The sequence below is a fragment of the Acomys minous genome, assembly GCF_964271855.1.
Source record: "Acomys minous genome assembly, chromosome: 7".
Taxonomy (NCBI): Eukaryota; Metazoa; Chordata; class Mammalia; order Rodentia; family Muridae; genus Acomys; species Acomys minous.
Genome location: NC_140488.1, coordinates 97764809 through 98053166, shown reverse-complemented (window position 1 = coordinate 98053166; position 288358 = coordinate 97764809). Strand labels below are relative to the sequence as shown.

General features: G+C 41.8%; 6 protein-coding genes across 19 annotated transcripts in view; 4 read left to right on the top strand and 2 right to left on the bottom strand.

Annotated features, from left to right (window-relative positions):
• The window catches only part of TCEANC (transcription elongation factor A N-terminal and central domain containing), a 17461-nt gene extending 3812 nt beyond the window's left edge, over positions 1-13649 (top strand). The window contains exons 1-5 of one of the 3 annotated variants that reach the window (XM_084789906.1): positions 2122-4731; positions 6327-6428; positions 6867-6903; positions 7972-8100; positions 10176-13649. In XM_084789906.1, the coding sequence (XP_084646032.1) occupies positions 10184-11257 (1074 nt within the window). In that variant the 5' untranslated portion in view covers positions 2122-4731; positions 6327-6428; positions 6867-6903; positions 7972-8100; positions 10176-10183 and the 3' untranslated portion in view covers positions 11258-13649. Of the gene's footprint in view, positions 1-2121; positions 4782-6326; positions 6429-6866; positions 6904-7971; positions 8101-10175 lie in introns of those variants that run through there. The other 2 variants (XM_084789905.1, XM_084789907.1) reach the window with 2 other exon arrangements.
• Positions 13650-26628: 12979 nt separating this feature from the next.
• LOC311601536 (stabilizer of axonemal microtubules 1-like) lies at positions 26629-28471 on the top strand. Its single transcript, XM_084789033.1, has one exon. The coding sequence runs from the start codon at positions 26767-26769 to the stop codon at positions 28195-28197; it is 1431 nt and encodes a 476-aa protein (XP_084645159.1). The 5' UTR covers positions 26629-26766; the 3' UTR covers positions 28198-28471.
• A 4216-nt stretch (positions 28472-32687) lies between these two features.
• RAB9A (RAB9A, member RAS oncogene family) lies at positions 32688-52475 on the top strand. 2 transcript variants are annotated; one of them, XM_084788855.1, is made up of 3 exons: positions 32688-32843; positions 46684-46707; positions 51315-52475. In XM_084788855.1, the coding sequence occupies exon 3, from the start codon at positions 51346-51348 to the stop codon at positions 51949-51951; it is 606 nt and encodes a 201-aa protein (XP_084644981.1). In that variant the 5' UTR covers positions 32688-32843; positions 46684-46707; positions 51315-51345; the 3' UTR covers positions 51952-52475. The 2 variants fall into 2 exon arrangements, with proteins under 2 accessions (XP_084644981.1, XP_084644982.1); XM_084788856.1 differs by lacking the exon at positions 46684-46707 and having other exon boundaries at positions 32689-32843.
• Positions 52476-59190: 6715 nt separating this feature from the next.
• On the bottom strand, positions 59191-73131 carry TRAPPC2 (trafficking protein particle complex subunit 2). Its single transcript, XM_084788491.1, has 6 exons — positions 73020-73131; positions 67274-67348; positions 65569-65680; positions 62655-62798; positions 61792-61878; positions 59191-59967 (listed from the first exon to the last, which is right to left on the bottom strand). Exons 3-6 carry the CDS (start codon positions 65659-65661, stop codon positions 59869-59871), a joined length of 423 nt encoding a protein of 140 aa, XP_084644617.1. The 5' UTR covers positions 65662-65680; positions 67274-67348; positions 73020-73131; the 3' UTR covers positions 59191-59868.
• On the top strand, positions 73085-122753 carry OFD1 (OFD1 centriole and centriolar satellite protein). 5 transcript variants are annotated; one of them, XM_084788487.1, is made up of 23 exons: positions 73085-73192; positions 73713-73811; positions 85708-85908; positions 88003-88071; positions 88153-88183; positions 91116-91223; positions 94734-94870; positions 95184-95357; positions 97135-97241; positions 99806-99925; positions 101323-101396; positions 103124-103215; positions 104510-104699; positions 105854-105984; positions 107015-107126; positions 110480-111091; positions 111544-111763; positions 113746-113846; positions 116704-116817; positions 120361-120515; positions 121090-121242; positions 121745-121812; positions 122629-122753. In XM_084788487.1, exons 2-23 carry the CDS (start codon positions 73719-73721, stop codon positions 122669-122671), a joined length of 3105 nt encoding a protein of 1034 aa, XP_084644613.1. In that variant the 5' UTR covers positions 73085-73192; positions 73713-73718; the 3' UTR covers positions 122672-122753. The 5 variants fall into 5 exon arrangements, with proteins under 5 accessions (XP_084644613.1, XP_084644616.1, XP_084644615.1 ...); XM_084788489.1 differs by lacking the exon at positions 73085-73192 and adding an exon at positions 73224-73547 and having other exon boundaries at positions 113746-113816; XM_084788486.1 differs by lacking the exon at positions 73085-73192 and adding an exon at positions 73224-73547.
• Positions 122754-124641: 1888 nt separating this feature from the next.
• On the bottom strand, positions 124642-276167 carry GPM6B (glycoprotein M6B). 7 transcript variants are annotated; one of them, XR_014780719.1, is made up of 9 exons: positions 169441-169815; positions 160992-161111; positions 140943-141129; positions 138089-138245; positions 133145-133316; positions 130931-131004; positions 129662-129727; positions 127910-128229; positions 126541-126672 (listed from the first exon to the last, which is right to left on the bottom strand). XR_014780719.1 is itself a non-coding variant. In XM_084790196.1 (8 exons), the coding sequence occupies exons 1-8, from the start codon at positions 275936-275938 to the stop codon at positions 126523-126525; spliced, it is 930 nt and encodes a 309-aa protein (XP_084646322.1). In that variant the 5' UTR covers positions 275939-276167; the 3' UTR covers positions 124642-126522. The 7 variants fall into 7 exon arrangements, 6 of the variants coding, with proteins under 6 accessions (XP_084646322.1, XP_084646317.1, XP_084646320.1 ...); XM_084790196.1 differs by lacking the exons at positions 127910-128229; positions 169441-169815 and adding an exon at positions 275935-276167 and having other exon boundaries at positions 124642-126672; XM_084790191.1 differs by lacking the exon at positions 127910-128229 and having other exon boundaries at positions 124642-126672; positions 169441-169819.
• Positions 276168-288358: the final 12191 nt, after the last annotated feature.

The following is a 288358-nucleotide window of genomic DNA, read 5'->3' as shown; positions in this document are numbered from 1 at the left end:
AGAAAGAAAGGAAGGAAGGAAGAAAGGAAGGAAGGAAGAAAGAAAGGGATGAGAAAGAAAGAAGATATTCATAGTAGTTTATTTCACAATGATCCAAAACAAAAAACAAGATGAGGCACAGTAGCCCATGCCTTTAATCACAGCACTTGAGAAGCACACTGATTTCTGTGTGTTCAAGGCCAGTCAGTGATGCACAGTGAAGTCTAGGACAGTGGGGCTATGTAGAGAGACCTTGACTCAAAAATAAAACAAAAACACCTCAAATAACCAACAACATCAAAATACATATATCGTGTTAGCTATACCCAAACCAATGCCACACAGAATGAAAACTTACCAGAGGCAAATTCCACAGACATGAAGTCAGTGAACCAAATTTATAGAAACTACTATATGAGTCTCTCTGTCTCTGTCTCTGTCTCTCTGTCTCTGTCTCTGTCTCTCTGTCTCTCTCTGTCTATCTGTCTGTCTATCTGTCTGTCTCTCCCTCTCTCTCTCTCTCTCTCTCTCTCTCTCTCTCTCTCTCTCTCTCGTGTGTGTGTGTGTGTGTGTGTGTGTGTGTGTGTGTGTGTGTATGTGTGCGGGAAGAGGTCAGAAAAACATGTCCAATCCCTTGTGACTGAAGTTATAGATAGCTGTGAGCCACAATGCAGGTGCTGGGAAGTAAACCAAGTTCTCTGAAAGAACATGTGCTCTTAATCACTGAGCCATCTCTCCAGCCTTCCCGTCTTACTTTTTGAGACAGGCTCTCCCCCTGAACCTAGAGCTCCCTGATTCAGTGCTTCCAGCCCTGGGGGTACCGAGGTACAGCACTTATGCCTAGCTTTTCCATAGGTGCTGGGGACTGGAACTAAGGTCTTCGCACTTGCACAAGAAGCACTGTACCCACTTACTCGTCATCCCAGCCCAGTAGGGTCTGGCTTTTGATAGGGTGCAGACAGATAACACCAATCTCTGGAGATGGAGGCCAGACAGAACTTACCCTGCTGTGCTAGGAGGGACAAACAGGAAGTACTTGAGACCAAATCTTCATCTGGAAGACACAGTTCTCCTATGACATAACTGGAAGATGTCTCCATTTTACTGAGTTTATTTCCCAATGAAAGAAAAAGCCAAAATCACAACTCTGTGATGATGAAATGGAAAAAGCTATGTCCCTTTACCTATGTTGTCTTAGGTATCTGTTGCAGAAGTTAAAGAGTTTGTGTGTGTCTGCAGTCTTTGTCTTTTTAGAAGGTTTCCTGTCATTCTGTAACCCTTGAGATTAGAAGGGAACAGCTTTTTAAACATTCCCCATCCATTCTGTTCTCTAACGTTTATAACCATCCCCAGCTAAGCCCAAAGTCTGGTCCTGCTGTTTAACAGGAAATGAACATCAGTCAGCACCTTGGAATCCCCAAAGAGATGTGCAGTTATTCTGACTTCATTCCATGGACAACATCTGCAGGGTTTTTCCCCCCTAAGTAAGACTCTGGAGAGGACCTAGGAAGGATTTTTGCCTCTGTTCCTTGGGAATTTACAGGAAAGGGCTGTCTATATGAGCTCAGGAAATCAGTGTTGCCACTCAGAGACCTAATTAGGAGTGAAAAGGAGCTTCCACTGCCCTAAATGAATCTCAGAATATCAAAACAGCTGAAAGATGATTTTTTTAAAAATACAAACACCAGGGCTTACTGCTTAAGAGCACTTGCTGCTCTTGCAGAGGACCCAGGTTCAGTTCCCATGCATGTATAGTTTCAGTTCCAGGGAATCTGATAGCTTCTGTGGGCACCAGGTTCTCTCGTGATATACACATGCACAGTCAGACAGAACACGGATACTCGTAAAATAAAAAACAAACAAATATTCAAATAAGAACACTAAAGTCCTGGGGCTGGAGAGATAGTTCAGTGGTTTAGAGTACTGGCTGCTCTTCTAGAGAACCCAGGTTCAAATCCCAGCACCCATATGGCTGTTCACAATTGTCTTTAACTCTAGTTCCAAGGGATCCGATACCCTCTCATAGACATACATACAGGCAAAATACCTATGCACATTAAATAAATAAATCTTTAAAAAAAAAAAAACAACACCAAAGACCCAAAGCCTATGGATAACTGATCATAGAACCAAACACTTTTATTATCAGTCTGCTTAAAATTTCCCCAAACAACAAACTTCTCAGCAGCCTTCTTATTGTCTGTTTCCAAGTTGGTTATAGTGTCATTCCAGGTGAGCCAAGCCAGGACTGCCAAGCAGAACTTTCTGCTGTAATGAACATGTTGCCTGCCTGTGCCATGTAATACAGTACCCATTAGCCCCAGTCACTGAGAACTTGGCATGGAGGCAGTGTAACCAAGGAACTAACTTTTAAATGTAGCTAAACAGAAATAGCCACAGGTGGCAATCATAGTGGCCAAGGCAGGTCTACACTGTAATTATTGTTTGCCTCTTAAGTGATATACTATATTTTAGGGGAGTTGGTGGATTTTTTTCCCTTCACACCAGAGGAGAGTCTGGGTCATATCTGGATTTGTTTTTTAAAAATTTGGCTAATGCCTTTTTTTCTCATCAGTACAGCAGGGTTCTAACAAACTGGTTATAATGTCCCTGAAGGCTCTACTGGCAGCGTTTGAAATAACTTTTCATATTTGGACTAATTCTTCAGGGAGGTTTTTAATAGTTTTGGTAGAACCGTTTGGTTTGGGGTTTTAGTGCTCCACGCTAGAGCTCAGCCATACCTTTATTCGGAAACGTTTCCTAGTCCTTCTGTGTGCACATCTTTATAAGCCAGCAGTAGCAGAGTCCCAATACTCCCCACTCTCACAGCCAATCTCCCTCAGCACCCACTCCAGGTCTCCATTCTGTGGCGCCCACCTCTGCCTCCAACCCCACACTGGCAGACCTTCAGCCAAAATCCTATGGGGTTATATGCTGGGATTAAACAGAAGAACCAAATACAACTTGAGGAGCAAAGGATTTGTTTCACCTTCCGGGGTTACAGTCCACAGTTGAAGGAAGACAGGGCAGGAGCTTGAAGCAGAAACCATGGAGGAATGCTGCTTACTGCCTTGCTCCCAAGTTCGCACCAGCTACCTTTCTTGTACAGTCCAGGCCTAAGGATAGTATTGCCTTCCAGCAGAGGGCGGAGCCCTCCTCCATCAATTAGAAATGGAGAACATGCCCCATAGATGTGCCCACAGGCCAATCTGACAGAGGCAATTCTTCACTTGAGATGCCTTCTTCCGAAGTGTGTCAAATTGACAATCAAGACCTTGGTCTTTTGTGGAACATAAATAATTTCAAAGAACCTCAACAGCAAATGGGGTTACCTTCTGAGAGTGATGGGATCATGGCCAAAACAAGCCTCCTAGATACACACCCATAATCTTAGCACTCAGAAAGCAAGAGGATTATCCTGAGTTTGAGGCCACCCTGGGCTATACATAGTTAGTTCTAGGCCAGGCTAGACTACAGAGTGAGATTCCATATAAAACCAAAAGCAAACCAAAACCCAAACCAAGATTGCTTTATAATCATATCCTAATACTAACAAAGTTCAAAATATAAAAATATCTTGACCAGCATGAGTCCCTTGTCCTCCTCTCCTGAGGTAAACTCTATTACATTTATCATGAACCACCCTGCTTTCTGATCATATCCAGTATATAACACTGGGCAGTTTGCTTCCTTAAATCTTTTCCCCAATTTGTTTTGGAATTGGACGTCAAAAAATAAAATAAAATAAAAAAAAAAAAAAAGGAGACTGCCACTTTCTCTGGTTCATTCAGCACTGTAGTTTTAATCATTGCAGGCAAACAATGCACACATGTGAGTTCAGTTGCTCGACTAATAAATGTTTACTACTTTCATTCATTCATGTGATGCATGCGACAGAGCAATGCTTGCTGGACTAATTACTGTTAAATATGTCAGTAATTACAGCTTGCCTTTTTGCTGCCTAGAGAGTTAGCTGAGATAGGGGTCTTACTATGTAGCTCTGGCTGGCAGGAACTTGTGGAGATTCTCCCATCTCCGCCTCTGGAGGGCCACCACTTTCAGCCTTTTTATATTTTATTTTATTGTTCTGATGGAGGTTTTTACATTTATTTGTATTTATTTAGGGAGGCGAGTATCACGCCCAGCCTTTTTAAAAGTTTGGCCCAGGCTGGCCTCGAACTCGGGATCCTTCTGCCTCATTCTTTATTCTTCAGCACTTGCCTACTGGCGTCCATCACCACAGCGGGCTTGTTTTGATTCTTGTTCGTCTGTTCTACTGTTTTGACAGAAAATAAAGGGTAACTTGGAGAGCACATCAACTAACTTTACCACTGAAAAACAGCAGCCAGATTAGTTTCACTTCAGGCCTTGACTCCTCCCTTAGGCAACCTCTCGGAGACAAAAGGCTTGATATCCTTGCGCGCGCCGTATTTCCGAGGCACAGCAGCGTCAGAACCCACGCCCGCGCTCCCCGCTGGACCGCTTAGAACTGTGAGCTACATCATAGGACGCTGAGAACCCGACGTCCTCTCATGGAGGCGGTTCTGGCGGAACATACTAGGGCGGTGCTTGCGCTTCCTGGCGGGCGGTGCTGAGGACGCTAGGGCGGTGACCGCGTATCTAGGAGGGCGGTGTTATTCCGCCATTTCTGTTAACTCGGCCCTAGCAGAAGGCCTAACTCCCGTTTCCAGTGGAAGTCCATCCCTGCTCGCAGAGGCGCTCTGGCGCGCCCTGTGTCCGGGCGGCTCTAAGGTTGAATTCCCTCCTCCCCTTCAGCTGAGGCCTCTTGGACAGGCAGAAAGGTGCGCCGCTACTGCTAGAGCCTAGGCTTTAAGGCCATCCCCCGGGTGGATTTTGTAAGGCTTTGTTTGAATTCAGCCCCGCCCACCGGAAGCTCTGGGCTGGCCGGTTCCTTTCGCCATCCCTTGCCCAGGGATCCTGACGTGGCGGCGTAGAAACAGCAACGCCCCTGCTGGCGTTTTGCAGCCCGCCCCCTCCGCTCTCCGCGCCTGGGTCTTAAAGCTAGGCTGTTAAGTATAACCTAGAGCTAGAAAGTTCGATGTTGAGAGAGATTTAAAGACCTAAACGGATGAGTTACTGCTGGTTTGTTCCCTAAGCGTCCGCAAAATTTCACTGAATGTTCCTGTCGTTTTTCTCCACGTTTTAGTGCAGATGTGTGTCTGTCCTTCCCATAATTCCGTATTTCAAGCGTGTGAGTGCATTCAGGCAACACATTGTAGGGTCTACTCTTGCTGTCACTGTGAAAGCTTTTATATGTCCACACATCTTTTATCTAATAGATATATATATATTCATGTGTAAATAGTAAAATGTATAAGCATTATATTAGCATGTGTGAACTACAACTGCAAAAGATGTGTCTGGTCTGAATTGGAGTGCGTTATAAATGTAAGCACAGCACTTTTTTTGAGAATTAACACAAAAATGATTAAAATAACCGGTTTATATCAGATTTTGAAAAGACAGTACTGGAGTGCAGCACGGGTATAGCTCAGTAGTAGAGCACATACTTTAGTGTGAATGAGGCTCTGGTTTTGATCCCTAGCACCAAGTTTTAAAGGAAAAAATATCTTGGGTATATCAGCTGAGTAAAATTATAGTTCCATCAATGGGGCCGGGGTTGGGGGGGGCGGATTGGAAACAGCATTTCTCTGTGTACTAGCCTTGGTTATCCTGGAACTCACTATGTAGACCAGGCTAGCCTCCAACTCACGGAGATCTACCTTCCTCTGCCTCCCATGTACTGGGATTAAAGGTGTGTTCTGTGCCACCATGCCCAGCAATTCCATCCCCCATCCCCAGACAGGGTTTCTCTGTGTAGCCCTGGCTGTCTTGGACTTGCTATGTAGACCAGGCTGGCCTTGAACTCACAGAGATCCACCTGCTTCTGCCTCCCAAGTGCTGAGATTAAAGGCGTGTACCACCACCACCTGGCTAATTCCATCAGTTTTTAACATGACTATAACATATTTTTTAAAATATTTTTGTGGCTTGAGATCTTTATGTGGGACAGTATTGCTCTACAAAAGGCATTAACAAACAAACTCCTGTGCCCAAACATAGACTGCCTATTTTCTGTTTTGAAATAGGGTCTCTTGTAGCCCTTACTGGCCACTATGTGACCACACTGGCTTTATGCAGGTGTTGGGGGCCAAACTCAGTGCCCTGTGCGTGCTAGGTAAGGACTCTGTGAACTGAGCCTCATCTTCAGTGCCTACCTTTCCCCCCCCCCCCACTTAAAAATGATTTGTACACATGCATGCCTGGAAGCCAGAGATCAACTTAGATGTCTTCCTTAATTACCATTCCTCTCCTTTGTTTTTCAGACAGGGTCAGTGTGTCACTGAACCTGAAGCTCACCCGTTCAGCTAGACTGCCTGGCCAGCGAATTCCAAAGAGTCTCTCCCTTCCCATTGCTGGAATTACAGGTGTGTACCATGCGCCTGGCTTTTTATGTGATGCTGGGGATCCAGACTTGGGTCCTCATTGTACAGCAAGCAGTTTACAAACTGAGCCAATCTCCCCAGCCCCAGCCTGCCCATTGTATTGTGTTTTACTGTATGCAGACCGTGTGGGTATGTGCATGTGAGGGCCAGTGCCATTGGAGGCCAAAAGCATCAGATCTTCTGAAAGCTGGGGTTGTAAATACTTGGGAGGCCCCCAATGTAGGTGCTGGAGACTGAACTTGACGGTAGTAGTACACACTCAACTGTTTAGCTGGTACTCCAGCCCCATTGTGTATTTGCTGTCTGTTGATCCTGCTGCAAAGTAGAGTTGAGTAGTTCCTACAGCAGAAGTCTAAAGTCCTCTGTAAAGCTGGTTTTTTGGGCTGTCACTGAAGTGTTTTCTGTCTGTCTTTTTTACAGAAAGTATTTTTGCTGACCTGTCCTGGAACAACACTTGGTATGTAGAGACTCAATCTTTTTTTTAATGGTTTTTAAGACAAAGTCTCACTATAAACCATGCTGTCTGGAGATGACAACCATCCTGCCTTAGCCTCCTGAGTGCTAGGATTATACGTGTGTCAGTATACCTGACAAAAAGTACTTATGTGGAAATTACACTTACATATTTATTATGTGTACATGCACATGTACCATGAAGTCCAGGTCAAAGTCAGAGGACAACTTTGTCAGTTCTCTTTCTCTGATTGAGCACGAGGGATCGAACTCGTGTTGTCAGGCTTGATGGCAAGAGCCTGTACCCACTGAGCTATCTTGCCAGCCCTGGAAATTGTTTTTCAACTTTATATTGTACATTCACATAAGTGTCAGTCACTTTATAAAGACTAAGCACTTCATAAAACTGTCACATTTAATTCCCATATTAATCCTGGATGGCAGAGTTACCGCGTTTTGAAGACAAGGAAGTAGAGACACAGGATGAGCAGTAAACTTAGCCAACTTTTTTAGCATCCCCTCACTGCCAGGAACCATCCAAAAGACTGCTGAGACCCACTCGATTAGTCCACAGTGAATACCATGGGGGTTTCTGATCTAGGATTTTTTAAATTTTTATTGGCATACAGAATACTAAAGTTCTTTAGTTTTTTTGGTTTTGGGTTTCAAAGACAGGGTTTCTCTTTGTAGCCCTTGCTGTCCTGGAACTTGCTCTGTAGACCACGTTGGCCTCAAATTCACAGAGATTTGCCTGCCTCTGCCTCCTGAGTGCTAGGATTACAGGTGTGTGCTGCTGGCTCACCATTGACTCACCACCACCTGACTCAGGATAGCAGGTTTTGTTATGGCATTTTATTTGTAGAAGTCATTATACTTAACCGGGCATGGTGGTGCACACCTTTAATCCCAGCACTCCGGGAAGCGGAGGCAGGTAGATCTCTGTGAGTTCGAGGCCAGCCTGGTCTACAAAGTGAGTCCAGGACAGCCAAGGCTACACAGAGAAACTCTGTCTCAAAACAAAACAAAACAAAACAAAACAAACCCTAGAATTGAGGTGGACTTTGTTTTCCAGGACTTACAGTGTGTACAAGCAAGTTGCTGTATAGTGACAAGAAATGAAGCTCACAAACTAAAAGGAGACAAAGCGTCCTGGACACTGTCATTTGTTTAACAAGAAAATATTTTGTAAGGTATTCGGCAGGTATGTTCAAGGGAATAAAAGAAGTATTACTCTTGTGGGAAACATAGACAGAAAGGGTTTTACATTTGGTAAACATGGAAACACTGTAGTTACTTGATATCTTTCATTGATTTCCTCAGTTAGATGAGACTCATATTCCAGGCATATTGTGCAAATTGAGATAACCAGAGCACAAATAGCACCATAGCCTTTCTCAGTAAATGTTCATTGCCTCCCACTGTTAAGGGGTAAATATTCCAGCATATCGGGAATTGTATATATGTCACAACATTTACTACATCACAGTCACAGTTGTAATTTGGGGGTTCTCATTTGAATTATATACAACAGTGTTTTTAATAGTTTCTTATGTCATAGGACAGACCTAACAAAGTCTGGTCAGGAGAAGGACTGCGGCTCTTTTTGGTCCTAATGGCAATCTATTGGTGGGGTGGTGGAGGGGTCAATTTCTGCATGTGGGTTAAATCAGTATTGGCTGGAAAACTGAAAAAAATGTCCCAAGTCCTACCCTCAAAGATTCCAGTTCATTCTCTCTGTGGTGAGGCCCTGGCATTGTTTACTTTAGTTTTTGTTGCTTGGTGTGGTGGCACATGCCTTTAATCCCAGCACTCAGGCAGTAGAGGCAGGCGGATAGATGTGAGTTCGAGGCCAGCCTGGCATATAAAGAGATTCCAGGACAGATAAGGCTACACAGAGAAACCCATGTGATAGCATGAAACACCTGTGGTGATAGCATGAAGCCAGCTTTAGGGAGTTGTTGAGCAAAGGCACAGCTGTGAAATGGGGCCATGCCTGTCTGTGGTTGAGAGTAGTCAAGGCAGATGGCAAATGTGAGGTACTGTTGTTCACATGAACAGAGCCTAGGCCCCATCCTGTGAGTGGAGGGATATGTCTAAAGGACTTTACATAGTAGGAACCCCCCTCCAACACACACACACACACACACACACACACACACACACACACACACACAATGAATTAATGAAGCCAAACTCTGCAAGGTCTGTAACTCCAGTTCAAAAGGGATCTAATACTTTTTCTGGCCTCTACAGGTACTGGGCATGTATGTGATGCACAGACATATATGGAATACATTCAGGCAGGCAAAACATTCATACATGTAAAATTACAAAAAAAGAAAAGAAGTTTCTTCAAACTTAAGAAAAAGACTCTGCAATAGGAGAATTTAAAAAAAATATGGCACATGAACTTGCATAATGAGAATACTGATATTCTTATTTTTCACAACTTTTTTTTAAATCTAAAAGTATCTCCAAATAAAGAACAAGTAGGTAATCTGGATGTGACTCTGTTTTTCCAATACCTCAAATGTTAGCATATTGTACCCTCTTGAATTCCAAAGTTCACCAAACCTGCTTCCCAACCTGTAATACCTGTTTCTTTACATTGGTTCAGACATTAGCATCCCCCTTTTGTTTCCTTTATTATATTCAAAAAAGTACCACTACGAAGATTATAAAGGCATTAAGTATCTGAGTTTCATAGCTGCATATAAGGAGAAAATAGCCCAGTATTTTTGTCTTTTGGACAAAACAGAGCATTGTCTTATGGATGCTCATGTGAGCATGATTTTATGCCCAATATGATCATCAAATTCTATCCAAAATAAGACAGGGTCTCATGCATCCCAGGCTAACCTTAGCTTTTCTGTATATCTAAAGATGCCATTAGAGTCCTGTTTCCTCTGTCTCCACCCCCAAGTGCTGGGATTGCAGGCATTTACCACCATGCTGGGTTCCTGAATAATCTTAATCTGGCAAGATACTGATTTGTACATCTGGAGGTGGGAAAATAGCAAGTCTTTGAATGTTCGGCAGAAACTTTGCAGAGCTATTGTTTCCTTCTGCTATTGAGAATAAAAGGCTTGAAAGTTGACTAGTTCGATGGTGCTGTAGTATCTAAGCTGCCATACCCATTTATACTCCATTACTCTTTTAGAAAACATCACATGGATAACTGGCAGAAGTGCTAGGTCACTGTCCAGGAGCTGCAATTAGTAAAGGCAAGCTTAAAGAGATTGAGCACTCTTTTCCTTTTCTTTTGTTCTTTTGCAGCTGTGAAGATGTCTGACAGGAACCAGATCATTGCCAAGGCTTCCCTGATTGAGCATCTGGTGTCTAAAAGGTATTTTGAGGATATTGGCAAAGAACTTACTGAACTAGAAATGATGTATGTCTCTAAGGAAGTTCTCCAGGAGACAGATGTAGTCAGAGCTGTCTACCGAGTCCTCAAAAACTGCCCCTCAGTGACTTTGAAAAGGAAGGCCAAGTGTCTGCTGGCAAAGTGGAGAACTTTCTATAAGAATTCACACTTCAAAACAAGGGAAAGTCTTAAAGGACACCATACAAATGGTAATAAAGAAGAAAGTGGAGCAATTTCCCAGGATATGAGCCAGGATAAGACTTTAGGCTCCGGTCACAATGAGATATTAGGTCTCTGCAGCTCTCTCTCTAGGCTGTCAGCCGAAGATGCTGCAAAGTTTGCTACAGCAAGTGGGTCTGAAAGTAGCATGCAAATGGAAATTACTGAAGAGTATTTGGGGGGTGATGACTCTAAATCCTCTAGCAAGAGTTCAGGTGTGCTACAGAATCCCTTAGTGTCTCTGAGATCTAAATGCACAGAGCTTCTTTACAGAGCACTAGCTAGTTCTTCCACAGATCATACAAAAGCTCTTTTGTGGCAGAACTTTGCAAGAGAAATCGAAGAGCACATTTTTACCCTTCATTCAAGCAACATGAAGAAATACAAAACTTGTATTCGGAGCAAAGTTGCCAATTTGAACAACCCCAGAAATTCTCATTTACAACAAAACTTGCTGTCTGGAACCATGTCTGCAAGACAATTTGCTGAAATGTCTACCCTGGCCATGGCAAACGAGGAACTGAAGCAGTTGAGAGCATCCTACACAGAATCTAGTATTCAGGAACATTGCCTTCCTCAAATAATTGATGGGACACAGACAAACAAAATCAAGTGCAGGCGCTGTGAGAAATACAACTGCAAGGTCACTGTAATTGCCAGAGGAACCCTTTTTCTTCCAGGTTGGGTGCAGAATTCAAACCCAGAGGAAATGACCTATATAATTTGTAATGAATGTGGGGAGCAGTGGTACGATAACAACTGGGTTTGCTTGTAATTTGTAAATAATTCTTTCAACGGCCTATGCTTTTTATGTATAACATTGCCCTTTTGTGCTTTTTTTTTTTTTTTTTAACAAAGTCTTACTGTTATTTTTGTTTGGAGGATTTTTGCCTGTGAAAGATCTCATTATGTAGCCAAAGCTGACCTCAGTCTCGTGAATGCAGAGGTTAGAGGTATGCATCACCACACCTGGCTTTATATACTGTTCCTATTACAGTCCTAAGAATAAGTAAAGAGAGTTGTTTGCCAAAGTGCAGGCCACCATTACTAGAAGTTGTTTGGGAAGAATAGAAGGCTTCCACATTGTACTTTGTGGCCGTTTAGTATTTTACTCAGAGTGGCACTGTAGCACCACAGAGCATAGAAATGCAGACTTTTTGGCAGGATGTTCCTTGAGCCCTGATCAGCACCTTGGGAGGACCCCGAGGTGATCCTCTGGGATATTTTGAGAATCACTGACGTAACAGCAGGCCCACGGTGGTTCCCAGGAGTGACTGTGCATTAGAATTTTCTGTGGAGTATTGAAATGTACTGGTACTGAGGGCCAAGCCTAGTATTATTTAGTCTGAACCTATGGCATGGGAGCCAGAAATCAACATCACTGTGTTCATGTCTCAGCTTACTTTAAGTTGTAGTTAGAGTTAAGAACTACCTGTAGTCTCTCATTTGAGCCTTTCTGTAGTTCTAAAGAAATTACTGTTATTTTGGAGACTTTACAGATGAGAAGAGGCCCATAGAGCCGCTTTGGCTTGGCCAGGTTACTACAGACTAGAGACTACAACTATAAGCAGTCTGCCTCACGCTGCTTCCACATTTTCCAGCTTTCTTCTGAAGCAAGCGTGATGGCGTATGCCTATAATCCAGATGCTAGGGAGAGTGAGGCAGGATTTATGTGAGTTCAGGGCCAGTTTGCATTGTAAAGTCCCTGTCTCAACAACAACAACAAAATAGTTCCAAGTACATTGTGTTTCAAGCCTGCAATCCTAGCACTGTGGATGCTGAGACAGAATGCCATGGTTGAAGCCAGCCTAGGTTATATAGAGAAACACTGCCAAAACAAAAAAAGATTCTGTGTCTGAGAGTCACTTAATATTGACTTTGCAAAAAGTGTACTCTTGGAAATGGGTGCTAAGCAAATAGTTTTTGGGGTCTCTAAGCTTATGTGAGAAGAGTTTTATCCTTTTGTCCTTAATTTTCTCATTTTTCAAGTCTCTCTTGACCTGGGAAAAGTTGTACTATAAGTTAGACTTTGGGCCACAGCCTGCTTCCTTAGTTGAATGAGTTGTGTATTTTGAGTGCTTCATGATACACAGTTTCTTGATGTTGGGCGTCGACTTGCATTCAAAGTCATGCGTGTTAGGTTTGACATTCAAATTCTGCTTGTGTGAAAATGGCACTAGTTGTCAGAGCAAGTTCACTGCTTCAACCTCGACACTTACTTGCCTGCTAACTAAAGAGGAAATCACTTCTCTAAGGCCTTTGCAAACAGTGTTTACTGACTTGTATCCTCAAACACAACAAGCCTTTTATGTGATGATGACTAATTTTTTCCCTTAAAAATGATAGAATGTTTGGGGTTTTGATTCTTTTAATATGTAGAACAATACTATATATAACCCATACAAAAGCTTGTATATGTACTCCTTTTGTAGTTTACCAGCTGGTTATATATATATATTTTTCTTTTGTTGTTTGACAGAGATGTGTGAGTAGTTTCTATTTTTATAAGACTGGCTCCACTCTATACCCTAAGCTGGGCTCAACCTCCAGAGTGTAAGGCACCATTTGTTGATTTTTATCACATTAAAGAGTTTATTTCTTAGTTCCATATAAATTCATATGTTTTAACCAGTTATTATCTGCTAACTCCCCAGTATTCCTTCAATGGGATCTGTATGCTTTTCTTTATATATAGATATATTTTTTTACCTCCTAAGGACAGCTCCCCTATGGGATTTGTAGGCATTTCATTATATATTTTTTACCTCCTAATGACAGCTCCCCAATAGGTGCATAAAACTAATAAACATTTCTGTGTCAGATCTTTTGAAGAAATCAGCCTGAAGCTGTCAAGTCTAAATTATATTTTGTTGTATTTTCTCCATTTGGCATTCCAGGGCTATTTGTCATGATGAAGTGTGTTAGTCCTTTAAACAGTAACTTACAAAGTCATCAAAAACTCGAAAGTTTCACAAAGTGCGGTTTCATGTGACTTGGAATGATCTTAAAACCTAGACAGTGGTTGCAAAAGAGCACACACTGCACATGAAAACTGTGTTTGATTTGTTCAAGTCAGTGTTGGTGTTTGGGTTTCCTATGTATCTGTGTGTGGTCATTTATACTGAGTTTTGTAAGCTACATTTACCAAAAATAAAAGCTCTTGAAATGAAAAAAAAATCTCTTCTTCTCCAAGATTTTTTTTAAATGTATGAGATCTTCCTCATTTCCCATAAGCTTTGTCAGTTAGTTTTGCAACGAGATAGGGAAATGGTCATGTGGGTTTTATTCTTTTGGTCAGTGAGGAAATTACATTTTCTTTTTCTTTCTTTCTTTCTTTCTTTCTTTCTTTCTTTTTTTCTTGGTTTTTCAAGACAGGGTTTCTCTGTGTAGCCTTGGCTGTCCTGGACTCGTTCTGTAGACCAGGCTGGCCTCGAATTCACAGCGATCTGCCTGCCTGTGCCTCTCCCTCCTGAGTGCTGGGATTAAAGGAGTGCGCCATCACACCCGGCACAATACAGTTTCTAAGTATTATTTTTACACTGTCTTATCTCCTGAGAGGGAGGGAGGGGGAAAGAGGGAGGGAAGGACTGGGAGAGAGAGAGAGAGGTGATTGTAACTCCTTTGTTGAGTGATGAGAGAAACAAGGATGGATGCAGGAACACCAATTAAGTGGCCATTAGCAATGGTTAAATGAAAGTATAGAAAGAATGGTTTTGCTGCATCCTGATAGTTGATGGAACCCTTAGCAATTTTGTAAATGGCTATTTCATAAAATATGCCCAACCTAAAATGTCTTCCCTGTGGCCAATAATCAAATAAATACAGTGCAGAATGTGTGCCCCAGTCTCCATGGTAACGACATAGGGTGGAAACATCCATTTTAATACCTGAATGTGGGAAGGTTTCCCAAATCAGTCTCCTTTGTCCGTACTACTTTTTAAAGTGAAGAATTGAGTACAATTGTGGCTCTGTCCCTTCCCTGGGTACTTCCTGTGATGAGAGGCTTCTTTCATTCCCTGATACCATTTCTAAGTGCCAGGCAGGAAGCTAGTGGCTGGCAGTACTCCATTGCCTTTGCTGGGGCTGGGCCTTCCTCTTTTAGGTCAAAATTGCTTTGTTTTTTTTTTTATAACACTCAATAAATGCAAAGTATTTTTATCTCTCTCAGAGGTAGTTATTGTAAGCACCCAGATTGTAAAAAGTATAACTTCTTAGTTTCAAGTGCCACAATCAGATGGTAAAAACAATGACCACCTCATGCAATCCTATTCATATTTAAAGTTAGGTCACCACAGATGTTATTACATGCTGTCAGCAATTTTTTGTTGGAAAGGTTGGACATTTTGCCTTGCCAGGTGCTAACTCTGACACACAGGAGCCTTCTTGAATCCTTTTGGTGACATCAATGTGGTCATCTGGTATTTTAAAAAGTGGGTGGTAAAATAAAAATACTGAAAAATAAAATATGAACACATAAATACAAAGTAGCTGAGGCTGGCCTCAACATTCCAATATGAATTTTTGTTTTGTTTTGTTTTTTGAGACAAGGTCTCTCTGTGTTAGCCTTGGCTGACCTGGAGTCACTTTGTAGACCAGGCTGGCCTCGAACTCACAGCGATCCACCTGACTCTGCCTCCCGAGTGCTGAGATTATAGGCGTGCGCCACCATGCCCGGCTCCAATATGATTTTTTTGTGGATGTATATTCTTGCTTTCTTTAAAAATGAAAATGAAGGCCCAGCATGGTGGTACATACCTTTAATCCCAGCACTTGGGAGGCAGAGGCAGGCGGATCTCTGTGACTTCAAGGCCAGCCTGGTCTACAAAGTGAGTCTAGGACAGCCAGGGCTACACACAGAGAAACCCTGTCTCAAAAAAAACCAAAAACCAGGCCGGATGTGGTAGTGTACACCTTTAATCCCAGAACTTGAGAGGCAGAGGCAGGCGGATCACTGTGAGTTCAAGGCCAGCCTAGTCTACAAAGCAAGTTCAGAACAGCCAAGGCTACACAGAGAAACCTTGTCTCAAAAAACAAAACAAAACAAAACAAAAAACAAAAAAATGAAAATGAACTGGACGGTAATGGGACATGTCTTTATTCTCAGCACTCAAGGGACAGTGTCAGGTGGATCTCTGTGAGCTTGAGACCAGCTTGGTCTACAGAGCAAGTTCTAAGACAGCCAGGGCTACACAGAGAAATCCTGCCTTGGGAAAAAATAAAAATGAAACATAATATGAAAGTCAGTGCCAGGTAGTTATCATTGTCATCATCATCATCAAGATAGCATGTCATGTAGACCAGGCTGTGTGTGACTTGACCTCCTGATCTTCCTGTTCCCACTACCTCACTACTAACATTATAGGCATGTACCATCATGCTTGATTTTATGGGGTACTGAAGATTGAACCCAGGATTCTGTGCATTCTGGGCAAATGCTTTCCTGATCGAACCACATCTTAGCCCTTTTAATCCTTTTCAAATGATGACACATTTCTAAAAACCGAAAACAGTTAGGGAAAAGTAAGAGAACAAGAAGCAAATTAAAGTACTATTCACTTAGAAACCACTTTTTTTTAATCTTCAGAATATAATCACTTTTGAAATGATGTAAACACAAATACAGCTTCTTATAAAAGATGCCAAATGGCATCATAATTCACCAAACTTACCTTTGTGGATTGAAACAGATATTTAAGAAATTTCTAAGAGTACCTACCTATGAAGCCCTGATTCATCTGATCAGACTCCACCTGCTGTTCCTCTCCTTAACCAGTGTTTTCCAATCTTCCTAGTGTAGGAACACTTTAATACAGTTCCTCATGTTCTGGTGACTCCCAACCAAAACACATATTTTTGTTCCTACTTCATAACTATAATTTTTCTAGTTTATTTTTTGTGTTTTTTTTGGGGGGGGTTGGGGTTTTTGTTTGTTTGTTTGGGTTTTGTTTCGTATTGTTTTATTGTTGGGGTGGGGCTTGGTTTTTCAAGACAGGGTTTCTCTATGTTATCTTGGCTGTCCTGGACTCACTCTGTAGACCAAGCTGGCCTCAAACTCACAGCAATCCACCTGCATCTGCCTCCCAAATTCTGGGATTGAAGACATGCGCTACCACACCTGGCTAATTTTGTATTGTAATGAATCATAAATATCTGTGCTGTCTGATGGTTTTAGGCCACCACTGTTAAATGGTCCTTTGACCTCCAGTGGGTTCATGACCAACAGGTTGAGAACCACTGCCTTAAATAATGGATGACCTACCCAAATCTACAAAAATGGTTTCAATTGTCCTTCTTTGGCCACAATATGGCACTTATACAATTTGCATTGCACATAACTCTTATCTGACAGCTGAACTCATACATAGCTTAGTGGAAGAAAGCTAGAGTCATGCCAGGCTCTAGCACTTGGGAGGCAGAAGCAGGCAGATCACTGTGAGTTCGAGGCCAGCCTGGTCTACAAAGCGAGTCCAGGACAGCCAAGGCTAACATAGAGAGACTCTGTCTCAAAAAACCAATAAAAAAAAAGAAAGAAAAAAGAAAGAAAGAAAGAAAGCTAGAGTCTATATCCACCCATGTCTTAACAGCAAAGGGCCCCACAATTTAAGTGGACTGTGTCTTGTATTCATGAGACTACTGGGCTGGCTTGTCATTTCTTAGCTTTAGTGTCTTTTCAGGCAAAAGGTTTCAATTTCTGCAATTTTGTTTCCATTGAATAAATGGGCTTTTTGCTCACAGCTTTGTGAAATCTCATGAATGGTTGAGCAGAAAGTTTCTATATAGTGAGCATGTTTTAAAATGAGGTAGTTAAAGGACACAGGACTCTTCAGAAATAATAAAACTACACTGTAGCCTGGTATGCACATGTCTTTAATCCCAGCACTCAGGCAAAGGCAGGTGGACATTCCAGGCCAGCCTGGTATATATAGCGAGTTGCAGGATCACCAGGGCTACATAGAGCCACTCTGTCACTAAATAAATACATAAATAAATGCCTTGGTCATTGGGTACTGAATTGTAGACAGGAGAAAGAAGTCTGGTTTCATATTGTCTGGTGGGTGACTATGGATAGTAACTGTGCACTGTATATCTTAAAAAGTCATACCAGCTATGACTTTTAATCCCAGAATTTGAGAGGCAAAGGCAAGCGGATCTCTGTGAGTTCGAGGCCAGCCTAGTCTACAAAACAAGTCCCAGGACAACCAAGGCTACACAGAAAAACTCTGTCTCAAAAAAACAAACAAAATAAGTCACAAGAAGGCTGGGGATGTAGCTCTGTTGATAGTGTGCTTACCTAGCATATATGAGGCCTTGGGTTCAATCCTCAGCACCACATCAACCTGGCACAGTGTCACCCACCTGTAATCCCAGCATTTAGAAGACAGAAGGAAAAAGATCAGAAGATCAAGGTCATCCTCAGCCACATAGCAACTTCAAGCCACAAGTTCTTTCTCAAAAAAAAAAAAAAAGAAAGAAAGAAAAGAAAAGAAAAAAGAAAGAAAGAAAAGAAAAAGAAAAAGAAAAAGTTATGGCTGAGGAAGTTGTTAAGCGGTAGAGCTACTACTAGTATGTATGACATCCTAGGTTCAATCCCCAATATCAGTAAAAATTAAAGTCAACAACTATTGAGTTGGCAGTATGTTAAGTGCCAGTGAAATTGTTCATCAGGTAAAAGCGCTTGCTGTCAGCCTGGTGGTGGCGCACACCTTTAATCCCAGCATTTGGGGAGCAGAGGCAGGCAGATCTTTGTGAGTTTGAGGCCAGCCTGGTCTGCAAAGGTGAGTTCCAGGACAGTCAAGGCTACACAGAGTAACCCTGTCGTAGAAAAACCAAAATCGACACCAAAAAAAGGGGGGACTTGCTGTCAACCCCGTTGACATGGGTTTGATTTCTTGAGCCCATAGAGATAAAGAACAGATACAGCAAGCTGTCCTCTGACCTCTACACACTGCTGTGGAGCACATGCGTGCACACAACAAATAAGCTTTTAAAAAAATATTAAGTTACAAGAAAGGATTTTGAGTGCTTTTGTTCCCCAAAAGGAATGTTTAAAAAAATACATAATTTAGCTGGTTGGTGGTGGCACACACCTTTAAACCCAGCACTCGGGAGGCAGAGGCAAGCGGATCTCTGTGAGTTCGAGGCCAGCCCGGTCTACAAAGTGAGTCCAGGACAGCCCAGAATACACAGAGAAACCTTGTCTCCAAAAAAACAAAAACAAAAACAAAAACAAAAAAACTAAAGAAAGAAAGAAAAGCAAATACTGTTTAGCCTGAGTACACACAATGTAATACACATATGGAAACATCATGTGGAATGCCATTAATCTATACAATTTTGTGTTTTTAGGTATTAGCGATTTGCATGCTCATGGGTTCAATCCCTAGCATCAAGATTAATAAATTTAATTAGTTCAAAATCTGAAAAAGAAAAATAGATTGTGGTGATGGACACACGCTTGTATGAATAGGGCTAGTCATCATTGACTTGTATACTTTAAGTGAGTAAACTGTATTTCAGTAAAGCTGCTGGCAAAATCTGAATAACAGAGAGGGAAATGGAGCATCTCTTGGGTATTTCTGAGCCTTTAGTGCCCCAATTATCCTTATGTACAGTCAAGAAATGACAGCAGTCTTCTTCAAAGGCTGCATTGAAGGGCCGTCCCAGAAGAGCCCTGTTAGGTGAACAGCAAGTTTCCCAGTACCTCTGAAGCTGCCAGAGCAGTTCCCTGGGCCCTGACATTTAGTTTCTTCAGAGAAAACCCATCTTGCTTTCATAAAACTTCACAGGCTTAGCAGGGGATCCAACCCCCAACCCTGCTTCTTGAGACAAGGTATCCCTATTATATAGCCCTGGAACTCACTCTGTAGACCAAGTTGGCCTCAAGCTCACAGAGATCCACTTGCCTCTGCCTCTCAACTGCTGGGATTAAAGGCACACACCACCACCACTACAGTCATTTGCCTGCTTTTCAAGCTACAGATTAAGCTCATTGATGATAACCCCCTGGAAAAGTAGAAAATCTTTTAGCATCAACTCAATCCATTGGCATGCTATGTTCCTGGCTAGATCTATGTTCCGCAAAGTACTTTGACATCTAACATTGCAGATACAGCCAGCCACAATGAGGCTGTCAGACTGGGGACTCTGGAGTCATCTGAAAAGAAGTACAGAGAGACCCAAGCTCCATCCCAGACCTACTGAGTGCTCGGCCATGCCTGTGTGTATTTCCTGGGTGAGAGGCTTCCTGTGCACAGCAACAGATAAGGAAGTCGTCCACCCTTCTGGATGGGGGTTCTTAGCTGACAACATTCTTTCCACATGGCTAAGTCACCAACAGCCTTCGCCTTCCACAACGCTATCTTCCAGGGATAACTCTCAGCCTTGAAACTGATTAGCAGCATTTGAGTGTGTGTGTGTGTGTGTGTGTGTGTGTGTGTGTGTGTGTGTGTGTGTGTGTGTGTTGGCACAGAGTCTCTCATTCAATTCAGCAGCCCAGGCTCACTTGGAACTTACTATGTATCCTCAAATTCATGTAATTCCCCCTGCCTTAGCTTTCTGAGTGCTGAGATGCAAGTACAGGCCTGTACCAATACCTCACTTTTCACTTGTTTTTGTTGGACAGTTTTTTCATGGCTGCAGCAAGTTGCCCTTGGCCCTTCCATGAGTCACTCTATCTCAGCCAGTTCTTTGCTTTCCTGACCTTTGAACAGTGGAATGCCCCACATTTTATGCCTCTTGTCTCTTCTGTGTTTACTCATCCTTTGGTGATCTTATCTATCTAATTCCTCGGCTTCTAAAACTTATGACTTAACCTCCCTTTCCCAGGGCTGCATCTCCCCCTCTAAAACCCAGGCCCATAAATCTAAAGGCCAACCTGACAAATCTACACTGATATCTGCTAAGCATCTTAACATGTAAAATCAAGCTTCTAGTCGTCTCTCCAACACCAGATTCTCCCCTTTCTGGCTTGTATTACTTAAACTAAAAACCCCAATAAAGAATCCACACTGCCTCCTTGCTTTCTTTCACATCAGCTTGCTAATCAGTAAGCAAATTCTATTTATTGGTTAAACTTCAATATATATATATGAGTATAACCAATATATATACATATGTACACACACATCTATATATAATCTAAAATAATACAAATAAATTGTGTGTGTGTGTGTGTGTGTGCGCGCGCGCGCGCATGCACGCGCCCAAGTTTAAAATGGAGCTGGGTTATGGAGTTGGAGAGAGAGAGCTCAGCCATCTCTTGCTGTGGCCCACACCTTTAATCCCAGTACTTTGGAGGCAGAAACAGGTGGATCTCTGTGAGTTTAAGGCCAGCCTGGTCTACAGAGTAAATTCCAGGACAGCCAGGACTACACAGAGAAATCTTGTCTTTAAAAAAAAGTATTTGCTGCTCTTTTAGAAGGCTCAAGTTTGGTTCCTAGAACCCACAGGAGGTGACTCACCATCATATATAACTCCAACTCTAGGGTATCAGATGCCTCTGGCCTCCAAAGTCATGTTCACTCCAGTGCACATACTCACATGTAGTCACACACACACACACACACACACACACACACACACACACACACACACACACCTACCTGTACATAATCTAAAATAATACAAATAAATTTTTGTTTTAAGATTTATTTATTTGTTATTATGTATACAGTATTCTGCCTGCATATACACCTGTACACCAGAAGAGGGCATCAGATCACATTATGAATGGTTGTGAACCACCATGTGGTTGCTGGGACTTGAACTCAGGACCTTTGGAAGACTAGGTGGCGCTCTTAACCACTGAGCCATCTCTCCAGCCCTTTGTTTTGTTTTAAAGGAGCTAGACATGATAGCACATTGCCATAGTCTCAGCACTTCAGAGATGGAGAGGCAGGAGGTCTTCCTTGGTTACATAGTCATAATGACTTCACTTAACTCTCACAAGGCCTGGTTCTGATGTCACCTTTCACTTCTTGCGATTACACTAGGCTGCATGAGATGCTGTCTAAAAGAAATGCACATACATATATGTTTGTTTTATATATGCATATACATTTGTGAAAATGGTACAGCCCAGTGACACAGTACATGTTTTATATCCACGAAACCCTTGATTTCCAGCACCAAAAAAAATCTGGAATCTGACTGTATATTGTCTTCTCTAGCACCATCTTGGTCCCAAGACAGCACCATCCTCATATAGGTGATTAATAACTGTCACATGCATGGCAAGTCAACATATACAAGTGACCTGCTAAGAGACTGCCAGACACATAAATTTGTTGTTTGTTAAGTCTGCTTCAAATACAACTGTTGTGGGGTATCCAGCAGAGAAGACTGCTTGGACATATAGAATGTCTTTATTAGCTTGCTGGGCATTCAGGATCCCAGTGTAGCCCTAAGCCTTTCTCAGGTGAGCTTTTAAGCACAAGAACCATGTCCTGAGGCCGGGTGGTAGTGGTGCACACCTTTAATGCCAGCACTTGGGAGGCAGAGGCAGGCGGATCTCTGTGAGTTCATGGCCATCCTGGTCTATGGAGCGAGTTCCAGGACAGCTAGAGCTGTTACACAGAGAAACCCTGTCTTGAAAAAATAAAATCAAACAAACAAACAAAAAATGTGTCCTGGGTTGACATACTCCAGCTAGCAAAAACAGTTAGCCAGAAGTGAAACTATAGAAGCCAAAAAGCAAAGTTAGTACATTTAGAAACTTTTCCAGAACAATGGGGCTTTGATGGATTGGGTCTTTGTTTTCATTTTTGACAGGTGGCACTCTCTATGTGCTGTTTTACATCCTGAATGGTACTTCCATCATGGAATCAGTTGGGCTAAGACCTGAGAGCCTATACTAAGTTCTAGGGCTCTGTTATAACAACAGCCAAAGTGATGATGCGATGTATGCAAATGAGATCATGTTACTCTTCTGCTCAAATTCTATGTTGGTTCCTGTCTCCAGGAGAAAGTCCAAATACTTAACAGTGGCCTTCAAAGCCTTCCTAATATGCCCCTGCCTTATTACCGCTCTAAGCTCCTTGCTAACTGTATCACTGCTATCACCCTCATACACTTTTGCTGTGGACTGGAACCAATTCAACTGGCCTCCTTGCTGTTCTTTGACCAGGCCAGGCACACTCCTACACACTAGCTGTTGCTTTGGCTCTGATTGCTCTTACCCCCAAATCATAATGACTTGCCTTACCTCTCACAGGCCCTGGCTCTGATGTCACCTTTCACTTTCTCTGGCCATTTTCTATATCATCTACTACCCTTTCTGATTTGTTTCAAAGAGCTTATTCACCATTTAAATGTAGTGCCTTTATCATTTACACTGATGACTCCCTGTCTCCTTCTACTTTGTAATTTGTCTGTTTGGCTCCAATTTATTCCCAGCTCCTCGAGGAGTTCCTAATATACACAAAACCCTCAAGAAATGGGTGTTAAATCTACTTGAGAGAACATGGAGTGACAGGAACATACCAGTGCAAATATGCATCATATTATGCAGTTATGTAAGGGGTTAAGCACACATTTAGGTCCAGGAGCAGTGACTCACACCTGTAATCCCAGCACTCGGGAGACAGAGGCAGGAGAATCTCTGTGAATTGGAAGTCAGCCTGGTCTACAAAGTGAGTCCAGGCCAGCCAATACTACATAGAGAAACCTTGTCTCAAAAAACAAAACAAAACCAAAAAACACATTTAGAGGGGGTAATTGTACTTTAGGCAAGTAAAACAATTTGAAAGAATGGAGAATTGGAAAACAGAGGACACTTCGCTTTTCCTCTCCATGTAGAAAACTTTGAGTAGGCACACATATTAGAGTCTTGGGTCACCTATTTCCAAACCAATATAAGACTAATTTGCAATTATTTTATAGCCTTACCCTTTCTAATACAGTTATCTTCTAAGTATTCAATAGTGTTGTCATAGAAACAAATGAACAGCAAAAACTAAAATTCTAGAGCCAGGTATGGTTATGCAGGCCTGTGATAGCATCTTTTAGCAGGTGGAGATTCAGAAGTTCATGGCCAGCCTCATTTACATAGCAAAATCAAGGCCTGACTGGGATACTGAGACCCTGCCTCTTGGCATATACCTTTAAACCCAGCACTCAGGAGGCAGAGGCAGGCAGATCTATCTAGTGAAGATAAAGACAAAGTCTTATATAGCCTAGTCTGGCCTTAAACTCACTATGTAACTATTGATCTTGAATTTATCTTCCTGTTGCTGTTTGGATTATAGTCATGCACTACCATAAATGGTTTTACATTTAACTTTAGATAATCATGTATCCCTGATGGTTAGCGGCTTGTACAACAGGGGCCGGGGAGATAGCTCAGAGGTTAAGAGCACTGGCTGTTCTTCCAGTGGTCCTGAGTTCAGTTCCCAGCAACCACATGGTGGCTCACAACCATCTATAATGAGATCTTGTACCCTTTTCTGGCGTTCAGTACATAATAAATAAATAATCTTTAAAAAAATTACTTTGGGCAACAAAGGCCCAGTCCACTGAGGCACTGAACCTAATTCCACATGAAAGTCTTCACCTATATATTTTTTTCTTTATTCCTCTCTCATGTATTACATCCTGACAGCAGTTTCCTCTCTCTCCTCTCCTCCTAGCCCTTCCTCCCCCACTCCACCCTCTTCCCCAGATCTATTCCTCCTCCTTTCCCATCAGAAAGGGGCAGGCCTCCCAGGGATACCAACTAAACATGGCATATCAAATTATAATAAGACTAGGCGCCAGGTATGATGGCACCCACCTTTAATCCCAGCACTCAGAGAGGCAGAGGCAGGCAGATCTCTGTAAGTTCAAGGCCAGCCTGGTCTACAAATCGAGTCCAGGATAGCCAAAGCTACACAGAGAAAGCCTGTCTGAAAAAAAAAAAGACTAGGCACATCTCCTCATATGAAGGCTTAACAAGGCAACCCAGTAGGAGGAAAAGAGTCCCCAAAGCAGGCAACAGAGTCAGACAGCCCCCACTCTGTTAGCGGTTCCACAAGAACATAAAGCTGCGCAACCATAACAATGTATACAGAGGACCTAGGTCAGACTTATACAAGCTCCTGGTTGTCAGTTCAGTCCCTGTGAGCCTCTGTGAGCTGTGCTTAGCTCATTCTGTGGGCCGTGCTCTTATGGGTGTCCTTGGCCCCTCTGGTTCCTACAATCCACCCCACTCTTCTTCCGCAGGATTCTGCAAGCTCTGCCTAATGTTTGGCTGTGGGTCTCTGCACCTGCTCCTGTCAGTTGCTGGATGAAGCCTCTCTGATGTTGATTTTGCTGGGCTACAGGTATGGCAGAACATCATTAGGAATCATTTTATTGACTTTAAACATTTTAAAAATTTTGCCAGGCATGTTCGGTTCTAGGTCTTAGACCCTTGTGCTATCCAGCCACTGGTTCCTGGCCCTCCAGACAGTAGTTCTTATGATTTTATAATCTTTTTTTTTTTTTTTTTTTTTTTTTTTTTGGTTTTTCGAGACAGGGTTTCTCTGTGTAGCCTTGACTGTCCTGGACTCACTTTGTAGACCAGGTTGGCCTCGAACTCACAGCAATCCGCCTGCCTCTGCCTCCCGAGTGCTGGGATTAAAGGCGTGCGCCACCACTGATTTTATAATCTTATCATTGAAACTGGTGTCTTTTACAAATTTTTACATTTTTTTTTGAGTTTGTTAGTTGTACATGTGGAATGGAGTTTTGCTAACCACTTTACACCACACCTAACCATCTTGTTAAACTCTTTTTCTGTTTTCAGATGTATTTATTTCATGTGTACAGGTGGGTGTTTTGCCTCCCTCTATGTCCGTGTACCACATGTGTGCCCAGTGCCCTTTATTTCATCCTGACAGCCCGCTTTCCCTTCCACTGTGTGCTGCCAGGCCTCCACACCAAGGGGAATTGATCAAGTGTGTGTGTGTGTGTGTGTGTGTGTGTGTGTGTGTGTGTGCGTGCTGCACCGGGGTTTATGTCAGAGGCAGGCCCTGCTCTCCCCACAACCATGGAGAACGAACTGTCCATTGGCTAGATCTGAACAGGGGAGGTCTAGGTGGACTGCATGCATTGTCCTTGGTTGGTGCAACAGTTTGTGCAGGCCCCCCCACCCCAGCGTCCAGATCCGCCAGCCCCAGATCTGCCGGCCTTGCACCCCCAACTTCTTATATGTCCCTTTATTGTGATATTGTCAGCTAAGCACCTAGCATAATGTGTGTTGAATAAATAAGTATTAATGTGATTGACTCTTCCTGTGAATTTTAAAACTGCCCAAAGGGAAGAGAGTAAAGGTATATCTATACTGCAGGGTTTGGACTGGTGTGGGGCTTACTCAAATATGTGGGAGGTTCAAGTTGTGTTGGCCCCTAGCTCCAGGTTCCTGGCTTTTTTGGCAGTGGGTAAGCTGACAGAGAATCCATGTGAGTGACTTTTTAACTCCCTAGTTGCCAACCAACATCAACCATTGTACAGAATTTGCGGGAATCCATGAAAGAATGGTTGCGGGTCAGAATTTTCATTTAATCATATCGGCTCCAGACTGGAAACTAAAATTTGCTCATTGATGAAGTGTAGGTTAAGAATAATCGTCTTAAGGGATTGCAACAGACACCTGAAGCCAAAGGAATTGCAAAGTGTATTCAAAGCCAGGTTTATGGACGTCAAGGAGTGAGTTTCCATGAGATAGTAGACCACGCATCCTAGAGATAGAAAGTGCCACGTATGTGTTTGCAGTGTAAGTTTTACGCGTGGCCACGCATTTCCTTACTTGAGAACCGGGTAGCACTCCAAATTCAGCCATCTTTCTTCCAAGGCCCAACAGGGAAATCCCTGTCATGGGCCTGCCAGTGAGACACCAGAAATTTCCTGACCTCACAAGAAGTCCTTGTGACAGCATTGCCACGTTTTTAGGAGCTAGGGACGTCACAGAGCATCCCCAGTCTAGGCCCCGTGGCTTCCGGAGGCTTTAGAGGTCCGGGCCAGCCACTCTAGGTGCTTGGTCCTGGCTGCCGCTAGGCTGCGCTGCCCCGCACTGGCTGCTTAGCGGAGGTTGGCTGGGCCTGCCGGGTGGGCTGGGTGATTCTTGTTCCTGCAAGACAAATTTCGGGAAGGAAACAGGGCAAACGGACTGTGCAAGCAGGGCACTTAAGTTTTCTTTCAAGAAGAGACCTGCATTTGCCAAGCCTCTTGAGGTTTGGTGGTCCTCCCACCATACCAGTTGGGGGCGGGGGGGGGGGCATCAGTATGGCCAGAAGTATGAAGTGAAGTGATATCAGAAGGTCGGCACTCATGAACAGGAAGTGCATCTGCGACCTTTGCTCCTGCGGCAGGCATCACTGCCCACATCTCCCGACCAAGATTTATGAGAAGACAGAGAAACCATGTTTTTTCTCCGAATACACCGAGAAGTATCCTACCTATCCTTTATATGTGCCCCGAGAGTCCTTCAAACCCAAGGTGGAGTACCAGAAAGTAAATATCCCAATGGAAAATCTGTCCACAACTAAAAGAGACTTTGGGGTTCACAACATAGTACCGGCGAAACAACATCACGTCGACCAGGTCACTCCAAGCCAAGATGAAATGGATTTCCTCACAACGTACAATCAACATTACAAGTACTACCCTGCCAGTCGAGTGAGTACCATCAAACCTCGAGACAACAAATATCCATGTAGTGACAAAACGGAATTTTTGCCAACGTACAAAACTGATTACTTACCTTGGAACCAACAAAGAAGAGCACCGATTCGTCCGCCGCAAACATACCGTCCAGTGTCCTGTAGGTTTGATCATAGAACCACACACCAGGACGATTATCCTGTGAAAAATCTTGTGGATAATGTGAGTTACAAACCTACACCTGTGCTAAAGATTTGCAACATCCCCATGGAGAATACGACAAACTACCGATCGACCTATGTGGCCCATCCCATGGAGAAGCGGTGTGTGTACGAGGGCGAGAAGTATAAACCATGTGAAGTCCCTTTTGATGGCCTTACTACCCACAAAGATTCCTACAAGGGTTTTAGGGGAGAGCCTGCTAAGAGCTGGAAACCAGTATCCCGGCACTTCGGGTTTGATACATCCCTTGCATTCAACACTGAATTTCGAGACAGATTTCAAGCTTGGCCAACACCTCAGATAGTTCCCAGAGATCCCATCCCCTATATCCCACCTGAAGGGAAGATGGATCTTCTGACTACTGTGCAAGCTGACTACAAGTGCCCTAATGGTGTTCCTGCTCAGTCCTGCCGGCCAGTCATCATTCAAGTAAAGAAGACTGACCGCTTTGAAGGCTCCACCACCAACAGAGAGGATTACAAACACTGGCCCAACACCCGCAGAGAGCCAGTCAAACCTGCTCCGCAGTTTAAATTCCCGGATGAGCCTATGGATTACATGACCACTAACCGTGCTGACTATGTACCCCATGCACCTGTCAATACACAAAGCTGCAAGCCTTCCTTGTCTGGCCCTCCTGTAAACATCCCTTTAGAAGGTCAGACCACCTACTCTACTAGTTTTACTCCTAAGGAAATTCGAAAGTGCCCAGCTTCATACTCTGAGCCCCCTGGCTACGTTTTTGACGAGGTGGATGTTGTAGGGCACAGGATGTACAGGCCAGTTTCCCAGACTCCTCAACAGAGCAACCATCTTGGCTTTGGAGATACAGAAAGTCTTCACCAGAGAGGATTGGCAGTCCCAGCCTATCAATGAGAAATGGTTATTTACAAATTGAAATCGCACAACACGTTGAAAGCAAACAACAGAGGATTATTAATTGAACAAGCAATATTTCCCCAAAGTGAAAACAACATAAACAAAACAACAAACTTCATTATCAAATTTAGGACATTTGAATGAAATAAGAATCACCTAAGGAAAATGACATGGAGTCACCAGTGGATTTCCTCCTCTGAACCCTTCCTCTACTGTACCGCCCCAATCTCATCAATATCCCTTGCTTTGTGCTCATGAAATCAAAGCTCGTCTGAAGAAAATATTTCTCTGATCTAGTAATATTTTTATTTGATCATTTGTCAAGCTAGAGATGTCACTAATAAAGTTTATGTTGGGGAAAAAGTAAAAGGCTGTGCTCATTCATTTTTGTTTTTGACTTTTCCTTTAAAATTTTTGGTAGTTAGCTGGATGGTGGTGGTGGTGCATGCCTTTAATCCCAGTACTTGGGAGGCAAAGAGAGAGGCAGGAGGATCTCTGAATTCAGGGTCAGCCTGGTCTACAGAGTGAGTTCCAGGACAGTCAAGACTGCACAGAGAAACCCTATCTTGAAAAACTGAAAACAAGGGCTGGAGAGATGGCTCAGCGGTTAAGAGCACTGGCTGCTCTTCCAGAGGTCCTGAGTTCAATTCCCAACAACCACGTGGTGGCTCACAACCATCTATAACATAATCCTCTGGTATTCAGGTGTACATACAGATACAGCGCTCATATAAATAAAAATAAATAAATCAATCTTTCAAAAAGAAAAAAAGAAAAACTGAAAACAGGGGCTGGAGAGACGGCTCAGTGGTTAAGAGCACTGGCTGCTGTTCCAGAGGTCCTGAGTTCAATTCCCAGCAACCACGTGGTGGTTCACAACCATCTATAACATAATCCTCTGGTATTCAGGTGTACATATGCCCCGGCCCGCCGGGGTTCGACTAAGGCTCGGGAGGGGAATTTTCCTGTATAGAGACAGAACACTAGACATGAAGAAGCGGGCAAGTCTGCATTCTGATCAAACCCCGTTTATTGAAAATTTTCACAGAGTTTATATAGGCACAGAGGCATGGGTATTTGCGTAAGCAAGGGTTGCTATGGATACCTAACTCTGGAATGCTCCAGCAAGTAGGTATCTACCTTTACAGCTGCTATAATTGCAGGAGAGAAATTCCAGGAAAGTCGTGAAGGATTTGGTTAGTCAGGAAAAAGCTCCCGGAACTGCTGCTCGCAGGCAGCTGGCCTTTAATCTGATCTTATCAGTAGTCCCACCGGAAAAGGAGTAGCTCGGGGGTCTGGAATGACCAGCCCCCACAATAAACCACAACAGGTGTCTAACTGCCGACCTACGACAAGGTCAGTTGGTTTCTGGTGAATGGCAGACTTCTGGAGAAATAGGAACCTAGGTTCTGACAAGATGGCTGAACATTGGCCATGTAGCCCGTCTCCAACATACATACAGATACAGCGCTCATATAAATAAAAATAAATAAATCTTTCAAAAAAAAGAAAAGAAAAAAGAAAAACTGAAAACAGGGGCTGGAGAGATGGCTCAGTGGTTAAGAGCAATGGCTGTTCTTCTAGAGGCCCTGAGTTTAATTCCCAGCATTCACATGGCAGCTCACAACTGTTTGTAACTCCAAGATCTGACACCCTCACACAGAGGGTGCAAAATATCAAAACACATAAAACAAAAACAAACTTTTTTTGTAGTATTGTGAATTAAAACCAGACCCTATACATGCTAAGCAAATACTTGACCACTGAGCTATGCCCCCTAACCCCTTTAATTCCTTTTTAGGTTAAGCAGATTTCTGGTACTTATATATTGAAATTATTCAACTTAAGTTTTATCTTAGTATCAAAAACTATTTTACTGTAAGAAATATGCTCACCTTAGTTTCTAGGCAAACTGCACATTGGTTTGAAAAATGTATACTTGCACTGAAAACAGGAAAAAAACCTCATAAAATATGCACAAAATAACTCCAAGCCCTTTAGGTTTGATTTAAGTAAATTAGCAAAAATAGATAATATATAGATATAATATGAAGTTAGAAAGATTACTAAGTTGGATATGGCGAACTTTTGAAGTTTTATTTATATATCTCTTCTTTATTTTTACCCTACAGGTTCTCAGGTTCTTTTTTGTTTTTGTTTTTTGTTTGTTTGTTTGTTTGTTTTTGGTTTTTTGAGACAGGGTTTCTTTGTGTAGTCCTGGCTGACCTAGACTCACTTTATAGACCGGGCTGGCCTTGAACTCACAGAGATCCACCTACCTCTGCCTCCCAAGTGCTGGGATTAAAGGCATGGGCTACCGTGCCCCAGCATCCCCTAAAGGTTCTTTGTGTCTATATTCTGGCTTTGAGTTTTGTGTTTTTATGAGATTCTTGAGTGTGCAAACTAGTGGGTGTCTGCTACTCTATTTGCTTTTAGTGCCTTTTCTTGGGCCTTTCCTTTTGTTTGTTTTGTCCTGTCCCAATGTGTTACTTTTTGTTTTATCTTAGTACATTTTATTTTATTATTATCCTTTAGAAGCCTGTTTCCTAATGAGATACAGAAAGGAGGGAGAGCTCAATGAAGGGAGGTGGGGAGGAACTTGGAGAAGATAAGGGGGAACCATATTAGGATACATTATGTGAGAAAAAAATATTTTTTTCAATCAAAGGAAAAAAAGTCTGATTCCAGTGAGGAAACAGCCCTGGCTGTCCTGGAACTCACTTTGTAGACCAGGCTGGCCTCGAATTTATCGAGATCCACTTGGCTCTGCTTCCCACGTCCTGGGATTAAAGGCATGGGCCACTGCGCCTGGCTTGAAGAATCATTTTTAATACACAACTTTTCAACATATGAAATATTTCATAACATATTTATTAATATATTACATACTTATAAAATATACACAATATTGAGATTTCATATTTATAGTAAGTTGGCAAAAATAGCAACATTTTGATTATTTAAATGTCAGTTAAAGGTTTAAAAGTTCAATTGCCTGCTATTGGTTTCTGTTTTTCCTTGTATCTGAAAAGCGTAGTCTTTTTTGTCTTAGAGAGGGTCTCATGTATGCTAGGCTGGCCTTGACCTCACTATGTAGCATGATCTTGAGCTCCTGCCTCTACCTCTGAGCTGCTGGATTTATGCGGCACTGGGGTTGGAACCCATAGTTTGTGTTTGCTAGAAAAGCACTCTGCTAACTTCAGCTGCATTCCCAGCCCCCTTCTTATTTTCTTTCTTTCTTTCTTTCTTTCTTTCTTTCTTTCTTTCTTTCTTTCTTTCTTTCTTTTTTTGTCAAGATAGGGTTTCTCTGAGTGGCCTTGGCTGTTCTAGACTTCGATTTGTGGACCAGGCTGGCCTTGAACTCACAGTGATCCACCTGCCTCTGCCTCCTGAGTGCTGGGATTAAAGGAGTGTGCCACCACACCCGGCTCCTTCTTTGTATTTTCAACAGCTTTGTATATTATAAACCTTTACTCAGAGTTCCTTGGAGGAAATATCCTGCACATATAAAAACAGGGTTTTTTTAATAAGGAAATCATTGAAATTCAAACTGGAACCCAATCTTTATTATGTGTCTCATTTTCATAATTATTCTATAATTATATTTGTGAGAAAATTTGTTAACTGTATATTTTCTGGTGCCTGATGAAAAATGACTTCACAAAGGCAGACATTGTGTAAATTATTGTGGGCCCTCAAATCATAAAAATAGATTTCTTCTCTTAGAAAATAAATAAACATAGTCTACCTGACAAAGTATATGGGGAACTAAGACTCCTTCCTCCAGGGACTTGTATTTTTACCATCTATGCACCCAATTTCCTTTATAAAGCAAAGTAATACAAACATCTCTGATAGTACGTTTTGCCTTCATTGTTTACATTTAGAACTGAGGAGGCAGTTCTTTAACAAGGAAAAACCTAAAAAACTTAATTTAAAAAACTTTTATTATTCTACAGTCTCACAAACATATTCCTTTTTCATTTACCTGTTATTTTGCTCGTTTGCACATTCGTTTTTTTTTTTAATGGCACAATACTGTTATATCATTGTACTTAAGTGATCTCTTTCTACTTTAAACTTTAAGAATAACTATTATTTCCTGAGCACGGTAGAAGAACCGAATGCAGGCGGGAAGACTAGAACAGCAACTGGCACAAAGGAAAACAGCAACTTTGCAGAGCAGTCTGTGGGAGAGCAGACGCTAGACTTCCTGGCTCCATCTTCTTTGTGTCTGCATTCCTGGGACCCAAATAAGATAGCCTTTGCCTCAGGGTCCAGGCTCCTTGCTTTCAGCTCAGACCCCGCCCCACCACTCCAGGCTGGGGGTCGAACTCTAGGTCCGGGTCTGCAGCTCCTGGTCCCGCCCCATAGACTCAGGCCGCGCCCCCGCTCAGGCACTGCTTTGTCACTCAAGGACCTGCCCCACCGACTCAGGCCCCGCCCTCTCGCCCCACTGCCCAGGCCCCGCCCCTCCGCCTCGGCCCCGCCCCGGCCGGCAGCCATATTGGTCCTTTGGCCCAAGTCTCTAGCTGTTTGAGCTTGAGCTGATTGTCGCTTTAGACGCTGCCGAGTCTCTGGCTCTCTTTCTGCCCAGGCGGGCTGGCAAACAGCTCCCGGGACATCCTGTGTGTGGCTTCAAGGTGAGTGGGGGTCAGTATTCCCTTTGAGGCCGGGGGGAGCTGGATAAGGGTATGCGCGCGCACGGCAGGAGCTGAGGGCCGCTGGGGCAAGGGGCTCGCCAAATTGCCAGGGGTCTATAGACTACTGGGCAACAGGGGTGGCTTGCCCCCCAATCTCCTGATGAATGACGTAGGAAGAAAGACGGGTTTGCACAGTCAAACACACGGGAAGAGGGCACACACCCAACCACTCGGGACATATACGCGCGCTCAGCGAATACGCACACACCAGAGAGGAAGAGAAATCCTTTAAAAACCCCGGGAAGGAGGTATACCCAACACCCTAAACACTTGGGAATAGGATGGTGGAGAGATGCGCACACGGATAAATATGCAAACACCTGGGTACACACGTATACTCCAGTCTTTCCCCTAACACAGGGACACCCACGCACCCGAGACCAAACCTTGCACAGGAGTGACTGACCGGAGATAGCAGGGGTGCTCCTGTTTGCGTTTGGCGACCTCTGACACCCTACCCAGTTGAGCATTTACTTAATGTCTGGCCCATGCAGGTGAGGGAGCTTGGGAGATAAAGCCAGGGCAAAGACCATGTAGGAGGTTGGGAACTTTGTCGGATCAGACCTTGGCTGAAGTTTCAGAATCGCGTTCGTTCTTTTCTTCCATCTTAGTCAGTGAAAAGACCAGATGAGACTCTTAAGTACTGACCAGTTGGTTGGTGAGTGTGTTTTTGTTTTGTTTTTAAAGTGATGACACATCCCGTGATCATACGTCTTTTCAGGAATAACTTTTGTGCAAGTTTCCAAATGGGCACGTGACAAGTCTTTTTCACAGCGTCCTTATAAAATCAACAGACTAAATTTGGTTTTTGTTTGTTTTGTTTTGTTTGTATAAGTTTTGCCTTTCGTAGCTAGCTCCACCGCAATGGAAAATCCCTACACTGCCTAAAATCTCAACTAGAGTGGAAGGAAACCCAGGGCTTTCAACTAAGGACTGTTTCTCTTTTTCTTTTTTTTTTTTTCTTTCCTTCTTCCATTGCTAGAGACCAAACCCAGGGCCTTGTTCTTGCTAAGCAAGAGCTCTCCCTCTGTTGGGAAATTCCCAGGTCCTCCCTCAGCTAGGGGCTTGAGTACCCTGCTTTTACTTTGTCTTTTATAAGCTTAGGTCGAAGGTACCACTATTTGTGTAGAACTCCAAGCAACTTACATAAGAGTGCCATATCTAACAGCGGCGTGGCAGTGTTTGGCTTTTGGGTTTTTCATGTATGTTGCAGTCTCTCTTGCTGTACTGAGGCGTTTATGGTCTGGAGGCTTATGTATTTAGAACATTTGGGGATCTAAGGATATGTTTGTTTTATTTTCTGGAAGGTTAGAGTAGAACATCCATTGTTGGTGGTATTCTCTCTTTTCCAGCCTGATCCTTTTACATTTTCCCAGGCCCACTACTTCCATTTTATACTATAGTACTCTGGAAACCTGAAGTTCTCTTAGTTCTAACAATTTCTTTGTTTTTAACCCTCCCTCAATTTTTTTTTTACCGTTTATTGGGAAGTCCTCCGTCATAACTTGAAGTGGTTCTGTTCCCGTCAGAACTCTATGTGCATCCTTCCATTTTCCTGGTAGTTCCAAAGCAGTGGCTCTATTTCACAGATGAGGAATTTGCCAGGACCCTGGAGGGTTAGATCTCTTTTCCAAGGTCACCTGGGGAGTGAGGGAGCAGTGCTGATTTTCAAAGCGCGTTTGTGGGTCTTTTAGAGTAGTAGTTTTGCACTGAAAGGCAATTTTATCCTCTCAGGGGATATTTGGAAGAAACTGTTTAAGCATTTTTGGTTCATCCTCCAGGTCACACCGGGCTTTCACAGTTCTTTAAGCACAGTGCCGTTTTACAATTTAGGATAGCATTTTTATTATTTTTAAAGCTTGCTGGGGGAAAATTCTCTTTATTAAGAGATATGAATACCTGGTAACAAAATCCATTTTTTGTTTATTTTGTATTTTCAGGACAGGGTTTCTATTGGTGGGGCTTGGTGGTGCAAGCCTGTAATCCCAACACACGAGGCAGAGGCAGGTGGATCACTGTGAGTTCGAGGCCAGCCTGGTCTACAAAGAGTCCAGGACAGCCAAGGCTAACACAGAGAAACCCTGTCTTGGGGGAAAAAAAAGAAGAAGAAGAAGAAGACAAGGTTTCTTTGTTCAGCGTGGTTGTCCTGGAGCTCACTCTGTAGACCATGCTGGCCTAGAACTCGGAGGTCTGACTGCCTCTGCCTCCTGAATGCTGGATTTAAAGGTGTGCACTACCACCTCCCAGCTAAATTTTTTTTTCCTACCTCAATCTTGCTATTTTAGCAGAGGCTGGCTTCGAACTCCTGATCCTACTGCCTCAGCCTTCTAAATGCTGGAATTACAGTGATGCACTACCACACATAGTTTCAGATGTATGTATGTATGTATGTATGTATCTTTTTAAAGACAAAAGTGACAAAAACTTATGAGCTACTAGGAATCATTGCAGTTCACTTTTTTTTTTCATGATTTCATTCATCCACAGATATTTTCTGAGCACCCTGTCAGGCACTGTACGAAGGTACTGGCCAGAAGGAAGAGTAGTGGCAGAACTTCCACCTTCCTGAAGCTTGCAATCCAGTTGAAATCATAAGACCAGGTTCTCACATGGTCTTAGAACAGAATTTATTGTTTGGACTACTCAGGGACAGAGGTCAGGTGTCCATTAAGGAAACAACACAGCCAACACCCAGCACACAGAAGTACCTGTGTCATGGCATTTTTTTTCTGTGCACACTTAGATGAAGTGGGGAACAGCTTCTGGTTTCTTTAGAGCTTTGTAGTCCAGTTGAATTAAGCGCATGTATCTTTTTATTTATTCATCTATCTGTCTACTTTGGTTTTTCGAGGCAGGGTTTCTGTCAGCCCTGGCTGTCCTGAACTCACTCGGTAGACCAGGCTGACATCAAAGTCACACAGATCTGTCTGCCTCTGTCTCCCTAAGTGCTGGGATTAAAGACATGGTCTGCCAGCCACTGGCTTTTTTTTTTAAATAGGGTCTCACTGTGGTTTCAGGTGGCTGCAGAATCAGTTTGAAGTCCAAGAGACACCGGCCTGCAACTTACAATCCGACTCAGCCCTCTTGCCTGGAGAAACTATTCTTAATGAACATAAGAGTCTTCCTTGAGTTTAGCCCCAGTAGACAATAGTTAGGCAGTTGTTTAATTGTTCAAATCAAGAAATAAAATGATGAAAAATTTTAAATAGCATTTGCATAATTTTCTTTTTTAAAAGCTTATTTATTTTGTGTTTATATGTATAGGCATTTTGCCTACCTGTGCGTCTGTGTACCACTTTAATGTGTAGTGCCCATAGAGGCCAGACGAGGGTAATGGATCCCCCTGGAACCATGTGGGTGCTGGAATCGAACCTAGGTCTTATGAAAGAGCAGCCAATGCTTAGCCATTTCTTTAGCCTGCATACTTTTCTTTTTGGTGTGTTTCAGCCTGTTTTTTTTTCTCTGCTTGTCTATGACCAGGCCTTTCAAAAGACATGCTGCTTTCTTCTAGTGTCAGTTATTACTGTTAGGTCAGCCTTTTGCATGGGTGATAGGTGTGTGTGTGTGTGTGTGTGTGTGTGTGTGTGTGTGTGTGTGTGAGTGAAAGAAGGTTGGGTCTCTTTAGGATTTCCTTGGAAAACATTCACATAGTAGGTTGGTTGGTGGGTGTGAGAGTATGTGTGTATGGTATATATGCACATGTGTATGTGCAGGCCAGAGGAGAAGGATGTGGAGTGGCCAGTTCCAGATCCCACTTATATTCCCTTGAGACAGTTTCTCCCTGAACCTGGGGCTAGGCTGGTGCTCCATAGGCTGCAGGAATCCTCCTACATTGCTGGAGGGACTGGTGTTCATGGGTCCCATGTCCACCTCTTTCTGTGAGTTTCTAGGGACTGGAATTCAGGGCCTCTTGCCTGCACAGCAAGCGTTCTTACCCATGGAGCCATCTCCCTGCTTTGTAGCTTTGGATTTTGATTCTGCCACTGCACAGTGTTTTTCTCTTCGCTAATAAATATAGATTTTTTTCCCTACCTCTTACCAAGTGCTCTCTACTATGGGTATGTGTGTGTAGGGTGAGGGTACAGGAATGCTGGATTTCCTATCATACCTGAAGACAATTGCTGACATGCAGGGCTAACAAAGGTGCGTAGGGTGTTTGTTTGTTTGTTTGTTTCTGGGAAAGGTCAAGAGAACTTGGTGCCAGGGAGTCTTGCTCAGGCATTACTTGTCTTGCTGCTCTAGCATAGTTAGGTCACCACATTTCTTTCTTTGTAAAAAGATACATTACTTGCTAATGTCTGCAATAGTGTATGTATCAGGTAGAAATAGCAAATCATTAACTGCCAAGTAATTCTGCTCTGGGCAGTTTGTTGGTTAAGCAGCAGGAGGAAATAAGCCAATTAGAAGTGGTTCTCAGTGAGGCTAAATTGAAAGCTATGTAGATAATAAAATAGGTTTTGACTACTAGGTCATCCACAGAGGCCATTTATTAAGGGGTTGTTGGGGAGGGGAGGAACTAAAATCAGAAAATGCCTCAGGGAGTTTGCTGGGAAATCTGGAAGCAAATGAAAGGTCAGGGTACTGAGACAGGACACCTGGAGCCACCAAGGTATGTAGAGGCGTGTGTGTGTGTGTGTGTGTGTGTGTGTGTGTGTGTGTGTGTGTGTGTGTGTGTAGGGGTTATCAGGCAAGGTTTTGTTGTAGAGCCACCTAGGTATGTAGGTGTGTTTGTGTGTGTGTGCAGGGGGTGTCAGGCAAGCCTTTGTTATAGAGCCACTTAGGTATGTAGGTATGTAGGGGTGTGTGTGTGTGTGTGTGTGTGTGTGTGTGTGTGTGTATGTATGTAGGGGGTGTCAGGCAAGCCTTTGTTGTAGAGCCACCTAGGTATGTAGGTGTGTGTGTGTGTCTGTGTGTGTAGGGGGTGTCAGGCAAGCCTTTGTTGTAGTCCCAAGCCTGCTTTGCCTCAGGGTACCTGGGCTGGTTAGATAATTTGGAGGAGAAATCTCTGTTTCCCAATGTGACTCTTGGTACTATACATACTGTGATTTGCTCTGGGTATTTCCACATTCTGGATTTTTCCATTACATTTTGTTAATTTTTGACCCTGATGATTTCAAGCTGTAGAATGCCCTTGCATTGGGAACACAGACAGGTTATGGTGATACATTCAGTGGGTGTTAAGTAAGGTGATAGCTCTATATGAGTTAGAGGGAGTGTGTTGCAGACAAAATATAGAAGAGTGAGGCAAGCAAGCCTGGCTTCATGCTCTTTGGACACAGACTCCATTTTTGTCCGAGGCTGAAAGCATTATGTTTGCCATTGTGTTGACAGAGGCTAGGGAAACAGTATGGAAGGACTCTGCATTTGTTCCGTGGCCACATTTTTTTTTTAATCTTAAGAGTGAAAGGTAGCAAAACAGTATATAAGGTTGAACTATCCCTCCCCCAAACAGGGTTTCTCTTGGCTGTCCTGGGTTTCAGGCCTTGGCTGTCCTGGACTCACTTTGTAGACCAGGCTGGCCTCGAACTCACAGCGACCCACCTGCCTCTGCCTTCCTGAGTGCTGGGATTAAAGATAGGCACCAGCACACCCAGCTAGGGCTGAACCGTTTTAATCCCAGGTTTTTGTGATTTGGATTAAGTGTTCCAGGTATAGAAGTTAAGACAGCTTCCAGGAGGTTGCCTCTCAGAAGCAGCTGTGTTAGCAGGGTTAGCGAAACGTGAAAAGGCCTCACACTTATTTCAGCATCTTGCTCAGGAGAACTCTAAAAGGTAGGAGTGCTGGATGTGTTGAACGATTCCAAAAAGACTAGGCATGGTAGTGCATGCCTGTAATCCCAGCACTTGGGAGGCAGAGAGGGTCTGGGCATCAGGACTTTAAGGCCATCCTTGGTAGTACAAGAAGTTCCAGGTCAGCCCAGGCAATAGGAGACTCTCTCCAAAGCAAAATAAGAACAAATAGAAATCTCTTCAGCATGCGGGGTTGTTGGAGTCTTTGTGGTTTCAAGCTTGTATGTTTGATCTGGTAAACAAACCTGGAAGACATACACAGTGTAGCAGGAAGTCAAAACAAGGAAACTACTAGGCTACACGTGGGTGGAAGCAGGTTAGTCTGGGATGAACTGTAATATTCCTAAATACAATTTGAAAAAAAAAATAGTTGTTTTGGAAAAGTAGACAACTGCCATCCTTATAATGAGCTCTTAATTTTTCCTCTGTGATTCTGGGCAAAATCAACTTTACAAAGTTAAGTCACCAGAAGGAATGTGTGCAGCGTAGTGTTGAAATTGTGAACTCTCTTGAGCACGGTGCCATAAGGATGCCAGAATCTCTGTTTCCTTTAAACATTTCATGTAGCCTGCCCTACTCCTGTGAAGCTGCATAGCTTAGGAACCATAGGGTTAGAAGTTTGTGTTTTCCATTCGAGTTTATAAATGTAAAGGAGTTAGTGGTACGCGAGGAAGGTGATAAAGTTGCTTTTCAGTTCCCTACCACACCACTTTCAGTAAGTCTGTAAGCTTTCCCCCTGGGTGTGCACTTTGGGAATGCTGCTATTTTGGTGGCTGAGCTGGGGAGCAGGGCCTGCAGAATGAAAGCACAGGCCAGGTTTTCTATTCAGTCTGCTCCACCATCCTGACTTCTGTATTCCTTTTTTGTTTTGTTTTGTTTTTTGTTTTTTGTTTTTTTGAGACAGGGTTTCTCTGTGTAGCCTTAGCTGTCCTGGACACACTTTGTAGACCAGGCTGGCCTCGAACTCACGGCGATCCACCTTCCTCTGTCTCCCAAGTGCTGAGATTAAAGACATGTGTCACCACACCCGACTATTCCTCCTTTTCTAGTGTGTGCACTTGTTCAGGAAGCTGTGGTTGTAAGAGAGTGGTTGTTGTTTCCCAGAATGCTCCAGCCTTTTCCTGTTTTTTGGTGCTTGGAAAAGTGCTAGAGAGCTAGGCAGTGCTTGTTCAGTCCAATGGCGGAGTCCTTCTCCCCGCAACCCTCAGAGTTTGTCTGTTACACAGAGTCCTGGCTGCCCTGGACTCTTTGTAGACCAAGCTGGCCTCAAACTCAGATCCACCTGCCTCTGCCTCTCAAATGCTGGGATTAGAGGCGTGCGCCACCGTGCCTGGCCTCAAATGGCTGAGTTTTCCCAGTTATTTCTTGAGTTTCACACTGCCACAACTGTATTAATTAATTGATTTATTTTGGTTTTTTTCAAAACATAGTTTCTCTGTGTAACAGAGTTCTAGCTGTCCTGGACTCGCTTTGTAGACGAGGCTGGCCTTGAACTCAGATCAGAGAGATCTGCCTGCCTCTGTCTCCTGAGCGATGGGATTAAAGGCCACCATGCTGAGCCTCCATTTACTAAATTTTGTTGCTGATTTGCATCTAAAATAGTTTTTTCTTGGTGTCTTTTCTGTCTCTGTGCTTTTTTTTGGAGACAGGATTTCTCTGTTTAGCCCTGGCTGTCCTGGAACCCACACTGTAGACCAGGCTGGCCTCCTGAGTGCTACCACTGCCCAGCTGTAGTTGTTTTTGTTATTGTTTTCCTGTGACTTGGGAGTGAGGATACCACTTTTTGACCTACTGTGTTTAGTTAGGCCTGGGTGTGAACAGTATTTCATCTTTGTACCTTTCATCTGTCTATCTGTGAAGCGTGGAGGATAATGTCTGATCTGTGGGTGGTTTTAAGGAGCTGTGTCTTAGATACTGTGGTGGTTACTGTTGTCAACCTGACACAATGTAGACTCACTTAAAAAATGGGCCCATGGACATTCCTGTGTAACTGAGGTGGGAGGAAGTAGCCCCACTGTGGGTAGCATCACTCATTTTTCTGGTTGGGATCCTGACCTGTGTGTAAACCCATTCATTTTCTCTCTGCTCCTGATTGTGATGCGATATGACTAGCCACTTGAGGTTCTTGTTGCCTTGACCCTCCCCACTGCAGTGGACTGTCCATCCTCCCTCTCCCTCAACAGTAAGACTAAAACCTTCCTTATGTTCTTTTGTCAGAGTATTTTGCCACAGGAACAGGAAAAGAAACTAAGACAGGACTTAGTAGGCCCTAGAGTAAGGAGCGGCTGGGAAAATAATAGCTGTAGTACTGGCAATGTGACAGGGGCGATGGGCTGGGAAGGAGGTAGGTGCATTTCTTTATAGGGTTGAATCAGGCAGGTTAGACAGGAGAGAGAGGCAGTGGAAGGGTAAATACCGGAAGTTTGCCATCCTGAATTTGAATGCTGTCTTTATAAAGGGGTTGGAAATTCTTGTGAGGCCCTTTGGTGGAGAGGGTGAAGGTGGACTTGAAGGAAGCACTGGTATTTCTAGCCAGTGAGGAGCAGTAGGGACGTCAACGTCAGGAGAGTGTTAGGAAAGGGAGCCACCTGGCTAAAGAAAGCTGGAAGTGTGAGAGCAAAGGCATCTGTGGACTATTTTAGGGGATATTTTCCAGAGGAGGGGCCTTATTGTCATGTAATGTAGGCTTCCCGAGGCAAGTGGCCAGGCCTGACTAAGACTTGAAGGATCCCACCTTGCCTCTGGGCAGATGTGTGCTACTAACAAGATACTTTGGTGGGTGGGTCTCTAGTTCCTTAGTTGCTTTAGAAAGCACGTGATTGTCCTCTGAGTCTGTGGCATGTGACTCTTCAAGGAATTCACTGTCTCATCACAGCCACAGGTGGAGGGACTGGTCAGATGAAAAACTCAAAATACAAAAAACCCTTCACTCTTCTTTCTGTTCACTTTAGGGCCCCATGTGCCTGAAGGCTCTCATGGGAGAGGTGATCAAGGCATTGGATTGGCTAGTGGTCATGATTTGCTGAGGGTCCAGGGAGCGGAGGTGTGTAGCTCTATAGAGTTAGTGTGGTGTGGAGGCCGATGAGGAAATGAGTGGTTAAGGCGAGGCTTGGAAAGCTTTCTTCTGAGAAGAATCCAATCCAGCATCTCAGGACGGCTAAACTGGGGTGTCACTTATGGAGAGGTGGCAGTTACCTCCAGTAAACAGAACTTTATGAGGAGTTACTTGAAGTCTTGGACATTGGACTGGTGACAACTTCTTTATGTAGGATGGGATTTCCAAGTCTCTAATCTAGTTGAGTCTTAAAACTGCTGCTCTTTCTCTAGATGTCATTAGTGACCAAGAGCAGGTTTCTCTGTGTAGCCCTGGCTGTCCTGGACTCACTTTGTAGACCAGGCTGGCCTCGAACTCACAGAGCTCCGCCTGCCTCTGCCTCCCGAGTGCTGGGATTATAGGCATGCGCCACAGCACCCAGCTGCTTAGTTTTCTAATATATAGGTTTAAATCCATTCCTTTCATACTTTAATGTTCTTCTTTAAATATTTAGCTATAATTCCCAGTATTATTTTTTTCCCTTACATAAGATCTTGCTTTGTAGCTCAGGCTAGCCTCAAAATTGCAGTCCCCTTGCCTCAGCCTCCAAACTATTAGAACTACAGCTCTGGGGTACCACACCAGCTTCCCGCCATTCCTGTGACTTTTCTGTTTTTATTGTACTGTTTAAAATTCAACTTTTAACTGGGTATACTGGCACACACTTTGAATCCCGGCTTTCAGGGATGCAAGGACAGGGCAATCTGTTTTGTCTCAGGTTTTTCCATAGTAAAGTCCAGGATAGCCAGGGGGACAGAAAGAGACCCTGTCTGAGGAAAAAAAAACCACTTAAACTATTCCTACTCTTTATTTTGCTCACGCGGGCAACATTAGTTAAATGAATTGGGCCTCTGAAAGAAAGAAACGAGGAAAGGAAGGAAGAGAAAGAAAGACAGACAGAAAGGAAAGAAAGAAAGAAAGAAAGAGGAGGGGGCCAAGGAGGGCACGAGGCCCAGGGAGTATGATCAAAGTGATACGTATAGAAGATGTGCATGTTTGTATGTATGAAATTGTGAAGGATTAAAAGGAACCATTGGAACCCAGGCTGGGGAGATGGCCCAGTTGGTAAAGTGCTTGCCTTACAAGCATGAGGACTTGAGTTTGATTCTCAAATGTAAGCAGTCAAAAATGCCAGGCACAGCTAGGTGTGGTGGTGCACACCTTTAATCCCAGCACTCCGGAGGCAGAGGCAGGCAGATCTCTGAGTTCCAGGATAGCCTGGTCTACAAAGCAAGTCCAGGACAGCCAAGGCTACACAGAGAAACCCTGTCTTGAGTAACAAAACCAAAAGCCAGGTGTCTGTAATCCCAGCACTAGGGAGGTAGAGAGGATGATCCCTGGGGCTCTCTGGCCAGTTTTACCTAATTGGTGGGCTTCAGGGCAATGAGAAGACTGTCTCAATGAAGTGGGTGTTGTGCTGTGCCTTCCACAAGCAGTGGTGGCACCTGCATGCTTGTGTGCCTGCCCATGAGCACGTACAGACACACCACACCATACACACAGCACACCACACACACAGCACACATACACTACACCATACCACACTACATACTACCACACCCACACAGCACCCACACCACAGCATGCACCCCAGACACAGCATACACACCAAAGCATACGCACACCATACCCACACAGCACACACATACTACACCACAGTACACACCACACCACATCACACATAACCTATAGCACACCACACATAATATCACAGCGCACACAGCACACCACATTACAGACAAACATCACACCCCATACATACCACATACACAACGTACACACATACCAAACCACATACATGCCACACCCACATCACACACACACACACACCACACTACACCAAAGCACAGACATACACACACACCACAGGCACAGACAGCACACACACACTGCACCATACCATACACACCACAGCATACAACACCACAGGCACACACACATACTGCCCACACCACATGCACACAACATACATGCACACACCACACCACACCACAAACACACTACATACACACCACACATCGACACCACACCACAAATCTGGTAAAGCGCTTCTAATCTTTCCAGTATAAAGCTCAAGCATATAGGTTCCTGTTAACAGGTACACTGCTCTATGCATCCTGAGCCCTCATGGGAATCCAGGGCCTTGCATATAATATTCATTCACCATGCTATAGACCTGCATTGTCTAATACAGTAGCTATCAGTGTTGTGAAATGCCTTAATTACAAAAAAGTTAGGAACCCCGGTAATTAAGCAGACCAAGCACATTTCATGTGTTCATTGGCCACATGTGGGTCACTGGACATCTCCAGCAATACAAGAAGCTCTGAACTATCTGCCATTTAGTTGCTTAATTGAATCTTTTGTCCTCCTATCATTCTTAACTATGAAATGCTTTTTCATGAAAAACTAAAGTGTGTGTATGTGTATGTGTGTTTATTAAATTAGATGCTTCCTTTTTCAGAAAGAGTTACTTTAAATAGAGGATGCGCTTTGACAGTGGTAGTTTGGTTTTCATAGTTTTTTGTTTTATTTTGCCTTTCCTATCTGTCACCAGTATTTAGTGCTAAACCATCTATTTTTGCCTGGCCAAATCTTGAGCCTTCAAATTGGCCTGTTCTTGTGATATTTTCCTTAGTTCTGGTTTCTTTGTTTTTGCTTGTTTTGTTACCTTTTTGCTATGGAGCTAGTACCCATTAGACTTCCTGGCCTCCTTGGCTAGCATCTTGTTTATTCGCCCCTCCCCTTTCTCCCCTTCCATAGGTTTCTTTCTCTTTCTTCTCCCCTCCCCCTTTTTTCCCTTGGAACTTACTATGTAGCCCAGGCTGACCCTGAACGTGTGATCTGCCTGTCTTCAGTTCCTGAGTATGGAGATTTGCAGGCATGTAGCACCCTGCCCTGTCTGAAGCTCAGCTTCATAAGTTATGAAATGAAGTGAAATGGGAGCTGTGCCTCTAATTAGCACATTCAGGGCGAATGAATGCAAAAGGAACTTGTGAAATTGGAGAGAGGCAAGAACCTTCCTAAATTTAAATCAGGAGTGATAAAATTCTATTAGAATTCTTGGGAGTGAGAAGTTGCAAAGGGACAATCTCAGGTGTGTGTTTCTGAAGTTTTGAGGAGGTGGTTTACTAAGAGGAGCCATTCTCCCTTTAGTCCCTGGAGAGGAGTGCACTGGTTTTTAAGCATGTACATGCCCACTCATTGTTGATGTCAGTCAGTAGTACTTTAAGTGGTTTTCTCATTAGAATTGCAAGAATCCATTTTTCCCACATATTTTATGGATATCAAATTTTTTTTATTTATATGAGTGCTCTATTTGCATGTATGACAGAAGAGGGCATCAGATCCCATTATAGACGGTCATGAGCCACCATGTGGTTGCTGGGAATTGAACTCAGGACCTCTGGAAGAACAGACAGTGCTCTTAACCGCTGAGCCATCTCTCTAGGCCCAAAAAAGGGAAGAATTTACATATAAGTATAGATAGAAATAGAATGATACAATAACAAAAATAACAGAGGAAATGATTTATTTTTAGCATTATTTGCATTTACTTAGTGTGGCAGACAAAAATAGGACAAATGAGTTGTCTTCATTTGATTTCTATTGCTATGATAAAATACCCTGACCATAAATAACCTGGGGAGAAAACTGACTCTACCCATCACTGCCCATTTCCCTACCTGCCTCCATACCAGATTAGCTCTCCACTGAGTTATTTTAATTTATAATTCTCAGGTCACACTCCATTGCTGTGGGAAATAAGCGGCAGGAACCCGGAGGCAGGAACTGATGCAAAAGCCATAGATAGAGGAACACTGGCTTGCTTAACCTACTTTCTTATAGCACCCAGGGCCACCAGCCCAAGGGTGGCAGTGCCAACAGTGAGCTGTGCTTTCCCACATTAATCATCAACCAGGACAATGCACCACAGGCTTGCCCACAAAGCCAGTCTAGAGGAAGCATTTTCCTCAGTTGAGGTTCCCCTCTTCGAAAATGAGTCTAGCCTATGTCAAGTTGACATGAAACTAGCCACGATGAGTGGATGGCATAGGTGTTGTGTACATTCCTGGGAGTTGACATTGGAACCGGGAAACAAGCGTACCGAGCTTGGAGCATGTAAACAAATGAGAAATCAGAGAGAAGGTGAGGATGACAGTACAAAGAAAAGAGAAAAGGTGCCATGGGCTTCTTGTATAAGGTGATCTGACCTAGGCCTCTGATGTCTGACTTTTGTAGCCATTGTGCTAAGAAGGTGCTTCCGGGACCAAGGTCACAGCCCAGGCAAAGGTGGGTGAGTCACTGAAAGCAGAGATGGCTTAGGGTGGGAGTGCTGAGCTGGGCAGATATTGGGACAAATTTGGGAGGTTGGATAGCAATGTGCCTTAACTGCTGAGCTATCTCTCCAACCTTCCTGGTTAAGGAAAATTTCCATTTGTTCAGCAAAAATTTCTTTTTAGAAAAACAAAACAAAACAAAATTTTGCTAGGCAGTGGTGGCCCACACCTTTAATCCCAGCACTAGGGAGGCAGAGACAGGTAGATCTCTGTGAGTTGGAGGCTAGCGTGGTCTGCAAAGAGAGTTCCAGGACAGCCAAGGCAACACAGAGAAGCCCTGTCTCGAAAAAACAAAAAAGACCAGACAAACAAACAAACAAAAAAAATTGCATGGGCTGGCCTGGACTACAGAGCTGGTTCAAGGCCAGCCTTGGCAACTTAGTGAGACCCTAACTCAAAAGAAAAAGTAATAAAAGGGCTGGCATTGTTTAATTCACTGTTTGAGCTTGCCTAGCATATATAAGGCCTTAGGCCCAACTGTAATACCTTAGAAGAAGAAAAAATCATTAAAACAAATATACATCACTAATGTGAGTTTTTAAAAATTTTCTTTGCAGATAATGATGAACTGAACTTCTAAGGTAAGGTTTATGAACTGTGTATTATGCTTATTTTAATTCAGATGTCTTAGCCCGGTGTAGTGGCGCATACCTTTAATCCCAGCATTTGGGAGGCAGAGGCTGGTGGATCACTGAATTTCAGGCCAGCCTGGTCTATAAAGGGAGTCCAGGACAAGCAGGGCTACACAGAGAAACCCTGTCTCAAAACAAAAGTAATTCAGATGTCTTTATATATAAAATTTAGCTGTATTAAGTAATGTTAAACTTGATGAAGATTATTGCTTTTAGACAACCTGTCCAACTCTGAAATGTCAGAGTTCATATTTTTATTTTTAGCTGAATTTTGAAAGTAACATGGAACAGGGAACATTTTTATGTTCATTAGCTTGCTGTGATTATGTTAATGAGTGGATTGAATGAAGCTGGCTTCTCTTAAATGTCATTGGGAATAAGATGGGTCATATTCTCATTAATAACAATGTATTTGTGTACAACTTAAGGTTAGAATCAAAGAGGTGGTCATGTATGGTAATAACATTAGCAAAAGCTTGTATGTTTCCAAGTTGGAATCTGGGAGGCCCTAAACAGTAAATGTGCATGGCAAAAACATTACCTGGTATGTGGAATTCACAAGTGTCAAATTTCCTTTAAAATGTCATGAAGTAGAAAATCCCATATAATTAGGACAAAAAAGGGTCAGAATACCCTGATAAAATTATATATCTCAGAATTCCTAAAACAATTTGGTAGATAATGTCTAATGGTATGTGGGGCCTAATTGCATGATGCCTTATAAGCTGACTTAAAGTCTTTAATATTCTGTACTTGTAAAATGAAGCTTTATGTCTTTTGAGTTAGTTAGATTAATTGACTTAAGATGCTAAGATAAATTTGATGGGCTACAATTATGTAAATCTGTTGTCTTCTCACAACAGATCATGACACTTTAGTGTTTCTGTCAGTTAAAAACTGTGAGAAGAGTTCGTGTGAAATTTGACCACGTCCCCTGGATGGGGAGACCTGGTGGCACTCAGAGGAAGGACAGCAGGCTACCAAGAAGAGACTTGATACCCTATGAGCATATACAGGGGGAGGAGGTCCCCCTCAGTCACAGTCATAGGGGAGGGGAGTAAGGGGAAAATGAGAGGGAGGGAGGAATGGGAGGGTACGAGGGATGGGATAACAATTGAGATGTAATATGAATAAATTAATAAAAAGAACTGTGACAAGAACAACATTGATGGGAGGTGGTGAGGGTCAATAGGAAGGAGTTCCCAGTAGAGGCAGTGACCAAGGTGAGGAGGTCTTGAGGGCACAGCAGTGAGTTGGGGTGGGAGTAGAAGCTGTACCAGCTGAGGGACCAGCATGTGCTTACTTAGTCAAAGGCATGGACAGTGACTTGTTAAATGACATTATTCCTGTGAGTAAACATCCACTGACCCAGGTAGGGAACTGACAACAGAACTTAAAGACTAGCGTGGTGAGTCAGTGTGTTTTACTGGAGTTACTTAAAGGAATATGGGTGAGGGATTACCTATAGGTGCAGAAATGACCCAAAGACAGCTGCATCTACAAAGCACACCCCAGCATGGGTGTCAGCTTATGAAAGCTGGAAAACCTAGGGTTCACTGCACAGCCTACAGGTAGCTCTGCAGGTTGGAGTGTCTCTTCCTGGTGGCTCAATTTGTCTAAGCCTTTTCTAGGCAGCTCAGCTGCTCTTTGTTTCTTCTAAGCCAGTGGTTCTCAACCCCTCTAATGCTGTGACCTCTTATTACAGTTCCTCATGTTCTGGTGACCCCCAACCATAAAATTATTTTCACTCCTACCTCATAACTGTAATTTTGTTACTGTCATGAATTGTAGTGTAAATATCTGATATGCAGATGGTTGTAGGCAACCCCTGTGAAAGGGTAGTTCCACCCCCAAAGGGGTCATGACCCTCAAATAAGCACTTCCCATGGTCTCTTCTTCCAGGCAGCTGGAGTACTCTGAAAGTCTTATTTGTCGCCTGGCCCTTGGGGATGGAGGGGCCTGGTGATTCTGGTCAGTTTCAGGGATTTCCTAAGCAATTTTGAGTGGTTTTCTTCTTGTCTTAATGAATTTCCCTGGGATACTTTACCTCCCTGTAAGCATTCTTAAGATAGTCTACAAATTGGTAGGTTTTAATCTGGGATGGCAAAGTCAAAGTTGAGTTTAGTTCTTCAAGCCTGGAGAGTAAACCAGTGAAGGATTTTAATAATTTTGGGTGAGTTTAGATGCTTTTCCTATGTTGAAATACAGCACAATGGGGACATATTCTGAGAAATGCATCATTACATGATTTCAGTGTAGTGTGAACACCCTCAAGGGTGCTTACATAAACCTAGGTGGAGTTGGTCAGTCACTTGCCAGGACCTCTTGATATAATTGTGAAACTGGGTAAGCAGAAGATAAGTGAGGCTTGCTTATTTGATTTCAACCTTGAGCTTTTCTTGCCACTGTTTCCTGAGTGCTGGGACTTCAGGCATGTACCACCTACACCCAGCTTTTTGATCTTTTTTTTTTATTTCCCACTAACTTAATTTCCCTCATTACCTAAGCTGCTGTTGCTTTTACCAGAATAGTAGAATGTATAGAAAGAAAAAAGAATTCTTGTAGATTATGGACATAGTATCAACTGCACTGGCTGTAGACATTCATCCTAGGAGATAAAGCAATTATTCACCATTTCTTCAGTATTTTCCCACTGTGGGAGTCAACAGTATCCACTTTCATGATAAAACTAATGAATATTTTAATTGTAGAACTCTGTTGTCCAGTATAGCTAAAGGCTTTTTATTTTATTTATTTTTTTATTTTTTGAGGCAGGGTCTCTCTATGTACCCTTGACTGTCCTGGACTCACTTTGTAGACCAGGCTGGCCTCAAACTCATAGCAATCCGCCTGCCTCTGCCTCCCGAGTGCTGGGATTAAACACATGCGCCACCAGTGCCTGGCTGCTAAAGGCTTTTTAAATGTGGCTATTTAAGTTAGCTGAAATTAAGTAAATGGGGTCAAAAGTGTAGTTCAGTGCTGGATGTTTTAATGCTTAGCATGCACAAGGCCCAGTCTCCAGCACCTAATTAATTAATTATATAAGGAATCAAGTTCTCAATAGCCACATACAGCTAGTGAATATCATGTTGGACATTTCCATCATTATGTACAGTCTTTTGGATAATGCTGATATAAAAAGAAAAACCATTCATATGACCTTCATAAATTTTAATATATTTAAAATAGACAGTTAAGTATTTGTATATCAGATGATTTAGCTTGATTCAACTTAAGTAGACAGAAAGGTGGATGGGAGTTATAGAGCAAACAGCACTTGCCTTTGATAGTAAAAGATGAGTTAGCCTTTCCACCCAGAAGTTTTATGCATGTTTGAGGGTTTTTTTAACCCAATGAAAAATTAAAGCATTAAGTAGGTACAGTGCTCCCTCCCATCAGCACTCAGAAGTAGCCATCAGTCATAGGCATTAGCCATGTCATCCTACACACTGGCTCCTACAGTGTAGAAAAGTTTAAAAATCCTGCCCCCACTTTTATTCTACTTCAAACGTACATACGGGGGCTAGGGAGATGGCTCACTAGCTCAAGTGCTTGCATGAGGACCGGAGTTGGGATTCCCAGTACCTGTGTAAAAAGCTGGGTATGGACATGTACCCATAATCCCAGCACCGGTGAGGGTGAGGCAGACACACTGGTGAGGAGGATGTTTGGTTTGCTGGCCACGCGGCCTAGCCAAGTCAGTGGAGCTTTAGGTGAGACCTTGTCTCAGACTCCCACCTCCCTGCCCAACAGTAAAAATCTCTCTCTCTCTCTCTCTCTCTCTCTCTCTCTCTCTCTCTCTCTCTCTCTCTCTCTCACACACACACACACACACAGAGAGAGAGAGAGAGAGAGAGAGAGAGAGCGCACACGCGAGCACACATGGTCACATACTTTGTAAAGTTGGAGCTGCCCAAATTAGTCTGAGTAGAATATGCCCTTTTATATGAAAAAGTCTACTGTTCCTGACACTGATCTGAGCTACTTAAAGTAGTATTCCTAGTGAAGACAGTAAACTCTTTGTTTACTCTTTGGTTGGTTGATTTATTTTATTTTATTTTTTTATTTCTTAGCTGACTCAGGGATCGTCTAGAAACCTCTTCCATTCTTGCTCAGTCGTGCCTGTATCTGAAGTGAGAAGGGGAAGGACAGTAGGGATTATCTCTTGGGGGACTGAGGGGCTGTTTGAAGCTGGTAAAGAAACCCACAGACTTTGGAACCTTGCCACCTCTATTTAGGGTAGCTGGGGCTGGGAGGAGCTTACGATAGTGATGACTCAGAGAAAGGTTCTGAGGTTAGAGTTGCCTTCAAGTCCAGCTTCACACAGGGTTGTGATCGGAGGAAGGGCAAGGGGGAACCTTTCCTTTCATCTCTAGGAAACGATGGTTGGATAGTGGTTGGCAGGTACAGGTTTAAATGCAGCCCTTCTTATTTAGGTAGTCCTTTTGCAAAGAGGAATCGGGGTTTGTGTTATTTTAAATACTGATTTTGTTAGAATTGTGTGGATTGCACCAATATAAAGGCATGTAATAGTACCTTCTTATTTTTATTTACAGGATTCTGAAACAAAAACTTCCACTATTAACAATGGCAGGAAAATCGTCTCTTTTTAAAGTAATTCTTCTTGGAGATGGTGGAGTTGGCAAGAGTTCTCTTATGAACAGATATGTCACCAATAAATTTGATACCCAGCTCTTCCACACAATAGGTGTGGAATTTTTAAATAAAGATTTGGAGGTGGATGGACATTTTGTCACCATGCAGATTTGGGACACAGCTGGTCAAGAGCGGTTCCGAAGCCTGAGGACACCATTTTACAGAGGTTCTGACTGTTGCCTGCTTACTTTTAGTGTCGACGATTCACAAAGCTTCCAGAATTTGAACAACTGGAAGAAGGAATTCATATATTATGCAGATGTGAAAGAGCCCGAAACCTTTCCTTTTGTGATTTTGGGCAACAAGATCGATGTAAACGAACGGCAGGTGTCTACAGAAGAAGCCCAAGCCTGGTGCAAGGACAACGGCGACTATCCTTACTTTGAAACAAGTGCAAAAGATTCCACCAATGTTGCAGCTGCCTTTGAGGAGGCAGTTCGAAGAGTTATGGCTACGGAAGATAAGTCAGATCATCTGATTCAGACAGACACCGTCAATCTTCACCGAAAGCCCAAGCCAAACTCATCCTGCTGTTGATGGCATTAAAGAGATGGTTGGTGCATTTTTACACACATGCACGCACATCTCTCTCTCTCACACACATACACACGCGTGCACACACACACACACACACACACACATGCACGCACACCACACACACAAGGAGTGTGAAGAAAATTAGTATTTGCAGCAGGGTTCATCTACTAATAAAATTCAACTAATGAATATTGCTGTCTCTTTAGTTGGTGGGAGAAGGGACACATTCACTCTGGAGGTATCTATTTACTCAATAATGGCACCTTACATTTATAAATTGTAATGGTTGTCTAATGTTTCTTTAATTTAAAATGTTAGCGCTAATAAGATGACCAAGAATGAATTAAATTGTAATTCAAACAAAAATCTTGACTATTCTAGAGTTACACTTAGATTGTTTTTCCCCTACAAGAAAATGGAAAATTACTTTTATATGTGTATATTTTTATGTAATTAGTATTCTATTCTTGGTCTAGGGAAGTAAATTCCTACAGCAATACTATTAAAGATTAAAATCTAATGCATTTCTTTATGTTGCAGTGCTTTTTGATTTGATTACCTCATCTCTTTAAGATGATTTAACTTATTCATTCTACATATTAGAATCTACCTCACATTTATTTATTCAGTTGTGTGGCACATATATCCCCTTCCCAACAAAGGAGCTAACTTTATGTATTTTGCTTTCCTTAAAAAATGACTGAGGCTTGTGTCTTACAGGCAGACTTTGAAGTCTTCTTGCCTCTACCTCTTGAGTGAGGGATTACAGGCCTGTGCTGCCATGTCCAATACCTGGTGAGCTATATCTTCAGCCTAGGATTGTACTTTCTGAGAGGGTATTGACACAGGTATTTCCTAAGTGTCTTCTCTGTCACTACTCAGTGATTTTTTCCCTCAAAACTTTTTTTATAAAGATTTATTTATTATTATGTATACAGTGCTCTGGCTCCATGTTCACCTGCAGGCCAAAAGAGGGCATCAGATCTCATTATAGATGGTTGTGAGCCACCATGTGGTTGCTGGGAATTGAACTCAGGTCCTCTGGAAGAGCCGACAGTGCTACCTCTGAGCCATCTCTCCAGCCCCCCCCTCAAAACTTTTTATTCTAAAAAGACAACATTCAGCAATGATCTCTGTCTTACTTAGGGTTACTATTGGCATGATGAAACATCACGACCAAAAAGCACCTTGGAGAGGAAAGGATTTATTTGGTTTACACTTTGATATCACTATTTATCATCAAAGGAAGTAAAGACAGGAACTCAAACAAGGAAGGAATCTTAACGCAGGAACTGAAGCAGAGACCATGGATGAGTACTGCTTACTGGCTTGCTCAGTCTGCTTTGGTATAGAACCTAGACCTGGACCTGGACCAGCCTAGGGCTGACCTCACCCACAGTGGGCTGAGCCCTCCCTTACCCTATAGGTCTGGTCTTAATGAGGCATTTTCTCAATTGAGGCTCCCTTTCAAATTCTTTCATGAGTTGATTTTTATTGCGGTCCTGTGGAAGCAAATCAAAGCCTATACTGACTGCTGTTATAATATGGGTGGAACCCTTCCTTCCCTCTGATTATTAAGGACATAATCTGATATTAAGGACATACTGGAGTAGGAGAGTGAATTGCTAGGCTTAGAATAGGGGCAAATAGAATGTGGAAAATTAGTGTCTCTCTTGATCCACTGGAAACTTGGAAGAAACATCATTGTAGTAAGATTAAGTTTTTGAAAGTAATTTCCTAACACATGAGAGTTTTTGTCCTATGGGGACATTTTAAATGTGAGGAATTCAAATTCATGTTACAGTGAGCTTTCATTCATATATGAGGTGACATTAGTTTGTAGAAGGAAAGGAAGCACGCACATTTGAAAGTGATGTTTGAGTGGCAGAAAAAGTGGCAATAAGAAAGATTTGACAGAATAGGATATGCCCAACTCTCACAAGAAGAAGGGAAAGGGAAGCTACTTCAAGGGGCAATAGGGATCGAGAGAAAGATGATGGGGGCGGGCATTTTTACTGGAACAGTTTTACAGAGAGGTTGAATCAGGTGAAGACCAAACGAGAGATTAGAGCAGATTGCTGCAGTTAGTTTGAGGCCAAGCAGAGCAATTCAGAGGCCAAGAGAGAAGCCAGTCAGCTGGGAGAGGAGTTTGAGCCAGAATAGCTGAGTTGAAACAGCCAGCTATGAGCTAAGAACAAGACAGGGTGAGTTTATTAAGTAGTAAGTCGCAGAGGCTGAAAACATTCTAGGACAAGGTTAGCAGATGGAAGCAATAATCTCCAAGACAACAACTGAAACAGGCTTATCAAGGTTCATTTTACACCAGGCTGGCCTTGAACTCCTGTTAACAGGATTGTATCCCCATCCAGATGACCTCAGTTTTATCAGTTCTTCAAAGGCCCTGCCCTAAATAATTGTCATTTTTTTCCAGTTGCTATGATAAAATATTCTAAAAGCAACTTAAAGGAGAAATGGCTTATTCTGGCTTACAGTCCTAGGCATTAGTCCACCATGGCAGGAAAGTCAGTGGCAGGAGCTTCAGAGAACAGAAAAGAGCAATGGATGCATGCTAGTTGAAGCTGAAGAGGTGGACTCTAGAATGTAGAGTCAAGTATGGTGGGTGGCAGGCCAGCAGAAACGAATGATCCATCTAGCCACACCTTAGGAGAGTGGTCAGCAGCCGAGTCCCTTGGAAGGGAGCTCACATATGGCCTTTCCTGGGTTTCAGGTGTCAGATGACCACTCCAAGGTGTGGTTGAAAAGGATTTTATTGTACATGAGGGAGAGTACAGCCAGAGGCATCTGCAAGACTCTAGAGCAGAGAGAGAAAAGAGACTGAACACCGCCATGTGGGGGCAGAGGTTGGTGAGAGGGTGAGAAGAGAACCCTGACAGCAAAGAGAACCAACGGTGGAGGACCAAGAGAATGTGTGGCCAATTATTAGGAAAGCACGACAAGCTAGGGGAAGGGAAGGGAGTTCCCTGGGCTGGAGAGGTTTTAGAGTAGGGGTTTAGGCACAAAGGCGTGAGCCTAGAGGCTAATACCTGCTTTGATATGCTAATAGGCACCAGTTAATCCATTTTGCTCTTGAGTTTCTTTGAGACCTGACACTATTGTACACCTTGCTTTTTCTACCCAGTACAGAATCCCTTGCCTAGGGAATGGTGCCACCTGCAGTGTGGGTGGGGTGGGCTTCTTAACTCAGCTAATACAAGGTGATCATCTATTGAGACTCCCTATGTGATTTTAGATTGTGTCAAGTTGGTAATGCCACAGGTTTTGGAGGTTAAGGTTTCAACATGCATTTTAGGGGGGCGATTCAACCTATACTTACGTTTAGGCCTTTAACTACACACAGGGAGACACGGATACATTTTGTATGCTAATGTTAGTTTTTGGAGGATAGCTATTCACAGGAGCTCAGGCAACTTTACCAGTGGCTACACAACTGAGGAATATGACTTCCTCCTCCCAACCTCCCAAGGAGGGCTTACAGATCCTCAGGGAGAGGTGGGGCTTCATGAGCCCCTCCTTCCAAGCAGCCTTTAACTGCCAGGTAAGTCCTCAGGAGGGGTGGGGCCCGTAAGCCCCTCCAGAATGGAAAGTCAGCAGATCCAATCTTGTGCAGGTAATCACAGCTGCTGAGTACATCAGCTCCATAACCATGTTGAACTTTTTGTAGCTTGAATCTCTTCTCCTCTTAGCTTGTTTGTTTAATAAGAACGGTTTCTTGTAGCTGAGGCTGGCATTAAACGCCTGACCTTCCTGCATCTATCTGCCAGGAGCAGGGATTCCAGGTGTGCACAACCCCACCCACCTTTAACATTTTAACTTTTAAGAATATTTCATAACTTTTAGCTTAGTATCGAAGGATCAGACTAGTTGGTTTTCAAAGTTGGCTTTCAGAAGTTAGAGCAGGGTAGCAAGAAGTGATCAACAGTTTTTGTCTGGAGGAAGTAAGAGTATCTAGCTTCACAATGTGTTAAAGGAGTACAGTGGATACTGGGTAGCCAGCCAATCACACACTACCAACTGTATAAACCATGAGGAAGAGGAGGAACAAAACCTGAGGGGATAGCCTTGGCCATTAAACTGTATCTAACATTGAAAGAAAAGCAAAAGGTAGCTGCAGATAGGATCTTCTTTTGTTTGGGGGAAGCCAGGGGTGGGAAGGACAATACAGAAGAACAAGAGATTGGGAACTAAGCAGGTGGTGTGGCCGTGAAGTAGTGGCAAGCAGCTGGCGCGGGAGAAAGCAGATGGATGGGAGGAACTGTGTGTTACGCTTCACTGCTCCCAAAAAGGGGGGCTCTGTTGGTAGTCACCACATGGTGTCTGACTTTCATTACACATCTAGCTAAGGTTAAAGTAAGCTGTGCACCAATACAAAGCCTTTGGAGTAAGTTCCACTTTAGGAGGCACGCTACTGAATTTGGAAACAGATAAAAGTGCATTTGGCCATTCATGTAGAAGTATTTCTGCTCTTCTACTCTTCTGAGAAACTTCCTGGTTGAAATGAAAACATCCCAGATGTTCCTTGTCTTTAAACTGTTTTACATCTCTACACTAACTTCATATTAATCTAATTATACCCTGATGCAAGTTCTCTCCAATGGCAGTAAAATGTTAGGTAGGAAAAAAATGGACCAATTTAAGTTCCTAGAGGTTCAGTGGTTTCTGGGATGCTAGTATGGGAGTCTTAAAATATTAAAACTGGCTCGGTGGTGCACACCTTTAATCCCAGCACTCAGTGGGGGCGGGGCAGAGGCAGGCTGTTTTCTAAGTTTGAGGCCAGCCTGCTCTACAGACTGAGTTTCAGGACAGCAGGACTACACAGAGAAACCCTGTCTGGGGGGTTAGTGGGTGGGTGGTGTTAGGTGGGAGGGAAGGGAGGAGTCAGCAAGATTGCTCAGTGGGTAAAGGCTTTAAACACCTGACTACCTGAGTTCAGTCTCTGGAACTAATACCAAGGTGGAAGGAAGAACTAACTATATTGTCCTTTGATCACATGCATGCCATGGGCCATGTACGAGCTCTCTCTCTCTCTCTCTCTCTCTCTCTCTCTCTCTCTCTCTCTCTCTCTCTCTCTCTCTGTCTCCCCCCTTTCTTGCTCACTCTTGCTCTCTCTCCCCTCTTTCTCGCTCACTCTTGCTCTCTCTCTCTCCCCTCTTTCTCGCTCACTCTTGCTCTCTCTCTCTCTCCCCTCTTTCTCGCTCACTCTTGCTCTCTCTCTCACACACACACAAACATAAATGCATTTTTTAAAGCCACAGGGATTAGCCACATAATACAGGATAACCACACTATAATCCACAGACCTAAAGAAGCTAAATAACAAGGACTGTAGGAGGATGCTTAATTCTCATTCAGAAGGGCAAATAGAATAGCACCGGAAGCGGTGGAAGAGAAGGAACAGGAAGGGAGCCTACCATAGACGTCCTCTGAAAGACTCCACCCAGTAGGGGTTAGAGTCACAGCCAAACTCTAGGTGGAATGCAGGGAGTCTTATGGATGAGTTGGGAGATAGAAGGACATGGAGGCGGATGGTGGTGGTGGTGCAGGAGCTCCACAAGGAAACCAATGGAGCCAACAAATCTGGGGCGGAGGGTGGGTGGGATGCTGTGGAGACTGATGCACCAACTAAAGGACCATGCATGGTGAGGACTAAGACCCTCTGCTCAGATGTAGTTGATAGGCAGCATAGTGTCCTTGTGGGTCCCATAATATGGGGAGTAGGGACTACTTTTGACATGGACTCTGGTGCCCACTTCTTGATCACTTCTCCAAGGCAGCGCAGCCTTGCCAGGCCACAGGAAGAGGATACAGGGAGACCAGATAAGACTTGATAGGTTGGGGCCAGAGAGATGGCTCAGTGGTTAAGCGCACCACATGGTGGCTCATGACCATCTGTAATCAGATTTGATGCCTTCTTCTGTTATACATGCAAATAGAACACTCATATAAATAAATAAAAATAAAAAAATACTTGATAGGTTGGGGTCAGATGATAAGGGAGGAGGACTAGGAGAGGGGGATGAGGGAGGGAGGGGGCTACAATTGGATGTAATGTGAATAAATTAAAAATAAAATAAAATAATGAAAAAAGAGCCACAGGGGTAATGTGTGGACTGAGCAAAGTGAGATCCAAATTTTGTCAGATGAGCTTACTTAATGCCTTACCCCTCACACAGGTTCTGGCTCCATGCCTCTACTTTGGTAATGCTGCTTTCCTATTTGAACACTCTGAGGTCCTAGTCATTGCTGGACTTCCCCCTGAGCTTCCTGAAGATCACTCTGTGACCTTAACTGTGGCAGTATACTCACACAGGGTGAATGGTCCTAGTTCCTTCCCATCTTGCCCTCATAAGCCTGAAGAAAAAGAAGGCTATTTCAAGGCACCCCTTGTTTTCCAGGGCTAGAACCCAAGTCTTGCCTGACTTCATGCTGTAATATGCTGCTGCTACTAGTTGTCTGGAATTATAGTGCCTCCCTGGGTGTGGGTTGTTGTGCATGATAAATATTAGCATTGTTTAAAGTGCTAGATTCTTTTTCGAAGATTTGTTGTTTGTAATAGTATATATATGTAGTGGTATGTGCATATAAGTGCAGTGCTCAAGGAGGCTAGAGGCATTGGATCCCTCTAAAGTCACACCACCTAGTTGCTGTGAAGCCAATGTGGGTCGTCTGCAAGAACAAAACATATTCTTAACTGCTGAGTAACATCTCTCCAGCCTCAAGTCCTAGATTTTTACCTGAGTGCCTTTGTCAGCTAATAAGAGGTGATCTGTGATCTGAGCTGTTAAGTGGGTAGAGATGTACCATATTAGTTTTCAGATTTCAGTAGGGAAATGGGATTTAAAAAGTATTGGTGTTGATCTGCAATTTAAGAGTAGGCATCAGGAGCTGGGTGTGGTGGCACACGCCTTTAATTCCAGCACTTGGGAGGCAGAGGCAGGTGGATCGCTGTGAGTTCAAGGCCAGCCTGGTCTACAAAGCGAGTCCAGGATAGGCGGGGCTACACAGAAACCCTGTCTCGAAAAACCAAAACAAAAAATAAAAGTAGGCATCCAATTACCACATTCTTGGATATAAATCTTTATTTAAGAAAAAAAAGTACATGAAAATCTGGTTTACTTGCTTTTCCATGGATACTGTAAAATCAAACCAACATTTCTTATAGGAGAGGCCATTTCTGCCACTTCTCACCCTGTATGCAGCCTAAAAGGCTAAGTGCAAATGTCAGTATAACCCAGGCTTTTATTAGTAATACCAAATCTATATTATAACATTTTTCAAGTACAGATATTAACAAGTTCATTAACCCTTTAGTTTATTAAAGAAAGGAAACCTAAGACTATAAGGTGACAGAGGCAACACATTTTGCCATGGCCTGAAACTGATCCAGTGTACACAGGTCTAAGGGTTTCGAGTTCCAGCAGGATCATTATTCTTAGCCTCTGACAGAGGCAGGCAAGCATGTAACATTTGGCATGGCATATGCTTTCTGCTTCAGCTTCTTGGTACTGCAGTGTATTATGCATTTTAAAAGGACATCTCTAAATGTATAAATAACTCAGTTTCATTCATGTCTATAGAACATTTTAGCTTTATATCCATCTAACACATATTAACTATGACATTTGCTTTTGAATTAATAAATTAAGATCAAATTACCTCAATTAGGAAAAACAAAAGTTCATTTTCAAGCTTTTAAATAAAAACATTTAAAATTACTGGTAAAGAGCTCTTAAATAAATAACACTGTTCACAAGCAAATATTAATGTTGATAATCAACATGAAAACAATGTACAGTTTTAAGTGAAAGTTTACCAGGCTATTCCAAATTACTCACAGCACACACATTCCTGAATATATCTCATAATGGTGATACTGTTTATTTTAAGGTTTTTCCCAATTTAGCTTAAAAGGTGCTTCTTGCCAAGAAATTGAACTTTTCTTTCAAATGCACTTGATCGAATAGGCGAATTGGGTTCATAAAATGGATTCATTGCAAACTAGGAAAGAAAAAGGTATTAGTGAACCTGTTAAAGAAAACAGGCTGATAAATCACAGGTTACTAAAGGGAATTTATATTTTTAGCTTAAAATTTAATAAAGACAAAAGCCTGAGTCCCACTTTTTTTTCCGATACAGGGTCTCTCTGTCCACTTGCCTCTGCCTCCCAAGTGCTGGGATTACAGGCATGTGCCACCACTGCCCGACCATTGTTAATTTTTAAAAATGAAGCAGCAGTGGAATTTTAAAAAGGTATTTAAATATAGTCTGTGACCATGAGGGTTAAAGAGAAAGAGGCATGCAGGAAATAAGGCATACCCCAGGGCATTTGTGTGGGCTTCTCAAAGAAGGATGCCCATTGCTAAATTGTAACATCTTAGCCAGGTGTGGTTGCATACCCTTGCAATTTCTGCACTTGGGAGGTGCAAGAAGATCAGGAATTCAAGACCAGATTGGGCTACATGAGACTATCTAAAAAACAAACAAACAAACAAACAAACAAACAACCCAAATCAGGCCCAATGCTTAAAGCCAAGTTTGACAAGCAGGCTTTCATGTCCAGGACCCACATGGTAGAAGGAGAGCTGATCCCTGCAAGCTGTCCTAACCTCCGTCCATTATGGATGGCATCGGTCATCTCTTGCCAGGCCCCAACCACCACAAATAGACAAATTAAAAATGCAACAATAATTTTTAAAAAATAAAACAGCCAGGCCAGGCACGGCACACATTTAATCCCAGCATTCAGGGATGCAGAGGCAGTTATGGATCACTGTGAGTTCAAGGCCAGCCAGTCTACAAAGTGAGTCCAGGTCAGCCAAAACTACATAGGGAAACCCTGTCTCAGGAGAAAAAAACCAAAACAGAACAGCCAAGCATGGCAGAGCATGCCTTTAATCCCAGCACTTGGGAGGTGGAAGCAGAGGATCTCTGTGAGTTCTTAGTCAGCCTGGTCTACATAACAAGTTCCAAGACAGCCAAGGATACATAGTGAGACCCTGTCTCGAAAAACCAAAAACAACAAAAACATCTTAAAAATTATCTGGGAGACAGGTTTCCATTCTGTCATCCAGCCTAGCCTTAACCTCACTGTCATCCTTCTAGTCTCTCAAGCCTTGGAATTCAGGTGTGATAACCTGCTTGTCTGAGATAGGGTCGTGTGCAGTTCAAAGCAGCCTCAAACTCCCCATATATCTGAGACTGGCTCTGAACTGCTGATTTTCCTATTCTACCTCCCAAGAGCTGGGCTCACAGGTATGCATCCCTTTTCCTGGCTCCTCTTCAGGAATTCTGTGTGCCAATATTTTCATTGGGAGAAGTCCCTGGAGCTAACCTAATGGTAGGATGACTGATATGGCCTATACACGTTAACATGGATCTTGAATCTACCTCGTATTCATTGTAAATGTGGATTGATTTACATGGCCCTTTAGATTCTATAAACAAATGGTAAGTGTCTCATAGGTTTAGAGTTTTAAAAAGGTACACCATATTGCTGCTAAGTGAGTCATTTCTAACCTCTCTCCTAAATTCTTGTGTCATTCAGCTGGCCTCAAACTCATGACCCTCCCAAGTGCTGGGATTAAAGACATCTGCAACAGTGCCTTGTACTTCTTTCAACTTAGGGTTTTAATACTCTGCTTTGACATAAAGCTAAAACACACCAGTCCCTTAGCTAATATAAGTGCTTCATAAGACATGTGAGAAAACACTAAAATAGAATTACTAATGATAAGAGAAAATGATTTTTACATCTTATTCTGGGCTATGTCTTCAGTCCTATCATTTAAAAAAATCAGATATCTTAAATTATTGAGTACATACCTTTATATATAAATCATAGACATCAGTAAAGAAGTTCTTTATTCCATCTTCTTGCCTCACATCATGAAGCATAATAAATCGCATATGTGAAAAAAATTAAGGTATAAACTTTCCTAGAAATGAAACATTTAAAGCAATCATCTGGTACAATATTCTACAAATTAATCACATAAACTGCATTTTGTGATGGCAAAGTTGAATATATAAACTGGCTTAAAGTCAACCTAGCTTTATGTTAAGGAGAATGTAATATTCTTTTTTAAAAAAAGATTTATTTATTTACTATGTATATAGTGTTCCGTCTGTATGTAAAGACTGCATGCCAGAAGAGGGCACCAGATCTCATTACAGATGGTTGTGAGCCACCATGTGGCTGCTGGGAATTGAACTCAGGACCTTTGGAAGAGCAGCTAGTGCTCTTAACCTCTGCGCCATCTCTCCAGCCCAAGAATGTAATCTTTTAAAGTTAGTAAACAGACATAAAGTAAAGTAGCCTTTGGTATGGTTCAGATAAACCTGAGTTTTACATGTGAGACACTCTAAAATTATGTTAAAAAAAAAACCTGTGTTTTCAAAAAGTTATAAATGGCAAATTTTCATGTTAGCCTGACTCTTTAAAGTTGTAGCAAGGCCAAGTCCATCATGGGCAGTACCATCCATAGGCGGGTGGGCCCCGCATACAGTATTCTTCTATGGTCTCGTCTTCAGTTTTTGCTTGAGCTCCTGCCCAGACTTCCCTCAGCAATGGACTGCAACTTGGGAAGTGAAAGCTAAACAAACCCTTTTCTTCCTGAAGCTGGTTTCGGTCATGGTGTTTATATATAACAGCAACAGAAAGGAAACTGCCATAAGGTAAGGATATGCCCTGCAGTGACAAATGCCGATACAAACCACTCATTGAATTTGTCCACAGTTTTTAAGTACATGTTGTTAGAAAGCCACATGTTTTCATCCACAAGGTCGAGAGCAGCATGAGCAATAAACTGGTTCAGATGACGGTGATCATCCTAAAGATAGAGAATGGAGAGAGACGACCATTTCCATATGGTACTGGGACCACTGACAATTCATTCTGACATCCTGTCAATTGTGTGTATCCTGTGTGTTCTCTCTAATTGTAGATGCAGCCTTACTATGTGGCCTACGATGGTCTTGAGCTCCTGACCCCGCCTCAGCCTCCCAGATGCTAGGATTACAGGTGTGCACCAGCAGGCCTGGTTTCATTCTGTGAATTCCATACATGCTTTTGTTAGGGGAAGACTCTTTGCATTTACTTCATGTATTATCATGAGACCTAAAGATTGTTTTTATAGTCTTGATATACATCACTCATAAACAACCAGAACATCAATTAATAAATGTCTTCAAGAAACTACTAAACAACATATTTTAATGCTAGTATAAGGCAATTTCCAACTTTTACAACTATTTAATCATGAGGAGAGACTACTACTTTTACAGGGGGAAATAAAGCAGAGCCTACTTTCCAGAAGCCTGTATCTTACTAGAAAAGAAACACTCAAAGTGTGTGTAAGCAGATGTGGATCACAGACAGCACTTTCCCTAGGCAGAGACCAAAGTGGAAATAAAGGACAGATGCAAAGGGATGCCATACACATGGGGCCTCAAGGGCTGGAGGCAACAGGGAGAGCCAGGCTTTCTGAGCAGAAGCAGCGGAGACAGTTTAGGTGGCATTTCTAAACACCTAAGATCTCTTGTAGAACACAGCTTACACAGCTTTGGGGTCTGGGATGGGGAGGGAGTAATCATCAGCCCCAGCTGTGAGTTGTCATCTGTCAACAGCAGAAACAATCCTGTCAGAACCAGGAGTGTCCTCTTCATGGGCAAAATGGCCTAACTGGAAAGACGGTAGGAACGACTCACTATAATGTAGAGAGGAAATTCACAACCTGGATCAAGTTTTACTCCTGTGGAATTCTCTTCCACAATGTGTTTTTCAAAAACAACCTGCTATGGAATAGAGACTCTATATGGCATATAGCAGTGGTTCTCAAACTGTGGGTAGCAACCCCATTGGGGTTGAATGACCCTTTCACCGGGGTCACCTAAGACCATCTGCTACGTATCAGATAATGACATTATAATTCATAACAGTAGAAAAATTACAGTTATGAAGCAGCAACAAAATAACTTAATGGCTGATGGCCATCATAACATGAAGAACTGTATTAAGGGGTTACAGCACTAGGAAGGTTGAGAACCACTGGTGTACAGAGTCCTTCTCAAAAGTCTGAGTCCTAGTTAGTCAAGATGAGGCCATTTTGGAGTAGAGTGGGCCTCCAATCCAGTGTACTTGCTGTCCTTAGAAAAAGGTTTGCTGACTGTGGTGGCTCATCCCTGTAATGCCAGTACTAAGGGGGTTGAGGACAGAGAATTATTCATAAATTGGAGGCCATCCTGGGCCACCTAGTGAATTCCAGGCCAGTCAGGAATACAGAGTGAAACTTTGCCACATCCTCTCCCACAAAAAATAAAAATATAAATGAATGGGAGACTTGGCCACATGTACACAAGGAGAATGCTACCAGAAGATTGGCACTAAGCTGCCACAGCCAAAGGAACTACCTTCCATAGGAGTGAGGTCTTGCCAGGGCCTCAAGTCTAGACATTTGCTACAACACACTTCTGTTCTAAGGCACTCAGGATTCCACACTGTGCTCTGACAGCTATAAGAAACAAGTATAACCTTCTTACTGAGGAGGTTGCTCCCAAGATAAGGTTGGTGGAAGGTCACCAGGTGCCCAGGGACTCTTGCCAGCTAAAGTATGTTTATATCTCTAATGCTGCCATGCAAAAGAAACCTGAATCCTTGAAGTTTCTAAGGATATATGTTGTGTCCATTCCTTGGCAACGTTCTCCATGCCTGTGCACTGATGATCACTCTTGAGGGATTGGGCACACACCATGGAAATGCTTTAAGAAGGTGTCAAGTTAGAAAATGTTTTCATGTGCTGCTACCCACTAGGACTTTGGAGTGCACAGAAACTGGATGTAAGTGGCAACTCCCATAGAGCATCTATTGCTGTTGTTACCTCAAAACAAGCTTAAGTGCTCTCCTAAAACGAAGCTTGGAAATACCATAAGACCAATAATTGGCAAAGTAGCATAAACAAATTTCTGTGGCATTTTGGTGGCACAATATGAATAATTAAAAAGTATCTTATACTTTCAGTTGTACATTACAATTAATTTTCAAGTATCAACTCCTTGACTGTTTACTCTGAATGATGGGCATTATGTTCTTAAATTGAGTTTGTTCCTCTGGAACCACTCTGTTAACAAGAAAGCATCACTTCTACTGTTGCTTTTAGAAATTCTGGATGCATCCTGGGTCAGTAGGACGGGGACACCATAAACAGTGCTGCAAACGCCATTGAAATGAAGTGCTATAGTCCCAATAACAGCAGGATGATATGAGAGTAAGGTTCTTTTTAATCCTCAGGTGTAAACTGACCTATGTCTATTCTAGTGAAAAATGTGATTTATTGAAACAGAATGGACTACTGTGGCATTTTGAGACAACAAAAATTGTTCCAGGCCCATGGCATTTCCATATTCTTAAAAAGCATTCCATAGTAGGTTGACATTCCTTCCCTAACTATTTTCTATCAGTCTATGGGACTCCAAAGCCTTAAATTGTTGCTATATCTCAGTTGTTTCATCTATCCAGATCTATTTCAGTTCTAAAACACTATTATGCCATACCATTACAAACAGCCTCAACAATTCTTATTAAATTTAAGGTTGCATACGTACTTTGGATTCTGTTTTCCCAGGTGGCAAAAATTCCATTTCAAAAACTGGATTATCATGGTGGCCAACAATTACAAAGTAGAAGCTTCCAGACATTGTCCTCAGTATATAGCTCCTAATCAAAGTAAGTGAAAAATAACACACACTTTTAGTCCTCAATACTGAGACTCAAAATGATTAACATGAAGTATAGAATTCTAGTTTTCTTACTCAAATTTGGCAACATAGTCTGCTTTCTGGTATACTATCATAGGCATACAACTTTTGGACTCTATACATTAAATGCTCTTTAGAACCCAATGCACTGTGTCTTCTGAAGGAAACTGGAAAACCTGGAGTATATCATAAAGACAGTATTCTCATGACTGAAAACATTGAGACACTCAGCTCAAGGGTCCCCATATCTGATAGAGTATGTAGGGTTTAAGCTAGATAAGACTACACTGTTCACATTAATCCTGGAAAGACTAATAGAGCTTGCTGGTTAGCTTAGTACAATAAAAAGTAGAAAAGGCAGAGGAAATAATCAGATTGCCTCGAAAATGTTCAGGGGGTACCCTTCAAAGGAAGCTAAAGGCCAGTTGTAACAGAATTGTTTTTGTTTTGTTTTGTTTTTCGAGACAGAGTTTCTCTGTATAGCCTTGGTCTCCAGGACTTGTTTTCCTAGACCAGGCTGGCCTCAAAATCACAGAGATCTGTCTGTCTCTGCCTCCCTGAACACTGGGATTAAAGGTATGCACCGCCATACCTGGCTCCACAGACCATTTTTATACAAAAGAGATTATTTAACATTTATCCACAAAATATACAGTGTATTTGTCTATCAGAAGGATATATGCTACAAACTTAAGTTTCTGAAAATACAAGGGCCTATGATATGTGTCTTCATACACCAATTTATTAAGAAACTGTTTGCCAGGCATAACCCGCCTTTAATCTCAGTACCTAGTAGGCAGAGATAGGTGGATCTCTGTGACTTCCAGGCCAGCTTGGTCTACAGAGTGAGTTCAAGGGCAGCCAGAGCTACATAATAGACTCTGGCTTAAAACAAAAACAAAAAAACAAACAAAAATAAACTAAGAGAAATTAGGGTAAGATGGGCAGAAATCAAGTATTCCATGGTTTTACATTAAAAAATAAAATTACACTTATTTATTATGTGTGTGTGTGTGTGTGTGTGTGTGTGTGCCCACAGCATGGCATGCATATGGGAGTCAGTTATCTCGTTCCTTCACATGAGTCCCAGGGATCAAACTCAGGCTGTCAGGCTTGATGGCAAGTACTTTGACTACACCAGCCCTATTCTATGGGTTTCAACAGAAATGACCAGAAAGCTGGGTTGGTAGATGGGTGGATTTTAGTATGCTTGTACAAAGTCTTTGGATTTAGACAAAGCCATGTTCTGACTTGGACTGTGACCACAGGTACCAGCTTAATCTCCCTGTCTGTTTCCTCATCTATGTAATAGTGGAGCTACTTTACTGCTATGCGTAGGCAGCTTACTACATAACCCAACATATGTAAAGCACGCAAATCTAACGAAGGATGTCTGGCTAACAGTGAGAGCTTGGTATGTGTTATTTATAATAACATGGAAAAATATATGACACTGGGATTTGGCAACTAGGAACTCTTCAACATGGGGTGGAAATCTTGTCAGCTGGGAATATGCCCTGGACATCTAAGGCTGTGAGTGTCCACAACTCACCAAGCCTCTCTGGGTCTTCTGCTGATTCACACAGAAAAATCAACGAAATCCAAAGAAATCTGGAATGTGTTCTTTCTGTAATGAAGAAGAGCAAGGCAAAGTTAGCACTTTTAGTTCAAAATGGAAGGCTAGAATTTGGAAGACAATCCTGAGATTCTTTTGGCACCATGAAATATTTAGAACATTATCTGGGACAGGGGGCCACACTTGAAGATTGAAGGACAATATTTAGCCTCATGTATGCTCTCTGCTTTTGTCCTTCAGTGGAAGAGCTGAGCATCAGCAACAGAGACCACCTAGCACATAGAGCCGAAAGTCTTTTCCAGAGATAGCTCCTTATTTTAGGAGAAAGATAAGAAAAGGGTCCAATATTAAAAGTGGATAACAAAGATAAGCAGGAATGATAGAAAAGCTTTACAAGGCCAGGGAGAGTTGGCAGTAGTCACAAAGAAAGGAAAGGAAAGAAACTTGAAGCAAGTAAACAATGATATGAATTCTGGCTGGAACAGGGTGCAGGGCTGTAGTATGTCAAGGGAAAGATTTACTTTGTTCAGCACAAATAGTTTTAAGGAACAGTGGCATAAGAGCGGGCCCTCAGGCAGCAGAAGGAAATGAATATACAAGAAAGAGCCCACATCATACTTCACACTTGCTCCTTTATGGGATGTGCGAATGGCAAAGAAGCATAGTGTCTAAGGATGGCATGAAATAGAATAGGGATTGAAAAAGGCATGAAAGTCCTCTTACAATTTTCCCAGCTGGGCAGCAAGTCACAGCTTCTTTCCCATAGCACTTATTAAGTGCACAAACTAGCTTTCGCAGGACATTTTCATCCACTCAAAATCCACTTCAATCACTCCCACTTCCTTACTGCCATCTCTTGCTGATTCCTCCTTACAGATGCTCTCTCTCAAAAGGTCTCCACTTCTACTTTTATGTGCAAATGGTTCAACCTAAATCTCATATGTAAGAGAAAGTATGCAGCATTTAGACTCAGGACAGGGAAACACCTACAACCATTTAGCTACTATTCTAAGGCTTACCTCATGGTGGGTTCTAGGCCAATGTGACATACATGTTTGTTGTCCATTAATGAACTTCCTGCAAAGATGGAAATGCTCTACAACCATACTGTCTAATATAGAAGCCACTACAGCATTTGAAATGTAGCTGGTATAATTGCAGAATTGAAAATTTAATTTATTAGTTTGAACATAAGTATATGCATAGGGTTACCACTCTTAATTCAGAACAGCTCAGCTCTAGATCAACTATTCTAAACTCTTTACAAATCCTCTGAATGTTTTCCACCTATAAAACAAGTACTAACTATACTATATTGAAGACCTATAGCCTGGGTGATAGAAAGGAACCTCAAAGAGAGCAGACACACTGCTCCTGTTCTCTATGGTATTCCCAGGGTTACAACCGTGCCAGGGATCCAGCAAACGCTCATTATTTGCTGAATAAGGGTCTACCTATAGCTGACTTAACATTAATACCCACAAAAACCTGAGTGTTCTATGCCAATTTATGGTCCAATGTCTCCAGCGAGGTTTCTATCAATATTTGGACCAGTAAGATTTTTTTGTTTTTGAGACAGGGTCTTGCTATGTAGCCTAGGCTGGCTTTGAACACATGATTCTCTTGTTTCAGCCTCCTGAGTGCTTGGATTGTGGTCTGTACTATCATAGCTGGCACCAAATTAGTAACTTGAAGACAACTTATCATATTCAAATACAAGGTAGCTATTAAGAGTTTATTAAGAGACCTTGTCTCGGAAAAAAAAATGTATTAGCAGCCAGGTGTGGTGGCACATGCCTTTAACCCAGCACTTAAAGAGGTAGAGGTAGGTGGATCACTGTGATTTTGAGGCCAGCCTGGTCTACAAAGTGAGTCCAGAACAGCCAAGGCTACAAAGAGAAACCCTGTCTAAAACAAAACCAACCAACCAACAAACATAGTTTATTAACAGGCAGAAGTTAGAATAAAAAAAAGATCTCCATTGCTAGGTGTGGTGGCATGCACTTGGGAGGTGGTGTATGAACTCTTTGTGAGTTTAAGCCACCATGGCCTACATATGAGACCCAGGACAGTCAGGACTCCATGGAGAGACCCTATCTCAAAGGGGGGTAGGGTGGGGAAGAGGGAAGACCTGTAGGGCTTCAAGAGTTACATGAAAATGTTAAGATATGAGAGGCTGAGACATAGTCTTGTATTCGAGTTTTATAGTCAACAGAAGCCAGGTATAGTGGCTCACATCTGTAAGCCCTCGGGAGGCTAAAACAGGAGAACAGCTATGAGTTGGGCCAGCCTAGGCCACAATGTGAGACTCTGCCTCAAAAAACCAAAATAACAAACCAACTGCACAACAAAAAGAAAGGAACTTAGAATAAAAGACATATGAACCCAAAAGTTGGAATTTATTGCTCAGTAAGGTAGCAGCAGCCTGGAATGTCAAGAAAAGGAAGCTATAGCATTTTGAATTAAGAATAAGACATCTGGGGCAAGTTGGGCATGGTGGTGCACGCCTCAGCCAGCACTCAGGGAGGCAAAGGCAGGTGGATCTCTGAGTTTGAGGCCAGCCTAGTCTATAAAGTCCAGGACAGCCAAGGCTACACAAAGAAACCCTGTCTCGAAAAAACAAAAAAGATAGCTAGGGCAAAAAGGTTGCTCAGCAGTCAAGAGAACATACTGCTCTTGAAGAGAACCCAAGTTCGTTCCTAGCTCCCACATCCAGCAGCTCACAATTGCCTGTAACTGCAGCCCTAAGGGATCTGATGTCTTCTTCTGGCCTCTGTGGGCACCTGTACTCACTGCACAGACACATATATAAAATAAATCTGAAAATACAAAACAAACAACAAACAAAAACTCAGTAAGTGTCTAAGCAATGTGGAGAAAGTGTTGCTGTCATCCTCATTAAATTCTCTGTGGGAGGTACTCAGTTCTGGGAATCCTAATTTAATGTGATGGATACCTATAAATAATGTGTTGGGGGAAGGATAGGATTTAGACAAAGTGCACTCTGGGAACAAAACAAGAGCAACTGAAGGAACTGCGGTGTTTAAAGCTAAGTGGGGAGGGAGTGGTTTTTGGTCGATATTATTGAACTATAATACAATGTCTAGTAGAAAATAGATTTCACTAGGGATAGCACAGGGTTTCTTATGTGCAAGATCTACTTAGCTGGTATGAGTGCCAGGAACTGGTGCGGAGAAACAATGTGGCTAGCAGTGAATGGTGTGATCACATTCTTCTCGTCTGTTATGGGTTTGGGGGGTGCAGCATATACACAAGGGCAGCCCTTTGCTAACTCTGGACTTGACAGACTTATTCTAAACTGCTTTAGAGAGCAGGCCCAGGGCTGTCATGTGAGGTTACCAGGAAGCTAAAACCCATCTGATGTGATGGTGGAAGACTAACAGCACGAGAGCGGGAGGATGAACTTAGAAATTCTTTTCATATTAAGCTTTTTTTTTTTAGGTCTTTTGAGACAGGGTTTCTCTGTGTAACAGTCCTGGCTATCCTGGACTTGGCTTTTGTAGACCAGGCTGACCTCGAACTCACAGCGATCCGCCTGCCTCTGCTGCCTGAGTACTGGGATTAAAGGCGTGCGCCACCAGGTCCGGCTCATATTAAGCATTTTAAGTTACAAGCAAATACAAGATGAAACTCCTGCACTCCAGTTCAAAGCCATCCATTTTGGTAGCTAATCTCTCTATAGTCTCTATGGAAAAACCTCCAGAAACTGCCCTGTGCAATGCCAACAGCCATGTCCTCACCCCCAAGGGAGTTGATATTGGCTTTTGGAGACCATTAAATCTACTTTTGCTCAATTTTTGAGACCAAAGACAGAGATGAAGAGTTCAAATGTCTCTGGATACTGATGTTATTTTAAAACTGTTTACAACACATCACCATAATTTTAAAGCAATCTTTATTATTCTGCTCAAAAGCTTTAATGTCTCTCAGCTACATGATTATGTACCAGTATTCAAAATAGGCCCTCCCACATTGTTCCATATGTCTCTTCTCAATCCTACTGTTCACCTCTGCTGGCCTGAACAGTCTACTTGCTTTTTCCCAGATCAATTTTGATTATATCCACTCCAGAGTTACTGTTCTTCTTCATGCTTAAATGTTCTCCCTAATTCTGTATGCATTCTTACCTCATCCTTTACACCTCAACTAAGTCCTTTTACAATTATACAAAAAAAGCCAACAAAACAACAAAACAAAAAATGCTTGTTCAATTCCTATAAAGTCTGTTACTCTTCTTGCTGTTTCTCAACATATTTATTTATGGTTTTTCGAGACAGGGTTTCTCTGTGTAGCCTTGGCTGTCCTGGACTTGCTTTGTAGACTAGGCTGGCCTCGAACTCAGGTCTCCCTACCTCTGCCTCCCCAAGTGCTAGGATACCAGGTGTGTGACACCTCTCCCAGCTTTTTATTAATTTTTATAGCTATGCATCAAAATTTATTGTACTCTGTGCTGTTAACTAACAATGCCCCACTTTTGTCTTCATAGAACTTAGATACCTACCACCACCACCAGCACACAATTCAGGAGTCAGGCTAGAATACCCACTGCCCCCAAGCGAGCCTTGGCATATTTCTTTGCCTATTCCACTTTCTGGGATGGTCATCTTTCTGTTCACTATCCAAATCCTACCAGTCAAGGCAGCGAAACACCATCCTTCTCCCATAGAGATGTCCTCAATCACCTCCATCCGCACAAGACTTCTTAGTCATCCTTTAATTCGCCGACTGCAGTGCTTTCTCATTTATGTTTATGGGGATTTTGGTTTCTTTCCAATTAGATTTAATTTTTTTTTCTCTTTCTTCCTTCCTTCCTTTCCTTTTTTTTTTCCCTTTTCTTTTTGTTGTTGTTGATATAGGGTCTCATTTATTCCAGGCTGGGGTCCAATTTGCCATGTAGTGAAGAATGATCTTAAACTTCTGATCCTCCTGACTCCACCAACACTCTGTGGGCTTTTGTTTTTGAATGCAGTGCTGGGGGATCTAATCTAGGGCTTTGAGTATGCTAATTAAGTACTTTCCCAACTGAGCTACATTCCCTAGCCCCGGATTTACTCCCCGCCCCCCACATCATACATAGCCCAACCTGAGCTCGAACTTTGGGCAATACTTCTGCCTCAATCTTCCTAGTATTCGGATCACAGGCGAGCCACCACGCTGGGATTTCTACCATCTGAGCTAGGCATCCTGGACACTTAGTTCATCTTTATCTTTCTCACAGCAAACACACAATGGGGGTTTTCTATAAAATTGAGCTGTGTGCTTCTCAACGAGATACGATTTTTTTTTTTTTTTTTTTGCCTCTTTGCGAGCATCTGTCAAAGTCTGGAGACGCGTGTGCAGAGATAGGGTACTACTGGCATTTAATGGAAACGGACCAAAGATGCGGTTAACCTGCGATGCCCAGTACTGCTTTCAACAACAAAGGACTCTCCGGCTGCAAATGGCAATGGCATTGCAGTGAAGATACACTGGGTTAACAGTGACCTGGAAAACGACAAGCCTCCGAGAGTGCGGAGGTCGTTTTCACATGGAAATGATGGATTATCTGCAGCGAGAGCTGTGATTAAGCAGCCTGGGGCAGGCTCTGCGGTTATGAGTCAGGTTTGGATAAAGGTACAAGACCAACATCCGCATCACGCGGGGCCTGGGACATCCCTCACGGACCTGGAGTGCCCGCCCCCGACTTCCCTCCAAATCCTACCTGTAGGGAGGCGACTGCAGTAGAATCACCCGCCTCACAAATCCACTTTCCGTAGCTTTAGACAGGAGACCCGGCATAACTCCCGCGAGATCTGAGACCGCGCTCTCGCGAGATGTGGCAGGGACTTCCGGCCTACGTTCGCGCAAGCGTCACGCTGCTCCAACCGGTAGCGGGTATGTTTGGCTGATACATTGGTCCAGCTGAGCGGGAGGAGAGCGGCGTGGAACAGTGAAAAACTTCCTGCTGAGCGGCCGCTTCTGGGTTCCCTCTTCTGGTCTCGGTCTTTTTTCCTTCCAGAGTCCCTCCTGGGTCACGGCCCAGCCCCCCTTTTCGAACTGAGGGAGGAAGTGTTTGTGCTTGCCGGAGCAATGGGCTGAATGTTCAGCTCCCTTGTTCCTCCGGGTCTTCTGAGACAGAGGCTGCGCTCGGAGGTCAGGGGCTCCCCCTCCACCTGCCGCCTGGCCTGGGCCACGGAGTTTGGCCGTGGGGAGGGGCGAGCTCGGGAAGAAGCAGAGAACGATGGCTCAGGTAGTTCCACCTGCCACTTCCCAGGGTCTTTTAGAAAGGAATTCCCTTGTTTATGTTCGTTAAAGTACCGTTAAGCATCTTAGGGCTTCTGGGGAAGCCACTGGTCGGGTTTGTGAAATTTAGGTCCCCTTTGCCGCTAGGTAACTCATTTTTTTTTTCTTCCAGTCCACCATGTCCCTCAAGTGTGATGTGTTGAGTCAAGATGAACTGCGCAAAAAGTTATACCAGACGTTTAAGGATCGGGGTATACTGGACAAACTTAAGGTATCAGATTTAGACATGACTGTGTCGTTACTTTCACAAGTGTAACTTTTTTCCCCCGAGGACAGGGTTTCTCTGTGTAGCCTTGACTGCCCTGGAACTCACTATAGACCAGGCTGGCCTTGAACTCACAGAGATCCGTCTGCCTCAGCTTCCCAGCTGCTGGGATCACAGGCACGCGCCGCTCCACAAGTGTAACCGTTTAACAGCAAGTAGTTCCACCTTTAAATTCATTCAGAGCTTGGCTTTCTAAAATAGGAAAATATAGATCGTAGTGGTGAGTTCCATTCTGAAATGGCGAGTTTCAGTCTGGCCGTGGAGGGCTCAGAAGGAAGCAGGTAACAATGGCTCAGGTATAAAAAGAACATATAATCAGGTTTAAAACATATACTCAGGTATAAAAGTACATATAATCTATTGAACTGATATTAAGATAGCACATAATATGTATATAGTGAACACGTCATAACACTAAGCTGGTGTTACAAATTTTCTTTACAATCTAGATTTGACTATATTACATATATGTAGTGAAAGCAGAAGGAGGACTGGAGAGGGTAATGGGAAGGTGAATATGAGCAGAGCACAATAGCAATACATATATGAAAACATTAAAATGAAGCCTATTAATTTCTTTGCTAACTAAAAAACAATACACCCCTTAACTTAGGTTCATACTTTTCAGAATTAATAAGCAACTAGTTTTAGAGTCTGTTTGGATGGCACTACATTGAAAATATGATATTATGTTGTCACATGCCTTTAATCCCAGCATTTGGGAAGCAGAGGCAGGCACATCTCTGAATTGAAAGGCAGCCTGGGCAAAGTCCCCTCCCCCCAAAAAACAAAACCCCCAAAACTCAAAAACAGTACCAGGTCAGCCAGGACTGCATAGTGTCTTGCATTGTGTTTGTTTGTTTGGTTTTTAGAGACAGGGTTTCTCTGTGTAGCCATGGCTGTCTTGGATTCACTTTGTAGACCAAGCTGGCCTCAAACTCACAGAGATCTGCCTGTCTCCTCCTCCTGAGTGCTGGAGTCAGAGGTTTGCACCACCATCACCATCACAGCCCAGCTGCATAGTGTCTTAATGATAATAAATACAAATAAAATATATTGGCGTGTGAATCATTAAAATGAGCAAATATATATTAGTGCCACTTAATTTTGGGTAACAGCAAGAGATGGAGTAGTTCAATATGTTTCATTACAATATGCCTTTCAGAAAATTTGCATATAGAATTAGGAATTAAGAAAAGGTGAGCCTGATTTACTCTGTGTGTGTGTGTGTGTGTGTGTGTTCATGTTCCTGTAATAGGGCAGAGATCTACCTTAGGTATCTTTGTGAGCAATCCACCTTGTGTTCTGAGACAAAGTTTCTCTCTGACTGTGGCTGTTGAGCTTCAGGTATCCTCCTGTCTCCACCGCCCAGTGCTGGGATTACAAGCACTACCATGCCTAAGCTTTTTATATGTATGGTAAGGATTGAACTCAGGTTGTTATGGTTGTACAGAAAGTATTTTAGCAGTTGAGCCATCTCTTCAGCTCTCACATTTGAAATGTTAGAAAGGCTTGATCTTTTATGTCCAACTCATTAACCCATTAATGACACTAGATGTAACCTGGATTGATTGTGCTTTATTAATCTATAATGTTGGACAGTCTTTACATTCTGGCCATGTCATACTCTAGGTTAGACTTGATGGTCCTTCACATCTTAGTTTTATTTGGTATTGCCTAATAGCTATCTTTATCTGAGCCCTTTTGTGAAAGCCTTGCTTTTTTTGTTTTTTTTTCGTTTTGTTTGTTTGTTTTTTAGCCCAACTGCATTAAAGGCAGGGCAGATTTTTATTTTCTCAAATTTAGCTAATTTTTTTGTGGTTTTTTGAGACAGGGTTTCTCTGTGTAGCCCTGGCTGTCCTGGACTCTCTTTGTAGACCAGGCTGGCCTTGAACTTACAGTGATCCACCTGCCTCTGCCTCCCATGTGCTGGGATTAAAGGCGTGCTAATTTTTATTTGCTCAGTTCAGTGTCTAATATAGGTGAGTTATAACTTTTTAATAGAATTAAATGACTTTATTTATATTTTATTATTTGAAAGAATTTGTATTTATGGTCAACTATGAATTCATTTACGTATAGGATGCTTTTGCATTGTGGGTTTTGTTATAATTTTTGTGTTTTTAGAGACAGTGTCTTACTATACTGCCTCAAACTCCTGCCTCAGCTTTCCTAGTATTAGGATTACAGGCATCTTCTGCTATATCCAGTTTAGGTACATATTAAATTAAACTTGTCAAGTCTTGTTTCTTTACTTTTGGTTTAGCTGAGACCATTTCTGAGGTGTGTGTTAAAGCCTGACATTTTTTTCTTCATACTTTTTAATCGTCCACCTCCTTTGTGACAACTGTCCTTTCATTCTATATTTTTAAGGTTTATTTATGTCAAGAAAGATTTATTTGTGTCTGCCTGAGTGTGTGCACATGAGTAGTTTGTGTGCTTACTTGTGCATACAGGCCTGAGCAGGCTGTGTGATCCCTCATGTTGCACCCAGCTGCCTTGCTGCACAGGCACTAGGATCTAAACTCTAATCCTCAAGATTATGTAACAGGTACTCTTAACTACTTTCCTCCTCTTGATACGAGTTTTCGTAGTCCAGAATGGCCTTGAACTATCTATAGAACCAAGGATGACCTTAAACGTCCCAGGTTATTTGAATCACCTGTTTATGTGGTGTTGGGATCAAACCTGAGGTCTTATGAACGAAAGGAAATTCCTCCCTTTGTGTGGTGAAAAACCTACTAGCTCAGAGAGGCAGAGAAAGCACCCAGCTGACCTTCCTACTCAGCTCACATACTGATGGAAAAGGCCCAAAAGGCTCACTAGCTCAGCCGACTGCACAGGAAGAAAAAAGCCAAAAAACCCAAGATCAAAAAGGCTTGCTAGCTCAAAGCTCAAAAAAACAAAGGCCAAGTTGCTGAGGAGCTCAAGGACTAGAGAGCTACTAGAGAGAATTAAGTCACTTAATTCTATTAAAAAGTTATAACTCACCTATATTAGACATTGAACTAAGCAAATAAAAATTAGCATGCCTTTAATCCCAGCGCACGGGAGGCAGAGGCAGGTGGATCTCTGTAAGTTGGAGCCCAGCCTGGTCTACAAAGAGAGTCCAGGACAGCCAGGGCTACACAGAGAAACCGTCTCAAAAAACCTCAAGAACTAGAGAAGCCTTTTAGCCAAAGAGTTAAAAGCTAATGCTCTAAAGACCCTTTCTATTTCTAAACACTGTGTAAAATACCCTTCAACTCAGTCCCTCCTACTCTTTAATCTCTGTCGGCTGGTTTCTTGTTCTGCCTGTTGACCTAGGGTTAACTTTATTGAATCCTGAGTACAGATAGCTCTTGGATTAAAGGCATGTGTTAGGGCTCAACAACGACAAATAAAAGACAGGTTTTTACAGCTCACAATCTCAGGGATCACATTAGGATCAAATATCCTGCAACATTTTCTCTCTTTTTGACTAATGTTTTCTCTAGCATCAATAAAAGATCTTTTAAAATTGCATTCATAATTTCTAGTCCATTAGTATTTGATAACTTTGGAGAAAGTTTTCTACAATATATCCCATCTTGGTGAGTCCAAAGTTCTATACCTAAATCATTTTCTATACAAACTTGCATTACCAATCAAAAACTATCTTCTGACCTTAAACATCTTCTTAAATCCTAAACAACTAAGTTTAATTGTAAAACTATAGCTATTTAGTCTTCAACCCCATCAAAGACCTTAGAAAGATAAATATTATCTGAATAAACAGGAAATGCAGAGCAAGCAGCTTCCAAAACTAAGAAATGACAAACACTGCTGGCCTCTTGAACAGTCACCCAAGATATCTCTATAACACTGGAGCATCATCTTCAGCTTTCTAGCTCAGAATATCTGACAGACTTTACTGTGAACCAGGTAATATGAAGGGTTTTCCCACCTTGTCCTTGGAAAGCTCAGCAGTTGGCTTTGCTCATTGTTCAGTGTTCTGTCTGTATTAGAGGCAAGGACAATTCTTTTTTTGTTTGTTTGTTTGTTTTGTTGTTGTTTTGTTTTTTCAAGACAGGGTTTCTTGGGCTGGAGAGATGGCTCAGAGGTTAAGGGCACTGACTGCTCCTCCAGAGGTCCTGAGTTCAATTCCTAGCAACCACATGGTGGCTCACAACCATCTTTAATGTGATCTGATGCCCTCTTCTGGCCTGCAGGTGTACATGCAGACAGAACACTGTATACATAATAATAAATAATAAATCTTAAAAAAAACAGGGTTTCTTTCTCTATGTAGCCTTAGCTGTCCTGGACTCCCTTTGTAGACCAGGCTGGCCTTGAACTCAGAGCGATCCACCTGCCTCTGCCTCCTGCGTGCTGAAATTAAAGGCATGGGTCACCACGCCCAGCTAGTTAAGGACAATTCTTATCCATTGGCTAACTTGCCACAATGAGGCCATCTCCTGAGGGAGAATTTTTTTAAAGTCTTACTACTTATTGCCCTTATAAAAGAATTTTTTTCCTTTAATATATTGTGTAGCTAAAACAAGATGTGCTTAGGTATTAATACAAAAACAGACAAGAGGGATAATAAAGTATTCCTGACTCTTGATTAAAAACTAAGTACCTTATAGAAGTATCATTTAGAACATCCAAAGGGTAGACATAGCCAAATTTCAATCACTATCTCATGAATAAAGAAATTAAAGTGGTGTGTGCATACATGGAAATATTATTTAAGCAAAAAGGAAGTGTTAATATATGCTGTCCCTTTACAGTACTGTTAGCCAAAAGAAGCCAGCCCCCAAAGTGATCACATTCCATTGCACTTACGGAAAGTATCTAGAATAGGCAAATCCACATGCAGAAAGATTTAGAAATAATGAGAAGCAACAGATAAGGGAAGTGATATTTCTCTTTGAGGTGCTTAAATGATACAAAGCTGATCAATATTATTAAAGTTTCTTTGTTTTGCCATCCATTACTCATGGTTTTACAGGTATTTAAAAACCAGAAATAATGTGACAATTAAAGTGAAAGTCAGATAAATATTTAAAATGGTCTAACTTGACAAAAATGCAACTATTAACAAAATATTCTTTTGTGAAACAAGGTCTCACTATGTAGCCATGGCTGGCTTGAAATTTTCTTGTAGACTAGACTTTAACCTCCAAGGGATCAAAAGCATGTGCCACCATGCCTAACCAACAAAATATTTTTGAAACGGATTTCTATAAATGAGTTAAGTTTTTTTCCCTATAAACTTTTTGTTTAACATTCTCTCACTTCAAAATAGGATTTTAAAAAAATATTTTTTACATATTCATTTATATTATTACACACATATACAATAAACTACCTATAGCAAGGAGAACCATGAAACAGTCAGGAATTATAAATGTTACATTCATAGTGTTTTGGCTATTTGTATTTGGTAACCTTGAAGAAAACATCTGTCTCAGTGAGTCTAAAATTCTGAATGTAAATCAATATCATATCTCCTCATTATCAACCTAAAACATCTATCTAGACCTAAAAACATCTTAACCCCTAAACAACTAAGCTTAATTGTAAAATTAAACTATCTGGTCTTCAACCCCATCAGAGAAGGAATAAAATTAATTACCTGAGAATACAAGGAGTGCAGGTTAGCAGCTTCCCAGATGAGAAGATGACAGAGACAGTTTGCTACCTGAACAGTCACCCAAAACTCTAAAACACCTTCACCCTTCTGGCCCAATATAGCTGACAGACATACTTGTGAGGCAGGAATTATTGAGGACTTGTTTACCCTGTCTTGGCAGAGTTTTGCCATTTACTCTGCCTGCATCCAAGCTTGCCCATTTTTAGGCAGACTTTTTCCCAGTGGCTTGTTTGCCACATTTGAAGCCATCTCCATAAGGAGGTTCTTTGATGCTCATCTTCTTTGAGGTAGGCTGGGTGTTGCCAGGAGTTAACCTGTCTCATTGTAAATGTATTTTAAAATAATAAGAACATGTTAAAATGCCATATTCTGTAGGTCTCTGAGGTTTTTGAAGACCTTATCTAAGTATTTTACCTTTCTATAGAATCATATCTATTTGTTAGACCTAGGATATATATTCTTGTGATAAAAATAGATATGACCATGAGGTGATCAACTAACAATTAACTTGTATAATTTACGGATCCATAGCAGCCTGCAATAGCACTTTCAAGCTATTGGAAATAAACCGTGTATTATAGTTGAGTTGTATGGGTACAGTACCACATATTAGAGTAGAAGTATATATAATGTGTGTGAAAAATAATCTTATATTTGAATTCTGTACCACTGTATCTAAAATTAAACTTATTTTGCCTCTATATACAAAATTCTACACCAGTGAATTAAAAATAGCGTTGTGAGTAACAATTAAGGCGTTAAGTTGAAAAGTAGATTCACTAATCTACTTTTTGTTTCATCTTCCATATATATTTCTATACTCCTCTTTCTTTCTTTTTAACCCCTATTTCCAAACCTAAGAATGTAAGATAAAGGAGAAGAGACACATCCCTGAGTCCAACCTTGTGTTCTCTCTAAATAAGACCAATAATAACTTATAACCAACTCCCATTGAAAATAAGCATCTACTCTAGAGTCCCAATAGGATGTCCTCCCCTCTGCCCCAGTTTCCTGGTAAGTGAAGACTTTCATGGGACATGCCCCTTGGGCTAGTATGCAGATATGTGAGTATATACCATTTGAGTCTGAGAAGCATGGGAGAATAGCAAAGTAGAAGGATCCAGAGGGTCCTAAAAACCTACAAGGAGAACATTATGATAGGCAGATTTGGGCCCAGGGGTCCCGCTCAAACTAAGGCACCAGCCAAGGACAATATAGGCGGTAAACTTTAAACCCCTACTCAGATCTAGCCAATGGACAGAACATTCTCCACAGTTGAGTGGAGAGTGGGGTATGACTTTCACACGAACTCTGGTGCCTCATATTTGACCATGTCCCCTGGAGGGGGAGACCTGGTGGCACTCAGAGGAAGGATAGCAGGTTACCAAGAAGAGACTTGATACCCTATGAGCATATACAGGGGGAGGAAGTCCCCCTCACGAACAGTCATAGGGGAGGGGAATAAGAGGAAAATGGGAGGGAGGGAAGAATGGGAGGATACAAGGGATGGGATAACCATTGAGATGTAACAAGAATAAATTAATAAAAAATTTTAAAAAATAAAAAAACACAAACAAACAAAAAAGAAAATAAGCATCTACCACCCAAGAAAGCAACCAAAAACCTACTCAACCCCCCTTAAGGGAAATAGGGAGTCGTTCTCTTAAAGTTTCTTTCAGCTGATTTGGGATGGATTATACCTTTGTAAGGGCCCAAATAAAATTGGGCAAAATGGTTAAACAAGCTAGGAATAGCATTTGTGGTCCAGTTTCTACATGTTGAGAAATTCCAGGCTTAATAGAAGTCCTGTGTGTGACAGTCTGAAATGCTGGACCAATTGGGATCGGAAGGTCTTGGAAGCTGTCTTACGAGCTGTCCTGTTCTGATAAGGCACAGCAACTGAAGCACTTGGTGTTGGAACATGACATATGCAGGATGTCAGCGTCCAGCATGCTGAGAAGAATGAATCCTGTTAGGTCTGATCCAGTGTCAGTGTCCGTTTCTTTTGTTCTGAAAACATAATTTCTCACAAGCATTATATAGTCCTAAAATTATAAATGTATAAGGTGTGCATGATGCACAGAACAATTAAGGCTGGTTTTCTGTTCTTTATATGTGCAAAAATAAGGCATCTGTAAATCTTCATTTGTGCCACACAAAGAATGGCATCTAATAATTCACAGGGATTCTTTTGTCAATAAGAAGCATTGTCTAGGGGGCTGGAGAGATGACTCAGTGGTTAAGAGCACCGCCTGCTCTTCCAGAGGTCCTGAGTTCAATTCCCAGCAACCACATGGTGGCTCACAACCATCTATAATGTAATTTGATACCCTCTTCTGCAGATAAAGCACTCATACACAATAAATAAAATAAATAAATCTTTAAAAAAAGAAGCATTGTCTATGCATAGACATTCATGTCTCAGCCAGTCTTAGAGCTATTCCCATGTAGTGAGATTAGCAATGTAAGTTACCTGCTTGTTCTGTAATTCTTTACATCCCAGTTGTATCCCCCTCCCTCAGCCCCTCTCTATCCCCTTCCTTCCCTCAGCCCCTCTCCCTCCCTCCCCTGGTCCTCAGAAAGGGGAGCCCTCCTTCCCTAATATCTGACCTCTACCTATCAAGTCTCATCTGTACTGCCTGTATCATCTTCCTCTGTGGCCTGGCAAGGCTGCCTTGCCACAGGGAAGTGATCAAAGTTGGGGGTCCATGTCAGATGTAGTCCCTACTCCCTATATATGGGATCCACATCTGAGCAGAGGGTCTAGGTTTACATTATCCATGGTCCTTGGTTGGTGCATCAGTCTCTGTATTGTAGTGTAGTTATCATGTATTATGTGCCTAATATCTGCTTATGTGTTGAGTATATACCATGCATGTCTTTCTGGATCTGGGTTACCTCACTCAGGATGATCTTTTATAGTTCCATCCATTTGCCTGCAAATTTCAAGATGTCCTTGTTTTTAATAGTTGAGTAGTATTCCATTGTGTAAATGTACCACAGTTTCTTTATCCATTCTTCAGTTGATGGACATCTAATCTAGGTTGTTTCCAGATTCTGGCTTTATGTATAAGGTTGCTATGAACATAGTTGAGCAGATGTCCTTGTACGGTGGAGCGTCTTTCGGGTATATTCCCAGGAGTGGTATGACTGGGTCTTGAGGTAGAGTTATTCCCAATTTCCTGAGAAAGCACTAGATTGATTTCCAAAGTGGTTGTACTCTCTTCGTTTTTTGAGACAGGGTCCCTCATTGAATCTGGTGCTCTCCTCTAATTCAGGTGGACTGTGTGGCCAGTGAGCCCCAGGGATCTTCCTGTCGTCACTTCCTCAGCACTGATCTATAATTGTTTATCATTTCACTATGCTTTTTATGTGGGTTCGGGGGATCAAACTCAGGTCTTCATGTTTGTAAGGTGAAGTACTTTATTGCCTGAACTATCTCTCGAACCTGTGAAATCTTACTTTGAACAGATTTCCCTGGCTTCTGGGAAGCCCCAAGCCAGCTTTGTTACTCCTAGCAAGTGCCTTTTGTTTTTTGTGGTTGTCAAGATGGCAATTCATTTATAATTGCCACGTCAGTTTTTCTGCTCTTATTTTCTTTCTAGTGTGCTACCAACACAATTTTTCTTTTAGGCAAGAAATCCTAAATTCTATTAATTAAGCTGGCACTGAATATATCACTTCCCAGAATATTACTAATTTAATTAAGCTACTTCTAGTTTGATTGGTGAATGGTGCTGCACTCTCCCTTTTTCTTTCTTCTTTCTTCTTTTTCTTGCTCTGTTATTTCAGGTTGTGAATTGTAGATGATGCCAAGCATGTATATTTTGTTCAGTGTAAATGTCTTTTTAAGTATAGGATTTTGGATACATAATATGCTTTGTTCTGTTATGGCACTTATGTATACCATTATTGTGCAAATTCCCACCGTCTTCAGGAGTTGAGCTGGGCCTGCTTACAAAAGATCATTGCAGCTGGGCGTTTTGACTATTGATATTCCTTCCTAAAAGTAGGGTGGGAAGGATCATGGGGACCCTCCCTTGACTATCGAGCCACTCCTCCCTAACCTAATTACAGTTCTACCCTAATTGCACATGGCCCTCCCTGTTCTGGGGGGAAGGGCCACAGTGCATAGACTGGGGAAACACTAGAAGATGAGTCTTCATCTGTGCAGTGATGGGGGAGTTATGCTGGGTGCAGACCTTCCTTGTTGCTCCTTTCAGGGATTCTGCACTCCTGCCCATGATACCTCACCCACTGCTCTGTGAACCCACTGCTCTGTGAACTTTGGAGCATCATTTGTCATTGGGAGGGGTGGATGCTGTTTTTGACTCTTAGGAAAGGGATTTTAGCAGCACTCATTTTACCATAGTCAAGAATAGCAGAAAGGGCTAAAGTAAAGACTCCTTTTGGTGCTTCCTTGTATGAAATGAATGATTAGATTTTGTTTCCTGCTGAACCTCTAGAGTCTAGGCAACCTGCTGCTAAGTTCAGCACAATTGTACATCTCTAAATTATATGCAAAAAACCTACTTAAACATCTAATAGTCTCATTAATTTAGGAGATTTTCTTAAAATTCAAATGAATAATGTAAGTGTTATAACATGAAAATTATCTACTTCGACCCTCCATTTCCTCATTGATCAGTGGTGAGAAATTTATCTTCCAGTGGTTTGATATGTGAATGAATACCCGATGCGATAGTGCACTCTTTTTTCTTTCCAGTTTTTTCAATATTTTATTATGTTTCTTTTTTAACATATACATTTATATTATTAAACATAAATAAAATAAACTACATACACCACGAAGAACCACGAGACAATCAGGAATTATATAAAAGTTACATTCATTGTGATTTGGCTGTTTGTATTTGGCAAACTTGAAGTAAACATGTTTCCTGTCTTGTTGACTCTAAAATTCTGAATGGAAATCAATATCTGTCATATCTCATCTCTTAATTTAGAACATCTATCTAGATCTAAAAACAAGAATGTGTGTATGTGCATGACTGTGCACATCTATATGTGGAACTCAAAGGCAATTTTTTGAGAGTGTTCTTTCCCTCCACCTGAGGCACTAAGTATCAGATGACTTAGGTCATCTGAGTCATGACAAGTTCCTTTATTCTTTGAGCTGTGTTGTCAGTCCAAAAGTACATTTTTTTCCCAGAGACAGGGTTTCTCTTGTAGCCTTGGCTGTCCTGGACTCACTCTGTAGACTAGGATGGCCTCGAACTCACAGAGATCTACCTGCCTCTGCTTCCTGAGTGATGGGATTAAAGGCACGTACCACCACTGCCTGGTTTAAAAGTACATTCTTGATATGCTTTCTTAAGGCTACTAGTTTCCCTCCTGTATGTTATTTTTCTATTAACAGCTAAATTCTAGCCAGGTGTGGTGGCGCCTGCCTTTAATCTCAGCACTCAGAGAGGCAGAGGCAGGTGGTTCTCTGTGAGTTGGAGCCCAGCCTGGTCTACGAAGCGAGTCCAGGACAGTCAAGGATACACAGAGAAACCCTGTCTTGAACTGACCCCCCCCCCAAAAAAAAAAACCTTACTAAATTCTGAGCTGACGACTTTTATCCCAGCACTTGGGAAGCAGAGGCAGGTAGATCTCTGAGTTTGAGGCCAGACTGATCTGTCTACAGAATGAGTTCCAGGACAGCCAGGGCTATGCAGAGTAGCCCTGTCCCAGGGCGTGGAGAATTAAGTTTTATTTTGATCAATATGGCCAATGAACTGGATTGAGCCAGTACTTCTTTCATAGACTACCACAATCCACAATTGGCATGAAGTGGCAGAATTTTCCCTTTGACTTGATTTCTTGATCACAAGCAGCTGAAATTGCTTTTAAAAAAGTCAAGTTATGATCTATGGACAGTGGGTATGGGTGGGATCTGGGGAAAGAAAGTTTTTGCCCAAGTCCGCTGAAGGGTAAGACACATTGTGAAGGAAGTGATTGCTATCTTCTGCCTATGGATCCAGAGTCATTTTGAAAATTAAAGAGCTCGAGCCAGGCGGTGGTAGTGCATGCTTTTAATGCCAGCACTCAGGAGGCAGAGGCAAGTGGATCTATGTGAGTTCGGGCCAACCTGGACTACAAAGTTAGTCCAGGACAGCCAAAAATTAAAGAGTTCAATTAATGTGACAGATATGTGTATATTTCTATTCTAGTGAAATGTATCTCCTTTTGTCTTTTTCCCCCCTCCTATTTTCACACTAGACACAACTCCGGAACCAATTAATTCATGAATTGATACATCCTGTACTGAGTGGAGAAGTGAAGCCTCCATCCATTTCAGTGGAAGGGAGTTCCCTTCTAATAGGTGCTTCTAATTCACTGGTGGCAGATCACTTACAAAGATGTGGCTATGAATATTCACTTTCTGTTTTCTTTCCGGAAAGTGGTTTGGCAAAAGAAAAGGTAAAGCCTAGTGGTTTTGAATTTTCTCTTAATAGTTTCTTCCTCTAATAACTGGGAAGTGCTGCATAATTGCTCTGTTTGTCCTGTCATTTTTTTGTATTCATTGTTGATGACATCTCTGCACAAACATTTGTTAGATAATAAACGAGTACCAAATGTGACTGTTTAATGCTTTGGTATTTCTGTTTTTGTTTTGTTTTGTTTGTTTGTTTTGTTGTTGTTGTTATTGTAAAATAGTGATACTGTTTTGGAGCGAAAAGTGATGTTACATTCAATGTGGTTTCTGCCTTTCTATAATGTTGACTGTGAAACTGGTACTGGCACCAGTGTTTCAAATCTGACTTGACTGTAGACAGGTGAAGAAGCAATTTTGATTTGCACACAGTCAGTAGCTTCTAAATAGCATTGCAGGGCAGAACATTTTGATTTCTCACATGTGTTCCTCTTAGATTGCTGCAGATATTTTTTTCTTTTGTAGTTACATAAGATAAGTGCAAAATGCATAATTTAAGAAAATCTATAAAGTTCTCAAATATAAAAGCACATGTCTCCTGGTTTAGTTACTCTTCTAGTGATTTTTAACTAGTTCGTGTCACTGTTGAATTTAATAGTCCCATTTTGTTAATTACTTTAAAGTCATATTTAACAAACCTTCTCAGTATTTGTATAGTATCTAAGATACCATTTTGTTCTTGAACGGTTTTAGGTTTGCAATAGAATTGAGCATTTTCAAATATTCTCCCTCACTCCCCGGGCACAGAGTCCCATACTCAATATCTCATATCTAGGGATACATTAGCTGCAATCAATGATGCTAATTGTCATTTAAGGCCATCTTTTATACTAGGATTCATTCCTGGTGTTGTCTCGTTGGGTTTTTTGTTATTGTTTGTAATTGTCCAAAAGTTTTAATGAATACAATGTTAGTATTCTTATAAAAGGTTGAATCTTAAATATGTTGTATTTTATTAACAATTATATTCAACTTGTCAGCATAAGCACCTTATTTTTTAAGCTAGGCCTGATGGTACACATCTGTAATCTGAGTACTAGATAGACAGAGGAGAATCCCAAGTTTTTTGTCAGCTTGCTGAGTCCCAGGCCAATCAGATATACGTAATAAGACCCTGACTTAAAACAAGAATTCATTTTTAGCTCATCTTCTTTCTAATGATACATTTTATAATTTTGGTTACTGTGTAATAAGCATATAATTATAGTAATAATTAAACCAGTTTATATCATTAATAGTTTCTAACAATATAAATGCAAACCAGAATCTTTTCTTTAAAGGGAACTACATGAAAATACATTGTATCGGTGGTCTAAGGATAGATGCATAGTACATAATACATACTGTAGGCAAATACATATATCAAGAATAGGTGTGTGATTAGAAATACTTCAGGCACACAGTAGTCATTCATAGTTGTAAGAATAATGAAACCTGCTGTTTATTTACATTCTTAAATAACTGTAAGGGCCCTGGAATTCATTCATATAGCCACTGGTTCACCAGATAGTTGAATGTTATCTCTAAGGCTTTAATCATTTCTTTCATTTTCATTACTATTTGAAGGTTAATAACTTGATTAAAGGTATTTTTTTCAGGGCAGGCAAGATGGCTTAGCAGATACAGGTACTTGCTGCGAAGGTTTAATGGCCTGAGTTGGAGTCCCAGAACTCACATGGAGGAAGGATTGAACTTACTTCCTACAAATTGTTCTCTGATCTCCGCATGTACACCATATCATGTTTATGCCTTCCTAACACACACACACACACACACACTCACACACACACACACACACACACACACTCACACACACACACACACACACACACACACACACACACACTAAATAAATGTAAGTTAAAAAGTAAAACTCTTTGATCTTTTTGACCTCAATATATTTATTGTCATTTGTTAACAACATAAAAGCTTTATTTTTGCATCATTAGGTTAATTGTAATATTAAATCTCAAATGAGATTTAATTTTATATTCAGTAACATCTTAATCATTTAAGTTTACTAGTACACAAATCTGGCTACTTAATCTTTTTAATTTTTAAAAATTTTTTTTCTCTTTAAGGTATTTACTATGCAGGATCTATTGCAGCTTATTCGAATCAACCCCTCATCCAGTCTCTACAAATCACTGGTAAGATTGCTTTTATAATCTACTTTGATTTGCTACTTATAAATGAGCAATTAATAAGGGTAAAATATTTTCTTTTAACAGATTTCAGGATTTGATAAAGAAAACCAAAAAGGTAGGAGCCTTCATCTTTATGGGGACTAGCAAGATCTTTAGATGTGCCTTTTCTTATAAAAATGTGAAGCTTGGTGTTATTAGGGAGAAGAGGGCATTTAATTAGAATTGAAATGGTTTTCCTTGTTGACTATGGCTTACTTTTAAATAAACAACCATTCATATGTTATTTTGATAAAAATAGGTTATTTCTCCCACATTTCTCTTATTAATAAATCTTAGATAATCAAGTAAGGACACTGCAGACAGTAGTCAAGAACTTAGCAAATGAAAATGCTATTTATAGGCTACCCAGTGTTTAGAACATTTGTACAGTAACTTCCCTCCCCTGAAAAAAGCTAGTAACACAAGCTGACTATCTTTGTATATTAGATATCCTCCTTGAATATAATTTATGAAGTATTAAATGTATTAACAGTTTCTTTAAAATATCAATGCCTTTTTGTAAATTAAGTTTTTAATACATTCTTGATAAATTACCTCAATGATAATGACCTTTCATATAGTATATTGTTACGTTTACCAGACTATATTTTAGAATGGGTAATGGGCTTTCTGTCTTGAACATAAACTGACTACTTAGCCTCCATTGATAGTTAATCTTTTGGTCTTTTTAAGTAGTCTGTGACATGTTGCAGTGGTCCTTTTGTGTTTGGATTTTTGTCTTGCCATCCCATGCCATCCCTGTTCATAAGCTTAGAACTTAATGAGCAACAATTGCATGTCTACTTTCAACCAGCCACTAGTCTTTGACTTAATTGCTAGGTCTCTTGGAAGTGATGTTCATTGTGGTTAAGTAAATTGGCTTACAAGATGTTCTAGGCTTCCTGCAGCATAGATCATCCCTATTGAATTTCCTTGACCCCACATTCCACTGTAAAACAGCTTCCAAAGGCTAAGGATGGATCTGTTTATACAACATAATAATGTGTTGGGTAGTCTTAATACAAGTGAATTAGTATACAAAATAAAAGAATGACTGTCTTTTATTCCACACTGTTAAGTATATGGATAGATCCTACATTCTGAACTCCAAGGCAGTACACTATTTAGTGTAACTCTTGTTTTGATGGAGATGCCTACCTATCTCTGCTTTCTCATGTGGTGGCCACCAAGTTCATGTGGTACTTGAAATGGGGCTACTGTGACTGAACAGTGAACCTGATTTTTTTAAATTTAAATTTAATTACCCACATGGCTGCCATATTAGAAAGCACTGACCTAAACAATGCCACTAATAGCTGTTGCTAAGATACTGAGAAGGAAATTTGAAGATTGAAGCAATATTTTTGAATAATGCAGTTTACTATAGATATTTATGTTATCATTTATTATTGCCCATGCTTCCATAGTCTACTTAAATGTTTCTGGTTAAAAAAATATCTAACACCTGTTACCAGCTTAATCCAATAAATGTTGGGAACCCAGAGAAATTGAGCATCCGAGTGCCAAAATTTGGAGAGCTCTTTGCTAACCATTAGCCATTTGTTAATTTTGGCAAAAATCAGTACAAGGAGAACTACAATTCAAATTTAGGATATTAGGTGGTCTCTGGATGGAATGTAGACTGTGACCAGTGTACTATAATGTTCTCACTTGGGCTTGGAGAGTACTGCACCTCCTAACTTTGGAAATTAGTGGAACCTAACAGCTGAAGGAATTGGACTGTAGGTGATCGTTACTTACATTGTGAGGACTTAGTGATAGTTATGAAATTGCAGTTCCAGTAAGTCTATAGGTAGCAAGTAGGTAGCAAGAGCCAACTTTCTCACTGTTAGAGTGGGAATTTGGGCTAGTAAGATGGCTCAACACGTTGCCTGTTGCCAAGCCTGACTTCGGGAGTTCCATCTCCAGGATCTACATGCTGGAAGGAGACAACTGACTCCTATTAGGATTGAGAATTTAAGTAGTTTGTGTTTGATTTTAGATAGAGAAGGCATGTGTTTGTAAGGGAAAGTTGTGAGGTTTCCATATGTCTCTACATATGTAAAGGAAGCAGCAATTGTGGGAATAGAATTTGAAGATCTTTAGTAGAGAGGGACAAAAGATTGAGTGTAACATGGCTGATGAAGGAGAAATCTTATTTCTTAAAAGATTTATTTATTTACTATTTATTCAGTATTTTGCCTGCATACCAGAGGAGGGGACCAGATCTTCATTACAGATGGTTGTGATTCACCATGTGGTTGCTGGGAATTGAACTCAGAACCTTTGGAAGAACAGCCAGTGCTCTTAACCTCTAAGCCCTCTCTCCAGCCCTGTTTGGACCATTTTTAACAAACATATTTAACTCCCTATTGATAGAGACTCAGGTGTTTGCTTTTTGCTATGAGAAGTAATAAGTGTGCATCATGCATACTTTGCCCTTACTGAAAGGTAGTACAGCAGTGTAACTCAAAATAATTAGGTTAAAATAATGTGCATTTGGAATGTATGGAGACACTGATAAATTACTTACTCCCTTAGATTCCCATGTCAGCAGCACTTGACATTATCAGCAATTTAATCTTAGTGTTATGCAGAAAATGTTTTTGTTATTAGTTTGCATTTATTTATGTGTCTCTGCGCATTTGTTTAATATTTAAAAAATGTTCATGTTTATTTTCCATTTAAATTTTCTTCCTGTTAACTTTGTCCATGCCTTTTCCTATTTTTTTTATTGACTTATACGAGTTCTTTGACATTACAGTGAGACTTCTCTGTACTGCAGAATCTTTCCCAATATATCTTTTGTCTTTCACTTTATTTTATACCATATGTAAATTTATATTTTTGTGCTTATAACAATCTCTGTATTCTTTTTAAGCTTTATATCATGCTTAGAAAGATCTTTCCTCGGTAATAAATTATAATGCTCTAAAACAAGACTCGTAAACAATAAAGAAATGGTTGAATGATGTTCTGAAACAAAACTATGTATGCTATGCTTTTAGGTTTTCTTATGAGTTTCTTAAAGGAGTTGGCAGAATATCATCAAGCTAAAGAGAGCTGTGATGTGGAAACTCAGACCAGCGCCACATTTCCTAGCAAAGTGTCCCTGGGTAATTATAATTATAGCCTTCTTGCTTCAATTCTGCTAGGTATCTTGTTATAATTTTTGGATTTTGTTTTTACTTGATTATTTTTCTATTTCTTTGACTTTTTTTTGGTTCTTCAAACAGGCTTTCTCTGTATAGCTCTGGCTGTCCTGGAACTCACTCTGTAGACCAAGCTGGCCTCGAACTCATAGAGATCCACTTGCCTGTGCCTCCCAGAATGCTGGGATTAAAGGCATGCGCCACCACACCTGGCCACCTGACCATTTTTCAAACAAGGTCTCACTATATAGCACTGGCTGGATTTGAATTCACTATGTAGATGGAGCTGGCCTCAAACTTTTGATTGTCCAGCCTCTGCCTCCTTTGAATGCTGGTATTTACAGATGTATACTACCTCACTTGGCCTTGTTTGGTTTTTGGGAGAAGAAAATTACCTTATTTAGCTCAGGTGTGGTGGCACATGCTTTTAATCCCAGCAGAAGAAGGTAGATCTTTGTAAGTTTAAGGCCAGCCTGGTCTACAAAGTGAGTTTAGGACAGCCAGGCTGTTACACAGAGAAACCCTGTCTCGAAAAACCTAAAAACAAAACAACCCCCCCCCCAACCCTTTATTTATCATATTATGTGATTTTTTTTATCCCCGATAGCAAAAATGCTACCTGTATATAGATGACAAAGAAATTCATTTTTTATATTATTACACATATACACAGTAGATTACCTATGGCAAGAAGAACCGTGACACAATCAGGAATTATATAAATGTTACCTATTGTATATATATGTAATAATATAAATGCATATGTACAAAAATAAAATAACTTAAAAAAGATATAAAAAGAATTAAGGGTGTCTATATAAACTACTAGATGGCATATAGGGATGGAAATGAAATTAGTCTGAAATGTGTAGGTACATTGCTCATCTTCAAATGCAGATGTGCAGCAGGAGAATTCTTTCTACAGGTTATCAAATTTCAATTCCTGGATAAACATTCTGTGGCTGTAACTTTGTTGTATTACTTACCATCTCAATAACTGTTCTAATACAAACTAAATATCTTATTTCCATATATGACAAGGAATTATACCTATTAAGCCTGAAAAGTAGTTTGTAATTCTGATTGCCATTAAAATTCTGAGCAGGGAAAAAAAAAAAGGAAATTCATTTTTTTCCCGGAGTTGTTTTGCCGGAGCAACCAGGAATTGCTTTCCACTGTCATAATTTATCAAATCAGGGCTACACTGGTCAGTCTTGCAGAGTTCTCAAGACTCAGGTTTTTCCTTACTTATGTAGTTTAACCTCTATTAACTAGGAAATCTCATGCCTTCTGACTTTATTTTATAGCCATTAAATTAGTATATGTTTTGGTCAGTGTTCTAGTGCTGTGAAGAAATGGATTTGATTGGGGCTTGCTTACAGTGTCAGAGGTTTAGCCCACAGTCATCATGATGGGGAGCTTGGCGGCACACAGACAGACATGGTGCTGGATAAGTAGCTGAGAGTTCTACATCCAGATGTGCAGGAAATAGAAGAGAGCCCCTGGAGTGAGCTTGGGTTTTTAAAATTTCAAAGCCCATCCTTAGTGAACACACTTCCTTCAACAAGGCCATACCTCCCAGTCCTTTCAAATAATGCCATTCTCTCATGGCCAAGCATTCAACTATATGAGCCCATGGCAGGGGCATTCTTATTCAAACTAGCTCAGTATGTTACAAACTTTGCAAAGAGTTAGAGAAGTCTTTTCCCCATCATTTCACTTTATAGTTGAAACTGAGGTCCTCAGAGGGGAGAGCAACTTGAAAATCCCCATTTGAGTAGAGTCCAAGGTCCAAGGCCTATAGATTTTGCACCTTCTATAGTATTCTCCCACCTGTGTTGACCAGTTTGTATTGTCAACCTGACACAACCTAGAGTTGCCTTAGAAGATCCTTAATTGAGCAATTGCCTCCATCAGATTGGAATGTGGGCTTGTCTGTGGGGAATTATTTTGATCCCCACAGGAGGGTGGGAGGGTGCAGCCCACTATGGCAGCACTATCTAGGTTGGTGTCCTGAGCTGTATATAAACGCTAGCATGAGCCAAGGAACAAAGCAGGAAACATTCCTCTGTATTTCTGCTGGAGTTCCTGCCTGACTTCCCTCAGTAACAGACTGTGACTTGGAGTATAACCTGAAAATAAACCCTTTTCTTCCCTAGTTGCTTTTGGTTACAGTGCTGATCACAGCAACAGAAAGCAAAGGAGAACACTATCTTTTGGTTTTGTGTCAAAAGAGATGGAAAGCAGTTATTTATATCGATGTGCTTAATTAACTTTTTGGCTCATCCTCAACTTATAGGAAGATGAGGAATTCATCATTTGCAAAGCTATATTCTACAACTAGGCTCAAGTATAGTTTTAATACCATTAGCAAAATATTATGTATTCATTGCAAAGGAGAGATTTCCAGTAATAAAAAGCACATAGATAATTTTGAAATTTTCTCGTGGCTACATTTAAAAAGATGAGAAGAAACAGGTAAAATTCATTTTAATTATTTAACCCAAAACTTTTCAATATTTCAGCTAGTACTCAGTTAAAAATATTAATGAGTTATTTTACATATATTGTAGCAATTCTTGGAGACCCAGTGTGTCATTTTCACCTAGAGCACATCTCAACTCTGATTGGTCTCATTTCAAATATTCAGTGACCACATGTGGCCAGGAAGTCCTGTGTCAGACTGTGTGGTTATGGCTCATTTGGAAAATAAGTGAAGTGGCTGGAAAAGCATGTCCACAATTATGCCTGCCACAAACACTCAATATTTTAATCTATCCCTTTCTTCTCATGTCTGCACTTGTGGTGGTGGTGGTGGTGTGTGGGTGTGTGGGTGTGTGTGGTTGTGCATGAGATTGTACTCTGTGTTCAGGTTTACCCTCTGCTTCATGGTTGGTTTGAGGGCCAAGGGCCTCCTGGAAAGAAATCTGGCATGAGAAAGGCAACAGGCCTTGAGTTGAGCCTGGTTGTGCTATAGTTGCTTAACCCTCTCTGGAAGTCACTCAAACTCTATGGCCATTTGTTTCCTATCTGTAAAATTCAAGAGTCGAAGTACATAACTTTTACACTTTGAAAGTCCGGGTGAGCATATGTAAACTTTTAAGGCCAGTTCAAGCATTCTGCACTTAGAAACTGAGAAGAGATTGATTTGTACTTGTTGCCACCCTCCCAATTTATTATGAATATTTCTAAACATGCAGAACAGTTGAAACAATGTTGCAGTGAATATTCGCCTACATAGATGCTACTATGACATTTTGTATTATACTTGTTTATCACATACCTGGATCTTTGAACACAGGGATCCACCTGCCTCTGCTTCCAGGAGTGCTGGGATTGCAGGCATTGTACAGTGTGCCCAGCGGTAGCAGACATTTTTATACTTCCCTTTTAGTATAGTCTACTTTGGGCCTCTTGCATACCTTACTGAGTTGATTTATATTTCCTAATTGAATGTGTTATTTTTTTTAATAGCCGAGAAGTTTCAGCTCATTGATGATCAATTTGCAGAAGCTTTTCCTCATCGTCCCAAGCTAGAATCTTTAGAGACAAAGTTAAATGAATATAAGAAAGAAATACAACACCAGCTTCAGGTAGAAATGTGTCAAAAGGTAAGCTGTAGTTCTTCCTGCTGTTAATGAGAGCCACTCCCACTTATCTTCTCCTGTCTTTACCTTATGTATGTGGGGAGACATCTAGAACTTTTCATTAAAAAATGGAGTGACACACTGTTACACACATTGGCTTTTTTTTGTAATCTCCATTGATATCATTTGTTTACATTTTTTTTTTACTGGATCCTATAGGACAGTGAATGAACTAAAAATGAAGGTATATTTTGGGCAGAATATTATTAAATCGAATGCAGAGTAAATTTGTACTGTGTTTTAGGTAATTTTTCAATTAATTGTGCTCAATTCATAGCTGAAGCATTTTAGAGAAGCTGAAATAACAAAAGTTAAGATGGAAGAGAAAAGAAAGTATGAAAAGGAATTGGCTGCATTCCGGAATGAATTTGAAAGAACTTGTCAAGCAAAAAATGAAGCCCTGATTTCTCAGGAAAAGAATGCTCTGGAAAGAATTAAAAAGCACCGAGAGGTAATACCTGGACACAATTTATGGGTGGCTGTGTCCTGCTGCTATTAATAGCTTCCTTTAAGATCCAGAAAGGACAACTAATAGAACAAGGCTCTAGAGGAGCAGATGGAACTGCTGTTAAGAGTGCAGAGAGAAGACAAGCTCTTGTAGACTTTGCAGTGGTGGAAAAGAAAGAACTGTGGTGAATGTCCACACTGGGCCTGGAGACACTCAGCAAACAGGCTCTATCTTGTCAGGAGAGAGGGGGCTTTAAGGAGAGGCTTAGAAGTAAATAGTTGCTATGGAGGAGGGGGAGCAGCTCATTATAGCAGAGAGGATGTTAACATTGTAACACTAAGCTGAAAGATTAGCCAGGAAGTGGCAGGGCAAACCATGTGCTTGGACAACAGGTTTCTGTCCTGGCTCTGGGGAGGACTGGTAATTTATGAGCACCTATTCACTCCTTTCTGTGAGGGTGGAAAGGGAAAAGTGGTTGAGGAATGATGTTTTGCCAAGTTTGACTTGAGAAAGGTAGCCTGAGGAATTAATGACCTTGGTGCTCTGCTAGGGGATGAAGAGAGCAAAGAGAACCAGGTAAGAAGGTGAGTGGCCCCCGTCCTAGGAGGAAATGAAGGGATGCATGGCAGTCTCAGAAATGACCCAGGAGCCTAAGAGGCTGCGTTCAGACTTGCCCAGTTACATTTCAGGCAGAAATGTCCTTCAGGAAAACCTCTTTGTTTGCTAAGATTCTGTCTTCAGTCAAACAGGACTTAGCACTTTTTTCAGTGTTCATCCAGAGCAGTTGTAAGAAAATGTTCAAAATAGGAATGCTTCCCCCTAGAGTTTATCCTTGCTCAGGATTTTCTATAAGATGTGGTATCCAGCATTATATAGAACCCCTCTGCTTTGTGCCTAGCCTATCTGGGAATTAGACTAATCTATGAAAATAAGCATAGATGTTTAAAATACTGGGTTATGTTTAGACTAACAACTTTATTTTCAACATAAGTATCTGACAAGATCCCCATTTTAGTTAATATTACCTGAAAGAGTTGAAGCTTATGGCACCATCTTGCCTTTGGATGCTTGTCCACATCTCTCCCTGAGAAGATTGTGCTGGTCTTCAAAGACCTAGCTTGATGTCACATCAGTGACTTCTTCCCCAACTCACTGAGTGACTTGTTCAGGTGTTTTTCTGGATGTGTTCTTGATATACTTCAGTTATGAAATCATTACATCCCGTGTGATTGTTTCTCTCTCCCTCAACCAAATTGTGAGATCTTTAAAGATGAGGAACTTTTCTGCTCCTGGTGTTTTGTTCAGTGATGGGATGACCCATTCACTTGGGAGTTTAACCTGAGCCTGCTAACTGGCTGTGAGTCAGAATGATCCATAAAGTGAAACATTTAGGTACCATCAATCGCCATGGATATTCTCTTCTTTTGGAATTTCATTACTGAATATGCATGTTTAAAGTTTTTCTTGCTGAAGTTATCAAATTTTTGAGTAAGGAAATATGAGGGAAGCTTAAGAGCTAGTCTTGGGATGTCTATATTCCTAACCATGACAGCATTCATTGAAGGGCTGATTTTTTGTGTGTCCAAGGAAGTACATTTTTGTGCAACTACACTATAACTTAAAAAAAAAACAAGTCTTCATTGAAATCTTTTCAAGGAGGAATTGTTACCCTAAATATCTGTAACTTTCCTTGTCTTCTAGAATTTAGGAAGCAATGTCTGAGTTCCAGTGTTTTATTTAACTTTGCTTGCTTGCTAAAAAGAAATGCTTTTCTATGCAGATTGAAACAAAAGAAATTTATGCTCAAAGACAGATTCTACTAAATGATATAGACTTGCTCAGACGTAGAGAAGCAGAGCTGAAGGAACGAATGGAAACTTTTGAGTTGTAAGTAATACATGTTCTTTTTGGATGTGAAAAGTATGTCTAAAATTTCCAGCCTTTTCTAAAATGTGTGTGTGTGTGTGTGTGTGTGTGTGTGTGTGTGTGTGTGTGTGTGTGTGTTTGCAAGGGTATATGCAGGTGCACTCACCTATGTGTGGCTTTGATGGTCAGAGGTCAATATGGTCTCCTTTATCACTCACTATCATATTGTTTTTCACATATTACAGTGGTTGGATTGAAGCTCAGTGATTTACTAGACTGGTTGGACAGCAGGCTTTGGGTATTCGTGTGCTTCTGTCCTCTCCCATGCCATGCCTGGTTTTTATATGGGTGCTGGGGATTTAAACTCAAGTCATGGCAAGCACTTTATTTGCTGCTGAACAAGCATTTTATTTATTTGCTTCCCAGCCAAATAAAAGCCTGGGCTTGGTAGTATATGTCTGTAATCCCAGCACTTTGGAAGGTTGAGGCAGGATGATTTCCCTGAGTTTGAGACTATCTCAAGCTACATGGTAAGTTATAGGTCAAGCTGTATATGTGAATCAGTTGTTCAGATCTGCTACAGTTATCTGCTCCGTACTAAAAAAAGGAAATAGAATAGTCCAACTTGACTTGTCATGGATGGAACTATTAATACTCAACCTAAAAACAATATAAAACAAAATTTCCAAGGAGAATTATCGGCTATTAAAGTGATATCAGCTGATTTAGAAGGTACAGCTTGTGGGGAGGGGAGCTTGGGTTTTCCTTTACATTATCAGAAACCATGCTGAAATAATTCTGTCAGACTGCCTTGAGCCTAGACAACTTGGAAGTACTCCTAATGCTTTAATAGATCATGTGCTTTGCAGCTATGGTAGTTATCAGACCTGATAGTTTCATATATTTAGCTGAACTCCAGGCATCCTAGCCTGTTCCATTTAGCTACTTTGTACTCCAGTAAGGAAATCCATTCTAATTTGTCTTGTCTTGTATGGAACCATTTCTTGTGATGGGGGATGAGGGTGCTACTTAATGTTTTCTAAGTGCTCAGAATGCTCCATCCTTCAGTTCTTATCTGGAATTGCTAGCAAGCTCACCACATGTATATAGTGTGTGTGTATAACCCTTTTTTCCCAATTAGAAGCTGCTGTTAGCACTCATAGGCACTCTTGAAGTCTTAGTGTTTTAAATAAATTGTCACCATCTTCATTGCTGTTGTTTTCTCACTTCTGTGGGCTCAGTTCATTTGATTTCTTCTCTCCTTAACTTTTTTACCTCTACTTCTGTTCTCCCCTCCTAAGCATTCAGGTAAATTAAGTATATTTGCTGCTCCATGCCTTTCCAGGTTAGCCAGCAGAGGGTGCTGCTGCCCACACCTGGAACTTTTACTTGGACTAGTGAGCTAGACAGCAGAATGGCTTGCTGTCTGCAGCACCTGGGAAGTACAGAGTGCTAATACTTACTAGGAAGACCTTGTTGGATAAATATATAGCAAGTACATGACCCCTCCCTCCCTTCTAAATTCCCTTCCTTCCTCCCCACTTCTCAGTATTTAATCAATGATTATTAAATGTTGAAAGCAGATCTTCAACCTTTAGTATCGATGGGCTAGTGAATTAGATCCAACAGTTGTAAACAGTATTATAGAAAAAAACCCCAGTTTTTTGTGTAAGGTAACTTTTGACTGTGCTTTTGTAACATCATGCTTCACCATGAATTGATTATGGCCATTTACCATCTATAGCCAGGTGGGTTTGTTGTTGTGGGTTTTTTGTTTGTTTGTTTAAGACAGGGTTTCTCTGCGTAGCCTTAGCTGTCCTAGACTCACTTTGTAGACCAGCCTGGCCTTGAACTCACATGATCCACCTGTTTCTGCCTCTGGAGTGCTGGATTAAAGGTGTGTGCTACCATGGCCAGCTTGTTGTTTTTGTTTTGTTTTTTGTGACAAGGTTTTATTTTGTTTTTAACCCTGGCTGACCTGAAACTCACTGTGTAGATCAGGCCGGCCTTGAACTTCCCGCCTGTCTAGTACTGGAGTTATAGGCATTGGCCAGTGATCACCATATAACCAGTTTTGTTTTGTTTGTGTGTGTGTGTGTTTCATTTTAAAGTTAATATATTTGCTGGGTGCATGCCTGCCACAGCAGTGCACACGTGGAGTTAGAGGACAACTTGTGAAAGTCAGTTTTCTCCTTCGATGTGGATCCTGGGGATCAAACTCAAGCTTGGTGGCAAGTGCCAAAAACTGCCCTCCTAGCAAGTTTTTAAATGTTAATCATCTCCTGTAAGAACCTACTCTGGTGTTGACTCCTTTCCAATTCTTTAAGCCAGATGCCCCTATCCCACTCCCTCCCTCATTTGATACTGTAACTAGGTCTGTTGTAAGATATAGGGAGACTTTCTCTTTTGTTTCCTCTTAGTACAGTCTGTTTTCCTACAAACATTTTTCTTCAGATCCGTTAATCAGATACTGTACTTTGTGTGTGTGTGTGTGTGTGTGTGTGTGTGTGTGTGTGTGTGTGTGTGTATGTGTATGTGTGTATATATATATAAATTTTTTTATTTTATATTTTGGTTAATTTCAGGACCCAGAAGCTCCAAGAAGAAAAAAATAAAAGTGAGGCCGAGGCACTTCGGAGACAGGAACAGAATCTAAAGAATATTGAAGAGACCTATGATCAGAAACTGAAAACTGAACTTCTAAAGTAATTGGTGGTTTTTAAGGACTAATATGTTTGAATTAAGTTAGTTAAAATATAACCAGAATTGATGAAGTACATAAGACTAATATTTATATGACAAAATTGTGTTTGAACAAAACTATTTTCTATGACAAATCAAACCTTTTTGATGAATATTTGAGTTAAGATAGTTTTTAAAGCATACAGTGTAAGAATTACATCAACTGCGTTTATTTATAGCTCCTCTGGCTGTGAGGGCTTGTGAGTTCCTTTAACTTTACATACGTAAGTACAGATTAGATTGTATTAATTATTTCCTTTAACTTTAGGGCACTACGTAACTTGCTTAGCTTGTGTAACTGATCAACTGTAAAATTGGAATTCTATTCACTTTAGTCATCTTTCTCATGCTGCCACTGAGATGAATGTCAATAACTATTTATAAATTGTTTAAGGTAGAATCTGATCATGAGTATGTGGTTTGGCCTCTAAAGACTCTGTAAAGCAAGAATCAAAAGAAAGGAACTAAAGTCAACTATATGAAGCAAAAGATGATATAAGGAAATGAAAATATGAGAACTATGGTTACTTTGGCCCACCCGCCTTCCCTCCTACTTCTTGCTATGTAGCTCAGATTGACCCAAAATTCTTGATTCTCCTGCTCCAGGCTCTGAAATTCAGTGATAGCACAGGTGTGCCATCATTCCCAAGTACTTTATTTAGCTTTTCTAGTCTGAATTTTATGTGCCAGTGAATAGAATCCCAGAGCAAGGATAATTGTATGGTAACTTTTCTCAGTGGCAATTGTATGTGCTCTACCTAATAACCTTTAGTATTTGTCTTTGGCAAATACTAAATACTTTAGTATAGTATTTGGCAAAGGTAGGGGTGGAGGATATTCATTACAGGAGTGTTTGTCTTAGAAAATAAATAAAACTCCATGGAACCATCCCTTTTGCTATTTCTGATATGAATATAATACCAGTAGGCTCTCAATTGTACATAAACCCTAAAAAAGTTTTTATCCTGGTTGGGGCTGGGGAGATAGTGCAGACAGATGACAAGTGACTTTGCCATCTCTGAGGACACAGACTGTTGTGTGCTAGGTAAGCTTTTCTTTTCTTTATGTTCTCTGTACCAATTGAGACCAATGGAAAAGTAGTTGTTTTTAGTAACTCCATGATAACACCCTTCATTTTGTGTGATTTGCATCTTGGGGCTACATTTACAGGATGGAGGTAGAGTTTTAGCAGACTTTTGATGTTTAGAATTCAGTTGCTTGGCCTTAGAACTGAAACTTTAGTATTTCTCCTCAGCCATGTTGGCGCCCTCACGTATGCAGGGCCACAGATAAGCTCTTCAGGGTTAGTGGTCTTCCTAGGGAGATGGCCAGGACCTCATTTAATCATTCTGATTCTCAGGTACCAACTGGAACTAAAGGATGACTACATTGCTAGAACAAATAAACTTCTGGAAGAGGAAAGGAAGAATAAAGGTGATGTGGGTGACTGGCTTATTTCAGTTCTGCTGCTATAGGTTATTAGTAACCTCCTAAGTTGTATCTGTTGCATATTCTTTTGGTTTTTTGTTTGTTTGTGTGTTTGTTTGTTTGTTTTTGGTTTTCAAGACAAGGTTTCTCTGTGTAGCCCTGGCTGTCCTGGAACTCAACTTGGTAGACCAGGCTGTCCTCGGACTTAGACATCCGCCTGTCTTTGCCTCTGAAGTGCTGGGATTAAAGACGTGAACGACCACTGCCTGGCTTCTGTTGTATAGTCTTGAATACAGCATTCACTTTTTACAAAAGATATTTTATATATGTTTGTCAGAGAGAGGGTGTGTATGCGTTATATAGTGTGCATGTGGAGGTCAGAGGACTTATGGGACTTCTTTTTTTCCTTCCACCATTGAGTCCCTAGCATTGAAATTGGCTTGTCAGACTTAGCAGCAGATGTGTTTACCCATTAGTTCATTTGACTAGTTCATTTTTTTATTTAAGTAATTTACTCAGATTACATCCTGATTGTTATCCCCTCACTTGTGTATCTTCCCGTTCCCCCTTCCCTGCCTCTTTGGCCCTATTCCACTCCCCTAGGTCTGTGACAGAAGGGGACCTTGTCTCCCACTATAAGATCACAGCCTATCAGGTCTCCTCTTCATTTCTTTTTTTAAAGACACTTATTTTTATCTTATGTGTATGGGCTTCCAGTGACTCTGGAAGCCAGTAAAGCTTGTTGGAGGATCCTCAGAGCTAGAGTTACAGATTGTGAGCTGCCGTGTGGGTGCTGGCAATTGAGCCCAGGTCCTCTGAAAGAACAACCAGTGCTCTTAACTACTGAGCTGTCTTTCCAGCCTCATTATAGAAATTTTACTTTCTCTCTTTTTTTTCCTTTTCTTTCCTTTCAGTTTTTTGAGACAGGGTCTCTTTGTGTAGCCTTGGCTGTCCTAGGCTCACTTTGTAGACCAGGCTGGCCTCCAACTCACAGTGATCCACCTGCCTCTGCCTCCCGAGTGCTGGGATTAAAGGCGTGCGCCACTACGGCTGGCTTAATTTTTACTTTCTCTGTGATCAGGTTTCATAGTTCTTTTTTTCTTACATGTGTTTATACTTCCTAAACTTTTAAATTTACATTGACCTGAGACTATGAATGTTGGTTAAGTTTTCAATTTTCAGATATTTTACATTTCAATATATTAGTAGGAAATTGTGAGAAGAACATTAACTTTGGAAATTTCAAACATTTTTTGAAGTAAATTGGAGCCACTTATTATTGACTAGATACCAACTGTGTAGCTCCTTTTGCTCCTGTCTTATAGAAGCAGGTGCATCTCATAGTTTAGTGCTGTCATGTATGTAGATTTAGCAACAGAATTTTCTTCTATGTTATATATCTGCATAGACTTGTGTTATAGGAAGGAAAAACTGCAGAAGGAAAACAGATCTTTGCTTTTAAGGGAAGTAGGTACTCTTAGCATTAAGGTCTCATGCCCTGCCTAGATGGAGTAACTGGTTAGCTTATAGGAGGAATTTCACCACATACATGACACTTGTAACTTGGCATCACTTGTTGTGTAATGGAACTTATTTCTTGTTTGCCTGATATACTTGTTGCTTTAAACTATGAGATAATGGTGAGTAGGTCTCACAGAGCAGCCATAAACTATTAAATGTCTATTGTGTTCAGTAGGAAATCACTATTAAATTGGTTCTTCTTTTTTCCCCAGAAAAAAATATTTATTTGCAGGAAGAGCTCACAGATCTTAATTCAAAAAAGGAAGAACTCAGTAAATCTCTAAAGCATACGAAAGAAGTTGAGGTAATCATTAAACCTATTTCTTAAGTTTCCTTAATGACATGTTATGGTTAATGCTGTATGTTTATTTATAGAGAACATAGGGTGTTTTGAGATTTATTTGTTTTTACTTTATGTGTATGGGAGTTTTGCCTATATGTACATCTGTGTATAACGTGCACAGTGCCTGTGGAGGGCAGGAGAGGGTTTAAGATCCCCTGGAACTGGAGTTACAGAGGGTTTTTAGCTGCTATGTAGGTGCTGGGAATCAAACCCTAAAGAATAGTCAGTGTTCTTAACACTGAACTCTCCAGCCCCTTCTGCCATCTTTTTGGTGTGCTTGGACTGATTATTCATAACTAAGAAGATGATAGCTGAAGTTAATCCAGTAGATTCTAATTTCAAGTAAAGGCACATAGAAAAAGAGATTATATTTAAGGGTTCCTGCTCAAATTGTGTCTCCCTCCCTTACTGCTTATGTGCCTTTAGGCAAGTTTTGTGGCTGCATCTTGGAGAGATTTCTAACAAAGCATGGTTGTTGAGGAAGTTGGGTGAAGTACCCACAAACACGTGGCCAGCATATAATAGCTTCTATCTTAGCCTCTTCTAGTCCATTGGTAGCAAGTAAAATTTTCTATCCTTATACTATTCTCTTAGATCTTTTAGACAAAGCAAAATAACGTTTGTATATGCCACTAGGTCTGTACTTTCTTCAGTGGTATGCTTGTCATGTAGTGGACAGAACTAGAAATTTGGGTAGTTAAAGGAGATTGTAGCTGGGTGTAGTACTGTGTACCTTTAATCCTAGCATTTGGGAGGCAGACAGATCTCTGAGTTCTGGGCCAGCCAGGGCTAAGTGAGACCCATTTAAAATAAACTGAAGTAGATTCTATAGGTGAAATTTGCTTTTGCAGCTATCATGTCTATGTAGGCTTTCAGATCCAGATATGGGACATAGTAGACTAAGAAAGGAAAGCACCTTACAGCAGTAGAGCTTGTTTTTATCTTTTATCTGTTTGTGTTTTTAAAATGTCTTGTTACCTTGTGCAGTTGTATTGGTGACATTTGGGAATTGACTCCAAATTACATTCACCATACATCCTTCCCCCACTTACTAGAACAGATGTCTGTTGATACAGACTCCGAGCTTCCCCTGGCCTATCACCAGTGGGGGAGGGATCTTGTTGCAGAGGACCTGACCTCTGTCTGGTAGTCACTGTCATTCATTTATAATGCTCAGTTCAGACAGTCTTCCAGCCTTTACTTCTGCAATGCTGTAAAAGTTATTCAGTTATAAGTTTTCCTTTTTCAATTTTAGCTGGAGCTAGAGTCTGTCAAAGCCCAGTTTTTGACAGTGTCAAAACAAAACCATTTTCTGAATGAAAAGGTGAAAGAGATGAATGATTACTCACTACTCAAAGAAGAGAAAGTGGAGCTTCAGGCACAAAATAAATTACTTAAACAGCAACTGGAAGAGAATAGGAATGAAAACTTACGTCTCCTAGACCGTATGTCTTTTTTTCTGATCTGCATGTTTCTGTAATTTACATTAGGTTGGGATTATAGAACTACTTCCTATCTGTAAGGGAGGCTTACACTGGGAGAGTCTTTTAAGATCCTTACATTGAAGAGGCTTCTTTTTTGTTTGCTATTGCATAATTAGGAGTTTCATTGTAGAAAGAATAAGCAGGCTACCAAGATGAGGCCTATGACCATATAGTGGGGGAGGAGGTCCCCCTCTGTCATAGACCTAGGGGAGGGGAAAGGGTGAAAGCAGGAGGGAGGGAGGAACAGGAGGATATAAGTGATGGGATAGCAATTTAGTTGTAATCTGAATAAATTAGTATAAAAAAGGAGTTTCATTGTAAGTAATATTTGTTAAATAACTGCCTCTGTGGGTGGCTTCAGGGTTCATGCTCTCTGACTGTTGCCTCAGTTGAGCCAGAGCACTCAGGAAGGTAGGGAGAGGAGGTTGAAATTATAATTATAGCCTTGGCTTCCAGGTATAACAGTCTGGGCTGTCTGACTACTGTGTCCTTCAGCCCAAGAGAGCTCATGGTCCCTGCTGGGGACCTCCCACCAGTGCTCTGTGCCTCTGCCTACTCAGTGCACCTTTAGAAATTTCTCCATCTCAAGCCCCTAGTGCTAAGGGAGCACTAACATTGCAGTCCTCTTTCTACTGCACTATCCTTTATGGTTAGCCTACATTAGGGATACTTTACTAACGGGGCTTTTGGGTGACCCAAATAGAGAGCACTATCAGCTTTATTTCTGAAGCCTGACTGCCATGGGCTGCTGTTCAGATGAGATGAAACGAGGAATGGACACTGACAGGTGACAACTGGGGAGCTCTTAAAATACCTTCTGCATGTGGTAGATGAAAGAGATAGGCTATTGGGTTAATTTAGGAATGTGAAAGAAATCTTTAACTTAGAGAGCTCTCAGAAGAATGAAATAATATTCACTACATTAAATTATTTTGTTTGGAAGTTTGGGAATCAGGATTGTTCTTAGGTTATTGAATAGAATTAGTAGAATATTAATCACATGAGTTCAAAGAAAGGAAACTATTTTAAACCTCTCTAGGTACTTTTTGAAAAAGGAGGCAAAATTAAGGTTGATAATGACTAGGAATTTTTTCTTTTCCTTTAAACCTTCCTAGGCATAACTCAGCCACCTCCTGAGCTTTTGGTTTTTCAGAAAGAATTACAAAAAGCAGAAACTGCTATAACACTGAAGCAGAAGGAGTTTGAAACTCATAGGCAAGCTCTACAGAGACAGCTGCAGAGTGAGGTGAGTATTGTTCCTGAGTCGGGTGGCGGTTATGCCAGGCTACTTTGTAGTAGTTATAGAAACTTATCCATGACATGCCAGGGAAAATCAGATTTAGCTGAATACAAATAATCCCTCCCTCTCAGCATTGCAAAGGGACTTTCTCATGGGGAAAATGCTCTGGCGAGTCTGACTTTATATTCCTTATTTATTTATTTATTTTTAATTTATTAATTTATTCTTATTACATCTCAATGGTTATCCCATCTCTTGTATCCTCCCATTCTTCCCTCCCTCCCATTTTCCCCTTACTCCCCTTCCCTATGACTGTTTCTGAGGGGGATTTCCTCACCCTGTATATGCTCATAGGGTTTCAAGTCTCTTCTTGGTGACTTTATATTCCTAATAGTAATAGGACTGAATGGAAAGCAAATTCATGTAGACCTAAACTCAGAGGGCCTGGAAATTCCTATCATGAGTGTCTTGATATCTGCTTTGTGGCTAACACACATCCATTGTGTCTGTAATTTCTGCCTGTAAGCAGTAGAAGAGCTGTTTTTTAGACTAAAAAGGAAAAGGGAGGAGTGGGAGGTGGTACACACATTTAATCCCAGCTCTCAGGAGACAGAAGTGAGCTATGAGCTCTGTAAGCCTAGGATAGCCAGGGCTTCATAGGCTAATCCTGTTTCAAAAGACGAAAACTTGCTTGGTGAAAAACTTGTTTGAGTGTTGTTTTAATAGAAGTCATCCTATTGATTGTTTGGTGCAAAACATCTCAGAATTGGCAAAACAAAGAATATAAGCACAGTGTGTGTGTGTGGGGGGGGGGTGGCACGCATGCCTTTAAACCTAACACTTGGGAGGCAGAGGCAGGTGGATCTCTATGAGTTCGAGGCCAGCTGGTCTACAGAGTGAGTTCTAGGCCAGGGAGGGCTATAAAGTGAGACACTGTCTCAAAAAACAAAGAAAGAATATAAGCACAATAAAAGAAAATTTCCTTTTGAAGCAAGCTGTAATTGTGTTTATTTCTTTTTCTTTGAATCTTTTTCAGATTGAACATTCTACACAGCTAAAGGCACAGATACTAGAATATGATGCTTCTGTTAAAAGGCTAACTATCCAGGTTGCTGATTTAAAGTCACAGCTAAAACAAACTCAGACAGGTTGGAGACTTTCAAAAAGAAACTGTTTTATTCATGTGTGTGTGTGTGTGTGTGTGTGTGTGTGTGAGAGAGAGAGAGAGAGGGGGGGGGTCGGGGGGGGAGCACGCACGCGAGAGCAGGGGGCGGGAGGCAGACAGAGGGACAGACAGACAGACAGACATAGAACACCAGAACACTGTGGAGGTCACAGGACTTTTCAGGAATTGGTTCTCTGCTTTTACCTTGCTTAGGCAGTAAGTTAGTTTTAGTGTCTGTACTGCCTACCCCAGGTAGCTAACCTGTGAACTGCTGCCCATCATCCTGCTATTCCTACCTCCATCTTGCCATAGGAGTGCAGGTGTTTGCCACTACATCCAGCTTTCTTCTTAGTTTTATGAGTATTTCATAGATGTATACAGTACATCTTGGTCATATTTATCCTACACCCTCTTTCCAGCGTCTTTCTCCCATCATTCTATCTTTTTTCAGCTTCAATCCTCTTTATTTCTCATATAACCCACTGAGTCCATTTAGTGTTGCCCATATGTACATGGTTATGAGGTCATTGCTTGGGGTATAGGCAATCTGTCAATGCCACCACCCAAAAACAAGTGACAGTCTTCTCCCAGCATGTGTTAACTGCTCATTGCTCCTCAGCTATGAGTGCTCTACCCCCAACTCCTAGTGCTGGAATTTTTAACTGGCTTGTTCTTGTGCAGATAGCCTGAGTTTATGTATACAACAGCTATGTCATGTCTAGAAGGTAGCATTTTACAGCACTTGTCCCCATCTGTTAGGTCTTACATTCTTTTCACACCCTCTTCCTTGATGCTTCCCTGAGCTTCTGGGAGAGGGGTTGGTAGAGATGTCCCACCTATCAGCATTCACTCTTGGCACTTGGAACATTTATGAGTCTCTGCATTAAGCATTCTGCACTGTAGTAAGAAACTTCTCTTAACCATGGTTGGGAGCAGAACAACCTTATGTTTATATTTAAGCGGCAGTTTGACAACATAACCATTTAGCCAAACAACATCAAAAGATTTCCCCTTGGACCTAAGATTTCTCTACCCATGTTTTTTTGGTTTTCTTGTTTGTTTGTTTGTTTTGTTTGAGACAGGGTCCCTCTATATAGCCCTGGCTGTACTGGAACTCACTATGCCTCTTGTGTGCTGGCGTTAAAGGTGTGTGCCACCATACCAGCTACTCATGGATTTTCTTGATGTTTGGTTTTTTGTTGTTTTTAATTTTTCGAGACAAGGTTTCTCTGTGTGTACCCCTGCCTGTTCTGGAATCACTCTGTGGACCAGGTTGGCCTCGAACTCACAGAGATCCGCCTGTCTCTGCCTTCTGAGTGCTGGGATTAAAGATGTGCACCACCACTGCCTGGCTTGATGTTTGCTTTTTGAAGATTTATTATTTTTATTTTTTATGTGTAGGACCATTTCATGTGTGTGTGTGTGTGTGTGTGTGTGTGTGTGTGTGTGTGTGTGTGTGTACCGTGTACATACCTGGTGCTTGTTGGAGGATACAAGAGAACATTGAATAGCCTAGGATTAGAGTTATAAAAAGTTGTGAGTGTTCAGAACTGAACTTGGGTCCTCTGAAAGAGCAGCCAGTGTTCTTAACTGATGAGCCATTTCGTCAGCCCCCTACCCATGGGTTTTGTCCATGTTTACGGTAGCAGACTTGAACTCCATCCAGTGGAGAAGGCCTTAAATACAATTAAGAGGACAGTTGTTCACACCCATGGATAGTCTTGCCACTATTGCACCAGAAGGTATCCAGGTCTTTTTTGTGTGGGTTCCAAGGATCAAACTCAGGCTATCAGGCTTGTACAGCAATCACTTTACCCACTGAGCCATCTTCCTGGCTCTAAGAGACGAATTTAACTTGTGTGTATGTGTGTGTAACGTTTTAGGCAGTTGTGGAAGTATAATAATTGTAATCTATTAACCACTCAGAGGTAGTTGTATTAGGGAGATGCTGTAGAAACACAAATCATACTAGAAACGAAACTTCCTATTGTAAGAATATTAACTACTCACCTCCATAGATACCCTAAACAGAACAAGTGTGGAGGTAACATAGATGTTCTCCAATTTGTCTTTTTTTTCTATTTGTTTTGGGGTGTGTGTGTGTGTGTGTGTGTGTGTGTGTGTGTGTGTGTGTGTGTGTGTGTGTGTCCATGATAAGGCTAACAGGATTTCCCATAAAGCTACATAGTCCTTAGGAGACCTATGTATAAGAGAAGCAGGCTAGCTGGTTGAAAAGAACATTGCTTTCAGAATTCGAGACCTGTGTTTGTTTTGGCTTTTAGTTGAAGTTGTTTGATCTTGGGCATGACACTTTAGAACTTCTTCAGGTTCCTCATTTATGATGAAGATAATGAAGCCTACTGGGCCACAGTGAGCAAATATTGAATGGCATGACCTGGTATATGGAAGCCACTCAGGCACTAGTTACTGCTAGTCATTCCTTACTGTCTTCACTGTGGATGTCTCTCTCCCTTTTGCTTCAGGGAAAGAGTAGAAAAGCTAAAATACTTTGTTCTTCAGTTCCTTCTGGGCCCAGTGTGTATTTGTTACCAGTTCAGCTTGTTTCTCATCCTTCCTTGATTTGAGTCTTCCTCAGTTCCTGCTTGGACGCCTTCATACCATTCTAATGCTTTACTCATTTCTGAACTCTTTGAGTTAGTTCCTTGTTTTCTGCTAGCAGTTGTTTGTTAGACAGTCGCCACTGAAATTATAGTAGTCTTGTAGTGTGAAAGTAGTTCAGTGAAGCTTGCAGTCCTCCAGATGTATGAGCATAGCCCATCATACACTGGTCTTTGTAGCATCATAAGGAGCTGTTGCAGGGTAAGAGGCCGAATAGGCACTAGATTTATGTTAGGAAATTTCATCAGCTCTAGGAATTGATCATGTGGCCCCCACCCTAGGAAGACCCCATTTCCTCTCCCTTACCCTCTCTCTCTCCTGGCCAGATTATCTTATACTATGGCTTGGCAGGGACACTATATTACAGTCAAATGTGTGAATGTTCATGTTGGTAGGGATAAAAAAAAAAGATTTATTAAATGCATTTGCTACAGTTCAGATGTGGCTGGGCTTTGTACCCAGTAAATTATATATTTTCACTTTCAGGCATAGGTATTTCAGGCTCATATGTAACAGATTGTGAAATTTATCATTTTTATAAAGGCTTGATACATGAAGTTAGCTTTCAGTAAATATTAATGATTATTATTATGGCTTCAGAAACTGTTTAATGTGTCAGTTTGTTCTTACTACTTTAAAAATTATTCTTAAGTGTAATTTAAGTTTATTCACATCCTTTTCTCCTCACTTCTCAAATTTTCTCTTTGTGACCTGCAGCCCTAGAAAATGAAGTGTTCCGAAATCCAAAGCAGTCTCTGACTCTTCATTCCCTGAGTGACCTAGTGAGTGGCAAGATGGCACCCCATAATAGAGATACAAGTGGGAATTTCCTGAATGTGCCCCTTGAGCAGAACAAGATTATAGCAGGTGCTTTTCCATCAGGGGTCCCACCTTATGCAAATGCAGCAACAGAGGGTAGTTCCCCAGACTCTGACCTTGAGTTTGTAGCCAGTAGTACTAAAGCCAAAGTAAGAGCACTAGAGCAAGAGGCTGAACGCTTAGAAAAGGCGTTCAGAAATTACCGTCGAAGAGTTACTCGGAATCCTTTTCTGAGTCTTCAACCAGCGAAGAGCCCTTCATCTGTGTACTCGCCAGGAGTTCACAGAAGCATAGCTTCTACTTCCATGGACAGACATGCTTCTGCAGAGGACAGAGCTGTCTCTGAGCAGCCTCCTATGGACATGCCGAAGGGAGAAAGGAGTGATGTGTCCAAAGTGATCAGAGGCAGTGTGGTTTCACGGCCACGCAGGACCTCCTCCTCTACACGCCTCTCCTCTACACCCCATCCAAAATCGAGAAGAAGTCTTGATAATGAAATGTATCTGGAAGGTAAGCCACTGTCCAGAGGTTATGACATAGATGCGTTAGACTTGGGCAGAATACTCAGTAGTTAACCTGTGGGATCCTGTTCTAGCAGTGATGGCTGTTCTTACCCTACCATCCCCTGGCCAACAGTGGTAGCCTTCCCATGTCCCAGGGCCATTGTGGAAGTCAGCAGCACACAGGGTGTTAAGGTCCAGAGTTTCCTTAGCACACAGAAGTGTTGAGGGAGCAACATGGCCTTTGTTGTGCTGCTGATTCGTTTTCTATGTTCTGTGTTACTTCTACAGTTTGGTTTTGGTGCTTGAATCATTGCGTGTGTGGATCTCATACATCATGCTTGGCTATTTGCAAGGATGGCATAGGATTTATTTTCAAATTAATAGTGCTTTTAAAAACCACTTTGACATCTTCTCCATGTAGTTTGTAATATCCTTACCCTGATTCCTTCTACCTCATAGGTCTGGGTAGATTACACATTGCTTCCTCCAGTCCTTGTCTTGACAGAACAGCTGGGTCACATGCTGCTTCCTCCAGCCCTTGTCTTGACAGAGCAGTTAAGTCACATGCTGCTTCCTCTAGTCCTTGTCCTGAGAGAACAACAGCCCAGCCATCACCTGTTCCATCTAGGCACAGCTTCTCTGGTCATTCTTTCACCAGCCCTCCAGAGCAAAATGCCTGGTAAGTTATTTTCTCATCAGCTTCTGTTGAATCATGCTACTGACCTGCTGTTTTGTTTGACCTTTACTCCTTTGACCTTTTAAAGGCAATGTTAAAGATCATGTAGCAGTCTAGAATTTATAGTTGGGTTGTAAAATTGCTTGTGAGCTTTGAAAATCATTTGAATTATGAAGGAGAGTGTGGTAATTGTTTACATAAACATCTTTGTGGGTCTGTGAATGGATTTGGTTCATAAAGATAGGCAAATGTATATAAACTTTGTCAGGCCAAATTTGGCTCATTTTGAAAGCTAGAGAAATACCATGCATCAAAATGTCATTTAAAAATATGCTTTGAGGGCCAGGAGTGGTGGCAGACACCTTTAATCTCAATGCTCAGGAGGCAGAGGCAGATGGATCTTGGAATTCAAAGCCAGCCTGGTCTATAAAGCAAGTTCCAGGACAGCCAGGGCTACACAGAGAAAACCTGTCTTGAAAACAAGCATACAAAGAGCCAAAACAACAACAACAATACCACTAAAAACTCTTTGGCATTTAAATATAAACAGTTTCAGTTTGTGATCATTGAAACAAATTCTGAGGTAATGGTGCACTCTAGGGTTTGACTGTCAAAAGTAGGAAGAAGTGGACTAGGCCAGTGGGTAGCCTGAGCTGTGATTTACAGGAAGGACCACAACAGGAGATTCTGAATCCCTACTTGTGGGCTCCAGTTGGGCACCTAGTGTTTATGAATACTACCTGTTCATACTTGAAAACTGCTATTTGTGTTTATTTTTGAGACAGGATTTCTCTGTGTAACCTTGGCTGTCCTGGACTCACTTTGTAGACCAGGCTGGCCTCAAATTCAGAGTTCCCGTGCCTCAGCCTCCCAGATGTTGGGATTACAGGCGTACAGGTGTGCACCACCATGCTGTGCCTGGCTCTTTAATATTATTTATTTATTTATTTTTATATTGCACTTGTTTTGTTTTCAGACATACTCATTTACTCTGTTGCCCAGGCTGCCTTCAAACTTCTTCCTGCCTTTCTGCCTCCTGAACTCTGAGGCATCAGGCATGCGTCTCCATGTTCAGCTTGTGTTGAATGTTCTTATGAGAAAGCCAAAAAGAGCATCAAAATCCATAGTATATAGAGTCAACACACTTTGAGACATAGTTTGGCTTGTGGAGTTTCATCTTTAGCTGGTCTATGCTGATGGCATATGGAATTTGTCTTTTAGAAACTGTTTTGTGGTTACTGGAAAACTACCCTAAGAATAGTATTGAGAGTACAGTATTTGTTAACTGGAGCAATGTCTACTAAAGGGAGGGCGTGTAACAAGGGAGGTGCCTGAGTAACTATAGACTAGTTGCCAAGAACACTTCCTGATGGCAGGCTCAGTTACCTGGGTCCATTCTCTCTCCCACCACCACACATAATTTTTCCTTTTTCTTCTCTTTTGAAATGTATTGATATAGAAACTAGGATCCCATGCATGTTGGGCAAGTGCTTTTTTTGTAATGTGTAGGGATGTTTTGCCTCCATGTATATCTCTGTACCACACATGTGCCTGGTGCCTGCAGAGGCTGGAAGGAGGTGTCAGATCTCCTGGAACTGGAGTTACAGGCTGTTTTGAGAAGCTGTGTGGGTACTGGGAATTGCACCCAGGTCCTCTGCAAGAGTGGCCAGTGCTCTTAACCACTGAGCCTGCTTTGTAGTACCTAGAACCATTCTTTATAAGCCAATGAAGAATGAGTGTCAGAGCCAAGTATGACTGCGTAGGCCTATAATCCCTAAATTCAGGAGGCTGTGCCACGAGAATTGCCAGGAGTTTGCAGTCAGTCTGGGCTACATAGTTTTAGGCCAGCCACAAAGAACCTGTCTCAAAAAAAGAGAAAAAACTTGTAAATTATTTTCAGCAACCAGAAACTTGTATCACCCTCTTCTCTTGGCTTTTTGTGTTACTAACCCTTCATATTCATGTATTTTATTCTTCCAATCCAGTTTGTATCAGAGACAAACTGAAACGCAAGACAAAAGTGAATGTTCAAATGTGGACAAGCAATCTTTGAAAGGTAATGAGGAGTATGAACCATCTTTCAGATGTAAGTTTTGAATACTCAGTTTTGTGTGTATATATGTGCATGTTTACATATATGCCATGGTACCTGTGTGGAGGTCAGAAGCTTCAGATATGTCATGTCTCATCTTCCACCCTGTGTAAGGAAGGGTCTCTTGATTCACCATTGCATACTGGCAGGCCAAGCTACACGGACTGTTAGCTGACTAACTGAGATTCTCCTTTCTTGGACTTGCATCAGCTTTAGTTATGCTGGGATTATAGACACTCAATGTCCCAACCCTTTCTACGTGGGTTCTGGGAATTCTAACTTGTGTGCTTCCACTTTCAAAGCAAGCACTTCCTTATAGAGCTAATCTCCCTAGTCACATAGCAATTTTTTAAAAATGTATTTATTTTTATGTGTAGAGGTATTTTGCCTGCCTGTATATCTGTGTGCCTTGTGCCCATAACTATAGTCAGAAGAGGGTGTCAGATTTTCTGGGACTGGAATTACAGATGATTGTTAGCTGCCACATGGGTGCTGGGAATTGAACTTGCATCTTACCTTAAGAACAGTCAAATGTTCTTTACTGATGAGCCATCTCCTCATCCCCTACCCCCAACTGTAACACACACACATTGATTTTTGTAAGTAGAAAATGTAGGAAAGTTGTATATTGGACATTTCTATTTTGTGATATGGTACAATTACATTTCTTTATTTTTCTTTTTTCTTTCTTTTTTTTTTTTGGTGGTAGCAAGATTTTTTTAAATTAATTTATTCATATTACATCTCGATTGTTAGCCCTTCCCCTGTTTCCTCCCATTCTTCCCTCCCTCCCACTTCCCCCCTTCTCCCCTCCCCTATGTCTGTGATTGAGGGAGACCTCCTCCCCCTATATATGCTCTTAGAATATCGAGTCTCTTCTTGGTAACTTGCTATCCTTCCTCTGAGTGCTGCCAGGCCTCCCCATCCAGGGGATGTGGTCAGAAAAGGGGCACCAGAGTTCGTGTGAGAGTCAGATCTCACTCTCCACTCAACGGTGGAGAATATCATGTTCGTCGGCTAGGTCTTGGTAGGGGTTGGAAGTTTACTGCCTATTTCTCCTTGGCTGGTGCCTTAGTTTGAGGAGGACCCCAGGACCCAGATCTGCCTGTCATAAAGTTCTTCTTGTAGGTTTTAGTATTTTTCTTTTTTGAAAAATTTATTATACTTTGATATATGTGTGTATGCACATGTATATATGTGTATGTGTAGCTATGTACCATAGCACACATGTGGAGATCAGAGAACAACTTGCATGAGTCAGCTCTTTTGTTTTACCCTGTGAGTCCTGGGCATTGAACTCAAGGTAGTCAAGCTTAGTGGGAGGCACCTTTACTTGCTGAGCTGACAAGATGGCTCAGGAAGGTAGCTATCATAAAGGATTTTAGGTTGCATTTGAGTTTCCTTGGGGAAAAAATTGATATAACTCATAGCTTCCAAGTTAAAGCTTAGGCCATAAAGTGAATCTTTAACATTTCAAGGTTGGTGTTACTTCAGTTTTAAAAAAGGACATTTTTCAATGTTAATTTGTTTTCCCCTCTGTGGAATATGAAGATATTTTCTTTAAGTTATATTAATCCTGTAGAATTTTCAGACTCAGCAAACTTCATCTTCACTGGTAAAATGGAGATGAAAAGAATATTCAAATGAGGGCTGGGGCAGTGGCTCAATTTGTAAAGTGCACCCCTTCAAAATAAGCTGGGTGAGTGGTGCCCTTGGGAGGTAGAGGCAGGAGGATGCCTGGGGCCTCATTGGCCAGGCAGCCTAACCTACTCAGTGCACTTTCAGGTTGAGTTGATAGACCCTATCACAAAAAAATAAGGTAGAGAGTGACTGAGATAGACACTGAGCATTGACCTGGCCTCCACATGCGTCCACAAAAATTTAGATGAGAGTCAAGAAAGTGATGGCATGGCTGTAGCCTTGCCTTGGATTGTATGATTCTACTTTACAAGTATAAAGATATAGGGTCCCTTACCTCTGAGACTTTCTAGCTTGAGAATTCTTTACATTTGTATATAACCTATCATTTAGGCTTGTGAATTTCATTGTCAAATCTGAAAGAATCATATTTTGTTTGTGTAGTTAAATGAAAAGGCTTAGTAAATTTTGTGAAATATTTTTAATGACTTTGTTATATCCTCAGTTTTTTTCATTGAGAATTTCATACATGTATACAATGTATTTTGAACATAACCACTGCCTACTCCCCTTCAAACTCCTTCTTGACTCCCACTGCCATGTCCCCCTCCCAACTTCATAACCCACAGAGCACAGTCAGAGCTGTTCATATGTGCATGGTGTAGGGTTAGGGTTAGGGTAGGGTTCATATGTGCATGGTGTAGGGCATCACTCGAGCAGGGGGAACCCATCAGAAGCCTCTTTACTTAACAAACAAAAAACAAACCATGAGACTCCCTATTCCAGTGGCCTTCAGCTACCAAAGCTCCTCAGTTAGGCCCCTCCCCCATCTGTGCCAGGATGTAACTGGCTTTCAGTCATTGATATTTAAATTGAATTTGAAGGATTTTTATCAGCAGACCAAATAAAATCACTGTTAACTGTATTCATTGAGTAATGAATACAGTTTTGTAAACAAATGTAATTCTTTAAAATATAAAGAAACTTGAAAGGTGAGCACTTTGTAAGTGGTTGGATTTAGAACACTGTAGGGAAGGGCCACCAGTTGCTTTTAGTTCAGTTTTGGTGTTCCATGATTATCCTCACCACTCCCCAACTTCCATCCACCCGCATCCCCTGACCCCACCCCACCCTGCACTGCATAGAACTCTCTTCACTTGCTACTGTTACTAAAGACTCATGGCACAATAAGTTGCACTTTATGTGGATACAGGGAACAAGCCAGAACAGTTTGAAGCAGAAGGACTCCACCCTGCTGGTGACATGCCTGCCATAGATGTTGCTGCACCTACTGTGCCTTCCAGACCCATTTCATATGACCACCCAGGTAAGTGGTTCGTTTCTTAAACCAGCAGTAAATAGCCACATGTTGCGTGCTATTCTGTCTGTGCTGTAATGTATTTCCCAAATCACTTATTATTACATTTATTTATTTGAGTTGTTTTATTAATTATATATATTGTCAGTATGTGTCTATATGTATGGAAGTATGTGGGTAGAAGAGGGCATTGAATTCTTTGGAGCTAGAGCTGCAGGCAGTTGTGAGCTGCCTGCTGATGGGTTCTGGGGACCAAATGCTGGTCCTCTGGAAGGGTAGCAAACACTTAACTCCTGAGCCATCTCTCCAGGCCCAACATTAGTTGTTTCTTTGGCTGTGTGGGTTTTGTTTGTTTGTTTGTTTCTGTCCGTTTGTGGAGGCCAAAGGACAACTTGTGAAAGTCAGTTGTCATGGATCTGCTGAGCTATCTCTCTGGCCCGGTAGGGCTTCCATAAGCATAGATTATTCACAGGCTTGGGCTCGTGGTGTTGTCGTTCTTAAAGTCATACTAAAGAAACTCTCCCTCTGTGACCATGTGCAAACTGCTAACGAAAACCTCTAAGAGCAAGACTCTCATTTAGTCTTTTTAAAATGTTGACTTGGTCACAGTCAAACAGAGCAATTACATTTTTCCCTTTTCTTCTGCAAAAACTGTTCCATAAAGAATCTTATCATCTTTAGGAATTGTGGTTAGAAACTTGAAATAATGGCCAAGTCCATTGTCTATATTTAATATCACAACATTTTAGTATTTGTTCATTTCTGTCATAAATTAAGATAGAAAGGCTTTATATTTCCATCTTGAAAAAAGTTGATATTGTTATATTGTCGCTAGAGGAAAGTGGTCATCAGACTTCTTCCTGGCCCATGCTTCAGCTTATCTACTTCTGGTAGAGGGAGCAGAGAGCAGAACTGAGAGGAACTTTATGCTTTGTTCCAGCCCAGTCAACAGCCAGCTCATTTTCTTCTCAGCCTCAAACTTGAAAGGAAATGTCTCTCTTAAAGCTGACTCTTAGTGCTGCCCAAACAGAAACGCCATCATCACCCTACACACAACATGCTTAAAGCCTCTCCGTAGTAGTTTCTTGGGTTAAGCCACTGTACTCAGGAAAATGAGGAACTACTGAAAGGAGCAAGAGATTTTGATTATAGTCACTCCTGGGTAAGTGTGCTTTGGAAGACCATTCATTTAACCAGACCCAAGCAAGTGCCTTCTCTCTGTTGGGTACTTGTCTAGGGGCTGGGTATAATCAGTGAGCTAAACCAAGCTCCTATCTTCATGGAGAGTCTGGGATAAGGGATGGTGGGGGGCGGGGGTTGCGTAATGAAGAAGTACAGCAGCGATGTTCACAAACCTGAGGGAAGTAGCCAAAATAACAGCTAAGGGAAATCAGTGAGTAGGCAGATGTTCTACCTTGAGATGTATAGGAGACTACATTCATGGCTTTTGAAATAATTAGTAAGTAGCATGGCTATTTTTTGGTCACTTGAAAAATTCCCATATGTTCATTTCTGCCTCTTCATCTAGGCACAAAAAAGGTAAAATTGTGATATTCCTGAGATACCTAATGCTTCTGGCCTTTGCTTTTGTGTCCAAAGAAGTTTCTATATAATGCTGCCACTTCCTCTCTTGTCCCCCCCCCCTTTTTCATCCTGCTCTATTTCCTCCTCCCTCCTCTTCCCTTTTTCCTTTCTTTTTTTTCCTTTATCTCAACAACAGTCTTATTACTGCTATTCCCTGTGGGAAAGTAGAACCATTGGAAGTAACCTCTCCTCTACTGAGAAGGAGAGGGTAAGGGTGGTTGTGCTTATGGAAATAAGTGTGGGCCTCTGATATTTTAATTTTATGATGAACATGGATAGATAGATTGATGATAGACAGACAGACAGACAGACAGACAGACGTGTGTGGCCATTCTCTTTCAGTAAAGCTAACTCCATTCCCACAAAGCATCTGGGACAAGGCACAACACAAGAGTCTGAAGTCTTCTAGTGAACCTGTGACACTGTTGATGATTGGCATTGTTTGGGTGAAAAAATGTAGGTCATGGGCCAGACCTGAAAGAATGGCCAGCATCATCTGTGAAATCGAGACTTAATTAAACTTTTGAAGGGTAGGGACTTGTGCCAAGAGTGAAAGGGAACAGACAAGTAATTAAAACATGGGCCTTGCTGAGAAGAAATAGAAGTGGGGAAAAGAATCACATATGATGTTTTTAAAAGAGGGTATAACATACTGGCAAGTAATGTGCTGGTGTGTTTATGTATCACTTGGAGGGTAAGAAGAAGCTCACAGAGGTCTCCCTCTCCCCCTTTTTTAAAGATTTATTTATTATTTGTTCAGTATTCTGCTCGCATATGTGCCCGCCTGCCAGAAGAGGGCACCACATTTCATTATAGATGGTTATGAGCCACCATGTGGGAATTGAACTCAGGACCTTTGGAAGAACAGTCAGTGCTCTTAACCTCTGAGCCATCTCTCCAGCCCACACAGAGGTCTCGAGCAGCAAGATGAATTGTATAAGCACACAAGCATTGATGGCTCAGTGGATATGGGATAAACTGTATTGCTTGGGCTGTCCTTGAACTTGTGGGCTTAGCAACTTCTTGAGTTGCTAGCACTATAGTTGTGTATGTCCATGACCTACCTAGACAAAGATGATGAAAGAACCTGTATAACTTTGGGAGAAGGCTAGCATTGTGGGATTTTCCCATGCCTGTGACAGAAAGCCCATTAAAAACATGGTTTGTGAGGCTTGGGAGAATGGTTGGAAATGAAGAAAGACATGGAAATTATTAGAATTCAAGATGATCTCTAAGGGCTGGAGAGCTGGCTCATTGGTTAAGAACACTGACTATTCTTCCAGAAGACCCAGGTTCATTTTCCCTTACCCTTGTGGCACCTCACAACTGTCTGTATCTCCAGTCCTAGGGATATGACACCCTCTTCTGGCCTTCACTGGCATTGCATACACATGGTGCACAGATACACAGACAAGCAAAACACATATTAAATAAAAATGGGGGGAAAATATGGTCCCTAGAAAGGACCAGGATTAGTACACAGGTATTTGAATAGTGATATTGCTAGAGTAGTGACAGAGGATGAAGGGGAGAGGGAGGAGTTCTGTTTTGGTTGCGGGTAGGAATGATTTGAGCATCTTTTTAGGAGAAGGGAGAAAGGGTTTTGGGAAGCCCTATTTAAGGGCTAATGGTTCTGAAGATAGAGGAGGGATCGTACTCAAATGTGAAGGCAGAAATGCGGGATTTGCTATGGAGAGGCTGAAGCAGGAAGAGAAGAGATGAGTGAAGACAGTATGGCATGGAGGGAGGACAGTTGGGGTCATTTGTGGTGTGGCGGCTTATATTCATCTCAGGAAAATAAAAGTAGAAATATGTTGCTAGGGGTCAGTCTGTGGGCTAGAAGACAATAAAAATAGAGCAACAGCCTAGAGCAGGTTATCAGAATCAGTAGAAAATCAAGCAGATCTGCAGAAGACTAGATTTGAAAAATCTGATGCTGGCAGCTACTCACTATTTTCGTCTTACTAGGTGCTGATCAGAACTACACTAGAGAACAGCAAGAACAGCAGCTATGGGAACTCCACTTGAAAGAACGGAGGGAGAAAGAAGAACAAAGGCAGAATGAACAGCAAAAGGCTATAGAGAGGGAAAGAAGAGAGCTGGAAAAACTGGAGCAGGAGCGGGTAATGTGTCACTTAAGTCTCTATATAAAAGTTTCTCCAGTGGATACCTTCAGCAGGTACCTTGAGCTCGTGTGCACACCAGTAGTGCTGTGAAGCCACAGAAGCAGCGAGTAATCCCAAAGGCATTCTCTCTCCTCTCCTGTTATGCTTGCCTTCTGAGTGTCTTGGTTTTGAAAAGACGTTCACATGTATTCTCATCTGTTGTGTAACTTCCCTCTGTACATGCACTCCTTTAAGAGCCAGGGCAAGGCTGCACATCTAGTCAGTCCATAGTGGCTTCTAGTCTGCCTCCCTCCTTGCCTGTGTTGTTCTGATTTTAGTGCTAGGAAGAGGGTTTTCTCTGGCCACTTAACATGCCTTAGAAATGTTTCTTGGCCTCCTGGTTTAATCCCTTCTTTCCTTGAAATGTATGTCTGTCTGATAGTAGCAATGACTTCCATTTAAAAACACATATTTATCTGGTATGCAAGTTGTGCCACCAGGATAAATATCAAGTTAGTATGATTTTTAAAGACTTGAGAAGCTTTTAAAACATGTTCATGTATTTCCTATTTTGGCACTGGTCTGTTTCTAGAGGGTGATTGAAGAATCACTGAAGATTGAGATGGAAGAAGAATTAGAAAAGACTGTTCAAGAACAGAAAGACAAATCAGCTTATGGTGAAAATCCTTTAGAGAAATACATGAAAATCATTCAACAGAGACAGGAGGAATCAAGTACAGATAAGGTACCTGTGCTATGGATAGCAGTCTGGGGTGGCAGAGGAGAAAGGGAGTCCTGGGGGCTGGGGAGTGGGGCTTATTCCAACACCTTGGAAAGTGTGTTCTCTATTGAAGACAAAAAGGTTAAAGGCTAGAAGCTGAATACTTGAACCAGGATTCTTTAAAATAGATTGACAAAATTTCAGTCTTTGTTTAGATTTGTCATTTTGTACCACATGGGATGTTTTAATTTGAAAAGAAGCAGTAGCGATGTATCATTGCGTTAAGGGTTGTGAAACATTTTTCTATCTGAATTATAAGTATTGAAAATGCATGCTATGGATTATTTTGATGTGCTTGCTAAATTTCATTTTAAAGAGGCTTTTTATTAGGCCCTTATATGTTTCCAAAATAATTATTAGAGAAATCAAAAGTATATGGATTCTTGGCCTTCCCACTAAGTTCAAGTGTAAAAGCCTCTTTAATGAAGTTAACTTGCTTCAAAATTCTTTTTCCATCCTCTGTCAGAGCTCAAAAAAATCAGGCAAAGAATGTTCGCTAGTGGACACGATGACACCTAGTGACAAGGATGAAAGGTATGTTTTTCTTCAAACATTATGTCTTTTAGGCCTATCATTGTTGCTCATTTTGTCAGCTAAAAATGATCAGATAGTTGGGTGTACCTTAAAGAAATTACTGAATCAATAAAAATTACTGACTTTTGAAAGCACTCAGGAACTCGAGGCAGGGAGATCAAGAGTTTGAAGCTAGCTTGGGTTACATAGTAAAAGACTCAAATAAATGAATTTAAGAGAGATGGGGGATTACTTCAGTAAAGTGTTTAACTAGAAGGTAGAAATCCCTGAGTTCAATCCCCAATACCTCATAAATGGCATGGTGCTTCATGCCTATAATTCAAACATTCAGGTGGAAGCAGGAGGATTAGAAATTTAATGTCAGTTTTGGTTACATAGTTTGGGGCCAGTCTGAGACACGGGAGACCCTGAATTAAAGATCAAAACAAAGCAAAACACCACTTGCTTCAAAAAAGTCCATTGTGATTTGACTTGTGAAATTGACCTGATACTAGTTATAAGTGAGGGCAAAAACCCTACAGAAATGGGATAGAAACATTGTGCAAATCTAGAATAGTGGTTCTGAACCTTCCTTTTAATATAGTTCTTTATGTTGTGCTGATCCCCCCCCAACTATAGTTATTTTTGTTGCTACTTCATAATTGTAATTTTGCTACTGTTATGAATCATACATATGTTTTCCAGTGGTCTTGGGTGACCCCTGTGAAAGGGTCATTTGAATTTTCTACCCCCTCAAAGAGTTGCAACCCACAGGATGAGAACCACTGCTCTAGAAATTGGCATGCATTTTTAAAATATCTAATTTTTTCTCTTTAGCTTTCCAGGCTTTTCTCATGAAGAACCAGATGACATCTGGTAATCACATTAGCTGTCTTGCTTCTCACATAGAAGTTGTGTAATATGTATTCTTATTTTTCTGGAATTAAAGTTGTCAATAAAAACTTTGTGTATAGTGTTTTTTAAAAAACAGTTTTAATTTGGTACCATAATGTATGAAACAACAGTAATAGAGTCAGTTGAACTTTCCTCCACCCCTGTTATTTCTTGAGACAGGATCTTTCTGTTGCCCTGGCTGGCCTTGAAATCACAAAGATTTGTCAAGGGGCATCATGCATCGCCACATGAGGCCTATGTAATCCTCTCCTTAGTAATGGAATTTATTCATTACATACACACTAAAATGATACTTCTCTGGTTTTGTCTTAAGTTACGCCTAATTTGAAAACTTATATTTTCAGGCTCTAGACCTACATTTGCTAAGTTTAAGTTGTGTGCTTCCTGCTCCTTACTTAGCCTATGATATATAAAACAGGAAGCCATCCTCCTTGTACTGTTTTCTCCCTGGACATAACACAAAGTTTTTCGTTGTAATGTCTATAAATATTTTGTCATCTGCTGTAGTTAAATGTGTAGGTCCTCCAATACTCACATGTTGGAACCCTAGTGTGATGGTAGTAGGAGGTTGGCCTCAAAGCAGTGATTAAGGCATGAAAGCAGACCCTCTTCAATAGAATGAATGACGTTACAACAGGCCCATTTGCAAACTCACCTTCTGGAGAGGCAGCAGTCATTCTTTTCAGAAGTACCAAGAACTTACCAATGTACAAATCAAGGCCTGACCCTCAGCAGTCACTGAATTTGCTAGCCCTTTGTTATTGAACTCTCAGTCTTTAGAACTATAAAAACAAAACAAAACCCCCAAATTTCTGTTCTTTATAAGTTACCTTGTCTAAGATTTTTTGTAGCAGGAGTAAGTCAACATCTTTACTGTAGAATCCTTGATCCTTATTTATAATGGATGGACTTGTTGATTTTTAAGTATGTAAGTTTCCCTATAATTTCGACAATGACTTCTTTTTTTTCTCTCAAGACAGGCTTTCCCTAACATCCCTGGCTGTCCTAGAACTCACTTTGTAGGCCAGGCTGGCCTCAGACTCAGATCTGCCTGCCGCTGCTTCCGAAGGGTTCATATTAAAACGTTTTACAAGAGGTAATTGGGAAGACCTGTGCCCTCTGGAGGTTCCTGTGTTTGATGGCTGGATTCCTGGTGGTCAGTTAAGATCACTTGTGATTTTGTTAAATCACTGGAGTTTATCCAGAGATTCCTATGGCTTACCCGGTGGCACAAAATGTAACCTAAGTAGAAGGTATTAAGTGAGACAAATTTCATTGTATTGAGCTCCTGCTTGTTCACCTGCAGTATGTAAATGAAGGGTAGAGATCCAGAGTCAACACCTCATTTAGACATGTTATTATGTCCATAATGCCAAAAGGCTGGGCCTCACTAAGAAAGGTCAGGTGTAGACAATCCAAATGTGTAATCATACTGACAGTAATGTTTCAAGTTAAAGAGTGAAATCCCAAGTAATATCTAGTGCTGCTGCTCCAGAGAATAATGATTAGAATTAGATTTCATTATAGCCCCAAATGAACCTTTTCCCCCAGATTTTGCATTTGAAAATGAATCAACAGTATATAGACCCTTACTAAAGTTTCCTGTTATTTCTACTTTGCCCAAGACTTAGTTAGCTATGTGTTAATCCTGTAGGTAGATGGCTTTTTATTGGAGAAGCTAGTTATGAAAATCCTGTGCTTTTCAGACTCTTAAGTACTAGTAGCACTCTATATAAAATACAGCCCAATGGGTTACAATAGTTTCTCAAATTGTTCTTGCTAAAAATATGTGTGTGCGTGCACACACGCGTGCAAAATCAGTAGCATTCTCCCACAGACTACATTTCTCTATCAATGTGAAATCTTGATTCAAAAATGACACCATACTGCGAACAGAGAAAGATAGGATTTATGTATGGTAAAAAGGCAAGCGAATGAAGCTATAATTTTATTTCATTACTCTTTAGTACATCCACAACTATTTCCATCTAAATAGATCTTTAAAATAAGCATACACAAGTATTGACTATTATCTACAAATATTTATTGTAACACTTGAATAGAACTACAGGAAGCCCTTGGCACTGATAGAAAATATTGATTCACTGTTAGGTTACAAAAATTTATACATAGCAAAATTTAATGCTCTTTACATAAAAAATATTAGACTACTTGAACAAAACTTTCAAAAATTCCTGGCAATAGCTACCAGAATTAGAAAAGTAAAATTAGGCTTTAGACACTGCCTCTTCTAGAACACTGGACTCTAACAGCACCTCCACTGCTGGAAAAAAAATATTGAATTCTGTCATGCAACAGGAAAACAAAACACTAAGCTATCTTGGAACAACTTTTCTACACAGAAGAGAGCGTCTCCCAATTAAAAAGAATCCAAATAGGCGCTTTTCGGCATTAACCAAAAGAAAAAAATCCAAATGAAATATAATAGTTGATGTTCGATTTTAATAGCATCTTGATAAAGGTATGCTTCCTTTCATTTGAATACATTTCTGCACATGTATATGTTTTAAAATCCAGGAAACAGCCAAACCACAAGTTAACTCTTAACATGAATATACATAGTTAACCCTATATTATGCAGCCCCTTTGAAAAGCACTGATGCACCCCACAGTTATATGGATCATTCCAGAAAGTACAACACAAAGCTTACCATCACTAATACCCAGTACCTATTAGTTACTTAATGTTCTGGAACACAATGAGTTAGAAGGCAAGTTTCTTTTGAAAATGGCTTAAACTCAAGCAATTTACTTGCTGAATATCAAACATTATTATTCCAGGAAATTAAGATTTAGATAAGAAAACAATGAAATAAATACCAACCCTAATTTAAATTACTTATGTATTAAAGTCTATAAAAGTAGGAGGTCAGAGGTCTGTGGTCAATTTGCAGTTAGGTTTTAGATAGTTGATATGAAACTGTAAACTCACTATCCAGACCACTTAAAAATGGTTTAGAACGGTGGCCATTTTAACAAGGTAACACTTCTTAATTAAAAATATTCATGGAACAAAAGTCTATGAAGGAATTTTGGGTCTCTGGTTACAATACAAATTCTTAGAAATTGAAAGCAAATATTAAGGCAGAGCTGACACTTGTTTCCAAACAAGAATGGTGATCACCAAACCATCACTCTGATTTTGTTACGGTGTGATCTACTATAAAGTTGATTTTGAAAAGCTCGAGCCAGAATCTGGCTTCTGCACTGATAATTGCATAATTGCAGCTCATTTTAGCATTAGATAGATTTCTGAGTGGCTTGGGACATGAATGCTCGAGACCTTGGGGCATGTAAATTGTTAAAAGTTTGAGAGAATCACAATATCTTTGACGGGCCAGAAGTTAATATAGGTCAGCTATCAAAAATGAACTTCACACCGATTTCTATTTTAATAACCCTTGAGGACAGGTGACATATGAAAATCTAGGGTTACATCCTTTGATACTGGCATGCTCCTGTGAAGGAGCATGCTGTAATTCCATTGCCTGTGTTAGAACTGCTCTAGCAGCTAAATGTACATGGCACGACTTTACAAAGGATGAACGGTTATTCTGTCAAAGTGTTGCCTTTTAAAATGCCTAACATGAAACCTCCAATATTTGTTCTAAAGAAAATGATTTACCCACTGGAAGGTTTTCCTAGAGATCCATCCCAGCAGCTTGAGACAGACAGTGAAATGTTGGTACGTCTACATTAGTTTGTTTGGTGGGATACACATCTGTACTGCAGAGCAGCTGTCTGATGATGTGTCAGAGCTGTAAATTCGTCGGCTGACACACTCTGGCAAACACTTTAAGTGTAAGAATTGAGTTGTTCTTTTGACCGAGACTGGATATCTTGCAGTTCCTGTTCTTCCTTTGCTTTGATATCCTGGTATGCCTGCATTTTGCTTGCATCCTTTAAGTAAGCCCAGTTAGAAGACAGTATCATGAGGAAGTGGATCTGGAAAAGAAGGGTGAGCATGATGGCTAGTGAGCATGTGAGAAGGCAAAGCGAGCTGCTAGTCAGATTAGACGGATCAGCTGGAAAGGGGCGAGGGTTATTTGCTATTAATACTCTTCTGCTAGCAGAGCTGTCAGACACGGAGCATGCTCTACTAGTTTGCTTCATATTAAGAGGCTAAAGAAAAGTTAGTATGCAAATATAGTGAACTTGGGAATAAAATGGCCAAAGTTATTGTTAAGAAGAAGTAAAATGAAATCTGTGACAGTGCTTTTTTTTTTTTTAAAAAAAACATTTTGAGAGTAATTTTAAAGACAAATGCAGAAGTTCAGAAACACATTTTTTTTTAATGTTTAAAAATGTAGAGCAAAGACTCATCTGTGGGTAAAAAAAAAATTCCCCCAAAGACCTACAAGTGTAAAAAAATGTTTATTTTGAGTAAATGATTATAGAACTATATATTTAACATGAAGAAAGTAAATGAATATCAAAACCAAAATTAAAAACTAAGTATGCAGTCCATATTGTTAACATTTTTAGCAATGAAAACTATATTCTTCCTTTTATAACTGCCATTATTTCATTTCTTCTAAGTTCATTTCACATAAAAATCCTTATCATTCTTTACAGTTTACGTGGCACACACATCCTTCCCATGTATTTTCCTATTGCCTGAAACAAATCTACACAGCTCAATGCCATTCTTCCTTCTCGTACCATTCTTCCTTCTCAACATATATGAGACCTTCAAATCTGGGCCCAACTTGTCTTCCACTACAATCTTACATATAATTTAAGAACCTGGTTTTGAGGGAACATTTAACTATGCAGCAAGACAATTTAAAGTTACGGTTTTGTGAGTTTTAAAGAAGTGACTGTGTTATGTCAAAAATATGTAATCATTTTTTAGAAAAATCAAATGGGTGACATCCTTCAAATTTTTACCTGGCCTACTTGAAAAGGCATTTATTTGGTAATGAACCAACCATGTGATATAAAAACCCTTTAAATTGAATTTAAAATATACTTGCCAAATGTTTTCTAGAAAAGTGTGACAAAATGAAATCTAGGTTATAATTTTCCATCTTCAGCACTTGTTTTCTTTTCCATCATTAAGGCTGATTATCAAGCAAGCAAAATAACGGAAAATGCAGGTATGTCAAGGTGTTAATACTTCATTTCGAGATACTGTTCAAAGTTTAAGTTCAAGAAAATTATTTTTTCAAAGGATGCTCACCAGTGTCGGTAAATAACAATCCTTTTCAAACTGTGGGAAAAGGCAGACCCAATTCTTTTGTAATTCACATACAGTAAGTCCTATTATTTAGTCTACCATGCAAAGTGAGTTAACTGAAGCTATTTACAAATTATTGTAGCAAAACTGCAGAAATCTAGGCTCCGCTTTAGTCTGGAGTGTCAGTGATGTTCACGCTACAGAGCTGAGCTCTCTAAAGCTCCTTATCGGCCTTATGCAATTTAGAACTTAGTGCAGCAGTCTTCCCGACTCTTAAACTTCAAAACCGCATAGTTATATGTAGTAGCCATCATGTAGATCAGCTGGTGGAAAAGAACAAAACAGGGCGGTAAGATACAGGCAGTGGGGGCTAATGGCGTGACACCTCTAAACCAGGGCAGGGGTGAGTGCCAGCTCATAGTCTGAGGGGTTTCTCCCTACCTAATCAAAGCAGATGATTTCTCTCATCTAGCACATGCCTCTTCTGATCACACATACATAATGGAAGTCCTTGGCTCTGCCCTCAGTAAGCTTATTAAAAAGCCTTGGATTTGTTTCAAGAATAACAAGATAGAGAGCTGGGTCAGCAGTATGAGAGATGAAGCTCAGTGCCCTATTTCTTCTCATCTTTCCCAAACTGCCTGCTCAGCAGCAATTAGTCTTCTTCCTGCCTGTTGCTCAGCCAAGAGAACAGGTCACCATGGTGATTTCATGGGAAGGAATGACTTAATGGTTAGGAAAACTGGGAATGGGTCATCCTCAAGCAGCTGAAATCCTTTACTCTCCCAATCTTAAATTAGTTTTCTACAAATCATAAACCAAGCCTCTCACTCCCATCCGTTGTACACATACATGCATGCAAGCCTGTTTGCTTATAGGTTGATTGTCATTATGTGCAGATTCCAAGTTTGCCTACTTGGTAAAATATATAACCACCAAAACAATATTCTCTCACCCATGACTGGACACTTGTAAAGCACTTAAAAATTTGAGTCCCCTCATTTGAACAGTCCCAGTAGAAGTCTACGGTAGTGATGCTTTGCTGCATTTGTTCTGCAGTCACACTGTAAACAAGCATTCTATTTTGTACTACCTTTGCTAAATTAGCTCCCAAGAAAGGTGTGGCAGTGCCTTCCAGAGGTAACGTGTGTTAGAGAACCTTTATCTAGGCATGCGTGATAGTGATGTTGGCCATGAACTCAATAGTAATAAATTGATAGCATATATTAACTAGGGTATCTTATACCGAAATCTACATGGGATGAGGGGACCCAGAGGCTACTCTGTACTGCCCCAACAGGCTATGTTCAATATATACACTTTAGCATTTGAGTCAACTTTATAGAAGGTTATTTCTGCACATAAGGAGATCAACTACATATGTATATTATTATCTTTCTATTTGGAAGTCAAGATTTCTTTGCAAAAATGGGCAGTGCCTCACGTGAGTCTCTGTCCATGAATGAAATCATAGAACTACTTGCTAAATGCAATAAGGCAACATGCTATGCCTAGACAGAAGGTGTTGGTACCCTCTCTTCTTTCCAGTGTCCAAATTGGATCAGTCAGTGCCAAGGCAGCCACTAGTACTTCCTGCAAACTAGACATTTGGTAAGTTTACAGAGGGAATAGTTCACCACAGCTGAACACACAGATCCTTTGCTTCATCTGCTGGTAAGAGCTGAAAGGGAAGTCTGTGGTTTGGAGGCAGGAGGAGGAGTGCTATACTAGGGTGTTTCTGGGACAGTTACTCACCAGGGCAATGACGGTGGCACCAGCTCCAGCACAAGCCACAATGAACAGATGATAGGACATGTAGAACTAGGAAAGAATAGGGCACCATGAATAATTTGTGTGGCGCGAAGGGCCTTACATGTGTCCTGGAGTGCTGCTTCACTCTCCTTCACAGATTGGCTGCCAGCCTGGGTGGCCAATGCCCACCGCCCTTGGAGCTCTGGATGCGTGTTACAATTACTGTGGAAACTTCAGGCCTTTCTGGTGCTCACTCTGTACCCCAGACCAATCACACCAGAATACTGAAGGTTTTGCCCTCAAGCATGGATATAGTGCAGTCCCTTCATGACTGCAATGTGCAGCCAAGGTTAGAAGGCTCTGCTCCGAGCCAACAATTCATGTTATGGCTATTCAAACTGACAAGCCAGGTAGGGTAGAGGGCTATTGTTTCTATAACTTGGTGTTGTCAAAAACATAAATGTTGTCTTAAATATACACACTCTCACCAGTGCATTGAAGACATTTGTTTCATAAACAGGTATAAGCCCACAGCTGAAGAATACTCTAGTGTTAAGAAAGTTTGATTTCAAAGTGGTAGGGTATATTGCCAAATAAGGACTAAAAAGAAAACAAAAGCCCCCATAAGAAGTTGTTCTGGAACTAGAAATTATTAGCTCTGGGCTCTTATTAAAAATATGACATGAACACATGTAAGATAACTTTTTAACTTGTTTGAATTGAATTTGTGGCTATGGATGTTTTGCATGTATGTAAAATATATGTGCACCACATGTATGCCTGGTGTCCTTGGAGGGCCGAAGAGCATGATGGGTGCCCTGGGAATGGAGTTAACAGATGGTTGTAAGTTGCTGTATGGGTGCTAGGAACAGCACTGAGTGTTCTCAACTGCTAAGCCATCTCTCTAGCTCCAGACTTTAAAACAACAAGCAAACAAACAAGCATGGAATTAGCTTCCATTTGCTTGTGACAGTGTTCTTCGTGAAAATGTTGCCAAAATTCATCTCTCAGAATTTTAGGTTTGGGATCACAAACTATAGCAGTAAGGAATAGCCCATTATCTTAAGGATCCTTCATAAATGAGCTGGACCATACAAAATGGACATTGTTTTTGTAGGTGGAAAATGAAGAGTGATGGGTACACAGTATTCAACAGTTTACATGAAAGCCCTTCTTGTCAGAGAACTTCGGCCGCCATCTAGTACTCTATTTCTCAGCTTAGATTCTCAGTCACCAAGTATGTGAAGGAGGCCTCAGGACTGACTTGTTTACCTCATTCGTGTTGCAGATGTTCTCCAGGGCAGAGCCACAGATTTTTCCTGGGAAAGCATTCCAGGGAATGATACCTGCAAAGTGAACCCCAACAAATATAAGACAGGCTGTAGTGCCCAGTGGCTTGACTTCAATTCAAGTTGCTTGGGTTTCATGGTGCTAGTGGTCCCTCTTACCCATAATGCTGGGAATTGAACTTAGGATCTTTGCACATGTTAAGCACACACTCAATCACTTTGCTACAATCCCAGCCTGTCTCACATTTTTAGTAGACCTTTCCATTTTTGGATTCCAGTTACAATTGTTAGCGATGTTCCTGTTCAGTTGAGGTACCTGGTGTATGCAGTTCAGGCAATGAGGAACAACAACAAAAAGAGCTCTATTTGGAGAACAGAACAAGAGCCAAGTCACTCTAGCTCATGCAAGGTTTCAACAACTGTGCGTTTCCCCCCTGTAGAACGTACTTTGTTGGTATTTGTAAATGTCAGGTTTTATTTTAGGTTTTTTAGATAAGGTTTCACTATGTAGTCCTGGCTGGCCAGGGATTAGCTATGTAGACCAGTCTGGCCTTGAAGTAATCTGCCTGCTTGCCTTTGGCTCCTGAATGATGGGATTAAATGTGTGCATTGTAGTTCCTGGCCCACATTTTCAAAGCTAGATGTTTTTCCTGCAGTGAATTTATTAATTTGCAGGGGGAAAGCCGGGAGTGGTTGTGCACTCCTTTAATCCTACACTTGAGAGGCAGAGGTAGGCAGTTTCTGTGACTTTGAGTTGACATAGTGAGTCCAGGACAGCCAGGCTGTTACACAGAGAAACCATGTCTCAAAAACAAAACAAAACTTGCAGGAGAAGGCCCTCATGAAGCAAGATAGTGGTGCTTCGGCCACATGAGTCTGAGCTGTGTGTGTGTCCTGGCCAGAAGAGCCCAGGCTGTATTCTTTTTCTACCTGCAACTCTTAAGTTTTTTCTGGAATGGACAACTGCCCACCAGAGTACAATTCTTTTCCTTTTTTAACGAATGGGAATATGCTTAAATATTTGTACTTCTCCCAGGAAGGAAGGAAAGAATGGATTTTTGTTTGTTTTCTTAATATCTCTGTTTCTTTTTTAAAACAGTTATTATATTTCTTTTTATATATACATTTATGTTATTACACATAAATAAAATAAACTACCTACAGCAAGAAGAACCACAAAACAATCAGGAATTATATAAATGTTATATTCATAGTGATTTGAGTCTTTGTATTTGGCAAACTTGAAGAAAACATCTTTCCTTTCTTGGAGAATCTAAATTTCTGAATATAAATCAATATCTATCATATCTCATCTCTATCAACTTAAAATATCCATGTAGCCCTAAAAACATCTTAACCCACCCCAACTAAGCTACATTGTAGAACTAACCTATCTGGTCTCAACCTCCCTGTTTTCTGGTAAGAACATGATTCCTACTATCTTAGCTAAAAATAGCGATTACACTCTTTAGGATGTGGAAGTCAATTCCCACCCAAATTAATTGGCTGGAGGCCCCAGTGGCTAGTCACAGGAACTGTAATTTGAGGATTCCATTTGTGAGAACAAATGTCTGAACTCGTTTCTGATTACTGGGACCATTTTCCCAGAGTCTATCAGGATGGCTTTGAAATCGGTCTACATTTTATACTGAGATTTTTCAGTACAGATGAGTTGAAGCAATTGGTCATTTAAAAAGACTCCTTCCAAAGAGGCAGCCATGCAAATGTACTAGGTGAAAAGTCAGTATGAAACTGAAAAGAGCTGGACATAGAAACACATGCCAGATTCTCAGCACTCAAGAAGCTGAAGTGGGGTTATGACATCAAGGCCAGTTGGCCAGCATAACTACATAGGAAGATAAAAATAAAAATGAAGAAGAGGAAGAGGGCAAAAATGAAAAACTGAAAAAAAAATATATAAATTCTTATAGTAGGCATCTAGAAGTATTTTTAAATTGAACTGCATTATTATAAAGTACTTGTGCATTATAAAAGGCTTTTAAAAAACTATATGCCTAAATTGAAAAACATTTTTACAAATCTCAAATAATATCCTCTAGTAAGTATAAAGGCCCAGAGATGCTTGCCTCCAGGAACTGTATTGTGGTGACTGAAGAGAGGTCAATGTGCTAATCATAACCCAGACCCAGGAAGAAGACAATGAAGAGGTAATGGGGCCAGGATTGAAAAGAGGTACCGTATTGTCGGACATCCACACAGATCTGCTCCACACCCAAGGTCCCGTTGCTTTGTGGAGACTTGATGACTTCACAGGTTGACCATATGTTGTAGAACATAAACACGGGCACTGCAGAGAAGCCGAACACACCCAGCCAGGCCACTCCCAGCACATAGGTAAGGAAAACGAACTAGGCAGACAGACAATGAGAGGAGGGAAAAGGAATCTCACTGAAATAGGCATGTTCATCTTAGACGAAGGACTGTACTTTTCTGCCCAGAGTGGGACCTCAGGATGCATTCCAGGAAGAAACATCTGCTCAGCACAGAGGAGATGGGAAAGGCTTTCTGAGGCTGTTACTGATTGATTTATTGATTGTGTGTTTGTTTGTATGTGCAGGCACACGTGTGTGTGTGTGTGTGTGTGTGTGTGTGTGTGTGTGTGTGTGAGAGAGAGAGAGAGAGAGAGAGAGAGAGAGAGAGAGAGAGAGAGAGAGAGAGAGAGAGAGAGAGAGAGAGAGAGAACTGTGGAGGCCAGAGAACAACCTGACTCTTAGGTGATTTCCACTTTGTTGTTGTTAACACAGTATATCTCTCAGTGTTCTGGAACAGACCAAGCAGGCTAGACTAGCTGGCCATTGAGCCCAGGAAGCAAGAAGAACCATGACATAATCAGAAATTATATAAATGTTACATTCATAGTGTTTTGGCTATTAGTTTTTGGTAGCCTTGAAGAGAACATGTTTCCTATCTTGGTGAGTCTAATATTCTGAATGTAACTTAATATCTATCATATCTCATCTTTGTGAGGATCAGTTGAGCCCTCTTTCCTGCCTCCCATGTTCCTCTTTTAACCATCAATTTCATGAGAACCCAAGAAAGAGGTGACCTTACTCACCCAACTAATTAGTTACAGGGCCTGAATGAGGTTTGGTTTTTGTTGTTGTTATTGTTTGTTCTGTGTTGTGTTGTGTACTGGGAATGGAATCTGGGGCCTTGTACATGCTAGGCAAATGCTCTACCACTTAAGCTAAACACCCAATTCCCTTTTTATGTTTTTATTTGGAAAAATGGTCTCACTAAGTTGCTTAAACTTTTGATCTTCCTACCTCAACCTTGCATAAAGCTGGGATCACAGGCCCTCACACTTGAGCCAGCCTATGAGATGTTCTTTCTAAACTCTCAGCATTATACTTAATGTGGGATAGGTCCAGAGTGTCTTTATAGGTCACTGAATCATAACATCATGTTGATTTCTCAGTACTTCCCTTTATTTTACCTTGCATGTGGGTATGGAAAAATAGCAACCACCAACGGAAGCCTTCTCTCAAAAGGAACTCTGCTAGTTTCCTTATCCTGGGGACTTACTGGAAGCATTACATGCCTGGACCTTGACCAAAAGTTTGAAACAGTCACAAGCACAGGGAATCTGTCAAGATTTTCATTTTCTTGTTATATTTCATCTCCACCTAAGTTTATGCATAGATGTCTGACCTAGACATGAGGTTTGCATTGATGCCCCTTACTGATCACCCTGGAGAATGGCAGAAAGGGTTCTTTTCCTTTCTTTTTAAAAAAGATTTATTTATTATGTATACAGTGCTCTGCCTGCATGTACACCTGTACACCATAAGAGGGCATCAGATCACACCATTAGATGGTTGTAAGCTACCATGTGGTTGCTGGGAATTGAACTCAGAACCTCTGGACGAGCAGTCAGTGCCCTTAACCTCTGAGCCATCTCGCCAGCTGTGTCCTGTTCTTTCAAGGACCTTCACAATTCCTGAAGCACCAGCTTTACTAAAATTATTCAAAGGAACGTGTTTCACGAGTTCCATCTTTTCTCCCACCCCCCAGGATGGCTGTTCCAGAATAGGTTTTCTCTTTATTTCCCTATCCATGGAAAACTTATGCCCTTGATGGGCTATCTGATAACACTGTGGGGACTTAAGGAGGTTCTAATGATTCTTGGCCTTGGTGAGCCTTAACTTCTCTGGAGGGTCCAGGTCCCTGAGGTCAGGCCAGTGCTGAATGCACCATCTGGAGGCTGCTCCCCTTAACAAGGTGAACCTGGAGTTCAGAGTCTTCCTCAGCAGGATCTCCCCTAACCCCTAGGCAAGTAGATGTTTGTTTCCTACAAAGGTCTGAGGAAAGCAAAGCCCTCCTGAACAAAAAAGCAACTCTCGTCTCCTCACCTCTCACTAACATGCTGCTGTAATGCCATGGAACCTACACTTTTCCCCTGTCAATCTAACCTTTAAAATCCAAAGTGTGGGCCAGTGAGATGGCACTTGCTGCCAAGACTGATGGTGATCTATTCAATCCCTGGAATACACAAGGTGGAAGGACAGAGCTGGTTCCTGCAAGTTGTTCTCTGACAGCAATACACACAGCATGCCATGTATGCCATGTAATGTGCAACTATGGTCCTCACCCCACTAGGTAAATATAAACATTTTAAAAGTCAAAGTGGGGGGCTAGAGACATGCTTCAGTTGGCAAAGTGCTGCAAGTATGAGGGTCCACATTTGATCCCCAGTTGCCACATTAAAAACAGTGTGTGATGGTACACAGTCATAGTCCCAGTGCTGAGGAGGCAGAGACAGGCACATCCCTATTCAGTGTGGTCTAAGCAACAGGTCTCAGACCTGCCAGAAGATACTGCTGATGTGAGGTGACAGGCATATGATCCCTATCAGGAATGGTGGTTTATCTTTCAGTAAGACTGTTTCTGGCTTTGTCTTTTGTATGCTGAGGGAAGTGAGGCCTGGCCATTCCCTGTGGGAGGAGAGTGGTACAAGGGAGAGCAGGAGCCTGAGGCACAATCATTTAACTGTGGTACCTGGTGGACAGAACTAGCAGAGAGGAGGTCAGGGTAAGGCATCTTTAGGTACCGTGTGTTACAGCCTTCAGGATGTGGGTTCCTGTAATGGTGAGGAGGCCATTAATGGGAGGAATGACATATAGACTGGACCTGATCCATCAAATGATCTGGATCCTTTGTAGGAATCTCCTTGGCCACTTCTTTCCTGAACTCTCAGAGACAGTATTTGACTCCAGGTGGCTTCTGAACCTACCTAACAGATAATGACAGACCTCAGGACCCCTCCACCAACTTTGGTGGAACCTTCCCACAGTTACTATTCTTAGCAGGCTCTCAGTCATCTCAGCCCAGAGTATTCTCAGAAGCTCCAGCCCCAAGACTGGATGTGGCACATGACCCTCTAAGGCTGTATTAAGCTCCTGTGGATTCATACTGAATCCACCTGAATTCTCTGCAGCCTAATGGTGCACAGTACTGGGCCAGACTTGTCACTCATTTCTTCCTCTCACTGTCCCACCCATGATCATTCCCAGAGCCCCTCCTGTACTCCACTGCCCAGGCCCAGTTCACAACTCCATAGGCTGCCTCACTTGAGTCTCAAAATGGCCTCTTACAACCCCATTTCCCCCAATTCATTCTCCATACCATTAGGTGACTGGCCAAATCTTATGATTACTGAGTTGATCCTGTCACTAACCCATTGGTCGTTGCCTACCAAAGCCATTCCTAGTCTGTGATTCAAGGCTCATCTTGGTTGCATTCCCTACCCCTCCTTCAAGCAGTGTTCTTTCTTGCTACCTCTACTCTTCCTCTTCAGCCTATTCACATGACTGGACTTGTCTGGGTCTCCTAGGCTCATATGAGTTCCTCTTTCTGGGTCTCATGTGAAGCAGTTTCCTCTGTTGTGGTCTGGCATTAAATCTCTTCCTGATTCTGCACTTCAGCGCCCCTGTCACTTGGCCTGCTGTCACATGCTGCCGTCAGTGTCACAACTCCCCCCCCCCCTTTCCCTCTTTGTGCAGCCAATGTCACAGAAACCTAGGGCCAGGCAGAACAGTAGCTGGGATAGCCCATGTCCCCATGACTCTCAGGCCTTTACCAGGGTAGTAATATTTCTGCCAAAGGCAGGATCATATTTACTTTGATCATTTAAAAAATTTTCAATTGTTGTGTGAGTATTGTGTATATACCAGTGCATGGATGCCATAACACACTTGCAGAGGTCAAAGGCCAGCTTTCAGGTAGTTGGTTTTCTCGTTCCACTGTGGGTTCTCAGGTTTGAACTCAGGTTGTCTGGTATGTATGGTGAGCATTTTCACCCACTGAGCCATCTCACCGGCCATACGTTTCCCTTAAGAAATTTGATATAATAGCGCCCATAATATCTATTCTTCATGCCCAGGTTCAGACCAACAAGTCACTATGGACATAAAGAATTCTACCCTAATCAACATGCCTCCTTCATGAAAACTGTTGTAAACAGTGCTGGAAGCCATACCCACATCCTTTCCTTTTCTGTACTTTCTTCCCCTCTTTTGCAGTGGGGTGCACTTTCTGCTATATATACATTAGGAAGCCTATAGCCCTAGCCTGAGTGCTGATGCTTTCCTCCTGGCTGGGGGCAGGGCACACCATGCCTCACATTTCTTCCTCAGCATCAGTACTGTTCTCAGACTTCCAAATATTTTCCCTACATCAAACTATTCTTTCAATGTCCAGCTATCTGTGCAACATTTTGATAGGGATCTATCATGTACAAAGCATGTACAAGGGTTGAGATGTAGCCTAACATGCAGAAGACCCTGGATTTGATTCCCAGTGCTAAATACACATGTATAACATGTCATGGTGTGTGTGTGTGTGTGTGTGTGTGTGTGTGTGTGTGTGTGTGTGTGTGTGATAGAATAGCTTTTAACCCTGTCTTTTAAGAATTATCTTCCTCTAGAACAGAGCTCAACAAAAAGGTTTAATACTATCAGTTACAATTTTTATCAACAACACAATGGTTTTCAAATTCTTGAGGCCATGTTGGTAAGAGCATTATCTGTATCATGGACTCTTCTTGAATAGCTACTAGTTTCGCCAAGTAGAAGGAAACAGCCATGCACGGCTTGGCAGAGCACCTGAATTTAGTACTCACCATTCCACTGATGCATCGGCCACAGGCAGTTGTTTTAAACTCACCGTGCAGCTCTTTCACTGCACTTGTGGTGTAAAAGCCTTCTGCCAGCAGAATGATGCCGTACAAGAAGAAGAAGGAGGCAATGCCATAGATGACATACTGCATCAGTTGGATCCTGTGAAAAGAAGACAGCTGCAAATGTGAGGGGCACTGTGGGGTGGGGACATAAGGCACCTTTACTGTGGCATCTCTCATGGCCTCAACAGGCTCATAGGGCAGTCCCAGGGAACATCTCTGTCCACTCTAGCAGCCCAGGGCTCAGGGCTTCTTCTCTTAGTAGTCCTGTAGATGACCTTTTCAAGCAAAACGGCGGGAGTTTCCTTTAATCACGAGTCCATTTGGGGTGCATTGCTACTTACCCAAGTCTCATACAGTGAAGGTTTGTATCTCCATCTTGCATGTAGCACAGATATTGAGAAGTTAAATTACCCACTCAAAGCTACACAGTGCCAGGACAGACATTTGGACCCTGGTTCAGTAGAGAGCTTGCTTTTTTCAACATATCAAAATGCTTCCCAAGCAGGCATGGTGGTTGATGCTATTCTGAGAAAACACCTAAGTCAGCATTCAGGGTATCTTTAAGGAGAAATTTGTGCAGATCCTTGTTACACAAGTGGTAGGATGTCAATTTACATGTAAGTTACAGAAAGTTCATTCACCACTAAGTTTGTCCTTTGAAAGCAAGTCCGCAGGCCTTGGCTGCCCAGTGAAATCATCTGAGTTGATTTAGAAAATATGGATAACACCTCCAAGAGATTTAGTTAATGGCTCTGCCCTGAGGCTCAGGCATAGTTTAAAGTTTCTTGGAATTTTGGGAGCCGTGGCTTAAGAACACTGGCTAATCAATTTAATATACCTTTTCTGGTACTACGCTACATATTTCTGTCTTCCTTGTTTTTTAAATAAAGAAAAGACAGTGTCATGTAGCCCAGATTGGCTTTGAACTTGCTATATAACTGATGTGAACAAAAGTTCCCAGAAAGAAACTGCACTTTCAAATGGAAACAACTGTTTAGAACTTACTGACTTGGCAAGCTGCAGAGCCCAATTACAATTTAGACTGGGCTGTCTTTAACTGCCCACATAGCCATTCCTTGTCTACCTTTCTGTCAGACCTAGCATCCTGTGACTAGCACACAAGTCTTTATAAGGTATTAACTTAGTAGAGCACTAGTTTCCACCAACAAAAAGCTGTGAGTGTCATCAGACAGTATCTCAGGCCATCAACAGAAGTTTTCTGCTTTGCTGTAACCTGCCTCTGATCTTTCCATCAATGTATTTGAAGAATATCTGGGTTTGTGGTTTTATTGTTATTATAAAAACAGTAAACTGCTTCCATGTTGGAACATGGAATTTGGGGTTACCTAAATCTGTTCCTGGGCCACAGTTACTCTTATCTGGCTCTAACACATATTTTTGCATCAACACTGAGGATGACTTTAAACTTCTGGTCCTCCTGCCTCTACCTGATTGAGTGCTGGGGCTACAGGTAGATGCCAACACACCCAGCTTATGCAGTGCTGCAAATCCAACCCACAGCTTCATACATGTTAGGCAAACATGCTACTGATCAGGCTATGTCCAAGCTTTGTGTACATTTCTTCTGTATATCTACTACTTGATTCCCCCCATTACAACCTTCTTATCCTTACTTACTTATTTAGATGTCATTTTAAAACAAAATTTTAAAATATGAAACTTTTTGGGAGGAGTCAGGCATGGTAATCGACATTTGTAATTCTAAGCACTTGGGAGGCAGAAGCAGGAGATTCACTTAAAGTTCCAGGGCAGCCAGAGCCATAACAAGACCCTCAACAACCAAACAAAAAGCCATTTCATTATGATTCCACAAACATCCATTTGTGCCTTTTTCACTCTGATGGTGATGTTTCTTCACAATTACACCGAAACTTCAGCACTATAGCCAAATTGAGCAAGGGGAAGCTACTTTAAAGGAGGTACAGATGGCAGTGGGGTTTGCAGTTATGAGATCAAGCTTGAGAACTGCTGAGCTTCCACTGAGAATCATTCCAGAGTAGGAAGACAGAGGGCTAGGACTATGTTTCCAGAGCTTCCTCTTTGCTGCATTAGGATGCACTGGGCTTAGTTCTCCTGCCAGAAGAATTAATGTGGGGATATGGTTCCTGTCAACTTAGACTAGGGAATCCTCCATAGAGGGGGTAAACTAGAGGGTCCTTATTACTCAGGAACAATGAAAACCATCTAGAGAGATGCTTGACAGCATCAATGTGTCACCATGTTACAGTCCACCACATCTACCACTACTGTGTGGAACCATGTACACCTTCTCATGTCCAAATGAGATTCCATTCTAGGCCTCAAGCACCCACCACATTGTTGGCCTTTTCTTTTTTGTTATCATGCCCCCCCAAACTTTTTATTTCATGATACAAGATCTTATATCCCTGATTGGCCTCAAACTTGCTATGGCTTTGAACTTTTAATATTTATTTAAAAAATTATTCTTTAGGATTTCCTGAGTGAATACAATTAAATATGACCATGCCCATGAACTTTTACTCCTTCAGCTTCTCTCTCCCGAGCGCTAGGAATACAAGCAAGCCTAGTTCATGCAGTGCTGGGATGGATCTCAAGATTTTGTGCACGGGAGACAAGCACTGTAACCATCTGAGCTACACCCCCATCCCTCATGGACTTTTCCTATCTGAATATAGCAAGCTTTAATCAAATGTATAGATTTTCTGCCAGAAAAGGACAAGATATTCTGTCAAAAACATTGTGAGATAATAGCATCTTAAAAATACATTTGTAAAGGGAAGCAGATACTCACACTTCACTCAGCAAGGCGTGGTCACTGGTGTTGGTGGAGAAGTGCTGCTCAAGAATTGCCACGGTGCCCGCAAGAGCCACATGCCCACAGCCACAGAACAAGGCGACTCCAGAGAAGCAGAGGATGGTGGCCACCAGGGAGGCATAGGGAACTCCTCCCAGACACTTGATGCAGCATTCGAAGCAACCTAGACCAAAGGAGGAAGAGGCAGCCATGATGGGCAGGAATCCCTCATCTTCGTGAATACTACCATTAATATATATTTTTACTCTATCACCCTTCTCTAGTCTATGACTCATATGTCAACATTCCAAAGACCACAGGGGTAGTTCCCATGGTGTCTCATCCTGTAAGGACCCTGGCACTTCAAAGGGTACTGTAGCTGACTTTGCTTAGAGTCGCCAAAGGTAGTGAGTGACAGCCATCAGCTGTCAGTTATGAGATGTAGCCTCACTTGAGAGCTTCCTAACTGACTGTGAGGCAGAGAGGCGCAATGAGGAACACTCATTCCACCGATAAAGACAAAGAAGAGAACTACAGAGCCACTGAGGCTCCATTGAAGAAAAGCCACAGTCAGGTTTTCTCCAAACTCAGCCCTTAAGGTTTCAAATTCATCTACTGCTGTAGTACCTGATGGCTTTCCCAAAGCCCTTGATGTCCTGGAAAATTGGAAGAATACAATAGAATACAATGTGGTACTTAGAGTGTTGCCAGGTTTGGAAAAATATCAAGGAGATCATTTTGGAAAGGGCCTATAGGTACTGAAGCACCAAGTCACCAAGATCTACCCAAGTGGTCCCACCCAAGTTTGCTTCAAAATGATACCAGAAATTACCTCAGGTGTTTAATAAAAAATCCCCCTCCCCACCATGGCAGCACAAGCAATCCAGTCATAGTCTTCCTCCTCTTCTTCCTCCTCCTCCCCAGCTTCCATTTTAACATACATGCTACATGCTCAGAGTCAGAACCCAAACCCAGTGGTTGAAGGAGGAAAAAAGAAACAGAAGGGGGGATAAAAAAGGACAAAATGAGACTCCATGAAGTGAAATGAAGGGGACAGAGCCAGACTTCACACTTGGTCTGAGAAGATGAGAGTTGTATCTACCATTTTAAAGGTTTGTTTTTATTATTGTATGTGTAAGAGTGTTTTGCCTGTGAGTACACATATTGGTGTACCACAGGCATGCCTCATGCCTGAGGAGGTAGTGAGCCTCCTTGTGGATGCTGGGGATTGAGCTTTTGCAACAATAAGGAGTACTCTGAACCACTGACACAACTATCCAGCCCCTGTACTTTTAAAGGAAACTTTTCCTTGAAAATAGCCATAAGGGCCTGCCTGATATCTTCCAGTTATTGCAGTGCTGGCCCTGGGGATATTGTTTTTAATTCTCTTGACCTACCATCCATATTTATATTATCCAGACCCTTCAGTAAATGGCCTGTTAGGAAAAAATCCAACTTTAAATGCATTAACAAGTTTAAATGTGATCAAGGGCAATTCATTAGCTCAGGGTAAGCACACTAAGCCAGTTAAAAGCCTTCCTTCTCTAATGGTCTTCATAGGACTCAGTGATTGCAAACCTAGTAGAACAGACCAGTGATGGATTTTGCTCAGATGAGCATTCCATTTGAAGGCAACATTCACTTCAGTCTACCTCAGGAAGTGACAGGATCCTCTGATTCTTGCAATTGCTCTTTAGCTCATTGGGAAATGTAAAGTATTAGGGTTTCCAAGGAGCCTGTGTGCCCTATTTTAAAAAAGACCAGATGTATTTGCTAAGGTCTAACTCATTGAAACAGATGCGTGAAACCTCATAAAATAATAGAACCAGTGTACAATATGGTTCCACGTTCATTAGCAAGTTAGTCCCTTCAAGAACTCTGGACATTGTGAACATGGATGTTAGGGCTTGGTTTTATTTTGCCACAAGACTTTCTGGGAACTGAGTGAAAGGAATGAAACTAAAGTTCAAATTCTCTCCAGGCTCCCAAACAAAGAGAAACCAACATCCTTGGTCTTGATCTGTCCCATTAGATAAAAGTGTGTGTGTGTGTGTGTGTGTGTGTGTGTGTGTGTGTGTGTGTGTGTGTGTATCTTTTGTGACCTCCTGTTCTCAGTTTCTGTGATAATATGAAGAACAAGATGGATGCTTGTTATGGTATCTGATCTTTATTAAACAGCTATGTGGCTCTGGGACTGTGCTATCTGATCAAGTAGTCACTACCACATGTGGCTACTGAAATTTAAGTTATTTAAGATGAAGTAAAAAGAGCAATTTATTTCCTCAGTAGCACTGGCCATGTTCCTGGGGTACCCACTGGCCTAGTGGCTGCCATGATGGATGCTGCAGACAAACAGTGTTTCATTATCACAAAGTTCGGACTTACCATTCATTTGCTTGTCTGTAATATGAGCTGGGTTCTAACTGAACCCAATGAAATCACTTTGGATTTCATTCATTAGGTACATTTGAAGACCTACTGTGTCAATCATTATGCTTTGCACCAAAGACACACATCTGAAACTAGATCCTTCCACCTTCAAAATCAGCCTGATGCTGCATCAAAGACTAGACTTCATGCAGGCACATCCACCCTCTTAACACTGCAATACAACACTGTCATTTATACAGCTCACATTCAATAACTGCACAGTTGAATCACAAAATAAAATTTAAAAAGAATCCATGTTTAGCCGGGTATGGTGGCGCATGCCTGTAATCCCAGAACTCAGGGAGGCAGAGGCAGGCAGATCACTGTTAGTTCAAGGCCAGCCTGGCTTACAGAGTGAGTCCAGACAGCCAAGGTTACACAGAGAGACCCTGTCTCAAAACCAAACCAAACCAAACCAAACCAAACCCCCCAAACCCTGCTATGTTTAAGCAACTTGTGTTGAAGCACATTCATAGTCATCCAGTGGTGCATGTGGCCTATAGGCCCTCGGTTAGGCATACCTGGTAGCATGATGAAGAACAGGATATAAACCATCAGAGAAGAGGAAGAGAGAGTGTGTGTGTCAGAAGGGGATGTAATTTATCCTGGAGATGGGACAGGAAGGCTTTGTGCCTCACTGATGTGATGACCCTGACATAGAACCTAATAAAGTGCTCATTCATTTCAGGACATTTTGGCTACATATGTATTTTTAACAACGCATATCTTTGCTTGTCATTTGAAGTTAGGGTTAAGTGTTACAGTATAGCACATTCATTCATTCCCTAACAATGGAACACATCCTTCCAAATCCTCAGTGGCTGCTTTGAAAGGCTCTTTTATCCAGAGGGCTAGAGTATTCTTCTTCTTTTCAAAGGAACTATCACAGCTGCTCCCAGGCTCAAAAACACAAGTGGGGTTAAAAGAACAATGCCGTACAGTCCCAAATTCAACACTCCATCAAGGCTAATGTTTCTCTCTGGTTTCTTGCTCACAGACACCATATACCATGGGCTGTGGAGCTAGTCTGGGAACAGCAGAGGAAAGCAGGGATTAAGGAACTTGGGGGGAAATCACAGCCACATTAGCGAATGTCAGAATGTCAGTCTTGACCAGCATACATTTTCGGCAGCTGGCTTCATTTGTGGCTGGGAACTGTGACTCCTCTAGAACTGAAACCACATACTAGTCATCTGTCACACACACACACACACACACACACACACACACACACACACACACACACACACACACAGAGCTCTTACAGACCCTACAATAATATGATGAGAAACTTGTGATATGTAGCATGGAAAAACCTGATTAGGTAGGAAGTACTACTACTGGGTAGACCTAGAGCTTATTCTAGCTTTGTTAGCCAGTTATCTAAAGAGCTAAAAGCTCTGTGTGGTGAATATTCAGCTACCTACAAAAAGATTGCTTGTCACCATATCTATGTCATCGTAGAAGCCTCCAACACTCCTATAAGCTCATCTTTGAGATAAACTGCCCCGATATAAGTCCCTTACTAGTCCAGTTCTGACTGCTTTCTTCTGTGCTAAGCCAAATTCTGCTATAATGAAATGTAACTCTGCAAAAGTATTCTTGCTGTTGGCCAAGATAGAGAAGGATCAAGGACAAAATTTAATTTCCTGCCCAAAACAAAAACTGGACAGAGTATATGAAACAATATACATATAAGGATAGACAACAGGCTATGAAGAGCTATCCTTGACTAATGATATAATCAGTAAATCATAGTGAAAAAGCAGTTATGATAACACAAGTCTATGTTGTGTTGGCCCTTGCTCAAACTAAAGAAGTCCTTTCCATTAACCATTATTACAAGTGTTGGGGTCTTTTGGAAGATAGTCTTCTTTATTGGAGCTGCCTCATGGCAGGCTTATAGGCCAAAGCAAGAATGGCTAGCTATTCTATGCCTTTCAAAAGGGAGACAGTATACATCGAGTGCCTTTGCTGTCCTATGCTAGGTACTGGGGACCTAATGCTGAGCTAAGATATGTGATCTATACTCTATTGAAGTTTGCAGTTTATGGAGGGTGAGGGGAGACAAACTATTTTAAATTCAAAAGTATGAGGAGAACAAACAGTGCAGTCAACTCAGGTTTCAGAAGGTAATTAGGGACAACATCCCGAGCTTAAGCCCAAGAGTGAATTGGTTAGTTAGGCAAAGGGAGTAAAGGATGGAAGAGTGATCCAGGAAATGAGAAAAACATGCGTGAAAAACCTGTGGTGGGAGAGAACAGGGTACATTCAAAGGCCACCTGAAGGGTGAAAGAAGACAGAAACAGTTCAGTGAGAGGGTGGGGTGGTAAAGCAGGAAGGTGTGTAGGTGTTTGGTCATGTAGAGTTTATCAGATCACTTTACTAATTCTGGAAGATGTTAGATTTCTGCTGGGTGTGGTGGTGCACACCTTTAATTGCAGTGCTTGTTAGGCAGAGGCAGGTAGACCTCTGTGAGTTTGAGGCCAGCCTGGTCTACAGAGTAAGTTCCAGGACAGCCAGGGCTACACACTGAGATTTTGTTTCAATACACCCCTCAGAAAAAAGATTCTACTGACTAATTGATTAGAATTTCTGTGATTGTGGAGAGCTGGGATGTTGCAGGTCCTGAGACAAATAATCTTGGTCTATCTTTAGCCCTCTTAACAGACAATCATTGTCTACCTCTGTGTTTGCCATAACACATTATCTTTATGACTTACTAGGTAGATCCTTTTGGAAGAGACAAATAGACTATAGCCTTTACCAGCCCAAAGGGCTAAGAATGACATCAGATAGCATCTCAGGTCTGCAGCATATATTTCCTTGCTTTCTGCAATCTGTGCATCTGATGTTCTCGCCTATGTATTTTAAAAATATTTTGGTTTTATGACTCTCCTTATTCTGATATATATATATATATATAACAAAACCTATTGCCGTGTTGGAACATGGTACTTAGGTGTCTAAATTTCTGTTCTTGGGACATGGTCACTCATATTTGGCTCTAGAATGGACTATCACTTTGAGGTGACAGCTGTTTTTCTGTGTCAATAAATGCATTCTCAGTATTATGCAAAGCCACTATTAGACATTTTAAAACAGGCGTACAAATAGGGTTTGTACAAGATGATGCTGGCTCATGAGAGGAAACACGTGGTCTTGTAGCTCAGCATAGCAAAACCTGAAGCCAACAGGTTCTACTGGACAGCAACAGAAACTTCCAAGGGTCAAGAAGAGATATGCGCTGGGCCTGGAGGTGGACATCTCTAATTCCAGCACTCAGGAGGCTGAGCTAGGGGGAGTGTGAGTTCAAAGACATTCCAGGCCACACTGTTTCCATTTGATCTTAGCCAAAGAGCCAAGAAAGGATCCAAGATCAGAGAGGGAGAGGGAGAGAACAGGTCGTGTTTGGAAGTGCCTTACACAAGGTGGTTCTGGGAGGAACCAGCTGCAGCTTCGAGAAGTGTGAGCTATACAGCCATGTAGAATCTTGTGCATAGTCTCTACCAAGCAGTGGAGCGTGTACCTGTACTATAGCAAACACTGTCTTCCTAGAGTGACATGCACAGCCTCAGGGAGCCATTCTCATTAGTGGTCCCATCTTGCTAAGCTCAGATGTGTGGCATCCTGAGTCCATATGCAATGCCTGCTTTCACAAGGTGCTTGGCATTTTACGCCCTTTTAAAAAAAAATGGAGGTCCTCTAGGATTCAGCTACTATATTCTAGTCACGTGCAAATCAAATGGCTAGTTTGGGGCCCACGAGGAGGAAAAACCAAATGTTCTGAAATGTTCTGCTGTCTTGAAAGACTGCAACTGCAGTACTTTTTTCCCCCTTTTTAAAAAAATTAATTAATTTATTCAGATTACATCTCAACTGTTATCCCATCACTTGTATCCTCCCATTCCTCCCTCCCTCCCTCTTTCACCCTATTCCCCTCCCCTAGGTCTGTGACAGAAGGAGACCTCCTCCCCCACCATATGGTCACAGCCTATCAGGTCTCATCCTGGTAGCCTGCTTATCCTTTCTCCGAGTGCCACCAGGCCTCCCCACGAAGAGGAAGTGGTCAAATATGGGGCACCAGAGTTCATGTCAGAGTCAGTCCCCGCTCTCCACACAGTGCTTTCTTGGAGACAAGGAAGCTGCGATAACCTCAGTGCTTTTCACATTAAAGATGCTTTTTGCCCTGACCTGGGCAGAGGCTGAGAAAAAAAATATGGGGCCACTGGAGAAAGTTGATTTATATGCACCACCACCCCCCCAAGCGCCAGGAGTGAAAAGGAAATGGGTCTTAGATTCAGGATAGCCCCAGGGTAGGAAGTCCCACACAAGTGATAGTTTAAGTATGGAGGTGGTGCTGTGTGTCAGCAGAGTCCCGGGCTTCTAAAAGCCAATGCTCATTAAGGGAAGAGCAATGCTTTGCTTCAATGCACTTGCAAAATCCTCAGACTTGAGTTTTCCCAAGCTTCAAACCAGCAATCATAATATTGGTTACCACAAACCAGAGGAACAAGAAAAGCACTTTCTCCCCTGTTCTTATGACTGGGATGTTAAATTAAAACGGAAAAAAAAATCAATGCCAGGGTTTCAAACATATATTTACTAGTAAATTTCAATCTCACTCACCAAACTCCCAAACCTCTTTTGAGCTAATATCTTAAGCCTTCATTTAGCTGGTCTCTGTGTAAAGATAGTTTTAGGTCTGATTCACACAAAAGCTCCAATGTGTGTTAGCCTAAGACAGTTTAAATATAAACCATATAGTAGGGAGAAAAAAAGTACACATCAATGCCTCTAACTGTCAATGGCCATTTTGTCCCCAGCATCCCTAGAACCTTTTGTGCTGAACAACAGAATAAAACACCTTTTGTCCTCAGGCTTGCGGATGGCCGTTGCCATGGCTGTGAGTTCATAATGGCCAAGTGATTTGCCCAAGTCATTCGTGATCTTGGCTTCAGATTTAATGCTGGCTCAGAAGGAGGGCCAGCGGGAACAAGGGCTCAGATTCTTCCTCAGGGAATGAATGTCACACACATGCACACACTATACTTCTCTCTTCCCAGGGCATGCTTTATCCCTTTACCAACCTACAAAATTAAAAAAGGAAAGGAGCTTTTACAATGTTCAGACCGCCAGCTACAGGGAAATGGAAGTAGCTAGAATCCTACTTAAGAGAAGTCAAAGTAAACGACAGTGCTCAGAAGCTAAGTAGCATTCTTAAGAGAGACGATTGTGCCCCCTGGGGGCATCGTACAAAGTTTATTGATATTTTTTGGTTGTCACAGCTGGAATAAGGGATGCTACTGGCATCTAGTGGTTACAGGTCAGGAATGTTGTAAATATTCTACAGTGTGCAAGACAGCTTCTCACAACCAAGACTTACTAGGTCCCAAATGTCAATATAGTCTAAGAGGAGAATTCCTGAGATACCATAAATAAAAACTAACATATTATTTAGACCAGTTGTTCTCAAGCAGGGACCAGCTGGCTCCACAGGAGACACTGGCATGTCTGGCGATAGCTTGGGGTTAATAATGTCTGGAGGGTGATGCTTATATTTGATGCTAAAGATGAAGAACCCTGCTCTGAGGTTACAGTGTTCGACCTTGGTCTTAGAATTTGGTTTTGTCACCAGCTAAGTTTGTTTTTCTTTAGTATGTGTTCGTGTGCATCTCTGTGTGGGTTTGCTCATGTGGGTGCAGTTGTCCCTGGAGACTAGAGGCGCCTGAGCTCTGCAGCTGGAGTTACAGGTGGTTGTAGGCTGCCTGATGTGTGTGCTTAGGAACTGGGCTAGCGTTCTCTGAAAGATCAGCAAATGCTCTTAATTTCAGAGCCATCTCTTCAGTCCCCCCAACTCTAATTTTTTTAAAAAAGAAATGTTTAAGATAAAATTTACTTAAAAACATGTTAGAACAGAAGGTCTCACTCTTTCTATCACATTAGAAATATCTGTAAGTCCTGATATCTAAGCTCCACCAACCTCGGCCAATTAGACTGGCATTTTCAGTTGATAAGTAGGTAATATTCAGAAACTAGAGAGGTTTTGTTCAAGCTTTTAAGATTTCCTGGTGATTTTGATGGGGTCTCAGATTGGAAAACTAAGGATACAGAACACAGGTCAACAAACTAGTCCATGGGTCTAATCTGGTTTGCTCTCTTTTTGGCTATGAAGAATGTTGTTGTTATTATTGTTTTCTCACAAGTTCAAGGCCAGCTTGGGCGATTTCTTTATTCTGTGTTCATACCACCCTTAAGTGAGCTCAGTCTAAATGGGGCAGGTGGAGGAAGGCTTGAAAAAAATATTTTGTGGCATATGGAAAGAATATGAAATTCAAACTTGTGCATATGTAAATAAAACTTTATTAGCATATGGCCGCCCACATTCATTTCCATATCATCTAGGGCTATAGTCAAGCTTCTGAGGCAGAGCTGAGTGGTAGGCCACAGAAAATTACATCAGACCTATATAGGAAAAGCCTTCAGGGCTCCACTGGAGAAGAATAGTAGCTTACATACTTTACCATGCAGAACTATGTAGGGTCTAGAGAGCTCAGTTAGTAAAATGCTTGCTGCTCAACCATGAGAACTAGAGTTTAATGCTCAGAACTTATATAAAAATGCGAGGTGGAGTTTTGTAATTTCAGTGTTGTGAAGGTAGAGCTAAGCAGATGCCTAGGGCCTCCTGGACAGCTAGTATAGCCTACTAGGAGAGCTCCAGGCTGAATGACAAACCATTTCCACCCCCCAAAACAAGGTAGATGGTGCATGAGGAACAACAGCTGAGATTCTCCTTTGGCCTACACACACACACACACACCACACCACACCACACCAGTCTCTTTAAGTCAATGGAGAAGACCAAGGTGCTGCTTTTCTTACCAGCCCCCCAGAAGATGCTATGGTGCAAGTCGGCCAGGCCCACTCTAAACCAGGAAGGAAGAACGTAGAGCTTTTGAAAAAAGATTGGTTTAGCCCTGGGAGACTTCAAGGCCTTTTCAGGAGGCCTGTGAGGTCCAAGCTTTTGTCATAATAGCACTGAGGCATTATTTACTTTTGCCACTGTACTGACATTTGCACAGGAAAAATGCTGATGCTATAGCACAAAGCAGACAGTGGCTTGAACGTGCAGTAAGCACATTCTCCAGCACTAAACATCCCAGCAAGAGAAAGAAAATGCAGAGCTGGTTTCATGTCAAAACATCCTCAGTACAAAGGAGACGACCCTCCACCTACAATACCACATATACTACCGTACAGTACTTTCATTAAATCATAACCCAGAGACAGAATCTTTGATTATTCTATTCAACGAATGTAGAGGAAGTGTAGAGCACATGAACTGCCCATCAACGGTGGCCATAACCTTCAGAAATTCCTGGTTCAGTTGTGTTACAAGCTCACCTAGTACCTTTTTTTATGGAACACTGCTTTTTCCTAGAAAGAAGCTCTGACAGGCTATAGTTACTCAAACATAGCTATTTAGAAGGGATTTTCACAGAAATGAACTAAGTGGAGAGCTTGTCATTCCAAAGAAAACAACTCATGGTATCTGTTGCCAATGAACTTTGGGAAACTTATATCTGCCACAGTGAGACTGACAGCTACCCCAGCTCTGAAGACTTCTTGATGAAGTCTTAGCAGTGATAGGAAGGCATAGGACTTTATGTGGTTTAATAAAATGTGTCAATATTGGGAATCCAGACATAGGCACAATACTCTGCTAGTGTTTTCTAACTACTCAGTGTGTAACTTTACAAAATCATTTCTGAATATAAAAGCCAACCAAAATCCAGATTGTAGCAATGGATTTTAATAGATCAGAGTACCAAGGGATCATTAATATGGCTGCAAATTCTACACAGCAAACAGTCTTTAAGAAGCCACTACTTGGGCTAGCAAGATGGCTCAGTGAATGAAGTTGTGCTTCTTGCCACGCTTGATGACCTGCGTTACATCCCTGTGATTCACATAGTAGATGGAGAGAAAGGACTTCTGCAAGTTTGTCCTCTGACTGCCCCCGCCTCCACAAAGTGTAGCAAAATATAAAAAAAATAAAAAAAAATAAAACCACTAATTACTGAATCTTGCCGTTAGCAGAAAAGAAGTTCTAACTCTCTAATCATTTTAAAAGGCCATTGAAACTCTGCTCTAACCTCCTACCCACGAGAGATGGAATTTTCTTCATATGTCTCACCTAAAGTAAGATAAGCCAAGATACCACTGAATGAATGTGGAGGCCTATCCAGCTGTCTCACATTAAGTCCCATATTACGAAGCTTTTAAGAATAGAAAACAGTATTTACTCTTCTCAGTAAAGTATTATTTTAATTTGGAAAATATGTATCTTTTGAAGATGCTATTTAGGATGACATAGGATGGGTTTAATATTATTTTCATATATAAGTTGAACTGAGGATGTAGCTCAGTGGTAGAACATGGGCCTAGCATGTACAAGGCAGCCTATTGGGTTTCATTCTGCCCAAACCAAAAGTTTAATATAAATTAGAATTTCTTATATAAAATATTTATACATATAACTAATATCATTAACAGCATTTGTTTTAGAGGCAGCCTCTAACTTTCAGAGTATAAAAGGGACTAACATCTCAAAGTCTGAGAATCACCAATTCAAAGCGCCTAAAGAGCTCAATACAGTCACATGGTAACTCACCTCCCAGGCCTTTTGACTCTCTTATAGACCTAGACATGCCCATTCAACCATGTAATGATATGAATGCTCAGATTATTTCTAATGCCAGAAAAGGAATAATTTCTTAGTACTCCCTTCTAAAAGCTTGCCCTAAAATCTATTTAACAAGAGACTTTTATTTCTGTGGTATACCATGAAAATCTTAAAGAGATTAATTTGTAATAATAAGTGAGTTATGGAAACTAGGTGACAAAAAGTGAGACATTTATATGGCTGGGAATGAACACAGTCAAGAAATAGATACTTGTTAGGCCCTTCTGTTGCTTTCTATAAGAGTGGCTTTGGCTTTCTTAAAGATCATGCTTAACTCTTCTCCTGGTAAAGCCGGGGAGCAGGGGATTGCAGAAGCTAACACTGTAGGGAAAGGTAGCTCTAAGTCCAAATAACAATGATTTACAGAGCAGAGGGATCTGTGGGAAGTGAGTGTGAGGCCTACTGACATTCAGCATCTTTGACCATTTGGGGGGGTTAGCATCTTTGCTTTCCTGGACCCTGGACCCATTCATTGAGTCTCTTAATTTGCTGCTATGTGCAAGACATTGTGCTAGGTTCCCTTCCTAACACTGATCCTTATAGGGGCTGGTGAGGGAACAACATACAAGTACACAACTTTAAATTAGAATAAAAAAGAGGCAACATAGGGACACGGAGAGTAAGGTAGGACAGATGTCCTTGGTTAGTGTGAGATACTGACAAAAAAAGGTCTATGGATGGACAGAGTGTAGATAAGCCTTGGAGAGCGCACATGTTCCCATGATAGGTGTTAGGGAAAGTGGGCTGAATCAATGTAGTGTGGAGGCCAAGGTTTAGCTGAGTTTCTCAAGGACACCAGGATAGTGCTAGGAGGAGTTGGATAAGAAAGGCAGGTGGGCCCTCCTCCAACCGTAGGAGGCAGTCAAGCCATCTTGAGCCTCTCTGCTTCATTTGCAAGCAGGAGAGGGGGCAGGTTTGTGTGCAGGCGAGTGACATGATTGGAGATGTGCTTGTGAGATTCATCTGGTGCTGGTGTGTAGGCTGGACCCGAGTGGGTGCAAGCTACAGTCTTCAGCTGTGGGCGGCAGCAGAAGCAGTCTTTCTGAGTTTTATTCAAAGGGGACAGGGCGTCTTCAAGGGAAGCAGGAAGGATGAAAATCAAACAAAGCCACAAAGCTATTATTAAGCAATCAATGTCACATGCAAGTTTGTAGAAATGGATAAACAAGAAAGGGCAAGAACGTACGTGAATCCATCTTTGTAAGGCCATTCTAGAAAAAGCACAGAAATCCAGAGAGAGGGCAAAACCGAGGTTGTTTGGGGGAGGGAGGAACAAGGGAGTAAAGAGGGCTTGGTGATCTCTGGGGCATGATAAACACATCATCATCCTTGGTGCACAAGGAAGCCAAGATGTCAACCCTTGAAATAGATGCAGGGCGATGGTTAATCTTGAATGTCAACTTGACACAATCTAAAATCACCCAGGAGGCAAACCTCTGGGCATGTCTGTGAGGGAGCATCTAGACTGGGCTAACTGAGGTGAGAAGGCCTACCCTATACTTGGGTGGCACCATTCCATGGGCTAAGGTCCAAAAGAGGAGGCATTGCAATACTTGCTTTACAATCTCTCTCTCTCTCTCTCTCTCTCTCTCTCTCTCTCTCTCTCTCTCTCTCTCTCTCTGATCCTTGACTGTGGATTCAACGTGACCAGCTGCTTCATGCTCATGCTACCATGACTTCTTCACCATGATAGTCTACACCAGGGCTTCTGAGACTTCCTAATGCCATGAGCCTTGAATACGTACAGTTCCTCATGTTGTGGTGATCTCCAACCATAACATTATTTTTATTGCTACGTCATAACTGTAATTTTGCTACTGTTATGAATCATAATGTAAATATGTGTGTTTCTGAAGGTCTTAGGTGACCCCTGTGAAAGGATTGCTTGACCCCCAAAGGGGTATAGAAGAACACTGGTTGACACCTTCAAACCATAAGCCCAAACAAACCCTTCCTCATGCTGCTTTTATCTAGTATTTTGTTCCATCAGTGTATGCATGTTACTTACACCTCAAAACAAGATAATTTTTTTTTTGCAGGAATGCAACCATAGGTCACCTATAAGTGAATGGGCATGGCTGGTTTGCATAACATTTTATAAAAACATAATGGGTGGCATCACAAATGCCCACAGAAATTTCCACTAATTACCCCCAGGGAAAAAAATCACAAAGAGAAAGGCCAAAGAGTTTCAGCCCTTGTTTCTCCTACTACGCAGACATTTTATCATTGGCATTAGTCTTGTTAGGGCAAAAGCACTGTCTGTGTAAGTTGATAGATAAAATCCAAGAACTTCAGAGAAAGGCTCAACTGATGTAAATGGATTTTGGAGACCAGAAGCATTCCATTTAGTATCAGCTTGTCACAGACCCAGAAACTGGCTATGTGTGTGGTGTATTTAGAAGTGAACCAGGATGACGGAAAGGATACAACCTGAAGAGGTGGGGCCACTCAAACAGCCAATGTCTTCTTCCCAGCCTTGTCAGGGTATGTCTGTCCACTTACCTCTAAGAGGGCCAAAAGATATCAAGGCAAAATTAAGTAGTCATCACTGAAAAAAATGCCAAGAAGTGATCAGACATTACCAGTTGCAAAAGGCTGGGAATTACTCATTCTGGAATGATCCAGCCTTTGTTCCTAAAAACTGTTGTGCCTGACAAATGGCTCCAGGTCAGCATCCAGTGCTGCCAGAGTTTCTCCTCCTCTTCACTTTCTTTGCTTGCCTCCTGTGAGCGAAGGAGCATAGACAAGAGCAAGAGGCCTGGAGAATTGACATGAATTTGAATAGGACTGGGATTCTCACTTGATTATCAAGTCAATTGTTGTGGTGATTCCACAAAACCAGTGATTTCTGTTTGAGCTCTGAATCCTTGGAGTCTAATCCATCACTGATGCAGTGGGGACTCACTGGGCCACTGTTACACAAAGCTCTGCTACTCACGTGCTGTGAGAATAGCAGCTCCAAATAGGAATGTTTGTAAACAAACACAAAGGGTTTGCTGGATATATAAGATGCCTGGTTATAGTTTTTTGCTCAGTAAGCCATGAAATAGTTACTGTACAATAGACCACATTTTATAAAAAGGAAAAGCAAAAGAACCCAGGAAAACCGAGATTTAACAGTACAAATCTGACCTATGGTATAGTTGCATGGAGTTCACCTCCACTGAACCAGAAAATCCCAAGTGGCTAGAGGTATATCATAGACTGAGAGCTTCCCCAACTTGACCTGTACATACTCAGAAAGCTGCTGTACCTAGACTCTACAGAACAGAGAGGCAAGTGCTATCAGAACCTATACGACATCACCACCTCTCCAATGATGAAGGAAACCCCAGCACAGACAGACACCATGTTCCTGGAACATGTCAAAATAGTAAGGAGGGAAATTTCTCTCTTGAGATACATTGCCACTGTTTGAAGATATGACCCTCAAACATAGTGGCCATACATCCTTAAGTTCTGAAAGAGCAGCCCTAAGGGGGGTATTACCATTCCCCCTCCGTGTCAGGCTAAAGGCAGATCCTGAAGGAGAAGGTCCAAGGTCATCAGTGCAGGGGGACAGATGCACTGCCTTCAGGAGAATGAAGCAGTGACCTCAAGGTGCTTTCAGGCCCTCCCTAGCAACACCCCTGCACAGGCACTTAGGGATCCATTCTTGGTAATGTAAGTTACCATGCTTGGGCCCCAACCCTTCCTCCAGCTTGCCTTTCCCTACTCTTGCCATGCTGTTACACAAATGAGAGAGTATGGTCCTCATTGGGACTTCTGGACTTACCTATGGCCATCTCAACCCAAACATCAGAGTAATTTGCATTTGGAATAAAAAAATGGAGGTTGGTGAAGTGAGTGGATGATCTAGTCTTTGTTTCTCGGGTTGAACTCTAAACATCATATTTACTGATTAAACAGCCATTCTTATTCTGTTAGCTTGTAATGTATGCTAAATAACCATCGCTGACACATGATTGAATCATATTGTGCCTTTTTCCCAAGCCCCCATCCATAACTTTTACCTCCATCATTCCTCCTTGTATGTCTTCATAAATAGAGAAGGAAAAAAGATGTAAAACTGTCGCGGTGCCAGGTGTGGTGACATATGCCTATAGTCCTAGCACTAGGGAAGCAGAAGAAAGTGGAGTTCTCAGAGTTTGAGGCCAGACTAGTCAGCATAGTGAGTTCCAGCACAGCTAAGGCTACACAGTAAATAAAATAAAATAAAATTGTAATAATACTTGGAGGGTGGGAGAAGGAGGATCAGGAGTTCAAGGTCATCCTTGTCTACAGAGAATTCAGGTCTAGCATGAGCTACATGAGACCCTATCGAGAGATGGAGAGGGTGGGCTAAGTCCAGAGTAACTATCAAGTCTTAACAATGTAATTTCCTTAGAAGTCCAGTGAAAAGAAAGCTCTGTCTCTCTGTCTCTCCTCCCTCCCTCCCTCCCTCCCTCCCTCCCTCCCTCCCTCCCTCCCTCCTCTCTCTCTCTCTCTCTCTCTCTCTCTCTCTCTCTCTCTCTCTCTCTCTCTCTCTCTCTCTCTCTCTCTCTGTATCTGTGAGGGGAAATGAGCAAAGACACTGGACCAAACTTGATCTTTCTTTCTGGTGGGGAACAGTGAATTTGGGGCAAGGTGGTCTCTGCTAGTGACTGCATGGTGAGAGAGGCATTTTCCTTTGGAGAAGACTTTCTGGTCAGCCAGTATCAACACCTCCTGGGCCCCCATGGAAAGAAACAGAACTATGTAGGGAGAGAGAGGAAAAAAAGACACATGAGCCATATGGAATTCTCTATTTTTTCCCCTCATACCATCTGGTTTAGAATCTAAGTACAGGATAGCAACTGTGTTGATTTTGAAGCCAAAAAATCCTGGGGAGACATCTCCTGGGAAGATGGTGACATACATGGCTGGGTCAGGTCTCCCCGCTCTGTGACTGAATCCATCATCTTTTACACTGTCTGATGTAACATTATTTCAGATACAAATGGGACTTCAGACATACATTTGGTACTCAAGACTGAGGTGAATGCATACAAGAGTTAAAACAATATGTGCAAGCAAACCATCTCAGGATCTCCAAAGATCATTCTTTAAAATAAATTCAAATCAAGTGCAAGGATTTTCTCCGCCAACCCCGAGGCAAGAACCTGATAGCTTCTAGATGCCTTCCTTGTAACATCAACCAGCACCCCAATACCATGGGCAGCCCGAGCCTCTCATTATACCTAGAATTTCAAAACTCTTGAAAATGTAAGTTTTGAATTGGGGTGGAAGGAGACAGAATGGAAAACTCCCATTGGACTAAACTTCTTTTGATGCTGAGCCTTGATCTGAATGGCCAATGGGGCTTCATGGAGCAGAGCTGGGATGTCAGGGAAGGCGAGTGAATGAAGTGGCAGCCCGACCTTGCTAGTGGGAAACCATGCTCTGCACAAGTTGTATCACCTTGAAAACCCATGTTCCTCAGGGTTCTCAGACAATCCAATTGAAGCAAAGTCTTCGAAGCCTTACTGTTTATTTTTTCTCAGCTGAAACTGCAGCTTCAAATGCCCTACCTTTTGGGGTTCAGCTGTCAGACGAAAAGCACACACATCTTACTCCAGTGCTCTTCTGTGAAACTGCTTAATGCCTGGAGAACCCCCCTAGATCCACAGACAGAGGTAATGTTTTCCTCTAGGAAGATGACAGTGTTTATTCCTTACCACACTGTTTAGTGTCTACCATCCAGAAATGACTTAAATCTCTTTGTAGATTTCCAACTGTCCTGGTATCATTAATTTGTTTGCATTTATTTATTTATCTATCTATTTGTGTGTTTTTACACACACACACACACACACACACACACACACACACACACACACACACATATACACACACATACTACATGAGTCAGTTTTCTCCTTCTACCATGTGGGTCCCAGGTATTGAACTCAGGTCATCAGGGTTGGTAGCAAGTGCATTTATCCACTGAGCCATCTTGCTAAACTCAACACTTATTCTTAAAACGAAGAGTATCCTGTCTCAAAAGCAGAAGTTCTGATTCCTAGTGGATAATATCAACATTCCATTCTTCTTCCTGCCCTTGAATTACACATATCTAATGGTATGTGTGTGTGTGTGTGTTAAAACAAAGAAGCAAAAGTGGATCTCAGAAATAACTTATAAACCAGAATGCTCACTCTTTTAAAAGGTATATTCTTACTATGTTTTACTAGCCTAAGTTATCCTTCAATTTGTGCTAATCATCCTGATCCTGCCTTCCGAGTTCTGGGATTATGGGTGTGAGTCCCACTGGGCCATGCTCTCATCTATTTCAAATGTTACAATTCGATGGTTTTAAGTTAATCCAGAGTTGTGTAATTATCCCCACAGTCTAACTTTAGAACATTTTCATGACCTCAAGAGATCCCTGGTGCTCATCTGTAGTCAGTCTCCGCTCCATGCTTCCCCGAGCCTTGGGCAGCCACTCTCTAAGGAGTGTCTCTAAGGAGGCACCAGTTCTGGAAACGCAACACAAATGGAGCCTTACAGCACTTGGGGTCTTATGGCTGGCTTCTTTCCCATAGTTTCATGCCTTTAAAGTGTATCTATGTTATGCTATGTAATGGCACTTCATTCCCTTTCATTGCTGAACAGGCATCCCTTGTCTGGTTGTATCACAGTGAACAGCAACAACGACTCTTAAACCAAGATCCCGCCCCTACCCACTGCATTTTTTGATCCCTGCTAAAGGATGCTTGCTATATTCCTGCTTACCTTATAGGCAGGTGCGCGCGCACGCGCGCGCACACACACACACATACACACACACACACACACACACACACACACACACACACACACACACACACACCTTTGAGCCAGGGCAGTAGCTCTGCTGGTAGAAGGCTTGCCTAGCACACATGAGGCCTGGGGTTTGACCCCCAGCACCACATAAACTGAGCATGATGATAGACACCTGTAACCCCAGCATGAAGGCATCCTTCAGATGTTCAAGAATAACCTTTTGCCGGGTTCATTCCTGAGGATGACTACCAAAGTCCAGCAATCAAAAGCCCTTTTTTGGTTCACCCACCTCATCCTAGCCCATTCTAACACAGACCTTCTCTTTTTCTCTTCCTAAAAATTACACCTGCAGCTCGGCGCGGTGGTACACACCTGTAATCCCAGTACTCTGGTAGGCAGAGGCAGCTGAATCTCTGTGAGTTCGAGGCTAGACTGATCTATAAAGCGATTCCAGGACATCCAAGGCTACACAGAGAAACCCTGATGGAAAAAAACAACAAAACAACTCCCCCAGTTACACCTGCAAGGTCATTTGCTGCTGTTTTTCCGCCTGAGTCAGAAAGCAGCCACTTTAACTTTTCTTCCCTGCTTAATAAAGGATCTCTTGGTGAAAACACGTGTTTAGGTGTGGTTTGTGCCTAATCTGGGGTTTGGGAGGGATCCCCTGCTGATCGGGGATTTCTTCACTATCAATCCTATGTGGAATGATACTAAGACACAGAACTAAATCCAAAGTCAAAGTTGGATTTCATGATAATTAACCACATGGTTCCATTTTAGGTCTTAAAGGAAAGAGAACAGATCTGCCATTTGACAGGACATTTTCTACTGTCCTTGGAGACTTCTGTTTCTAGTGTCATTCGCCGTACTGTCATTTCTTTGTTCTTTTTAGGTGTGTGCATACATGCGCATGTGGAGAATACAGGTTGATGCTGGGTATCTTTCATTATTGCTCTTTCCCTTATTTATTTTTTTGAGACAGGGCCTTTCACTCAATCTAGAGCTCACCAATCGGCTATGAGCTCCAGTGATCCACTTGTCCCTATGCCTCTCATGCTGGGATTACAGATGCACATTGCCAGTTGCTTTTACTTGGGTGCTGAGGATTTGAACTCTAGTCTAGTTGAGAAACAAGCACCGTTTCCACTGAGACACCTCCCCAGTTCCTTACTATTGCCCTTTCTGGTTGATCCTTGAACAGCTACACAACTCAGTTGGGAGAAATGATGTCACAGATTCAGACAAAATAATAGTAATATTTTAAACTTACTGTTGAGTTTATCTGACCCATCACTGGTCCTTTGTATCACATTTTACATGGCTTGAGGTACCATCTTACATTGAGCTAATCGAGTGGAACACTAATGACACATTCGGGCTTTGGGGATGGGGAATGGGGAGGTTCATACTGCTGAGCATCCTCTCCATCTCCAATCCCCAAATTGGCTCACATATATTTTGCTGAGATCTAGCCCCCTAATGGTCACAGAGATGAGTGTCCTTCCCAGGCAAGGGAAATGGAAACTAGACTCAAAGGACCTACCTGATGGGGAATCCAATTCATAGCTATCTGATCTTAATTGCACAGGCTTTGATTTTTGCTTTCTTGAAAGTATAAGTTGATACTACATGAGGGTAGTACAAAGCTGTACTATTGGAGAGATAAGTATACATTCGCAAGACTTTCAGAGGTGAGTCTCCTTGACATTTCTGATCCAGTTCTGGGCCCTGTGGTGGATATGTACAGACCCCCTCCCCCATTGCTGATCCAGACATCTAAAAGTCTGTGGTTAACCTAAGGGCATAGCTCACTGTATACTGCTTCCTTTGATACAAAAGAAGTGAGTTGAGGAAAGAGAGGGAAGATGGGAAGAAGGCGGAGAAAGATGGGGTGGAATGGAAAGAAGGAGAAAAAATAAAAAATGATTAAAAATTATTAAAGGGCCATTTCCACCCACACCCAAGTCAACAAATGAATGCATCAAGCAAAACATAAAATATCACCAAACTGAAAGAGCCATTATAAATCACAATAAAGATAACAGTCGAGTTGCTTGTGGAATTCACCCCAAGGCTGTATTTACCTGGACTGCTCAAGGGGCCAGCCCTGTCCCCCAGGGTTGGCACAGGACGGTACTGATGGTTCTTTGAGCCTGGGTACATCCAGTGGTACCTGCCAATTTCCATTTCAGCTCTGCTGTTCACTGCCAATTTCAGTGGCAAAGAGTCAGTGTCTATCTCCAGCAAAGATTCTATAATCAGCATTTCTAGTTATTTTCTTACCACATAGTAAAGGAAAAGGGGGAGTTAAAAATATGCTATCAAAATGCAACCCTTCAGTACCAATTCAACATGATAAATTTTAGAATCAGTTGGACTCTTGTCCTCCAGTTTTGAATTTAAGTTTATACAAATCACCAACAATTTCTTTGCTTCTATTTTTGGTATTATCCCATCCCCTAAAATATTCACTTGGGGATGATAGTATTCATGGTTAAAATGTGGGTTCTTATAATGTATTTCTTTCTGTTACTGTCAGCATCACAGGCAAAGGTGAACATAGTGGCTCACTCCCCGTCATGGTGATCAGTTTCCATTCTAGAACTCTGGCAAATTATTCTGTGGCCTGTTGAGTTCAGGATGTAACTCCCATCTTCTCATTGACACCTGAAGTAGTCTCTGTCACTTCATCCATCACAAAGTCCAGACTATTCTGAATGGAATCCTATTACAATAATCTTTTAGTGTGTCATGAAGAAGGGATTGCTTATTCAAATGGCAACAAGTGGCCTCCCAGAGACTTGGGTCTCTGTCTGGTAATACAACTCCCACCTCTGAGGAGATTGGAGAAGCAACAACAATACTTCTCAATTTATTTGGCATAGGCTTCTAGTCACTCTTAGTGGAGTTCTAACCCTGAGGTTCTTAAGAAGCTAAAAGTGTTCATTCATGCCTATAATTTCCAGAAAACTTATAAAGTGGTGATGTTCTCTGCAGTACTACAAAACTTACATACTTTAAAAAAAATAGCTTTGGCACTGGTGTGGGTAATTTCAGAAGTTGAGAATCTAATTTTCCATGTGGCATTTCAAATCATTGGAGACCACATAGATAACCACAGTGTGGGGCTAGCAAATGGCCATCCTCACCAAGTACACCACAAACCTTACCGAGCTTAGAAATATCCCAGTTCCACTCGCCAGTCTCTGAAAGCTCTCAAGAGACTTGACACTGGGACACACTTTTGGGTAGTGGTGCTTTAGAAAAGATCATTTTGGTTTCAAGATCAGATTTTTAAAATGTCTTATCTAAAAGGGAAAAGAAGAGCTAGCGTGCTAAGAGACAGCGATGGAGCACTTGGATAGCACATATAAAGCACTGGGTTACACTTTTAACACCAAAAATTAAGTAAATAAGGGTAAATAAAGGCTTTCAAGTAAAAGCCTCGAAGCTATTTTTGCTGCTTCTGTTTGGGTTGTCAATAAAGATGATAGCTATAATTTATGGAGTGCTTACAGTGTGCTAGCCATAGTGTTATGCACGTGACATCTGCTCTTTCACTAGTTGTAACCACACTAAGAAATTATCATTCAGTCTTGACAAGAGAAGAATGGAGTTCAAGAAGAAGAGACCCATCCCTTTCCCTGGGACACAGCCCGGAGGTGGAGTCTGGCTATGCAGTAGGAAAATCAGCCTCCAGAGGGCACACTTGCAAAAGCCTAGCATCATCCCAGTTGGGGCCTAGAAAAGTACCACCTTTTTCTCCTTTCTCTAGTTGTTAAGGTCAGTGAGAGTAGTTCTAAGGTCCCTGTGGAAGGGAGAGGTACTTCATCCGTTCCAAAAAAAAAAAAAAAAAAAAAAAAAAAAAGGTCCTGGTTCTCTGGTAATTCAGGGTTCATAAAACTTAATTTTACCTTTCTGTGAAATCATATGCTTGCCCTCTGGTTTTCAGGGCTGAGGGTATAGCTCAACAGTAGAGCACTTGCCTATCATGTGTGGTGTCCTGGATTTGGTCCTTGGTACCACCCAAAACCCAATCACAATAAATAAAAGATTCATCACATTAAAAAAAAAAACATTCTTTTAGACAAAGGTTATGCTACATGCTCTAACAGAAAGAAACCTAGGCAGACTGGTGCAAAGAATCAGAGGGTCAAGTCACCCCATAGTATAAACTGATTTCCTTGTGGTGAAGTTGACTGTGACCTCTCAAGTAAAAAGAGTCTAAGTACTTCACTCTCTTCTGATTTGATTTTCTTCCTTTCTTTTCTTTTTGTGAGTATGGGGGAGGTGTTACAGATGGAGCCTCATGCATACCAGGCATGTGCTCTACCATTGATCTGCCACCACAACCCTCATCTTGTTATATTAAGTTTATCTCTACATGTGCAGCACATAATAGATGCTCAATAAATGATTGCTGGATGATTTTTTTTGAAAGCAAAGGACCACTCTAGGACCCTTATGGACCCCCACCATGCTGAATTTCCTCTTAGTCTATAAAGTCTGACTGTAACACTCTTGCATACACTTGTGCACATAATATAAATGGCCTCAATTCATAAGGTCTTTCTGTGACCTGTCCTCATCTCCTTACATGGATGGGAATGTCTGCAGATATCTAGGCAGTTAGACAGTAGCCAATGAGCAAAGATAAATGAATATGTGTGGATTATCCAGGTGTGACTTTAAAAAATTCTTCTGTGTATGTGTATGGGGGGGGAACACCTGAGTGTATGTTTGTGTACCTCATGTGCAAGTTAGAACCCACAGAGATCAGAATAGGCCACCATGTAGGTACGAGGATCCAAATCTTGGTCTTCCGAAAGAGCAGGAAGTGCTCATAACCACTGTGCAATCTCTCTAGGCCTCCAACTGTGACAGTTTCTCAGAGTAAAGTATGTCAGCTATGCCTTCTCAAAATGTTTCCGAGAATGTGAAAATACAATGACTGCAGCAGATCCGAAGATGAGATTCGACAGCTGCATGGCTGTTCTCCAGTCCCATCGGCTAATATGTCTGGAGAGACCTTTTTACAATAAAATGTCTTTAGAAAAAAGAAATTCACTTCTATTGTGTACTTTTGAGGCAAAATTAGAGCGTTATGACATCTACAGTGTTTATGACATCAGACTACATACACACTTTAATCCCAAGGACAGGATCCAGGCCCCTAGAAGGAGTCAAATGCCTTGCTAATTCTAGGCATGGCCAAGAGTGAGGAAATGGTCTATTCCACACACAAGCAGACTACAACATGCTCTCCCTCTGAGAAGACAGAAAAAAAGTGGCTCATGGGGATACATACAACTGTGAGTGGTTATCACTAAAGGGAGCATGACATAAATAACAAGAAATTGAGAGAGGAAAAAAAAAAAGCAAAATAATGCCTTGGTGCCCTTCCATATTTCCCACTTACTTTGATAATATAATGCAGGGACAAGTGACTGCCAGCCTGGAATGATTTTCAGCATTTATGAAATGGCACTGGGAACAACCAAGTAACAAATATGGCTGATGAGAAAAACCACATTTACTGAACAAGGTCTTTCAAAGCTATGCTTGCCGTTGCCTGTTTGTAGCTATTAGCTAAAACATGAAGCAAAAGACTTAAGGTTCCAACAGGGTCCAGGACAGGGCTGCAGACCATATCATTTGGTAAATAAAACCTGACTGGCACAATGTCACATGCCCTTGTGCACATACATATGTGGCTGCTTCTTTATGCTCCGATGGCAGAAGTGACCAGGCACAGCAAATCTCAGTGGCCTAGAAGGGTAAAATATGTGCCACCTGGCCATTTATAGGAAGAGTGCACTGTGCCCTGGCATCAAGTGCTTGGTTGGTAGGGCTTGGCATACAAAGTGGTTAATGGAGTTAATAAAAATCAGCCTGTAAAACAAGGCATTCTTTTCTTTTCTTTTTTCTTATTCATTCTTTGAAGAGAAGTATCATGGAGCTAGCTGGCTGAGAAGCAAGAGTCCCTGTCACTGCTGTTGGTTATTTGCCACCAAACAGCACAATATAGCTAAAACTATTATGATATGACTTCTAATGATGCCTAAATGGCACCAGTCCTCCAACGGGAGCTGAGTGCACAGGAGGAAGGATGACATTTCAGAGGACCATATTATTAAATGAATAAATGACTAACAATGGTGAGTAACAAAACACACTTGTAAAACTGTGAGTGGAGCCTCCCTGTCTCCAAAGCCAGTGTGTAGCCCCTTCTTCTTCCATCCCATAGCCACGCCTTCTCCTGGTCAGTTGGCTCATGTGTATGTGTATTTGATTTAAAGGAGAACAAAAAGGAGAGGGTATCTTTCCTTTGGAATAGTCGAATTCATCACCAGTCCTGGTCAAGGGAGTAGACATCAGGCAGACGCTGGCTGTTTTGCATGTCCATGGATGCAGCAAGCCTAAGAAATGGTGTCACTAAGATCTGTTACCCTAAACTGACCTGTATTTCTAAGTCCCAGAAAAACACAATCTTATAACATATAGCCATGAGGTTTAGGCTCAATTTCAAGGAAGACAAATCTGAATGTCCAGAAAACAATCCTCCCTGCCCTCTCCACCCCCGACCTTTTTCATTTGTCTAATGCAATACTGTGGCCAAGTCATGAAAAGCGTGCTCATGCAACTGATAACAGAAAAGGAACAGCTAGACCAACTCACTCTGATCTTTTTCCAGATTTAAATTTTCTTAAAAAGAAAAACAACCCAACAGCCCCCTTCCTTTCCCCCCCCCTTGCAAAACCATCACAGAATTCCATGTCATACCTATCACATATGTCCCCCACCATCTGGCCAGCCATTTTTTGCTACAGCCTATTCCCCAGGCACCATCACTTCAGATGTTCACCTTGGCAAACTCTTATAAAGAATAACTGCATCTAAAACTTGCCCTGTATCACATTCACATAAATGAGTTAGTAAATGTCAGTAAGAATGTCCTGAATCCTTCAGAATAATGCAACATGTTAAATGTTCCCGAGGGCCTTTTCCCCCTGAACAAAAAATGGAGAATCAACATGCACGTTTTGCAACATTAAAAAAGCAGATTTTAATAAATATGTTAATATTATAAACAAGCCACTGTTTCCAATTCATCTTGTATTCCGACCCTATCCTCCAATTTATTTTCATTCAAACATTATTTCCAATTTACCACAGTTCTCTCTTCCAATGTGGCTAGAAACTTAAATTGATACTTGGATCCGGAATTGATTTCAGCAATGATTTACAGGAACTGAACCAGCCTGCTTATAATTATTCTGGGAGACTCCAATTTCCTACACGTAATAAAAATAATTTTCATCACAGATACTGTCTCCCCACCGTAACAGAGCCTCAGGATTGTTAGGGGCTCGATTGTTGTCTACCCTGGGATGACATGCTTCCAACAATTCCAGGCGCATCTGTTTTCACAAATGAAGTGACACTAAGTGATACTCCACAGAAACAAATGGAAACCATCTTTTTATTAGCAGAGCCATCATCCACTTCCTTTAATTGCCTTATTCATTTTCTCTGTTCATTCCATCTTTGCTGAATCTGTTTACTCAATTCTGCCACTTTAATTCTATGCTCCCATTTAAAAGCCGTCACTCATAATGATTTTGCATTTGCTACACTCATCTGAGAAACCCTGCTTGCTTTCCTTTAAAAAACAAAGCAAAACAAAACAAAAACAAAAAAAAACCAAAAGCAAACCCCTGTCTATTCCTGAACACTTTGTGTGAATTTTGGTTGCTCAGCAGCATTCCAGGATAACACTATGAGAGCACTGCAAAAATGCAAACGCTTTCCCTTTCGTTAAGACTTAGATCATTTTTGTCTGAAATAAGAACAAAGCGATTCTGACTGAGTTTCTAAAGAACCAGACCTTTTGGTGGCAGTTCGTGAATTGCTGTAACTCAGATGTGTTGCTCTATGTAAATTCCGTCTGGGAATGGACACCAACCAGAAAAGCTGAGGTCAATTGATAAGTTTTAGTTTAATTTACATTCTTCATAGACACTGTAATAATTATCCAAAGCTATTCATTGACAAGCTGTTGGGTGCTAGCCACTGGGCAACAATACTCCTAATTAACAGACAGGCATTGCCTCTGCCACCAACAACTGAAAACCAGTGGGAAAAAGGAATCACATATATACATATAAACCTCTGTGAAGTAACAAAAATGTAGAGGATTACATTTAGGAACTAAGAAGTGTTGCAAGAAGAAGAAAAAAAGAAAAAAGAAAAAGAGTCTCCAAGCTCCAAAATCATACAATTAATTTTATAAGTAATATCACTAAATTTGTGAATGTTAATGTCAATTAGATACTTTTAACACTACATGCGAAGGAATGCAGAAGTGATAAGCATATAGGACCATTCCTGGCTACTGTTTTATGACAGTGGACCAGTGAACGAGGTAATAGCGAAGATACTTGTGGGAGTTTGGACTTTGTGCAGCTAGCATATAAACTTGGTCATCCAAATCAAAATGCGTACATAAGTCATCTTCCAGAATGCTTTGGGGTTGGGAGGTGTCCACACGGCGATCACAATCCTTGTTGCTGTAGACTGAGAATAAATTTCCTGGCTGGATTCGTATCCAAATATGTATCATGCATGTGACCTTAGCTTAGTAGCTTGTCATTTTTGAATTATTTAACAACAGTGTTTATGAATCCTGATCATCTTTAAAGTTTCTCTAAATAGAGTATTTTGCTTCTAATTTTGCCCCTATCATGATAGCTAGCTAGTTTTCCTATCCTGAGGATGTAGAGGCAACCTGTAGACCTGCCATTCAAAATGTAGATGATGTAAAATAATGACAATCTATGAGACTAAATGAGAATAAGCCACATAATTGTATAATAAAAATTTTATGCCTTTTGATTTTTAGAGAAAAGCAAAAGGTTTGTTTCTGCAGACCTAGATGGTCTTGCAGAGGTCACAGTGGCTATATCTGCCACAGGCAAATATGAAATTTATAAAAAAGCGTGCATAAAACAAAATCATCCATTTTAGAAGACAAATGCAGTAAACTGTGATAAGTTTTTTCAAGGATACTAGTACAGTATCACAGATGCAATCAACTTAGTATCTAATTGTGACGGAAATGAAACTTGATAAATATTCCCAAGAGTGTCTCTTATTGCTACTTGACCATTTACATAGACTAGAAAAAAATCGGAAACAGAAATCACATGCAAGAAAAGACAGGGCATCTTTTGTTCGGGGGAGAGGTAGGCTCTGTGTAAGGATTGAACTAAAGTCCCAACTTTCAAATTAAATTGCTATGTACTTGTTGGCCCTGAATTGTATGTTTAAAAGTGGTTACGTGGCAAACCTGTAAATTGTATCATGCTTCTAAAAATAAACTTTAAAAAATGAAATTGGTCTGTTTAGAACGGAATGTTAATGTTAATATAGGCAGAAAATATTCTATATGAAAATAAGCAGCCTGTAATCCAATGTACTGTGAAGGGGAACTACATATTAGATGTGATTTTCAATGTTTAAAATGGTCGACAGCAGCAACTTCATATAGCTCAGTCCACATATCGTACACATCGTAAAGAAAACGTGGCCGAAGAACTATTACTAGTGACTGCCATTGAGTGTAAAAGCCACGAGAAAGACCCTTAGTATGATTTAAAAAAAAAAAACTGAGCCAATGCAGTGATAAAACATGTTTGTGCATTTTATGACAGTTTCTATCTTGGAGTGAAGAGATCAATTACAGTGCAGCGAGATACCATTAACCTAACAGCGGCTCAGCTGTGTCTGTGGGGCATCAAACTTGACCTCAGTGGCAGAGCGTCTCTTTTCTGCCATTTTCTTGGTGCAATAACATCAATTTCTCCAAAGTCTGAATATAGAAATTGTGACATAGTCTGAGACTTCCTTTAAGCATGGAGCCCTTGGGTAGTTTTTCTCCCCCAAATCTTTAAGTCTTAATTAGTAAAAGACCTCTTCCCTCCTATCAGCCCTAGGGACAAAGCTCTCAAGCTCTCACTATAAACGATTATTACATGTCATAGTCAGAAACACGGAAGGAACAATCATGTTAGAAGAAGAAAATTAGAGCATATCTAAACCACCCCAGTGCTATCGGAATCAAAGCATATTTAGCATGCATGCCCCTCCAGTTTCTCCTCAGCATTAGTACAGCATAATGCGTCCCCTAATCCCTGATTATAGCATGCAGAACACAGGACCTAAGTTATGATTAATTATTTTAGTGAAAATAAAAGAGAGTTTTTCCCCATCCAGCAGCCCAAGGTGATAAACTACAGACATCCTTCTATGAAATGCCATTTTACATAGAAATACGTGCAACAAAAATAGAAGAGAGGCTACATTATTAATTTAGCATTAGCCCCCAGGGTAAAGGAAAAAACCACCCCAAACAAGACCACACCACCGGGGATTGTTTTAGAGCAGTTTTACAAGAGACAAAACCTGGCTAACCCCTTTCAAGAACCCCCAGTGAAAAGCTTTAAAACAGGCTATTGTCAAAGCGCCGGGTACCTTTTCTCTCTTGGCTTTGTTCAGTATTTTCCTCGGCTGCAGTTTCCATGGCTGGCTTCATACCATCCACCAAAAATGCTTTTCCCTGCTTCCTCCCAACACACACTTTTCCCCCTCCTCTTCCTTTTCTTTTGGACTCCCCTCCGTCTCTCCTATTTACGCCCGCCTGATTGAGAGGCTCTGTTCTTCACTACAGTAGATCACAGTGCCTTCCAAGATGCAAAAGTCTTGTCAGCGTCAATTTCGCTCTGCCTACTGGTCCATAAAGACAGCTGCCAAGGAGCAGGCGACCATACGTCACTGAGGATTCCAGTTATAAAACAGCTACTCTGTGCCCCCACTCTCAGTGTACCCCAGGAAGGTCCTGCTCCCTCACCAAGCTCTTCCTCCTTCCTCCCCCTCCCCTCCCTTCTTTCTTCTTGCCAACTGCAACCCAATGAATACTAATTAATTCTCCCAGGAAATAATAGACTTGTGACATCAGAGGAAGGGATGTGGAGGAGAAAGAAAAGAGCCCCCTCCCACCACGTGACTTGGTCAGACCACACTATATGTTATCTCTCAGGAGAATGCCTGTTTTCCTATGTTTCTCCTTTCTGGGGCACCAATTTTGTTTATGCTATTTATCCAGAAGCCCTGGAAAAGTATCTTCAAAAGATGTACCCTTGTATTTTTTTTTTAAAAGACTTCTGTTTCACAAATCTCTAGACAGGCTGACTTTTAAAAAATACTGAAGAGAATAAAGGTATTCAAGAGGGAAGAAATTTTAAATAGATTTAACAACGGCAACATAGCAATTCAGTATGAGAGTCTACTTCTTTGTACTAATATATGAGAAATTTTAGCTCAAACCCAATTTCCAAAAAGGGGCCCCTGCTTATTCAACAATCAAAACTATATCTAGTTGATATTTTGGTGGTTTCTAATATGAAAATCGAAAGTTGTGGGGTTTTTTTGGGGGATAGGATGTGATTATACCTACATGAAGTTTTATTCATTAGAGGTCCTGAATCAAAATTGTAAGAAGGTACTTTTTAAGAGTACTTTAAACATCTGGCTTCAAGGCTATTATACTGACAAGGATTCCAATGATTCTGATGGCTGTTTTCACAAGCCCCTTTACACAGTTGAGACCAATGTTCTTAACTCATAGTAGTGAAATCTTTACTGTGATATGAGCCTTAGTTTTCAAACATCACCAATTTCAGAGACATTTCATAATTGTATTTTAGACTACTCATCTTCATTGCCCCTACTGGAAAAATTCTACAAATGGAAGTCACATACAAAGATAATATTGATAACCATAGGATACAGGATTCCTGGAGCCATCACAGTGGGCTTGACACCCACATTGGGAATAAACATTAGAGACAGGTTGGAGGGCCAGTGAAATGGCTCAGCAGGTAAAATTGTCTGCTGCCAACTCTGACCACTAGTGTTCCATTCCTGGGATCCACAAGATAGGAGACAATTGGTTGCTGCAAGTTGTCCTCTGACCTCCAGATTCGAGTGCTTACACACACACACACACACACACACACACACACACACACACACACACACACACACCTTTTAAAAGATAAATTGAAAACCACCTCTCCTAAAAACATTTCTTCAAAGTTTTACACAATACCCAAAACAATGTGGGAAGATCCCCAACCGAAATCCTTTAACAGCTCAATCTTTTAAGGCTTCAGGCTTCAGTTTTAGATAATCTCTCACGCCCATTTATATTCAACATTTCTGCCGCGTTAAACAAGAAAAGACTTTGAAAACCAGTTTGGCCCGCTTCAACACTTTCTTTTAATTTTCCATCTCACTTTCCACTTTAGCCATTGTCCCTGAAGACCACATCCACAGGCCAGCTATTCCCCTGAAATATGGCTTCAGCCAATTTTATTGTCTCCTGGCGAAGGGATTGGGAAGACACCACCTAAAACTTCAGTCTTTGGGAACAAAGGTGTGTGTGTGTGTGTGTGTGTGTGTGTGTGTGTGTGTGTGTGTGTGTGATATGTAATTACCTTTGTGGGAAAACTTACAGTGTGCCTTAATGGGACAATTTAAAACATCTTGTATAAGAACAACTTAGGTCCCTTCAAACAGAAAGGTATAAAAGTTTGACTTGGGGGGTGTTAAGATGGCTCTTGCTGCCGAGTATTGCCTGAGCTTGATCCTCAGGACTCACATGATAGGAGAGAACCAACTTCCACTGTTATCCTCTGACCTTTATATACATATCACGACATGTGTGTATACACATAGTGAAATGAAGGAATGTAATTTTAAAAAGGAAAAGTATAATTGTGATTAACTATGTTACTGGGATTTTTATATAGTGTCTAAAAAAGTGATTTAATTATAGAACTATATCAGAGGAGCCTAATTTCTTTGGCCCTTCCATTAGATTAATTAGTTTATTTCCATAAGAAACAGGGTCTGGCTATGGTAAGGTACCCACTACTGAACCTCATTAGAAACATTATTTTAATACTAATACAAATGAAAAGGCAAAGTATAAAAGGCATTCTAACTTTTGTTAAACAGCTGGTGTTCTATAATATAGTGACAAATAAAAACCACTGGATAAAATATTCTTTTAGCTTTACTTTGAAAGACTATAAGCAAATGAGCAATTTATTATTTTTACCTTATTCATACATTTATTTCTGCTAGGATCATGATTTATGACAACACTTCTGAAAGTTGCCATTGTTCCAGTTCATAAGCAGCTTTAAAATCTCACAGATGTTTATGATAAACCATACGATTCAGAAAGAAAAGAAAGAAGCAATAGAGAACCTGTCAAGAAGAAAGAGCAGCATATACATTTAAAATATTCTCGTGGTATGCGTCCATATTTTTTTTTTTTACCAGAAAAGCGAATACATAGAACGAATGGGAAAGGAAATGGTTCCCTGAACTGAAAATATTTCTTTGAGCCCTATGCTGTAAGACAGTTAAACACACTTCTGAAAGCTGATGCAAGAATAAAAGCTGTTGACAGAAAATGGATGTATTAGATCAAATCCTGCAGAACTGCTGGTATTGCCTGAAAAGAAGTATAGTTTTACAGAGTTTATCTTGTCCACCTATCCATCTGCTAGAGTATCACAGTGACGTCAGTGATACTGTAGCCATGGGTTGAGTCTCCCAAGTGCTAATGTCTACAAGTATGGCCATGAGCAAGCCAGAGAACATGCTTAGCGAGCGCTCCTTCCTGCCAGTGATTTCATGAGAGGAACATAGCAGAATTGCTAAGGAGGAACTGAGCCATCTTTCTGTGATATGTGACCATGGTTATTCATCTGGAAGTTCATCAGGTTGCACAGTGACCTACCTATGCTTAGCCTAACTACACGGCCATAAAACAAGTTTGCCAATTGCCTTTCCTCCAGCTTTCTGGAATTATATTTTAGGGTTTTTGTTTGAGGAGCAAGGCTCAAAATGACTAGAGTCCAAACCACCAGGAATAGACTTTTTTTTTCAAATTCGTTTTGTGAATTCCTCTACAAGGCTTCTTTGTTCATAGAACATTTATGTCACATCAAATATACTCTATATATGCTCTAATATACTAATTCTTCTTCATTGTCCCATAAAGGAAATGCTGTATAAATATAAGAATCACAAAGTAGAAAAACAGAACAGCATTAGAAATTCAGAATGTGATTGTTAAGAATTAGGTTTTAGCCATATCTAGACTCTATTAAAACTTTTTTAAAATCAATTTGGTAAGGCTTTTCTTAGCCAGGAGCATTACAAAGAGCTTGAGGCCAGCCTGTGGTATATAGTAAATTCTTAGCCAGCCTCAGCTACCAATGTGACATCATGCCCCATACCCTCTCCCACATAAACAAATCACAAGAGCACTAGTTCAGTGGATAAGAGCATTTGCTACTAACCCTGATAATTTGAGTTGGGTCCCTGGGACCCACATGGTAAAAGGAGAAAAAACTGTCCTCTGACCTCCACATGTGTGTTATGGTGCATGCGTGCTGACAAACACAGAATTAGCAAAAAATGTCATTAATAGAGAAATACAAATAATTGAATTTGTAACTGTTCATGGAACATGAGTTTTGGAAAATGACTTTGGATTCATAACTTAGCATTAGTTTTCTTCCTGATGTCTTTCCTCCATGTCTTCTGTATATCTACTATATTTTGCCAGAAATGCCACTTTATATGGAACAGAAAGCACAGATCAAACCGGGTGGTGTTTATGAATACTCTTTAGAAATGGTGAAGCTAGGGATTGGCTGCTCTTCCAGAGGACCTGAGTTTGATTCCCGACATGTACATGGCAGGTCACCACCATCTGTAGCTCCAGTTCCAGGGGATCTGACACCCTTTCCTGACCCCTGAGGGTACCAAGAATGCACGTGGGGCACAGATACACATGCAGGCAAAACACCCATATATATAAATAAAGTTAAATCATTTTAAATTTGTGACATTTTGGTTGGTTGAAGATGTAGCTTAGTGACAGAGTGTTTGCCCAGCAATACAAGAGGCCCTGGGTTCGATTATTAATACCATAAAATGATGACTCTCTGTAATAGTTCTCTTTAATGGCAGAGGTTGTTCCTAAGGAGATCCTTGGCTAATGTCCACAACTATGAGCAGAAGGAGTTTTATTTTTCCCCCTTACAGTCCAGCCACATCAGCTGTTTACTTAGTGCCAGGTAATAACCTCATTAGAAGGTTCAGGAGCTGCCAAAACAGCAATTGTTGAGTTTGGCAACAGCCAGCCTGAGGTGTTCCCAGATCCTCTGCCCCCCTCACAAACAAACAAACAAACAAACAAACAACAAAAACCGTCCACAGAACCAAATGTCCAGACAGTAAGGATAAGTTTGGCAGGCACAGACTAGGGCGTGACATGATAGCAACGGGTGCAACATGGGCCGTTTCCACATTCCCAGCTGAGGAATGGGCTCAGCAGAGAAAGAATTGGGCCAAGAAGTGACGTGGGCTGCAGCTAGCTCAAAGTCAATGTCAGTATTGTGGCTTCCTTCCTCTCTCTCATATCACGGTTGCTCAATGTCAGCATAAGCCACACTCAGCATGAGGTCATTCTTCACTGAGGTGCTGTCCTGGACACGTGGGTGTTCGAAAATGTTCCCAGCTTTCACTCATTAAATGCTTGTTTTTGAGGGAAGAAAATCACTCTCAGCCGAGAGCCATTATCTTCAATGCAGTTGTCTATGGTTGCTATAACATACTCTATTAGGCAATGCCTTGGAGTCACCTGGGAAGCTTTCCCTATACACCCCACCTGGAAATATTGGGACTAGTTATATGTCAGCTTGTGTGGTGTGGTGTCCTAAAATCTTCAAAAATCTTCCCCAGGTCATTCGAACTTGTAGCAAGCATGTAGGCAGTTGGAACACAATTGGCTACTTTTGCAAGAGTACGTACAATTAGCAGAATTTAATGGACATATAAGAGATCAGAGTCAGAGAAATCATGTCTAACAGGGCAAAGATAGAGGCTCTATAACCAGCTAGGACAGAAAGGACCAACTGAACATCAAGACAAAAGATGGGGGAGGCGGTGTTGACAACCACAGGGAACAGAAAGCTGGCAGGGGATGTACTGATTTCCTATGGCCACTGTGACAAAGGAGGAGAAACTTGATCACTTTAAACAACAGATATTATTCTCTCCCAGTTCTGGAAGCTAAAAGTTCAGAGTCAAGATGAGGAAAGGGCTGCATTTTCTCTGAAGGGACCGTGGCGCAGATTCTTTCTTACCTCTGTCAGCTTCCAGCAGTCATCGTGGTCCTTAATGTTCATTCCTTGGCTTGATACTGTGCTCCACCCTCCACCCATGTCACCATATGGTGTTCTCTCTGTATGTCTCATAAGGACACCAATCACATTGGGTTCAGGCCTACCCCAATCAACTGTGCCATCATCCCCTCTTCGTTATATCTACAAGGACTATTTCCAAGTAATGGACTCTGCACAGGTAAAGGCAGTTAAGACTTTAATATATTGGTACCTGGGAGGGGGGGGGCGCAATTTAGGACTCAACTCCCATCAGGTGAGGGAGACTGAGAAAGACGATCACGTTTGGAAGCCATGTGAGCTACGCCTGTAAAACTGCTCAGTCTAGGCAGACTTTGAAAATGAAGAATTGGGTGCTAGCAGCAGGGAAGAACACATTATAGTAGGAGTGGGTGGGCTGCCAAAGCAGAAGGCACAGAGGAGGACACCATGCAAGTGCCACCTAAATTCAGGGGCCTGGCTAGAAGCACTCTCAAAGGAGGCTGAGAATATTGGAGACGATCCGGGCCAGGAGCCTGTCACAGAGGAGAGAATTTTGAGAAGCCGGGGAATGTGACATAGTTAAAGCAGTCAGACTGGGAGGATGTGGCAAAGACCACCGAAAGGGAAAATTCCAATTTCCTTGCCAGAGGCATCACAGAGACTAGAATGGAAACAGTTTTTAGAAGGATCACAGGAGGACCTAGGAAGTGAGGAAGAGAAAGAAAGAGTGGGCCACATTCTAAAGAAATGTGAGATAAGCCAGGAGAAAGATGTAGCAGATAAGGAGGAAAACACGGCCAAAAGTAAGCCTGCCAAATGTCAGATCCTGCAAAAGCATCTGGGATTGAAAGAGATTAAGATGTAAGTGGAGGTGGATGAATGACAACGAATCAAGAGGACAGGAGAGTAGGCACCAGCTACAGAGGGCAAGCTGGGACAGCTCTCTTAACATGGAAATTAGGACACAGGAAAACGGATGTCTATCCAACTCTGAGACTCAAAACACTCAAAAGACATGGTGGCGACTGGCATGTTACTGGCACAGCCTGTCCTGTGTGGAAAAGGGCACATTCACTCCCTAATCCATATCACACACAATCTTAGGAGGGACAACCAGCCCCAGTAGACGATAGTGGAAGGATGGTGGTCTTGGCCTTATTATGGTAGACAGCTTGTCTCGAGTCTGGGTTGCTTGCGGATATTAGATGATCTTAAAGGTTTAGGATATCAGAAGCCCCAGGGGGTGGAGGAGAGGGAGGGGAGGAGGAAGGGAGTGGAGGAGATGACTTTCCTACATTGGGGAATAGATCCCAGCACAACAGTCATACCTGATTTTAAAAAAATGAAGAAAAAAAAAAACCCCAAGAACTAGATGTTTTGTTATGGTGTTTTGTTTTGTTTTCTTGAGGCAGTTTTTTTTAAATACCCAAAGTTGCCCTTAAACTTGCTATACAGCCAAGGATAACCTTCAACTCCTGCTTCTGCCCTCCACCTCGTGAGTACTGGGAACTCAGGTGTACACTACCACACCCAGTTTCCTTAGAACATGGGGTTTTGTGCCTGCTAGGCAACACTCTACCAACTGAGATATGTTCCTTGTCCCCGTTTTTATTTCTTTACATTTTTTTTTATTTAAAAAAAGGTAGGCATATGAGTGTTTTGCCTATGTACATGTACAGGCACCGCATGCATGCCTACAGAGATCGGAAGAGGGATCCAACACTCTGGGACTGGAGTCACACATGATTGTGAGCCACCATGTCAGTTCTGGGAACTGAATCCAGATCCTCTACAAGAGCAATACGTGCTGTTAGCTGTGTTAACTAGTCCTTTTCTAATGATTTTAATAAAAGACAATTCCTACTTCCGTGTACACAAGACATACATCAGGAGACAGGCAGCTGAGATAATGAGAAGGTGCTTCCTGGTTCATTATCACATTCCGCAGGGATTTTGGATTCCCTCATTAAGAGGGGTACACCACCACCAAGCTCTTCCTGAAGGCGCCTGTCAACACACCTGCGCTACCATGTACCAGATCAGTATGAACAAGGGGCAGACCTTCCAAGTCCCTTTGTTAGGTCTTGACTGCAGCTCTTAGAATGCCAGTCAGGACTCTGCTGTGCTCCTTCTTATGTCACCAGGAATCTCAGAAGAGTAGAGGGTTTTTTTTTGTTTTTTTTTTGTTTTTTTTGTTTTTTGTTTTTGCCACAAGTGAGCTGCTCAGCTTGACAGCTAGGGGAGCCTGGAGTGCTCTGTCAAGGATTTGCCTCACATCATCGGTCAAAAACCCCACCCCAGCTAGCCTTTCCAGCTATGACTGTTGATCAGGGCACAGCCCCAAGGCCTTCTCCTTTAGGTGGCTTCCTGGGTGACTCTACCCCCCCCACCTCCATTTTCAGCAGTCAGTTGAACTCTTCTTCAATCCCTCTCGCTGATCAATGAGAAGACATCCATGCAGATTTGCCTGCTTCCCACTTGGCTTGGAAATGATCCCTTGGAGCCACCCAACTTTCAGTAGGGTGGCCCTGAGGAAGGCCACCCGATTCAGTAGGGTGTCCCCAAGGAAGGCCACCCAAAGCCGGTATATCTCTGTATCTTTGGCCTCTTCGCTAAGCAGAGAGGATTTGAATAAATCACAAGACACTGGGGTGGTAAAATATCTCACAAGTTGAAAAGAATAAAGCTGATGTGACTCCTTTGATAGCCCCTCTCAGAACTCAGGCACACTAAGGAATCCACTGTTGTCATTTTGCCTGGGATCTACTTCAGCTGGCTCCCTGCCCTCAAACATACATTTCCCCGAAATTGAGTCGATGTGAGGATTAATGAGTATCTGTCTGTTGGCCTTCCAGGGAACGATGCTTTATCAGACTGGTACATGGACCCCTCCACCATATTTCTCTTGGAGTGGCAGATCCCCCCAGGCCCACTCACAACTCCCACTCATCTGGAAGATAGACAGCATCAAATAGTTATATTTGGCTAACTTTTTATATATGCGCCAGGGACACTTGGCCAGAAAGGGTTCTGATTACATGTGGAACCTACTGACTGGAACCGACACGGTCTCTATAGAATTTTAAGTGCCCATCTGTGAGATGTGTGACACAGGGCCTTGCTCAAGGACAAGGACTGCAGGTGTCCTCTGCACTAGCATTGCCAAGGGAAGTTGATTCTATGTTCTTTCATTCTTTGCCTGTAGGACAATATTGAGAGCAGGCCTTACCATCTTCCTTGGACAGAGACATCAAAAGCAGGGGGAAGCAAAGGGACTTGGGCTAAGTAAGGCCAGAGTTTGAGCAGAGCCTTGGCTCTCGGGTGCTAATGCTGGGAATTCAGGAATCAGGCAGTTTGAATGGAAAGGCACAAAGTTAAACAAGAGCCAATGCAAAAAAAAAAAAAAAAGGCATTCAACATGATCAACTATTTAGCTTCAAGAGTTCAGGTCAGCACCTGGGATTTTCTCAAAACAGCTCTCTAGGGTTGGGCATGTAGCTCAGCTAACTGACTACTTAGCACGGATGAAGCTGAGTTCAATCCCCAGCACTTCATAAAGTAGCTATGGTGGTGCACACCTGTAATCCTAGCATGTGGGGTGGTGGTGGAGGCAGAGCAGAAGTTCAAGGCGATACTTAGCTATAGACTGGAATACTTGAGACTCTGTCTCAATAAGAAAAAAAAAGAAAGAAAGAAAAGGAAAGAAAAAAAGAGATGAAAGCTCTTTTACACTATTTTCTACCCAAAACTTGGTAGTCCAGAGTAACTAACTCTACCTGCCCCCACTCTCTGTAGAACCCAGAGCCATGTACCTCCCTGACAGCTTAAGGATCTCATAGCCACATCCTTGCCCACCATCTGTCCTAGACATCTCTCCCATGACCAGCCTGGTGATGTCACCTGACCTCGCATGAACCTTGACTTCATCAGCTATGGGAAGAACTCCTGCAGGAGCATCTTCCACTGGGCTACTTAACATATCAAGATGCTGTAAAGCCTCAGCATGCCTCCTACTTGGTACTGACAGAATGCTATTTCTGTTTTGGAAGGTTTTCATGCTCCCACTACTGCCATACAGTCCTATGGAAGTGACGAAGGGCTAGTGGGTGACTGCGTATCCTACTAGAGCTTTCCTTGTCCTTGAGCATTTCCTCCCCACCCTCCTGCTGCACCACTACCCCCATACTTTTCAATTTAGTTTTTTTTCCTTCTGAGATAGGCTAGTACTCCGTAGTCTGAGATGACCTGCAACACTCATAACAATCCTCCTGCCTCAGCCTCTTGAGCGTTGAGATTCCAGGCATGAGCCAATATGCTTGGCTTCACTTCTCTGGCCCTGTTTAGCTTGATTAGATTTCTAGGGCACTTCTCCCCTCAGTCACTACCTGCGCTACACCTCGCTATGGCCTTGTCCTAAGTTTTCCCCTAACCATTCCCAAGGAGGTCTACCCGAGGGGGATGGCTAAGGATATAATGCCTCACAGATAAATAACTTGAGCTGATATGAATAGAGCAACAAGATTACAGAAGGTGTGTCTCTAAGGATATTTACGCTTTAACAGATGGATGGAATTTGTTTCTGGAAGTTGGGGGGGTGCCCACTTATTAACACCTGAGTATCTGAGATAAAATTAGATTTGCCTTTAGTTTCAATTTTTTTTTCACAATTGAATTTCTTCACATTGGAGACCATACAAATAGAGCCACTGTCATGGGCATGCTTTGATATGAAGGTCTTAAAATTCTTTCTTTAGAGACAGGATCATGATTACAGGTATGCACCACCACACATAATTTATGCAATGCTGGGGATCGAACCTATGGGCTTTGTACATGCCAGGCAAACAGTCTACCAATTGAGCTACCATTTCCAGCCCCCTTTCCTGCACTTTGAACAAACACATTGCATATTCAGTTTGCATTGAGCTCTGAAAATTTTGTAGCTAGCCTTACCTGTGAGGTCTAACCTAATAAGCTGTCAGCATCCAAATTTATAACAATAGGATTATGAGATCAGGCAGATGCTAACATCTGTGTTGACTTTAAAGCACTTGGCAAAATTTCATCACGTTTGCGGGAGGGGAGCTCAAGTGAAATAAAGACACAGGAGTCAATCTGGAACTTCTTCACAAAAAGCTAGAAGAATTTGTTCAAGTCTTCTGATCTTATTTTAAACAAACATGATGCACAAAGAATCCCAAAACAGGAAAAAAGTTTAAGAACATCTAGCTTCTTCTCTCCTTTCTTAGTCTGTAATCAGGACACGATAGGACTAGAGAGGTTAATTCTCTTGACCACAGCTGAAATGCTTTTGTTTTTATTTGATGTATAGTTTGTAAATATTCTCTTATAATAAGGCATAAATATAAAATTTACAACATATATACCAGTAAAGATAATTGTCCAGGCCAGGCGTGGTGGCGCAAGCCTTTAATCCCAGCACTCGGGAGGCAGAGGCAGGCGGATTGTTGTGAGTTCCAGGCCAGTCTGCACTACAAAGTGAGTCTAGGACAGCCAAGGCTACACAGAGAAACCCTGTCTCAAAAAACAAACGAACAAACAAACAAAAAAGAGATAATTTTCCAAAATATACATCTTTGCACAAAATAGGTCATGTATTTCTACAAAATATTCTCAAAAATAAAACCCTGTTGGGCCAAAGCAGAGCATAGTAGAAAAGAGAGCATAAATCTTTGGAAATCAATACTCCATAATATGAATTTATCTTTGTTTGTTTTGTTCTTTTAAGACAGGGTTTCTCTATGTAGCCCTGGCTGTCTTGGAACTCACTATGTAGACCAGGTTGGCTTCAAACTCACAGAGATCTGCCTTCCTTTGCCTCCTCACTACCGGTGTTAAAGGCATGCACCACTACAGTTGGCCAATTTATCTTTTAAATAAAAGTGTTCTGATAAACCACACCATAGGATTAAGGGAACAAATGCAGTCCACAGGCTTTCAAAGAGACTTAGGAACCCTCCAGGAGAAATAGCTGCCATGATGAATAGGTAGGACCAGAGCTGAGTGGGAAATGCTTTTTAACAAAGGCAGTAAGCATAAGGACCAAGCTTGTCAACCTGCCCTCACCAGAGCATAATGTATGGCTAATGGTCACCTGCTCCACCTACTCTTGGATTATGGATAAGTCTCAGCTCCCAAGCTGAGAGCCCACTTATTTCTGCCCACTCAGGAAAACCAAAGCCAAGTGCAAGGCAGAGACAGTGGAATATGAGCGGAATAAAGGATACATTTAAGAGAGGGTTGATATGCACCCTTGCATGTCCTTCTATATAACAAGAGATTAGAAAGTCTAATAGCTTTAATGAAGCACACAAGGGTTAACATGCTTATAGCTGAGAATGGCTGCTTTAGGAGTTCTGAAGAACCTCTAAGCACTTAAAGGATAAAGCGCTCAAAGAATCAAAGCTGCATAATTACACAGCCCAAAAAGAAACTCTTACTGATATTTGGGCTAACAGAACAAAAAGCAAGCTTTTGATGTGGGCTAATTCTTCAAATTATCAACTCAAATACAAGTTTGAAGCCAGTTTTTTCTTTTTTTTTTAAGCTCCTGATTCTAAGGATTAACAAAGGAGTAATTAAACATGATGCTGTGTAGAAATGAAGCTTAGGTATATTTAGAGAATTTAAGGTGGTTTTCTTTCTTCTGTTTTGGTTTGGATTTGGGGAGGCAGGGTTGTATGATATAGCCCAATCTAGTCTTCAATTTTGTGACAATCCCCCTGCCTCTCAGCCTCTTAAGGCTTGGCATTACAGGTATCTGCTCTGATGATTTAAACATCTTTAACTAGTGGACATTCAGGAACTTGGTTTGTGTTAAATAAGAATGTTATTTAGAATACTCACTGTGTACCCTCTTTGCCAGTTTCACAGGTGGAAATGCTGGATAATTCATGTTCACATCCAAGGGCAGATCAGTCATTATGTAATATATTTATTATTAGTTATGAGATGTAACTTATTTTTTCACTATTTGCTAGTGCTAGTGAAAATATTAAAAAGAAATTAGATGACTTTCAAACTTGTTATCTTCATACTTAATACAATTCACAGGGAAAAAGTGAGAAATTATTCCACATAAATAAGTGCTTATTATTTCATTGTATTTACTCTTTTTTTTTTTGAGACAAGGTCTGTCTCCTTACACAACCCTGACTAGGCTGGAATGTGTTATATGATCAATTTGACCTTGAGTTTGAAGGAATCCCTCCTACCCCTGCCTTCTGAGTACTGGGATTGCACTCTTGTGCCACCACACCTGGTTACTTACCCCCACCCCCTGCCCCAAGCTTCTGAGACCTGAACAGAGCAGTGGCACAGGACCATGCTAAAGCAGACTCAGAAGATTAAAGATCTAAGATGCTACTTAGATTAATGAGGCTCTTAAACTTGGCCCTTATGTGTTCTCTCTCTCTCTCTCTCTCTCTCTCTCTCTCTCTCTCTCCCCTTGCCTTTTCCCTCTCTTTCTCTCTTACACACACACACACACACACACACACACACACACACACACACACACACACACACACCATCCTAGCTGTGATCTGTGTGAGCTAAGGCTGGAGCCTATACCCACTGGGAATAGTGCTTTGAATCACTAACAGGTGGCTGACTTGCTTTTTCACTTTGCTTTCCTTGACCTCCTTACGATTTCCACCATTTAAAAAATGATTGCTGTTCACAGGCCATGATTCTAAATGCTAAAGGATGCTTACCATGCAAGTAAACAGACCACCAAACAGAAGACACCAGAATAAGAAAACAACAACAACAAAACCCCACAAACCCCAAGTCTCAACCAATTAACACCTGTATGCATAAGTGAGCTACTTCTTTGTACAGTGAAGTCAGATGAAGTGAACAATCTCTGATCCTTATTTCTACCCTATGAAATTTTGTCATAAATGCATAAATATTGTTCAAAGAAGGACTATGTTTGGAGAAACACATGGCTAAGCGATTTCTTTGTTGTGAGATCAAGTGTATTTATACAAACTAAGATAACTGGGGCCTGGAGAGATGGCTCAGAGGTTAAGAGCATTGGCTGCTCTTCCAGAGGTCCTGAGTTCAATTCCCAGCAACCGCATGGTGGCTCACAACCATCTATAATGAGACCTGGTGCCCTCTTCTGACATGCTGGCATACATGCAGGCAGAACACTGTATATCTAATAATAGATCTTTTAAAACTTATTTTTCTTTTTAATTATGTGGATATGTGGAGGGAAGGCATGGTGTCTGTGAAAGCAAGTACCCATGGGGCTCAGAAGAGGGCATCAAATTACCAGGAATTGGAATTATAGGTGTTTATGATCCACCCAACATGTGTGCTGGGAACCAAACTTGGATCCTCTGGGAGAACAGTGCATATTCTTAACAGCAGAGCCGTCTCTCTAGCCTTCATTTTTAAAAGAATAATAACATTAATAATACTGCAAGAAAGACTATAAGCCTTTATTTTTGTTTCACACATAAAGCATATTGCCATCAATATTTACCAAAACAAATCTAGAATTCAGCTAACATTTGTGACCCACATAGACACAAGTACACATGACAAATATATAAACTGCCTCTAATGAATCATGTGAAATTTTGATTTAGAAGCACTTTTGCCTGTCTTAATGGTTGCTTGCTAACGAATGCATTATTCTTCAGTTGTTAAAAAAAAACCCACATATTTAAAAAGCAGCCCAGCTAAAATGTGCCCACAAGGAATTAAATCAATGCACTTTCACGCATAAAAATCAGCCACTCTGAGCAGGAAGGAAAACATGTTTGCTTTCTATTGTTGAATATGAATCTCCACATCCAGTAATGTTGTCTCGCTTTGCAGAAATCCTGGTGAAATTTGCCATATAAAAAATAAAAATAAAAATCTAAGCCAGGAGTGGTGGGATGTACCTGTAATCTCCATAGAGGCAAGAGGATTGCCAGCTGGGGCTGTATAGTCAGACTCTGTCTCAAACTAAGTAAATAAAATTGGAAGTATAGAATACACACACACACACACACACACACACACACACACACACACACACACACACACACGGTTATCTGGTGAGAAAACTGGGTAAACTGACAATAAAAAAATATAATTCACACTATTAAACCATGACAAGCTGAGACTATGAAGGCCTAAGTTGCCGTAGCATCATTAGGTCAGTGATGCCATTTCAAAACACTGATTTCTGCCCCCACTCCCACCCCTTGGTGATGCCTTGTCTAGGACATGGAAGCTCAACCCTCATCTTTCTCCCATTCCCACCCCCTCCTGGCTTGTTTATTAATTTGAAGCACATAGTCTGTCTTGAAGGAAGTTGGACAGTCCCCTAGAGGATGCTGTCATGGAGCGAAGATGACAAGAGGCAGCCATCTGGGGTGGGAGGGCCAAACACACTCATGAGAACCCACCGGATGCTGGGCAGCCTCTAGACCTGAGGGGTTTCATGGGTGACTGGAGCTGCCACCCTATTCATCGCCTTTCTCCTGGTACAATAAGGAGCCTCCCTAAACCCTCGGAATGCTGCCCTCTCCTCTCTATCATCATTCATATCTCAGCTATGACAGGACGAAAAAAGACTCTGATGGGAAATGTGCCACCAATTAGCATATCCCCCACCCCCACCCCCACACACAAAAGAGGCTTTTAAGCTTCTGCTTTTTAAAAACCAGGGGCTGGGGGGAAGGGGAACCACAAGGCAGCTCTTAGCAACAGTGTCTGAAATTCAATGATCTGCAGCTTGTATGTTTTTCAATTTTCTTCAAGCAAGCCTCCTCCCAAATGGCTTAGGAACTTATTAGGAAGTATTTATCTGGCCACTGGGTGAGAAACAGTCCCCCTCTTGTCATTAAATCACAATTCAACTCTTTGATTAAAAAATAAGAATGATAAACCTGCAGCCCGTCCTCCATAATCCTGTTACAGAGCATGGCATACTCTGGCCAGAGAAATTGACAAAAACAAGAAATGTATTAATTGTAAGTAAAGGGAAGTGCTCTGAGGGGACACCCTTGTCACACTTATTTCCCTGTTTCCCATCTCCTTGAATAATGAGGAGCAATGATTAGGGAAAGCAGCATGGCCCTGCTAGCCTGCCATCTGCCTGTTGGGTGCCAGCGATCAGTTCATGCCGACTTCACCTCAGGAGACTCCCAAAACACAACAGGCTCGACCCATTTGAAAGGTCCTAAAATCGTCAATTGAGGAGCTGGAGAGATCACCCAGCGAGCCACAGTGCTCGAGCAGCAAGCACGAGAGCCTGAGTTCAGGTCATAGAACCCATGCAAAGAGCCAGGGAGGGCTCAACCATCCGTGGTGGGTCCGCAGTGGAGACAGGAGGATTGCTGGGGCTTCAGATTCACTTCAGTGAGAGACCTTATTTCAAAGGAATATGAGAAAAAGTGACAGAGGAGGCATCTGACTTCTTCCTCCAGCTCCAGCTTCTGCACTTGGGCATGAACAACCCCCACACATGTGTGCATATACTCCACCTCCCCCCCACACATGTGTGCATATACTCCACCTCCCCCCCTACATGTGTGCATATACTCCACCTCCCCCCCACACATGTGTGCATATACTCCCCCTCCCCCTCCACATGTGTGCATATACTCCCCCTCCCCCTCCACATGTGTGCATATACTCCCCCTCCCCCCCAAACTCAAGTCAAATTCTAGGGACTAGCAAAAGAAACAATTCATGGCCTATGTCATGAACTATTAATTTCCTCACATACTGACGCGCCATTTCAATAGGATCAAATTGAGGTTTATCTGGCTCAGAATGAATTCTTTAAAGGGCTCTGAGCCTTTAATGGCAGCTCAAGACCATTAGGGAGTCCTTAAAAGAGTGGCTTCCTTTCCACAGCCTCCAGGTTCCCAGCTACCCAAAGTCTAATTCCACTACAGTCCAACTTGGGGAACCAATGAATTTACTGGGCACACTTACAGAGCTTTTGTGTGAGGTTATGTAGAGGGACATTGATAACCTCAAAGCAGCAGCACAAGCAGAAATTTTCAAATGAACACGGAGACTTCCCTATAGGTGCATAACTGGGGTACCTTTATAAACTCGAGCATGTCCAGAGGCCACCAGGCCACACATATTCAGGGCAAAACCACATACAAATGGCTGGGAGGTGCAGGAGGGAGAGGCTGGAATCTCAGCTGAGGGTCTAATGACCTTCCCTACCCTCTCCTTCTATGAGACAATGTCACTGGGTTTTATCCTTTGCTTGGTACAGAGTAGAGACAAATCAAACACCCAACAAAACAAAACATTGACAAACATTCAGATGATGGCTCTTGGGCTCCTACTTCCAACTGAGCTATTCCTGGAACAGCTAGCTACTCAGGGAGAGGCAATCCTGTTTCCTTATCCATGGCTGTCTTCCCTGATTGGACAACCCCCTTTATTTTCCCTGGGGTCCATCTGTGAATGTGTGAAACACACAAAGTCACTTTTTCTTATAGAGTCAGGATTCCTCCTGGCCCCAAAGCCTCCATTCTAAACTTCAGGACAAGATGTCTTTTCCAGACTCCATTCTCTTATTTACCAAACAGGTATGTGTGTGTGGTGTGTGTGTGTGTGTGTGTGTGTGTGTGTGTGTGTGTGTGTGTGTGTGTGTATAAGTATGTGTATATATGTGTATATACACACACACATTTACATGTTCACATTAGTTTACATGTGAAAGGAAGGATACAGAGTCTAATGAGGACAGGGAAGATAAATTTAACTTATAATACGTTGAATTTAGAAGGATTTGAAATCTCTTGGTTGGTGCTGCCTTTTGGAGGCCTGCTCTTTGCTGAAGGGAAATGAAAGGGGAGTGGATCTTGGGGAGAGGAGAGCTGGGAGAAGTGGAGGGAGGGGGAGACAGTGGTGGGAATATATTGTATGAGGGAAGAATCTATTTTCAATAAATAAATATTTAAATGAAAGTATATGTATACATATATGCTGGCACTGATACATATATAGACATAATATATGTACTGATAAATAACAAACATATGTATGAATGCATTATGTACCCCTATATACATAAAATCATGGAAACATGTTGTATACATATGCATACACTTATATAGATACTTTAATTTAAATTCATTACAACATTCTAAACTCAAAATGTACATAGTTGAATTCATTAAAAAAAATTTTAACATTTCTTGTATGTGTATGAGAGTTTCGCCTGCATGTGTATATGTGTACCACATGCATGCTTGACCTGGGAAGGTCAGGAGAGGGCACTGGATCCCTTCGAACTGCAGTTACAGACAGTTGTGTGCTGCTTGCAATGTGGGTGCTGGGGATAGAATCTGGGCCCTCGGCAGAGACCAGAAGAGGGCATTAGATCTCCTGGAACTGGAGTTACAGACCGTTGTAAGTTGCTGCATGGGTGCTTTGTAAGTGCTCTTAACTGCTAAGCTGTCTGTCTGCCCCCAACTTTCTCTCTTTTGCTATGTATTCATGTTGGTTAAAAACAATAATTTACACTTCTATTGATTTCAGTATGTGTGTGCTTGCATGCCATGGTGCACTCACGAGGTCAGAGGACACCTTGTGGGAATTGGCTCTCTCTCTCTATCATGTGGGTCCCAGGGGTTGAATTCAGACCAGCAGGCTTAGTAGCAAGTTCTTTTACCTGCTAAGCCATTTTGTTGGTCCCCACTTAGGGATTTTAAGACACAGTGTTGCTATGCAGTCCTTGCTGGCCTGGAAGTAGTTATGTAGACAAGGCTGGCCTTAAATTTATAAAGCTCTTCTTTAGTGCTGGCATTACATTTCTCTTCCTGATCTCTAACCCCATCAGATGTCTTCCATATACCCCAACCCCAATGCTCTCCTTCTCAACAAAGGCATCTTTGCTCCCAACACTTGAGCCACAGCTCTGCCACTTGCCAGCTAAGCCACTTTGGGAAGCTAGCTAACTTCTTCTTCCCTGGATGTAGTTTTTGCATCTGCATAGTGGATATAGTAACATAGTCCCACACCACCATATACCATTCAGTTTGGAACACCCATTCATGGTAGACAAAGTCCTCTTTGTATTGTGCACGCATGCTTTCTCTATAAAATGTATATCAACTATGAGTAATTCACATTGCATTAATTACTAAATAGATGTGGAACTGGAGGTCAGCTGTTCGAATCTCTCTTTACTCCTTTCTTTAACCTCCTCTGACCCTAGACCTGTATAATTAGCAGTGGTCAGTTACAACCTCCACAATCTCCCATCTGAAACCAAAAACCAAGCTTTCTTTGCCTGAAATGAAAAGTTTCACTGAGTCTTTTCCCTCACCTGCAATGAAAATATGCCCCAAGTAGACCAGCCTGGCTCTCAATGACCCACACAAATTACACTCCTCTTTTCCAAACCAAGTGTCCCTGCTTTACTACCAGGCGCCCCACAGTTAACCTTTGTGCATGCTCTTGTCTCTGCTTCTTGGACCAGTTTTTTCTTCATTCTTCCTTGTCTTCCAACTTAATATATGTCTCAAGGGTCATGGCATGTATGAAACTGTGATTGTTTGTTACTATGTTTCCCCAACTTATCCCATTATAATACACTATCTTTTCTTCCAAAGCATCCACATATTTTTTTTTCTCTGCTGCCATGTCTTAGCAACTGGCATAGGGCACTACTAGCCTAACTGGTGAGTTCCAGGCCAATGAAAGACATTGTCGCAAATGAGGTAGATGGTGCTCCTGAGGATGACACCCAAGGGATCCCTCCGGCCTCCACCTGTGCATTCTCATTCTCTCTGTCTCTGTCTCTGTCTGTCTCTCTTTGTCTGTCTGTCTCTTTCTCTCTCTTCCTTTCTCTCTCTCTCCCTCTCTCTCCCTCTCTCTCTCTCTCTCTCTCTCTCTCTCTCTCTCTCTCACACACACACACACACACACACACACACACACAAAGCTGAAACAAAACCAAAACCAAAACCAAAATATGTTAAACAAATGGCATTTCATTACCGGAAGGAATTTGGCAAACAATGCAGTGCAAATTTATGCATCTAATGCATTGTATCCCTAGAGCTCCATACACAGAAATGCTACTAAGTAGCTTCCATTTTCCTCCTATGGCTCGTGAAGCCCAGGGGGCCCCACATGACCTCACCGTGGAACAGGAGACACAACCATCTGCCAGCAGCAGTTGTTTTATTGACCTGATTAAAGAACAACTATTTTTATGGTCAAAAAGATCTATCCAAACACATCAGCCTCAGCTACACAATAGCTGTAATTAGAGATTCATTATTCTTGGATTAAAATATGAATCAGTGGGCACAGTACAGAACCATGTGTTATTAACATTTACCCAACCTATTTCTTTTGCTGGTTATAATGTACGATTAGAACTAGAACCCCCCCTTTTTAAACAAACCCCAACAAATACGGCTTTTCTAAGATAGTGCAGACATATTTCATAATTCTATTCTTCCAGCTCACCTAATTAGTCAATTAAACTGTCTTATACATATTACCATCTTTCTGCTTATTGCAATTGTCACCACAATCTGATTTTGAATGTTTTTGTTCCCCCTAAAAGAAAGCCTAATCTTACCAGCGCTAAGTCTATACTCTTCTTGCTAACCCTGGTACAAGGAAGTAATATTCTTTCTTTATAAAGTTGCCTTTTCTGGAAACTTTACATGTTATTTAAAAAACACGTTTTAAAAAATTCTGAATGAGTCAAATACAGGGCACCACAGTTCGTGGTGGAGTCAGTGCCTGCTCTCCACTCAACTGTGGAAAATGTCCTGTCCATTGGGTAGATCTGGGTAGGAGTTCGATGTTTACTGCACGTATTGTCCTTGGCTGGTGCCATAGTTTGAGCAGATGCCCCTGGACCCAGATCTGCCCATCATAATGTTCTTCTTGTAGGTTTCTAGGACCCTCTGGAAAGAATAAGCAAGCTACCAAGAAGAGACTTGATAGCCTATGACCATATAGTGGGGAAGGAGGACCCCTCGGTATTAGACCTAGGGGAGGGGAATAGAGTGAAAGTGGGATGGAGGAAAGAACAGGAGGATTCAAAGGATGGGATAACAATTGAGATGCAATCTGAATAAATTAACTAAATAAAAAATCTGAATGAGTGTTTTGTTCAACATGTATATAAGTGCACCCCATGTATTCAGTACCCACAGAGGCCAGAAGAGGGCATTAGATCCCCCGAGACTAGAGTTAAAGAAAGTTGTGCATTGCCATGTGGGTGTCAGGAATCAGCCCTGGACCTCTGGAAGAGCAGCCAGTGCTCTTAATTGCTGAGCCAGCCATCTCTCCAATCCCAATATGTAATTTTTTTATGACATGCTTTTTTCACTTAGCGTAATGATTTCTAAAGGACAGCCACTCTTATCGTGCTTCTTTTGATTGCTGAGTCACATTCCATTGCAGCATGTAGCAAATTTTGTTCCTTCATTTGAGTTTTGGCTTTTGGGCTATTATCAATATTAATGCTATGGACAATTTTGTGTGGAGCAAGTTTTCACTTCTCCTCATTGTATATAGCCAGGAGTGGGATGAATATCTGGGCCATATGGGATCCCTATGTTTAGCCATTTGAGAATCTGCCAGGCTATTTTCCAAAGTGGCTAGCCTACATATTTTCCATTTTCTCCAGCAGTGTGAGAGTTTTGAATTTTCCACACCCTTATCAACACTTCTTTTCTGTCTGTCTGGTTCTGGCAGGTGTGGTGTTGTATCTCATTGTGGTTTTGGTTTGTAGTTCCCAAAAGACATGTTTCATGCACTTATCTGTGTATCTTTTTTTTTTTTTTAGAGATGGTCTGTTAAATCTTTTACTTTCATTCTGAGCTGCCAGTTGTAAGCTCATTTTGTGCACTCTTGATGCAAGTCTCTTATTTTCTATTCTTCCAAGACCAGGTCTCATAATGTAGACCAGGCTGGCCTTGACCTCACAGAAACCAGCTTGCCTTTGTTTCCTGAGTGTTGGCATTAAAGGCATGTGCCATCATGATATGCTGTACACTCTCTTTTAAATATTTTCTTTTATTCTGTGGTTTGCATTTTTATTTTTCACATGGTATCCTTTGCAATACAGGATTTAAAATTTTGATAAAAATACCAATTTAGCCTATTTCCCCTTTGTTCCTTATAATTCTGGTGTTATAGCTAAGAAAGGTGTGTGTGTGTGTGTGTGTGTGTGTGTGTGTGTGTGTGTGTGTACATGCACACGTGTCTGCATGGGAGTCAGTTCTCACTTTCTACCATATGGATCTCAGGGATGGAAATCAGGTTGTTAGGCATAGCAATAAGTACCTTTACCCACTCAGCCAGTCCATTTAAGTTTTCTTCATCACTTTTAATATGAAGCGAACCAAGAGAGCTGGGATTTTGCTTGCCTCCATTTACTCAAGTGTCTCTTACTCTCACAGTAGAAACCTGAGCACCTGCAAAGCTTCCAACTCTAACTATTTATTTAGGAAAAATTGCCAAGTTCCATCTCACAGAATTTTTGTTCATTGGAAAGAAATAGCCTCCCACCTCACCTCTTCCAACAGTCCAAGTGTTTCCAATATACACAGACGGTAGAGTTTATTTTTCCCTGCAAAGGTTGACAGTGAAAAGCTGATTTTTTTGCATTGAATTTTAGATTGCAGGTGCCTAACAGTTACACATGTTTTATTTAAGACATTAGCATCCTACCACTTCTTTTGAGACAGTGTCTTAAGTATCCTATGCCCCATCAAAACAAACTTTTACAAGGGTAGAGGATGTAGCTCGGCAGTTGAGCTTTTGGCTCTCCTGCATAAGGGCTTTGGTTCAATCTGTAATAATGCTTAAAAATGGGGGAAAATGAAAAGAAGGTGATTTTTCAAAATGTAATGATCATCAACAATATAAGAAATTATATAATTGACTTTTAAGAAATTACATTGTAATATTTGCCAATGACTTTGTCTTTCAAGATCTTCTTTCAACAAATAATGATCTCTGGTCCTTATGGATTCCAGTGTATTATTTTTCAAAGAAATGTATAAATACCCCTATCTAAATTCTAAGTCAGTGCTAAGTTCATTTACATTGCATTTCACATAGACTGAATATATGAATTACAGTTCAACTCAGGCCCTCCTTGCCATTACTCAGGCCCTCCCCATAGTCATCCCTTTACAGGAAATACATTTGCTAATCCACTAGCCACTTAGCTGCAGAGAGATTAATGCTACTTCATTAGAAAATGGCCCCTATAGATCATGCCAAAGGAGTAATTCCCAATATTGGACTTTGTAGTAAAGCCAAAAGGGCCCTCCAAATGATGGCTTCAACATTCACTGTCTATCAAGGTTCTTTTACAAGTAACTTTACTAGAATAGTGTTTTAAATATTAATTGTTCATTAAAATTCTCTGTCACTCTTTTTAAATGGTGCTGGGGATGGAACCCAGGGCTTTATACGTGTTAGGCAAGAACACCACCACTGAGCTACACCCCCAGCCACCGCTGTCACTCTTTAATCACCTTTGTTTCAAGATATCAAAGGTGAAATAGAAAAAGAAACACCTACATTTTCTTTCTATATCTAAGCCTAGGACTACATGAATATTCAATGGCCATTACAAAGATATTAAGGAAGCTACAAAAAAAAATCAAGAACTTCAAACACATTTCCTATGACTCTAACTTCTGTTACAGTTCACAAATGTCTCTTAGTCAGCTCTCTACAGCTCAAACACCCTCACATAATTTCACTTTGGGACTTTCACTTTGTGGAGGCTCACCTGAATGGAAGGGGGCTTGGAAAACATAGTCTTATGACCACTATTGAAGCGGGCCTCACAAAGGATTCTCTTTTGGCATGGAAATGGTTTGTAAGAGAAGGTCAAAAACTACAGAAGCCTAACAGAAATGTTCCAAGGTGCAGGAGAGCTGGTTCACTTGGTACAGCTTGCAATGTAAGCTTGAAAACCCAAGGTCCAACCCCACTATCCATATAAAATGCCTGTCAGCACTCAGGGAGGGAGAAGCAGGTGGATCACTGTGAGTTTTGAGGCTAGCATGGTCTACAAAGGGAGTCCAGGACAGCCAAGGCTACACAAAAAGGTGGGGGTCTGGCAAGATGGCTCAGTGGGTAAAAGAGCTTGCTGTTAAAGTTTAACTACCTGAATTCAATGCTGGAACCCTTTTTAAAAAGTCTGATGTAATGGCACAAATCTGTAATTCTAGCACTCCTAAGGCTAGATGAGAGGCAGAAACAATTGACTCAGCAGGAAGCTCACAGACTAGCTGGTCTAGATAAGCCAGGAAGAGACAAGACAGACCCTGCCTTAAGAAACACAACAAATGAAAGCAAGGCAGGAGAGGATCCACTCCTCAAAGTGGTCCTTTAATTTCCCAAGGCAATAACAATAAAAAATTTAAAATATGACAGAAGATGATTGAGAAAAATATCTGACATTGACACCTGGGGCTTACACATGTGCATCCCACCCCTCAAAATTAAAACAGTGACAAAAATGATGAAAGGAAGCTGGATGTAAAGAGGAGTGTGAGCATGGTGGTCCACGCTTGTAATCGGAACACTAGGGAGGCAGAGGCAAGATGATTAGGAATTCAAAGGTATCATCAGCTATATAGTGAGTTCAAGACTGAACTAGACTAGATGAGATTCTCTGATAAACACATACACACACACACACACACACACACACACACACACACACACAGAAGCATGGTGGTGTATGCATGTAATTTCAGCAGGAGGCTTGCTATGAGTTTGGGGTCAGTCTGGACTACATAACAAGTACCAGGACTTCCAGGGCTGTATAGCAAGACCTGCATCAAACACAAAGTAAATAGAAGTGGCAGAAACAAGCAATGAGCTGGTATAGTAGTTGTAGTGAGGTGATCATTTCTTGGGTAATGTTGGAACAGAACTAGAGAAAAGAGGACCGATCAGAAAGACAGTAAGGGACAGAGCTGTCTGAATATCCAGTCCTTTCCTTAGAATGTCAGCATTCTGGGAATCTTCTGTCCTATTCACTTGGACACAATCATGTATTGCTATACACTATTAGTTATTTGGGGCACACAGTCATTGACTGGATGCTGGTGTATACATCGATGCACTGTAAATATAAACAATAATCCACCCAAGGCAGAATGTAATAGATTATTCTGGATTCTCCTAACAAACAACCATCATAATATTATGACCATAAAGCCAGCAATTCCCCTTGTATTAAAGTTGTAACATCATCAACACCATGATTGTTTTGGATTGAATGTAAAATATCCTCCCTGTGCAGGTTCACGAGGTTGAACACTTGATCCCCCACTGGCAGTACTGTTTTGGGAGGTTGGGGAACCTGTAGGAGGTGGAGCCTAGCTGAAGGAAGCAGTCACAGGAGGGCAGGCCTTTTATAGGCCAGCTCCACTTTCCACTTCAAACCCCCTGAACACACACACACACACACACACACACACACACACACACACACACACACGATTGGAAAATAATAGACCTGTGAGATGGCTCAGTGGCTAAAGGCACCTTGCTATCAAGCCTAATGACCTGAGTTCAATCCCTAGGACCCCCATGATGACAAGAAAGAACCAACTTCTACAAGCTGTCCTCCGAACTTCATGTGCATGCAGTGGCTCACACATCTCTACACATATATAGAAACAGTAAAAGGTATAGTAAACTGTTCTTAAAATTAAAATTAAAAAACTTTAAAATATAAGTACACATCTAATAATAACTTTAGTTAACAACAGACTACACATACAACTTCTTATAAAAAAAAAAGACAAAAACAGACCCAAAAAACAGATGGTAAATATTTTAGGCTTTGCTATCCATATGACCTTTGTTACAATTTCTACCATTAATTACAGTACAAAAGGAGATGAGCAATACGTAAAGACTGTCAGTGAAACCATGAAAGCAGGTGGCTGCATCATGGGCTGTAACTGGTTCAAGCAAAGGTAACAGCTGGGAGAATGCACACCTCTTTTTGTTATTGTTTTTTTTTTTGACAGTCTGTTATGTAGCTCTGGCTGTTCTGCAGCTCACTATGTAGATCAGACTGGCTTTGAACTCACAAAAATTCCTCTGCCCCTACCTTCCAAGTGCTGGCATTAAAGGTTTGCACCACCCTGCCTGGTGAATGTACACTTATCTCCAGGAATGAAAGTTTGATGTTGCTACATGTCACCTACATTTAAGTATCTCATCTACTCTTTGAAATTGTTCCAATTGATATAAGTGAAAAAGGAAGACAATATTAATAAGTAATATACTGAAAGCAATCCCAGTACTTATGAGGTTGAGGCAGGAGGATAGCAGAGCTATATAAGGAGACTCTGTCTCAAAAAGAAGTTATTTGAATGCACAAAATAAGATGCTAGATTTATTATGTGGTATCTTAATTGGATTTTGGTTTTGCTTTTTATTGCTTAGTTGGGTTTTTGCTTTTGTTTTTTTGAGATACAAGTGTCACTGTTTAGCCTCAAACTGGCAGCAAGCATCCTGCCTCAGTCTCCTTAGTCCAGGGAGCTTGGGTGTGTACCACTATGCTTTGTAGTATGCCTTGCCTTTTATTTTCTTATCCCTCTGCCCCCTGCACCTGTACCTTTCAAAATTCTACCAACCTCCCACAGGACACACAGTTCTGGTGCTTTGTGGATGGGGATGACAACTACAACTTGTATGTGCATCACATGGTACAGGGATGGTTACAGAATAGATCTAGAAACAGGATTCCTGGATCAAAGACTCAATGAATTCATGACTTCTATCCAAAGGGTCCTGTTGTAGTTCCTTCCCCAGCATACTCGGGTACCTTCTGACCATGTTTGTACTAGGAGAAAGAAAAGCCAAAAACAAAACCAAACCAAACAAAACAAAAAAAAACCCCAAAAAACCTGTTTCCTATATTTGTCTCCAAGGCCACCTTCTCATCAAAGATTCCATACATAGAAGGCCCTGCCAGACTCTGTCTTGAACTTCCAGGCACTGTTTATTACAGCAACAGCATAAGGACACGGCAACAGATCCTAAGGGGAAAAGATGGCACAGAGCCTAGGAGCAGCCACGTGCAGACTTCCTTCTGCTCTTTCCCTCCCAGGAGAGGCTGACACCTGGCATGCTTGTCTCTTGTGTAAAAGTTCTACCCAGGGAGGCCCATTAAGAGGCAGGCTGGGTCCACAGGCATCCACTGGCCACCCACAGCAGGGATCCAGACTCCAGGAAGGAAAGCTGATGTTCTGCATCAACCATGTCCACACCAGTAGGCAACCTGAAGCAGCTTGATAGGGGGCTGTGCAGGGGAGGGGGGATCTCATAGTCCCCTAGAGAATAGCTCATCACCTCAATTCTCTTATGTAAAGGAGACAGACAGACAGACAGACAGACAGACAGACAGACACACACACACACACACACACACACACACACACACACGGAGGAGAACGGAGGAGAGGCTTTGCATGCCAATTTTCCCTTGCACTGTCTAGCGAGATGAAGTCTTTTCAGATTAGCCAGCCAGCTAGTTTGAATGTGCAGCACCAAAGGCAGGAAGTGGATGTGGCTTTGGGCAAGCTGCGGCTCCATGGGATTGGCTCTGATTGGCCGGCTGCTTGCCTGGAACCACTTCACACCATTTGAACTGAGCTGCAGCTCTCTCTGGACTGCCGCAGGGAAATGTGCCTGGCATGACAAAACTGTCTCCTAACAAAATTACTATTTATCACGAGCTGCTGCTTGAGGAAAAAAAATGACCCCATTCTTTCATTCTTCTGCACTACAAAGGGCCAAAAAGGAACAGGGCTGATACTGGCTTTAGGGATTTTCATGAAAGACTCTACCAGTTCAGTGAGGAAGCAGGCCATAGAATAGATAGATGGCCTTTGGTTTGGAAGTAGGGCATTTTCTCTCTGGAGCAAGTATTTTTTTCCTAGGGATTCTGTGTTGTTACACCTATTTCATATTCATAGTTCTCCAAAATCATGAAGGTGTAATAGACTACACAGAAAGAAAATGGTAGGGTTACAGGCAAGCACAGCATTGCCTGGTGGATTACATTTGTGCTGGGCATTCGAACTCAGATCCTCATGCTTGCCCAGCATCTCTCACCCACTGGGCCATTTCCCCAACTTCTTAGCTGACTTGCATTGCTACTAATAAGCCTTCTCAGCTTTGACTTTTGTAGAAATGGAACGCTATGGAATGTTCTCTTGCAATATCCTCCTGCTCGATGCATGATGCAGTAGCTCACTCACTCTCAAGGCTGTATAGAAATCCATGACAGAAATAAACCATAGCTTATTTAGCCAGCCAAAAAAGGCATTTGAATTGTTTTGCATTTGCTGTTAGGAAGAAGAGCCCAACACATTCATTTTTCAAAAGCTAGTAAGAATTTCAAAATAGCTAAGTAGCAGGCTCACAATCAAGTATACAAATTCTAAAGTATTCGACAAGATGAGTTTGACATCCAACTTATCAGTATAACCCATGTGACCAAACCCAAGAGTATGGGGGACAGTCTCAATTTTAAATTACTCCAAAGCCAGGAGCAACCCCCAAGTCTTTGTACATATAGCACCGCTTCCAACTGAGGTGGGGCAGTACATCAATTCTTGGCCATCCTCATCCTCTGTCAGTGTTTGGTAACCTCCAGGTGGGAGGGGGTGGGTCACTCTTGGCTTTGGTTTCAAGGTCTAACAAATGAGAGGATGCAACCAGATGGACAGCAGGGCCCTTTGCAACTCCTGTCAAAGAAACCTACAGGCAGTGTGTACTTCCTAAACTGGAATCCTTCCTGTGGTCATCTCTAGCTGGCTCCATAAAATAGAAAAGCAGCCAATCGCCATTTTTTCTACTTGTTACCTGGCGGGTTTCTTCCATATCACTATTGCTCAGCACATGCAAGTGTAGAATATGGGTAACATCATAAGTAATAGTTCACGAATTGGGGCTGGGACATAACTTAGTTGGTACAACATTTGCTTAACATCTAGGGGGCCCTAGGTTCAATTCCCAGGACCACATAAACCAATCATTGTGGCAGTTGTATAATCCTAGCACTGGGTGGCAGAGGCAGGAGGATTTGAAGTTCTAGGTCATTGTCAGCTACATAGCATACTTTGAGGCTAGCCTGGGCTACATAAGATCCTGTCTCAAAGAACAATAACCCAAACAAGCAAGTAGTCAGCCAAACTAAGCAGGTATTGTGAACAAAAACTCCCGAGAAGAAGCTGTGTCAGTAGAAACTAACTGATTAAAACTACGGTACTGTGGAAAGACTGGGAGGTTACAGGGCCAGAGGCTAATTACCTTATCTTGGCCTAGTTCTTGTCCTCCAGGACAGCCATTCCCTGCCCACTTCTGTGCCCACTTCTTGTGACTAATAGATAAAAAAACTTTTTTGGAATCTTTTAACTTGTCAGAATACTAGTTTCCACCAATAAGGATGCCATCAGACAGCATCTTGGGCCTGTAGAAAAGCTTCCTGCATCAAGCTGTACTCACCTCTCCCACCACTGTATTTAAATTTTTCCTTGATTCATGACTTTCTTTGTTCTTTAAAACTACAAAGTTGTGTCCATATTGAAACATAGAATTTGGGGAAACATAAATCTGTATTCGCAGGCCATGGTTGGTCAAAATGGCTCCAGAATAAGCTACCTCTTATTTCCTTTAAGATCAGAACTGTGGTTTTTGTGTCAACAATATAAAAATGCCATAAAGAACCATGGTAATTTGTTGCCTACTTTATTAAGTACCAAAATAAATAAATAAATAAATAAATAATCTGTTGGTGATTTAATTCACACAGTGACTATGCTTACTGTCTATGTTCTAGAAGCCTGAAGAATAGCAGAAGGCATAAAGACTCAAAAGCTTCATAGACCGCCAAAGTAGTCGAGAAGAGAGGAAGTACCATTTATAACAGGCCTGAAAACCTGTTTGTGTGAGATGCTCATCACATCTGTGCTACAGATATGGTACTCTTATGTTTCAGTTCTCAGGGGCGCTGCACAAAACCATCCCACTACTTCCTACTTTAGCATCATAATGTCGTGTCTTTTCATTTTTCCATTACTATTTAAGATTATAATCTGTTTTCTAACTTTCCTTTTTGGACCTAATGCATTTATCCCTACTCCCACCCCTACTCCCAGTCAATAACAGCACATCTTAAATTCTCATTGGATTTCATGATAGCTTTTATGTACCTTCCCTATTGTTTCTCAAAGGATACACAGATTATTCTAAGTCCCTCTGGCTTCCTCCTTTGTACCTTTGATAGTATATAGGTATATGGAGAGGTCTCAGTAACATCTATATTAATTCCCCTTTGAAATAATCTTAGTATGGCTGGAGAAATAGCTCAGATGTTGAGAGTACATACTATTCTAACAGAGCACCCATGCTTGCTTCCTAGCACCCATGTCAGATAGCTCACAACTGCTTGTAACTTTAGCTCCAGGGGATCCAACACCCTCCTATGGTCTCCATAGGCACCTGCACTCACATGCACTGGTGCGCGCGCACACACATACACACACACTTAATTTAAAATAAAATAATTTTTTAAAAATGCAAATAGTCTTTAAAAATCATTCCAAGATTTTTCATTCACCTTTTCCAAAATACAAGAATGTCTAATGCTAAACAGTTTTATAATTTGCAGCAACTTCTAGTTTTGGGATATAATTTACATATATTAAATTTCACCTATTTTAAGTGTATAATTTTATGAAATTTAGTAATTATATGCAGTTGTATGATTACAATAATCAAAATACAAACAGCTTCCTCCATTTATAATACACTAGTTCCTTTCTGCAACTCATCTCCTTTTCCATGTCCCTGACTTTTCTTTTTAATTGATCAGTAGCATTCCAGAGAAAACACATGTCATGGTGACAGATATACCTTTTGAGTCACATTTGGATTATTTCAAACTTGGAGAAGGTATAAATTATGCTGCTATGAACATTAATATATAAGTCTCCATGTAAACATGTTTTATGTTCTTTGTATCAATCAGTGAGTTCATTTATACATCAAGCCCAATTACAAATGCTTTTTACTTCACACTAATATCATCCCTCTGGAAGAGGTTCAACTCACACAAAACAGCAAAGTTGCACAATTTTACACAACAAGGAAGTGGAGGAGTCAGGATTTGAACTCTGCTAATCCATATGGTTGTCATGGGGATCAAATGAGTTAATACATATAATGTGCTTAGAATAGTAGGCGTTCAATAAATGTCAGCTATTATAACTAAGCTCTTTCCCACACACGATCCTACCACCCACAGAGTACTCAACCGTGTTTGAAATAAGGTTGCACAGTGACTGAAATAAATGAATAATGCCTCATCACTCCCTTTTTCTCTGTTTTACCCCTGTCCTTTACTGGGTCCCAGGCTAAAAAAGAAATTTGTGTCTCCTCACCTCGACAACTGATACCACATTAGCAGTGACAACAGACACCATTCAGTGTTAACACATAAAACAAAACTATTTTCCAGCAAGGTAGAGGAAGAGCTTACTAGTTGGGCTAGGTGGATTTGGTACCTGGAATTTGACAAGAAGAACAAGATAATCCTTTATTAGAGTTTCTTCACTTCCACCATCAACTGTTTTTCTTTCCTTGAATGATTTGAGTTTTGTGGGTTTGAAGAATACATGTCAAAAAATATTAGAGCTCTCTCATTGGGGAGAGTAAAAGATGACTTTCACTTCAAATAGAAAGGAATCTGGGGTCCACGATTCATGTCCCATGTTTGGGTACAAATATACATATATGTAAATATGCACACACAGAGGACTTTTAATGTAGTTTCTGGGATGGCAAAAGATTTAGTTTAAAAAATGGTTCCTAGCCAGGCGTGGTGGCACATACCTTTAATCCCAACACTGGGGAGGCGGAGGCAGGTGGATTGCTATGAGTTTGAGGCCAGCCTGGTCTACAAAGTGAGTTTAGGACAACCAGGGCAACACAGAGAAACCTTGTCTCAAAAAACAAAAAACAAACAAACAAATAATTGGTTCCTATGTGGAGCCTAGTAAGAGCACAACACTCCTATGAACACCCCCAATAAGATTTGTTTAGTTGGAGGTTTTTTGTTTTGTTTTGTTTTTGAGACAGGATCTCAACTATATATCCCTAGTTACCCTACACCAGGTTGGCCTTGAACTCAAAGAGACTCAACCTGCCTCTGTCTTCCGCTGGAATCAAAGGCATGTACCATGTCACCACGTCAGACTTAGTTTTTCATTCTCAAAGAAAGCCACTTAAGAGAAACACATATGAAAACCTTATGGGAGGGAATACAAGTACACATCTAATAATAACTGATGAGGAAGAAGCTGTAAAGATGGCTCAATGGTGAAGAGCACTTGCTGTTCTTGCAGAGGACCTGGATTCAGTCACTAGCATCCACATGGCTGCTCACAATGATCTCTAACTCCAGCTCCAGGGGATCTGGCGCACCCTACTGGCTTTTGCAGACATTGCACACGTATGGTGTGTGTATGTGTGTGTGTGTGTGTGTGTGTGTGTGTGTGTGTGTGTGTGTGTGTGTGTGTGTGTGTGTGTATAGTGTGTGTGTGTGTGTATATATATAGTGTGTGTGTACACATGCAGGCAACACTCATACACATAAAATAAAATAAAAATTAAAAAAAATAACTGATGACTATCTATTATTTTGGCTCTCAACACTGGCTTTGGCACTCATGTTGATAAATATTATAGTATTTTAAAAGTCAATAATAAATACTGTGCTTCCAAATTCACTCTCAGGTCTCAGTATTATGTTTCATTAAGTAACAAACCTATTTTTAGCCTCATGGCATTCTAAGTAACTTGCTAATTAAAAATAACCTGAACAGATTCTATTAACTAAAGTAATATAGACAAATAGTAATACCAAAATTAAGACAGAAATAAAGAGCATATATGCAAAAAAGTCTCTTAGTATAGGTTTCATGGCTACAAATCTCTCAAAGGCTAAGGCCAACCCCTGCTTACATTTGTACTACCACTTTTCAAGGGAAGACCAATCAATAGATTCTTTAAGACTCCATGGCTCAGAAATGGTGATAACCATCTGTTGAGTAGTAGATAATGATAGGATTCTAGGTTAGGGTCTCAAGTCAGCAGAGGAAGCAAAATGATACATGGTCAAAACCACAGCGCCTACAGGTGTTCAGCAATTTACAAGCCACAGAAGCAGGCTGGTGTTGTAGCTCAATTGGTATAGCACTCACCTATCATGCATCAAGCCCTGGGTTCTGTAATCCTAGTGCTTAGGACATACAGTCTTCAAAGCTTAAGCCTATTTTCATAGCATGAGATCATAAGAGTAACCCGATGGGCCATATAAATGTTGTGAAGCGCTAGCAATAAACACAAATACGGCTAGCTCCTTGTGTTCGTGTATAGATCTCACAAGGAGCGACTGAGAATATCTGAGAAAATTCTGTCTGTACAGAATTTGTTTTCTAGGTCTAGGAATATAGCTCAGTTGGTTGAGTGGTTGCCTAGCTGCAAAAGACACTAGGTTTTCTCCCCACGACCACATACAATGAATGTAAGGGTGAATTCTTGGTAGTCTTAGATCTTAGGTTGGAGGCAGGATGATCAGAAGTTTGAGGTCATTCTTGGTTACATAGACAGTTCAAGACTACCTTGGGATACCTAAAACTGTTTTAAAATGAACAAATTGGTAAGTAAGTAAGAAAAAAAAATCATTGTTCTCTAAACTACAGAACCAACTTCATGGCCGTTACACTGTCGTGTGTGCTGTAAGTGCTCTAGAGATGAATTAAAGAATATGGGATGATAGAAAGTATCATATGTAGCTAGCCCCTTCCTCATGCTGGGGACTGAAGCCAGGGCCTTGCATTGGCATAGCACTGTATTATAGAAGAAATATGCCTCCTCGCGGAGAAATCACTCCTCACACTTAGAGATTAATAAAGGAAAAGCTCTTTACTGGAAAAAAAAGTGCGTGGTCAGCTGTGGCTACCATCCAAGGAAGAGCTGGCCTTGAATAGAAGATTTTACTAACTTATATACACTTCAGGCTTATGTATTCCATATAAACTGTTATCCTTAAATCTCTTTTAGGTTCAGTTCCCTGGTTATACTTGGAACAATTTCAACAGTTTCAATGGAGACAAGAGACTGCAAGTCTGGCCGCTTGGGCAGATGGGAGATTTACACACCAAAGAGATTGCCAGACTCGTTCCTTTAGTACACCAGTGTTATTCTTTGCAGGTACTTATTACCGGGGGTTCATCTTGCCCACCAGGCAGAATTATGCTTTTCCTGATAAGAGGGGACTTAATGATGGAGAAGGCAGGTCTTAACGGCATTTGTGACCCTGCGCTGCCCACTTGAGCTGACTGTCAGGAGGATGGTCTTTGGAGATGGGCCTAATGGCTGGCCAATCCTGGTGAACAAGCATTTAGATCCCAGCACTGTAACTTTCCCTTATCTCTAGCAGGCCTTCTTAGCATCCTATTTATCTTTGGGGTATTTTGGAGCGCTCCTACTTGATGCCAATTTTATTATGTTGAATTTCTTCTACATCACTTGAGCTGAATCTCAAATCTCTTATATGCGGATATTAATATGCTGGATACATGGGCATCCACGGATTTTGAGTATCCAAAAAGATACTGAGAACAATATGCTGCAGATAGCAAGGGCTGACTGAGCGCTATAGAGCTACTGGAAAATATCCAATGAGAAAATTATGACTGTCCCTTCCAAGAGCTATCTATTTTACTTCTGATTTATTAGCAGAAACACACTTTGAGACTTGGCATGGTCACACAAAGCCATCGAGCTATAATGTGATCACTCTTTTCCACCACTAACCCCGCCCATATTGTAGATCTTGCTTTGGCAGACAGCAGCAATGGTCCCTGCTCTGCTCTAATGCTGAAGGAGCTTGCACATTCTCACACACTACATAATTAATTTCACCCTAACATCCTCCAAGGGGTAATCCTTGAAAAATGAGCCACGAAAATAGATAGTTTCACACCAATGTAGTTTAATCTCATTTCTAGATTAAAAACAAATGCTTGCTCCATGTGCTGCAACCATTGAAATAAAAATATAGCAAGCTCCATTTCAGTTGCTCAGTCCAGAATAACAATTTCTATTTCCTATAAAAATGGGAGATCCCAGTGTCACAATACAGAAATTTTGCTTGAAGACTGCAAGGATTCAGCCCCTGACAGGAGAAAGAAAAAGAAAAGAAAAGAAAAGAAAAGAAAAAAAAGCCCAGGAGTCCAAATGCCACATGCAAAAGCAAGCTGGTTGTGTATATTCTGATGCCAACCAAGCTGCCCATTGTGTACCCCTTTTCCATGCTGGCTGCTTCCCAGTGCTCATTACGACAAAGGTTGTTCTTTCTCCCTCCTCAATGAATGCGGCTTTTGAATACACTTTCTAGTTCTATTTGGTCCCAGCTCCGATAGGTTATTTTAACCATGATCTCCTAATGGGAAATTCACTCACTTTCTTCCCAGAGAATGAGTTGCCTTGTGACAATTATAGCAGTTTTCAAAACTTCAGGATATGTGGCATTTTTGAAAGGAAAGGGATGGAGTCCTTGGCAAAACAACAAAGAGATAATTTTCCCTTTGGTCTATCCTTGTCTGTTTTTAAGCTTGCAGTGAAATGGGAAAAGAAACAGGGAAAGTGCTTGGGTTTTTAGGTGATATTCATATTTTTTACTAAAATAGATTTCCCCTTTCGTGTGTGTGTGTGTGTGTGTGTGTGTGTGTGTGTGTGTGTGTGCGCGCGCGTGTATGGGTACACAAGTACCATGGAGCACATGTGTGTGTGGAGGTTACAGGACAATATCCAGTGTCATTCCTTGCTTTCTCTCTTGCCTGAACCAGGCTCTGTTGTTCACAGCTACATACCAGGCTAGCTGGCCTACGAGCCTCTGGGGATTTTCCTGACTCTGCTTCCCATTTCCCCACAGAGTGCTGGGGCCACAGACACTCGTTTCTATATTCAGCTTTATGTAGGTTCTGGGGATCAGAACTTAGGTCCTTGCAACTGTGCAGGAACTGCTTTAGCCACTAATCCATCTCCCCAGCACCTAAGGCAATTATTTGTGGTAATTTACTGCTTCCCAGAAAACTAGTGGGCTAGGGTCAATTTCTTTCTGGAAAGCAATGCAAGGTTACTAAAAGAGGGAAAACTTTAAATGGAACCAAATAAGACAATTTAAAAAAGGTTGTCTATCTCTTGGCACTTTAAGGCACAAGGGACCATAGGAAACTAGCGAGAGACTTGACAAAAGCTGGAAGAATTGATGCTGACCCTTAACCTTCAGCCCATCTCCCCAAGGGCATGCATAGTAATGTCAATAAACCAGTGAAATAGGGCTGTAGAGTGTCACATTTAGCAAAAAGACAGAGTAGCCGATATGGAGCCAATTCCTTCTGGTAGAAGGCAGACAAAGGAGGCTACTATATTAGAGCAAATATGGCCTTGGGAATTGTTTGGGAGCAGACAAACAGACTTTTCATGTTAGGTGGTGTGGATAAAATCACTCTAATTTTTTTTTTCGAGACAGGGTTTCCTGTGTATCCTTGGCTGTCCTAGACTCACTTTGTAGACCAGGCTGGCCTCGAACTCAGGAAAATTATTCTAAAGGGAATAATTTTGACTTTAGGATCTTCCAAAGATTCTTTTAAAAAGCAAATTTGTTTCCTTGATGGAGGTCCCCCAACCGTGTGTGTGTGTGTGTGTGTGTGTGTGTGTGTGTATAGGTGGAGGACAAAAGTTGATAGATTTTTAAAAATTATCCTCTACCTCCATCTATCTGTCTATCTATCTATCTGTCTATCTATCTATCTATCTATCTATCTATCTATCTATCTATCTATCTATCTTTCTATCTATCTGAGACAGGGTCTCACTTTGTAGCCCTGGCTAGCCTGGAACTTGTATAGATTAGGTTGGCCTGGAACTCAGACATTCGTCTGCCTCTTCCTGCTGAGTGCTGGGATTTAAGCGATGCACCACCATGTCCAGCCACCCTAGTTTTGACATAAACTCTCTCACTGAACCTGGAGATCACTAATTATGCTAGACCGGCTGACTTGTCCAAGGGATCTTCTGGTCCCTGCCTGCCTTGTGCTTGGATTACAAGCATATGTTACCATGTGTAACATTTTACATGGGTCCTCCTAGGAATCCAAACTCTCACCTCCATGCTTGCAAAACAAGCACTTTACCCACTTAGCCATCTTCCTGGTACCCTGGGATCAATTTCTAAAAGAAAATGATTTTTTACATTTACTTCTCCCCCTGTCCTTCAATCAGGTCCCAGGTTAAAAAAGAAATCCGTGTTGCCTCACCTCAACAACTGATATCACGATAGTAGGCACTCGGTGCTAAAACATATGACCAAACCATTTCATAGTGAGGTGGAAGAGGCACCTACTAATGAGGGAGCTGGCTGGGATTTATACCTGAAATGTATTTATTTAGAAAAGAGAGAGTGTGTGTTTATATATTGGTACTCATGTGTTATGGTGCGCTTATGGAGCTCAGAGAACCACCCAGGGTAATTAGTTCTCTCCTTCTATCACGTGGCTCTCAGAGATGGACTGGGATTGGGCTGGTCAAGCCTGACAGCAGGTGGCTTTACTTGCCAGGCCATCTGTCTGGCCCAGGATCAATTTCTTAAAGGTCAGCTGCCTTAGGGAACTGAGATGATCTCAGATGGGATGCTCTGGAGATGTTATCATCAAAGTGCCCCACAGAAAAGCAAATGAGACGAGCAGAGCGCAGGAGGGGCTTATGGGAATCGCCCATCTAACACTATGTTTCTGTGGAAGGCAGGAATGAAAAGAATTCAGGGAATAGTCAGACAGGTGAGCTTCTGCAACCTTTCCCAGTGAAGTATATGCTACATGCAGCAAAGGCTGTGTGGTAAAGATGCCAACAGGCATTGGGCTTTGTCACCAAAAGGTCTCCCGACCTGAACCCTTCAACCCTTTGTGTCATTAAACAGAAGTTCAATTTTGCTTCCTCATTACTAAACTGCAGGCCACAAAACCTGCACTCACAGTGATTGTAAACATCACTCACACGTGCATGTAAGAACTTCGTGTAAACTGTAACACAGTTCCCAGCTTCATGATAAAAAAAAATAAATAGGGCCAGTAAGATGGTTTCCACGCTAAAGATGTCTGCTATCTAGCCTGGTGACCAGGGTTGGATCTGGGGGACCTAGATAATGGGAAGAGAAAACCAATGCCTGCAAACTGTCCTCTGTCCTCTATATGCCACTGTGCACATCCCCAGTAAACAAATAAGCAAACAAACAAATGTAAATATAAACATCTGAACAAGCACTGAGGTTGTAGCTCAGTTGGTAGAGTACTTGCCTAGTATGATGAAGCCCTGGACTTGATCCCCAGCACTGTATAAACTGGATATGGGTAGCAGTAGCTGTCTCTAAAACCAGTGCTTAGAAGGAAGAGGAAGGTGATTCAGAAGTTCAAGGTCAAGTTAAGGCCAGTGTGGGCTACGTGAGGCCCTGTCTCACAAAATAAGATAAGACAGCAAAAGCATTGTCTTTGGGGGCAAGAAAAAAAGATCTTTAGCCAGAAAAGAATAGGGAAAAAATAATTGAAGGGAGAGAGACCTGAGGCCTCAAAATTATTAGAAGATATTCTAAACAATTTTAAGCATTCCAATGACTACAAATTGTATCACCAGCCTTGAAGAAAGTAACTACATCTTCCCCTATAATATTAAAGGGATAAGGGAAATGTACCTGCAATTTGCAAAAAGGGAAGGAAGCTATATGATTTAACAACCATTGCGTGGGAAATTTGATATACATCCTTGCCAACAACCATAGCGTGAGGAATTTATATACATCATAGACAACCATATAAAATATTTTTTAAAAATGTCTTTTGCATACTTAGGAGTAGATACAGTGATTATTAGATGCAAGACCAGGCTCTTCTGCTATCTTTTGATAAGGTTATATTGCCAAGCTCAGGGAATGATCTAGGCACAAATTATCAGGATTTGGACAAGTATATTAGTCAAGTTTCTTTACTGCAACAAAACACCTGGACTAAACAACTTAAAGAAAGGTTTATTTGGACTCATGGTTTCAGTCCATGATTGCCTAGTCCCCTTGAACATTATGGTGGGGGAATGTGGTAGAGCAAAGGAACTCCCATCATGGTGCCAGGAAGCAGAGAGAAGAGAATGTCTGCATTTCCCCCTCCTTCCTCTATTATTTCATCTGTGTTCCCAGTCTATAAAATGGTTGCTGCTCTCATTCAGTGTAGGTCTTCCCTCCTTAGTAATCTTCTCTCACAAAGAAAGCCAGACACATGCTTCACTAATCTCCTAAGCATTTTTCTTTTTCTTTTTTCCTTCTTTTTCTTTTTCTTTCTTTCTTCCTTTCTTCCTTTCTCTCTTTGTTATTCAAATACTTTGTATTTCAAAAATTTGAAGGTAGTTTCACAAATGCTATCTAAAATAATAATTTTTCAATGTGTATGTGTACATAATGTGTATCCATGTCCAAGTGTGCATGTGGAAGCCAGAGAACAACCTTTGGGATCATTCCCTGAGCATCACCCACCATCTTTCTTTAAAACAGAGTCTCTCATTGATGTGAAATTTACCAAGTAGACTAATCTGGCTAGAAGGAAGACTTATCTGCTCCACTTTTTCAGCACTGAGATTACAAGCATGTACTACCTCAACTACCATTATTTTGTTTAGGTTCTGAGGACTGAACTTGGTCCACATGTTTTCCTAGGCATGTGCAGTCCAATCAAGGGATTTGCCAAAGGTCTAAGCTCCCCTATTCAAACGGAATGTGGAATAGAGCTCTTCAGTGAGATTGGTTCTCAAAAGATCCTAAAGCTGTGTCTGGAAGTGGTCATCAAAGTATGAAGTGGCTGAGTGGGATGTAGGTATTTCTGCATGGTTATTATCTCAATTATTGTCTTGTTTTTAAATATAATATCCTGACAAATGCAACTTAAAGGACAAAGGGTGTATTCTAGCTCACAGAAGGTTGCATATCATCACAGCAGGGAAGACATAGCAGTGGGTAGCAAAGGCTTGATGGCAAGAGCAAGAGATTGGCTGGTCACATTGCATCTGCACTCAGGAAATAGAAAGTGAACAGGAAGTAGTGCTGGACCATAAGACTCTTCGTCATCAAAGCTCTACCCTGCTAAAGGTTCTAGAACCTTCCTAAATAGTGCCACCAGTTGGTAACAAAGTGTTCAAATACCTGGACATTTCACATAAAACCACATGGCTTATCAATGTCTAAAGTTACATTATTGATATTTTCTTGATTAACGATGCATATGTATGATTTGAAGCCAAGAAGTAAGGCCAACTAATACCATGACAAAATTAATTAGGTACCTAAAGGAACCTGGAAAGCCAGAAAAACGGGGAGACTGGAAAGATTGACTATCATGAGGACAAATGCTTGGATCTTAGGAACTAAATGCATGATTTCAAGATGGGGGAAAAAGGTGGGCTGGTGGTTTGAATGAGATGTCGCTCACAGTCTCAGACACTTGATTACATGATTCCCCAGGTGGTCACACTGTTTGGGGAGGCTTAGGAGGTATAGTTTTGCTGGAGGAAGTACGTCACTGGGGGTGCCTTTGATTTTGCTATCTCTGCTTCATGCTTGCAGTTGAAGATGTGAGCATTCAGTTTGCCACACAAGCCACCATGCTTGCTTGCTGCCACACTTTCCCACCAAAGTGGACTCTTACCCCATTGGTACCATAAGCCAAATAAATCCTTCCCTCTGTAAGTTGTTTTGGTCATGGTGTTTTATCACAGTGATAGCAAAGTAGCTAAAACAAAAAATTTGGGGCAGATTCAACAGCAACAGAAAACAATTGAGTGGGCTTATTTTGTGTAAACATCCAGTAAAGTTCAAATGGTGTGGTCACTCAAAAAGGCTAATCAAAGCTTACACTGAAACCCAAACAGGAACCAAAACATCCATTCTGGATGTGCACTGTCTGTAATAAGGAGTCTAGTAACTCATGCAAAAGAGGTGGTGGGTGGCTTAGAAGTACCAGAGTTCTCTTGAATTCTGCACTCTGCAAAAATGCCTCCATTTTGTTCACAAGTTAAACATCAGCACTGAGGAAAATTCAAGTAGGGCAAAAAATTTTTCTAGGAAGTGAGAAGGTTTTCATGGTAATTTAAATTGCTTGCAAATATGTTTTAAAGTACTATAGGACTCGTGATCCTCCTGCCTCTGCCTCCTTCAGCAAATCCTACCGGTGTGCGCCACCACAACTATACTATACTATACTATACTATACTATACTATACTATACTATACTATACTATACTATAGGAGCCGGATGTGGTGGCGCACGCCTTTAATCCCAGCACTCGGGAGGCAGAGGCAGGCGGATCGCTGTGAGTTCAAGGCCAGCCTGGTCTACAAAGTGAGTCCAGGACAGCCAAGGCTACACAGAGAGACCCTGTCTCGAAAAACCAAAAAAAAAAAAAAAATAAAGTACTATAGGAAAGAAAGAGTCATTGAAATGACAGAAAATGCTTTGTGTTAAAAATCATTTTTAGGGTTGGGCACACACCTTTACTCCCAGAACTTGGGAGGCAGAGGCAGATGGATTGCTATGAGTTCAAAGCCAGCCTGGTTTGCAAAGCGAGTCCAGGACAGCCAAGGCTACACAGAGGAAACTTTATCTTGAAAACCCCCCAAAAATCACTTTCAGACAATAGCTGAAAATTCTAGACTTTTAAAATAAAAGGGCAATATTTCAATGGAGGTAAGTTTTCAGGATTTCTTCTGGTTTTGACTTTAGAAGGTTACCTTCACAAGTGAATGGAACAATGGCACAAAACCCAAGTGGAACTTTTAACTCAGATCCAAAGCAAACCTGGGCTCCCCACTTCTATTTCATTTATTTCTGCTAATAGAACATGAATTAGATATGTAAATCAACTCTTGCTAAAAGTAAAATACAGGCTCTTAGTCATCTCTCTTTGGATAAAATTGTCTGGTGTTGGTTATTAAGCATCCCACAAGTAAAAGATTAACATTTAAAATATGATGGTTGCATAAGAGTTTTCCTTACCCCTTGGGTCAAACGAGGGGAAGTTCCATGACCTAGAAAGCAATGCATGCTGTTTCCACAGAAAACATTCTGTTTCCACGAAGTTTGGCAATAAGCATTCTTGAACAACTAATATCTTTCCTTTCTCACATTTATTCAATAAAGGAATTCACCACATAATTCCCTAAAGTGATTATTGATTTCCACATAAAATAAGACACCACATCCCCCATTCTGCAACCCTGGGGAGGCATTTCTTACTTTAATTCTAAAGACATTCCAAAGTGATGTGTATAAGTAAACAGCACTGGGTGGGATGCTCAGAAATGTAGAAAAACGGAAAGATGTTCCATTCCCAACAATCTATCTTCTGAAGCAACAGATACACAGAGTATGGGAGCCTGGAGATGATTCTCCAGAAGGATTTGACTAAAAGTCATTGTGGTAGTGGTCCCAAAGAAACTAGGTATTCATCACATGATCACGAGATAGACTAAACGTGGTACATATATACCCGTACAATGCAACACTGGATCATGGAAAGGAATGAAATAGAAGCTTTAAGATAGATAAGCCACAAAAAATATTGTGCCAAGTGCAGGAAGCCAGACACAAAAGATCACATAGAATTTCATTTAAAATAGACATCTAGAATAAGGAAACCAATAAGGACAGATATAAAATAAGTGATTGCTTAGAACTGTTTAGAAGTGGGGAGAAGATATGTTGGATGCCAGTGAATGAGGTTATTTTTTTTCCTTTTTGAGTTGCGGCAGATGGAAGCCAGGGCACTGAGAATGCCAGACAAGTGCTCGATCGCTGAGCCACATGCCCAGCCCTTCCTTTTAGGGGACAGAAAATGTTCTAAAGTTAGACTGTGGGTGGGGCTGGATAGATGGCTCAGCTTAAGCGCATATACCACTCTTCCTGAGGACCTGAGTTTGATTCCCAGCACCCACATCAGGTGGCTTACAACTGTCTGTAACCCAGTTCCAGGAGAATCTGGCACTTCTGAGCTACATGAACATTTGCATATATGCCCATATTCGTGTGCATATACCATCATATACACACAATTAAAATGATAAGAACAAATCTTAAGAAAATAAAATTAGACTATGGTGATAGACACAACCTTGTGACAATCATAAAACATGATGAATTATACAGATTAAAAGGGTGGATTATGTAGAACATAAATTCTATTTTAATTGTTAAAAGTGGACTTATGACAAAATGAGGAACCTTCAATTGGTAATCTCTGGTTATCTGACTTAATTTTCATGTTGAAACAATTCTCTCCCTGATGGCTTTTTTCTCTTTCTCAGGACACAGTAACCTTCCAATTAAAAAGAAAAAAACAGCTCTTTTGTTTTTATATTAGCCTTTCAGGAGGGATGTCAAGATGTCATAGAGCCAAGCATTGTAATTCCAGCATCTGGGAGGAAGCACGACTACAAATTCAAGGCCAAACTGGGCTACAAAGTGAGACCTTATCTCCAGCAGGTAGGAAGTGCTAAATGTCATTGCAGTTCTGATCAATCCTTCACCAACTGAGCTTCTTATGTCAACATCTTACATTTCTATGCAACAGTCCTCACAACTGGACAGCCAAGCTGGGTACAATGCTATTAACTCTTCTGTAGCAGTTACTGGGAAGCTACCAGTTCTCCAAGTAGTGTTTTTTTTCTATCCTAGGATCTTACACTGTGCTTACTTTTCACATGGTTTTGGTCTACTTCAATTTGACAGCCTCTCAGTCTTTTCTGTGACCTTGACTCTCTTCAAGATGATTGGTTACACATTTTGGAGAAAACCCTTCACCCTAGCTTTAGTTGCCATTTCTTCTTGTTTGGCTCAGGTTGTACATTTGAGGGAAGTAAGAAGGGGGATGCTCTTTACATCCCTACTCATAGTATCAGGAGTGAATGATACTGACATGGTAGTATTGATCCATATTACTTTTGACATGCACCTTGATCACTTTGCTAAGCTGCGGTCTGCTAAGGTTCTCTACTGATAAGTTGAATTTAGAACTAAGTTTCATGGGCTCTCACATTGATGATACCTGCCAGGGCCCAGAGACAATGTCAGGCTTAAGAATATCACTGCTCATTTCTGTCTGTAAATTAAAATGACCAGTGGAGCTTTTAATTCAGACAGAGTAAAACCAAGTGTCTTTAGGAAAGATGCTGAGGAGTTTGCCTTTTTCCATCTGGTGCATTTCAAATGCCTGTGGATTTTGCTAATAGAACAGGGGCTCGGAAGATGTCTCAGCATGTCAACCATTCAGTTAGTTGTCCCTTAGCCATGAAGAACACACTCAGAACTTTGAATGAATTCCCCCAGAGTGTGCACAGGACAGGACACAATGTAGCACCTTTCTCATCTTAACTAAGGACTTATCTTGCACTATTGGCTATAACGTTTACAATTTGCATTGTGTTAGCAAAACTAATGCAAATTTAGTCTTCCTTCTTTGTAATTTTATGGCCAGAGTATATCTTAGCAACCTCAGCATATGGGTTTTGTCTTTACTTATTAAGCTGAGAATTGCCACCTTTTGTTTTAAAAGAACAATTTCTCTTTGGCACATCCCAGTCACCATCATCATTATTACTAAGAAAAATAAGAGTAATTTGAAAATAAGCACCATGAGAGTAATTTTGATAATTAAAATGGCTACTGTGTACCTAATGGGTGGGTAGCCTATACCATGTGGATGTACTAGGCAGATAATGATTCCTATCCAAGGCCCAAGTCAGAATAAGATTCCATTTTACTATTCAAAATGGAATCAGATTTAAAACTTCTAGACTTGTCCAGCTAATCTTTAAAGATTAAAAGGTTGACAGAAAATAACAAAAGAAACTGAAAAGCATGATTACCATATGCCACGTTATATGTGCATATGGGGGCTAGGGGTTGGAAAGATATATGATGATGCACTTGTAGGGACCCCAGGAGAGGACATTGGATGTCCTGCTCTATCACTTCCTTGGGAGATAGAGGGACTGCACTGCCACTTTTCACCTTATTCCCTCTTGATAGGGTTTCTCACTGAAGCAGAGGCTAGGTTGATGGCCACCAAGCCCCATCAACCCTCCTGCCTCTACCACCCCTCAGCACTGGGGCTATAGACATGCACATGACCTTGCTCAACTTTTTAAGTGGGTTCCAGGGTTTTGAACTCAGGTCCTTATGTTTGTGCAGCAAGTGCCTTAACCAACCAAGCCATCTGCCCAGTTTTATAGGTCATTAAAAATAAAACAAAGATTTAGTTTCATTTTTGTGTGTGTGTATTGGTGTTTTGTCTGCATTCAGTGCCTGAGTAGGTCAGAAGAGGACCTCACATTCCTTGGAACTGGAATTACAAACAGTTGTGTACTGTCATGTGGGCACTGAGAACTGAACCTAGGTCCTCTGCAAGAGCAGTAAGCGCACTTAATTGCTGATCCACCTCTCCGGCTCACTCTGTGCCATTTTTGAGAGTATCAGGGATATTTTCAATAATGATACCAGAGGTATAGGAATAAATTTGGACTTTCCAGGTTAATCAGGATGCACAGCCACCTAGGCTGGTAGTGAGAAGGAAAATGGCTAGAACTGTGGGTATGAAAGCCATCCACATCCACATAAAAAAATGGGAGGATGCAGAATGGATGTGAAAATCCAAAGGAGAGGGAAGTGGGTTCTATAGAGAAAGGAAAACAGAAAGGTAAACATAGATTGCCCACATTGAGGGTGTTGGTAGAGCAGGGGGGATGTCACATAGGATTGAAATTATTGAACAAGAGAACAAAGAATCAGAAGTAAAAAGGATCCTGGAATGCAACGGCTAGAAGAGAGGAATGGAGTGAGAAGTGGTACCAATGGAATATGACCTTGCTGAGAAGTTCAAGATAAAACCGAGACCAGGGAAGGCAAGCAAGTGCCCCCAGCTTCTACAACTCAACGTGCACACCACTTTAGGACTGTTTTCTACCCTGACTTGGCCCCAACCACGGAAAAGGTACTGAAATCTTCAGAAACATGCATGCTGCAGTCCTAATGGAGACAGACATAGAGATAAAACATCAGGAACTAGAGAATTACCACTCCATATGATCTGTGCAGAATGAGGCTCTGGGGGGAAATGAAGGGAGAAAAGGATTTGTCTGAGTTCGCCATGGAAATAGCATAAGAAATTTGGTGTCATCTTGAGGTGTTAGCAACCACAAGCTATGCCGCCTACTTCTCATTGACAAGTATGAAGTGAAGTGCTTTTCTGCTCCTATCTCAGACATAAGGGAGAGTTCAGATTTGAGTTTGGTCATCTTTAATTTTTGAAAATGTTATGTGTATGGGTTTTGCCTACATGTAGGTCTGTGGACCACAAGCATGCCTGGTGCCCCTGGAGGCCAGAGAGGACATCTGATGCCCTGAAACTAGAGTTACACACAGTTGTGAGGCAACATGTGAGCACCTAGAATTGAAGCCTGGGTTCTCTGGAAGAGCAAGTAGTGAGAGCTCTTAACTACTGAGCCATCTCTCTACTGCAAGCTTGATGTTTGAAAAGTGGTACAGGGTGGCTGAGGTTCCCATGTGGACTCCATCGCTCTGGCACAGTAGTTCATTGACTGATCCAATCTGTGTGTTTCCTCAGCTTTAAGACTGCTCTCTCTGGATCCTTCAACTTTGCAGAAGAACATTATGATAGGCAGATTTAGGCCTAGGGGTCCCGCTCAAACTAAGGCACCAGCCAAGGACAATACAGGCTGTAAACTTCAAACCCCTACCCAGATCTAGCCAATGGACAGAACAGTCACCACAGTTGAGTGGAGAGTGGGGTCTGACTTCCACACGTACTCTGGTGCCCCATATTTGACCAAGTCCTCTGGATGGGGAGGCCTGGTGGCACTCAGAGGAAGGATAGCAGGCTACCAAGAAGAGACTTGATACCCTATGAGCATATACAGGGTGAGGAGGCCCCCCTCAGTCATAGTCATAGGGGAGGGGAGTAGGGGAAAAATGGGATGGAGGGAGGAATGGGAGGATACAAGGGAGGGGATAACCATTGAGATGTAATATGAATAAATTAATAAAATTTAAAAAAAGACTGCTCTCTCCACATCCTCACCAGCATGTGCTGTCACTTGAGTTTTTGATCTTAGTCATTCTGACAGGTGTAAGATGGAATCTCAGTCGTTTTGATTTGCATTTCCCTGATGACTAAGAACACTGAGCATTTCTTTAAGTGCTTCTCAGCCATTCAAGAGCCCTTTTGTTGAGAATTCTGTTTAGCTCTATACCCCATTTCTAAAATGGGATTATTTGGTTTGTTTGTGTTTACTTTCTTGAGTTCTTTATATATATTTCATATTAGCCCTTTGTCAGATGTAGGGTTGGTGAAGATCCTTTCCCAATCTGTAGACTGCTGTTCTATTGACAGTGTCCTTTGCTTTATAGAAGCTTTTCAGTTTAAAGAGGCCCCATTTATTAATTATTGATCTTAGTGCCTAAGCATGCATGGACTGGCCCTAGGTCTTCTACATAGATGTAGCTGATGGGCAGCTCAGGTTTCAAGTGGGCTCCACTACTAAGGGGCACAGGGGACTGTCTCTGACATGGACTCTGTTGCCTGCTTTTCTATCACTTAAGAAAGAGGACATGCTCAGTCCTGATGTGACTTGATGAGCTGGGGTCAGTGAGTCGGGGGGCTCCCCTTTTCTGAGGAATAGGGGGAGGGGGGGAGGGGTGAGAAGGGGAGGGTGGGACCAGGAGGAGAGGAGGAAGGGGGCTACAATCGGGATGTGAAGTGAATAAATTAATTTTAAAAAGAAAAATAATTACCCTGCAAAAATGCGTAATATAAAAAAAGAATGCTGGTGGTATTTCTTTTGTGTGTGATGAAAATGTCTTGGAACTTAGGTTGTACAAGACTGACCAAGTGCTACTAAACACTGCTTCATACTTCAGAGGGATCCACTTTATATTATGTACTCTCAAATTTTCTTTTCTAAATATCTTTACTTATTTTTACTGTGTGAATATTTTGCCTGCATGGAAGTCTGTTCATCACTTCTGTGACTGATTCTTGTAGAGGTCAGAAGAAGGCATCAGATTCCCTGGAACAGGTTACATGAGACTGTGAGTCACCATGTCAGTGCTAGGGATAGAACTTTGGTCCTCCTCAAAAGCAACTAGTGCTCTTAACCACTCTCTCCAGACCCCTCATTTTTTTCCAGAAAGGTGTGATAGCATCCACTTCATAAGGGAATTTTAGGATGAACTGGACCAACTAGAACAATGCCTGCCATGTGTTAAGGCCTCGAATGACTCAGATTAAAAAGGGATGCTTCATTTCACGTAAGGGCCATGAAAATACGCTCAAGAGATCTAGATGGTTTCATGATTGCAATTGTTACCTAAGAAATGATAAAACAAAAACAAAAACAAAAAGCCAAACATATTGAAAAGTGTAGTTCCTAGGGGAGGCGGAGGCAGGTGGATCTCTGTAAGTTCAAGGCCAGCCTGGTCTACAAAGCGAATTCAGGACAGCCAAATGCACTTGTTTAAATAACTTCTCTGCGATACCCCATCCATCACAATTTCTTGTGTTAAAATAGCAAGTTCTCATTTCATTAAGCTGTACTTTGTCTTTTAAAAATTCAACACAGCATTTTACAGACTGGGCTGCTTTAAATAACAAAGCCCACCATGTCATCTTTTCTTACCCTGAGAACCAACACATGAGACTATTCAATAGTGCATATTGTGCAAAAAGACACATCTCAACTGAAGCTGCCAGCAACTTACAACACATATATTAATGCTATTCTTATTCAAAATCTGTGAGATTAAGAAAGACATTGTGAGACAGTCAAAATCTTTGTTTTAATGGCTTGTAAACAGATATAATGAATAAGGCTCCTGTCTAAGAATAAAATACAATTTTTTTTTCATAAAGAAAAAGCCTACACTTTTCTGGCTGGGGCTTGAGGAGAACTTAAGAATATATACTGAATAAATAAAGTCTACAAATGCTATATTCCTTGGTTAATTAGATTTGACAAAGGCTCACGGAACACTGCACATATGCAACACATTCTGAAGGCTCTGGGAGGAGGGCACAACTTTTAAATTTGTGAGCTTCCTTTACCGTGGAGATACAATCCCAGCCCCCACAAATTATTTTTGCAATTTCCAGTTGTTATTAGAATAGCCCAACAATAGAAAGACAAAAATAGCAACAAGTGTCTTTGATCACAGAGAGCTGGTACCCATCTCTGTCCTGGAGAAGGGTACAGGTAGAAAACTCAACATCACCTAAGCTCAAAAGGATCAGGGCTGACTCAAATGGAGATGTGAGGAGGCATGTGTGGAGTCTATCCAGGAAAAACTAGCCAAACAAGCGACATTCATAGAACTACTAAGGAAAATACCAAAAGATTCAAGGTACAGCAAGTTCCAAGGAGAGTTTCAAAGAAGACAGACCTGGCATTGCCGAGGGGAGTTGGCATGAGCACAAGGCCTTGAGCAGTTCTTCAGTATGTTGAGCATATTATTACTGTACGGTGCGCTGATTCTACTTCTAGTTAGATAGCTCAAAGAACTGAAAACAGGTACCCCAAGAATAAGTGACATGTGCTGTTCACAGCAGCATTCTCTTTTTCTTTTTTCTTTTTTTTTTTTTGGTTTGTTTTTCGAGACAGATGTTTCTCTGTGTAGCCTTGGCTGTCCTGGCTGGTGTAGACCAGGCTGCTCTCAAACTCACAGAGCCTCCCTGAGTGTTGGGATTATAGGCGTACTCCACCATGCCTGGCTATGGCAGCATTCTTTACCCAAGAAGAAGAAGAAAATGCCCCAATAGCTACCATATGACGAGTGGATAAATAGACTGAGGTTTAGCCATGCAATGGGTTAGCAGGCATCCAGGAAAGCAAATGGTGTACAGATCATAGCTGGGCCTTGAAACACAATGCTGAGTGAAAGAGGCATATGGATCTATTTATGAATCTATCCATGTGAAATATCTAGAAACAGCAAATTCATAGAAACAGAAAGGAAGCTAGTAGTTGCCAAGATTGGGAGGGAAGAGAGAAAGGCAGGAATAAATGAGTAGCAGGTTTTCTTCGGTGATGAAAATATCTTAGGAGTGGAGGGTAGTGATATTTATACAATGTTATTAATGTACTAAATGCTATTTAAATTGTTCCAATGGTAACCTTTATTAATGTCATATATATATTTCCTCACAATAAATAATGATAAATTAGTAAATGATAAATCTGTAGTTAGGAACACTTGCTGTTATTGCAGAGGACCTGAGTTTAGTTTCCAGTAGCCACATGGTAACTTGTAACCATCTATAATTCCAGTTTCAGGAGATCTGATGTCCTCTTCTGGCCTCTATGGGCACTGCATACACACATGGTACACATGAATAAAAATTAAAAAGTTAAAAAGTTAAAATAAATAAGCACAAATGAGAAAATTCCACAAGAACAACATCATAGTGACTACATTAGTTACTTCTTCCTTTGCTGTGACAAAACCCCTGACAAACGCAGCTTAAAGGAGGGAGGATTTACTTTAGCTTCTGGTTTGAGGGTACACAGTCCATCATGACAGAGAAGACATCATCAGGCAGCTCTATGGTAGTAGAAATATGTAGCTAGAACTCTTCACCTTTTCACATCTTGAGATGGTTCAGTCAGTACAGTACTTGTAGGCAAGCATGAGGACCTTAGTTTGATCCTTAGAACTCATGTTTTTTTTTAAAGCAAGTGTATGCTTGTGATCTGAGCACTGGGGATGGGGTGACAGGAGGCTCTATTGTGCTTGCTAGCAAACCAACTTAGACTACTTGGTGAGTTCCAGACCAGTGAGAACCCTTGTCTTAGAAAATAAGGTGGATGAGATGGACACAGTGGCACATGCCTGTAATCCGAGCACTCAGGAGGCAGAGGCAAGCAGATCTCTGTGAGTTTGAGGCCAGCCTAGACTACAGAGCAAGTGCAGGACTGCCAAGGCTACACAGAGATACCCTGTCTCAAAGAAAAAAAAAAAGAATAAGGTGGACAGCATCTAAGGAACAACATCCACAGTTGTCCTCTGGCTTCACATGCACACATGAGAGTATACACACAGGCACGCATTCATGTGGACACACAGAAATGTAATGTGCTCAGATAGAGATGGATCCAGACAGGTGTTCTGGGGTAATCTGGAACAATCTACCATTTGTCAAGGTGACCTGTGGACTGACTCTAAAGGCAGCAGGGATCTTCTGCCAGTTTGTACAAGCTCAAGTCACAAAGTATCAACCTAAAACCACTGGTGATAGTGAACAAGAGAAGCATTGTCCCCAAGGGACTTCAGTGGCCATGACAGAGTGCTATATATCTAACACTGAGTATGACCGTTGTCTGCAGCATTGGACTTGACATCATGCACATGCCATGATGTTGTCTCACCCCTTGGAATAATGCACAAGACTCTGGGCTAATTTCAGAACACTCTCTCTACTCCCAAATTGGACAGCCAGTTGGAGTTCATGAGTGTGAACAGGCAAAACCATTCTTTGAGTCTCAAAGTTCCAGCAGTGCATCAAAAGGCCTGGGTCACAGGGCAGATGAGGACACTTCCGCCAGCATACCCTCCCCTAAAGAAACCCCTCCCTCGACTCTCAGGAAGCTAAAGGAAACACCCATCACCCAGAACTGCTTTTGACTAGCATTCTATTCTCTTTGGCATGCTGTTCTCCTAGAAGGAAGCCCCTTTTAGATTTTGAACAAGCCCTTGAGATAGTCAAGAAAGAAAATGTAACAGGATCCCAAGGTTGTCTCTAGAGTCATGGAAACTTGACAGAAAGCCTGGATTAATTTCATTAGAGCACCTTGTAGAATGGGGGAGGAGTGAAGAGGGCAGAGCTCCAGAGTGGTTGGAACCAAATCTGCTGGGAACCAGCTCATTGCGCTAGGGAAACCTTTTTTTTTTTTTTAATTATTTTAGTTTTGAGACAGGGTTTTTCCTATTCCAGACTGGCCTTGAACTCACTATGTAGCTAAGGGTGGTCGTGTACTCCTGCTCCTCCTGCTTCTGTCTCCCAAGTTCTGGGACTACAGGCCCATGCCACCATACTCAGCTTATTATGCAGGCGCCGGGACTCTGAATTCAGGTCTCTCTTGCTTGTGTCACAAGCGCTTTACTCAGCATGCCATTTCTCTAGCCACAGATTCCTGTTGATGCTGAGTGTCGAGTAAACCCGCCATTCTCTCTTTATTAACTTGTCAAATGTACAGAACTAAACAATCTAATGTTCGATTTTTTTCATCTCTTTCAAGCAACGAACACTCAATTGCCTAAATAGAATTCTGCACTGCTCTGAAATACAGGGAAGTATTTTAAGGGTCTATCAAGAGGCACCACAAACCCCTAAAGCTAAAGAGTCTATAGATTTTACCTTGTCTCTATCTTCTGCCCTTAAAGTATTTGGGAACTGGGGCTGAAGAGATAGCTCAACCAGTAAAATGGTTGTCAGACAGGCATTTGATTCCTACAATCAATATGAAAAGCTGGGTGCCTCTAATCCAAGTACTGGGGAAGTGGAGACTTGCTGACTAGCCAGTATAGCCAAATAGGCGAGCTCCAGGTTCAGTGAGAGACCCTGTCTCAGAAAATAAGGAGAAGATTGAATGAGGGAGAGCTCAGTTGTCAGTATCTAGGTACATGGAGGTACATGCACATGTACACACACACACACACACACACACACACACACACACACACACACGGGATCTGGGAAATATAGTATAAGAAATACTATCACTATATTGTTACAGTGTTTTTCTCCTGAGAGCTAAAAACTGTAATTCATCAAATCATGAAGTAGGGTGAGTTTTCTTCACAGACATTAGATAACTGAGGTTTCATTCTTGACCAAAGACTCTAAATCAGAGAGAAAGATGTAACTCAATGACAGAAAGATATATACAATGTCTAGAGCCTGAATAGCAGTGAAAACATGAAAGGATACACGTTGGAGAAAGGCTTAGATGACATGATCCAGGAAGACATTTGGTCTGCCCTGAAATCTTTATGGGAGAAGGAAATGGAGAAAAGTGGGGAGAAGAGCAACATCTGTGGAGCATGTTTACATATTTTGTGTCATCTCACTTGAGGTGACACTGAGTACTTTTGTTTGCAAAGGAGTCTAGTTCTCCAGCTTTGAGTTTCCAGAGCAGAGTATTTAAAACCCTATTTGCACTGCCTGAAAACATTGAAAAATTATGTGTGTGTGTGTGCATATGAGTGCAGTCAGTCCATATGAATGCAGTGTCTGGGGAGGCCAGAGGAAGGTATCAGATTCCCTGCAGCTGGAGTTGTGACCCACCTGGTGTGGATGCTGAGAATCAAATAAGCCTCTTTAAAAAAAAAGCTTTATTTTTAATTTTATATGTATGTATAGGTGAATGTACGTATGTATATCATATGTGTACAGGCTCCCCAAAGAGTCCAGAAGAGGGTGTTGGACCCCACCTTTTAAAAAAAGATTTATTATGTATAGTGTTCTGCCTGCATGTACACCTATACACCAGAAGAGGGCAACTGATCTCATTATAGATGGTTATGAGCCACCCCATGTGCTTGCTAGGAATTGAACTCAGGACCTTTGGAGGAACAGCTAGTGCTCTTTACCTCTGAACCATCTTTCCAGCCTAGACCCCTCGTTCTTGGGTTAGAATTTCAGGTGGTTATGAGCCACCAAACGTAGGTACTAGGGAACCAAACATAGGTCTTCTACAAGAGCAGCAAGTGCTCTTCGCCATTGAGCCATCTCTCTAGCTCCTGTACAATGTTCTTACCAAGCTATAAAACATAGAAGTAAAATGTCATTATTAAGTATATAAGATTGCCTTATTAAAATATATAACATCATTAAAATATGAAATTTCATTGACTTTCACTCCAAACTAACATTCGTTAAAACAAGTGCCAGATAGCCTATTAGTTGGCCTGTTTGCTACCTTAGATGAAGGAATGCTTGGGAGAGAGGTATAGCGTAGTGACAGAGCATTTGCTTGGAAAAAGGAACTTTATACTATTCAAATAGATGTCCAGGCCTTCATGGCATACAGAGAGGCCTTGAGTTCAGCTGATACCACTGAGAGAAAACAGAACAGAAACCAAACAGACAAAACCACATAGATGTCTAGAAGCTTCAGATAAATGCCTGTTCTAGTTCGCTTTCCATTACTGCAATAGACACCATCACCAAAAGGAAGCAAGGGGTTGGAATCATCATATACTTTACGGTTCATCTTCAAGGGAAGCCAGGGCAGGGACTTAGGTGGGAACTTGGAGGCAGGAACTGAAGCAGAGCCATGGAGGAGTGCTACTTACTGACTTGATCCTCATAGCTTGCTCAGCCAGTTTTCTTATACAGTCTAGGACTACTGGCCTGAGGAAGGTACAACTCACAGTGGGCTGGGCAGTCCCACATCAATTATTAATCAAGAAAATACCCCATAGACATGTACACCGGCCAATCTGATGAAGGCAATTCCTCCATTGAGAGTCCGTCTTCTTGGGTGATTCTAGCTTGTGTCAAGATGACAAAAGCCTGTCAATACTATGGTAGTGTAAATATACTTAATGATTTCTTGGAAGTTTAAAAATAGCTAGAAGGAAACTGTCTGTGACATGGCAGACATGCTAATTACCTTGATTAGATTACTATATACTATGAATCTCTATCAAGATAGCACTGGACCCATAAATATATGCAACTATGGGCTCCAAACCTTCACTTCCTTAAGTGAAGTCAGGGCACTCCCCGGAGTAAGATGAACCAGTAGAGAAGAGGGTAGCCTTATACTGAAAAGTCGAATGTGATTATTTTTTATTTGACTCTTGGAGGTTGGGGTGGTTTTAATTTTTCACCCCCCCCACTGCTTTCAAATTGGACAACTGAAATTTATGAGCTAAGTGTAATGGCACACACATGTGAACCCAGCACTCAGGAGGAAGAGGCAAGAGGAGTAGGAGTTCTAGGCTAGCCTGGGCTTGAAATCAAGTTCTAAGGTAGCCTGAGCTATAGGAGACCTTGTTCCAAAACAAAAACAAACCCCAAACCCTAAAGGTAGAAACACTTGAATTTTCTGAGAACTAAAACCGATCAGAAAATGAGTGCAAATCAAAAGAATTTCTCTGCTTGCATCTGCACTACATTTGTAATGTTTTAAAGCCGCAACAGAAGTGCCATTTTGCCCTTGCTTTGTACCCTGGTCTCTTGATTTTCTGACTCATGAGCATAAAATGCTTCTTGATTTCTGAGTTTCGAGCTGCAAAGACTCCTCTGAATTAGTATTCAACATATGTAAGGAGACAAATTTATTCAAATTTCAGCTAATGAATCAGCAAACAAAGGCTCACCCTGAAGTTCCACATTTAATCAATGACGAATTTAACCCTATGCCTTTAGGAGCTCAACTGATCTCTTTGTAGTCCACCACATTTTTCTCCAGAGAAATGTGCAAACACAGCCCACGACTAGTACATTCTTTCATCTTTATGTTTATAGTAGAGTATATATCAGGATATAGCTGCATTGCTGGAGCATGTGAAAAATGCTTGCGAACATAGGCACTATTTATAAGTTCCCAGTACTGTTGACATTACAGGGTCAGGACCGGATGGATAGCATCCCTATATAATCCTGTCATCCTAGGCCTCTGCCCTGGAATCTTACATTTCCTCTTTTTGCCTACATGAAAAGGCACCAGGAAGCTCTCAGCAATCACTCTCCAGGGAATAGCGCCGCTTCCCTCAAGCTCTCAACGTGCATCCTGGCTCCCCATCCCCCAACTTTCAGTCTCTACCCAAGCCATTATCATAGAAGAAAATGATGTTAAAATATAGAAGTTTTCACTCTTATTGTTTAAGGTATGGAGTTGGGTGCTAGGCTACTGGTGTCCCTGGGCATGTCACTCTTCATCTTTCAGCTAGATTAAATGTCTGTCTATCCGTGCCTGTTACTGATGAATGCTTTTTTGTTTTCACTTCATGTAATAAGTCAAAATCTAATGACATGTGCACAGGGGAAGGAAGTCAGTCCTTGGGGCTCCTCCTTCCAGGGGAGTTTGGGGCTATTCTCAAGGAAGACAGAGGGGACAGCACAGCATCTTCTTAGTCTCCGTTTTACCCCAAACTGTGTTACACTCTCTCATGGTGGCTGAGAAGACAGCGGGGTTAGAGAGCATCAGAATACCACTAGGCACTCTCCATCACTAGCTTGCTATCCCTTCTTAGCCTTACTTCCCCAGTATCTGAAAATGGAGGGAAAGAAGGGCAGTGTTGTATAAGGGAGTCTCAACAGTGGTTGCATTAGAATCACTTGAGGAGTAGGCAGGCAGTGGGGGAGGCTGCTGCTGCTGCTGCTGCTCCTGCTATGTCCCTAGGTCCAAAAAATCAGAGCCCCTAGAAGTGAAAGCAGAGGACAGTCACCTCACCTCACTAACAGTATAGCTCAAGAGCCACCAGTATGACTGCAGTATTTTTGCTCAAAACTGATCTCTTCTCAAGTACTCCTATGATTCTGCCATGTCCCATCAGGCTTCAAGACCTGAATTAGATAGCTGACGCCACACGCAGGCTTTATATTTTACACGTGTGGTGGTGCCAGAACAACAGATGGAGCAGCACTGACTTAGATGACCTCTTTCAGCACTGAGAGGCCACTTTGCAGTGACCGTAATAACATCTCCTGATGGGAATTGCCATTAAGGAAAAGTGGCAAAGTGTGCTCATATTTTCATTTTCTCCCATGGGTATATCCGTGGGTAGATGTGCATGGTGTGTGTGGAGCCCTGGTGTCAGCCTCAGTGTTGTTAGGGAGCAATCCACCTAGTTTATTGAGATAGGGTCTTCTACCAAATCTCTGGGTTTGCCAATTAGCTATCCTGGCTGGCGGGAACCCTAGTGATCCATCTGTCTGCACCTTACCAGCACTGAGATCACAAGCTCACATCACTGTGCTCAGCTCTTTTGCATGGTTGCTACGGATGGAATCTAAGTCCTCATGCTTGTGCCGCAAGCACTCTTAACATCTGAGCCATCTCTCCAGCCCCTAGAGTCTTCAAATATTTCTTTAAGCAGCCAGGGATTACCACAAAGCCTGCTTTCTCTAAGAAAGCAATTGGGTACAAGGATGGACTAGGAAAGCAGCCTTGGTCCTTACAGATCTTCTAATGTACGTGCAGAAATTCTTGGTGGGTAAAATCAATTACCTTCCATTTTCTTTCATGGGAACCCACAAAGGGCAGAAAAACATGTGCACATTTCCCTTTCGCCCTGGTAAATGAAATCAAGATCTTCCTTTGTCACATGGTTTCTAACTGAGCCACTGTGTGGTAGTTGCAGCTCAGGCTCCCAGCCATTTCTTGGCATTCTTTGTTCAGGGGCTCTGTACACACTGACACATTATGTCCAGGCCTCTGGTAAAGGCAAACAGGAAATGCATTCTTTTCTCTAGAGGAAAAAGATGTAACATTTTGCCTCTTATTTTTCCTCCACATAGGCTAACGTTATTTTGTTTCATCTATTTGGGTTCTTCCCCCTCACCATTCCTTTCTCTTGCTCTGTTTGGTGGTCCTGTTACAAGCCGAGAATAGAAATGAAATAGGGCAAAAAAAAAAGTTTTTTTAAAAAAATTTAAATGCCTTTTGCCTTTTTGTCTCCAAAGCCAATTATTTAAAATAGGATCACGACTGCTTCAGATGGCAACAATACCTCTTTCTCTGTGGACTATTTTTAATTTTGCATTGCCGGCATCTGTGGCCTCCAGAGATACACATTTTCCTTCTTGGTGCAGCCAGCCGCCCTCTGGCTCTCAGGGCCAACTAAAACAGTGTCGTCCCCCCCCCCCCCCCCCCCCGATTAACAGCGAAGGAAGCTGGAGGGTTCTTTCATTTACCACGCAAACAATTCACCTGAGGCTGTCTGTTAAGCTGCTTCCAACTGCTAGACTTGTGGCTCACGAGTTTTAGAGAAACTGGGAGATATTCCTGATACTGCTGGCCCTGAGAACTCACTCCGGGAAGCAGGGGCCTAGATGACAGTTGGAAACTGTGGTGCGTGTTGGGTTCCTTCATAAAGGCTGGAGGGTTGGCCGGCCTTCAGGTCAATGAAATGAGCATCTCTGATCTGTGGCCTGGGCATTAATAGGCATAGACCACTCCAGGTGATTCTAATCTATGCCAGTCTCCAGAGAATAATATCATGAAAATAGTAGTGAGCCACAAGTTGTCCGTCATCTCACAACTCATAGCCAGAGGGCAAGAAGACAGGAGATATGAAATATGAATGCACGAGTAAGTGAGTTACTGTCCCCGGGGAGGTTGACAGATGTATTACAAGAGTCAGCCAGCCAGCAAATATTTGTGGGACAGTTGCTAAATCCCAGGGATGCTCCTGGGTAGTAGGGTGACAAACAAAGCAGACTTGGTCCTTACTGTCAGAAAGTGCCAGTTTGGTGAGGAAGGGCATCACTCAGGAACACAGAGCCATGTGATTTCAAGCCGTAAGTGCTGGGAGGCAAAATTACTGAGGGCAGGGAAAGGATAGGACATCCTGATGGCGCCAGATTAGAGCCAGGGAAGCATATGGTTTATGGTCCAAGCAATGATCAAGAAATCACAGGATGCCACACCTTCCTTCATCTCAGGGTATCATGTAGCTAAACTGCCCTTAAACTTGCTATATAGGCAAGGATGGCCTTGAACTTCTGGGTCCCTTCTTCTTGGGGTTACAGGTGTACACTATCACATCCTGTTTATGTTGTGCCAGGGACTGAACCTGGGGCTAGTAGTCCATCGGTAGACCTGAGGTGCTTCTAAACCACCTTCTGCCCAGGTCATGCTCAAGAGCAGTGGTTCTCAACCTGTGGGTCGAGACCCCTTTGAGGTTGCATATCAGATATTCACATTATGATTCATAACAGTAGCAAAAGTATAGTTATGAAATAGCAATGAAAGTAATTTTATGGTTGGGAGTCACCACAACATGAACAAGTTTATTAAAGGGGCGCAGCATTAGGAAAGTTGTGAACCACTGGTCTAGAGAATTAATTAATTCAGAATCTGAGGCTGGGGCTGGGCCAGGAGTTGTTCTTCATATATTTTTTTAAAAAATTATATTTATTTAGTGTGTGTGCTTTCAGGCACATGTGTGGAAGTCAGAGGACAACTTTCATTAAGTTGGCTCTCATAGTCTACCATGTGGGTTCCTGGACTCACACTCAGGATGTCAGGTCTGGCATCAAGCACCTTTACCTGCTGAGCCAGCTTACTGACCCAGGGGTAGTTCTTAAAGGTCCCCGGGTGAGCCCACCTACTCCCAAGGTGTACTGATCCCTCCACCGCAGTCTCCCATCCGACTTGGAAAGTAGTTACAAACTGCAGTGTGCCAATTGGCGGTTAGACCCCAGCTGACTCAAATTCACATAACCACTGCAGAAACAACTGCTACTCCGGGATGCAGACGAAGAATATGATGGGCGTGTCAATCTTGCTTTCCAGCTACAGAAAACAACTCGGATAAAAACAACAACAACTAGTAACTGTGAAAGGGCAGCTTCTTAATTTCCTTTTAAGCTCAAGAGGCCTCGCTTTGGCTGGCAGAAACACGGATGGTGTTTACCATTTGTCTGAGCGTGCAACGCACTGCTATGAGCTCTGTAGGTGCTTAATAAATATTTGCTGGCTGCCTAGCTCACCCAGATGTGAGAACCAAGTGTGTTTTCCTTGGAGTTGGAGAAAACATAGTCACCTAACCACTGCGTACGACTGCACGACGGCAGGCACAAGTCAGCTTGTGCCTGGGTTTTGGAAAGCGGCGGGGGCAGGAGGTGCTGCAGGGGAGAGGTAAGAGGCCAAGCAAGACGGTTCAGCATCTCTGTACCCATGGCATGAAATAAACAGAAGAAAACTATGCCAATCACCGCATAATGAATTCGCTTCTGGCTGCCAAAGTAGGGGGCCTCCAAACAATGAACAATTTGAATGGCTTCTGTTTCCACAATGGAGCCTTGTGAATGTCCACGGGCAAAAATTTCTGCCTACCAAGCACTGTGCATTTTTCTTTCTGGGGCTGTGCTATAAACCTGGGCATCAAATTGTGGGCCAAGGAAACATTTCCTGTTAGGGGCGGGGAAAAGGACCGTTTGAGACTGCTGTCTGGCAGAGCTCGCAGGTATGACAGACACAATTTCTTTTTCTTGAAGCCATTTTCTGAAGCAAAGGCAATTGTTCAAAATGGCTGCAGTAGCCCGGCTACACAAAGATGGCATACCAAAAGGGTTTCAGGAGTGGCCCTGCTGACACGACCATCCTGTAGCTTCAGCAGCATCGTACTGCCTTCAAGTTTCTGTGAGGATGTGGTGACTAATGTGACAAGTCATGACAGAATCCTTTGTAACGTAACTAAGCCCGCACAAGAACTAGTACAGCATTCAACACGCCCTCCCAGTATGCCAGCTGGCCTTCCAAGATTGTCCGCAGTCTATTTTTTTTTTAAAGCAGTTGAGACTAGTCACTGCTTCTGACAAAATCTAGGGCCTGAATGAATAGTGTTTACCTAGTATGTAGAGAATAAATATCTGGTCTCTGAAATATCTTCTGTACAACACAATCTTTAGTCACATAGGCACACAGGTTTGTGTTCCTGGTCCTTGTGCCCATAGTGCACCCTGCGTGTGAAGACAAACTCAATGCAAATATGGCTATTTGAACAGAATGAGTTTTTTTTCACACAGAGATGCATACTTTCCTCCAATAACAAAGGTGTGTGACACACTGAGTGCAACTTACCTACTAGGATCCAGAGGAGTGAAAAATTGCCAAAAAAAGTTCCATTCTGCCGGGGTGGGGGTGGTGGGGGTGGTGGGGGTGGGGGGGTGGTGGCGCATGCCTTTAATCCTAGCACATGGGAGGCAGAGGCAGGTAGACCTCTCTAAGTTCGAGGCCAGCCTGGTCTACAAAGAGAGTCCAGGACAGTCAAGGTTACATAGAGAAACTCTGTCTTGAAAAACAAACAAACAAACAAAAAGCCATCTCAACAAATAGTTCTCATTGCTCTGGTCAGGGGATCATCTGCTAGGGTTGGCCACAATAAGCATATTATCTATCCCTGCAGATGGAGGTGATCTAGAAATGTTCCCTGAGCCAGGTCCATGGTAGCACATGCTTATAATCCTAGCACTTGGAAAAGCTGAAGCAGGAGGATTGAGAATTCTGGGCCAGCCTGTGCTATATATGGAGAACCTATCTTAATAGTAACAATTATTATTGTTTCCTTGGAAAACAGATATTTAAAAGAATTACACTTAAAGATTTTTATGCATGACAGAGATGCCAGGGATGTAGGGGACAGTATCGACTTTCCAGAAGTTCTCAGGATGCCTAGAGAATAATTGGAAGAATCCCTCAATTCCCTTGAGTTTAAGGCTGAACATATTAAACCCCCAAAGAGAAAAGACAAAACAAAATCCTTCCTGTCAAACACCAGTTACTACCTTCTCTTTGACCACAGTACTGGAAGAAAGAAGTACTATCCCAACTTGGCACTTTCTTTTTTTTTTTTTTTTTTTTTTTAGCTCTCAATGACATTATATTAGGTCAAAAGGAGACAAAGTTTAACCAGCATTATAAGTGTGTTGGTGAGGCGGGCTGGGATATTTAATACTAAGATGAATAATTAGAAGCTGTGGACAGAGCTCAGTCAATAAAGTGCTTGCTTTGCAAGCATGAGAAACCGAGATCAATTTTAACTGAGTTCAGTTCCTAGAACCCACATGACAGAAGCTGGGCATGGCCACCTATACCTGTAACACCAGTGTTGTGTGGTACAGAGACAGGGTGATTATTGGGACTTGATGGCCACCAGCCTAACTCCATTTCAGTGACAGATATAGTCTCAAAGGAATAGGCGATAGATCAGGACACCTGTGTTCTTCACAGACTCCATACTCATGCAGGTACATGAGCCCCGCCCCCAAACCTACGTGTATACCACACATCCACACACAAACATACATAGTAAACAATTTTTAAAAGCCAAGATGGACAGCTTTTAAGGAACAACATTGGAGGTGGATCTCTGGCCTTGCTTTGTGCATATACACATATATGTGCACACTTGCAAACACGTACTCACATACACAACTGGATAACTCAATAACTGAAGTTGTGGTCATGTTTTTATGTGGCCATGTTCAGAACATGCCTTAACATTTCATCATAGGGAACAGCCAGTTGTCCACAAAAAATGTGTGGTGGCGCATGCCTATAATCCCAGCACTCAGGGAGGGAGAGGCAGGTGGGTCTCTGTGAGTTCAAGGCCAGCCTGGTCTACAAAGCGAGTCCAGGACAGCCAAAGCTACACAGAGAAACCCTGTCTCAAAAAACCAACCAACCAACCAACCAACCCAAACAAACAAACAAACAAACAAACAAAAATCCCTAAAAGACCAGCAAACTGTCTCAGTAAAGGGCCAGACAGTAATGGGGCTAGGATTTTGTGGGCCATATGTGGCCCATAGTACAAAGATTCAGCTTTCTCATTTAGACAAGAAACACAGCTAGAAAAGGATAGATAATACACAAATAAATGGACCTGGCCAGGCATGGTGGCATACGTAGCTCCAACTAGTTAGAAGGCTGAAGCAGGATGGTCACTTCAGCACATGAGTTCAAGGCCAGACCATGCAGCAACATAGGGAGTCTCAAGGATTCCATAAAAAACAAGAAGGCCTGAATTGGAAAAAAAAAAAGACCTGTGCTGGAATAAAATTTTACTATGGAGACTGGGGTTTGAACTTCTTCAAATTTATACTTCATAAATACTCTCTTATTTTTCTTTTGAAAATATTTATTACAGCCGGGCATGATAGGACACGCCTTTAATCCCAGCACCTGGGAGGCAGAGGCAGGTGGATCGCTATGAGTTCAAGGCCAGCCTGGTCTACAAAGTGAGCCCAGGACAGCCAAGGCTACACAGAGAAACCCTGTCTCAAAAACAACAACAACAACAACAACAAAAAAAAAAGAAAAGAAAAGAAAAAGAAGAAGAAAAAGAAAATGTTTATTACATTATTTATTTTTATGTGTATGTATGTGTGCCTCTCTCTCTCTCTCTCTCTCTCTCTCTCTCTCTCTCTCTCTCTCTCTCTGTGTGTGTGTGTGTGTGTGTGTGTGTGTGTGTGCATGTGTGCACATGTATGGGTGAAGACATGCCATGGTGTGCTTGTGGAAGCCAGAGTACGTCTTTCGGTAGTTCTTTTTCTCCTGTGATGTGGGTCGTGGGGCTCAAATGCATGTGATCAGGCTTGGTAGCAAGATCCTTTACCTGTCTAACCAGCCCTTTTATTTTTTTTAATATAAAAAAGGTAAAAATCATTTTTACTTTATAGGCTATTCAGAAACTGATGGTGGACCAGCTTATGAGTCCATGGGTTACAGTTTGCTGAACTCTGATGTGAGATGGTCATTTTATAATAAGACTTTGTCCCTAAATTCACACCTGGATGTTCACTAAAACTTACACAGACCTAAAATGTCCTCTGACCTCCACACATATACTTGACATGCACATACATGAAATCCACATGAACACACACTCATAAATAAATATATGTACTTAATTAAAAATAGAATTCAGCAGATATAAGAGTTGGCTGAAAACAAGGTATAGCACTTAGCTACAGAAACACCCCATGTTTGTATTTGGCATTTGGAACAAAAGGGACTGCTGCTTTGAATCTATTGGAAAGATAAAACAGAAGTTTGGTCAAATATGCGTGGGGTAAGTGGCCGTCCTGCACACTCCTCCCTTCTCTCTGACAGCTGCTCAGACCTAGGAAATAAAATGACAAGAATAAGTCACACTCTAGTTTTCTAGAACTGTTACATCCTTTTGGTGAGAATGAGCTTGTCATTTCTTGCCACACAAATATTTTCATTTGGAGTTTTCCTTTTATCGTGGGCGAGATGTTAATTTGAAAGTGCCTGTTGGGACCTCTTGGCTGGTGCTTTGCCTTCTCCAGGGCTTCTGAATTTACCCACATAATCACAACAGTTCAAGAGGCGACAGTGAGCTCTTCAGCACGCCTTGCTATGATCCTGCCTCTCGGTACCACACTGAGAAAAAAAAAATCACTGGAAAACGAATGAGTCCAGTGTTTCCCCAGAGCACAATGTGCTAGCACTTGTTTTTTTCTTCATTTACAGTTGATTTAAGGAGTTCTAAACTTGTGTTGAAACAGGCAGCTTTCATTTCCCTGGAGCGGGATAATATTCCTTTAGCAAAATTCCTGGGTCAAATCCATGTGTATTTTGGAATGGACCAAAAAGTGAGGGGGAAAAACACAACCCAACATATTATCATTCTGGGAGAAAAAAATCATAGCCAATTACTAACAGCTCCTTCTGGAAAGTGACTAGTAATGAAAAGACCTTTGCAGACCTCAAAAACCCCATTTCTCCAGAAGAAATAGCTGTCAATATCTTGCCATATGTGGCTAATGGGACAGAAAGGCTGAGATACAAATAGGGCTTTAAAAATATCATAATCCAAATTTAAAATGTAACCTTGAACTGGGCATGGAGGCTTACACCTAGAATCAACATTTGGGAGCTGAGCGGGGAGAGTACCCTGAATTCCAGGCCAGCCTGGGCTATGTAGTGAATTCCAGGCAAGCCTGGGCTATGTAGTGAATTCCAGGCAAGCCTGGCTTATAGAAAGAGACCTCATCTCAAACAAAACAAAATGAAACAATATGCCTTTAAGATGATGTTCATGAAAAAGAATAAATGGCAAGAAAATATAAGTTAAATTAATTTATCTTACAAAGTGAAGAGAAATGCCATTTCTGGGCAGCTGGAAGACAATGAGAAGAGCTACCCTTACCAGAATCTTAGAGTGAGAAAGATGCCTTTTCTGTTACGGAAAGGGACATGGCAACTTTTATATGGCTTCTGGCAAGAATTAGCCTTTTAATTTTTTTTTTTGAGATCATCATACACGAGTACTCTAGTTACATTATTCCATGCCTCCCTGTAATTCCTCTCCACTCAAATTCATGACCTCTTTTTAATTATTGCTATATATAATTATTATATATAAATTATTTAATTATTATTTTACACACATATCGCCTGTTGTGCCTATTTAGTGTTGCTCATATGTATATGTTTTTAGTGCTGACCATTGGGATTAGATAACCTATTGGGGTGACCTGTTCCTGGAGAAGAATGATTCTCCTTTTATAGCCATATAAAAGTGGAGCTTATAGTTCTGCCTGTAGATCTTCATCTAGGAGGGGAGCCTTGTGACGTTGCCCTGGTCCATATTGCCGTGTCAATTGACTTTGGCATCATATGAGTCTGGTTTAGGTGACTGTATTTTCGAGATTTCCTAGGTTCAGCTTTCCTGCCACATATAGGTCACAGCAGATGTCCTTACCCTCTGGCTCTTATGATCTTTCTGCCTCATCTTCCATGATGTTGCCTGAACGTTGGGCAGCTAGAAATACTGGCATAGGAAAGGAACAGAAGAGGGTGTCTTTTATGGTCCATGGCCTCTCCAGCCATGGGTAATCACAGTCAACAAGTTTTAAAGACATCTTCAATGATCCTGCCCTTCTTTTCTCCTTTCCACGTATGGATCGGTACTTTTTAGCTGACGATGGTTTAATATTACATTGTCTTCGAGTGTCTCTACTGTATTTAGCTTACAAATATATTTCAGGAGCAAGATATAGCGTATTAAATTTCTTTTGTTTGTTGTAGATTTGTGTTTTGTTTTAAGACATGGTCTCATGTAGCTCAGGCTGTCTTTGAATTTGCTGTCTAGCTGAGGATGACTTTGAACTTCTAATTGTCAGTGCAGCTATCTTCCAAATACCAAGATTACAGTTTGTGCCACAATGACTACCTTTTTACAATGCTGGGGTTTAAACCCAGGTTTTCATGCATGCTACAAAAACTGTACCCATTGAGCTATACCCCTACCCCCTAAGTTTCTCTTATCACATACTAAAAATGACACTTAATAAAAGAAAGTTTCAAGCAACCCATTTTCAGATAAGCTACTCCAATATTTTAAATTATTCAACTACAAAGTGATTATATCACTGCATGGAAAAATCCAGATGCTGTCATATGTATGTTCTAGGGAACAAGAGTGGTTTGTTAACAAGCATATGAACTTCTATGTATCAGTCTGTATTTGTTACTTCCTGGAAGGGAAAACTCTTCCATGGAGAATTCTGGAGCATTTCTATCGTTGCAGAGAATCTGAGGTCTGCAGATCATAATAGTGCACCACTTTGTTACCCAGCTGCAAGTCATAGTCAAGAGTCCAAGGAATGTCCTAAACTTGTTCCAAAAAATGTCCGGCTGGAGTCACTCACATACCACTCCAGTAAACAGCATCAATAGATGTGCAGGGTTGGGTCAGTTCACTACATGCATATTCTGTAAGGAGCAGGCATCCACCTTTCCCAAAGACACCCAAAGGATCTCTGCAGTATACATGTCTCTCTGTAGATCTCACGCTGCCCAAACTGGTTTTGTGTTAACTTAATTAGCTGTGTTGATTTAGATTGTAGTTAACATATTCTTTCACTTTAAATCAACTGAAGACATCTATTCATGGCAACTGCCAAATTTCACCACTATATACTATGTGATACCGACAGGCCGGGCCAAAATCACTCTGACCAAAGATGGAGTATTTGTGTTAGTCTGTGCTGCATTACTGACATATAAGTATGTAATCACTTCAAAAGAGAGTTTCCAACCTCAGTACCGCTGACACTTTGGGCCACATCATTTTATGGTGGAGGCTATCTTGGTACTGTAGTGTATTCCCAGCTTTCCAGCACTAATGGCCAACATCACCAGATGGTACCAAATGGTCTTGGATAACAAACTATGCTCAGCTGAGACCCACTGCTTTAGACTTTGGGGAATTCTAAAAGCAGTTTGAGCACTGAACATATCTCAGTTGGTAGAGTGCTTGCCTAGCAATGTACGCGGTTTGGGGTTCAAGTCCCAGCACCACATTAAACCAGGCATGGTAGTGAATGCTTTTATCCCAGTGCTTGGGAGGTGGAGCTAGGAGGATCAGAAGTTCTGAGTCATCTTTGGCTACACAGTGAATTTAAGGGCAGCCTGCAATACATGAGACCCTCTCTATAAATTTATTGTAAATAGAAGAACCAATGATAATAAAATATTTGCCTTCATGCTTTCTTAGGATATTGTTATTTAAAGTGCAGTTACTAGGCTGGGAGTGTGGTTTGGTGTGAGAGCATGATGCCTTGGGGGCCATTCTCAGCTCTACAAAAGAAACAAAAGGTTGATCAAAAATGGCTTTAAAATCTGACAAAAGGCAAAGTCTTCTAAGATGCCAATTTAGGGTCAGCAAGATGGCTTAGAGCAGTGGTTCTCAACCTTGCTAATGCTGCAACCCTTTAATACAGGTCCTCATGTTGTAGTGAACCCCAACCCCAACCATAAAATTATTTTTTGTTGCTACTTCATAACTAATTTTGCTACTGTTATTAATTATTATACAAATATCTGTGTTTCTGATGGTCTTAGGTGACCCTTGTGAAAGAGCCTTAACCACAGCTTGAGAAACACTAGCTTAGAGGTTAAAGTTGCTACCTCCAAGCCTGAGGACCTGAATTTGAGGTATAGGACTCACAAGGTAGAAGAAAAAAACTAATTCACAAAAGTTGTCCTCTGGCCTCCACAGGTGCATGAAGGCACATAAAGTCCTCCAAATAAAATAATAAATATGGTTAAAAATTTTTTTTAACATTCCAGGTTAGCCTTGCTGAATATATGAACTGTGGTCAACAATACACAGAAGGCACACACACAAGTCTAGAATGGGAAAGCCAGTGAATAGTGGAGCAGAGGACAGTCTGGGGATCACATTGCTCAGGGAGCCATGACTTGGGGTGGATCACTTCTGAACTTTAACTTCTCACTTATCACCTGAGAGGGTTGCCATGAAGACAGACACTACACAGCAACTACATCCAAGGAGACCTGCACCCAGGAAGTGTTCCTTTTTCTTCTTAGGCACCATATCCAGCTACAGGTTTTAAATGTTGTTAATTGTGCTCCTTTGGCAAGTAAAGCTATTGTTTGTTGTACAGATTTTGGATAAATCAAAAATAGAATTTTAACATATTATGAAGCATCTATAAAGAGTGAGCCTCTTTTATTTCATCTAGAAGAATAACACCAACTGGCATGAAGTTAGATGGAAAGTTTGAAGCAAATGACCTATACAGTCATTTATACTATAATGTGACCAACATAGGTTGGCTTAAAATTTTCTTGGACCCAATAGAAGGCTCAGAAAGTAAAGATGATTGCTGTACAAGCCTGGTGACCTGAGAGGGATACCTGGAACCCACCTACCAATGGAAGTTGAAAACTGTCTTCAAAATGGTGTCCTCTGATCTCTCTACCTTTGCTGTAGCACACACACACACACACACACACACACACACACACACACACACACACCTCTATTTTTTTTTAAATTGCTCGAGCTGGAGATGAAACGCTGTTGGTAGAGTGCTTGCCTACCATACACAGAATCCTGGGTTGTATTCTTAGCACTCCCCATACTGAACTAGTAGAACAATCTGAGTGAGGTAGAGCAACCAGAATGTGGTAGTGCTCACTTGTAATCCCAGCACATAGAAAGTAGAGGCGGGAAGATGAGGAGTTTTAAGGTCATCCTCAACTATACATTGACTTTCATGACAACTTGGGCTATAGGAGACCTTACTAAGACCATACCCCCCCCATACACACAAATAATTAATTAAAAAATAAGACTGCAACGGAGAATTGAAGTAAGTGCTTCCAGTATTCTGACTATACAGGAAACAGCAATAAATCATAAAAGGTGTACATATTAATGAGGATGAAGGTGATTTGTAATGCTCATTATATAATGCTCAAATCAAGTGAAACATATTCCTCTCCTCAAACTTGTATTCTTTGTGGTAAAAACACTTAAAATATTCTAGCTGTTTAATTTCTTTTTTCTTTATAAATTTTTTTCCTCCTCCCCCATAGGATTTCTCTGTGTAGCCTTGGCTTTCCTGGATTCATCTTGTAGACTAGGCTGGCCTCGAACTCACAGAGAACAGCCTGCCTCTGCTTCCCAAGTGCTGGGATTAAAGGCATGTGCCACCATGCCTCGCTTAATTTCTTAATCTCAGATACACTATAAGAAAAAAAATCTTCTTTTTCATCAGGGTATTTTAGTTAAGAATCAGATCCACTTATAGTCTGAGGCCCCCAACAGAGCTTTCTAGAAGCCCTTTTTCCCCATGAAAATTCTAATATGTAACATTCTGTTCCATTCCTCAGTTTCCATAGGGTCAAAATTTACCAAGTCATACAATGTGCTGAACATGGGAGCAGTTAAAGAGAAAGTTCTAGACAGACTCCTGCATAACCTGCTTGGAGCCTCATAATCTAACTCTCCAAAGAGGTTGTTTTGAGGGCTGGGTGAGATAACATAGTTTAAAATTACCTGAGTCAGTCTTAGAAAAACAGGAGTTGAATAGAAATGTGGATACAGTTCTTAATTATAACCTGTCTCTTTGCGGGAAATGTCCTGGACTGCCTCAGCATAAAATACTCACCAAGGCAGCTGTGAAAACAGACAGAAGAGAAAACAAACATGCCAAGCATGAAGGGAGCAGAGAAACACAGCAAGCATGGGGGAAATCGGCTGCTTCTACCAACCCAAGGAGAAATTCATTTCATCCTTGAGTTTTCATTACCTTTTGATGCTCTGGCGTGTGTGTGTGTGTGTGTGTGTGTGTGTGTGTGTGTGTGTGTGTGTGTGTGTGTGTGTGTGTGTGTAATGGTTTGGAATGTCCATCCCACTTCCTTGTCTGATAAGATTCATTCTCTGGAGCCTGCAACATAATTCTTGCTCAATCTCCTCTTCCTGTCACGGTGCTAGAGAGAACTTCAGAGCCATTTGACTTGCTTTCCACTGTTTCCTTACATCTGTCAGGAATGAGGACCATTTGTTCTGAAGTCTAGACAGACACACATGGTCATGAGGCAACCTCCAGAGACTTGTGCTTGCTCCTCCCGGGGATTCTGGGAAGTCTGCTTCTGAAGCAGGATCCTGACTGAAGCCCTTTGGTGGATTCCACTTTTTATTTCTTCCTGTTCATCTACACACTGATTTAGAACCCTGAATGCTACCCCTGAACATATGCCACATACCAAGCCCACCATGTGAATGAGGGCCAGGAAAATTTTCCAGACTGGAAAGGGCTTAGCAAGCATAAATCTACCTGCCCATTTCTTTTTATTTATTATAAATTCATTAGATGACCTCTGACTTTAAGGACTTCTTGTTACATTAAAATTTTAAAGAGTTGTCACAAAGAGGTCAAAGGTGAGGAGCAGGCTTGCACTACATGTACGCACTTCTCAGAGACACACTCTTTGGTTGGTTTGAGTACAGACTTGTGACATGGTCACTGGAACTTGAGTAAGAGCGGAATGTCACATGGCTGTGTGAGGTTAGACTTAGGACCACCATTGCTGAGGTAATATAATGATGAATATTGATTGTCAATTTGACAGGATCTAAAATCACCTAGGAGACAAGCCTCTGCACATGCCCACGAGAGCTTATTTAAACTAGGTTAATTGCAGTGGGAGGCCCCACCTTAGCTGTGGGAGGTACCATTCCATGGGTTGGAGTTCTGGGCTAAATACACAGGAGTGAGCTGAGCATCAGCTTTCATTGCCCTGTCCTTCCCAACTGTGGAGACAGTGTGAGCAGCTGCCTCACTCACATCTTTCTACCATGCCTTCCTCATCATGTTGTACTTCCCCTTGACCTGTAAGCTAAAGGGAAGCCTCCCTTCTTTAAACTGCTTAAAGAACTTGCTTTGGTCTTGTTGAAGCAATCAGCAACAACAAACTAATATAAGTAGGATCTTGAATCCAACCCTTCAATGCAGAAATGCAAATAGGATCTTGTTGAAGAAGGTTGTTGCTCTTTTCTGATAACGGGTACTTTCCAAAACAAGTGGGAGAAACCGCAGCCCCCAAAGATGAATTCTTACCCTGCTTAACTTCTTTCTTCCTTTGTTCTTTTGGATTTTCGAGACAGGGTTTTTCTGTGTAGCCATGGCTGTCCTGGATTCGCTTTGTAGATCAGGCTGGCTTTGAACTTATAGAGATCCGATCTACCTCTGCCACCTTTGCCACCTCTGCCACCATTTCACATAATTTCTTACCAAAACTGATTCCCTGAATGTAGATTGACTTTTTTTTTTTTTTAAGATTTTGTATAGAAGAGTTTCCCATCTCAGCCCTCTGACCTAGACCGTGCTTATTTCCCATACCATAAATGATAGAATGACTTTTCTCCATTGTGTCACTTCTTGCTTAGGGAGGAGACTCCTTTGGTTTGTTTATTTATTGGTTTTTTCAAGACAGGATCTCTCTGTGTTAGCCATGACTGTTCTAGACTCGCTTTGTAAACTAGGCTGGCCTCGAACTCACAGCACTCTGCCTGCGTCTGTCTCCCGAGTGCTGGGATTAAAGGCGTGCACCACCACGTTCAGCTACTCCTGTTTTTGACAGTCAAGTCTGCCCATAGAATTCAGTGGATTTCTCAAGATGAGAGAGGGAGCAGAGGTCCCAGGTCTCTGATGTTCTGGTTACACTCCTCAGATTCTGTCACAGTAGCTGGGATTGCAGGGGGCTGCCTGAAGGCCAGCAGCAAATCACTGAGAACCTCAGGCACCGGTCTGAACCTGTCAGGGCCCATGACTCATGCAGAGCTCCTGCTGAGCCGTGGCAGCGGAGCTTATCTCTACTCATTCCAGCGGCCTTGACAACTCCTGTGAGCCACTGGTGCCTGGAGCCACAGGAAGCCCACAGGACCTGGTGGAAAGAACACACTGAAGATACAGATCCATTAAGACAAAAGGAGGTCCACGTGATATATACTGTCTGTTTGTGGCCATGTGCATTTGTGTATAGGTATATGTAAAAGCCAGAGATCAATTTTAGGTGCCATTTCTCAAGTGTCCTCCACCTTATTTTCTGAGACAGGGTCTGTCACTGGTCTGGACTTTGCCAAGCAGGCTAGGCTAGATGGCCAGAAAGCCCAAGTGTTCTGCTTGTCCCAGAATTCCCAGTTCTGAGATTACAGGCATGCCTATGTGTGCTTGGCTTTAAAAAACAAACAAACAAGCAAGTAAGCAAGCAAACAAACAAACCAAACAAAAAACCCAGAAGTTCTGGGACTCAAATTCAGGTCCTCATACTTCTTCTTTTTTTTTTAACCAACAGAACTATCTCCTCAGCACCCCTCCCTGAAGTGGGACCTTTCGAGGCTTCGACTGGGTGATGTGGGGCCATCTAAGGACTCACAGCTGGCTACCAGGTCCTATAAAAGACCAACATAGATATCAGGATCATAAGAGCATTGAACAGACTTACTCCATACTTTGTCACTGCCCACCACTCTGCTCAGGAGATCCTCTCCTGTCCTGACACCGTCCACTGTGCTGCTGCCAGGTGAATTCCTTGATACAGAAACCTCCACCTGCCTTTCTTACACTGAGACCTCAGGGGGATGTCTGGCCAACACATGGTTCAGAACTTGGATTTATACCAGGCAAACCCCTAATATCTAACTATCGACCAGCCCAGGCAAATACTACCTCTCAAACACCAAGTGTGTTCCATGCACCAGGCCAACCACTTTTCCTTGAGTCGGTCTATCATTTGGTCTTGACTGTATCCTATCAAGTAAGTTCAATCCCCAGTTCGCAGATGAGGGAACTGAAGTGCACAGAGAATAAAGAGAGGCCCTTCCCGAGCACATAGTTAGTGGAATGGACACATCAGCGTTCTGCCCCTAAGCTCCTGCTCATTATGGTTTTGCTGTGCAGGCTCTTGGACCTTCTCCAATATGAGGCCAGACTCCAGAAAGAGACACCGGCATGGTCAGGGTGGCTCAAGGTCATCTTCATGGTCAAGGCTATTTAACACCAATGTGTCACTGTACAAGAGAAGGGGCTCTTTCTATGAACAGATCACAGATCCATTCGAGCTGATGTTCTCACGGGGGCCTGAAAATTACACGTAAGCAAGTGATGCCATTTTAACAAGGCAGGGCTGCGGTGAGTGTCTGTGCCTCGCACCAGGGGTGATAGAAACAGGAGGAGCTCAGTGGGACCCACACAATCACAATGCTTTTTAAAGGCTTAGTGGGTCATACATGGGGGTGGGGCATAGGAGACAGCCAGGGAGCTGAAAATCTCTGAAACCCAGGGACTTGGTGGGGCTCAGGCCTGGCCCTGAGTAGGAGTAAGGTCGGAGTCTGTAGAATCTAAGCTTCACCTACAAAGTACTTAGGGCCTCAACCATCTTGCAGAGGTCCTGAACAATTCTAAACTGGAGGCAGCAGGTGATCACTGTTCAAGCAGTTTATCTCCAAACCCAGGAAAGAATAAGGCTCAGCATAGGCATCTTCAACTTTAACCCTACTTACACCTTCGAGAAAACTTAGATTACTTGTATGGCCTGGGAGTGAGGCTCAGTGGTAGAGGCCCAGCCTAGCATGCCTGAAGCCCTAGGGTCCACCCCCAGCTCTGCAGATAAACCAAAAGTCAAATTATCTGCTATACAAAGCTGTGCCATGCCCTTCACTAGGTCCTCCTGTGTGCAAATGTGGTTCTATTAAGAATTCATTCCTGACAGTTTATTTAGCCCCAGGGGCAACATCATGCCAGGAGACGATTTCCATTGGCTTATAAAGTGAAGGACTCTGTGGCGACAGAAGTATTACATACACCCAAGCCATTTATAAGCTTGGAAGTGAGGCCTTCCAAGAAGAGCCAGACAGTCTAGCCGCTTCCATGGTCCTCAGGTAATTCTGGCTTTGTTTTATTTGAGAGAGGGGTCACATGAGGCCCAGTCTGGCTTCAAACTTTATACGTAGTTGTGGGTAACATTGGACATTTGGCCCCTCCTGCCTCCACCTCCTGAGTGCCAGGACCACAGGCATGTACCACCATGCCAGGTTGATGCCTGGGACTTCCTGAATGCTAGGCAAGCACTCTGCTAAAGCCAGGAATTCTTTACTTTCCCATAAAATAAAGGTGTCACCGTGAAGCCTGTCCTCCCACTTTGCCCCACTTACACCATGTTATTCTTTTTTTCCCCAAGATATATATTATTTTATTAATTTATTCTTGTTACATCTCAATGGTTATCCCATCCCTTGTCTCCTCCCATTCTTCCCTCCCTCCCATTTTCCCCTTATTCCCCTCCCCTATGTCAGTTCCCAAAATATGGAACGCTTCACGAATTTGTGTGTCATCCTTGTGCAGGGGCCATGCTAATCTTCTCTATATCGTTCCAATTTTAGTATATGTGCTGCCGAAGCGAGCACCACCATGTTATTCTTTGACTGTAAAATATTTCCAAAAACACTATTTGGAGCCGAAGAGATGACTCAGTGGTTAAGAGCATGTACTGCTCCTGGAGAGGACCTGGATTTGATTTCCAGCACCTGTTAGGAGGCTTGGGTCATGATGCTCTGTAACTCTAGTTCCAGGCGACCTGAAACTCCCTTCTGCCTTCTGCAGGCATCAGGCGTACGTACATGCTGGTAAAACACTCACTCATACCCATAAAATAAAACCTAATTGGTCTTAGACTTGAGAAGATTTGGCTTGAGCCATCTATAGCCATTATTCATGAACTAATGAGATCACACTTAAAAAAATAAATGCTCAAACCAAACCATCACCATAACTGCCACCAGAAGCTGTCTTCATGTTACATAGTAAACACCAGCCCTGGATTTTGAAACCAGGTAAAAGCTGCGTTAATTTAACAGTCACTGGTCTCTTTAAACCAGTTTCATCTCTGCGTTAATTCACCCTCTTCCTACCCAGACTGCATTTCATTTCTCCCCTGATAAAGAACATCCTGAAAGTGTCAGAATCATCAGAGTGATCCAGTATAAATCCATGGCTGCTTGCTTCTTTGAGAATCTGCACAGCTGCTGTGAGAGCATTGTTTTTCTTCTCCTCCTTGGCTGGGTTTTCTCCCAGCAGCTGCTTTTGTCTTTTGTTCCACTGCCTCCTCCCACTCCCCTTTCCCCAACCACTTACAAAGTCGGGGGCCAGGGCATGCTGGATACAAAGCTGAGCTTGTTACAAATTTGAGTAAATCTGGGCTAATAGCCAAATTTAATTCTAAAGACCCTTTCTAGAGGCTCAGCTTCAACTGGAATCTAGTTATAGGTCCGGCTGTTTCAAGGACACCATGTCCCTATTGCTGAGGGGGAAGGGAGCCAAATTTGCTTTGATTGACCACGGTGTTTTGAAGATTTGATCCATATTTTAAAAATCAACAGTTTCTCACTGCTAGGTTATAAAGAGGCTCCTTTGAACTATCAGTTTCTGACTGGAGGAAATTTTATGCTCAATGGATATACATTCCAATCACGTAATCTATCCTTCAAACTACAACCCAACTAGACAAAGAGGCAATCTTCCCTATTTTTATGGCATTGTTTGTTTTTGCCACTACTAGAACTTGAACCTAGAACTGCATGCTTGGGAGTCAAGCGCTCAACTACTGAGTGGTCTTTTATTTTGTAAAAAATACTCAACCTATTGAACTTCATATTTTGGGGAGCAATTCATCAGCAATATCCAGTACTCAAGCAAACCAAAAACAAAACAAAACAAAACAAAAAACAAACCCAAAACCAGAGCATCTCCTGGGAAAGAAAGATTGGCCAAATCTGTGTGCTTTTCCCAGTGATGAGATTATTCCCATATCAACTACAAAGACCAATTTTAATAAGCCTTTAAAACCTCGTAAGGGGGCTAGAGAGATGGTTCAGTGTTTAAGATCACTTGTAGCTCTTCATTCCTCACGACTCACACTGGGTAAATCAAAAGTTGTGTGAAGCTGCTGCCAGCGTAGCCTAGCACACCGTTGTACAATGACTCCAACTCCAGGGGATCTGAGGTTGTCATCTTCTCTGTCTCTGTCTCTGTCTCTGTCTCTGTCTCTGTCTCTCTGTCTCTGTCTCTCTCTCTGTCTCTCTCTCTGTCTCTCTGTCTCTCTCTCTCTCTCTCTCTCTCTCTCTCTCTCTCTCTCTCTCTCTCCCCTCTCTCTCTCCCTCTCCTCTCTCTCCCTCTCCTCTCTCTCCTCTCTCTCTCCTCTCCTCTCTCTTTCTCTCTCTCCTCTCTCTCTCCTCTCTCTCTCTTTCTCTCTCTCTCTCCTCTCTCTCTCTTTCTCTCTCTCTCCTCTCTCTCCCTCTCTCTCTCTCCTCTCTCTCTCCTCTCTCTCTCCTCTCTCTCTCTCTCCTCTCTCTCTTTCTCTCTCCTCTCTCTCTCTCTCTTTCTCTCCTCTCTCTCTCTTTCTCTCCTCTCTCTCTCTCCTCTCTCTCTCTCCCCTCTCTCTCCTCTCTCTCTCTCTCTCTCTCTCTCTCTCTCTCCTCTCTCTCCTCTCTCTCTCTCTCTCTCTCTCTCTCTCTCTCTCTCTCTCTCTCTCTCACACACACACACACACACACAATTTAGAAAATCTTGACATCGGACATGACTCTTATATTCAGTTATAGCATAAGGGGTTTTGGAGTGGAAGAGAGAGAGTTTAAGGCAGTCTATCTAGGCTGACCTGCAACTCCCTATACAGCCCAGGCTAGTCTTGAACTCAAGTGTTCCTCTGCAGCCTCTTGAGAGCTAGGATTACAGACATAAGTCCCCACAGTCAAGTCATGTGGTAGTTAGGGGTGATGGGTGGGGAGTGCTCTTTTGTGTTCTGAAGCTATCTCCAGAAGTCAGAGAAGATGGCCACAAAGGCAAGACTACCAAGTTGAGAATGGTCTAACTGCACCTGAAGGTGAGGGAATCAATGTCCAAATGTCTTCCGTTATCCCCGCCTCTATGATTTCACTTGTTCTGCAACTCACCTGCAGATTTAGAAGGATGTAATTACTTAGACTTTTGCGATCTGTCAACTCTTAAGTGGCCATAAGAGCCATGTGAGATAATATCAAAGACCAAAACTGATGCTGATGAGGCCCTTACCCTGTGCGCTCCTGTGTCACTTGACAATATTCTGAGAACCCTGTAATTGTGCAAACATTGTAAGGTATACTTACTCAAAGCTAGCTGCTTACTAGAATGAATGGTCTACACGTGGTAGAGCCTCAAGCTCCTGGGGCCAGCATCAACAGAATCATTTGAGATGAAATCAAGCCCAGGAGAAGAGGAAGGAAGCAATGTGTGTGAGGCTGCTGCCAGCATAGCCTGGCACACCGTTTTACAGTGAACTTCTTGCTGTATAAGGAGGAGTATTCTGTAAAATGATGACAAAAACTGCAGTTCATAAATATAGCTGGCAGCCATCAAACCCTAGTGATTTTCTTGTGTCGCTGCCCTCATTCTCCTACCCCTGTAGCTGGGGTTATAGGCATGCACAGAAGACCCAATCCAGTTTGTTATATAAATGCTGGAATCTGAACTCTGATCTTCGTGATTGCCTAACAACTGTTCTTAACCAATGATCAAATGCCCTATGGGTAGGCTTCCTTATACCAGCTTCACCACAAACAGGAGTGATGCATTGCAGTATGACATCCGTCATCAGGTGATAGGAATTTTTTGTTGTTTGTTTTGAGATAGGGTCTCAAATAGCCCAAGGTGGTTCAAACCTCCCCCCCCCCCCATAGCCCAGGATGATCTTGAATGCCTAATCTTGCTGCCTTAGTCTTCCAAGTGTTGGGATTCCAAACATGCAACCACTGCAGTATATGCAGTCTTTCACTGACGGAAACCAGCACATCACTCACATCATCTTTTAAACTCTTCTGTCCATCCCACGGAGCTTTTCTTTTTCTTGGAGAAGCTAAGGGACTTGCTAGTGAGAGGTAAGTCACAAATTGTTGTTGGTTTGGTTTGGTTTTTTTGAGACAGCATTTCTCTGTGTAGCTTTTGTTGTCCTGGAACTCATTCTGTAGACCAGGCTGGCCTCGAACTCATAGAGATCTTCCTGCCTCTGCCTCCCTAGTGCTGGGATTAAAGACATTTGCCACCACCGCCCATCTTAAAGTCACAATTTTAATCTAGGTTGGTCTGACTCAATTCATTTTGTTTGTTTGCTGGCTTTTGAGGCAGACTCTCATGTAGCCCAGGATGACCTTGAATCTCTCAACTCCTGATCCTCTTGCCCCCATCTTCCAAGTGACAGCATTACAAGTATGTACCTCCATGCCTGGCTATAAGTTACTCTTTTCCATGTACCCTTAAAGTCAGATTCCAATTCAAGTTTGTGAAATTCTAAAATAGGCAGTTACCTGAGTATGGTTTAATCCTGCCTTAAACCTCAGCACTTAGGAGAGAGAGGCAGACAGATCTCTGTGAGTTCAAGGTCAGCTTGGTCTACATAGTAAGTTCCAGGAAACCTAGAGCAATATAGTAAGATCCTGTCTCATCATACTAATTAACAACAATAGATAAAATGAGCGGTAAATAGTGTATTCATTTTAAAAGCCAGCGAAACTAAAATTCTTCAGGGAACATGCTCAAAAGTTAGCGTACTTCTTCTCCCAGGCACTGTCTCAAGTCCGGCTTCAAAGCCTACCCTCTCTACACAAAATTCTAACAGCTTGGTGAGCTGCTTTGTCAACCACTACCAGCAGTAGAACGCTGAAACCTTCGAGCAAAAGGAAGCAAGTGACAAAAATGACAAACAAAATGTCAAAAGCATGGGTTATTTGGAACCATTTTATATGTGGACCCAGTATTTCCTCTGCCATTTTTGTACTGCAACATGGCATACAAATGATGTCTGTTATTAAAGATATTTATAAAAATAGATCCCAACTTGAATCTCTGCACCTTCTTCTTCATTTTCCTGTGAATCCCAAATGCCCTAAAAAATAAAATTAAAAAGCCACAAGTTCAAAACTACAGATATGCCCTTCAATAAACTGTCAGGGTTAGCAGTAGTAGTAATGAGAAATATAGACATGACATATGCCCTGATAGATAGCATGTGTGTGGCATTTGTGCCCCAAATGAACACCCCAAATCATGAGAAAGCATCAGACAAAATCCTTGATCTGTACCTTTCTAAAAGAGTTGAAGTTAAGGGCTTGGGATGCAACACATTTGCTAGCATGCTTGCCTACCATGCGTGAGACCCTGAGTTCTGTCCCTAGCATGGCATAAAACTAAGCGGGGTATTTGCATATCTCTAATGCAAGCACTGAGGAAGGTAGAGGCAGGAGGATCACAAGTTCAAGGCCAGCTTTGGTCACATATTGAATCTGAGGCCAGCCTGGCTATGTGAGAACCCTGTCTGGTTTTTGTTGTTGGTGTTTGTGTGTTTTGGATTTTTTTGTGTGTGTTTTTAGTTGAAGTTGAAAGCCATAGAAAGAGTAACAAACTACCATGGAATGGAGACTAAGGGAATATGACAAGTAAATGCCGTGTGGGATACTGCACTGCATTCTGCTACAGAAAAGGCCATTGGAAGAAAAGCTAGTGAGGTCCAAACAAACATCTTAGCTTAGTTAACAGCAGCATACTGGTACCAATTTGCTGGTTTTAATCATTGTTCTATGGTTATATAAACAAATGTTAGTGGAAGCTTGGTGAAAAGTAGACATAAAGTTTGTGCTGTTTCTATAGTGTTTCTCTATCTAAAAGTATTATTATTGAGTTATTGTTGTTGTTATTATTATTATTGTTTTCTTTTAAGACCAGGATCCCACATATCCCACACTTGCCTTAAATTCCTTACCCTCCTGCTCCCCCCTCCTAAGTGTTGGGATTATAGGCATACACCACCACTCCTGACTTTTTCTACGTAAAATTACTTTTTGAAGTAAAGAGCAATTTTACAGAGTCAAGTCTGGTTAAGCATACATGTGAAAATATGAATCTTAGAAATGCCTGCCCCAGAAATATGTAAAATAAAAATGTTGGTCCTTTACAAAAGGGTTCATCAGGTTTACTGAGCCTATAGCTGGCACATAAACATTTAAATAATGGATAAATAGCTTGTTCCCATTTACCAAGACAGTATTCTCTTGGTAATAAGTTATTAAAATATTTTATCTTAGAATTCTTATATTTACAGAATTCTTGTCAAGATGCTACACAAAGCTCTCATACACTTCACACACTAAGCTTCCCCTATTAACATGCACCCCACTAGTTACTTCTAGACTGGTTTACTCTGCTGGCCATCTTACTAGGCTCTTTATTCTGATAAGGATGAAGACCAACTTGATGCTAACAATATCTTTAAATTTTTTTAGGATAATATTCTTTTTTAAAAATATATTTTATTAATTTATTCATATTACAACTCAATTGTTATGCCAGCATTTGTTTCCTCCCTCCCTCCCATTTTCCCCTTACTCCCCTCCCCTATGACTGTGACTGAGGGGGACCTCCTCCCCCTGTATATGCTCATAGGGTATCAAGTCTCTTCTTGGTAGCCTGCTATCCTTCCTCTGAGTGCCACCAGGCCTCCCCGTCCAGGGGATGTAGTCAAATATGGGGCACCAGAGTTCGTGTGAAAGTCAGTCCCCAGTCTTCACTCAACTGTGGAGAATGTCCTGTCCATTGGCTAGATCTGTGTAGGGGTTCGAAGTTTATTGCATGCATTGTCCTTGCCTGGTGCCATAGTTTGAGTTTTTAAGCCAGGATTTCACATATTCCAGGCTGTGCTCAGACTCACTAAGTAGCTGAGAATGAGCCTGAATTTCTAATCCTCTTGCCTCCACCTCCTGAGTGCCGGGATTACAAGAGTGCACCATTACTCCCAGTTTATCCAGGGCTGGAGATTAAATACAGGGTTTTGTGCATACTAGGCAAGCACCGTACAACTGAGCTGCCACCACAGCCCATGTCTTTTTGTAATTTATAATCACAGTGCTGAGAGTGGGCCAGGAGTTTCAGTTTACATAAATCATCTAATTATCATCATAATGAAATGAGATGAGTGCCTTTTCTTATCCCCACTAAATTGAGGAGGAGAATGAAGGTCAGTGAGGTTACCAAATATGTCCCAGATCATCCTGGAGGAAACAGGGAAGCCAGCCTCAATCCTAGTACAGTTTCTAAGGGTTCCCTCTTTACTACTGCAACTGTAAGTGAACCTAACCCCCATGCAGCTGTTTGATTTAGCTGCGCAGGTCATAGGCACAATCCAATAGGTTTTATTTCAAGTAACCAAACAGCTTTTTCTCTCTTCCTCTTGGATTTCTCTTTAAATCTGAGCATCTTTTCTTCGAACTTGTCAATGTTGCTTCTAGCACCTGGTAGCCAATGTCTACTCTTTTCAGCCTAAAGGAGTCATTCTGGGGTATGACTCATAAGCTAGGCATGCATTCTTATTCCTGACCAAAATGCAGACCTGAGCCAGAGTGATGATGCATGCTCATAATCTCAGCCCTTGAGGGGTGGAGGCAGGATTATGAGCTTGAAGTCAGTCTAGGCTACAAAGAGAGAAACCTTGTAACAACAACAACAACAACAACAACAACAACAACAACAACAGAAGCAGAGCATGATGTCCCACGCCGTTAATCCCAGCACTCGGGGAGGCGGAGAGGCAGATAGATCTCTGGGTTTTAGACCAGCCTGGTCTACAGAGCACGTTCCAGGACAGCTAGAGCTATATAGAGATACCCTGTCTCAAAAAGCCCCCCTAAAAAAGTTGGGTGTTGGTACTGCTGTGGTGTAACTGGTAGAGTGTTTGTATGCATGAATTCCTGGACTCAATCTCTAGCAAGCACTGGAGAAATGGAGTGTGATGGAGTATGGTAGCACTCACCCTAATCCCAGCACTCAGGGTATATGGAGACAGGAAGATCAGGAATGCAAGGTCATCCATAGCTACATAGAGAAGTCAAGGCCAGCTTGGGCTACATGAGAGAGACATACTATGTCAAAAAAAATAGACAGACAAACAAACAGACAAAGGCCCATGGACAGAATTATGTGAAAACCAGCAGCTAGCTCCATCCAGCCTGGTGTAGCCTTTTAATAAGCAATGGTTGGGCCACCCTTCAAAATCAGCCATTCCTTATCACTGGATATAGTCTAGTCCAGTGCACCCATCTTAGAATCACATGTCAAGCACAAAAACTCCCCATTCTCAGGACATCATCCCAAAGAATTATACCCAAATCTATGTGGGTGGGACCAGGTATTAGGCACTAGCATTCTCAAAGCTCTTAGGTGAGACTAGTGCATAGCTGGGATATGCCTTTGTTCTCTCTCTGGGTCTTTTAGATTTCCCGTGGTTCTGAGTACCAATCCTTACCAAACCAAACTGAACCAAACCAAACCTAACCAAACCAGGGTACCATTAATTAAATGGTATCAGCTGCACTGCCTCCACTAAGAGGAGGTGAGGGCCATAAATAAGGAGCCAGAGTCCTTGACTTCATTTTTTTTTTCGAGACAGGTTTCTTTGTGTAGCCCTTGGCTGTCCTGGACTCACTCTGTAGACCAGACTGGCTTTAAACTCACAGAGATCCACCTGCCTCTGCCTCCTGAGTGCTGAGATTAAAGGGTTGCACTGCCCATCCAGCTAGGGCTACTGACTTCAAACACTGATATTGATGTTTTCTAGCTATGTGGTCTCAGTTGTCACATGTGCAATATGGTAAGGATTACAATGTCTGATCAAGGAAAGCATTTAGAATAGTGCCTATAGATAGTAAATGCTTGGTCCACTACACACACACACACACACACACACACACACACACACACACACACGTGTTTTTTAAATATATATATACACAATATATGCACATATTATATATACTATATTATATATGTATGTGTCATGTGTCTATATGTGCATATAACATATATGTGTGTATATATGTGTGTGTTTGTGTGTGTGAATGTTGGGTATATTTACCATGAACACAAGACACATTAGCATATGTATTATATATGCATAATGGCTAACATATGCTCCTCTCCTAGATGATGGGGGCAGGGGGCAATATATGTGCCATGTGTATGTGTGAACATATGCTCACTTCTTAACTGATATACACACATATTCTGCTTTCTGTGAAAATCAAGTAGACTCAGAACAGCAGCGTCCTTTTGTCCCGACTTCAACACTCTTGTCAAAGCTCATTCTTCTGCATTCGTAATATGTCCACTAATTAAGTGCATCTGCCACTTACCCATGCCCCCCAAGGAGCGGTGAATGGCCCAGCAGGAGCCTTAGCTGCTGGGGACCCACCCTCAGCAGGGGAAGGAGACACATGGGTAGAGAGCAGGAAGGGCACCACAGGCAGCAGGCTCTGAGCCTGCCTTGGGAGGCTACAACCATAATTTTATTTTCTCAGTGACCAAGGGAGCTTATTTGAGCCACCCCAAAGATGTAAACACAGAAATACAGACACTGCCAATGAAAGGTTTCCATAACAGCCAGAGTGGAGCACAGAGAAGCTCGCAGCTGAAGTGAATCTCTCTCCAATGCTGCCCCCAAGTTTTTGGAATGGAAATCTAAACAGAGGAACAAACAAACAAAAGGCACTTGTCGCTGCTTATATCCAAGCAGGACACACACTGACCCCATCAATATGAACCCATCGCTCCACAAACTGATATTCCTTCCTTTTCTAAGATGTGAACACCAAGCCTCAGCCATTTGTAAAAGACTCCTATTCAAAAGGGAGAACAGCCAATGCCTGCCACCTTAGCCTGTGTACTGTCCCGAGGTGGGACCACTGCTGGCCACCTATTCCAGGCTACTGAATGGAAAAGAATGCAGCACTCTTTACTGCTTATATTTGTTTGAAAAGATATGTAGTTTTTCATAAATTTGTGTGTGTTGGAAGAAAGCTCCAGCTTAAAGAAGTATTTAAGATTTAAGGGACCTCTGTGACAACAGAGTGGAGGGACAGACAGACTGAAGAGCTCAAATGAGACATTGCACAGATTTGTGAAAAGTCAGGAGCTTCAGAGCTGAGTATTCCTGGCACGCTCAAGTTCAACGAATGACTGTGTCTGAGAAATTTTAAGAAACACTCTAATAAGGTGGTTTTACTCTGTTAACATGGCAAGGACACATATATAATAGTTTTTAAAACATATTACAGTTTTTCGATGATGGCCATTTAAATCTCCTTAGTGCTTTATTACATAACGTTATTTCACCAAGTGACATTCCTGTTATACGAATATTCAGTTACTGGACAAGAACACATTAGATACAGAGGTTTCTTTCCTTTTTCTCCCAGCAATAAAACTGTAGATATTTTTATATCAACTAAGTATAGTTTGCTATTTTAATTACTAAGTTACCATAGGAATAATAACATATAGCCTGTCTTTGTGACCTCCAGATATACTTATAGGTGATAACAGTATGAAAATAATCAAATGAACTACTGAATTAGACAGCAACATTTGAGACTGGAATTCCTTGGGCATTTGAATAATGCCTTAATTTGGGAGTCATTTTCTCCTTCTCCCATGGCTTTTGGGAATCAAATTTAAGAGGTTAAACTTGAGCATCAAGCACGTTTATCAGCTAAGCCACCTTGCCAGCACCCTAATTCATTTTCATATAACCTGGCAGTGTCACGAAGTCTGTGAAGAAGGAAGCACCAAGTAATGCTGCTGTTGCGTCAGGTCATTTAGAGCTACTGACATTTATGGCTGATTCTCCTATATGACTTGTGGTTTTGATCAGCTTTATCCCCAACCATTTCTATTTTCCTAATTGCACAAGACTATCAATGATAATGTGCTACATTTAGAAAATGCCCTTTTGGAAAGGTCGAGTTCTTCCCAGCTGCATATTTCATTTCAGCAGATTGTGCACTTGTAAAAAGAGCAGCATGTGGATGCAAGTAAAATGCGAAACTTGTTAACACAGTCACGCAAACAGTCAACTACAGTGGAAAAGAAGACGGAACTGTGTATACACTCATGTCTGTGGGAGAGCTACAGGCCAGTGTTAAGTAGTATTCTATCATCAGAGGAAAATGCTTTCTTGAATATATTTTTATTGCTTTATATTTACCTTTATCATAACTTCTCCTTTAGGGCTAGCAAGACATCAACAGGCAAAGGAAGGTACTTGCCTCCAAAGCTGATAACGTAAGTTAGATCCTAGGGACATGCATGGTGGAAAGAGAGAACTGACTCCCATACATTGTCCTCTGACTCATAACTCATGCTCCATGGCAGGCCCATACCACCATAAACAAACAAGCAAACGAACAGAAAACAAATTTTCTGTTTGCAAGTGCCTGTGCCACCAGATTATTGAAGTCCACTTCAAAGGCAAGGGCTGGCAATGCATAAGGTTTATGTGTGTAGCCTACACTGAAAATTGCCCTTGAGCAATGAACATGTGCTAAGAGAGCTGGGAGGCTGGCTAGGAAAGAAAATGGTGCCTTAAAGAATGCCTTTGATGGCATCAACATGGGTCAAAACACTACCCCAAATGGCTACTGTAGATATTCAGAGCTTGACCCTTAGCTGCAGCCTTTCTCTTCTGGTACTGCTGAAGCTGGCAAGGTCAAGTCTAAACAGTAGACCTTTTCTACAGCATTTGTATATAGGGGAATGGAAGCAGAAAAGACAGACTGGAGATGGGTGTGAGAAGTACAAAGAGAATAGGTTTGGCCTGCTTTTCATTTGGGACAGGTTCTCCTGTAGCCTAAGCCAGTCTTGAAGTTTCTCTGTAGACATAGCTGGTATAGAACTCATGATGCTCCTGCTTCAGTCTCTTGAATACTGTGATTACAGTCATGCATTGCCATGTCTGGAGAGTTTCTTCACTGGCCAATATGGAGTTTTATGATTTTTCCTTGATATTGTTGAGGACAAGTGCCAACTTTCAAATATATGTAAGTTAGATCTGGAGATGTAGTTCAGTGGAAAGTGCGTGCCTAGAATGTACAAATTCCTGGACTCTATCACCAACACTATGCAAATGTATACAAATAAAAGTAAATTATCTAATGAACCAGGTTCTGATTACTTTCTGTTTCATAGAAAGATGATATTTTAATTAGTTAATTCTTAAAAACACATCTCTCTGTGTGTACAAATACCAGAGCACCCATCTAGAGGTCAGAGGACAACTCACAGGAGTTGGTTTTGTCCTTCCATCATATAAGTCCTGGGATTTGAACTCAGGTCAGCAGGCTTGATGGCAAGCACATTTACTCACTGAGATATCTCAATAGCCATGGATCAACTTTTAATTCTAAGAAATCAAGGTACAGGCTTCCCTGTTCCTCACCCTCAAAAAGGAATATTATTTTCATTTCTAATAATGTTCATGATTGGTTAATAATGTGCATAAGTAATTAAAAATAAGACTTTTAAAAATCTGTGCAGATATCTATGTGAGAGGATAATTCTTTGTGAAGTATTGACTTGACAAGAGGTATAAACATCTTTAGGAATCATTCAACTGTGTGAACATTTAACAATTATCCAAAGACCAACTTCAACTAAATACACGGAGAGACCACTTTCCTGTAAATAGTGCCCATCATCGCCAGGTGGCACACACCTTTAATCCCAGCACTCGGGAGGCAGAGGCAGATGTATTGCTGTGAGTCTGAGGCCAGCCTGGTCTACAGATCGAGTCCAGGATACCCAAAGCTACACAGAGAAACCCTGTCTCGAAAAACCAAAATAAAATAAAATAAAATAAAATAAAAATAGTGCCCATCATCAACTGTACACTAGCATCAAAGCACACAACTGTGAATGAAAGAAGATGCTGAACTTCCTCTGCTTGTCCACATGTCATATCCATCCAGACAGGCATTGCTTACACCTAAGCAAGACAGCACATGGAAAGCTGTGCCTACAGAAGCAGATGCTAGGGCATTATTTGTTTGCTTCTGCAAAGGAGTTACAGTAGTAGGTGCGGCCTCCTGTCCTTGTGCAGGATGGTATTTGTGAGAGCAACTCCAGGTCTACAGGCAGAGGAAACTAAAATGAGTGTCTTTTGAAGACTGATGAGAATGAGACTATGACATGGACGATGTTTTAGAACAACAATGGCTGGTTGGAAGGAACTCTGGGCTCTGAGATTGAGACCATGCCTCCCCTTTGTTAGCATGTTGGAAAGTTAGGCCGCGTTTGAATGAACCATATGAAGAAGCTATGCTTGAATACAAAAAAGAAAAAAGGCCCAAATATTGTATAATTCATGCACCTCAACCTAGCAGCAACTGGGAAGGTCAGGGCAACCTGACACTTAAACCTGCCATTTGTCTGGTCATTAGCAGTGCTCAAAATGTAAAAAGGTTAAGTCTCTTACTTCAAATTAAATGATGAATGAAAAAATAATTGGGTTGTTTCAGCATTCCACCCTATCTTGTTTTGTTTCGTTTTGGGTTGGGTTTTTTGAGACAGGCCCTCTCTCTGTGTAACCTCAGCTGTCCTGGACTCACTTTGTAGACCAGGCTGGCCTTGAACTCACAGTGATCCGCCTACCTCTGCCTCCCGAGTGCTGGGATTAAAGGCGTGCGCCACCACGCCCGGCTTCCTCTACCCTATCTTTATTCTTCTTGTTGTTACATTAATTATGTGAGTGTTGGCTAGAGAAGCTAAAGAATATAGAAACAAAACATTTATAGTACAGAGGATTTTTTTCTTTTTTCTTTTTAATTTTTTAAATTAATTTTAATATATACATTTATATTATTATACATGAATAAAATAAACTACATACAGCAGGAAGAATCATGAGATAATCAGGGGTTATATAAATGTTACATTCATAGTGATTTGACTATTTTTATTTGTCAAACTTGAAGAAAGCATCTTTCCTATCTTGTTGGGTCTAAATTTCTGAATGAAGATCAATATCTATCATATCTCATCTCTATTAACTTAAAACTTCTATCTTGATCTAAAAACATCTTAACCCCTAACCAACTAAGCTTAATTTTAAGACTAAACTATCTGGTTTTCAACCCCATCAGAGACTTGAAAAGGGATAAAACATAAATATCTGAGTGAACCAGAAGTGCAGGTTAGCAGCCTCCAAAATGAAAAGATGACAGAGACAGTTTTCTACTTGAATAGTCACCCAAAACTCTCTATAATGTTGGAGGATCATCTTCAGCCTTTTAGCCCAAACCTCTGACAGACATATTTGCAAGGCAGGAACTAGTGAAGACTTGCTTACCTTGTCTTGGAAGAGTCTGGTCATTGACTCCGCCTGCATCTAAACTTGCCCATTTTTAGGCAGAATTCTGTGTGTGGCACAAATGAGGACATTTTGCCCAGTGGTTGGTTTGCCACATTTGAAGCCAACTCCATAAGGAGGTTCTTTGATGTTCATCATCCTCTTTGAGGTAGGCTGGGTGTTGCCAGGAGTTAACTTGTCTTGTTGTCAAAGAATCTTTAGAATAATAAAAACATCTTTAAATGCGATATTTGTAGGCCTCTGAGGCTTTTAAAGACCTTATTTAACTGTTTTACCTTATGTATCTATAGAATCGTATCTATCTGTTAGACCTAGGATATATATTCTTGTGATAAAATTTGACTAGGTTTTGACATGACCATGATTTGCTTCAATATACAAAATTCTATACCAATAAATTAAAAATAACCTTATTTGTGAGTAACAATTAAGGCCTTGAGTTGAGGAGTAGATTCAATAACCTACATTTTGTTCTATCCTCCCTCAATATCTGGTAGAGAGGATTTTCTGAAGTTGGTTGTGATGCAGTTTTGTATGCCATCATGATTTGTAGTCCCCTGCCTTTTTTAAATTATAAAGAATAGTGCATTGCTGGGCTGCCAGCATGTCTGCCAGCCCAGCACTACTAGGGAGGCAGAAACAGGAAGATCACCAAGGAGTTCAAGCTCAGCCTAGTATACATAAGCTGCTGCTAGGCCACTCAGAGATATATAAGCAGACTGTCTGAAAAACAACAAGCCACAGTACCACATTCATAGTAAGAGTCCTGTGAGTATCAAGAGAATTATCTGAGTAGGTTGGCATTGTTACTAATACTGGGGACTATATCTGCTTCCAGGTGAGGCTTACCACACCAGTTACTTTGGCATAGGCCTTTTCTTTTCCTGATCCTCTTTTTTTAAATAGCAATATTTAAAAATTCTATAAAGAATATAGAAACAAAACACTATACTGGCCTTGAACTCCCTATGTAGCTGAGGATGACCTTGAACTTCCAATCTTTCTGCCAGGATTACAGGTGTGTTCCACCAAGCCCACATTTATGAGGTTCTGGGGATCAAACCCAAAGTTTCGTGTATGCTAGGTGAGAACATGAAAAGACTGAGCTACAGCCCCAGCCTTGTTTTCTTTCCCTCCCTCCCTGCTCCGCAAGACAGGGTTTCTCTGTGTAGCCCTAGCTGTCCTGGACTCATTTTGTAGACCAGGCTGACCTGAAACTCACAGAATTCAACTGCCTTTGCCTCCAGAGTGCTAGACTAAAGACGTGCACCACCATGCCCAGCTGTTTTCTTTTCTTTTTTTTTAATATCTCATTTGCTGTGTTAAGACTGGAAACTAATTCTATCACAAAGAAATTACTTCTTTGTCTGCACAAATCCTTAACGGTTAAAATAAGATGGTAAAATAAAAAGAATCTTATTTTCACATCCAAATTTAGACTTTAGTTTAACTTATTTGCTTATGTGCTTAATTATTGGTGTTATGGACGAAAGCTAAGTCCCTGTGCATGCTGAGCACATGCTTTACCACTGAGCCATGCCCTGAACCAATACTTATTTATTTATCCATTTGTTTTACAGTGCTGAGGATTGAACCCAGGACCTTGCATATACTAGGCAAATGTTCTACCATTAAGGAATACTCTTAGCATAGATTTCAATTTGATTTATTTATTTATTTATTTATTTATTTATATTTGCAGTGTTGGAAATGGAGCTCAAGGCCACCAGTATCCCTGGCAAGTGAGGTACACCCTCAACCCTTGATTTCAATTTTACATTGTAAAATATTCTCATTATTTTACATTATGAAGCTACCCAATGTGTGTGTGTGGGGGTCACATTTATAAAAGAAGCAAACCCTGAGAATGACTCTTAAGTCTCCAGCCTTTTAAGGTGGCTGCAATCTAAACATGTCTAGGTGTGTGTACAAAGGACCACCAATAGACACAGAAAGTATTCACAAATTTGATTTGGGTCTTCACTGCCCATGAGACAGTAGCAGCACCCTACTTCTAAAAATCACATTCTTGCCAGCAGTGGCAATGGTGGCATGTGCCTTTAATCCCAGCACTTGGGATGCAGAGGGAGGCGGATCTCTTTAAGTTCAGGGACAGACTGGTCTACAAAGAGAGTCCTGGACATCCAGGGCTATTACACAGAAAAAGCTTGTCTCAAAAAAACAGAATAAAACAAAAAATAAAAACCTCAACCCAACTAATCAAACAAACAAAAAATAACATTCCCAAAGCTATCTTTTTGGAAAATTACATTTGTGTCTTCTGTTGCCCTTGAAATAATTAAATAAGTAAAAGTTTGAGGCCTTGTTGAAGAATACAAATATTTCTGTGAAGTGATGGGTAGCAGCCACACACGTAATCTCATTTGACGGCTGAATAAGCTGCTTTCCGAAATAAATCAAGCCTGTGCTACAGGCCAACTGCTGGCCTCCTCTTTGCAGGGTACGCCGTTATGTAAAATATTCTGGGAGAAGTGTTCCATTAAATTACTTAGGGAAACTAGGTAATCTTGAATTGACCATGAAATTTTCATTTTCCCACAAGTAACATCACTGAACTTGGAAGTAACGTGGACATTGCGGAGACACAATGGAAAATTGCCTTTTTTTTTTCTCTTCCAACTGGGAACTACTGTTTCTTTTGCCTCCATCTATCAAGTGCTGAGATTGAAGGCCTGTGTCCCTTTTATTTGTTTGATTTTTTGATTTGTATTTGTGTGTGTGTGTGTGTGTGTGTGTGTGTGTGTGTGTGTGAGAGAGAGAGAGAGAGAGAGAGAGAGAGAGAGAGAGAGAGAGAGAGAGAGAAAGACAGAGAGACAGAGAGAGACAGAGAGACAGAGACAGAGACAGAGAGAGAGACAGAGAGACAGAGACAGAGGGACAGAGAGAGACAGAGAGACAAAGAGAGAGAGACAGAGACAGAGAGACAGAGACAGAGAGAATGAATCATGCTGTGTAGCCCAGACTGGCCTCGTACTCACAGTGATCCTCCTGCCTCTACTTCCCAAGTTTAAAAAAATGTATTATTATGGGAGACCATGTATGGTCAGAAGACAACTTTGTGAAGTTCATTCTTTCCTTCTACCTTTAAGTGGATTCTGGGGAGACAACACTCAGGTTGCCAGGCTTAGTGACAAGCACTTTTATCCACGGAACCATCTTGCTGTCCCCACGAGTTATTATTTAGCTGATTACTTGCACTGCCTTTTCTAATTAGTGTTATTTCCAAAAAAAAAATGTAGAGATCCTGGTCATACTGAGAGAGAGTGAGACTCCAAATCACTTTTTTTTTTAGTAAGAAAATGCTGGTAGGCAGTAGAGAGCACTCTGCTTGCTTTACAATTTCTCCAGAAGCCTATGAAGTTTGGAGCCACAAGTTAAATGTTAAACTGTCATTTCCACACAATAACAGAATTACCATCTTGTGATGAGGGAATCTTCTTTAGGACCTCAAAAACCCTAAGGACAGGGCCTGCTAGTTCAGTCTTTATGGAGATTACAAGAAAGAAGGAAAGGGTTTAGGTTGGACATAGAAAATTTCCTTCTATTGAAAATGGTTGTACCCCAAGAGAGACTGTGAAAATTTAACAGGAATTCATTAGAAATAGTTTCAAAGCTTGGCAGTAGTGGCACATGTCTTTAAACTCAACAGTCCAGAGGTCGAGACATGCGCATGTCTACGAGTTTGAGGTCAGCCTGGTCCACAAAGAGTTCCCTGTCTCAAAACAGAAAAAAAGCCTGATCTACAAAGTGAGTCCAGGACAGCCAAGACTACACAGAGAAACCCTGTCTTGAAAAAGCAAAAAACCAAACAACAACAACAACAACAAAAACATACAAACAAAAAAACAGAAACGAAAACAAAGACAAAAAATACCTTTCAAATCTAGGCATGGAAGTACACACCATTCTTGCATTTGGGGCAGGGCATGTGAAAACCAAAGATCATGAGTTCAAGACCAGACATAGCTGTGGAGCAAGCTCCAGGCCAGCCTGGACTACATGAGACTGTCTCACAAAACAAAACAAAACAAAACAAAACAAAACAAAACAAAACAAAACAAAACCAATCAACCTAAACCCTGAAGCAGTGACAGTGTCACATAGCTACCATACATAGCTCTTACCAACAAGCTAGTATGTGCTAACTCAGAATCAACTTTTCTTCTTTCTTTCTTTCTTTCTTTCTTTCTTTCTTTCTTTCTTTCTTTCTTTCTAAGACAGGGTTTCTCTGTGAAGCCTTGGCTTTTCTGGACTCACTTTGTAGACAAGGCTGGACTTGAACTCACAGAGATCTGCCTGCCTGCGCCTCCCTAGTGCTAGGATTACAAGTGTGTGCCACTATGCCCAGCTTGAATCAATTTTTCTATACTATTTTGTTGACCAAGTTTGCCCATTGGCTGGATATCCTAGAGTCCCAAGTGTATGGAAGGGAACTGTGACATTCCATGGAGTTCAACTTGACCTTATTTGATTTACTTTTAAAGAAGCTACTAAGACTACGAGAGACCTTAAAATAATGTTAAGAGGATGTGAAATCATTATTGTGTACTGAAGGTCAAATGTCTACAAATGGGAAGACTGGAGTCATGAAGAATCAGCTTGTTGGTCAGTACATTTACTTCAGTCCCACTCAAAAGCCTACCAGGGATGCTGGTGGAGCATGAAAAGCTCATTCTAAAAGCAGGGACCAAGAATAGCCCAGTAAAGAAAAGCTAAAAGAAGAAACTTCTGTGAGATTGCCAGGCTTATTTTAAATGGATAGTAGTCAAAGTTGTTTATATTAGCAGAGATACCCTCACACATATATGTAATACATATCCATAAAATATAAAACCAACACAAAAAGGATGAGTTACACACCATGGGTGGTTTCTATATAGAGAATATAAAATAGCACACTTCAGCCTCACTCTACACGAAAAGAAAAAAATTCTGATGGAGAAAAAGGGCTTAAGGGACAGGGAGAGCTTGATGTGAAAGCATGAGGACCTGAGTTCAAATCCACAGTAGATACATAACAAGCTCGGAATGAGGTAATGGGCAGGAGAGATGGCTCAATTTTTTAAGAGTATTTTTTGTTCTTACAGAGGATCTAGGATTGGTTCCCTGCATCCATATGGTAGACATTTCTGTAACTCCAGTTCCAGGAGATACAACCTCCTCTTGACTTGAGTGTCCCAGAATCATATGTAGTATACATACATTCATTCATTCATACATACATACATACATACATACATACATATATACATACATCTAGGCATTCACACACACATCATACAAGTAAATACATCTTTAAAAAACTAGGCATGATTTGGACATCTGGAACTCTGATGCTAAGTAAGGAGGGGCTGGGCAGAGATAAGAGGATTGCCTGGGTTTGTTGGTTACCAGCCCATCCCCCACTTCCAATAAGCAAAACAAAACAAAGCCAAAACAAAGCCAAACTCCAGTGAGTTCCAAGTTCATGTAACATCTTGTCTTGGGATTAAGGTGGAGACTGAGAGGTCACCTCTGACCTCTGTGGGCTCACGCACACATCTGCATACACAAGTAAGTATACATACACATACAACACAGGCAAGTAAAAGAAGACTGAAAAATTCAAAGTCTAATTTGGTAAAAAAAAATTTTTTTTTTTGGAGAAGAAAAATCAGAGGAAAAGAAAAACATTTTCCTGACCATAGGGACAAGGATGATTTTTAAATAAGACAAGGGGAGAAAAGCACAAATTATAAAGTAGTAAAGGAAACATTGATCTTTGGGATTTTCTGATAATTTGAAAACTCAGTACAATAAGGGGCATGTTCGGCAAAGTTAAAGGTGGGTCACACACAGGACAAACTGGCACTGACCATATCATTTCTAAAGATTAGGATCCAAAAGGTATATGAAGACAAACAAGGACACAAATAGAAGACAAAACCCAAGAGGCCAAAAACCTCCCTAACCTATACTTTCAACATCTCTTGGGGGGAAAATTCAACATAAAAACCCTAAAATACCATTTCATACCTACTAGATTTATTTTTAAAAAATTGAACAATATAAATATACCAAAGCTGAAGGCACCAGGAAGCTAAAATTCTCTCATGCTCCCAGTAGGAGAATGCATGGGAATCATCATTTAGAAAGGCATGATGACATGATAAAATTTAAAGGCAGTTCTGTGGGACAATAAAGAATCATTGTGGTTAAGAAGATAAAACTTCTCACTGAGGAAAGACAGACAGGTTATAGCTGTGTATGTCCAAATAATATCCAAAGAAGTCATTTGTCGAAGATAATTCTGCATCTATTTGCGTATTTTCAGGATGAAAATCTGAAATCATTACAGTCACTTGAACCTTTTTCCAACCTTGTATTCTATTTACTGCTAGCTTCTGAGGAATTGTGGTTAATTCAGACACATCCTGAGTCCCCATCCTATTCAGGAAACTCATTGGAGAAAGGCCCTGGCATCTAGTGCAGCCTTATATCCTGAAGCCAGAAAGCATCCATATTGATCATTTCCGGAATGATCTAAGCTAACAGTGACAGCTTCCTCTCTATGGAAAGCTCCTCAGCATGTACTTTCCCTCTCATGGGGATATATTATTTTCCTCATCTCTTCTGCTCATGTTTTCCCATACAAACCATCTCTTGTCTAACTATTTTCCAAGTTCTCTCACAGCTGCTGTGATTGGTTTTCGCCTAAAATAAGAGGTACAAACCCATGCTTTATACACCTTTTTACCAAATTTGTATAGACAAAGGCTTTTCATAAATGCTCTTAACCATAATTATTCAGAAGCATGCCTTTCTTCTGAACAGAAAATATCCCTGGGTTTTAAAATGGTGTTTTTAATACTGAGAGAAAGCTACCAGCATTTATATTGTATGATTCAATTGACATAAAATGTAAAACTATACTGCTAGAAATTAGTGATTACCCTTGGTGGGAAAGACAGAAAGGCCCTTTCTGAGGGGCTCCTAGTTCTTCTTCCTCTTCCTCTTCCTCCTTCTCCTCTTCCTCTTCCTCCTCCTCTCCTCTTCTTCCTCTTCCTCCTTCTCCTCTTCTTGCTCATCCTCCTCCTCTCTTCCTCCTTCTCTTCTCCTCCTCCTTCTCTCTCCCGTCCACTTCCCTCCCTTCTGCTTTCCCTTCTCCATCTTGAGGCAGGGTCTCATTATGTAGCCCTGGCTGTCCTGGAACTCACTGTGTAGACCAGGCTGGCCTCAGACTCACAGAGATCCTCTGCCTATAAAGAGCTGAGATGAAACAGTCCACTACCAGCCTTGGCCTTTTTTTTTTCCAGTGGTGGGGACAGAACCCATGGTCTCTCACGTGCTAGGCAAGCACTTAATCACTGAGATAATATGCCTGGGCCTATGTTCTGCATTTGTAAAAATGTATCAAGCCTGTGTGCTTATGATCTGCTCACTTTTTGTGGCTAACAAATGCTAAATGAGTTTGTAATAGCCATGCCTGTAACAAAGCATCTAACAGTATTTGTGACAAGCCCTCGTCACGTAATATCCAGTACAGAAGCTTTGCAGAATGGCCATAATTCACACACACTGGAGCTTTAGCCCTTTAACATTTTGGCTTCTGTTTTTCTTGCCATGCAAAGTGTCAGAACACGCCAAGTGAGAAGATGAAGCGGGCAATGTGAAATAAGGGGCTACATCAAATAAAGTGACCCGAGGTGCTTGCGAGACTTCGCTAATGGTAACTCGGTTCTTCACTCACTGTATGAAGGAACTGATGTCTGGACTCAAGCTGTCATTTGAAAACTCACCATGAGAACAGCCTTTCCAGTGAGAGGTTGTAAACACCACACTCCCCACCTACAGCAGGGCTCGTGGGTTCCTCCTCCAAACTTTCACTTCTGATGTGCCTTCTGTAGTTTTTTAAACCTCATTTACAAGTATGGTCAGATTTCTGGGCCTTCTAGTCTTTCCTGGGGTGGGTTAAGAGCGGTGAAGACCAGGTGGGTTAAGACTAGGAAGAACGATCCAGTGGTCACAGGAGAGAGATCTCTGAGCAACAAGTGGGAAGTCAGTCTATGTGCCTCACTCTTGAACTTGGGAAACATGATGAAGATACAGCCAGGCCCCCAAAGGACAACCTGTAGGAAGGCAGCCTTAAAGCCTTAATCTGGTTAGATTTGATTCTAGCTAAGGAGATGAAGTCTAAATTTGGAAGGGCCATTGTAGTAATTAAGGACGTGATTAGTTCCTTTATGTCTTTCCAAGTACCCAAACCAAGGAGGGATAATGTTTGCGATTTTAGTAAGCACAACAAATGTCAGAGACAGAGCCCTTTGAGCGAGAAAGTATACCACACATTAGACAAACTGACCCAAGTAAACCAGGGGAGGGGGAGGGCATGGCGCCACAATATTGAAGTGGTTTTTAGTGTCATTTTACTTTGGAAAGCATGAACCATGTGGCCTACCAAGCTCCCCAGTGAAGTACAATCTCCTCTAGTGATGTTAGAAAAAGATCAAAACAAAATACAACGCTCTTAAGCTGGGGGTAGGGGTTAAAGCAAGCATTCCTCTCTTTTTAACCAGAGATCCACTGAATGTGCAGACGTGCTCAGCCAAGTCCTCAATGATGCCATGACTCTGACTTTATGATATTGTGGCACCCGAAGGTTTTTAGTAGCCACTCCCTTTTCTGAGACAAGATTTCATGTAGCCCAAACTGGCCTCAGATTTTCGATGTAGGCACGGATAACTTTGAACTTCTGATTTTCCTACTTTTGCCTTCCAAGGGCTGGGATTCTATGCATGTGTCATCATCATTAGGTAAGGAGGATTAAACCTAGGGCTTCCTGCACATAAGAAATATACTCTACCAACTGAGCTAAATCTGCACTCTCCTCTTACTTGTAAACACTTCTCAGTATGGCCCCTTACCCATCCCCTAGTCCATTAAGGTGATCAGACCATATCTGGGGACATTTGACTGTTATAATTAGAGGAATGGCACAGCATGTAGTGAGTAGAGGTCAGGGATGCTGCTAAGTATTTGGCAATGCACCAATGAGAGACACAAGAGGACGACGACAGGTGAATATGACCAAATAACATGTACACATATGAAAAGGCCATAAGGAAGGCCATTGTTATATATCATTAATATATGCCAATTTTTAAAAACTCTAAAAGACAAAAAGCAAGGGAGAGGGGACAGGGAGCTTCTAGGTTGCTCAGCCCATAGATTTTCTGTGAGACTAAGTGTAGCAAAGGAGGGCATGGAAGTTCCTCATGACTTCCCCACTACCTTACCCTACGCACCTCTCTAGCTGTATGCACTATAAAATCCTTCATAATGAATAGCAGACATGCTTAAAAAATAACAATGACCAGATAAATAGACACGAGTGGTATTCTACTTCAATTTCAAATCATGAAGGAGTTACGTCAAAGTCACTCCTTATCTTTTTCCATCCCAGGAAGTTTACATTTTGTTCTGTGCACTCGAAAGGGAGGCGATAAAAGATTTGCAAGGTTCTTTGTGCTCATTTATAGTAAACTATTATATGTTACTCCCAACTGGATCATGGTCAGCCCACCAAATCTGTTTTCCTTATTTACATTCTTATTACTTTTACTTATTGTGTATATAGTGCCCAAGTGCACGCTATGCTGTGTGTGCCGAGGTCAGATGACACTTGAGGCAGTCAATCTCAAACCTCCAGCATGCGGGTCCCAGAAATCGAACTCAGATGGTCAGTCTTGGTGGCAACGACTTTATCTCCTGGGTCCCCAGACCTTCTTTTCTATTCTCCACCACACCAACCCCTTCCTATGTCCAGTTAGTTTCTTTAGGCTCCCACTGATAAGCCTTGCTCGCTCCTACCTCTTTGGCATGGGTAGCCCCAATCCTTTCTATCCTTCCTCACAGGACACCTTCAGCGCAAGTCTGCACTAGAACCTTCACAGAGAAGACAAGGTCTCAGTCTTTGCAGAACTCTGCCTATGCTTTCATTTGGAAGTTTACAACCAGGGACTCTATGTTAGTGGAGCTTTTTCTAGTTGTTTTTTTTTTTTCTTTTCTTTTCTTTTTAGACAGGGTTTCTCTGTGGAGCCTTGGCTGTCCTAGACTCACTTTGTAGACCAGGCTGGCCTCGAACTCACAGCGATCCACCTGCCTCTGCCTCCCAAGTGCCGGGATTAAAGGTGTGTGCTACCACTGCCTGGCTTAGTTTTGTTGTGTTTTAATTTGGGGAATGCTGGGGGTGGAATCCAGTGCCTTATGCATGGTGGGCAAGTTCTTTACCATTGAGCTATTCCCAAGTACTCCCTTCGTGGGATGTGAGTGTGTGTGTGTGTGTATGTGTGTGTGTGTATGCACATGTGTGTGCAGGTATACGTGTGCGCATGCATGTGGATGTCAGAACACACATTGGTGTCATTCCTCAGGTATTGTCTACTGTCCATTTTGTCTTTTGAGTCAGTGATTTGGCTAGACTGTTTGGCCAGCAAGGCTCAAGAATCCATCTAATCCATCTGCTTTCACCTTGGGTTCTGAGGCTTGAACTCCGGTCTTCCTGCTTGTGGGACAAACGCTTTACTGACTGAGCTCTCTCTCCATCTCCTTTCCTCATTAGAGCAGCAGCAGCAGCAACAGTAATAACAGCTTTATTTTGAGAAAAGAGCTCATAAGTTGCCTGGGCTATCCCTAAACTGCCTTTGTAACCCAAATGGTCCTTCACCTTGCCTTGTTAAGTAGCTAGGATTACACGCTTGCATCACCATGTTCAGCTTTAATGGTCATCCTTTTAGTCCCTAGGGGAGACTGCCATTTTCCTTCAGCTGTCACCTACTTGCTGAAAAGCCCTTCATGATTCTCTATGGCTAACAGAGTAATGACTGATTGCTTCCCAGGCATGACACCACACAGTCTGGCCTCAGCTCTCCCCACCCCTCCACATCTGACCATTCTCCTTTCCTTAAGGTATCCACAGAACGGCCTCTGTCAGGGCTCCTGCCTTTCCTCGTCTGTTCACAGGCCCTGAATATTCTGTCTCAGACACCTCCTTAAATAGTCATTTTTCCCCCTATAGGACCTTGTCCATGGGTTTTGTAAAATGGCCTTGGTATCTGGGGGGGGGGGGTAGAGTCTGTGCTTATCTGAATTTTGCTTCAAGGCATAATACATGTCCTTGGTGCATCTAAGCAAGTCTCCTCCGTTCCTTTAATAGTCAGGGTGTTGTACTACCAGGAAGGCAGAGGCACAAGTTTCATTCTGCGCATGCTCACTTCAGGGTACTGTGGTACATGCTGATTTAACACTAAAGCTGTTGAGAATGGAAAAGGAACATTTTGATGCTTTTTAATTCTCAAAACAATGGAAGTTTTCACCAAAATTAAGTATTTCCCTAGATTTCCCAAATTTCACAAATTTGACAAGAAGAACTTATTTTTCACTGGAGAGAGGAAAATCTAACATCATGAGACAAAAAGCTAAAGGCAAAACAATAACAACCACAATAATGGAGGAACATTCAAACTGCTGTGTAAATTGTTTTTGTGTCTGTGCTGCCTGAAGTGATGGAATTACTTTGAAGGCAATTTCCAGTGCTAAAATGCTGTTACTATATAAAATGCTGTGACACAAATATTAATTTTAATTACACTATGATGTTATTTGTACTACTTAATCAAGTATGGTTTATCATAGCTTGTAATGATTTTGCATATGTTAGGGTCCATATATGTCTATTAGAGGAAAGTTGCATCTTATATGATATATTCCATTTTTTTCTAACGAAATATATCTGGAGCTCCTATAATATGCTGATCATTCAAATGAACACTGGGTAGCAACAATGCATAGAGTTATCTCTGCTTTTGAAACAATTGGTTATTTGAGCAGCAAGGAAGTCAGTCATATTATTAATAAATATACCAATGTGTCAGGCCATGATCATCAGTACGATCATGTTACAATGATCTAAATGATGAATATGACCCCAATATATAATAGAAGTGTTCTTACCAACATCATTCACCCAGCATATTCCACTCACTTCATTGCCTTGTGTGATGGTCAATATTGTCAACTTCACAAGTTGTTGACTCAGCTAGGAGGTAAGCCTCTGCCCTCCTAGACACTGCTGTGAGGGATTAACTGGATTAAGCTGGCCTTTGTGCATGTCTGTGAAGGAATATCTAGATTAAGTTAACTGAGGTGAGAAGACCCACCTTACCTGCCCGTGTGTCATCCCATAAAAAGAAAAATGAGTTGAGTACTTGCATTCATTATTCTGCCTCCCGTGGCTGGAATGTGATCAGCAGCCTCAAACTCCTGCTGCATGGACTTCTTACCATATGGATTGTACCTTCAAACAGTAAGCCAAATAAACCCTTTCTCTCTCAAGTTGCTTTTGTCTGGTGTTTTTATCATAGCAATGAGACAAAGTAACTAGAGCACTTTGTATCTTCTATTCTTTTTTTTAAATCTTACTTAATATTGCCCATAAAACTGGAGTTCTTCTCCAAAGGATAATTATTACTTCTCTTACCAGTTTATGCACTTAAGAAGAGTCCTTTGTCTTTGTCCCAAAAGGTATTCATAACAGTTGTATTTGTTACCATAATTATGCAAATTAATTCAACATTGCATAAACTAACGAAATATGAGTCCCCAAGGGAAGCTTTCTTTCTTTTCAAACCAGGTCCATCGCTTTGCAAAGTCTTATCCAAAATGAGTCACTTGGAAAATAGTTGCCAAAATAATAAATGGTAATAAACTGTTAGAAATTTTTATGGGGAGTGGGGTGGGTGATGTGAAATGATTCTGCACACAGACCGGATTCAAGTGTCTTTATATCTCATTTTACTTTAAAAGTATTGCAAACTGGTCATTAGAAACCAATGAGTGGCTATGATTCATGTATGGAAAACTTCAAGGAACCCCAATCCCAGTTGGGATTTCTTGGTCAAAGAAAGGCCTTGAGTATCCAACAAAAACTCAGCGGATTAATGTTTAAAGATAACGAATACATTTAGGACACAGAAAAGGCACTTTATAGGATTTACCACTTGGGCATTTTCAAGAAAGCATCCAACTGCTTGATCCCGGATGTCACTGTCCTCTAAAATGCCCTGGGGAAGCCAAGTGGTTTGGCCAACAGCTACTGCTAGGGCAAAAATAAAGAATCATTTACTTCTTGTTTGTCACAAACAGTCCTTGGTGGACTTGGTTTGAGGTTTACTCAGAAAATTTCAGCCTGCTTTGAAAAGAGCCTCTCTGAGGCCCCGGGTGGGCTCCTCACTAGACATTTAGTCTCAGAAGGAAGCTGCCTAGCACATGCTGGGACCATTTCCTGCCCAGTTATGCATCAGGACACCACTCTTTTATTTCCAATTGCATCTGAATTTCTAAGCAAACTTCTCAAACTAAATGTTGTATGGAGGGGTCTTCAGGGCACTGCTTCCTTTTGGGGCACAGCCTGGGTGTGGGGGTCAGGAAGAACTCTATAAAGACAAGGGGGTAAACACCAGAGCTGGAAATGTTTTTTAAAAGGCATCCTTAGGGCTCTGTCTATCACTTGCCTTGGAGAACAGCCATCATCCTGTAGGCGGGCACATGGAAGGTGCCAGCATTTCACCCAACTACAAATGACGTTTGGCTACTGCCTGGACAGAACCAAACAGTATTTAAGCAATGAGGGAACTGTTTGCTCCTATTTTTTCAATTATAATAATACTTTCTCATTTTTGAGCCCTAAATTACATACTTGTAGATGTGTGTGGATTTAAGGAAGTAGTTTTATAGATTTACTTTCTGTAGTAGACTGAGGTTGAAGAGGCGAGAATGGTGTGTAACGAGTATACAGTCAGTGGTAAGGGTAAGCTGGGGCATGGACCTAGAGTTTTCTCTATTTTCCGGCTTTGGACAGGCTGCTTGTGTTAGGGCCTTTCCTTTCACCAAAATCTCCAGATGGTTTGTGACACATCATTATTACTCTGTTTCTGTCTATTTATGTCTCTCTCTCTCTCTCTCTCTCTCTCTCTCTCTCTCTCTCTCTCTCTCTCTCTCTCTCTCTCTCTGTGTGTGTGTGTGTGTGCCATGATGTAAAAGTCAGTGAAAATTTTTACAAAATGGGTTATCTCCTTCCGTCTTGTCAAGGCAAGGTCTTTCCTATTGTTTCTGCCTTGCTGTGTATTCTGGTCTAGTTGGCTCATGAGCTTCAGGGCAATTCTCTTCTCTCCACCTCCCATCTCAAGGTAGAAGTTTTGGGATTACAGATAAGACACCTCCAAATCCATCTTTTTTATGTAGGGTTCAGGGATTAAGTTTAGGTAATCATGGCTGGGCGGTGGTGGCGCAATGCCTTTAATCCCAGCACTCAGGAGACAGAGGCAGGCAGATCACTGTGAGTTCGAGGCTAGCCTGTTCTACAAAGCGAGTCCAGGACAGCCAAGGCTACACAGAGAAACCCTGTCTCGAAAAACAAAAAACAAACAATTTAGGTAATCAGGCTTATATGGCAAACTCTTTTACCAGCCTGGCTGAGCCATCTCAGTGATCTTGGATTTTCTTGTAGATTTTCTCTTTTGTTAGTTTCTCTCTCTCTGTCTCTCTCTGTCTCTGTCTCTCTCTCTTTCTCTCTCTGTGTGTGTCTCTGTCTCTCTCTGTGTCTTTGTCTCTGTCTCTGTCTCTGTCTCTCTCTCTGCCTCTCTCTCTCTCTCTCTCTCTCTCTCTCTCTCTCTCTGTGTGTGTGTGTGTGTGTGTGTGTGTGTGTACTCAGGTGCTTGCCACAGTGTGCATGAGGACAGCTTTTGGGAGTCAGTTTCCCCTTCCAGTTATGCTGGCTAGCTTGCATAGCAAGCACTTTATAAGCTGAGTCAACTCACTGGCACTTTTGTTCTTTCTTTCTTTCTTTCTTTCTTTCTTTCTTTCTTTTCTTTCTTTCTTTCTTTCTTTCTTTCTTTCTTTCTTTCTTTCTTTCTTTCTTTCTTTCTTTCTAGGGTCTGATGTAGCCCAGGCTGGCCTTAAACTACCTTTATAGCCAAAGATATCTGTGAACCCCAAATCTTCTAGCCTCCATCTTCTAGGCGGTGAGATTATAGCTATAAGCCACCACATATAATTTAAATGAATATTTTAAAGCAATAGTGACATGACTTCACTTTATAATCATAAGAAAATCCTGTCAACTGGGTATAGTGATCTTTGGCCCTAGCTATTCGAGAAGCAGAGAATCAGTTTGAGGCAGAAGAACCAGTTGAGCCCACCAGTTTGAAAACACCCTTAGGAAACATAATGAGAGCCTGTCTTAAACTAAAATACATTGCCTTACTGTGAAAAATGAGTTAAATAATTATTTCCATCCATGTTTTGTGGCATTGGATTTCTTCACATCCAAGTAATAAAAAGCTAATGAAATATCAGCATCTCTCTCTGGACACATGAGCCATATTCCACAGAGGTCTTCTGAGAATTTGTTGCATTGAATATGTTTAATTACTATGTCTTCAAGCCTATGAGTAGAAAAACAGAATCAAAACTGTGTTGGCCATAATGGGTTCCCATCAGATACAATAGAGTCGTGCCGGTAGGTGGAGGACACGTTGTGGCATGTGAACTCTTCAGCTGGAGAAATAATTAGTCTCAGCACACTAATTTAGGTGGTGTACTCTATACAAACAATCCACCAACATCTCCTCATTGTGCCAAATAATCCAAGTTACTGAGTAGTCCAATGCAGTTCAGACATTAATTGGCTTATTTCATTTATTCGTAACATTGGGAAGAGGCAAATCCATAGAGACAGAAAGTCGGTTACTGGTTGCTAGGGTTGGAGGGCAGAGAGAATGAGGAGGGACTGCTAATGGGCACAGGTCTCTTTTGGGGGTGAAGATGAGGTAATAGAAACACAACTCTGTATCAACACCTACCGGCTTGTATACTTTGAATGTGTGAATTGTATGTGAATGGTAGCTAAAACAGAGCAGAAAAGAAAATCAGTTGATTAGGCAATAAAAGCTCGTTTTCTTTGAAGACGAATGGAGAGATTGGGTTGTATACGCAGCTACTGGTTTTTTTTATCATGTTTTTTTCTTTAACACTTTTTAAAAATAGCTTAAAGTGAAACCCCAAGGGGGCTTTCATTTCTACAAATTTCATCTATTTCATCAGTGAGGTAGCTGATACCATGTTAAGAAGTGACGTGTGTATAAAAATCAATGGAATGGGCCAATGGTCAGAAATTTCCCAGCATTAATTCATTTACATTAGCTCATTTCACCAGGGTACAGTAATTAGCAACATCTGGAAAAATAAAGCCAGTTCATGGCCCTGTAGTGTATTTACTTGGAGCTTAAAGGAAGTCACTATGTTTCCTTTTTGGCATGAAGGGAACTTACTTTTTCACAGAAATTACAAAACTAAAACCAAGGCTACTGCCAGAACCAATGAAGTATGCACAAATTAACATAAATTGGCAACTGTAGTGTAGAACCAATAATCGTCCAAGACACAAAGTACTTCCTTGAGAGCAGGCTTCTGGCTTGGATATTTAGTTCATGAGAACTGCAGCTCCTTTCCACGCCCACTTAAAAACAAAGCCCACCCCCAGTAAAGACCAGAGTCCTTCAAACACCACTGTGCAGAAGGTGCTCCTGTGCTGGACTGGAGTTCAAACAGCAGAAATAACTTCATTTCAGCAAAATCTCTGCTTTCCTCAATCTTGCAGTTCTGGGAAACTACAATTATCTTGGACAGCACTAGTTGCTAAAGCAGCTACAAGCTGCCCACACTTCTCGTCTGACTTTTGGGCACGAACCTCATTTAAAAGGGAGACGGAGTTGATGGTTACTGCTCACTCACATGAGATCATTGAAAGCAGTAAGAACCAGAGTTACATGCCACCCACTCAGTTCTACTCTTTCTAGAAGACTCTTATGCTAGCTTTCATCTAACTTTTTGGGATTTATTTCTTCTTCTTTCATATTTTGATCAGAGTAAGTTTTAAAATTGTTTAACATTATTCCAGGGGACTTTTTTTTTTTTAACGGAAAATGTGTCTTTGCTATGTCTTTCCCAAAACTCAATCAGTAAAAAGAAAAAACAACCCACTTCCCCACCCCACACATGTAGAGGAGGGAGTGTAGTGATAAGTGCTGGCTGGAGGCTTGCTTGTGACTCTTAAGCCCTGGCCATTAACCTTCAGTGGTTAAGCCCACTGACTTTCACGTTAGAAAACGTTTCCGAGGGTCCCTTCTCAGTCCTCATGGCGCTGTGGCTGGAGCTGTCACTAGAGAAGGAAAATGAAACAGAGAGAAACCCCTTTCTCACACATAGCTTTGAGAGCAGCCACACAAGGCTTATTTCCAAGGCACTCTGAGTTTTCCTCCCCATGGTGTGGGTTTGAGGACGCGTTGCTGATGGCAGCATTTTGGGGAGGGAAGGGGTAGGAAATGACAGAAGGGATTCTCCAGCCGCCTAACACCCACCTCTGGCCAGGTAATTTTCACTGTTGATAGTCGTTTCCCCAATTACACTGGAACCCACTTCTCACTGGCTCCACCTGCTTAGGGGGTTCCACTTAGGCAATTGGAACAGGGGACAAAGAAAGACTTGCAGTACGCCCCATCCTGTCCCCTCCCACCCCTTCCCACTTCATTGGTTTCAAAGATCTGGGTTCCGAGAAAGGAATGTTCTTAGAAGATCCTGGCTTTAAGGGGGGGGGTATGGATATGCTTCCTTGGGCTTCAGGAAAACTAGAGGTCCTAGGGCGAAACAGTACTGCACTCAGGGTTGGGAGCTCGGGTGACAGAGAGATCGTCCCAGGAATTGGGCAACAAGCCACTCTCTACCAACCCCTTGAAATAAAGCAGGAGCCTGTAGTCCGGGACGCGCTGCCCAATCCCCCTTGCTACCGGACTCTGGGCCCAGTTCTCTAGCTCCCGCGCTTAGTATGCGCCAGGGTACAGTGTAGGTGCGGCGGGAGTGGGGACGTCCCCGTGGATGGAGTAGGGAGGCGCACCTGGGCGTTGCGGACACCTGCACGGTGCCCCTCCCACCTCCAGCCTCCTTCTCCTCCCGCACCAGTCTGGACTGGGTCACCCTTGTGGCTCAGGTAGCGCCACCTGAGCTGGGGGTAGGGCGGGGCGCGCCCGGCTGTGAGGCGCGGACGCGAGGCCGTGGCCGTGGTGGTGGCCGTGGCGGTGGCGTGGGGCCAGCACGATCGCTTACCCATGGTTGGAGACTGGCGGGAGGGGTGCGAGCTCCGGGCGATTGGGTTCCCGGGGGACGCACGAGAGCCGGTGGCACAAGTTTGCAGGTCTGGCGGGCACGTGCGCGGGGCCGGGCTCCGGGCTGGCTGCGCTAGGCTGAGCTGGGCTGGCCGCTCTTCGCTCCTGGCCGGGCTGGGAGCGCCGCGCAGCTCCGCCTGCACTGGGGGCCGGCCGTGCCGAGAGGGGCCCTGACGTCAGCGCCGGGGGCTTTGTGCGCCCGGAGCGAGGGCCAGGCTGGGGGCAGTGACCGAGCCCGCCCTGTTGCCAAGCCTGTAGCTTTCACTGAGACCTCGGAGCGAGAGGCATGGAAGCCAGAGAAACAAGGCGGGGAGGGGGTGAGGGATGTAGAAAGAGGGGAGGGGGATCCTAGAATTTGGGGGCGTGAATCTACTTCCCAGATGAAAACTAGTACAGTTAAGGCGGGGCGCGGGGTGCTTGAAGTCTTAGCCACTCACTACCCGTTGTACAGATAAAGAAACTGAGGGGGCGGACACTGTTCGAAGGATACCCAGTATTGGGCAGAGCTGCTGTGGCAACTTACACACCTGAATCCTTTTTGTACAGCTAACAAGCTGCAGGTGGTGACTTAATCGATTGGGCCTCAATCGAGTGGCATTTTAGAACCATCTAGTTTATCAGGGCATCTGTGAGTGGGTTCCAGGAAAGGGCTTCCAGACTGCTCCAGGTGATTTTATGCTGCTGATATAAGACCTCGTGCGGACTACCTACTGGAGCCAGCTGTGGATAGCAAGTGACTTAGGAGAGCTCAGGCAACACCCTCCAGTCTTGGGATGGAATTAGATCTAGACGTTTCCATGTTAGTCAGCTCTCTAGATCCCTGAAAGCCCACCCTTGGTAGGCTCTTGGAGACCACAGATTTGTGCCAGCCAAAGGAGGCTCCAACTGTTCAGGCCTTCCACTTGAGCCTTTAAGCGAATTAATGGTTTAACAGTGTTGGGCGTTTAAATTCTTTCTGCTTCTTTAGAAAGAGAAGAATCTTCCTGTCAACAGAAGTATTAGAAAAGCCGTAGGACCCTGGCAGTTTCTGAGGCCGACTTTCACCAGGAATATTTTATGTTGTGTTCCTTTATGGCTTTGAGTATGCTGCGTGATACTTGAACGGAGAGTTACATAAACAGTAACACTAGATAGTGCATTTAAAGGACATTTAAGCCAGAAGAGAGAGGCTTTGGGATTGAGAAAGGGAGGAGGAAGCAAACATTTCATCTATTGAAATTTATTGGATTAGGAAAGATTTTATTAAGGCAGAGCTCTAGAAAGCCTAATAATATTTTACATAAAAGGACAGAGATTTGTGCTAGGCGGATCACTGGCTCGTTTTCACGGTCCCACGGGAACAATCATTACTACCCAATATTCATGCGGTAATAAAGCAGCAGGGATCTCACAGGTCTCAGTTTTCCTCTTACCAGAGAGTAATCCCTTTGAATGAGTCCTGAGTGCACCCTTAGGTAGGAATACAAGTGCTCGTGATCACCCGAGGCCGCCTGTGAAGAACAGAAAGTCCAAGGTGGTCTGTGTGAGGACAAGAGGAAGCCATGTCAAGTCCTGGTTTGCGGAATAGCCCTTTGGTTGCTTCCTACAGCCCCGCAGATTCCTAGGAGACAGTCAAAACACCAGAATGGGATTTGCGCATTCACAAGCACAAGCAGTATGTCTGTGGCTTCCGTGAGCTCCTTGAGGACCAGCAGCTGGGAACTTCTGCGCACCAAGACGCTAGTCAACCATTTGCCATGCTATTATCACTGACTGGGCATATCGGCCTTTTTTTTTTTTTAAACCACAGAAAAGAAAGAACAGCTGTCCAAATATTGGAGGTGGTCGACATGGGATTCTATGATTAAAAAAGAAAGTCCCATTTTAATAGAAACTTGCCCTCACTTTGCAAGTGTCATGGGCTGATTTCACCAAGCTGCTAACATCAAAAGTCTTAAGTCTTAGGAAACCAAAGTGCAGAAGATGGACTAACCAGCCGGTTTGAATTCCCTATTAAATACTTCCTTAAAACAAAACTAAGGTTCTCATGCTAAGTAACCACAGTCTTTACAAATTAAAGCAAGACTCACTGCAGGTGGGTGAATAAACTTTGCAAAGCTTTTTGGAAAGCCCTTTGGCAGTGTGTGTGTCAGGAGACCTTTGTTGCCCCTAACCTAATAAGTCCTGTCCTGAGACTCTCTCCTCAGTAAATGGTGGTTAAAGTCAAAAGAAATGCAAAAGAATGTTTATCAGATGGAGAGATAAAATAGCAAATAAGACAACAAAACAAAAACAGGAAAGCCAGCGTTGCTCAACTGTCAGGAAGTAGCTGTGGAATTTTTTTTTCTGAGTTAGCTCTGTGGTTCTCAACCAAAAGGGGTGTTGTGACTCTGGCCCACAGCAGTCTCTCTCTGTCTCCTTCCCTCCCACCAGAGGCCACTGAGACATTTAGCTAGCTCTGGAGAGTTTTGAGCAGTGTGAATATGTAAGAGGGCCCATCTCTGTTCTCTTCACCCTGGTACTGTCAGAGATCTTTCCAGACTGTGGGACTACTAGTCTGAGCTACAGGAGATAAATGCAAGGCCTTCTCTAGGGGTCCATCCTGGGGTCCTCTTTTCAAAGAACTGGTATCCAGCTGGGTTGTGGCTTAGAGAATGGGGTAAAAAGTTACATCCTATGGCCAGGTCTTATAGTGTCCGAGATTAGAAGTGCGAAGGACTAGGGCACATAGAAACGAGCAGCAGCCCGGGGACTCTGGATTTCAGAGCTGACTGAAAACAGATCCTGCCTTGAAAACATAGGTCATCTCATGCTGCTCCTGTGAGTCAGTCAAAGCAATTGGCAAGTGATTTTTAATGTGGTTTGTACTGAGAGTCTTAATCCAGCCGTTTGGGCCACGTCTGTCTCCATGGCTAGGGTCTTCCATGTGATAGTCCATATTTTTGCACCATGGCCAAGTTTCTCACATATGTGAGTTTACATCACAGTTCACAGCAGTACGTCAGGAACTGACAGCAAATGCCCAAAACCGTGGCTAAGCTGACGGAGACTATAGCTAACCTGACAGCGTCTCCTTGTAGCTGCAGATACAATTTTAAAATGAACAATTTATACAGCTCCAAAAGTATTTAACTAACCTGATCTAGTCTCATTTCTGTTGCTGTGATAAAATATAATGACAAAAAGCAACTTAGGAAAGAAAAAATGTATTTGGTTTACCATTACAGATTACAGGCCATCACTGCAGGGACGTCAAGGCAGGAGCTTAAAGCATCCCATCCACAGTCAAGAGAGGAGAAGGAATAAGTGTATGAGTTCTTACTTGCTCACTCTTAGCTAGCTTACTCCTTTTTTGCACTGCTAAGGATTCCCTGCCTAAGGAATGGTGCGACTCACAATGGGCTAGATCTTCACACATCATTTAACGATCAAACAACCCCCCCCCCACAGACATTCCCACAGGACAGTCTGAGCTAGACCATCCCCCATGAAGACTCTTTTCCCTGCTATTCTAAGTTGTGTCAAGTCAACGGTTAAAATTAACCAGCACATAGGCTATTACTTGTAATAACAGCAAATTGTCTCTCTTACTCTTTTTACATCTTCCTATGGCTTAGAAACAATTTGGTATGTTGATGCAAAACAGAAACAAAACACAGCTGCCACCTCAATGGACATAAGACAGTTTACTTGGGAACAAAGTATGAGTGATCCTGGTCAGGGAACAGATTCAGGTTACCTGAAGTACCAGAGTTTCATGAAATTTTTTTATAGTAAAAAAAAAGTCATACAACATTTTTTTAAAGTCACTTAATTTTTATTACATTTAGTGGGTGGGGGTGTGGGGTGTGTGTGCATGTGCACACGCATGAACTCATGTGTGCTTGTAGAAGTCAGAGAACAATTCACAGAAGCCATTCTTTCCTTCCACCATGTGAATCCTGGCTATTAAACCCAGGTGGTCTGGCATGGCAGCAAATGCCTTTCCATCACCTCACTGGAGTCAAGACACTTAAAAACTACATTAGTGGGAGCACTAGGTAGTCAGGTTACCACAGCAAACTGTGAGAAATCTCTGCTACAGGCCTCAGATGTTATCTGGTGACATTAATAGCTATAGGGTTGACAGAAGGTAGGAGTCTGTTTGTACATTCCGAAAGGATTTTACCTTATGAGGATGTTAGATCAAGCACATGGACAGGGTATTAAGGAGCCTACAGAGATTCCTAGACAACACAGCCCCTCACATGCTGTATTCCAACTGCCCCACAGTGTTTTAAGTTCTAACCAGTCAATCAGCTTTTGTTGAGGGTTCAAAGTAGGGTGCAGCTTGTTTGAGGCAACTTCAGTTCACAATGTAGATTAACATTCTTAGAAGAAAATATCCCAAGCTAGTAGAAGCTCCCTCGACTGTTATAAAAGTTATCATTTACAAAATTTCAGGAATGTTTTAAAACTGTCTCAGCATCTTGAGTTGTCCTATGACCACCATTCCCTGATTGCCCAAATTTGGTCTACAGGTAAGGGGCTCTGAATAGTATATTCATGCCTTGTTGGTTAAGATAGAATTCTCTCTTGTCTCTGGCTGGAAACATACTAGAAGTATCCTTTTCTGGTTCTTTTCCATTGTTTTCTCAAGGTAAAAAGCCACACAACATAAAATTAGACTTTTTTTTTTCTTGAGACAGGGTCTTTCTACATAGCTCAGGCTGTCCTGCTCACAGAGATCTGCCTGCCTCTGCCTCCTGAGTGCAGGGATTACAGGCGTGCACCACCACACGTGGCCAGAATTAAACATTTTTAAGTAGACCTCAGTGATGCCTAGTGTGTTCACGCTATGGTAGAAGCATCAACAATAGCTCCACTGAATTTTCACCAGTTTAAAGGGCAACCACATACTAGTTAAGCTGTTGTTCCCACCATTTCTTCCCTCCCTCATGTCCTAACTGCTACTAACCTACATTTCTATAGATTATTTTCTTCTGGATGTTTCATATTAGTGGGATAGTATACGTGACCTCTGTGTTTGGCTTCTTTTGCTTAACATCATGCTGTAGCAGGTACCAGTACTCTATTCCACTTCTATGGCTGAATGCTTCCCATTGTATAAATATCACACATTTTCTTGACCTATTTATTCATCTTTCAGACATCTACCTTTTAGCTACCGTGAACAACACTCCTCTCAACATCAGTTTACAAAGATCTGTTAAACTTTCTGATTTCAATTCTTTTGAGCCTGTTGGAGCAACTGGGTCATTTGGTAAGTTCACCGATGCCTTTGAGAACATTCTCATCATCAGTACAGAAAGGTTCTACTGTCTTCACTTGCCAGTACTCGTTATTTTTGCCATTTTCATTACAGCCATTATGGTGGGGATGCAGTCATATTCCTAGTACTCTGTATTTTCAGTTCACCTTGCCATGCTCAGACCAACCTTAATTTCCTATTGTCTGCCCCAATTCTTCCTGCTCCTGCCTTATAATCCTACTGTTATCTTCCAATGTAGGACCTCTGTGCACATCACTGCTACCTTCTCTGTGTCTGGCCAGGTCTCTCTCGGCATCTGGCTTTTAGTTGGGGACATCACACCTGCCTCCTAAAGTTCTGTCTGACCTGTGAGGTGGCACAGTGGTATTTCATCATCCTTCTGAAGCCTGCAAGGGTTCCAATTTTAATTTGGATTAGGTGTCTATGTAATGTATGTTGTTCTCCACCAGACCGTGACTGTGGTGGGAACAAACTGGAACACTTCTCTCTCTCTCTCTCTCTCTCTCTCTCTCTCTCTCTCTCTCTCTCTCTCTCTTCAGGCACATGTGGAGCTCAGTTGATAGAGGACTTGAGTAGCATGCATGAAGCCCTGTGTTTTTATCTCTGGTACTGCATAGACCAGGCACACTGCCACATCCCTGTAATTCAAGCACTAGGGAGTTGAGGAACAGGAGAAGTTGAAGTTCAAATCATTCTTGGGTATATAGTAAGGTGGAGGCTAGCCTGGGATATATGAGAACCTGGGATTGGTCTGAAAACAAAACAAAAACAAAAACAAACAAACAAACAAACAAACCAAAAACAAAGAAAAGGTTCTCTAAATCCAACACTGATTTCCCTTTTCCCTAGGGCTCTGCTCCTGTGACAACAGGTGGGTTTTTTTGTTTGCTTGTTTTTGTCTATCGTGAATCATGTCTTTTAATCAGGTCATTTGAGCTGATAGTTACTATATCATTGTCTTAGCAAAACCTCTAGGAAAGGTCACTCATATTTGCACACATTTCTCTCACTTCCCCGTCTCTGGAGACCCTTCCAGTAAGCCTAAATGCCCACACTCTCCCCCTGAACTGTGTCAAGGATACAGATAACTGCTGCTAGCAAGAGGATGTTTGCACTGCATCCCTACATTCTTCTCCAGGCAGCTACTTATCTGAGTCTCTGAGAACCAGGACACCCGTTTCCCTTCTATCTCACAGGATACAATTTCTGCTTGTGTTTTGCTGCTGCCTAAACTTTGTTTCTCTCTCTTCTCTACCCCACTTTCTTTCATCTTTCTGTGCTGTGGACAGAACCCTGGTGTCTCATACTAAGCACTAAACCATACCCCTTTTAATAATTAGTCAATTAATTCATGCTGGTGGTGGTTCTGGTGGTGGTGGTGGTGGTGGTGGTGGTGGTGTGTGTGTGTGTGTGTGTGTGTGTGTGTTTGCACACATGTGCAAGGTATCTTGGAACTCACTATGTAGACCAGGCTGGCCTTGAACTCACAGAGATAAGGAATGCTGGGATTAAAGGAATGTACCACCATGTCCAACTTACTTCTACATATGAGTAAGCACTTTTATCCAACTGAGTGTCTCACTAATCCCTCCTTATTGCTGTTGTTTGTGGTGGCAGTGTGTGTGCTCATGTGTGTGTATGTGCCACACTATACATATGGAGTTGGAGGGCAGATTTTTAGACACCAGGGATCAAATTTGAGTCATCAGACTTGAGCCATCCCTCCAGCTCCTCATTGTCTTTCTTTCTTGTCAGTTTCTGTTGGTAGACTGTATGCTTCCTTGTTGGTCTTTTTTGTTTTGTTTTTTCAAGGTAGGATTTCTCTGTATAGCGCTGGCTGTCCTGCAACTCTCTCTGTAGACCAGGCTGGCCTTGAACTCACAGCGATCCGCCTGCCTCTGCTTCCCAAGTGCTGGGATTAAAGGTGAGTGCCATCATACTGGTATGACATCCTTGTTAGTCTTTAGCATACCATTGAATCTTTGTTCACTGAACAAATGATCCCCATTTGAATTGATGCAATTTTGAACATGTTTTGGTTTGGTTTAGTTTGGTTCGAGGGATTGAACTCGGGGTCTCACACATGCTAGGTACATGCCTTACCAATAAGCTATACACCTGCAGCCTAAAAAAAAGTTGTTAAAATTCTTGTTTAGTTCAAAAATATCCTACTGTCTTGTTTACATACTCCTTTGTCATCTTGATTCACCTGTGGCACATACTCACTGTTCCTTCTACTGCTCCTGGCTATCTTTCTTCCTTTAGGTTGACTTCAAGTCATTGACTAGCATTTTTGGGGACCGTTGTTTTCACCTGGATAGTCCTTAATTGTGTGACACAACTGTCTATGTTGTCCACAGAGACAGACCAATTTCTGTTGTGGAAAAAGGCCCTCCTCTGTTTATTAGCACACACAGAGTTCTGGGCTTATGCAGCTGTTCAGCTGGGAAAGGCACCTGTTGGCAGGGTGATTTCCAAAATGCAATTGAAAAAGCTCCATTTAAAACTTCAGAAAGAGGAACATATATAACAATGCAGCTGTTTCTGGCGTAAGTCCATGTCTGGCAGTAGTCCCCTGGTGAAGGAGCTGGTTCTCATACCACACTGGGGCCTAGGTCAAAGAGCTGGTCTAGCAAGACCATCTGATATGGCTTCTCTGCTCTGTCATTGCTCATCACTCTGCTTCTGACCTCCTGAAGGCCAGACAGGATCAAGCAACATCCTTACTCATTCTAGAAAGCAATGATATTGAGGGCGGGCAGCAAGCTGCTATGATGACTTCATAAGCCCTCAATCCGTGGGATGATCTCTTTCTCTTAAAATATGTTCAGCTCTATCAAACATTTGACTATATCCCCTACATGTTGCCCAGGAGTGCCCCATGGGGCTCAGCAACTGGGACTCACATTATGCGAACTTTGTAGAAGAGCATGCTTAGTCTCAAGCTGGAGTAGTGCTTTGGCTGTGGAGTGTACTCTCATAGATGACTGCTTGCCTGGAGGCACAAGAGCTTCTCCACACTTTCCTTTCCCACATACCAGCATATCAGTGGTAGAGTGCTTGCTTAGCATGCGTAAGGCCTTGGGTTCAATGCCTAGCCCCTTCCCCACCGAAAGAGGGCAGCACTCACTAGCCCACTTGCAATTTTCTTTCCAGAAATTCTTATAGAATCCCTTAGGGCCCATCTCGTCATTCTTCTTCCTTTCTTTTATAAAAATTTATTTGTTGTTGGGATAAGCAGTACATGTTTTTAACCGCAGTACTCAGGAGGCAGAGGCAGGTGGATCTCTGTAATTTCCAGGCCAGTCTAGTCTACAGTAGAGTTCCATGCCAGTCAGTTGGGGCTATGTGGAGAGACATTGTGTCAAAAATAAAAATGTGTGTGTGTGTTACATTGTGCTCAAAGAGGTCAGAAGACAACTTGATGGAGTCAGGTCTCTCCTCTGACTTTTATGTAGATTCCATGATGGAACTCAGGTTGCCAGTCTTGTGCAGCCATCACCTTTACCAGCAGAGTCATGTCGCTAGCACTGTGTCCCCTTTCATGCTTGGTGAAGAATACCACTGGCGCATGCCTTCTTATTCACTAAGTGCTTGAAGATGCAGAGTCAGATGAAGCCTTGCATCAAGACATTATTTTTTGCTGTTGTTGACTTGGTATTTTTAGTTAACATCCTTCCTTTATTGGAAATGTAGACGTTTGCTTCAATCCATTTCTCAGGTAACTATTTTGTTTATTCCATGTTGATGCTAGTTTATAGTGGAACCTCATGGCATCTTTGGGGGGTGTTCCAGATTTTTCTCTGGAGCACAGAATGAGATAGAAACACATGGAGAGTAGCAAGCAAGGTGAGAGAACTTACCAAGAAAGAGGATACCATTTTGGGGCTGGAGTCATGGCTTTTTGGTTAAGAACAATTGCTGCTCTTGCAGAGGACCAGGGTTCAGTTCTCAGCACTCACATTGGTCATCTTCCAACTACCTGTAACTCCAGTTCCAGTGGATACAATGCCCTTTTCTGCCCTCTGCAGATGAGTGATATACACATAGATAAAGAAGTGAATGCATGCAAGTGCGCGCGCGCGCGCGCACACACACACACACACACACACACACACACACAAGTAAAGGGAGCTGAAGAGATCATTCAACAGCTAAGTGCACATGGTAACTCTGTAATTTCAATTCTATGGAATTCACTGAGAGCAAAGCATACACATAGTGCACATACATATGTACAGGTAAAAATTCATACACAAAATAAGTCTTTACTTATTTTTGAGATTACTATGTACAAAACAAAAATATTTTTTTAAGAAAAGAAAATAAATTATGTCAATGGAGGAAGTTTTGAAGATCAATGGCAAATGCTGTGTGCAAACTTTCATGTCACATAATGTCACTTGCATAGCACAGGCTTTCTCTAGTGTGCTCCCATAAGTGTCCTTCTACATACAAGTTCATGTGTCATATGTCTCATTAGCAACTGAAACCTCCATGCAAGGGGTCTATTTTAAGATAACAAGCCACAAGCCACCTCAGACAGACCCTTTGGAGTACCTTGATATCTGTGCCACTGACTTTAGCCAATTGTCTTTGCTGGGATGGGTGTGTAACAGCCTTCTTGTTTGCCAACAGGTGTTTGTCCCATGCCACTTTTGTAGCTTCATGTAAAGCCTTCCAGAGTCCAGTCTCCAATCTGGTTTCTTGTTACACTGTGGCTCAAAGGATTGATAGTGATGGTGACTACAAAGTCTTCCAAGGATTGGGTCATGACTGACAGGCTTGGAATTCTGAACTCAGATGAAAGAAATAAGAAGTTGTCTTGGTCGATTTGAGCTACTCTGACAAACTACCACAGTCTGGACATTGGGGAGGCTTATAAACACAGAAATGTAATTCTCCCAGTCCTGGGGTCTGGGACATTCAAGATCAAGGTAGTTGCTTGGTAGCGGCTGCTTCCTGGTTCACAGACAGCATCTTTGAATCCCTGTGTCTTCATGTGTTAGAAAAGACTAAAGGGTCATTATGGAACTCCCCTTATTGGGGTACTAATTAGCTTCCAACACTATTATCCTGAGGATCTCAGCATATGGATTTGGGGACACAAATGTTCAAGTCATAGCAGAGGTGTTCATTTCCAAATGACCGGAAAGATGACTGAGCTCTTCTCCATGTCTTCCTATTGTTGTTGTGAGGCTCTCATTGAATGGTTACTGGGTGAAAGAAAGAATGAATGAATGAAAAGAATGAATGAATGGGTGAGAAGACAGACCCAGTATCAGGCCCTATTACCAGAGCCTGAGTCTCTCTACCTTAGTACCCTTGAAGGGTTGGGCTGGCCAAACAAAGAATAGCAATTCTCTAATTTTTCTTTCCTACATTCAGCTTAACTCAGTCCCCCCTTTCAGAATGGTAGCCATCATCATTTTGTTCTTTCTGTTCATATACTTATTTATTTTTGTTATTTGCTCCTTGTCAAAGGTAGAGGAAAATAATCCCTCTGTCATCCACTTCATGCTTTGTCCCTCTGCCTAGTCATGAGTTTCAAAATAGCCTTTGTGTTTTGTGGATCACAAATAAAAGCACAGTACACACAAGGATGAAACATTAGCGTGCCAGCCAGCCAACATAATGTCCTTAAGAAAAAAAGTAATTGCTATTCATAATTCTAACAACCGTCATACTTGTTTTGATTCCTTAAAATGCAATTGAATTTAAGATAAAGAATAAAAATCCTTTATTCAAATTGTATTGAGGTAGCTTTCTATCACCAAACAGGTCATATTTGGGGAGCAATTTCCCAAATATGTAAAATGAATAATAATTGCTTTAGAATAATCATAATTACATCCTCAAAAGGGAATTTTATCTCAGTTAATTTTTCCCCTTTGTACTGTTGAATGACTGATTTTGAAGCAATTATGAAGCACAGCGTTCTCTTTTGCCACTGAATGGCACGCCTATTATCCTGCCTGTGTCCTGTGTTTCCCTGTAGCCCCACATGCATTTGAAAACAGTGTTTTTGTGATTTAAGCTTATTGTACAAAATGCCAATGCTAATTGACCTTTGAGCGTGTACATCTCTGTACCATAGCAAAGGGCCATGAAAAAAATATGTAGGCGGGCATCAGCTATGAGGCATTTGGTTTCTACTGTGCTAAGGGGCTCTGCGTGGGTGGCGTAAGCAGATTGAGGTCTTACAAAACTCTGCTCTTCTCTGAAAGAGCTGCCCCTTGGCAGTGGCTTCTGGGTTCAGGCTTTCTGAGCCTCTTTGCAGGTGGGGAGCTGGGGTCTGCCTTCCTGGCATGTGTGTCCATTGCCTTGCTGCTGGGGCAACTGCTTAGTATTAAATCCTATCAAGAAGGGCAGGTGGTGAGGTGATGGTACTCTCTTGGCCCCTGCACAATCCACTCAGCTAGGAAGTGGTCCATGCTTTCAGTAGAAAGGCAAGCTTTAGGGATAGATAGGCTGAGGTTCAAACCCTGACCTTGCCCATGGCTCACCAGGTGCTGCAGTAGGCCTGTCCACACGTGGACTTGAGGGATGCTGAGGAGGGGCTAGGGGGAGTCACACCATAGCTCTTTTGATTTGACAGAAGTCACCACCTAGCTGCTCAGAACCCATTCTGGCACTATCCTCATTGTGGTAGTTTGCATGACCTGAACCTATCTGCCATACCTCTCCTAAGCGGTTGTTAAGAACATGAGTCTATAATAGACTTAGATAGATATTTGTGGCGCAGGCCTCATCACTTATACAGTGTCTTCCCATTTTGAGCAGCCAGGGTCATCCAGGAAAGGCCCCACAAGGTGGACTACCACTTACCTCACCATCCTCCTGAGGCATGGCTGCTTCTTCCGAATGCTGTGTGTGTGTGTGTGTGTGTGTGTGTGTGTGTGTGTGTGTGTGTGTGTGTGTGCACTAGAGGACAACTTCTGGAAGTCAGTTGCCTCCTCCTACCATGTAGATTCCAGGGAACCAACTCAGAGTGTCAGGCTTGGCAGCAACCTCCCTTACCTACTGAGCCTTTTTTTTTTCTGGCCTCTTGTATGTTTCCATGTTGATGGGTAGAAGTATAGGTTCACTATCACTATCAATACAAATATTGATA

Bases quoted from the DNA above. Each gene is read 5' to 3' on its own strand.
- GPM6B (XM_084790191.1), bottom strand. From the start codon at position 169,501: ATGAAGCCAGCCATGGAAACTGCAGCCGAGGAAAATACTGAACAAAGC. The intron at 141,130-160,991 runs GTAAATACAGCC...CCTTTGGTCTAG, and splicing joins TGGCCCCTTGAGCAGTCCAG to GTTGCTTCGAATGCTGCATC. The intron at 131,005-133,144 runs GTACCTCTTTTC...TTCACTTTGCAG, and splicing joins TGTGGATGTCCGACAATACG to GTATCATTCCCTGGAATGCT.
- LOC311601536 (XM_084789033.1), top strand. From the start codon at position 26,767: ATGAACAGGAAGTGCATCTGCGACCTTTGCTCCTGCGGCAGGCATCAC.
- RAB9A (XM_084788855.1), top strand. From the start codon at position 51,346: ATGGCAGGAAAATCGTCTCTTTTTAAAGTAATTCTTCTTGGAGATGGT.
- OFD1 (XM_084788486.1), top strand. The intron at 88,184-91,115 runs GTAGGAGCCTTC...CTATGCTTTTAG, and splicing joins TGATAAAGAAAACCAAAAAG to GTTTTCTTATGAGTTTCTTA. The intron at 97,242-99,805 runs GTAAGTAATACA...GGTTAATTTCAG, and splicing joins CGAATGGAAACTTTTGAGTT to GACCCAGAAGCTCCAAGAAG.
- TRAPPC2 (XM_084788491.1), bottom strand. From the start codon at position 65,661: ATGTCTGGAAGCTTCTACTTTGTAATTGTTGGCCACCATGATAATCCA. The intron at 61,879-62,654 runs CATATCCTTACC...TAATTTTTTTCA, and splicing joins CGGCATTTGTCACTGCAGGG to CATATGCGATTTATTATGCT. The intron at 59,968-61,791 runs GTATGTACTCAA...TTTCTTTCCTAG, and splicing joins TCTATGATTTATATATAAAG to TTTGCAATGAATCCATTTTA.